At 53.5% G+C, this 287,315-nt stretch overlaps 7 protein-coding genes and 1 non-coding gene across 14 annotated transcripts; 4 read left to right on the top strand and 4 right to left on the bottom strand.

Annotated features, from left to right (window-relative positions):
• Positions 1–37,320: 37,320 nt before the first annotated feature.
• On the top strand, positions 37,321–39,672 carry LOC122377526. Its single transcript, XM_043357625.1, has 2 exons — positions 37,321–39,471; positions 39,646–39,672. Exon 1 carries the CDS (start codon positions 37,347–37,349, stop codon positions 39,225–39,227), a length of 1,881 nt encoding a protein of 626 aa, XP_043213560.1. The 5' UTR covers positions 37,321–37,346; the 3' UTR covers positions 39,228–39,471; positions 39,646–39,672.
• A 50,689-nt stretch (positions 39,673–90,361) lies between these two features.
• Positions 90,362–205,891, top strand: LOC122377525 (ras GTPase-activating protein raskol-like). Of its 5 annotated transcripts, XM_043357619.1 has the most exons (19): positions 90,362–92,287; positions 124,588–124,727; positions 126,335–126,373; positions 146,506–146,707; positions 180,051–180,154; positions 186,011–186,108; positions 193,146–193,364; positions 195,866–196,152; positions 196,541–196,661; positions 198,415–198,629; positions 199,172–199,430; positions 200,003–200,151; positions 200,487–200,653; positions 200,954–201,234; positions 201,574–202,185; positions 202,924–203,329; positions 203,585–203,724; positions 204,133–204,291; positions 205,251–205,891. In XM_043357619.1, the coding sequence occupies exons 1-19, from the start codon at positions 90,475–90,477 to the stop codon at positions 205,342–205,344; spliced, it is 5,505 nt and encodes a 1,834-aa protein (XP_043213554.1). In that variant the 5' UTR covers positions 90,362–90,474; the 3' UTR covers positions 205,345–205,891. The 5 variants fall into 5 exon arrangements, with proteins under 5 accessions (XP_043213554.1, XP_043213555.1, XP_043213557.1 ...); XM_043357620.1 differs by lacking the exon at positions 126,335–126,373 and having other exon boundaries at positions 90,363–92,287; XM_043357622.1 differs by lacking the exons at positions 90,362–92,287; positions 124,588–124,727; positions 126,335–126,373 and adding an exon at positions 137,867–139,143.
• A 799-nt stretch (positions 205,892–206,690) lies between these two features.
• Positions 206,691–213,940, top strand: LOC122377524. Of its 2 annotated transcripts, XM_043357618.1 has the most exons (3): positions 206,691–206,936; positions 212,316–212,495; positions 213,174–213,940. In XM_043357618.1, the coding sequence occupies exons 2-3, from the start codon at positions 212,318–212,320 to the stop codon at positions 213,440–213,442; spliced, it is 447 nt and encodes a 148-aa protein (XP_043213553.1). In that variant the 5' UTR covers positions 206,691–206,936; positions 212,316–212,317; the 3' UTR covers positions 213,443–213,940. The 2 variants fall into 2 exon arrangements, with proteins under 2 accessions (XP_043213553.1, XP_043213552.1); XM_043357617.1 differs by lacking the exon at positions 206,691–206,936 and having other exon boundaries at positions 212,266–212,495.
• Positions 213,941–213,961: 21 nt separating this feature from the next.
• LOC122377523 lies at positions 213,962–218,632 on the bottom strand. The gene is made up of 2 exons (XM_043357615.1): positions 218,595–218,632; positions 213,962–214,708 (listed from the first exon to the last, which is right to left on the bottom strand). Exon 2 carries the CDS (start codon positions 214,668–214,670, stop codon positions 214,317–214,319), a length of 354 nt encoding a protein of 117 aa, XP_043213550.1. The 5' UTR covers positions 214,671–214,708; positions 218,595–218,632; the 3' UTR covers positions 213,962–214,316.
• Positions 218,633–221,295: 2,663 nt separating this feature from the next.
• On the bottom strand, positions 221,296–221,369 carry Trnan-guu. Its single transcript has one exon. It is a non-coding gene; the product is annotated as a tRNA-Asn (tRNA).
• Positions 221,370–222,733: 1,364 nt separating this feature from the next.
• LOC122377522 (kielin/chordin-like protein) lies at positions 222,734–256,417 on the bottom strand. 2 transcript variants are annotated; one of them, XM_043357613.1, is made up of 29 exons: positions 256,188–256,417; positions 240,185–240,313; positions 239,646–239,906; positions 238,702–238,968; positions 238,274–238,383; positions 237,578–237,834; positions 236,462–236,658; positions 235,784–235,913; positions 234,922–235,064; positions 234,132–234,268; positions 233,476–233,638; positions 232,711–232,983; positions 232,319–232,431; positions 230,316–230,469; positions 229,774–230,028; positions 229,322–229,465; positions 228,921–229,100; positions 228,531–228,644; positions 228,201–228,314; positions 227,890–228,072; positions 227,458–227,661; positions 227,073–227,186; positions 226,486–226,737; positions 226,043–226,247; positions 225,806–225,873; positions 225,466–225,516; positions 225,073–225,246; positions 224,713–224,940; positions 222,734–224,556 (listed from the first exon to the last, which is right to left on the bottom strand). In XM_043357613.1, exons 1-29 carry the CDS (start codon positions 256,252–256,254, stop codon positions 223,709–223,711), a joined length of 5,535 nt encoding a protein of 1,844 aa, XP_043213548.1. In that variant the 5' UTR covers positions 256,255–256,417; the 3' UTR covers positions 222,734–223,708. The 2 variants fall into 2 exon arrangements, with proteins under 2 accessions (XP_043213548.1, XP_043213549.1); XM_043357614.1 differs by having other exon boundaries at positions 226,043–226,244.
• Positions 256,418–261,742: 5,325 nt separating this feature from the next.
• Positions 261,743–267,030, top strand: LOC122377521 (chitooligosaccharidolytic beta-N-acetylglucosaminidase-like). Its single transcript, XM_043357612.1, has 6 exons — positions 261,743–261,914; positions 262,916–263,549; positions 263,662–264,048; positions 265,109–265,252; positions 266,014–266,256; positions 266,439–267,030. The coding sequence occupies exons 2-6, from the start codon at positions 262,953–262,955 to the stop codon at positions 266,904–266,906; spliced, it is 1,839 nt and encodes a 612-aa protein (XP_043213547.1). The 5' UTR covers positions 261,743–261,914; positions 262,916–262,952; the 3' UTR covers positions 266,907–267,030.
• An 8,546-nt stretch (positions 267,031–275,576) lies between these two features.
• LOC122377535 (beta,beta-carotene 9',10'-oxygenase-like) lies at positions 275,577–277,181 on the bottom strand. The gene has a single exon (XM_043357647.1). The coding sequence runs from the start codon at positions 277,179–277,181 to the stop codon at positions 275,577–275,579; it is 1,605 nt and encodes a 534-aa protein (XP_043213582.1).
• Between the last annotated feature and the right edge of the window lie 10,134 nt (positions 277,182–287,315).

The raw sequence follows: 287,315 nt of genomic DNA, 5'->3' as shown, positions 1-287,315 counted from the left end.
CGGCTCCGGCTCCGACTCCGACTCCGACTCAGTACATCCCCTATGCAATCAATTAAATACGGGTGGAAGAAAAATTGGATTGGTTATACGCGTTACTCTTTGCCATGACCGGCTCATGACCGCGTCCCCGCGCAAACGCACCTCGGAGAGAACTGGCAGAACAAAGGACTAGGAAGCGATGGCATTGGAAACGCAGTCGCCGCGAATCGGAGTTCACTGAACCATCGTAAGCTGACACCCGTCTCGGCAGAGACGGTGCTGGGAGTCGCAGTCCACTGCACTGGCTTGAAAACAATGGCCGTCACCTGATGACCGGTCCTCATGTTCTGGGGATGCAGTAGACGTGGGGGGGGGGGGAGGAGCAGACAGGAAGTTGATTGCGTACTGTGGGATACTGGGGATATTCGGCTTTTTTCATTCACTTGATTGCCCATGACGTAAGTACATACCATATGTTTCACTGCCTTGTACTGTCAAACCGAACTAGGTCAATTACTTTTTTTTCCTCTTCAAAAAATAAAAAGGAGCCGGAGTCGCCCCCTTTTTTGGCGGCTCCGGCTCCGGCTCCGGCTCCGGTCTATATTGTTTCACGGCTCCGGCTCCGGCTCCGGCTCCGGGCAAAATATGCCGGCTCCGGCGGCTCCGGCTCCGACTCCGGCTCCGGCTCCGCATCCCTGGATAGAGCTACAGAGCTGCGGAAAAACGCATTCTCTCTTAACGTTTTTTTTTTTTCTGATGACGCCCTCAGATTTAACCTAAGAATAACGATTTAGCCTGCGGAGACAAAAATGGCTAAAATGTACGTTGTTTGCTGATAGTTTTTCTTCAGTAGCGTTTCACTCAGAACTTGCAAGAGCTCACTTTTATCAGCATCGTGCTCCCCCCGTCGAGAAGCATCGAAGGTCTTTTTGCACATCAGTGATCCGTGTCGTCGAGCTAAACACATCTAAGGTATTTTCATCGCTCTGGCATGCCTTTATCAAAAGTTATTGGCGAAAAACTATTAGATACCGTTCACGACCTGAAATGACCTCAGGGACATACAGCGGGGTTACGGGTGCAGTTTTCCGGCTCAGTGGTCATGTTTACTTATGATTCAGTGCTTCACAGTGCTAGGAATGACACTCATCCAAAAGAGGCGTCTTTCAATTTCTACCATTGACTTTGCGACCTCTCCCATTGATAACGAGAGAGGGCGTGAAAGTGAGCTGACCTTTGGTCACCTACATCAAATATCCGAGATACAAATTTTGTACATGTTTTGTTGCCTTTGTCAATTCCTGAAAGTTTGAAAGAGATCTGTTACTCTGTGTAGCTACAACAGGCGTTACAGTCTTTACTGAGGTGAGGTCACTTGACGTGATCTGGTGACCTGACTTTGAGCGACTTTGGTCTGAAATTTTCACAACATGTGCAGACAAAATGCATGACAAAATGTGACAAAATGGTGGCGCTCAACTTTTTTTTTAGATATTTGCGAGAAACCGCAGGGGGGGAGCCTGTGGTTTCTCGCAGATATGGTACCCAAAGAGTCGCGGAAAAGTATGGAATTTTAGTAACCATGGTTATATCACCAATGGGGTCTGGCAGGTGGGGGTAATGGCGCTGCCTGGCGCCAAAAAAGGGGGCACGACCCCGGAGGACCTGCCGACCACTGATGTAGGGAGTCGGCGGCTTTTGGATAGCTTGAAAGGGTGTGACGCGCGACTTACGTTCCAGTCGTAAGGACAGCAGGCTCTGGGTGCTATGGCTCATATGAACCACCTTTGTCCTGTGTATGTGACGTGCCTTTCCGTCTGAGCACTCGTATATCCGGCTATGTTGGCACCCGAAAATACCGTAATCGACTCGTAAAATATCAGCAGGCGAAACTGCCGGAGCTGTCAGTCGTTCAAGATGCCTTGGGCGGGAGCTCAGATGGCGAGCTCGCAAGGCGCCTGCAATTAGAGTGCAAAATAGAGCTGTTGCAACTCGTCTCCGGGGGCTGTGTGGTGCGGTCGCCGCCCTCAGAGCGGTACTAGGGCCTCGAGGAAGTGGTGGTGCACCCGGCACGGGGCTAATTGAGGTGACACAACACCCGACACCGGCCGAGGTCATGTCGGCGGCGTGTGGCGGCGGCGACTGAGCTGAGGTCACAGGTCAGAGGTCACAGGTCAGCGGGTCGTCCACCGGACGGAGGCAGACGACATCACACAGTCAGATGAGGCGGTGCAGAGTGACGCGTGACACTGGGGTGAGTGGCTCGGCGGGCGGGGCAGGGGCGATGTCGTGGATGAGTTCTCAGCAGAGAGAAGCCGAGGTGAATGAGGTCTAGTCGGTCCATTTGAGCATCAGCTACACTAGTGGTTGATGACGATGGGGGCTGTCCTGAGATTGGTCTGTGCTGAGTGTGACTTATAACTCATCTGCATTCTCCTCTGACTGATTGAGCCATCATCGGCGGCAGCTTTGCGGAATGATTGGCCGCTGTACTGTGATCGCGCAGAGTGACGAGGCGCTAATGCTAACCGCCCGGGAGCCGTGCGGCGCCCTTGGAGGAGGCGCAGTGCTCAGCTGCTGCACGTGCACATCTCTTCTGTTAGCAGTGTAAAGTGGTTCTGACTTCTGTCTCATTTACAATTGGACCATGAGTCCGTAAATACAGTTCTCTCTCTCTCTCTCTCTCTCTCTCTCTCTCTCTCTCTCTCTCTCTCTCTCTCTCTCTCTCTCTCTCTCTCTCTCTCTCTCTCTCTCTCTCTCTCTCTCTCTCTCTCTCTCTCTCTCTCTCTCTCTCTCTCTCTCTCTCTCTCTCTCTCTCTCTCTCTCTCTCTCTCTCTCTCTCCTCTCTCTCTCTCTCTCTCTCTCTCTCTCTCTCTCTCTCTCTCTCTCTCTCTCTCTCTCTCTCTCTCTCTTCTCCCAGCCTCCGGCGGGCATTGAACATCGCTCCACGCGTGACCACGAGTGGCCTGGGTCCCTCGGCGGCCACACAAAGACATGCAATTTTACACCCGAGATAAATTCCCTGAAAATTGCAATAAATTGAGTCGCTCTTTGCGTGCCCGGGGGCCAAAACTACTGTTCCAAACCGCCCTCACCAATCCGCGGTGCATTTTCTGCCGCGGAGCAGCTGTCGCGCCGACTGCCAAAGAGACGCCCCTGCGCCATAACCGGCGCATCAGCGGCGCGTGGCGCGCCGGCGCCCGTCTACAGCCGGAGCCTGGTGCGCCGTGATAGCCTCCTCTGTCCGAGCCGCTGAGCGCCGAGCCGCTCCGGGTCGGGTTGAGAGCCGACCGCGACAGCAATGGCCATCACTCTCGCCACAGAGGCCGAGCGGATCCGCGGCCCCGCTCCGCCACGAGTCGTCTCGTTTTGTTGGACCGCTCGTGATGGGACGGGCGGGCAGACTCATCAGGGCCGGAAATACAGGAAAAGTGATAGAACTCGGACCCAAGTGGACGCTGAGCGTGAATTATCGTGATTGTGGTGAAATATCAGTTCCGGTCTGCTCTTTTATTTGAGGACGATTTCATTTTTCAATTATACGAGTATTTGAGTGGTAGTCAAATAATTTGATGATCATCTACTTTGAAGAAGTGCGGCTTCTCTTCTAAAATGTCTTCTCTCAAGTCTCAAAAGTAGGTAGTCTTGTCTTGTTTCCGCCATTCAATCATTCCACCTATACTTTGTTGCACCTTAGGCTACAAGGTTCTACAGTGATTATCGAATTGGTAACTGTTTTCTCTTCAGCTTAATTGCCAATGTAGATGGGAACATACGACAAATATGTCAGTGAAAATTACTAATAACCGTTTTCAAATATCTCGTATTCTCCACTTACCATCCACTCACTCTCCATAAATTAATTCGCGTGCTAATTAAGTCTGCGGCGCCGGCTCTACTACGGCTGCCAGTCCGTTACACTGCGGCGGCCAGCTGACGCGGCTCCTACACGGGCCGTTTTCACCTCAGACCGCAGAGACCGGCGCCGACGCGTTGGAGCGTGGTGCTGGCGCTCGCTCCTTTTGGGAGTGGGACCGGGCGCACCCGGACCGTGTTTCACTTCCGGCGCCGTGCTGACGCGTTTCCGCCGCGGAAGAGGTGCGGGCCGGGTCGGGGAAGGGGGGGGGGGGGCAGGGTATGAGGTGAACTGGTTGTGCAACGGGTGACAGGCAGGCAGGAGGTTTGGCGATTGCTGCCTAGGGCAGGATATGGTAGGTGTAACAATCGGTTTAGGAGCCCATCGACTAGTGAAGGTCGGCAGTGAATCAACTTCTCGATGATCTTAGAACAGTGACAAGAACCAGGCCCGAATCAGTTTCTTTTTATTTAATGTTCCATGATCTCATTGTACGGCTTAGAAAAAGCAATCTAAATTCCATCAGTGACTTTTTTGCGAATCAATCGTTGCGAATCTGAGCATGCTTAGACACCAAGTCACATACAGTCCATAGCTTATGTCACATTTACGACGGCCCATTTGAAACAGCTGGCGAGACTCAGGACGGAGAGAAACCCTGACCGGTGCTGCGCCAGGTCTGAGCGGACATGACGGCACGACAAGAGCGACTGACGTCACTGGGACGGATGGCCGAGAACCGCCGTGGAGTACCGCGGTATAGCCGGCTTGTCCGACACCTGTCCGCGGTACAGATCAGCTGCTAGGTGAGGCGAGCAGCGCCGATTTGGGGGCGCTGATATTTGCTAAGCAATATCAAACGCTTTATCTGTATGTGTAGTGTAGACTGCAGTGCCATACGGAAGGGTCTGCAATAGGCGCTTTGTGCCATAATGGCTCTTGGAAAACGTCTAAAGCACTGTGCAATGTGCATTAGTGCAACCCTACCAGTACCGTGCAAGCTAGCATTTGTGCAACCAATCAACTCTAAATGCTCGTAGTCCGTTCTACGCCTTGTTCGCCGCACCCTTTATCTAATTGCTGACCGTTTACTACTTGGAGGACTTGCTGCATAAAGCTGCCCACTCGCCGTTCTGGATGGTGCTCCAGTCCTGTCCGGTGGCCAGATTTATTGTTGAAAGTTGCGCACACGTGCCGTTCCGAGTCAGTGCGTCTCTCCTCTCCCGCCGATGGTATCTGTTTCATTACGAACGTCGATGCTGCAGGCCGTCTCAGTCGTCTCATTGGGAGCGGGTCGACGGCACGCCCCGGATACTAGCAGCTCTTGGTCGGATTTGTAGGGCTGAAGACGATGCTAAACCAGGCTTGTTTTCGTTACAGATGGCGTGGAATGGTGTCCCTGTGAATACTTGTAGGCATTACCTGCTGGCTGTTCGTGCTCTTAATATTTTAGCAATTGTTTTTAAGCTTATGTAGCTGTAAGCAACCATTTTATAATGGTTTTATTACCGATAATGCTGGACGACGAAGCGTCTTTGGGAGGTGAAAATGACAATTAGTAGATTAACTGGATTAACTGCACATATATTGCAGTGAAGCTGCACTACATTATATCTGCGTCCCCATCATGCCGGTTATGGAGTGAAGAAATCAGCACGTGGGACTTTGATGCTATTAATACATATTTATGCACCAGTTAGTCTTCATAAATATTTGTGAACTGGCGCGGAAATCACGGGTGTGTTAAATTGAACAAGTTCATAAGCAATTTAGTTTGGGAACACCGGTCGGACGTTGCGCTAATGCCCGTCCATGTTATACATTAAATATGTAATTAATCAAACAAACATGTGTGAGAAACCGCTGCGGAAATGCGCACGGTTTGTAAACGAAACAAACGAGCCCATCCAGCACCGTTCCAGCCCGCCCACCGTGGACCGGGACGGCTGTTGGCGACTCTGGTTACCGCTCGGCGCGTGTTTTGGTGGCTTCTTTTCACCCACACTGCACAGACACGCGTGTGGCCCGGGACACGCACGGCTCCTGGCCCCTGTAGACCCCTCCTCCCGCTGCTGGCACCAGTCTGTTTGTTTTGGCAGCAGTCGACCGTCCGGCTGCAACTGCCGCCGTCGTGTGAACGCAGCTTTTCATGGTACAAAGTGTACGTTTACGTCCGCGCTGGAGCTCGTATGCGTGGGTGGATAACCAGGGTGTGTAAACATGTGCGATCATCATTCATGTGCAGTTACGCGGGCCCGCGGCTCTTTCTTTCACCACCCCATATATGTAGTTTCTTTGTCCACCGCTCAGACCCTCGTCGTTTTCATCCACTGCCCGCCCACCACCGCCTGCTTGTCCACCGCCCGTCCACCTCCGCTGTCCACTGCCCGTCCACCACAGCCGGCTTGTCCACCGCCCGTCCACCTCCGCTGTCCACTGCCGGCCTGTCCACCGCCTCTGCCGCCCGCGCCAGTGCGGTTTCCGTGGGAATCGTCTCGCCGCCGCCAGCCGCGTGGAACGGTGCGTTTGATGGATCACCGGCCGGGGCAGGCGCTGTAGTCGGCGGAAGCCACTGTGAAATCTATAGGCGCGTTATTAACTTTTTGTTTGCGGTCAGCCGATTAGCGGGATGCGTGTCTATTCCAGGGCACAGCGAGTGGCATGGACAGGCTCTGTAGGCCGGCTGATCTGCCGGCAATGGCGGCGGGAGCAAAACGATTTGCTCGTCAGATTTTACAAGCGATGTACCTATTGCGTTCATGCTGAAGTATGTAAGCTGCATTCCTTCCTTGGTCAATTAATGATATATTTTTATAATATTTCTCTAAATATTTTTTTTTTTTACTACCGTCGGTAACTTTTACCATCTTAGGATTGGATCTGCAATTACCTGGTACTTACAAACAATTTGTGCATAATTGTCAGCCACGTTATCATTTTATTCACATACCTGCGGCTTATCATGCTTATACCTCTCATAAGTGATCATTAGGAATTCTCGTATTGTGAGGCCCGTGATCCGGGCGTTATTCATCGGCCCGCTGATGTCTGCGATTGCTGCAGTGTCCATAACTCACATTCCGTCGTCTCTGAGCCTCGTTCGAGCGGGCCGTGTCGTCAACATTGCCATTAATCAGGCTCACACGGCCGCTCACCGGCTCACATTAATCTCAATTAGCTCACGGACCTCAGAGTGGACGGCCGACACAAGTCCGGTGCACCAAACACCGCACATCGAGTGTCCATTGTCCGAGAACAGACACTGCTAAAATACCGTGTATACTGCATATGAAATTCTAGGGATTGATTCTGAGCTCAGCGCTGGATTGGAGATATCAGGGCAAACACTGCTGAGTGCTGACTGGACGTCGGGCCAAAGACCATGAGTGAACAGTTGGACACTGGCCGGGGTACTGCTGTGGGCTAAGTGCTGCATTGAACACCGAACTGGTTACGGAACCGGTCAGGGGACTAGAGGCTAATCTGAACGCCTGATTGAACATTTTGACTGAAAGCGAACGACAGCGCAGTACGTTGACATTAGGCTGGACTCGAGCAGAGCTGAACACAGTCGCCGGTCGGTGACTAATACCATAACATCCGCCGCTCTGGTGTGACCTCACCGATCAGCATAGCACCCCGCTGTCCAGCGCACATCAGCGGGCCCGCGGTCACCGGGCCCCAGTTGTCACCTGGCCAGTCACTGCGCCCCAGCGGTCATTGGGCTCTAGTGCCACAGGGCCCCAGCGGTCACCGGCCGCCGGTCACCGGGCCCCAGCGCCTCTGAGCAGTAATCGCCACGCACTTTGTATGTGGATCGCTCATAAATGTAAATACAAATACAATACAATACAATACCGGCCGCCGGTATCGGTCAGACGGGCTGTATCAGATGCGACGAGCTGCCCGCGGCGCGTATCGTGTCCTGGGGCAAAAAAGGCCGGCCAGCACGGCCCGGTGATTGCCAGGTGGGTCCGATGAGAACGGCCGGATCGAGCTAATGACCTGCCTGTTGGCCGGTCCAATCAGAGTATATAGAACACCGATCGGGTCCGACCGCGCATAGGAACAGGCAGGGAAAGGTCAACGGATGGGGGACGAGGAGGGCGCTCTAAAAGTGGATGGAGTAATCAAACTGTTATAAAATTATCGCTTCAAGTTTTATGAATTGCTGGATGTATGTGATTCCTCTACTTTCAGAGAGCTATCTATTTGATATTTTATGGCACGTGATGTCGTTTAAAGGTTGCGTCATTTGTGTATTTGTTTCTGAGCACTAGCCTGAAGCACTGTCTGTCAAACCCAAAACGCTACATGTGCAAGGTCAGACGCTGCATCAGATTAGGATGAACAGTAGCAGCATCAGTCAATGCCGTCATCCATTGCAGACAACTGACAAGACGTATCTAATGTCTGGATCGGACCGAAAACTTGAGCTCTTTCTCACAGTTATACAGATAAAACCACACTCGTATATAATCTGACCACGACCCACTTCAGAGTCAAAACTCATGTGCCATCGCCGTTGACGAAGACTGTCTCCGCCAGACAGCCTCCTAGTATTATGACCGTCTCGAAAGTGTCAGGCAGTTTCGGTGTGTCAGACTCGGAGTGTCAGGCGGTTTCGTTGTGTCAGACTCGGAGTGTCAGGCGGTTTCAATATGTTACAGAGCCTCGGACTACCTCGGGGTGTTTTGGAGAGTCTCGGGGTGTCTGTATCCGATGGCCGGCCGGCCGAATGGGGCGGCTACCGCTGCGACCCATGGCGCTATTGATCTGCGGCCACCCAGCTGGCCCCCGGCCGGCTCCCGTCCTCTCTCCTCCCTCCCTCTGCCTCCTCTGCCGCGCGTGAACGACCGTCACGTCGGCTACCTGGCCCCCCGCCGCCGCCGCCGACGTCCGTCGCAGGCGACGACCCGGGTCGATGCGACCGGTCTCCAGACGCGGCGGTCGGCGACGCGCCGTCGTCGGGCCCGGCCCAGCTAATGGTCAGCGGACCGGGAACATGGACAGTCAGAGCATCTACCCGAGGTCCCGCAGAGGCCGGAGCTGCTGGGAACAGTCTCTGACCGGAGGTTTGTCCGCGGCGGACACTGAGACCCGGATCCGGACACGGCCTGAAGTCCTGAGGGGCGCTGAAACAAGGCGCGGTGTTCGATTTGATTACCTCGAGATCCGGGAGTTGGACAAGCTACTGGCCTCCGATTGGTGCATTAGCTTGATTCGATTAGAGTTCAGAGAGCTCGGGCCGGCTGATGAGGCGATATCTCCAGCTCAGTCTCTGGGAGGCCCGCCGGCGCATCTTCAGTATACCGGCCGCCCGGGCCCGCACATTTCAGTTGGGCCGGAATCTGGCCGATCGGGGCGATTCCTGGCGGATCAGGATTAGAGGAAAGCGTCCCTCGGAGTGGGCAGGCTGTCTCGGTCGGAATTTGACCCGCATCGTCCACTGGGCAGGCCCGAGATGGGCAGTCCACCGCACACCTGACACCTCCGACCATCCACCGCCGCCACCCGGCAATATCACGGCTGGGGCAGGGGACAATCGACTTGCACCGTGTTGTCTTTGGACTCGACTCATTTTATCTGCGCTTTTTTACCCTTTACCCTGAATTGTCTAATTACGGAGCGAGCGAAGCGAGCGGAGTCTACGTAGAATAACTACGTAGAATACGTAGAATAACGGAAATTTCTGAGTATGAGCGGCCGGCCGGCCGGTCGGCCGGCCGTGGTCACGATTCTGCGACGCTTATATCTCAGCAACCACTTGACCGATTTACACGCGGTAATTTTTGTAGGGTAGCTTCATTTCTTCTACCAAGTATTGGACTATTCCCGATGCATGTGGGTGACCCCTTATGCACGTGCCACGTGCAAAACGAAGAGGTGTCACTTTTGTAATTGTTGCAATATCTTGGTAACTACTTGGCCGATTGCGCTGAAAGTTGGCATGTAGGTAGGCACCCACTAGGCAATGCACATCCATGTGCCAGAGTTGGGGTGCTGCTGCACGTGCGCACGTGCAGGGGTCGTTTCCAGATCTCGAGAACAGCTCGACCGATTGCGCTCAAATTTGGTACACAGTTGGGGACCGGTTAGTAGGGTGCCGTGCACAAGCCAGTTGGGACCCATTTTGCACGTGCGCACGTGCAGGGTGCCGCTTCCAGATCTCGAGAACGGCTGGGCCGATTGTGCTCAAATTTGGCACATCGCTAGAGACCGGTTAGTAGGGTGCCGTGCACAAGCCAGCTGGAGGTACCCCCTCGAAATATCGCACGTGCAAGGGTCACCCTCTCGCTCGCTCCGTTAGTCGCCCCAAAAGGCGTTATACTGGTTTCTATGACCGTCCATCTATAAGCGCCGGCCACTGGCCACCGCCCATCGACTGTCAACCGCCCACCGTCCACCGTCCACCGCCCACCGCCCACCGTCCGCCGTCCGCGGATCACCGTTTTCCCACACCATCCCCGAGCCCCGGCCGACGAAAAACAAACGATCGTCGGAGCGTCGATAACGACAGGGGGCACGGCGCCGGCCCGATTCGGCACGGACGGCCCGCGTCGATAACGACGTCAGGAGCGTCGGCGTCGGCGGCGGCGGGGCAGCGTCTGTGAGCGACGATAGAGCCGAGAAGAGGCGGGCAAACAGAGGGAGCCGGGGAGACAGGCGGGGAGGGAGGTGCGAGGTTCTACGAGCTGACGGGTGTTTGTTGCATTTTTTCGTAGAATGCCGATGATATAACATGCTTCAGTGTAGGATTTAAAACGGCACCTACTGATTAGTGTTCATCAATGCCTGCCTATGTAATTTCATACCACCGGTTAATTAAGAGGTGCGGCTTCCATTGGCTCCCTTTTAAAGGAATCCGCAAAAATGAAAGCTGATGGGTCAGGAGACATGCCTCTGTCAAAATCATAACCTTTCCCGACATCAGGCCAGCCCTCGTGAAATGTGTACATGTAGGTATAGGCTTACTTCGAGCAGTGTCACGCTGTGTGCCGTCTTCAGAAGTGCATGCCAGGCGTCCATATCCGGTAGGACGTAAGTGTTTGACAGCCGTGAGAATGTTTCCGTCCAAGTAGAGTTCCCGCAGGGATGAGACAGTCAGCGATGCGCCATAAAAACTTGTCGCGCAAATTATCCGTCAACGCTACCCGAAGTGGAACGCGATGACTATGCCTTTCACTGAAACCGGCATCCAGAAACTCAACGTGTCTCAGACAATTAGGTAAAGTGGAAAATTGCCGTTCCTGAGAAAATTGAAAAGATGATTTCCGTTTTCCCCTAAGAGCGGCTGATTAAATTACGCATTTGGGCATATTACTGCATATATTGGTAACGAGCTAGAGGCTACCATGTTTTACTTGAGCTTTTCATTTTCATACCGTTTTGGATAAAAATTACTAACCTAAGTTGCGATGAATTGTATGAAATAAGGAGTTATGGAGGAGTTATAAGGAGTTATAGCCCCTGTACATGCGTGCGTGTGCACCTGGGGGCTTTGGGGTGCCCCTTTGGGGGTGCAGATTCAGAAGCATTATTAGGGATGCAAAAATGATAGGTATACACATCCACATCCATGTGCTAGAGCTTCAAAGAATTAAAGGAGTTACCTCCTTTATGGACGCATAAATCACGATTACCTATTCATTCATTTGTTACATTAAGTGCACTTAGTTACATCACATGTTTTTGGGTACCGATTCTGATTTTAAAGGAATAGTAACAGGATGTTCTTTGATGTAAAACCAGGATTTTCTTGCTATAGGCATGCCTGTTTTGTACGATCACTGGACTTGCGGTACGGCCGTTTTGGCCAAACAGGAACCGCACAATGCCGCCACTTTGTTGCAACTCATTTGTTTGCAGCTAAGACATGCCATAAATTTGTTGCCTGGGAAGGCGTGTGACCGCCGCTTCAAGCTTCAAGCTGCAGTTTCAGTAAATTATTGACGCTCTTGAAACTGATTTAGTGATCATAATCACCACTGTTTGCCTCGTATCTGTTGGTTTAACCCGCGATGGGGCATAAAATGGATTAGCGAAAGTAATGAATACAAATTATAAGAGTAAAGTTCGTAGAAAGTTATGCATTCAGTAATCTCAACCGACCTAGTCTAGATGTAGGTATGTAAGTACCTATTTATAGGATTGCATGCAGTGACATAAGGTCATCACGCTCGTTTTAATGCATGAGCCTTCCAGCAAAAGCATTCCTCGATTCCATCTGCTCGACTGTGTCTGGGGCTCATCCACTAATCACTGCTAACCCGGTCGTGTCGGCGTTCGTCCGGCGCGTTTTTACGCGTCACGTCTGTATCCGTAACGCCGACACACTTCTCTCGCCGTCCGGTGTGACGCGTGTTTTTCTGTACCGTCCACGCCACAAAAAGGAGACACTGCGCCCGCCTCCTCGACAGTGTTACCATGTATAGGCTGCTGTGACCAGCGCGCGGGCGACACGTGGGGGAAGGGAGGCCCACGGGCGCCCCTCCAGGTGACACGAGCGCCTAACATGGGCGCTACTTATTGCACAAGTGGTAACGATCTGGCAGGCGCTTGAATTATATCAGGATAATTTGAAAGCTGTTCCGGTTCCTTTCCTAAAGGACGATGGCTGAAAAACCTGATCATTATGTTCACTGTGCAGTGTCTAGTCCCCCTTTTCTGACGAGTTTGTCTACTCCACATGCCATCGATGATCGATGGTGGCAGTATGCCGCGGGGCAGTGTGGGCCGTCTGACCTCCAGTAGACCCCGAGGCAGTGTGGGCCGTCTGACCTCTAGTGGACCCCGGGGCAGAGTAGGTCGTCTCGCTCCAGTATGCCCCCGGACGGTGCGGTCCGTTTCACTCGCCAGTTGCCGGGGGCAGCCGTCTCGGCCGCCGGTACGCCCCGGGGCGTCGCCGCCGGCCGCTCAGAGGTCACCGGGTCACAGTCGGAGCCCCGTGAGGCTGCGCACGGCGCCGCCGGCCGTGTCGTATCGACCAGTTCAGACCGGAGTCTGGCCGGACCTACCGACCGGCCCGAGGGCGGGTCAGGGGACGAGATACGGCCGGCCAAACCGACCACGCCCCAGCTATCGCTGTGTTCGGTGGATGTGTTTTATTTTTGGTATTTCGGGTCAACATTGATAATCACATGGCTCGTGGGCCTTATCCCTGGGTTTACGGTGATTGGTAGGCTGCGTGTCAGGCTAACATTGCTGCAGTCACACAGTTATAGTGTTTGTAAAAACACCGAGATTGTTTCGGATGGTGTGCGTGCGTGTCACATGACCGGGGTCACTCCGAGGCCATGAGACTGGCAGCACATCCTGACAATAAACGGGACCATATTGTCGTGTGGGGCGGCCGGTGTGTAGCTACGGACGGGTCAGCCGCGCAGGGGCGGTCACGCCGGCCCATTAAGGTCACAAGGTGACCGGGGCAGATCGTAAAACGGTTATGGAGCATCGGCCCAATCAGGGTCCGTGCCTTTGCGGATTAGCCCGCCGGTCACAAGGAAGTCACGATGTAATCATCGGACGGCGACGGTGATCTACCGGCGACGGGTCACCAAATGTCACCAGAGGTCACCGTAGGTTACCGCGGGTGACAAAACTAACGTCTAACGAACAACGGTTCTCAAATCAGCTTCGGTAGTGGCCGATAGGTCACGGTCTTCGAAGGTCAGAAGGTTACTGGTGATTACCGAGGTCACCAAACGGTCACCTAACGGTAACTGAGCAGTGACAATGGCGGACTACTGAGGCAGCAGTGCGGCGGCGGCGGTGACAGGACCCGGTGTCCCTGGGTGCCGGCGGGCTGCGGGTGACGGCCCGGCGATTTAACTGACCAAGTTGGCCTCGCACTCAGCCGCTCTCCTGGCTCTCTGCCAGCCACTTCTCCTCGGATGCGTCCCAGCGAGCGGGCTCGGCTGGCGAGGAGGTGCATTTTATCGGGCCGCGGCCATGCTGTGACCCAGCCCGGCGGGTGACGGGGGGGGGGGGGGGGTCAGACGGGCAGGAAGCCAGACGTGTAACCGGCCGGCGCCGCGAGTGGAACACAGTCCGACACGGTAAGGGCTGAGCGTGTCCCGTTTAACGACTTTGCTGTCAGGGCAGACACCGCTCACAGGGATGTTTAGACAAATGCTGGGTCGGCATTGGTATGGCCTTACTGAATCCTAAAAAATGAGCGAGTGACTGATATTCAACGGCGGAAATGTCGTATATGCCACCGGCGACAATGCCTGCCCTTTACCGATTTATGTCATTGCCGTATTGATCATTAAATGGCTCATGTTGTCATCCATAAGACATCATACCGTCTCTGATATTTTCGATTTTTATGCGGACGACGCAGATCGCTATTGCATGAGTGGTTGCAAGTTGTGCTTTGAACTTAAACTTCAATATTTCTGCCAATATAATTTACCTGTCCGAAAAGCACACATTGCATTCAATACCGTATCGGATGACACGCGGTATCATGTGTCTGGGAAGCCACCACCATCGCCCCGCTGTCACCCGATCCGTCCCCCGCCACCAGCGGCCATACCGGCGGATCAGCCGTGCTGCAGCGCTATCACCTTACGGACAGTGCGTGGAAGGTGTCTAGGGTGACCAGAGCCCGGTACTGTGTCTCATGGCTGATGGCATTTCAACACAGTATCGAATGTCACCACTCAGCACGGCGTATTCTGTACAATAGCGACTGTCGTCTAGCTAATGCTTGATGATGTCCAACACCACTTCCTAACACATGTTTTCTTGTTTCAGACGTGTCCCACTTCTTTTGCATCTGTCGCTTCACCTGGTCGTCCGTATCGGAGGACTCAGTTGACCGGTATCTGGATGATTCTGGAGTCCTGGTGCAGCAGACACCATAAGTGACAAACGGTTGTCATTGACCGGTGAAACGCCAATGGATATTACTCGAACCCGCTGACTCCCAGTGAAGTGAAGTGTTGCGGGTTGACACTGAGTGAGCGCGGACCTCAGGTGACCTCACGTATCGTGACCTGATCTGACCTGACCTGACACGATGCCGCCGACCGGGGACCGCAAACAGCGCCGCAAGGCCACCTGGATGGATTTCCCGTGCCGTGTGGAGGGCTGGCTCAACATGTGCGGTGAGTACCCACTGACCGATATAGAATCCTATGGGTAAAAAGGCGGGACTCCCATATTCCCATATTTCGCACCACTATCTAATGGCACGATATCATTCAGGACGCTGGGGCGTCTGTGCCAATGTCTGTGCCGTTATAACTTTCGCCAAGTTGACACCGTTCATTTCCTTGCTAAGTGTTTGTGTAAAGTAGCACACACATGCTTAGCTAAGGAATCAGGGCCGTGGGTGGCTTACCACTACTTCTATTTGTGATGTAGGTAAAGGTGTTAATTTATTCGATGTTCTGCCGGGTGGTCCGTGAAGGAACAAAGTTGCTGGTGGCTTCACAGCACCAACATGGTGTAGCGTCCAGTGTGCTTCTGCGGTCAGTCTGAGAACCACCGGTCAGCATGCGTGACAATTTATCACTGTGCTTAGCGCGTATAGCAGTCAGCAGACTATATCTCTGGTGCAAGCCTAACTATCAAATCGCTTCCATGGTCCCCTGCGGACCGAACAGACTGGTCTTCATGGACCACGGTCCTATGGTCCGTGTTCCGGCTCGTCGCCCGCGGGTGCGGTCCTGCAGTCCGGCCCGCGGTCCGGCGTGTAACTCACCTGTGAAGTGGGCCGCTGGTAATGCTACCCAGTCACGTGCCGCGAGCGGAACCCTTCCGTGACTCGTGAGTGGTGGTCCGTGACTCGTGAGTAGCCGTCAGACGTGATGGAGCGCTCAGCTCACGGAGGATTCATTAGCCGCCCAGGATGGGGTGTCGTTTGTTACTTACTTAGGCTGGGCCCGGAGGGTGGTAGACGGATCCATGAGTTGCGAGGAAAAAATAAAATGTTGCATAATGCCCAATAGGAAAATGTTGTATTTCGCACTTAGCATGCCGAGTCAATAACGTCATTGCACAAAGCCTTGGCACGGGGCCTGTATTGCGCGAGATGCGGCAAAAACAGATTTCGAAGGAAGAAGATTCATGGCGTGCCGAACTCTTTGTGCAAATTTCCAGCCTCCATTCATTTAACATCTAAGGCTTGATGACATTTTTTGGATAAGTTAGGTATGAGTTATTATTCACTAGCCTGACTGCCAGTTGGCTCGTAAGAATTGTTTGCCCATTATGAAATTGCGTCGAATATTATGTGTACAGAATTCAGACTTGTAAACGATTAAAAAAAATTCAATCAATTCAATCACGACTCACTTGATGAAATGACCGATTCAATCATAACTCAATCAAACAGTCTGGTTTTCCAAGCGATTCAATCACGACTCATGGACCTTGTGATTCAACTCAATCACGACTCATCCCATTATCAGTGATTCAGGAAATGACTCAACTCATGATTTGACTCAACGCGATTCAATCAAGATGTTATATAAAATATATACATATGTGATATCAATTTAAGACATTTTTGGAAACTGATACCAAACAGATATCAACCAAATACACTAGGAAAATACCAAAAGACATAGAAAAGTACTAAATCTATGCTTGCTCACAAATGTCCTGATGAAACAGGGTATTGAAAATATAAAGATTAGCATGGTATCTAAAACATGTGTGTTGAGCACTGAACTCTATAATGAACGTGAGGTGTTGAGCAATGTGCGCCTGCTTACTGCTACTGTTAACTTGATTACTATACTGATTTTAGGGCACTGGAAAGAAACTTTACATTCATTTTTTCATCTTCATGCATTGACATTTTTGTATAATTCTGTGTTTACAGTTTGATTAAAAACTTAAAACAAAATTTTTATGTTTTTTTCAATACTGATAGCTATGCGCATTTATAATACTGACAAAATACCTAAAAATTTTGCAGTGCATTGTGTGTGACTATGATGCAAATGCCACATATATTTCCACATAATATAGTACTAAATATGGTCATAACTTCAATTTCCAGCACATGGTGATTGAATCATTTTGTTAATTGAATCAACTTGAATCGATGAGTTGCCGATTCAATCACTTGCAGTTGCCATGTGTGACCGATTCAATCAGGATTCATATGGTGACAAGAGGTGATTCAACCGACTCAATCACAGTGAGTCGGCATTTTCAAGCGATTCATGAGAATCGATTCAATCAGAGTTGAATCGCTTACAAGTCTGGTACAGATGGGCTATAACTCAAACAACGAGTTAAAACGGCTTAGGATGCCCCCCATGATACGTTTTGCAACCAGCTAGGTCGTTACAATATCTTGCATCTTCCGGTTGATGTAAGCGACAACACGTTAGCGTGTTGTTCACGGAACTGCAGAGACGAATTGTGAACATAATTTTTTTTGTGTTCTTCTTACTTTCCACATTAGTGTGGGCAATAAAACCTTTGGGTAGGTAGGTACAGGTTTGGGCTCAATACACACTAAGAGCGATATACATTGGGCTTGCTCAAAAGGTCAGTGCTGAACACTTTCTTCTCGAACTGCTGTCAGCCGTCAGCCGTGAAAGACTGCATCTTAACTCATGTTTACATCCACCAAATGTTAACAACTGAAGAGGGACAAAGTTGTTTTTCGTTTTGCGCAGCACGATCTGTCGTCATGCACAGCCGCAGTACTCTCGCTCTCAATGTCAGAGTCATCATTGCACGGCACGCCCTCACCCCTGAGTAATCCTCTCCTAGCCTCGGCTCCCGCCGTGTAGCTGTGTCACGGCTCTCCCTATATCTGCATTCCGCGCGGCGCCATCAAAGTCGCCATCTGTATCGCCGGCGCGGCTCAGCCGTCCGACTTCATGTTTGCTCAGTCCACGGATGCTCACAGACGGACAACGCCTCTCTTCTTTCGAGGCCGACGTCGTGTTGGATAACAGGCGTCACGGCCGCGACCGATACCTGACGTGGACGTGACGTGGGCGTGCTGTGGACGTGACGTAGACGTGATCCAGTGTGACGGTGTCGTCACGGTGACCGGGGCGGGTGCCGCGTTCCAGCGCGTGCCCGTGACCGTGGCACGTCTGCTGTATTATCCGCGGTCACTGGAACCGTTCAACGACGCCGGACAATGTCGGGCGCCCCGCGATGTCCCGTATTGTGAGCACGGGACAATCCGGAGGGTCGCCGCCGGTCACCAGTGCGCCGCCGCCGCGCTGGTCGATCTCTGGCAGGCGCTGAGAGACGCGCTGAGAGTGCTGGGGGATCGCTGAGAGACGCGCTGAGAGTGCTGGGGGATCGCTGAGAGACGCGCTTAGAGTGCTGGGGGATCGCTGAGAGACGCGCTTAGAGTGCTGGGGGATCGCTGAGAGACGCGCTGAGAGTGCTGGGGGATCGCTGAGAGACGCGCTGAGAGTGCTGGGGGATCGCTGAGAGACGCGCTTAGAGTGCTGGGGGATCGCTGAGAGACGCGCTGAGAGTGCTGGGGGATCGCTGAGAGACGCGCTTAGAGTGCTGGGGGATCGCTGAGAGACGCGCTGAGAGTGCTGGGGGATCGCTGAGAGACGCGCTGAGAGTGCTGGGGATCGCTGAGAGACGCGCTGAGAGTGCTGGGGGATCGCTGAGAGACGCGCTGAGAGTGCTGGGGGATCGCTGAGAGACGCGCTTAGAGTGCTGGGGGATCGCTGAGAGACGCGCTGAGAGTGCTGGGGGATCGCTGAGAGACGCGCTGAGAGTGCTGGGGGATCGCTGAGAGACGCGCTGAGAGTGCTGGGCGGACACTGGGAGAACGGTGACCGACCGCTGGGAGACCGCTGGGCGCCGGCTCCGCTCACGTGGCGTTACGCGCGCCCAGCGATAACGGGCACCACGCTGTGAGCAGAGCCGGGGGCATCGCTCGTCGGCGGCCGTCCGGCCCTCTGGGGCGCCGGCGCGCGTGCAGTAATGGCGCGGACAGGCGCGTCGGCAAGCCGCGTTGGTACGCAGCTCACTCGCCGCGTCTGTCCACGGTGCGCAACGTACGCCCCATGCGCCGCGATCGACCCGTTCATAGTTTCACCACGGGATGAAAAAAAAGAACACCGAGTGACCTATCGCCCCGGCAGCCCTTTGGGAGGCAGCGACTCGGGCGCTGCGCCGGGGAGCTTTCTCCGGGCCGGCGCGGCTTTGTCCGGCGCGGCCGTGTCGCCAGGCGAGCCGAGTAGCCCGCCGCACCGCGCCGGTCCTTTGTTGCTGCCGCCGGCCCCGGTCGAACCGAGATGCGCCCAGTCCAGACGCCGGGCTCGAGGGGTGGCTGTTGCGTACGGGCTTTCGCAACGGCTCTTTGTGTGCGCATCATTCGACGTTTTGGTATTATCGTGCGGATTCCAAGCTTCTCGTGCTGTATTGGCTGATGTTGCGTGGATGATGGGGCCTCATCGGAAACGGAATGCGCCTCTTCTGTCGGCCACGCTTGCCACATAGCTACCGACGAGGAGGCCCGGTATTTCGGTATTAGTATGCCCCGATTGACTCGGATTCCGACACTGCTGTCAGCCGAGGTTTTCATCAAACTGACAGATAACGGTCGGCGGAGTTGTGCTGCGGTTCATATCATATCCATGGGGCGTGCTCACGTAGGATGGGGCCGGGGACGGGGGGAGAGGCGAGCTTGGCTTATGCTTGGCTTTCGCTCGAAACCATTTGAGGTATACGCCCGACAACCGATAGCTCACAACTCTGACTCGCTTTTACATAGGCGCGGGAGCCGGGGGGGCAGTGGGGGCAGCTTGCCCCCCCCCCCCAACTCTGGGGCCGTGGGGGCGGTGCCCCCACAGCTTTGAGACGGAATACCACACTTTTTTTTGCAAATGTTTTCTTTTTTTGTTGAAAAAGCCGAGTGGGTGAAAAATAAGTGGCCTAAAACCGGTGAGAAAACTAGATTTGGGGGTACCCTAGGTTGATCTCTATTATGGTGTGCCCCCCAGTCGGAAAGTAGTTCCCGCGCCCCTGCGCTTTTACCACAGCCTTAGTGACGTCAGAATGTCGGCCCCTCCCCTCCGTGACTTCATTTCAGTGGGGTGCACCCTCCCCTAGATATTAGTCAGAACAACGCATCCGTCGCTCGCCCTTCTTTGTTGCTAACGACAGGCGCGCCATTCACCTATTTTAACAATAGCTGTGGCCTGTGACAGATTTTATAGTTCAATTAGCTGGCTGCACTGTGAGCACTGCCACTCTCAGACATAGGCATTTTTATTTATATTTGATGATTAAGGATTTGCAGAAATGTGAGTAGTTTCGACATGTTTTTTTTATTAAATGCACTAAATATCCATAGAAACATCATGCCTCAGTTCATTTAATCTCCGTGTGACCCTGACACGAATTTCCCTGTGGTGTGACCTGGTCCCCTGAATGGCTGAGGCACAGGTCACGGCAGCGCTATGCCGACCTGCCGCGCCGTGCTGAGGGTCGCCTCTGAAGGGTACAGATGAGGGGCTCGCAGCCACCGCTCGATTCAGAACCACTCAGCTGGCAAACACCCCGGGACAGCCGTCCGGGCCCGCTGTGATCGATTTGGGCACTCACCCTGCACTCACCTACTTCCAGTCACCGATTGATCAAATGGAGTTTGAATGGTGTTTGACTCGAGCCTCTGATTCAGTACCTATACCTTTCATCGTAACTGTATTGCATTCGCTATTCTTGCCGGTCGCCTGATCCACAAACAAAACATACAGGGTGTCCCATAAGTTCGTTCTCACCTTTTATTTGCATGTAAAACATAGTACATTGCGTTTTGATATGTTTATAACCCCTCAATGTGCTCCCCATTTCATAAGCAAACACATGAATACATGCTGCGACATGCCAACCGGCATGTTTGGCAGCATAGCAGGCTTGAAGTTAGCCCAGACCGACTTGGCATGCGCCGTGAGCTCCTCAATGCTGGAACACCGCTTCGCTTCGACGAGCCTCGATTTCAATATTCCCAACACATTTTTATGAAATTTGGATCTGATGAGTTGCCTGGGATGTGATCTTGCCACACACGCCTATCACAGTCTCCTGGCACTGCTTTTATGCTTTGCTTGACCTCTGCACTGATGCACTGTCTTGCTTGAAGATGGGCCTACGACCTCCCGGATGCCATTTTCTACTAAAAAAATGTGGTCATACTTGCGGTTCAAGTTAAGCTAGAAAGCTGAAACTCCTCCTAGATCTTCTTGGAGAAGCATTCTGCGTCCCAAGACTGTTTCTGGAGCATCATTCGCAACGTGATCAGTGTCTGGACGCATATTACCCCACATTACCGTGACCCTGGCCTTTTGCATAGGAATAAAGCTGGATGACACAAAGGCCTTTTCCGTCGCCCATATGGGACCGTTTTGGGGTTTGGACGGGTGTTTTATCTCGAGCACGGACTAGGTAGTCCAGATGACCACATTGATGTCATCGACCCTTCAGTTTTTTTAGCCTCAGGCATAACGAAACACATGTTTGGCCATTTTAAGACGTTTTTGACTGTTTTGAGCCCTCCGGTAAGTAGAGCTTAAGTCACCTTGAGTTAGGTACCCCGAAATGATACTCTTAGACAGCTGGTAATACATCCTGAAAAGCCTGTTTACCAACTTTCTAACGCTAAGACCTTTTTGACGGCCATTTTGGCGCCACACAGTTTTGGCCACATGGCTCACTCGTGAAAGCTGACAAAAAGAGAGCATAAACTTGCAGCGATTGACTCCCGACAAATCATCGGCGTCACTTGTTGACTGTGCGTCCAGTTAGCGACAGACATTGGCTACATACTGGATGGCCTCAATCACCCTCAACCGTCGTGAATGGCCCAGTGCGGTCTAAATACCGAGACGTTCCCGTATCGGAGACCTCTATGTTGCGGCGTAAGCCGTTTCCACAGGAAGTGAACTCTCTGGCAAAAAATATTTTGTCTAGACGAATTAGTTACCGTGGAGCACATTCACAGTTGCCATGGCAACCCCAAAAGCTCAGTTACAAAATAAATTAAGCGTGGCTTTAAATAAGAGAGCCTCTTAAAGAAAAATTTAGGTGAGAAGGAACTTATGGGACACCCTGTAATAAACGTCCACTTATTCCTAAATGACGTATTGTAACGATAATTGATGACACGCGATTGCTTCAAAAGATGGCGGCGTGGCTAACTTGAAGCTGTGCCGCTGTCTCAGATGCCTGTACACCGAATGTTAGAAAGGCTGCATGCGGTTTAATCCGCCAGTGGATATTTCATGTCCAAATGAGATAGACATGCAAGACAAAATCAAATCCACGCTTCAGTTATGTCCGGTCAAGCCATACCACCCCAAACTAGCCATCAGCCTCCAAATATGGTAAATATTTTGTGTTTCTGAGCCCACAATTGATCAAAACGGCTTTCCATTTAGAAAGCAAGAGCGGGGGACTGTTGTAGTCATCTTCATCTGGTATTCATAGTTTGCGCCGGCCAGTGAGGCCCTTTGGTGCAGCTGGCACCGACCTAATTGCCCCAGATGATGTACAGGGTGTCTCAAAAGTTCGTTCACAGGTACCAGCCATGCTTTTTTGTCAATAATTCTGAATCAACAAGAAATTAACAGTCGAAATTTTGCATGGGCATTGGTGACAACCTTCCTCAAGCAGTCTCATTGTTTTCAAGTGCATTCGACCCTTCATGAGCTCACAAAAAGGGTTCACCTCTGACCATGGGTCAGGCACGAAAATGTAGGTTGCAAAGTCGGGTATGTTGTGAAACTCTCTGTTTCAGGAGTAATGGGAATGGTTAAGTCGGAAATGACACATGGCTAAGTGTCGGCGAGGATGAGTGCAACATGATGATCATCTCATAAAAACGGTGGCTAAAATTTTTGAAGGACGAAACCATGCGAGACTAACGGCGTTTTGAACGACCCTCGCACGACAGCAGACTCGTGTTCCGGAAAGCAGCTGAAAATGCGGGCATAACTATTGAAAACTGGCAAGACGGTCACAGACAGAGGTTACCCATTTTCAAAAAGTGCAGGTAATCGTAAAATAAAGACAAATTATAATTTAAAATTGTTTATTATATCTATAACGCTAATTTTTGGGGACAATAACACAAAAATCGTCAATGCCAAGGACACCTGACCCTCCAAAAGTGTCAGTTATTGTAAAATTTTATCTAACAAAGTTTCAAGAGGCAGATCTGCAGCGAATAATTTTCTTTTAAACACAAAATCCCGATAAAACCACACGATGGACTGGTTTGGGCCGTTTACAAAGCAGAACATCTCCCGAGGAAAACACTCCGCAACCGAGCGAAGGTCTTGGCATGGGGAATGACGAGCGCTTGGAATTTGCAAAATTTGCACAATGTGTCTGAGAAACAGACGTCCGACACATTCTGCTACCATATGATGCGAAAAATTTACTCCTGGCACTTCCCGTTTGTTCAGGACTGGGGTCGTTTTGAAAAGGAAAATGGCGCTTGGGATGTCGGCGCCAGTCATTCATGAAGGAGTTAGCGCCAGAGAATGCCTACAAAATACTCAAGAATGGTGTCGATGCAAGCTGTCGGCTTTCAGGGAAAATCAGATGTTGCCGGGGAGCTAGTCAAAACTAAATCCGACGCAGAAACTGCAGGGGATTCCCCTGCAAGAGCTTGAAAGCTGGTAACCTTTTATCAGCCTCCGGCAGCTGACGGAGCAACAAAAATCGGTATGAGCAAATATTTTTGGAGATACAGCAAAGGGGTTGGTTTCCAACCTTCTTAATCAGTTGTCAAAGCATGCATATTTGTCTGGTGTACACACAGACACCAAAACCTTATACTTTTGGCCGGTTCTTATATGCTTTATTGGCATGGGAAATGTGTGAACGAACTTTTGAGACACCCTGTATGACACAATACGTTTCTGAGTCAACCCGAGTTCGGGTCTGGTCTTTTCACTGCGGCACCGTCCCAGTCGGCGGAAATCTGTCATTTGCATGATAAAACCATACGGGTTATTCTTATGTAAAGAGGAGCGGATTTATCACCATTACTGGGTCTCCGCCCGGGGGACGGGAGGGGACAAAGGCGCGCGCGGTCACACGTCGGCCGATGACTGAGTGACGGTCACCGCACTGAGTGACCTGTGAAGGTCACCGCACTGAGTGACCTGTGGAGGTCACCGCAGTGACCTGTGGAGGTCACCGCAGTGACCTGTGGAGGTCACCGATCTGCCGAGCGGCGAGTTGGGCACGAGTGACGTGCTCCGAATCTTCAGAATGACTTGCTTTCTACGGTCATCCGGTCACAACTGCACTATCGCTTCATTAACCACCTCGATATGTTGACTGCATGCAAATACAAAAGTAAAATGTCTCTTTCATATTCATTTCTACATTTAAATGGTTCACGAAAGTTTTCATTTAACCACCCTTGAGCCATTAAACATTCCGGCGTCGTTTATCACCGTGCGCCCATCATCACCCGTTTGTCCGTTCGCACCTAGCCCGCAGCCCACCCTGTACCCCACCCCCTCTCCCCCACCGCAGACCCCGCCACACGAACTCATCGATCACGAGGCACCGATCTAATTAAGATAGAGGTCTAATGGGCCGTCCGACCGGCCACTGGACACGGCACCTGCCGAGATGGAACGACATCGATTGACACTCGCGCGCACCGCGGCAGCAACTCGTCCAGTCGTCCCCGGGGCGCAGAGGACCGCGGCAGCAACTCGTCCCAGTCGCCCCCGGGGCGCAGATCGGCAGCGATAGGCCGCATCGGTGACGAGCCTCACACCTTCCATGATGCGGGCCGCTCGCCTGAGGGTGGAGATGTCGGAGCGCAGCGGCTTGAGTCGTGACTGCCGGGTGATCAGGCTGTGGCCGAGATGCTTCTCCTTACCTCCCAAACGTGTTTAGCTGGGAGAGGTAAGCTCTTACCTGAGGCCAGGTGGGTGTGTGTGAGCGCCGACGCGCGTGCCGAGGAGCGTGCCAGGATGATCGGCGCAGATTATCCTCCGGATCGCATTCCTGTCTCCCACTTACCACGGAAACCACTGGGATCGTATTCCCGCCGCCCGAGGGCTTCGGTCGGAGGAAATGGTAGACCAAGACGAGCCAGATGGCTGGCCCGCTGACCTCTGCTCCGTATCATTGCGGCCCCACGCGACCCAGCATCTACTGAGGTCAGCCGGTCACCGGTATACCCGGCGCAAACAGGGCCCGGAGAACGACCCGCCGACCGGCCGATGGCTAGTGTTTTCGCTGCGTGCGTGTATTATCGACCATTATGGAGATCAGCTGTTGATCCCAGGCAGGGAAATCCATGTCAGAATGTGTGAGCCATGTATCCGTGATGGGGGCTCAGATATTGCGGCGGGTCTCGGGAGTTTTGGCACCGGCGCACTGGTCAGCTCAGTGGAACTGTGGGACTGGATGCGAGTTTTATCCGAGCGTGGCTGAGCTATGGGAACCACCGCGGCCTTGGGATCGGTGCAGAGTTTTGGCCGCCGAGTGTCGTGATGCGGTATAGGAGCTGATCCGCGGGGGGGGGGGGAGGCTGAGAACTGTGAGAACACCATGCAAAGTTTGATCAGTTTCCCTCGCATGATATGTCTAGACTGTATATAATGAAGAATGTATCATGAAGAGTCGTAGAAATTACATGCACTTGCACCCAAAACTTAAAGGTGAAAGGTTAAATGAAAAGTTGTCCTCTGTAACACTTTTTCTGCACTCCACCAGTGCACGTCCAAGCCAACCGTCGCCACCTCACGTTACGCACACGACCACCACACCATCACACCAGTGTCGCTCGTGCTATCCGAGCCACCAGGCTGTCTGTGGCGTCAGCCTTCTCGGACGCAGTTTCACCCTCACTGCGCTGAGGCTGGTTTGGAAAGGCGCTCGGAGCCGGGCGGCGAGCTCCCTCGTCAGCGGTACGGCCGCCGTAGCGCCGTCAGTAATGTGCGCATAATGAGACCCAGCCGCCAGTGAAATCGGCCGCCACCGCGCCGTCCGCCGCCCGGCGCGCAGCTCTGTGCTGACAGATCACTGTCATTTTGAGACCAGACACTGAGACTGGATCACTGTCCTCTTCAGAGACCAGACACAGGGGGGCACTGGCCACTGGACCACTGGCCCCCTCAGGGTCCCGACGGACTGACTGGGAACTGACTGCGACTGACTGTAACTAGAACCGGTGGCCTGCGAGCTGACTGGGGACTGGGGACTGACTTACCGGGACTAACAGGGGCTGCGTGAATGGAAGAGCGTCATCCACCGATGGCTTAACTGTATGCACACTTTTTCGTTCTTGTTAGATTTTAAATCGAAGACATTAGCAGGGCTTCTCTAACATTTAATATGGTTATTGATTATTCACCGGTGATTGTTTACCTACATAAATCAGCAGCGGCAGTTCAGTGCTTACTGCGCTGTTCCGTGAAGCCTGTGTGGCGATCTGACCTTCCATTTGTTAATCTGGAAGTCGCTGGTGGTCTACCGCTGAGTGAGAGAACCGCATCGGAATCAGGGCTGAGGGCTGTTCTAGTTATTTGACGGATGCCGCAAGTCTCTGATTTGAGAGAGGTCTGTAACGGTTACGTGATGGATATCTGCGCGAGGTGTTGATTAGCATCAGAGCTGAGATAATCTCGCAGTGGGTGACTGACGGCCCGTCCGAATTCATATCGTCCAACCCAGGCTGTCTCTGCAGAAACGGTCTGGGAGGCTTCGTGTGTGGTGATGCTGTTTCGTCTACGGCAGCGCGCTTACAATCAATAACTCTTTTTTATCCCTTCTTTATGAATTCTTGTCTTCCCAAAAATCATTTCCTTAACCTTCATCTCTACCTCACTCTCCAGCATATCTTCCCTCAGTCTCCCCCAGTCCAAGACTTCTCCCTTCCCTCTGTGTCCAGTTCCACTCCCGGATCCCTGTGTGCACATCGTGACCCTTTATTCCTTGGACGGTCGGCAGCAGACTGCTGTGTCTAGAGCCGCCATACCTCTCTGGCTGGCAGTGACGAGACAGAGCTCAGACTCCCTGCCGGCCGATAACCGACCACTCGTGAGCTCAGTGTGAGGTCAACAACTGACCTCACACTGACCTGCAGGTAGCAGCGGGGATGCAGGCCCGCGCCGAAACCTATGACGTTTGCTCGGCCCTACATATGGCGTCATAAAGCAATCGCTCACGGCTGGAGCTGGTGATCGATCTTTATGGGAAGCGCTGACCTTTGGGCGTCACGCTCTCTGATAAAATGACGGTAATGCTCTCAGTTAAATGCCAAATCTGGCGTCCTGACCAACTCGATGGCTTCCTCTAAAAGCGGGACATTGAATAGATGGATTCCTGGACCGGTGGCGCCACTGTAATGAATGGCTCAAAATAGCCTGCCATGAGGACGTTTCCAGCTAAAATGGAGCTTAGTTTCTTGTTTATTGACGTCGACGCTACCTATATGTTTTGACAACGTTATGCAGCGTTTGCTAGTCGATAGGTGCGGATATCAGAGGTCTGCGCTATTCCTTAGAACCCTCCTAGGCCGTCGGTCACTGGAGGTCATCCACTATCGACCCATGTCTGGCAATTGTCCCGCACGCCGTCCGACGCCCCTCGCCTTGTTGATGGTGCTCACTGCATTATATAGCTGTAGCCGCTCCACAATGGGCATAACAACATTGCATGATATACACGTCAGCCGCCTGCACGGTCGCCGCACTGCGGCTGTGTTGCAGGGAATATATCACCGTGCAACGCTGCAGGGGCTTCGCTGCAACATCGAACATCACGCAGACGCGGAGAGTTGGGTCACGACGCGACGTTTGACCGGTCGCCGTCACCAGCCGAGCCGCCGCTCGGTCTCAGAGACGGCACACGCCGCGCAACAATTACCGGCGCGCGGCCCGGTGGGAGACTGCCCCCGCGGTCTGGGCTGCGGCCGCGCCCGCCGCACCGGCCAGTCATCAGACGCGCGGCTCCAGCCATTTACCGACGACCCCGTGTCAACGCCGCGGCGTCGGTGGCGACCAAGATTGCCGCCGTTAGTGGTCTGATGTGCACTGGCTGGCACAGGCAGGGAGGGTGCTATTTCTGGAGTGGAAAGTACGGTAATGGATTAAGTTAGGTGCAATGCGTCTATATCCCCTCGCCATTTTTCTTCATTGATACAGATGGAGTTCCCTTGTTCAGCTCTGTTATTGCTCTATATCTGTATTTGTTTTCGCCTTTCTGCGGGCTCCATCGTGCCTCGTTATTCGGATTATCGCTCAATCTCCCGTCTTTTCCGTCCCGCGGCGCGTCTGGTCCGTTTCCCCGCTCCCTGATTCGTCCCCTCTCCCTCTCGGAGGCAGCTCCCTCTCTCCGGCCGTTCCCTTCTCACCAGCCTCTGCCGGTCGGACTGTGTGTCCGTCAGTACCGGACGGAGCCGCCGCCGGCCCCTGTGGTAAGTGGATTACGACTCCGTCACTACACCCCTGTCACATCCCCGAGTCCGGTCCGGTCCCCGCTCCTGTCAGCCCCTATATCGCCGTCCCGCCCACCCCGCGGACCGACTAATGGCTGTCACATCCACCGGACAGGGAACGGACGCAGAGTGGCCACTGTGGTGTATGGTGATTGGTGGGCAGTGGGCACCAGTCAATGGACAAATACGAGCGTTTCATTGGGCATAAACTATACGTTATCGTCTCGTTCAATGTGCGCTCGCTCTTACGACTGTCCTGGTTCTTTTTATATCAAGCTCAAACGTTTCATATTATATATTACATAACTACAGTGAGTGGGCTAAATAAAGCTCACCTTTTTTCTCGCACCCTGTAACCGAGATGCACTCATCCGTCATCGTAATATGCCCACAGTATATGTAAATAGATATACCCGCCTCCAGCCACGCTCACTTTTCCCATGCGCCATCGATCAGCGGGCTCATTCGGACTCAATACGTCCCTATGTGGCCCATTCCGACCCACTGGCGGTCAAATGAGCTCTCATTTGAGCGCCGAACTGCGGCAGTGCCTCTCGGAGCGGCCGCACGGCGCCGGTAACGACTCCCCGGCCGAACGTGCCGCGCCGAAGATGGACGCTTTGCCAGCGCCGCGGGCGGCCGCACGATCGAACGGTCCCCGCTCAACGGTCTGAGGCGCTGGGCTTATCGCGCGGACGTGCAGGTAGGGAGCGCAGGCGGGTGGGTTCAATATCTCAGACGCGCTTAATGATGAGATGGGATTTGCCACCCTGGAAACTTTGGGAAGGGGAGGTGTCTGAGTGGGGTCGGAGAAGGGGAGCTACGAAACTTGGTAATGGATGAACTTTTCTCCGTGTGTGGTCAGGATTATTTCTTACTACTTTGCCTTCTGCAAAGTGACGAATCCACACTGCGTCTCTGGGTAAAGCGATAAGACTACGCTGTATTGCTGGGGACTTACCCCCTGTTGATCCCTTTGGCTACTGAGACGGCGAGTCCTGCCCGGCTGAGTGACAACATGCCGAGTCTGCAAGTCTGCCGAGTATAAGCCGACGGTAGTTGTGTAGTTGTGACCGGCGCTGCGTGTTCTATTCCTCGGGCAGCGTCCTCCGGCACGTGTCGCCGCTGATCCGCCCCTCGTCCTACACCGCCGGCAGCTCCGTCTGGTGCGATTCAGCGTCACGGTCCCGGGGCGATGAACGACGATCGATCGGCCCTCGTCGAAATCGACGACCCCTCAGACGTCTGCCACCAACTCCAATGTCTGGCCCGACGATAAGGGATTTGTGTGCGGAAAGTAACGCTACTGGGTGACGTGGATGAAGATGGATTCCCGATTCTGAGAGCTGGACTGGGCTAGCGAAATCAATGTCTCCTCCGTTGAAACTAGACCCGAAATCATGCCTCCATCGTAATCATTGAACTGTACATATTGGGGAGGGGGCATATACATTAGCAACCTTTGTTACAAGGATACATGAAACAGAACGTGTAGAACAGAAATGATTATATTTTTATGTTATGCTCATTATGTAATTTGTGCCATTCCACACAACAGCGTTTTAGCCTATTTCTGCAAAAACGGGACAGTGGCGGATCCAGGGGAGGGAAAATTGCCCCTCCCAAACGGCAGCATGTTAACATTACGCCTATATACAGTGCAATGTGCATGGAAAGGTCAAAGAGCCACTATATTGTTATGCTTTGCTCCTTCCAAAACTGTGCGCTAGATCCGCCATTGAGACGGGATATCTATATTTTTTTTTGCTATTTTTGTACGCTAACCTAACTGCCTGCCATTTTAGTTCATGTACTGAAGCTCTACGCTGTCTTAATTCGATTATTCTCCATATTTTAAAGATAGATTGGCCTGCTTTGCAGCCCCCGGCTCGCAGGTGCCCGATATATCCGCGCCTGGCGCAGCCGTCCGCAAACAGGGCGCACTGATTTGCGTGTCGCTGATTGGTCAATCGATACCGGGTGCGCTGTTCTGCGGTGGCAAACAAACGGTCCGGCCACCAATCAGATGCTGGCACTGCGGTGTTTGGGCGGAACACTGCGGCGATCGAAGGAGCCGAAACGCGACCGGCGATCGGTTAAAGTTAAACTGGCCGTGGGGTTTCATTTTCCTGGAAATTATAGGTGTTAATAATGTTTTACAAATGAATTAGGTGAAGAAAGGTGACCACTACCTATCACATCTATCTAGCTGACAATCATGTAGGAAGTTCAAGGTAAGAAGTTAACTGCGAATTATGCACGAACGATTTATATTTCAGCCGTACCTACCGTCAAGATGTACCTAACCAACGCAAAATCAATTCGCCGTCACCAAGCGTTTCCCAGTGGGTATATCCGGCCCCTCCACCCAGCCCCCCCTCTCTCTCTCTCTCTCTCTCTCTCTCTCTCTCTCTCTCTCTCCTCCGGTGCGGGCGTTCCTCCCGTATGCCCTAAGGCTACCCTCCGTCGGCCTGCGACCCAGATATACAGTAGACCGCGCCCGGCGGCCGTCCCCGGGGCACAGTGATGCAAATGGGGTTCACGAGTGGCCATAAATACCGAAAAGGCCCAAAATTCAAGCTCACCTAATCGAAGAAATCGTAATATGGCCAGACAGGCAAATGTTTGAAGTGTCTGAAAAAACATGATTTTCATGTTTTTGTCAAAACCGGCCTCGTGTATGATTGTCAGAAGTCGTGACATTTTCTATGTCGGAAAATGACTGTCAGATACTCGCAACTTCAAACGCCGCTAGCGTGCGTTCATTTCATACAAACGGCAAACATTATACATGGCAATGATCCTAAAAGTCTGCTGCTTCTAATGCAGGGTCACAAAAAGCCGTATCTCTTTTGGTTTGGCGTTGATCTAACTATTTGTCAGCATGTTGCAATCGCAGTTTTTTATTCAAAAATATTTGCTTTCGTTTCACCTACAGCAGTTTACACAGTGTGTGCCCGTTAGTGCACCATACCATAGCATTCCCTTATCATTTCTGAGCCGTACTGTGAAAGAATGAAGGCGCTAGCACAGGGCTGACCGGCGCTACTAAAGTTTTCGTCCGTTGCGGTCGGGTGCCGCGGCGCGGTGGTCGGCCCGGGCGGCCGCGCCGCGGGGGGGCGGCCACAGCGGGGGTTCGTCGGTGCATCCCTCTGCTGTTCCTAAACGAAGTGTCCTAGCGCCTCGCGACAAAAACCAACGGATTGCGCTTGACAAGATCTCGCGAGTGAGCATATTACTTTTGACTGTAGGTCAATATTTGACCTACTTATAGCAGGTCAAAGTTAAAGGAAATAGTTCACTTTCACGAAATTATTTTTTTTTTGCAACGATTTATTATTTTTTATGTTCAAAATAATCAGCAAAGAAAATAAAACCTTTTTATAACAAAATATTTTTTTCTATATTTTGATATAGGAAGAACTTTTCAGTTTCTGTAAGGCACACCCGATCCAGTATGAAAAGAGCATGGGTCCCGAAAATTCTTCAGAAACAGAGAAATTATCGCAGCCACCGGCATTTGGGCGATCTGCTCGATCTGATAATGTTCCCCTGAATGTCCTAATTGATCAGTACGAGAATTTCTCTTGAGTTCTCGTAGATAATTTCTCTAGTTTCTGAAGAATTTTCGGGACCCATGCTCTTTTCATACTGGATGGAAATATATGCAAGGCACACATCCTCAACGCAAGACACCTTTTTCGGGACGAGAAATAGAATATTTTTGCCTAGGGTGATCGTTGGGCTGTAAAAGCTCCTGATTTATGCTCGTCTCAGCCCAAGCTACGGAACTGCTATTCCAGTTCAAAACCCATGTTAAAAAGTGAACTATTTCCTTTAAACGTAGGTCGAAATTGCGATCCGCGGTGAAAGCAATCCGCCCCGACCGCGACACCCGATCGCGCCGGACAAAAACTTCAATAGCGCCGGTCTGCCCTGTGCTAGCGCCTTAATTCTTTCACGGTGTGACTCAGAAATGGTTAGGGAATGCTACGGTATGGTGCACTAACGGGCACACACTGTGTAGACTGCTGTAGGAGAAACGAAAGCAAATATTTTTTAGCAAAAAAACTGCGACTGCAATATGATGACAAATGATAAGATCACCGCCAAACCAAAAAAGATGCGGCTTTTTGTGACCCGGCATGAGAACCAGCAGGCTTTAAGGATCATTGCCATGCATAATTTTTGCAGTTTGTATTAAATGAACTCACGCTAGCGGCGTTTGAACTTGCAAGTATCTGACAGTCATTTTACGACACAGAAAATGTCACGACTTCTGACAATCATACACCAGGCCGGTTTTGACAAAAATATGAAAATTTTATGATTCCAGATGCGCCAAACATTTCTTTGGTTGGCCTTATAGCGATTTACACGGTTTGGTAAACTTGACTTTTTCGTATTTATGGCCACTCGTCAACCCCATTTGCATCACTGTGCGGGGCCGGCTTTCCACGCGTGCCGCCCGCCGCCCGCCGCCCGCCCGCCGACTACACAGCTCGGCGACTGTGGCGAGGATAGGATACTCTCCGAAACGGGCGTGGCTGCTCAATGCTCACGTCACACGTGTAATGAGTGACAGTATGCAAAAACGGTTTGCGATGTGTGACTTTATACAACGCACGGCGTGAAGTGTTTCAGGGCTGAGGTGAAGACCAAAACGGCACACAGTTTATTTCTAGGGTGTGGTTTTGTAGACATCTTTTGACCAATTTGCAGTTGGCCCATGTCAGGGCCGATCATTGCAGGTATGTAAGTGTTGGCGCCGCCCAGCAAGAGGGTTCGCCGCAGTGTGTATACGCGAGAAAATTGTCACGCGATTTTATAATTTCGAATTCAGTATTTTGTTTCCGTCTCAGCTGGAGTTTATTGCAAGTTTATTGCGCTAAATTGAATATGGAGTATAGTTAGGTGATATTTTGTGTTAAGTGTTAACATATTTTGAACCCCGCAGACTCATGTAAGTACGCATTTTGTTGTGGTAATAGACACGACTTTCGTTAGTAGTGAGAGTGACGATCTTGGTTATATCTGTAACGTTAGATCTTGTATGAGATGATTTAGGTAAATGCATAGTGTTGTTGTCCTTAAACCTATGTCTCCAAGTTGTATGACGTGATGTCATGTATTCCAGAAACGGCAACATGGAACTCAAGAGAGATATGTTTGTTTCTATTATTTGAGTAAGAAGATGCTCGAATAGTGCAATTAGACCGTATTGAGTGCGGTGGTAAAGGCCATAATTGATTTGCTGATTTAGCGTAATCAAAAGTTTATGAGTCTTCGATTAACTTTTATGAAAAGACATTTTAAACTGAGTTATTTTAAAACACGTTACCGTGAAGATTTATTCTGCGTTTTGAAGCCAGAATCTTCAGCCAGCCACTGTAAGTCTATCGCAGCTTTACTATTCTCAAACCTTAAGTATTGAATATGGACAAACTCACCGTGTATCAACTGAAATGTGAGCTAAAGGCCCGCGGGAGAGGGACCACAGGGAATAAGGCTGATCTGGTTGCTTCGCTGCGTGATGCATTAGACGAAGAAGGAATTGATTTTGAGAGTTGGGCTGAATTTGTCCCAAGTAAGGCCGCTGGGATATTTAACGCAAATGAAAACATGCCCCAAGCTAGTGCCGCCTTACCGAGTGGGCAACGAAGGAATACCGTCGAAATTACTGGAAGTGGCGAAGCTCCTCAAATAAGCGATACTATTTCTATCCAAACATCTGCATCGGCCGCTGAAATGACAAGGTTAAAATTGATAGAAGAAGACGCGCTTCGTGCGGGCTTAGAAGCACAGCTGAAAATTGTGCTAGAAAAACAGGAGTTAGATAGAAAGATGTCTGAATTGGCAAGACAGAAGGAAATTCTTGAATATACAGAGGCTATAGAAATTTCTAGAGCCAAGGTGAGGGCGCTAGGTAGACATGAAGACCATGAAATAGTTGAATCGAATCGCGACAAAGAGACCCCGAGATCGATATCGAATGCTACGAACGACACGAACACGACAAACCGAAGGAGCCACGACGGCCATCTAAATACTGAGAGCAGCAATATTGCAGGACTGTTGAGACGAGAAAGGGAAATAACTGCTGGGTTGATGCGCTTGCCGCCTGTTGAATTGCCCAAATTTGGAGGTGATGTTACTGAATTTCCTCATTTCATGAAGGCATTTAACCTAAAAATTGCCTCAAAGCTGTCCACCGACGAAGAAAGATTATTTTATTTAGAGCAGAATATGATTCCAGAAAGCAAGCCACATAGTATCGTTACAGCTTGCTTATACCTGGATAACGGCTACGAAGAAGCTAAGAACCTTCTCACACGACGGTACGGTTCAGAGAGCGTTTTGGCAGCGGCATTTGTTGATCAATTTGAAAATTTATTGCAGTTGAAACCAGACGATATTGAAGGGTTAGACCATTTTGCACTGGAGCTTATGAAGTGCAAGAATGCCTTTGGTGTAAATAGCGCAGCCATGAGTGACCCCAGAACCCTGAGGAGTATAAGCGCCAAGTTACCCGTTCACTCGCAACACAGATGGCGACATCGAGCCGACTCCATTAATGAAAATGAGGGTAGAGCAGTGGTGTTTGATGATCTAGTGAACTTCGTTGTACAGGAGGCAAGAGTTGCAACCAATCCTGTGTTTGGAAATCGTGGGTCAAATGCAACTGTAAGGCAAAATAACTCTGTCACTGTGGGCAGATTTCGTCCAAAACCGCTGGTGGCCGCGACACGGATGGTTAGTGCCGGAGCAAGCCCATGTATTCACTGTCAAGATAAGGGGCATGAACTCACCGATTGTAGTTGCTTTGCGAAGTTGCCACACCAGGACAAAATTGCCATTATTAGGGATTCAGCGCTGTGTTACGGCTGCTTGAAGCAAGGCCATCGCAGTACTGACTGTAGACGACGAGCTAGCTGTTCCATTTGTGCTTCCCGACATCCTACATCTCTCCATATCAATAGATCAGGAGGCAACAGTGAAAGATCAGAAAATGGTGTCCCAAATGTAACATCTTGCACCACGAAAGGTGGTGCATCCGTCTCATTTAGACCGGCTCTCCCGATCGTCCCTGTTGTCCTACATCACGGTCTTGAAAGGAAATGTACACTTGCTTTTCTGGACAGCGGATCAACTCATTCATTTATTTCAGAAGGATTGCTTAAAACTTTGAAACTACAGAGCCTGCCACAGACCAGACTATCGCTGACAACAGTTGACAGAGAAGTTAGCATCACGACACGAATAGTCAACGGAGCTTGGTTGTCGGACGAGAATGGTGGGAACATTTTAGAGCTGCCTCAGTTGTTTTCTCTCGAAAAAATTCCAGTGGACTTTGCTGATTTTCCTACTCAAACTGAAATAAGTAAATGGAAACATCTGGAAGGGGTCAAACTAGATCTGTGCCAAAATGAAGAAGTTGAACTTTTATTGGGCTCCAACGCCTTTTTAGCCATGGAACCATTAGAAGTGGTGACAAGCAACGGAGAGGGTGGTCCTTTTGCCGTGCGAACAAGATACGGATGGGTTGTGAGCGGTCTCCGTGGGGTATCATCACCATTTCCAGCGAAATGTTACAAAACACTGGTACATCCTGAGTTGCAACACCTTGAAGGGCTTGTACAACAGCTATACAACAAGGAACATGAAGAAAATCTACATTCAAATAAAATGGGACCATCTGTTGAGGACAAGAAATGGGAGAAATTCGTTCACGCGTCAACTAGACTGATTAAAGATCATTATGAGGTGGGACTACCGGTTGTAGATGAAGGGCTGATTCTGCCAAATAACAGGAATATGGCGGCAAGCAGGCTACTGAGCTTGAGAAATAAGCTTAGGCGGAGTGATAAATTGGCGTCCGATTACAAGCTATATATGAAAAACATGTTGCAAAATGGTTTCGCAGAGCCCGTACCAAATGCCGATTTATCCAGAAATGATGGTAAGGTATGGTATCTTCCACATCACGCCGTTCAGCATCCCCAAAAACCGGACAAGGTTCGCATTGTATTTGATGGCGCCGCAACCTTTAAAGGAATCTCTTTAAATGACAATCTTTTGCAGGGACCAGACCAAACGAATGCACTTTTAGACGTGTTGACCAGATTCCGTATGGAGAACATAGCTTTCACAGCCGATATTGAAAATATGTTCCATCAAGTTTATGTTCCAGAGTCTGACCGCGATTTATTCAGATTCCTGTGGTGGAAAGATGGCGATCCTCAAAATGATCTATTGGAATACCGCATGAAAGTTCATGTTTTTGGAGCCACTTCTTCACCCAGTATAGCATGCTTTGCATTACGCAAGACAGCTTTAGACAACCGAGGGTGTTTCTCGAATGAAAGCTGTGCTACTATTGAGAAGAATTTTTACGTCGACGACTTGCTGAAGGCAATACCTGACGAAGGAAGCGCTGTACTGCTGCTTCGAGACCTGATGGTTTTGTGCAAACGAGGGGGATTTACTTTAAAGAAGATTTCGAGCAATAGTTCCGCTCTGATTGCATCCATTCCTAGCGAATCGCGGTCTAAGCAATTGGCGTACTGGACCAGCGATAGTAGTCACCTTCCCACTGAGCGAGTATTGGGTGTAATCTGGGACACTGAACAAGATGTGTTAAAGATGGCATTGGATCACGACAAGCTAGTTGCCCGGCCGATGACAAGACGAGGATTACTGTCAGCTGTAAGCTCCTTGTATGATCCAATTGGCATGTCATGCCCATCCATGCTGAAGGGACGCCTCATCTTGCAAGAATTGAGCAGGCTACATAATGGATGGGATGATAGTATTCCGCTTGTCAAGCAGCAAGAGTGGACGGCTTGGCTATCAGCTCTAAATGAAGTGAATGAATTGTCAGTGAATCGTTGTGTAAAACCTGATAACTTTGGAGACGTAGTATCTTGTCAACTTCATCATTTTGCTGACGCCAGTGAAGTAGCATACGGAACGGTTTCTTACATCCGGCTTACGAATGCCAAAGGACAAATCTGTTGTTCTTTTCTCAAGGGCAAGATGCATTTAGCACCTCTCAAAGGAGCTACAATACCTCGTCTGGAGCTCATGGCGGCAACGACGGCGGTAAAAATATGCTCCCTGATAGGTGATACCATTGAATTCGATGATGTCGAGCATATATTTTGGACTGACAGCACCACCGTTTTAAGGTACATTCAGAACAAAGCGAAGCGTTTTCACACCTTTGTAGCAAATAGATTGGCAATAATCCACGATGGGTCAAGGCCAGAACAATGGAGGTATGTCAATAGTTCAGACAATCCAGCTGACGACGTGTCTAGGGGTGTCCAAAGTAAGAGATGGCTGAATGGACCTGAATTCCTTTGGAAGGACAAAGGCTTTTGGCCCTCAGCACCGATCGCCTTCAGGGAGGTGACGGAGGACGACCCCGAAGTGCGAAAAACGGCGATATGCGCTAAAACTGCGATTGTACCAGATTCTGAAACTCCGATGGAGCGGCTCATTTTACATTATAGTCAGAAAGAATCCCTGCTCAGAGGATTGTCGTGGCTGTCACGATTTACAAGATCACTTAAGGAAGGACAGAAGGGGTTTATAAAAATGTCTCCCCCTTTGTGCTATGAGGAGCAACGTGAAGCAGAAAAGAAAATAATTCGACATATACAAGAACATGAATTTCCAAGGGAGTATGAAAACCTGTCAGTTGGCGCTGAGGTACCAAGAACCAGTCGATTAGTGAAGCTTCACCCTTTCATGCAAGACGGTATCATTAGGGTAGGTGGAAGATTAGCAGAGGCTTCGATTTTAGAAGAAACAAAACATCCTATCGTTATTCCGAGTCGTGGTCATTTTACAGAACTACTCATTACGGACGCCCATGAAGCCGTAGGGCACAGTGGGAGACAGTTCACGCTAGCGAAACTTCGAAAACGTTTTTGGATTCTGAAGGGAATTTCAAGTGTAAGACGTGTTCTAAACAGTTGTTTGAGTTGCACTAAACTCTACCGACCACCTGAATCACAACAAATGGCCAATCTTCCGTCTGACAGAGTGCAAGCTCAAGAGCCACCGTTTACGCGAACAGGTGTGGATTACTTTGGACCATTTTATGTCACTCAAGGTCGTTCACAGGTCAAGAGATATGGGGTCATATTCACCTGTCTTGCTATCAGGGCCGTACATCTGGAGGTTGCTGAAAATCTGACGTCAGACTCATTCATTTGCGCCCTGCGCAGATTCGTTGCACGTAGAGGTAATGTTCAAATACTAAGGTCTGACAACGGAACAAATTTTACTGGAGCCAACAGGGAACTGCGCTTAGAGATGACAAGGTTATCAGAAAATGAGCATGTGTTACAAAGAGCAATGCTCAAGCGAGGAATTACATGGAAATTCAACGTGGCAGGCGCCTCCCATCATGGTGGGGTGTGGGAACGTCAGATACGATCCATAGGAAGAATACTCGAATCCCTTTTAACATCGCAATCGCTCAAGGAAGAGACACTCCGAACCATATTTTGTGAAGTTGAAAACATACTGAACAGTAGACCGCTTACGCCAGTATCTAGCGACGTCAGGGACGATCCACCTCTCTCGCCAAATGACATTCTTCTTCTGGGAGGACATGGTGTAACGTTACCATTCGGAGTCTTCTCCCAGGCGGACCATGGAAATAGAAAAAAATGGAAGCAAGCTCGTCATTTCGCAAATGTTTTTTGGACACGGTGGAGATCCGAATACTTACCGACTCTACAAGAAAGGCACGTTATGACAGAAACAAGAAAGAACTTTCAACCAGGAGACACAGTTCTGCTTGTTGATGATAGTGTTCCCAGAGGCCAGTGGCCACTCGGTTTGATTGCAGCTGTTCGAACTAGTTCCGATGGATTGGTTCGATCTGCGACTGTCCGAACAAGAGGGACAGTAATGCAGCGCCCAGTGACAAAACTGGTGAAGTTAAATTGAAACCTCTCGTTTTCGACCCCTCGTGGTTTCAAGGGGGTGGGTGTTGGCGCCGCCCAGCAAGAGGGTTCGCCGCAGTGTGTATACGCGAGAAAATTGTCACGCGATTTTATAATTTCGAATTCAGTATTTTGTTTCCGTCTCAGCTGGAGTTTATTGCAAGTTTATTGCGCTAAATTGAATATGGAGTATAGTTAGGTGATATTTTGTGTTAAGTGTTAACATATTTTGAACCCCGCAGACTCATGTAAGTACGCATTTTGTTGTGGTAATAGACACGACTTTCGTTAGTAGTGAGAGTGACGATCTTGGTTATATCTGTAACGTTAGATCTTGTATGAGATGATTTAGGTAAATGCATAGTGTTGTTGTCCTTAAACCTATGTCTCCAAGTTGTATGACGTGATGTCATGTATTCCAGAAACGGCAACATGGAACTCAAGAGAGATATGTTTGTTTCTATTATTTGAGTAAGAAGATGCTCGAATAGTGCAATTAGACCGTATTGAGTGCGGTGGTAAAGGCCATAATTGATTTGCTGATTTAGCGTAATCAAAAAGTAAGCATATAATGATCTGAGTCACGCACTGCTATAACGTCATAGTAGGTGGTAACCTTTGGATTACGGAGAACACGTGTAGGGCAGTATTTTGTACAGAAGTGTCCGTTCAGATGTTTGGTCGATAGACATATTATTGACTGCGAGTCCGGAGCCTGGCTAGCCGCAATGCAGAGTGGGTGTGATTGCAGGGCCGCAACATCCTCTGGGGGCCAAATATGGCCGGAGGATCCGATCAGTAGCTCTACTCCAGTGCAGAGCTGACCGACAACTAAACACTGTAAATTACATGAGTCACTGAACGGTACGAGCGTAACGGATGTAGCGGTCGCCCAGCGGACATTTCGGCCGGAGATCCGACCCCCCCCCCCCCGTCAGCCGAGGACCCCCCGCCGTCTGTGACTGTACCGTACCAGTGTTTATTTGTCCGGCAAATAATGTACACCTTCCCATCGCGTCCGGCCGCTCATACCTCGTCTGAGGGGGGGGGGGGGGTATGGGCTGGGGGGGGCATGTCAATCGGAACCCAGACTGGACAGTTGCCGGCGGTTTGGGCGTAGTGTATCGGGTATCGGGATCGTCATTCACGGCCAATAGATAAACTCAACGCGACAGTAAGCCTCGGGGCACTGTTGTGTCATTGTTCATTGGCTCCAGTCTTCTGTGTCATATATGTTTTTTTAATATTATCAATGCATTTGTTTTTTTTGGGGGGGGGGGCTGTGTGCTATTGCAAAACAGAACAAATTGTCCACGTCCACGTTATGTCCGATTATTTCTTCGGGACGGCTAAATAATATAACCCTGTATTCGTTTGCGTTGTGCGGCAGCGACGCATTTTGTGCAAGAGCTGAAAGCCTGAAACTATGCCAGTTTCGCCATGTTTTGTTTTTTCATGCCCAGAGCCGGGGGGGGGGGGGGGGCAGGAGCTGCCCAGGGAGCTGCCTTCCACTCGCCGGAGGCAGACCTAGCAGCTGATAGATAGATAGATAGATAGATAGATAGTTTATTAGATGCCTCCACTGGCATGGATTTTGTGGCATGCACGTCAATCACACAAGATAAAAGGTAAAATACATGACAACCGGTAAACGACCTTGAACACACCATTGTAAACATGCATAAAAGGAGATAAAAACAAAATGCTATAACACTAAAAACACAAATAAAAGTATATACCTACACTACACAACACACGACCATAAATCACCTATTGTTCCATGTGGAAATCGCGCGATACGTAAAGCTGCGCCGCGCAAACTCGGTCCTCACTCTCGGTAGCTGGAGCAGGCCGTTGGCCACCGCTCGGGTTTGGCGGCCCGAGACATCGCTTCGGTGGATCAGCTGCCCAGTCAGTGCCTCAGCCCCACATGCAGGGTTAAGAAGGCGACATATGGCAGCGATGTCCCGCTCATGCACCATCTCATCGACTGTGGGCCATCCCAGCTCTCTAAGCGCCGGTGTCACGTGGTCTCGCCGTGACAGTCCCGAAACGATGCGAACGCCAAAATTGATAGCTTTTTGAACTCGTGCTTTAAGTGAAGCCGAACAGCTGCCCCACACAGTCAAACAATACCGAATATGAGGAAACACAAGCGCTTGTACGAGAAGTTGCCGTGTACATTTTGGTAGTTTGTGCCGCAGTCTAGGCTGAGGCCTCCGGCACGTGCTGCCACCTAGGGAGGTCCCGTCCGTTAAATGGTGCTGCCATCTAGAGATTCTCCGCCCCACGGGCGGTGCTGCCACCTACGTCTGACTGGTCATCTTTCAGGTAGTTTCGTAAATATCCACTAGGTGGCTGACTTGTAAGTGTTCAGTCATCGCCTCACCACGGCAGTTCTCAGGCACACTATTCGATCATACTTTCCTGTTCCGAGCTAAGGGTCACCCCGACCCCACCCAGGTGACAGAGAGGGAGGGCAGCTCCCATACGGTCATGTCCCGGGGTGACCGAGAGCGCGTCTGGGTGATCTGTCCCCTGTCAGTGGGACATGGCGGGTCCACTGGGCTGCAGGGTTCATCTGTAGCGGCGTACCAGCCGGCAGTCTCATCAGCCCAACGCCTCCCTTATCCTCCCATCCCACCGTATCATTTAACTGTGAATAATTCATGGGATAGATATAAAAATCCGTCGATAGGAATGGCTTAAATTTAGACCGATGGCGCTCAACATAGTAAATGCACAAACAAAACGGCTAAAACGGCTCCCAATTCTAAGGTCCCAGTGCCGCCGGTCACAGCATCAATAGTATTCCGTGTCCTCCGTCGTCCTTGAATTATTGAGGAAACTCTTGGCTGCTGTACTCGTCTCAAGAGTCACACCTTGTTTACTAAATGATGTTTGCAATAAATCTGAGATGGTTTTTACAGTGGACAAAACAGGCCTTCGAGATGGCGTCAACTCTCGTTATTTTGCCAGTGATGGGCGGATATACCTACTTAGCTACGAAAGTCCGCTACCTGGTCTGTCTGGACTGGAAGTGCAAAGAATTCATGGAAATATTTATACGTCCGCCTAAATAAGGTCATGTGACATTCTGGTTTGGCATGCTCAAATGTTCAGGGTTCATGGCTGAAAATTTTCCAGTGTACAGAGGAAAATACTGCGCTAATGATAGATTAATAGCTCGGTTTGTTTGAACAGGTGTTAGTTCCTTTAGAGTCACAGGCTCATTTCTAGCATTCGTTCTGTCATGTTCTTTTTTTGCATTCGAAAGGTCACGTGCATACGACCATGCTGATGTGGCTATTTACATACCCGGCGCTGTTTCGGACGTCACAACTGCATTCCGTGTTTTGCTGACGGGCCTCCATGCGTGGCCGGTGCCAGCGTGGCCGGCGCCGTATGCGTTCCGACTGCGTCATCTGGACGGCCGTGACCACGGGCCCGGCGAACCGCGCTCCCCCGCCGGCAGACGGCCTCTGAATCAGCCAGCGTACGATAGTGGGGTGACGCGCGCGCCGGACTGAATGGGCGCGCCTGCCCCGTTCGGCGGGCAGCGGGGGGGGGGGGGACGTCCCCGCCCCCACCGTCACGAGCGCCGCGAGGGTGTGATAGGCGACAACGTGACGGGGTTCACCCTTCACTTACGGCCAGTGTTGACTGTTGACTGTTGATAGTGCTGACTGGGTCTGAGCTGTTCGCGACGGTCAAACAAACATGGACCACTCAGCACCCGCGTCTTCTGCCGAGCCTCTGAGGCTCTGACCCGCGGTCAAAGTCCACGCTATCGCGGCGCTGAGCTGATTGTGACTCCGTATATGTGTGCGTGGGAGTAAGTGCACCGTGCAGGACACCCGAACTGGACCGGGCCGGCGCAGCTCCGTGCTCTGATGACACCACTTACGAAACGCCGTCATCCGTCCGCTGGCCGCCGCCGCGGCCCGGTGTCGCCGGCCGCCCGCCGTGGGTGGTAAGGGGGGGGGGGACGGCGCAGGGCGGGGTCAGGTGACCTCTCAGGACTGAAGCGGCCTGCGTCCGACAGCGGCTCAGCTCCAGTGCCAGGCGCGTGGCACAGCCACCGAAAGGGACCGGCCCACTAATTATAGGCCAGTCGCAGCTATCCTGGGATGTCGTCGACGTGGACATTCAGGTCGGTCACGTGTCATAAAAGCGACAATCGTGATTTGGGTGGCCAAAAGAATGTAACGTAGACATTGAAGTACACGAATTTGTTTATAACATGTGATTGTTGGATATTTGAATGTGTCTCGTCAAATGTAACACTCGAGGAATGTTCGTTGCGAAACTCAACGGTTATATAAACCGAAAAAATGAACTTACCTAACTTGATTGCTGGTATGTGTTTATGTTTGCACAGTTGCGTTTCATGGCGCGGATGCTGCGCAAGATATCCTGCAGCGCAGTGATGATATTGCAACACATGCATGTCTTAGATCTGATCACAAGTGGGCGCGGCGGGCCAGCCATGTTCCTGCTTGTTGACAATGCAACTATGATTCCATCATGCTGCGGCTGCATGCACCTTCTCCGTCTCAGAGATAAGCGCGTTAATAGTGACCATGGTCACGTCCGAGGCTGTTTATATAACCCGCGCCCCGCTGGGCTATTCAGCCATACGCGCCCTGCTGGGGGGGGGGGGGGTAGATTCTGCCCCCCCTGTCTAACTTCCGAACCGATGGTCGTAGAAAGACGGGGAAAACGGCAATCGAAAGCTCTCAACAAGGCGGATCTTAGGAGCCCAATTTTTTTTTGCTTAAGTAGGTCAGAGGTCAGGTCAAGGTCAGGTCAAGGGTACAAATTGCAAGTTTCTACAGTATCGGCCTTGCACCGTAGTTGCCGAAGAATGGACTGAGACTGATTGCCCAAAACGTGTTCTTAGACTACCAAGACAATATTCGTTGCACACAATGTCATTCAAAGGTCAAGGTCAAGGTCAGGTCAGGTCAGGTCAGGTCACCAAAAACAAAATATAGAAAAGGGCATGTGCGACACATGTTTTATGGGTCATTTTACTCATGGAATTCAATAGGCACACTCAATAAGTGATATGGACCACCTCTGGATGAATTTCAGGTCGAGGTCAGGTCAAGGTCAGGTCAAGTGAGGTCAAATTTTGAAGTTGGTTGTTAAGGCCTAAAAAGGTGTCTATCCGATGCAGTTTTTCACGGCGAATCGAATGGTGCTATTTTTGTTTCCGTACGAGGTCTAGAACTTCCAAAAAAATCATTTTTCAAAAATTTTGTGTGTCGTGACGTCATAAAATTTTGAATAACTCCCACATTTTTGAACTGATTCTTCTAAAAATTGGTATGTAGGTGCACATAGACCAGTTCTTTGACATATATTCCGGTTTTTTCGATAAACCCAAAATTTTGGATTTTATAAATATTTTTCCAAAAAAGTCAGTTTTTTGGAAAAATTTTGGGCAAAATCCAAAATTTTCAAAAAACTGAGATAGCCATTTGATAGACAAAGTAGAATCACGTATAACCTTTTTTGTTACGTCTTGATTCCTTTAAAAATGAAGATGTTAGCGGTGTTTGAAATTTTGCCGTTTTTGAGGCGAAAATGGCGAACATGACGTCACTAAAACGTCAATTTCTCAAAAATTTTCCGACGGATTTCGCTCAAATTTTCAGGGAGCGTGTCAAATTGATGTATGATAAGGTACTGAAAGTTTGACGTCGCTGGCGTAACGCGTTTAGAAGTTATTGGCGAAAAACGGGAGGGGGGCAGATTCTGCCCCCCCCCCCAGCGGGGCGCGGGGGGGCTTCCGCGTTGCGTATGTCTGTATATTTATGGCGACCTATTATTTATGCGACTCCGTGATTCGCGCACTCTAGTTATTTCTTAACGCTTTATTTTTATGTAACGTTTGATGCGTTTTCATGTAAACTTCGGTGCAAGTAAAAACAGACTTAAGGTCTCATACGGTCAAGTTTTGCTCTTAATTACACTTAAGATGGTTGTAAAGCGTTTGGTTTATCATGTATACCTAACATACGTGTGTACTGTAGAGTGTAGAATGTAGATTGTTATCTTTTCCACATTGCTATTATCCATTTAGGGTACTGATTCACATATTGTGCCCTGTTATAGTCTGTCAGCGCCTCCCATTGAAAAAAGCGAAAAGTAGCGCCGTAGTGTTTCAACATGTCGTATATTTGAACCAGTTTTATGAATGCACTGCGAATATGTGTATCACTAGTATAATACTCTAATTATGTCATTTATTATTATAAAATGCATCAAACTTAATGATCATGACCATGGTCCTGTTTCACTTTCGTGCTACTTTTTCACATATTCATGCAGTCCTTATATGAAGTTTTTTTTTTTGTTCCGAATGCGACGCAGATCTTGAACCCTAAATCGGTGTCCTTTCCGATCCCAAAAGTACCCACGATTTCGTTATTATGCCTGTCATCTGAGGCTGTCGTCTGTATCGGTGGTTACACCATAGACGGCAGCGTGTCTCTGTCGGCCGGTAATTGTTGTCATTGGGCCACGGCCACTCTCAGGGCGCTCTGCGGTCACAAGCCGGGTCGTCTGCCGCCTCAGGGGACCACCGCCGGCCGCACGCAGACCGCAGAGGTCACCAGAGGTCAATGTGAAGCCTACGTGGGGTCGTACTTGTATCTCAACCTTCGTCCAATTTCCTCGCAGTCTGTCAATCCCATTTACCTGCCATTGATCGGAATTTTCGGATGGGACAGATGCCTACCGTTGCCTGTCGAGGGACGGTAGATCTGACCTCGCTGCCCCAATATTTGCCAGGTGCACCTCGTGATTCACGCGTTCGAAGACTGACTCACCAAAAATATCGGGGAATAACGCGACTTACCTGCGATTGTGTGGCGGAATTTCAGGGGGCGGTCGGTGGGTCACCTGTCCCGCTGCCGGCAGCTGGGCCGGGCCGGGGCGTGCCCGCCGCTCGGTGATTCAGATGGCTTCCTGACTCGGTCCGGCGCCGTTTGGCCTTCTGCAGTGGTGAGTGCCGGCTGACTGTGCCGCCGACCGCATACGGTACTGCCAATGACCGCAGCCGAGCGATCTCAGCAGGCCGGCCGTCACACTGCGACCGCTATCTATCCTCCGCGACCGACCTTTGGCCGAGATAGAACAAGGCCACTGCCAGGCATGCCGGACATTCTGGGCTGTTTTCGATCGGCTTCGTTTGCACATGTCTGAGAGGGACTACGAATGCAAACGTTTTGAAACGATCGGAGACCGGAAATGTAAGGTTTATCCGTCACTAGTGACTCTGCGAAACGTCTGTCCGTGCGGCGTGCCCTCGACCGACCGTCTCGAACCGATTGTACGTACGTACCTCGTCTCATTTTCCCCCTAGGTAGGTGTTCACTCGCGCCACGCCGATCGGCCGTCGGAACCGGTCTGCATTCTTGCACGCGGTGATCGAAGGCCAGTGGGACTGAACGCCATGACAAGGTCGGCTGTGAAAGCGGGCACGCCACGGATGTCGAGAGGCGTGCGCGGCCTTCTCATGAGGCACACAGTCGGTTCAGCTGGCAGTGCAGGTCTTGTGGGCTTGACATGCGCAGAAGAGCAGTGCCAATATGATTAAACTCTTCCTGGGATGTTTGCTTTTTACCACCTTAAACGAACACAAAATCCGCAAGTCCTGTCTTTTAGAGACATGGAACGCCGGCGCCCCTTAGCTCTTCTTATCCCTTTTCACAAAGGGCTACCTATCAATGCACCTAATTTTACCAAATCTGCACCAAATCTTTTACAATAAATTTCTTCACATCATAAATTTATTTCATTGTTTTAATCGAAAATGATGTCTGATAATTTGAGAAATGATAATTGAGATGCAAGCATCTGTGCAGCCCAAACTGACAACTTTTAAGAAACACGCTGAACCTAATTTGACCAAATCTGCATCAAATCTGCACCTAATCTACACCAAAGGTTAACCATATTGCCATCGTGAATACGGCAATTACCTCTTCTGGCACTGGAAACCCAGCCAGCTGCAAAAGGAAAAAAGTACTTCCAATGCCATGCCCCCAAACTGTCAGGATGTCGTGAAGATCTTACTTCATCAGAAGCCCGACGGACAGGTTGGATGTAGGTTGTGCGCCGTCAGTGCGAATTTAAGTCGAAACTTGTTTACTTTCAATGGCTAACGGTTGTGGTCTTTCGCAATTGAGCCATCATCAATGCTTTATAGTTCAAGGGACGCATCTGTTACGAAGAACGAAGTGTTGCCATTTGTATTCATTCTTGATTCTGCATATTTGCATACCATGGGCCGTCCAGTCAGCTCGATACGTCATTCTGCCCATGCCAATCAGCAGGATACCTCCCATCAGAGCTGGTGGTGTCAGCGTCACTAAAATCGACAGGTCATTGAGGACACGCAGCGACCAGACCTCATCAGCGGGCCCACTCCCACGCACTCCAGTCCCTGCTCAACTCCAGCTGAGCGGGTCTGACCTCAGGGGGTTGAGGTCAGGGACAGCAGTGACAGGGTACCCCAGCGCACTGCGCCAAGATCCCACGGGGCTCTGTATTCTCTGAGTGCTCTCCAAATGTGTCACAGACCAGCTTCCGACTGAGCGTGCATTCTGTTTTGCCATGAAACTGCCCTTGGACGGATCAGTGAGAGTTTTGAAATCAGCGAGAGTTGTACAGCGCTCACAAAACGGGAACGGAAACGGAAGACGGGATGCTTTCTCTCGTGGGTGTTGGGGCCCTAAGAGGAATTGCATACACAACTGCCCCTGGCTGGCCTCTAACCGGTTCTCTGGAACGGGCCTGCGTCTGGTGAGTAGGGACCAGGACCAGCCTGACTTGCAAATATGAACTGCTGACCGGCCAGCAGCGGGTTATGGTTGCGTCAGTCTGATGCAAGGCGTTTCAGCTGTGCCGCCGCCGCTGCTGCTGCTACGCTTGGGATGCACTAAATAATGAATCGAGGGTATTTGTTGTTTGAGACAATAGACATAGGTCAATCCGCTGAGCTGAAGCTTTCAATGAATGCTTATATGTTGATAGGGCGCAAGTTCTAGATTGGTCTTCTCCGCCACAGGCATTTGCGCATTTTAGATATGCCTTTCCTGTGTTATGCGTCTGTTCCAAAGGAGTCCGTCCACTCGGTTCGTCGAGCCAAAGCAGCTCGCCATAATGAGCTCATCTTCATTCTGCACGTGACGTTCACAGGTCACGAGCCTCGGGTGGGCGGAGTCGTAAACTCTAACGTCGCAGTACCATGACGACCAGAGGCCGGTGCGGGGCCACCCTCGGCGCCCATTTCCTGGCCTCCGGCCTGTTGCCAGGCGGTGGCCAGGTCACGTGACTGATTCCGAGTGTCTGACCACGTGACCCGACAGCCGAACAATTATAGAACGACCCGGCGTGGAATGGGGGAAGACCGGTGTCTCTGGGTCAAGGTCGGCCGCGTTACATCAGATTCCGGTCCCACTGCCCCGGCATCCCTAACCCGGAGACTTTCTGTCGGCGCTTTCGCAAGGGTGGCGCCTGTCGATCGACAAGTTACGCAATATGTGTTGGGCTTCCTGGCTGGCGCCGCCACCCCCGGGCCGCTCCGGGTGGCGGCGATGGCTTACTGACCCAGTACCGAGCTTTAGCGCAACGCTGCCTCACTGACCCAGAGACGGCGGGGCCGGATGCCGAGGGGCCGCCTCGTACGGCTTGCATCAGATCGGAACCTGCGATCCACGTAAGCAATCACTTTCGTTTGGGGATCAGTTACAGTCGCCAAGCGTTTTGTTTTTGTCCGTCCCTCCGGTAGGTTCTGGGATCCGAACAATGCATGTAAAGACGTCCTTGTAATTATGATCATTCAAATGACCGTGATTTTTACGATGCTTGTAAAATCCTGACCAAATTATTGCAAGGTTAATAATCCTAAATCATCCGGTTGCGACAATGCACAGTTTTGGGCATGCGCATGCGAAATAGGGTTGGGACCTATCTGCATGCTCTGTATGTTTTGGTAAAATAAAAAAGCTCAGAATTTTTAATGATTTAATTTAAAATCACTTTGTTAAAAAAATGCCTAGTTAGTTCAGAAATTAATTATTTGTGGCTGAAAACGACTTGCTTCTGATTGGTCGGGCTAATCATGACGTCACATGTAGGTATATAACTGTCTGTATATTTGGCGCAGTTGAGACATACATTTTCTATGTATTAACCTATGGTAAATCGGAGTGATCGGTCCAGGGGGTCATCGTTTCTATGTTGCGCCATAGGGAAGGCTTTTTGGGCCAATCAGAAGGTAAATGACGTCAAAGGTCGTCCACTTTCTTTGCTGTTTTCTCAACTAAAACGGGATGAAGTGGAACTTTTTTGGTCTCAAATGGTTTAATAGGACATTTTCTACATGTTGTAGAGGTTACAATACCTAAAAACTTATAGTCTTTGAGTTCTTGCGTAGCAGTGAATTAGTTGGGAATTACGATTTATGACAGTGGTTTAAGGAATTGAAGCAGAAATTTAGCTATTTTTTACATTTATTGCGCGCGTGTTACAATCTTCTGCTTGCAAATTTGTGTATTTCAATTGATATCAATTGTTAGTTGTTATTTGATACTTTTCTGAATTCTGTCTGGCATTGCTGAGTTTTTTTTCTGATTATTACCAGCAAGTAGTTAATAAGAATTATCATATACTTTTGTAAATGTAGAAATATTGGTATGTATTCCAAACCCAAACAAAATTGCATGTATGTTTGTTTTAAGTGTGGTCAATTGTCTAAAGCCTAGACGGACAAAGGAAGCTGCAATTGCTTCTGTAGGGGAAGTTGGGGGAACGCCGAATACTTTTTTTCTGATGCCCGTAGCACGCAAGGTAGACAACATAAGCTATTCTTGTTGGCGTCATTCGAGAGGCCAGTCTTTTGCCTTTCAAACATACCAGGCGCATTTGATGAATTCGCATACCGTTAAGCGCACAAACTAAAAATATCAAAGAAGTGACTTTTTCGGCGTTGCCCCGGATTGCGGGGAAAGCCGAAAATGGGAGAAATGATCTACGGGGAATGCCGACATTGATGTTTTGCCATTTTATCTCAAACTTTATCCAGTATTCATCAAAGCTGACACGCGTTTTAAGAGCTTGAGGACGCTTGGTGCACACTGGAAGTTATAATTGTGTGATATGATAAGAAAATGCCAGGTAAATCATTCCTTATAGGTAACAGGCCGTTGTGTCGGTTGAAAGTGTAATTTGTGTGACTAAAAATACGCGTTGCTATTCTACAGCAGCAAAGTCCACGTAGCGTGCTTTAACGTGCGTAATTACACGTTTTCGGCATTACCCCAGCCAGCCATACTTTCATTTGCAGGCCCATAACTTTTCAACGTGCTGTATAAATTTCAAATAGGCAGCACACTTATATGCAAAGACATGCTGAAGATTACTTGACCGAATTGACCAGACAAACGGTAGCATAATGAGTAAGAAATGCAGCTTCAAAGGCGCCTGTAGTACAATGGAAACGTACCTTGAAAACGCTCTTGGCGCCCTCACAGCCGAAGTATTCCGAATGACGACTCGTAACAAACATGCGATAATTGTAGTCACTTAAGCTTCAGAGCATCACTGACAGGTGGTATCCATGTCTTACGGCTTTCGAAATATCTCGAATTTCGGCTTTGCCCCAACTCCGGCATTGCCCCAACTTCCCCTAACTCATGTAAGCTGCCATAATTGATAAGTATCTGGACATCCAGGGGGGAGCCATCCGCTTCTCTTCTGTCTTTGACAACCAGTACTTTTAGAAGGAGCGAGTGCTTTGCATTACAAAGATCCGGTCCAACAGGCCTGCAGTCCGCACAGCCGGTAAATGTGAAGATAAAAAATCTAACCTGACCTAACCTTACCTACTAACCAAAAACTTTCAACCTGCCAACCTACAATCTACAAACTTACAACCTAGGTACTAACCGAAAACCTACAATTTAAAGCCTACAATCTACCAACCTACAACTTAAAACCTACTGACTCACGTCTCACTGTACTTCATCTTGATCTACACATATAATATTGCACAGCCTACACAGGCCTCAAACTTCTGTGTGCACTATGGTGTCAGGCAATTGGTGAGTGGTTTGCTGAATATTTTTAGGTGAACAGGATTCCTTTCAAATTAAGAAAATAATAACCAATAAAACGCCTTTTGGGCGAAGAACGAGCGAGCGAGATAGTGAGCCCTGCAGGCTGCACGTGCGGAAGGGCGAGAGGGTACTTCCAACGGGCTTGCGCAAAGCACCCTTCTAACCGGTCGCTAGCGGTGTGCCAAATTTGAACGCAATCGGCCCAGCCGTTCCTGAGATCTGGAAGCGGCATTCTGCACGTGCGCACGTGCAAACGGGGTCCAAACTGACTTTTGCATGGCACCCTACTAACTGGTCCCCAACCGTGTACCAAATTTGAGCGCAATCGGCCCAGCCGTTCTCGAGATCTGGAAACGCCCCCTGCACGTGCGCACGTGCAGTAGCACCTTAACCGCAACACATGGGAATGCATTGCCTAGTGGGTGCCTACCTGTATGCCAAGTTTCAGCGAAATCGCCCCAGTAATTACCAAGTTATTAACATGGGAACAAATTTGACACCTCTTATTGTTGTATTTTGCACGTGCACTGGGGGTGACCTACATTCATCGAGAGTATCCTATTTTGGGTAGAAGGGATGTTGCTACCCTACAAAAAATACCGCAAGTCAATCGCCCAAGCGGCTGCTGAGATATGAGCCTCTCAAAATCACTACTTTTGCAAAACAGCTTGAACACCCTTGACTTTTCACGTGGCACGTGCCACGACGGTCACAGAGGTGTATCAAAAGTAGTCAATTACGGGGTAGAAGGGATGGGGCTACCCAGCAAAAAAGACCGCAGGCCAATCGGTCCAGCGGTTGCTGAGATATAAGCCTCTCAAAAGCGTTACAGGCCGGGCCGGGCCGGGCCGGGCCGGGCCGCTCATACTGAGATTTTTCCGTTATATTGAAAAGACTCACTTCGCTCGCTGCGCTCGCTCGCTCGTAATTATGAATGAGTAGGTATGTTTTGTGTTCGTTTTTTTATTGGTTTTAGGGCTCATGTGTTTTCTTCAATCCTTGTTAGCAGACATGGGCACGGATCCCAGACAACCAATCACGGAAATCGAGATGGCCATTTAGACTGACGGTCTTCTACCATGAAATTATGGTGGAAAACATGGCTAATAGAAGCCTCTCAACGAAACAACTATTTTGCATTCCTTCAGAGTTAACAGTTCTGAGAAAATCTCAGGATCCATCTCGGATCCATGATTCGTGAACATGGATCCGAGATGGATCTCGAGGGGTTTTCTCAAAACTGTAAACTCTGAGGGAATGCAAAATTGTTGTTTCGTTGAGAGGCATCTATAAGCCATGTTTTCCTCCATAATTCCACGGTTAAAGACCACTAATCTAGTGGTCATCTTGATTTTCGTGTTTGGTCGTCTGGGATCCGTGCCCATGTCTGCTTGTTAGCGCATTGGTATGATGGAGGAGTATCACTCCAACTCCCCTAGGCCCTAGTTTGATTAGAAGAAATGTTAACTATGTTATGACAGATCATGACCAAAGTACCTGGAGCAGCGTTTAAAGTCACATCTTGTTTACAGTGTCCCACCGACCAGCTGTGGTGACGCCAGTCGCCAACAGCTACAGCGCTTTTCCAGGAGGCTTCAGTTGACTGGTGACCAAGGCACGACACATCACCCAGCAACTCACAAGTAAGTGAATCTGTGTGTGTGTGTGAGCAATGTTAATGTGCCTATCTGTGCAGTTGTGGCAGCTCCCAAAAACAATTACCTAATTCAAAGGGGAAAATGACAATGGAGCATGGCTAATTTGCTATCATATTTAGTGCAGGCTAAGGTCAAAAGGTTGTGTCTACCGAGTCACAAACAATAACAAACTGTTTTACACAGGTTGTTTGGCGAGTTGCTGACATTCATCGATTTAGGCAGCTCCTTTGCCATGGCATTTAGTGACTAAAATACAATTTTCCAAGCAGGGAAGTGACATTTTTTGTTTACTGAATAGTTATTCGTTTTACTGGGTATTATGCATCCTTCAGCCATCCTTAATTTGCATTTCATGGAAGGTTTTTGTTTTCAGTCTCGCTGGCGGAGAGTGTTGCTGAGCTGCGGCTGCTGGAGCGTTTCTCAGTCGTCGACCTCCGTAGACTGTCAAGCCTCCCTGGCCTTCTGCGACTCAAGAAGGAGGGATTTTTATCTGTGTTTACCATACAAGAGACATTTTAATCTGACGATTCGATCGGATCTGGATCATGAATCCCGAGGCGATGTGACAGATGGTCGAGGCCGGCGCGCCACGCCAGACGCCTTCTCGCGCGGGGCGTGCTCACTGCTCAGGTCAGTCAGGTTGCGCTGCCGGACTCTGCTCCGAGGAGAGAAGCACATAAGCGCAGTCAGGACGCGAGTGTGGTTGCACCGCCCCGGTCCCAGCAACCGCATGGCGGTGGGGACTCACAGCCCGGCTGATGGTTCCAGATCGTCTCAGCGCAGCTTCTTCTCCGGACCCCGGCGCGGCAGCGAGGCTGGTGGTTCGGAGCCGACTGATGGAGGACAGCAAAAGAACAGCAGGACAGGACAGCACCCTAACAGTAGCCTTCGGTCATGTGGCGAGAGCTGGGCCCCGGACCGGTCGAAAGGGTGCTCACTGCTCAGCTGAGTGGGTAATGTCCGCGTCTCGTTAGTGTCCCCGGCCAGGTCCTGAAGGGTAGATAAGGGCGGCATATTCTCCTTTATAGACGCAGAGCAATGCCAGAAGAATGGTTTTGCGATCGAGTTGCATGCGCTGTCCCTGCCTGTCGCTCCTGCTGCCGCTGGCGGGGTTGGCGCTAATGGCCATTGACGGGGCTGCTGTGTTGGTAAATTAGGTTGGATGGACCCCTGCTCTCAGAGTTTTGTGTTGGTCGCTGGTAACCCATGTTTTGTGGCCAGCGTGTTACGAACCCACGTAGTGGTTTGACCCCGTGGGGTGGCTGTGAGACAGCGCGGAGCGACGCGTGGATGCTGCTGAAACACGCTGATGTTTGTGTGTACCTATCCTATCGTCATTTTGAAGTGCTGCTTGAGTTTGCTCCTTTGTTCTGTCTTACTGTTTTGTGTTTTCTACCAAGATAATGTCGATAAGATTGTTCAATAAAGTTTGAGTTGAGACTTCGGACCGGGAAAGACTGAGTTGTCTGAACCGGGGCCGGCAAAGGCGTCTAAACCGGGACCGATTGAGGCAGCATGGACTGGGACCAACGAATGGCAGCCAGTTCTGGACCGAAAGTGGCAGGGCTGCATCCGATGCGCCACCACATACCGTATCACTGGCAGACATATGTGTTCCTGTCGCAGGCCACCGTTCACGCTTCAGTTTCGGCGCTGGTGCCCCGGCCGGGTATGCTCTGCTCGGTATACCTAACTGTTGTGAGCAAAACCTCGTAATCGTACGTCAAATGCTATAGTTGTTGTTCAAATCCGCGTAAATTATGACATTCTGGCAACTATGCTGACCCATAACCAAGCATAGATCAATGTTGGCTTAGTCGGCTACGGTCGAAGTTATGGTGTTTTTCCAGCCGATAATGCATCAATATAAACTCCTTCCACACTGGTTTTTGTGGCACCACATTAGCATAAACCGGTTTGCAGGTTTGTAGAAGCGCTAAAGTCGTCTCAATTCCCAAAAACGTCCGCATATTGTACTGCATGCGGCTGCCTGATCCGTGAGGGTGGACGACCTTTGACGTCATTTCGTCAGCTGAGCAAATGTAAACAAACCGCCTGACGATTTTACCTCCTAATATACGGCCTTGGATCGGTCGCATTTTCAGTGTTTCCTTATTTTGCGCTGGTATTGCGTGGCTAAGAAATTTTATCAAGAATAACATATACTAAAATGTTCCTTTAATAGTGGAGTTTCAATATATGTGAATTTTATTGGCAAGCGAAAACTGATTTCGCTGTTATTTCATCTGGAAATTACTCATTTTTTAGGTCAATATTCCAAATATTTTACGAGAACAAGTTGGCACTTCTCTTGATTTTTGCACTCAAATCGCGTGCGATTCAACTGTATTGGAACTTGCAAAGAAGCTTGGTGATTAATTAACTGTGTTGTTATGGCACTGTTTGCAAAGCATGGATAATGAAACTCTGCCAAAGACTTAGTTACATAGCAATGCCTCAAGTAATACGCAGGAGGGACAGAATTCAGAGTCCGATCGAGAAGAATCGGTGCAAATGCTACGAAGACCAGGCAGCTCTGATACAAGCTAGTCGTCTCACTACTCTCACTCCATTAGACCAGCTGATTCCTGACAGCACCGACCGGATGCAAAGATGGAGCTCATCTTCCAAGCCAGAAACCAGTTCTTTGATGGAAGATGTGATGCTGCCTCTGTCTCTGCTTTGTTGGCCACTTTGGACGGGGCGGAGCTCCGCTCCTTGCGTGAGCGGTTATTCGCCTGTCATCCAGAAATAGTTCCTTCGTTTGCTGGCCGTTCCCTGATTAGGTGCGATACGGGGAGCTGTAATCAGGGAAGTAACTTTCCATATGAAAGGGGTGCAGGTGCACCCCCGTCCCCCATCCTCTAGAAGTGCACCCCCATAGGCTAAGCGGCGCCCCACACGCCGCACCACACGATTAGCTCTAGAGCAGATGGCGAGGGTGATTTCTCGGCTACATTCCATCTCGGCGTCGTGATGCTTGTGGGCTTGGAAAGCGTCCAGTCGTATGTTGGGTAGTGTAGGGGTAGGGTTGAGTTCAATAAGGTCCTTACATTTGAAAGGTTTGAACAACCCGCAATCAGCACAACATACCACAAGTTAATTAAAAAACTACCAAACTCCGCCCAACTAATATTAATAAGCATTACAGCCAAACTAATGGCCTAAATAAAAATATATCTCAAATCCTAACAGTTATCGCGGGTGATGGCGCCATGAGTTGCTATTATCCAAAACAGATGCAAATAAACATGTTTGTATGTCCTATGTATGTTTGTTTTAAAAACGTTGCAGCGGCGCTGGGAACTGCAGTCTTAGATCTGGGTATGTTTGGCATCTGCAACTCTTCATATACACATTAACCCTATTTCGGACGGGGAGACCTTTCAGGATTTTCTTGTACAATTGCCAAACGCCGCGAGACATTCAGCTCATATTTGGTGACTTTTCCTAAATGCTCATTGCGCACATCTCAGCAAAAAAAAAAAAAAAATGCCGGGTCAGGTCAGGTCAGGTAACCAGAGCGGGTTTGTTGACCCCACCTCAGAAAAGTTTGCAAACACGTCAGAGGTTGAGTTTTTCACGAAGTTATTTCCTCTCATCAAGTCTTCAAAACAGTACCTGCAGTATGTGTCGTTTGTATATCTCAGAATTTTTTATCTGTGACCTGAGGTTAGGTCAGAGTCGTGACCTTTACATTGCAAGCCTATGGAAAAGTATTGAAATGCGACCTGCACCTCGAGTAAACGAGTCAAAACCACCCAATTCTTTAAGAATTATGACAAATTATCTTATCTGTAATGATCCAGGTGCCATTTACTGACAGGGACACCGGAGAGGGTTATCTGAGCCGAGATCATGTGAGGTGATATCTACCATACATCAATGCTCACAATACTTACAATATTGACAATGCTTTTGCTTACAACACTTACAATACTTACGATGAGACCAGCAAGCACTCTGCCGTTACAGTTCTAACTTCTGTTTCGAAAAACGACGTTACACACATTCGCTGCCAGCATAACATGTATTGTTTGACAGTAACAAAATACAATTGACATCTGAACCCCAAACGGACCGCCATCCACTCAAATTTTATAACCCTGACCGGTCAGGGGGCGAATGGAGGTCATTTCCTGGGCATTACACTCAGCCCTTGCACAAAATATCTCACCTCACAGTGATCATTACAACAATAGCACCGACTTGATAGTGGATTTCAAAGTACTTGCATCAACTCTTCCTGCTATTGCAGACGATCATCTCCTCAGGGTAATGTTGTTCGGGACATGAACGAAGATCGTTTTCGGAGTTTCATAAGTGCTACTGCAACAGCCTGGCACAAAACAGGACTTGTACGCTCTTCTCTGCACTTTGCCCTTCAGTATATCACAAAAGAATTGTTTAGAATCCATCTTACGCTTCTTTCACAGTCTCCCTTGCCACCGTAGGGCGTAGATAGATTGCTGTTGCTGGCAAGTTAAGGCACGGTAGATAGAAATTACCTCGGTTCTCAACGCCTTAAGTTATTTTCATAAAAAAGAACAAATAAATGATCAATAAGATGACAGGAATGTAAACATTTTAATCGTAAAGTAGTCCAAATATTGGAATGAGCTTTTGCTTTTCAGCATCCTCCGATTCATCATCTTTATTATTTGAAAATTCGAGGTACATAAAATGTTTATCACGCGCTCATGTTAAGTGGGAATATAGTACACGGCAGACACATCATTTTTTGACACTGAACATTTCATCCGTAAATGTTTTAGCATAATTTAAAGTTAAAAACAGCGCGAATGGCAGAGTGAAGCAAACAACATATTTCACCCATTGATATAACATGTAATCTGTGGTGCGCCAGATGCGCCATTATTTGTCAACCGCAGAAGGTGACATGTGACGTAACAGCATCAAGAGCATCTTTTTTCAAGAACTTTTCAAAACAAGTTTCCTATCTTTCTTCCCCCATTTCTCTCAGCTTATTGATTTTATGAGGCAATGGTATGCACCATAAATTCTGTGAAAATAGTTTGATCATTTTCATGCATTCTTAAAAAATCGAGTTCCCAACCCCATTGTATAATGCATCGCTGCTTTTACTTCTACCGTTTAAGTCAATTTTACCGTACAGTAGCCATATTTTTGCTAAACAATTGAACAGGCTTCCTACTGGTCTGCGACGAGTAGCGGACTTTTGCGTCGGTTCGGCTGAAGGCCCGGCGACCTTTCCTTGAGGCGGCAGTCGGGAATCCCACCGTCTGCCTCCGCACCCTCGCCGACGAGGCCGCGGCCTTGTGCACACCCTCGCCCTCCCCGAACTGCGAGTGTTCGGCAGGGCGGACAGCGCTACAATTGCGTCAGTGACTGTCGTCCTCGACGACCGATGGGTCCGTGGCGGCGATCTTTGTGTCCTCAGTTCAGGGCAGCGAACCCCTGAACTTGTGGTACACGAGCGAACGGCTGTCATCGGGCCGTAACAGCGTGACCCCTCCCTCGTGTGTGTGTTTAATCTGGTAGGGCACTGAAGAGATTGCAACATCCAAAATCCTAGTGTACCTACCTAAGAACCCCTATAGGGTTTAAGTGTTGCAACAGCTTCTGTTTTTTTAGTACGGCATTCTGCGTTCCTCCAGACATGTGATCAAACTTTTTCTTGTTTTCAGTGGTGCATAAAATAAAAGCCAGCTTTAAGGACCACACATTTATTTTGAAGCCTCATTTTTCATGTAACGAACATATCATGCCCAATGCTTGGTCTCATTGCTGGGCATCGTTGAGAGCCGCCAATTGTTTGGTCCGTAAATGACTGCAGTAGCGTGCAACAATAGAAATAGCACAACGTTCACGATCGAATATCTTACATGATCAGACGCTTAGACATTTTGCTCACTGATCTCCATCAGAGCAACTTTTAAGTACAAGTTGTATGGACGGAATGATCGGACAAATACAATGCACAATAAATACAATAAATAACGAAGCTTGGTCCCGATGTAAAACAACAACAATATAAGCGTACCAAGAGACATGACTGATTAAATACTTGCCAGCACATTGCTGTGACTATGTTTGACATGACTATTCTCTGTTGCAGGTGAGTACAATACAGAGTTTGCTATGGCGGGGCGACAACGGACGAGCGACACTGAATCAATAACAGGTAAGCTGCGCACCGTCACCTCACATGACTTGGTCAGGTCCTCCACCGAAGCAAGTTCTTGGACTGACGTTGCGACTTGCGATACAAGCGCATACACTGGCCATCGCACTAGCTGCGATTAACAACAATTAAGCCGACAAATTATGCCTAGGAACAGACGAATGAGCTAGCGCTTTCCGCCGGCGCCTCGGGCGCGGGCCTGGCGATGTTGGAGAGGACGGCGGCTGTGCTTCTGTCGGATCCCGAGGATGCCGACGCCGCCGCTGATGTTGACGCTGGGTCGGCGGCTCTTCTTGGACCACCTCCTGCTGACTGCGGTCCTCTGCTGGGAGCTGGTGCACCGGCAGACGCCGGGGCAGCAGGGGGCCGGCTGACCGGCCAGCCTGCTGCGCAGCTCCTCCTCCCGGTCCGGGGACACGGCAGCGTCCTCCCGGGGCTGCTCAGAGGGGGACGCAGCCCGGGAGGGCAGCTTCCTCCAGGGCCTCCGCAGGGCGCGAACCTCCGAGCACTCGTCGGAGGAGCACAGCACCCAGGTGATGCCGCTCTGGTCGGTCTCGGAGTCGCCGCAGAGCTCCTCAATGGTCAGACCGTCCACGTCGTCCCGGTCTCCGTCCGACCCCTGGAAGCCCTCGTCGTCCTCCTCGTCGGGCAGGGTCACCACGGGCTCCGGCTGCTCGGGCAGGTCGCCGAACTCGACCCTCTCGCGCTCCTGGCCGTCGGTGTGCACCTCCCTGCCGACGGCGCACCAGCGGCGCGCCCCCTGCGCCGCCGTCACACGGCGCGTCACCACGTCCGACACCCGCACCTTCTCCGTCAGCACGTTCATGACGCTCTCGTGGTCAGTGACGCGCGCACGACGCCGCGCCACATCGCGCACGCGCAGACGCAGCGCGTCCAGCTCGACGCTGCTCGCGGCGTCGCTGACGCGCACGTGCCGGCGCGCCACCTGCAGCTCGACCACGTGCTCCGTGAACACGTCGATCTGCTTGCCGTCCTCGAGCATGTGCTCCTCGTCGGCGTCCACGTCGCGCAGCCGGAACCGCTGGTTGGCCAACTCCTCGGCGCGCGCGGGCTGCTGGAGGCCCGCCGTCGGCCGCGACGCCACCGCCGTCGGAGCCGTCGATGCCATCGGCGCACGAGCATCGTACGCGTCCGGTCCGGCGGGCGACGGCGACGGGTGAGCGAGACTTGATCGAGCCGTGGTCGCTGTTGGGTCTCTCACTCTCCTCTCTTCCGGCTCTTCCAAGCCGCTTCCGGGTGTCTTCGTCCGGTTCTGCCAAGTGGGTAGCACCTGGGCTGCGTCTCCGTTCTTCCACGAACTCTCTGGAAGCCTCGCCGAGGCGGTTCTCGCCGTACACCTGTCGAGCACGTGTATCGGATTCCTGTCTCGCTCTGCAATCCCCCTGCACCAGATACGATCACGCTCAAACGTTTGCCAAGGTCGCGGGAGCGCTGTCCAGCCTCGGTCACTGACGCGTGGTCACTAAGGCCGCGCGGCCGGCGCGAGCGCTTATAACGGCTCCGCCGCCAGCACGGCTCCACGTCAAGTTGCGTCACGTTCGGACACGGTGGCTGCGGCCGTGGCTGACTCACCGTCGGCGGAGACGAGCCGCAGGGCGCGGACCGAGGCCCGGCGCGTACCGCTGAGTCACGGTGATTCCCTGGCTCGTGTCGGAGCCGGCGGTGACATCTACCGGCGGCAGGCCGAACCGCCGCCGGAATCCGCCGGCGGGGGCGGGGCGCCCGGCCAGTCTCGCCTCACGTCTGCCATTGGACATGATCGGACACGCCCCCAGCGGGCGGCCTGTCTCGTTGCTGAGCACGTGGGGAGGGGTCGGAGAGGCGGGCTGGCAGGCGGCCAAACGGAGCGGAGGAGCTGAATGGGGTCACTTGACGCCGGCCGGCCGGCCGACCCTGCCCGTGAGAATGGCCCGTGCGCCCTTGTGGGCCATTATGGCACCACAATCAAACTCACTGCTTTTCTAACTGGCTGATTGATATCTCCGGGTGTTGGAGGACAAAATGTTTTGCTCTTATTTCACTGTAGATATAGGTATGCTAGTCTCTGGAAGATCAATGATGGGCGAACGAGTTACATAATGTGCCGAGTTAGCTTGGTGTCGGTTTTATTCAGTCAATCGAAGAAACTTAAATAGAATCATTCCAGTGGGAAAGGCATGTGTGTGTAACCCCCTGGTAGTGCTTCATCCTTCATCACACTGAAAACTTGAGCAGTGATAATTAACATGCTGTTGTGTGTTTTGAGCTTGCATTTACCCCATAATCTGATGATCTGATGATGCTTTAGCGGCGAAAGCTAATTCTGTATTTCGGTCTTTTCCATTGCTAAAATAATACATTTGTGCCATGTTAATGATCAATTTCTTTCCCATTTTAATTACCTACCCCATAAGTCATGACAACTTGCGTTAGACGCTGAAGTGTTTGCGTTAAATACAGACGCTAGTCGATAAGGCAAATACCGTGTTTGTGTACCTGAGCATAAAGCAATGCATTTCTATCGACCAATGAAGGCTTACGAATTTACTTTATTTATTATAACTTAGTATTAACGTTTTTTGATATAAATAACAAAAATGAAAAACATGCTCTCCAAAGAGTCGACGAAGCTAACTTTTATTTTCGCAACATTTGTAGCTCTGTTAGGACAAACAGACCGTTAACCCAGTTTGCCCTAAGTGTGTGGGTGGATCCTCTGGCATGTGTGACTGTCCCTCTGGAGCCGTTCTCAGCCCGTTAGACCTGGGGGTATACATAATGTCCATTGTCCGGGTCCCGCCGTTACCCTCTGTCCCGACCCCTGCCCGTTGGCGCCGGGGCCGGTCCTCCGGGGCCGGGGCGTGGGATGGGAACCGGCCGGCCGGCCCGGTTAAGGCCGGATGTTAGTAAGGCGATACCGACCTCCGGGCCGCCGGGCCGCGCCGCCGGGTGTCGCCCCGCTACCGATCCGCTCTCTCCATCCCTCCTATCCGCCGGCCTATCGCCTTCCCACTCCTTCCCCGCACTGCACCGGGCCATGAGTGGACGGGGCAGCCCTGTCGGTACCCGAGCTAAGGTCGTGTGGACTGTGGAGTTCTACAGCCTTGGGTCGGGCGAGGGGAGGGTCCGCACAGTTTTCACTCTGAGTGTGTGCACTGTGTACCGGGGTGACCCGTTCTATTCCCGTACGTAGTATCGTCAAAGTTCGAGTGGTAGAGGTCGCGATTGTAAGTACACGTCACCGCCCTATCTCGCCGTGGTGATGTCACGCCCGCTGCGTGTGTTACTCAGACTGCAGGAGATGTGGGGCCTCTGGCGGACAGGTGCGGAACTAACCGTGCAGTAGAGGGCATGTGATTGGCCGAGCAGGGACTCCAAGATCAACAATGACGTGGATCTTACGGAGAATACGATTGGCGGTGTCTGAATGGCATTATTTCCAGTTCATTTATTCGACATTTATCATCGTTTTGGCGTTGTCGGGGAGATAATTTCCGTTTATCACTCTTTTATCACGCTTCAGCGTGTGGTGGCATTATGGACGAATTCGTTCTGGCTTCCTGACATGGGGCAAGCCATTTTTGTGTGGCGAGTCGAATGCATGTCAAGGCTGGCGTTTTGGGGAATCTGACACACCCTCCTACCTGGCAGCGCAGGGAACTCGCGGCGCTCAGGGTCAGAAAACCATTCCATCACACTGTGGACACACAGGTGATTTTACGCGTTAACTATCGGATCCCATTTGGATTCACAGGTCATCTATGGATCGTTCGTTCCAAAGGCAATGACTAGTAAAACCTAAACCCTGACCAAACGCCGCGTCTAAGGAACGTTCCCGACTCGAAAAAACTGCTGATGTTGTGTCTTGTGACGTCATCAGCTCCACCTTGCTGGCTGCCATGACAGTGACGTTGCTATTCAGATTCCAGGCGGCAGAGTCCTGCCGTTATACCGCCGTTCATTCATTCACCTCTGTTCAGTTCATCTCCCAAACTGTGAACAACACAGCTGTTTATCTTCATTAACGCGCCTCTGCGGCAGGCTGAACGTGTTTGCCAATAGCACAATTCAACGCTTGGTAATGACTAATGAGCTTCCATGAGTATTTGGGGTGAATCCATTTTCATATTTCCTCGGCGGCGTCCGCCCAGCTGCACCGTTTGTCGGGGCCTACACGGGGTCAGGTCACCAGGCCGATCACTCATAGTACCGGCGACCTCCCAGGCAGAGAGAGCCATGCGGCCAGTCTCGTAGCTGAAACGTAAGCTGTGCCAGTTGGCATGTAGTGTTTAGGAATTAGAAAGGGTAAGGCATTAGCGTGAGCTGTGTCTACTACTACCACTCCACTCGTCATTTTAGCCCATCTGAAACATGAAAAGCCCGGGTCAATCAAGACCACCTCAAATCACTCCGAAATACTACACTGCACATCGCCTGCACTCGCTGAATTTCACAGCGGTTCAACTGAGGTCACTGCAGACCAACGTAAACCACTACAGACCGCCATAGGCTATTTCAGACCACCAGAGACCACCGTGGACCACCCCAGACCACGTCGGACCGTTAGCTATATTACGAGTCAGTCCTCGTGTGCGGCTGGCCACCGGTCAGTTTAGCGCTCCCGTCACGTGCCTCTGCAAAAACAGCCCTCCTCGGCTGCTGCCGCCGCGCCGCGAGCTTTCTCTGCGGCCGAGCCGCGCCGAGCAGCCCGGCGGGCGGCGGCCGGAGAACTTTCCGCGCCCGCCCGTCCGCCGCACGCCCGCCCGTTTAGTGGCGGATGTTGTGTCGATGAGACTGGTATTAGACGATAAACGGTGGCATTACTGGCCGGCTGGCGGGCGCGTCAGGCCGTGATTTAGCCTGTGTTTAGAGTCGGACAGGGTGGCTACTGCAGCTGGCCACCCCGTTTCGGCTGTAGGCTAAAATAACACGGAACGTTGTTCAGTGTTGGTGGCAGGTGCTCGAATCCAGGTTTTCGAATAGAACCTGGAACAAAACAAACGCAAATATGAAATGCCCAATGAGGCCATTTTCTTCTTTTTGCAGGCGCCTGTGGAAAACGACGCAAACGCATCACGCATTGCGATGTAATTGAATTTGATTGTTTTATTTATCGGGCCCATTAAAGGGAGATAATGAGCTTTCTTTTTTCTTAAATAAAAATTACTCGACATCTATACTATTTCTACTGTAGTTTCTATAAAATATGAAAATTTCCTAGCACATTTTCGTATGTGAAAAAGGTTTTTATTTTTGCAAAAAAGAAGCAGTACTTGCAGTACTTGTAACACCCACCGAAATGCGTTGTCCTTCTCTATAAAAAAGTCGCAGTATATGGCGCTTTTGTTTCAAACAGCGACGCTTGGGTTTTTGTTTATGTTATCGCCTTGTCGTTGCTTGGTTGTAAGGATTCTAATTTGAATTAGAGTTAATTCGGTTTAGAATTAATTAGATACTAATTCGGGGGTACATAGTGCCTACTCTTCTTTGTTTCCAAGCATTATTTTGCGCCACAAATGAACGGCATGCGCCAGAAACGCAGCCAAATCTTGCGATTGCGACTACGAAATTCATTTTTTTGGCCTCAGAGCCTGAAGCGAAAAATACAAGCATATTTATTTCAAAAAGACTTCAGGTTTGTCGAACGGTGTTATGAGAATTTTGATAACAGTGCTGCATAAGTTTTTCAGTGATGCCGCAAAAGTGTTGTATCTATCTTCTTTTATTGTGCAGTCGGCGGGACCGATTCAAAATTGAGTCGTTGCTACTAAAATAGCAGCATATGGCGACAGATGATGAACAGGAAAAATAGTTGCGTAAATTTAGACATAAACCACCCCCAAACCATGAATATCTTTTGAAGGCACTATAGACGACCATTAACTAACTAGATGTGATGAAGATCAAATGTAATGAATACGCTCATTTTACAAAATTACATGCAAGTACCAAAAAGTGATGTAAGTACTTATTCAACGGTCATTTTCAGCGCTCCCCGCTAACGTGACTTCAAGTTGAGATATTTGCGGCAAGGTACCGAATTGAGCAAAATGGTTTTAATTTACATTATAACTTGTTGTGTTTTGTCAGAAAATGGTCCTAACTCAGATTTTGTGGAAAAAGGTCATAATCTCCCTTTAAATACACCACATGATTGCGGTCCCATTCGTTCTCACTACCGTCGAGGGTGTCGGAGTCGGACGAATGGCCCTACATAGTGGCACGTCGGCGGCATTACGTCTGACAAAGCTGCCTCATCTATCAGCGCAGCAGCCAGAGGGCACTGCGGTAACGGCTCGGCAACGTGCTGCGATCTGCTGCAACGGGATTGGACTTTTTGTAGTGCAGTGCAATTTGTACCGTCTAACTAGAACCGCTCTAAGCCCAGGCATCAACATACTGTTGAATAGCATGCGATGCGTGCCGTGCGGCGTGTCGCACCGGTCCCAGTACCTTTCAATTTCCTGAGTTGTGAGTTGACAGCCGAGCCGAGCGGACGTGCCGTCGGGTCGCTCCGCCGCCCCGTAGTGCGAGCAACAGAGCTGAAGTCCAACGTCGTACATTACGTCTGTGATAAACGCGGGACAGCCGAAAAGTGATAGCTGTGTCGAAGCTAAATTCAGTGCGCCCTCGCGATGACTAAACACAGAAAGCGACGACATGAATCAGGAACACCGGAGAAGGAAGGTGAGGACTGTCTGTCGGAGGCGGTAGTAGAGCTGAAGAATTTCATAGAAGTAAAAACCGGTGAGGCAGTAGTGGAAATAACCAATAAGTTTGATCAGAGAATGGTCAGCTTTGAAGAGTCGTTAAACTTCGCCTATGACTCCATCACGGCCACGGCCAACAAATTGAACGCTGCAGAAAGAGAGATAAAACAGCTGAATGTTGACATAGAAAGCGTTAAAAGTCGTCTAGCACTGCTAGAACGGGAAAAGGAAGAAGACGAGAGAAAAAGAAGGCTGTATGTGCTGATTTTCTCAGGTGAGGAGCTGCACTTGCCCAATAGCAGTGAAAGGTTGGACTCGGCTGTATCTGCAGTGATCAACAGATACCTTGAGCTGGACGTGCAACCTAACCAAATCCTTGGCACAAAACGGCTGGCAAGGAATAGGGTGCTAGTCAACTTTTCTTGCATTGATGGAGGATCTCTTAGGGACCTTGTGTTCCGAGCAAAAGGCAAGCTCAGAGGGTATAAGATCTATATCAATGAAAGTCTCACTTCGACAAGGCAAGAGGCCTTCAATTTGTTGCTACACTACAGGAGAGAGGGATGTATAGCAACTGTGCTTACGAGAGGAGGCGAGGTGCTTTTTGCACGCAACAGAGGGGACAAACTCACTAAAGTAAGAAACAAGGAAGAAGTTGAGATGTTCCTGAGAGAGCTGAGGGATTCGGGTCCGGCGCCGGCCCGCCCTCGGTTGGCTGGGCCGGTTCCCGTACCGGGTGGAGCGTCTCCCGGGGCCGCTGCAGTGGCGGCTCCAGGCTCTGGCGGCTCGGCTGGTGTCCCGGCCTCTAGAGAGGAGCCGGGTGTGGCCGGTGTGCCGGCCGATCAGGGTCGGCTGGAAACGCCGCTGACCGAGCGTGGTTCCGACCCCACACCCGTTCAGCGGAGGACCGAGGGACTGGAGGTGCGCTGTCTGCGGGACGGAGCGGCGGCGGTGGAGGGCGCCGGAGCGTCGGTGGTGCGGCCCGAGGTCGCGCCCATGCCCGGGGCGCCTGACCCCGACTCGCCTGCGGAGCTGTCGGACGGCCGCGCTGGATCGTCCCGCCGAACGACCGCAGGCCGGCCGGCGGCGGGCGGCGGGCCGGCGGACTCTGCCTCTCCCGGGCCGGCCCGGACAGAGTCGGGGAGGTGGTCCCGTGGAGAGTTGGGTGAGACAGAGCGCGGCAGACGTCCGTCCAGTGTACCAGCGAGGAAGAGTGGTGATGCCGGTGCACCTGTACCGATGGATCAGGACCACCTGCCGTCGACCGGGGGAACTACAGACTCCGGTGCCGCCCACGGGGCGGCTGCTGTGGAGACGCGATCTATGGGGAGACGAACAGTGCTCCAGAACCGACGAAGGGGGGCCGGCGAACGGGGTGAGGGTGGTTGGGCACGGGACATACGTTCCTATTGGACGTAAAGTAATGATAGATTATCAGTTCGTGAGCGCAGGCTTGTACTAGTAAGATGTCTTTTACAGTGAGTGGTTTCCTGGTATCAGTAGAAGAAAGCAGGAGTTATTTAGTTAGCAGTGAGAAGAGGCAGAAAAGTAATTTGGATATAGGGTGCTATGGTCTAATTTGGTGTATAGGAAAGGTCTTGGTACTCTATTGGCCTCTTCATGTGACTGTTCAGATTAACGCGGATAGGTTTGGCCACCTAGGAAGCATAAACAAGGCCAATCTGTTAAATATGGGGCTGTACAGTGGATCTTATTAGGATCTCCAGACGTAACTAGATGGCGTTGAGCCTTAGTCGAGTCCATGTCAAATTCAAGGAGAGGTCACTACCGAGCTGGGCCCGATGGGGAGGTGGGCGGGGAGGGGGGGGGGGGCGGGTGGCGAGGTCACGGTGCGAGTGACCTGTCAAACAGCCCCGGCGCGGTGGGGCACTGCTGTAGGCAAATGGCGCACTCCAGTGTTGTTCCATATTGCGGTGGTGGGCCGGGTGGCCGGTTAGCTTGGCAGCTTGGAAGGAAAGGATAATGAGGCATGGTTTTGCTGTGGCCGGTTCACCTACTGTTACTTATGATGCACCCAGAGTAATGCAAATGTGGCGTTGATAATGCAGCTGGCAATGGAATGCTAGCGAATGCTCCGAGCGCCTAGCTATAAGGATTAATATTATTTATGTCTCCTGAAATTTTCATTGAATATAATTCAAGCACTAGAAAGACCGTATTCGTTCGCCAGTTTTCTGACCGGCTGGCGTTTCTTGCGTAGAGCGCCCTTGGGCAAATATTTAGGTATAACGCAGGTGACTTTTTTTTGCTGGTAAGACGCCTTTAGGGTGAAATCAAGCAGTGGCGGCGGAACACCTTTAATGAAGTGGGGGCACTGCCGACTTTTGGTCCCATTCTTTCCATGCAACGCCCATAGGGCTAATGTTAAAATGCCAAAATCAAACGGGGGCACGGTGCCCCGATGCCTTCGTTTCGAACCCGGACTTTTGCAACCGGGACGTGCGCCTTCACCACATAGCACATGGAGTCCAACGCTCTACCGACCGAGCTACCGGGACGGACATTTACCTTGGGGTTTCGCCTCGTGAAATTGACAGACGTCAGACACTTTGGCCGAACTTTAGCCGAAACACTGAGCAAGCTGCGCAGGGCGATAGGTGCTCGTAGCGTTGAGGTTGGGTAACCTGTGAGCTGAACGCGATGTCGTGAGTTCGAGCCCCACTCCCGGGTCTGGTTTTATCTAGACACAACCAAAACCTTTCCTTCTACTGCAACACAGCTAGGCACGATGACATCTTTCCCCAATATCTCTCCCCAATATGCTCCCCAAGAGTCAAAATTATGGCTTATAAACGTATAGCAAGTTTCATTTTTTGGAAAATATTTTTGGTCATTTGTCTGGAGCCATTTCAACTCTTTTTTTTTTCTTTTCTGATTCTTTTCGACCCAATAAAACCCACCAAAACTGAACGTGCCAAATGAAAAATATCTAACTCAAATAATAGTTTAGAAAAGCCCTCACCATGCATCATGAAAAGCATCATGCAACTATCGACTGAAAAGTTGCATGCTATGAATACGTCCTAGATTGTTTCAATTATCATTGTTCAACATTTTGGCTGGAACTGACGCTGCCTCTGGCTTGCCCGTTTGTTTGAGATAATGATTCCCTTCAGTCGCGTTCTTGCCGGTTCCACATGAACAGGATACCACCATACCGGAGTGAACGCACCCGCAACCATCATCCCCTCTCCTCAGCCTCGGCGCAGTAGCGGGCGGCCCTGGGCGGCCCACTCCCGGCGCTACGCACGCCCCATGCGCCGTGATACCGCGTCACTCCCCCTCCCTCCTTCCCCCACAATGACCGGTGACCTCACTTCCCTCGGGATTTGGACTCGCCCTACCCCGACCGTAGCGCCACGTGGTGGCTCTGGAGATCTTAAATAGACCCACTGTACGTGTGTCATGCAGTGTATGTGTCTAGGTATATCATAGATATCATAAATGACTCAACTGAATCTAGTTAGCTTTAATGCACGGGGCATAAGGGACAGACAAAAGAGGCGTATGATATTTCGCCACATGCATTTAAAGTATCCGAAACACTTTGTATGTCTCCAAGAAACACATTCGACAGCCGAACTAGAACAGAGATGGATAAATGAGTGGGGATCAAATGTTTTGTACAGCCATGGCTCGAACCTTAGCTCAGGAGTGGCCATTTTCCTACCAAGTTGCTTCACAGTGCCAATTCAAAAGATGTATTGTGATGATGAGGGACGGATAATTGCTTTTCAATTTACGTTAGATGGGGAAGTAGTTGCAATCATAGGAATTTATGCTCCTGCAGTTGAGTTACAAACACAAAAAGTCGATTTTCTAAAAAAGTTGAAAGATACATTGGTCGATTTTGCTTGCGACAACCTTGTGTTATGTGGAGATTTTAACATTCATTTAGGCCCACTAGATGCAGAGAAAGGAAAATACAAGAACACCAATGCAAGCAGATGCTTGCATGAGATAAGTGACCAATTATGTCTGAAGGATATATGGAGGGTGCAACATCCTCAAAAAAGAGAATTCACATGGAGAAGGGTTCAGCCATTGCAACAATCTAGAATAGATTATATATTTGTCAGTGCATTGTTGCATTCCAACTATGAGATACGGTCATCTATTGAGGCTGGAATTAGAAGTGACCACAGTATTATTGCGATAAAAGCGGAATCAGCACAAAGAAGACGCGGTCCAGGCTTATATAGATTCAATAACGAGTTATTATCTGATACAGAGTTCGTAGCAACAAGTAAAAAGGAAATATTGAATGCGATGGCTGATCTAGGAATTTATGGGGGTGACCTGGACGCAGGGTTAAAATTAGAGATGTTGCTAAGTAAGATCAGAGGCATAGCTATTTCAAGAAGTAAAGACTTGGCAAAGAAAATGAGGGAGGAGGAAAATAAGCTGTTACGAATGATAACAAAATGTGAAAGAGATCTTCAAAAGCTTAATGACATTGAAAAGGTGGAGTATGAAACATGCAAGCAGAAGTTGGATGAAATCTCGCTCCGGCGGGACAAAAGGGCAATATTAGCGTCAGGGGCAAGATGGGTTGAAGAGGGCGAGAGGGCCACGGCGTACTTCCTAAGCAGAGGAAAGCAGCTGTCTGCACAAAAAACGATTACTAAATTGAACAAAAATGGTATGGTAATTACTGATAATAAAGAAATATTAGAACACTGTGCACAATACTTTGAAGCCCATTTTCAGTCCGCGGACATAGACAGATTGATGATGCAGAAGTTTTTAGACTGTGAAGGGATACCAAAGCTTTCAAATGAAGAGAGACAAAAGTGCGATGGGCCTATAAGTAATGAGGAATGTAAAGCAGCCCTTTCAAATATGAAAAGGAATAAGGCACCAGGCGTGACGGGGTTTACACCAGAGTTTTTTGTGCACTTCTGGGAAGAAATAGGCGCTCTGGTTGTTAATTACATCAATGATGCATTTCAACATGGATTTTTCATCAACCAGCGTAGAGGCATCGTAACTTTGATTCCAAAAAAGGGAGAGCAGTCCGAACTAAAAAATAAAAGACCAATATGTCTTCTGGACGTAGTGTATAAATTGGTAGCTAAAGTGATAGCTAACCGGTTGGGGCTTGTCGTAGAGAGATTGATATCACCAGAACAAACTGGCTTTGTGAAAAAACGATACATCGGTGAAAACTTGCGACTGGTGTCCGATGTGATAGAATACTGCCAAATGGACAAACGTGAGGGTCTAATTATTGCTTGCGATTTCCAATCTGCCTTCGATTCCATAGAACACGAGTTCATCATGGAAGCTCTTAAAGCATTTAACTTTGGGGATAATTTGATAGAGTGGGTACGCCTTCTTTATTGTAATGCTTCGTTAACAATAATGAACAACGGTCACATATCCCGATGGATCGATTGTAAACGTGGGACGTTTCAAGGATCTCCCTTGAGTGGGATTCTGTTCGTCCTGGCGGTTGAAATATTGGCCATTAACATAAGAAGAAACCCGAATATACGAGGGATTACTACAAGTGGGATAGAAGTAAAGATAAGTCTTTACGCCGACGACATAACACTGCTTCTAAATGATAAGCAGTCTAGCGTACAAGCGTTGCAGACTATAGAAAATTTTGGCAAAGCTTCAGGGCTACAGCTTAATTCTGACAAATGTCACGCAATGTGGCTAGGTAAGGAAAAGGAAAGGAGAGATCCAATAGGAAGGATACAAGCAGCTCGCGAAATAAAAATCTTGGGAGCGTGGTTTAGCGCGTCAGAGAATTGTTTAAGAAAAAATACTGAGCCCGTTACAGAAAAGATTGAAAAAACAATTAATATCTGGAGCCAAAGAACTATCACCATTAAAGGCAGAATAACAATTGCCAGAACATTACTTGCCTCGCAATTAGTCTACCTCAGTGCTTTTACGAAAGTTCCAAGAAGAATGATGTGTAGAATACAAAGTAAAATCATGAAATTTGTGTGGCGAGGTAGGCCACCAAAAGTAGCCAAAGATACACTGGTTCAAGAGATCGAACATGGAGGGCTAAGACAAATAGACATAGAGGCGTTTATGATATCGCTAAGAAGTGCATGGATTCGACGTATGTACACAAATCAGTCATCAGCTTGGTGTGTGATATTGCAGGCAAGGATTGGTGATATGAGCGTTTGTGATTTAATCAGAAGCAGTTTAAGCATAAGAGACATTAAAAGAATGAACATCCCACATTTTTATAAAGATGTTTTAATCCTATATCAGGACTACAAATGCAAGGAGGTAGAAAGCGTCAAGTCGATACAGATGGAAATGATATGGTACAACCGAAATATTCAAGTGCACAGAAAGACAATATTTATTCCATGCTTATACAGGCACGGAATTAAGTTTGTTGGTGACATAACAAGAGAAAATGGCTCCTTTATGAGCCTGCAAAATTTAAAAGAAAAACTGCCTTCTCTGCGATTAGACTTCCTAACATATGAAACGATACTGCGAGCAATTCCAAATCACTGGAAAACGATCCTTACAAATACAGCGGTCAGAACCTTGTCCCCTGAAGAAAGAAACGAAGATCCCATCATTCGTGTGAACGATCGCGAAATACGCATAACCGAAGTACGCCCCCGTCATTTATACAGATACGGAATGCCTTGTAAAAAGCCAAAGGCAGTTAAAAGGTGGGAGGAAAGAGGATATGACAGTATGGATTGGGAAAAGTTGTTCAAAATTCCGTATCAATGTACCAAATCGACTCAGTTTGCAGTCCTTCCAATATAGAGTATTGAACAGATACATTCCGACGAGAAGATATTTATGCATTAGACAATTGATCGACAGCCCTTTATGTCAAGAATGTGGCTCGCAAGATGATTTGGAGCACTTCTTTTACGAATGTTTCACTGTTCACCATATCTGGGATAAAGTTTTTGAGGGTCTAGGTATGTCTGAACACAATAACGTAAAACATGTGCTTTTTGGAATAGAAGAGGGCCGTAATGCAGTAAATCTTATGATCTTGCTTATCAAACAATACATCGCTAATTGTAAGCTACGGCACAATCAGATAAAACCATCCTACGAAGGGGCTCGAGCCACGGTTGTTCATCAAGTGAGGGTAGAAAAACATGCAGCATTTGTCAGTGACACCCTTAAAGCCTTTATTGAAAAGTGGCAAAACATATTCTTGTGCAGGGACATACATAGCATGGTGATGAATCGGTAAATAAGGATTACGATGCGTTTCAATCGGCACAGACGATCGCACAGTGCATCCTTTTGTAGTATGCATTGCTTAGTATGCTCCTCGCGCATCATGTGTATCTTGTATCTTGTGCTATGCATGTGAGTTGAGTGAGCTGTTGCTGATAAAATAAGCAGCATATGCGCACTGCCCGCCCCTAACCCAACCCGGCTAACCGGAGGCCGGCACTATTAAGGGTCGGCCGGCCGGCCGGGCGCGCGGCTCGCCAACCTATCAGGGTGACGGGTCGCGGGCCCGGCCGGCGGCCTGGGGCATCGCCCCAGCGAGGACGGGCATGTGTGTCAATCGCGGGGCGATGCGGGGCGGGGCAGGAAGGCATAGGTGTATTAACCGCAAATGGAAAGTGAAACAATAAGGTGTAAGTGTGCAAATATCGTGTGATTGTGAAAATATATGAACAAATATAAAAAAAACCTTTCAATTTCCTCAAAGAGCGGCTCTACATTTTTGTGAGCACCCCTGTGCGACACGTCTCCAAGGACGAGGTGACGGGAATCCAGGGGACGATGAGCTACTGCATTCCCTTCTAGGACGTCCGTGCACTCGACTGAATACCGCAATCACCGTGTTTACCCGGCATTCGTCTGCCCTCGTGTGGCGTTCGTGGCAGGTCTGAGCTCGGCCGGCGTGCACGGGCCGGGTGCCGGCGGCCGCGGGGGTCCGATTTCCCGTCCGGTTGGACACGGGCCGCTCTCAGAGTGGAACAGGGTGACCGCTGTGGCCCGCTATCTGACGGCCTATCTGGACACTGGACAGGCGGGACGGCAGAGCGGGGTGTGCCGCTGACCAGCGACCACGCCCCGCCGCCGAGCGGTGCTGACCGCCAGCCCCGCTGACTGCCAGCCCCGCTGACCGCTGACCGCTGACCGCTGACCGCTGACCGCCAGCCCCGCTGACCGCCAGCCCCGCTGACCGCTGACTGGTGGCCGTGATCTGGTGCGTGGCCCTGCACCACACTCTCACGGCCACCCCGCCCGGCCGGCGCTCTCTAACCCGATGCTGACTCATTGGACATTAGCTCGGCAACCATTAACCAAACCTGTCTGCAGTAGAGCTGTGACCTTATACCGTTTAGTGTACCTGACATGACAAAATGGAACGTTCGAAGTCTCATGGCTGCCCCGTTTCGTTACACTTGTGCCACTTTAAATGGCTGTCTGCAGTACTTTAAACGTTAACCAGTCCGCTTTGCATTTTCTAACCTGACCTAATGCAACCTGCGCAGCATGCATGCGTTCTCCAAGCTCCATCCAAATTAGTGATTGCAGTTGCCAGAGCAAGCCATTGCAGGCTAGTCCATATGCTCTTCTCACCAACATTTCACCTGTCGCTTCGGTTTTAAAGCCTAGCTAGCTTCTCCTCCGCATATACCTACCTTACACGACCCCCGCCCGGCATGACCCACTCCCGGCCGTGACCCGAGTCTGCGCAGCCGACGCCGTGTGACCGCCAGTGACGCTCCGCCGAGCTCCGTGGTAGCGGCACGGCGCGCAGCCGTCAGTGTGAACCGGGCCTTACGTACTCGCGGCGCGCAACACGTGGCGCAACGAACGTGACACCCGGAGACGGCGCTGTCACGTCGCGTCACGGTCAATGCCGGGTCATATGGCAGTCATTGGGCCTTTGGCCAGTGTCGGGTCTTATGACAGCCGGTACCGGGACATGGCGGCAGCCATTTCGGTTGGATGGAGCGACAACAGTGTGCTCGTTATGTAACGGGTAGCCTAATTGCAAGTGGCATATTTAAGTATCTTTAAGTATCAAAACGGTCCAGAAATCGGTTTCTTAGAGGTTGATTCATGCGTTTCTATGCAGCTTTTTTGTTTTGCTGGAGTGAATCATCATGAAATCTGGCGATCATTGAGGATTTAACAGACGGGGAAAGTTTGTCCGTTTGGAATGTGATTACAAAGGTACGCAATCAGGTTTCTTATCGGTGATAACTGTAAATCCCTCTCCAATCTCCATGTATAAAGTCTTCGAAACTTTACGTGCGTAGACCGTGATTGAAATTCAGTTTTACGGTCGTTTGTCTTAGCACAAAATTAGCCTTGATTTTGAGTAAGCATTTGCTATTAAAAATAGTAAGTTTTCTCATTCTGGGTAAGAAGGAATAAGAAGAGGACCGCTTACGCTTTCAAAACACCATCGGTGAGCTCACTGTCATTCGTTTGTATTGGAACTAATCCTCTGGCCTTCGGCTCTTTTATAAGATTATCTCGATAATGAACATGGAATATTGAAATTAGTAAAACCTTCGTATTATATTCAACATAATAATCAACTACGTCACGGCTATGATTCAATGTGATAGTTTGAATGCATTGCATTGATCTGGTTGCAGCAGCTCTTATTATTGTGAAATATTTGGCACCAAGTTTCAGTTGCTTTCAAACGGAAGGGAACAGGAAAGAAATGTAGGTATATACAGGTACACTTGTCACTACAGGGCAAGCACATTGCAAGCAAGAGGTGTTTTTGTTGCTTGCTGGTTATAAAGACAACGAAGAAAAGTATAAAAAAATGGAACATTGATAATTGCGCCGCTGGTGATAAAAGACGACTACCTAAAGGTGACCGTCCACTGCTTACGGGTGCATTTTGCGCGTAATCGTCGAGTGCGTAGAGCCCGGAACAATTTAAGCGTTTCAACCTGGAAGGAAACAGTGTCCCAGATCCCTACACGCACACATTCAATCGAATCATGCGAGAGCAATGATAGCGTCAGACAGGAGACTGCACATGTTTTTAAAGAGGGGAGGGATGAGAGGTTGTAGAGTTTCGGTCTTTACTCCGTCTCGAATGTAAATTTTCTTTGCTCATGTATCTTACTTTTGGCAAATTAATAACTTGCCTCAAACCATATAAGATGCCGGACGCCGTTGCTATGCATTTTCAACTCTGATGCATCCTGTTGGCCATTATGTTTCGTATTAAACATTTTTTTCCTTTTGCTTATTTATCATGTTTAGCCTTTTCTCAGTCCACCCGAGCGCTGATCTATAGCTGCGTTTAACGGCTGAACAATGATACACAAACGATCAGTCGCCGTTCATTCATAGCCATTAGGTTCTACCAATTAGCTCTCAACTGAAATAGGTGCAAACAATTTGCAGTCACATACCAATCATTTGTTTTACGTTATGAATGAAGTGTTCCCTCAGCACACAAACATGCAAACAGCATCTATCGGTATGCGATTTCTGCGAGTTCCTTCTCTTATAGTCATGTTAACAGCAGCAGGGTTGTATACCAATCAAGTCGATTGAATTGATTGATTTGTTTCAACGCGTATTTTGAGTTGATTGGATTGAGTCGATTGACTTTTCGAGATGACTGGTTGACTGACTCGTTTGACTTTAGCGACTGGTTGACTGATTTGATTCCTGAAAATTAGAGTGACTCGTATGATTGAGTCGATTGAAAGGAGAGTTCAAATAACTTTTAGTTGACGAAAAATAATGACACCAATTGATGACATCAAAGATCACAAAACTACACTGAAAACTGCTTGTCATCACAACTGCAATATGGGGTAGATGGCCAAATAAAGAACAGGGCCTAAACATGAACAGCCAACTTTGACTTTCAACTGCAATAACTGCACCAATCCTGGTGATAGAACCTGGCGATGCACCTACCTACCTTTCTGCACTCAGCAGGAAACGTTTTTTCTAATCCAGATGATAAAGTGCAAGGCCCTATATACTAATAAAGTGTGATTAATTAATAATTCACATCTCCACATCTCCTCAGAAACAACCCACTGAACTCCATAAATATCTGAAACCCCTACAAAAATAACTGAAACAAAAGCGCCGTTTTCGTCTCGCTATTTACGTTTACGTGCCTAATTAATAGCTAATTTGCTGCATTGTTTAATTTGCAGCAGAACGTTTGTTGATCCTTTTCTCCTGAGAGCCTAAGCATAACATATTTAACCCGCGCCCTGCTGGGGGGGGGGGGGTGTTTGAACACCCCCCCTTGTGGTTTTTCGCGAATATCTCAAAAACGGCGGCGCGGAGCGCCGCCGTTTTTGGTACACCTTATCATACATCAATTCTACACAAGTTGTAAAAATTTCAGACCAAGGTCATTCAAGGTCAGGTCACCAGGTCACTTGAAGTGACCTCACCTCATAAAAAGTTTCAATGTCTGTCATAGCTACACCGAGTGACCGATCGCTTTGAAACTTTCAGCGATTGCTAAGAGCAATAGCATGTACAAAATGTATATCTCAGAATTTTTATATCGATGACCTAAGGTCAGGTCAATTTTGCGACCTCCCCATTATAAGTCAATGGGAGAAAATTGAAATGCGCTTCTTTTGGACGAAAGACATTATAAACACTCCCAAACACTGAATTACAAGTGGTTTAGACACACTGAACATGAAAATGATGTCCGTGGCCCTTGTTTATGCCCTGAGGTCATCTTAGGTCACGAATGGTATCTAACAGTTTTTCGCAAATAACTTTTGATAGAGGCATGCTAGAGCGATGAAAACGCCTTAGATGTGTTCAGCTCGACGATACGGATCGACTGATATGCAACATGACCCTTTCCGGTCAGGTCATGACCTTGACCTGAGGTCAAATTTTCAAGTTGACCTTTCAAGGTCAAGTTATAGTTCATTCGATGCGTCTTGACGAGAGGAACACGATACCGGTAAAAGTAAGCTCGTACAGGGCTTGGGTCAAAAGTTATTGCAGAAAAGCTGTTTCCGAAAAAATCGGCTATTTTTGCAGTTTTTGCCCCCTGCAGGCAAAACCGTTGGCGTTAGGTCAAATCTGAGAGAATTACTCAGAAAGGGCGTTAATAGGGCTATCGAATGCGCTTTTCCGCGGCGCTGTAGCTCTATTGGTTCCCGAGTTATGCGTTGGCTTCTTGGAAATTTTCGACATTCGACCTGGAAATCGGCGAAATTTTGCCTTTAATGACCTCTGGTGACCTGACCTTTGACCTGACCAAAAAATTGACCGAAGTGATTTCGTCATTATTTTTGACGCTCTTTCGAACGCCGCCTTCCGCGTATCGCTACGTGGCCCAGGAGCCGAGTTACAAGGGGGGGGGGTGTTCAAACACCCCCCCCCCAGCAGGGCGTGGAAATCCAGGACCCCCAGCCGGGCGCGGGTTTCATTTTCCTTGAAATATTTTACCGAATATTATTAAGTGGTTTTATTTCAAATAAAATAATAACTAAAACGAAATTGGTGTTGTATAACCGATTTATTTTATGATGATCTACCATACTACATGATAATCAATGACGTCATCTTACCAAAAAATCAAAAGACGTAGAATAAGGATTTATAAAAGCTTAGCATACTTATTGGCAAAACGTTTTCATGCAGTCGCACCGTGCCGTTTTCGGACGCCGGTGAAAACAGGGCGCCGGAGGGCATATTAGTCACGTGACATTTGGAAGTGCTCCCCCTTCGTGGGTCTTCTACATGCTAAACGTCACGTGTAAATTTCACCAACCTTGGTCAAATCGCCCAAGGCGCCCTGTTTTCACCGTCGTCCCCGTTTTCGCGTTTTAATTTTCCTCGTTCCCACTTCCTTTGTCCTTAACTTATACTGTGGTTCCAGAGTTCCTGTCCTCTCCATTTCCTTTTAAATATATTTTTTAACCCTCATCCCTATCCCCCAGTCCTAACAGTTTCAAATTGTATTGCAATAAAATTCAAACACAAATGTTTTGAATTCTTCACATAGGTACCTAACATTGACATGCCACGTCCAGAGTCGTGGACCGCTAAATACTTCAAATTTCTTCCTTCCCAATCTGACAACATCCCACGTCTCAAATGCACATTGTGTGGACAGATTTTTCAGGCTGCCCGTCAGTCTCTGTCTAACCAAAACCGTCACATACAGGTAAGATATTTATTTCTATTTCCCTATGGTTAATATGTTATTGATGCATATAATCCATTGAAATAGACATGGTGTAGGGTAAATGGCCAAATCACGAACACTGCCAAAATCCGAGCAGTCAACTTTCAACTGCAATATCTGATATTTAGTGTAAATGGAGTTGGAATATGGCCAAAATTAAATTGACAACTTTTAGGTGAAAGGTGGTGATTTGGGTTAAGGGGCAAGTCAACTACTGGGTTATTTTGCACCCATTAAATGAAACTTCTGCTCCAATTCTACCCATTGAACCTCAATATCATGATCCACCTGTCCATCACTAGGTATCCTTCCTTATTACATAGAAACTTTGAATGGCATGGCAATTTATAATTTTAAATGACAATATTTTTATGTTTCTTCTGTAGGTAGGTAGGTAGGTAGGTACACCAGACTGCTATGGACACTTTTCCAAGTTGGTGGGCAAAAAACCTAATGTATGTCTTGGTTTGAGTCGTTTGATTGAGTTGATTGATTCCTTTCATTGTCGCGTTTGAGTCGATTGAATCAATTCCCGAAAACTGCTCTGACTTGATTGATTTGATTGGTTTCCCAAATTTGTCGTGATTGAATTGATTGCTATTGACTGAGTCGTATACAACCCTGAACAGCAGATACCTATCACCATGGATTACTCCGGTAAAGTTCATTTGAACGCTGGCGACGTGAACCTACCAACATGCGACTAATCATTAGCAGTTCTCCAAAGGAAGAGCCGCGTCTAATAGAGTGGATATTCTAATCAGGCGGCCTGGAGTGGCCGACACTGTGCTGCACCGCCGGCTCCGGAGACTGATGACAGCCGGTGATTTAGTGAGTCCACCGATGGTATTCATGGAAAATCGACGGAAAGGTGAGTCGTGTGAACAGCCCGCCTAAATATAACACCATGCGAACGAAAGCCGGTGATGAATGGTTTAATTCCAGGCTTTGGCGAGGGCCTATTTGTCTTGAGGTCTTGTAGGAGATATCATGTTTTGACAGTGCCTTTTTGCACAGCCGAAGGAATGGCACACGCCATTACATAATGGTGGTTTCTATTTTAATGCTGAGGACACCTGGTTATCAGTCTGACATTGTATTGATGAATCAGGACCGGTCTCAAATTGGGGCAGTGTTCGTCCGGCGAATGTAGCAATGCGACGCCTCCTGTCTGTGGCAACAGTTGTATTGGACTGGCCATTTTTGCAACCTGTGTTTTTAAGCGCTAGCACTTGCAGAGTACTACCAAAATCCCCGGCCCATGGCGCCCATAGCACCGGCCGGAGAATTGAGCCGTGAACACAGCTAACCGACCCGCTTCACCGCCGCACTGGCTGGTGGTCATATTGTGGTCCGCTATACCCCCTGGGCTGGCTGCATTAATTCGGAGCTGGCCCACTGATTCCGTTGCCGGACCGAACCGTACTACACTGTCGTTCTCTCGCTGAATTTTACCGGCGTTGGTTGTTCTTGTGCTGATCGTCCGGCTCCGCCCGGCGGAGGCTGGCGCGCTCTGCGGCGGGTTGTCTGCGTCGCTCGCGCCCGGACCAGCGGCGCTAGTGTTCCGCCGAGCCCGCTCTGAGCCCGGGCAGGTACCGCCGCCGCCGCGCGCTGCCCGCCGCCGTCTGGTCGCCAGTCGACGCCGGTAGGCGGCAGCGTGCGCAGGTGCGGGGTGGGCGCGTGGGGACCGAGCCGGCGCACCCGGAGAGTGCCTGGACGGTGCGAGTGTGGGGTGCGTGGACCTCCAGCCAGAGCGGTGGACTGGAAGGGACAGGACGTCCGAGTGAGGGACAGTGAAGTGTGCAGCGAGACAGACGTGTCAACTCACGCTCGAGCGAGTTTGTGCACGAGAACTCGCGAGTGGCGGAGTGTACCGCGGAGTTTGCGGGCACAGGAGAGACGCCGAGAGGACTTCAGGTACTGCTGAGGATGGAGGCGTTATCAATGCCAGCGTGCAGTTATCTCTAGTGCCGTGCCAGAGCCTGCGCCATCTCACTTCGGCCTCCCCCTGATGGCCCCGTCATGAAAAGCGATCTTTTTCTGTTACAAGGATCCTTCTTGTAATGATCTTCGCTCCCGCTTGGCTATGGTCGTCGCCTGTGTCGAAAGTGTGCATAGTGTCGGAGTCCATTATTTCAGGTGTGTGGGCGCAAATTTGCGTGGAGGTCTATCACAACCTTGACTTGTCACCCTCATATGCATGAGAACGCTAATCACTAATGAGAAACAGCCTAGTCTGTTTTACGTGGTCACGGTCGTCAGCCTATGGGCGGAATGGAACCCACGACCAGCGCTCGCACTGACGTCTGCTCGCCGGCGCATCGTTAGCCTGGGAACGTCGTTAAGAACATGGTGGTCGGCAGGCCACAAGGGTTCGGTCCGATGTTAAAGGTGGGAGCTGCTTCTCGGGCAGCGCGGCAGAATGTCGCATTATATGTATGTTCAGACACTTCGGTGATCCTGGTGTTCACATTTGTGTTGGCACTGGGCACCTACATACATGCTTGTTGCGTTGGACCGAGTAGGCGCCTCCGTTTGGATGGTTTCGCGATTTGCATGTCTGAGAGAGACTGTTTACGGATTTCGGCTGGGTGTCGGACCGTGCTGAGCTCTTCTCGAAATGGAAGACCAAATCCGACTGAGAATCTACTCGTCGGTGTAAGGAGGCTGAACCTCACACCTTTCGTGCATTCCAGAGAAAATAATCTACGCTAAGTCGTGGGAATGCCGTCATCTGAAAGAACCGCGTATATGCATATAGCGTGAGCTCGACAGTTGTTTTCAAAGGCATGCTTTTTTGCTTGCGGGAGGCTTTATATTAATTTATTATTTGAAGTACTGACCCCAAATCTTCAACGCTGGATGGATGAGTTTCTCCTTACTCAATGACTACGCCGAAATTTCGAACCTAAACTGCTCTGTCGAGAGATACAACTGCCACCACCAACACTATGACCGTCATGATTTCATGTCAACATGAGCAAGCAGAGAGCGTTACAGACGTTACTGTGCAATCCCGTTTTCTTATACCGTAGGCAACTCTGCACATGTGGCACGCGTCGCACCGCCCCCATTGCCACCGCCGCCGCCGTGCCGCCTCACTGCCGCCGCCGTTCCGTTCCGTGCCGTGCCGTGCTCCCGTGCGGCGCTGGCGGGCAGGAAGGACCTCCCCGCCACTGCTGCCGGTGCAGCTGACCCGATGAGAGCCCGGTGCTCGCCGATATGGGTCAGCAGCGCCGACCCCACCCCTGTCGGACGGCCTGCCGGCTACCGGGCTGGTTACGGGAGCCACCAGATCAGCAGCCGCGCAGAGCTCACCGGCGGCTGGTCCGGAGAGCCATACCGACTCCGTGGTCGGCGGCAGAGATGATCCGCCCGACAGACTGGTTGGAAGTGTACAGCACCGCTGTGGTGGTGGATCGACACCCTCCTCTGGAATGGGTGGACCGTGGCCCAGTGGGAGGATGAGCCGCGGTGGAAGGTAGCCAGGGCCTGTATCTGCTGGTACGGGTGGCTCCATGTCCATGGCGGGCTCCAACAGCCACCACCGGGGGATCCGGTTTGTCTGGGACCGGGGGATTTGCGGTGAACACTGGGTCACACTCATGACGTAGTCTGTACGGCAGCTTAAAAAATCCTGGCGAAGACCTGACTGACCTCACACTGCTGCGGCAGAGGCGTCCGAGTCCAGTCACGCACACCTGTGAGGGGCACCCGGAACGTCAGACCCGCGAGATCGCCGTCAGACCCCTGACTCTCCTGTCGTCCGCGACATCGTGTCCGTGTCTCTGTCTGTCGGGCCCGTGACCGATGGTCGTCTCTGCGGCTATCTCTCCTTCCTCCGGGAGATCGGGGCGGCACATTCCGGCGTGATGTCCCCTGTCCGGTCCGCACGAGTCTAGCCGTCCTGGCCTGTCCTGTCCTGTCGCGTCCAGCCCCCGGGGACAGAGCGGTGGGCCATGCCCATATGGAGCCGGTGCCGGGACAGGATGCGGTCTCGGCGATGGTATCGTGTGTCTCCCAGCCACTGGACGGCTGTCATTGTCTGTCGGCTGCCGGACGCGGCCACCGCAGGCCCAGCGGGCGGCCACCGCGAGAGAGCCGGCCGCGCTCACGCAGTGACATCCTAGCATGTCTCAATGACCACTGTAACGAATGGAGCACCGATGGGCCTCCAAATGAAGCGATAGGCAGACTGGTGGCTGGTACTTGGTTGCATGCATCTTTATGACGAAACCTGAGCCGTTGCGTGTCTTCTTCAAGCAATGCCGTTTGTGATCGCGCTCGCCCATCCATGCCCGTTCTATCTGTTTCATTGTATTGCCCAAGTGAAAAGTTCTCGGCTGGTACAAAAGGGGCAAAGAGGCCGACGCTTCGTCCTTCTTGATAGTCACGCAAAAGTATTGTTTTGAATTAATGATGCACTTGTCTGGAAACCAGATTCTTGCAAATTATATATTCATCGCAGGTGTTACTCTTTCTGCTTTTTTGGTGAGATGGTTCGCACCACTGGGGTCAAACATTTCGCTGCTTTTGGGCAAACATGGACACAGTTCCTGTTCAAAATCTGATCAAGATAACACAATGGAAGCTCATTCCCAGGGTTTTGAAGCCGCCAGACCGTCGATAAGGCTCCTTTGTGACGCTCGGATGAAATCGATCACGCTGGGAGCGGATGTCGGCTCCGTTTTTACAGCCAAACAACGACGGTGTACCGCCGAAACCTATCAGGTTTCGGGTAATTTGCGCAGGCTTCCCACTACAGACGGTGAGGTCACTTCAAGTATGTCGACTTGTCATGCGCGGTAGACAAAGACAGTTCCTCGTTCTTACGCTCGATTGTGAACCTGTTCCGAGTTCAGCGGCCTGAATCCATTCATGCACTGTTTTTATACACTGTGGTTTTTTCATGTCCCGTTGCAATCAACTTCAACCAAACAATGAAACCAAGTGATGTCAAAGCAAATACTTCAGCCGGCTTAGAATAACTCTGTTCGTCCGTTTCATGTCGACTGCAAGGCTGGCTGCACCTGAAAGCTGCGTCTCAGCTGCTCACCGTCCGTGTTGGTGCGCCGCGATCCGTGCCAGACACGGGACGGGCTATCCCGTGACAGATCCGTGCGGCTCAGCACACCGGCCGTGACGGCCCGTGACGGGCGCGGTGGGCCGTGACGCCGGCTCGTGACGGTCCTGCCGGCCGCGCCGCGAATACCCCTCGGTCCGGCCGGCCGGAGCCACGGCCGCGCGTTCTCACAGGCCGGCGGACAGGTGTGTGACGTCTGTGTCCGGCCGGACCGGCGGCGGTAACGCGACTCCGAGACGGGGGGTGGGGCGCCGCCAGACGCGGCAGGTGTGCTCAGAGGTGCTCACTGGCAGGGAGGATACGCCTCATTTCACCCAGGCTGGCCGTCATGCTTGATGTGCTTGTAGCGGTCGGCGTCCCGTGTCCAATGTTGGTTTTCTAAACTGACCATACACATTCTTCGCGACTGTGTAAGTGCCTTACTTCAATGATCTCTTCCTCCCTCCGTTAGGCAGCCGTTTTATCGCGTAACCTTTGCGTTACTCAGATCGGTGGTTACTGGCGTCTGGCTGCAAGTTCGTGAGATCGCCAGACTAACCAGTGCTCAGGAGACGGATATCAGTCCTCTGAGCTGATCCCTCTGTCTGCCATTTTCCTCTTACCAGTTCCGTGAGAGTAGATAGGAACGCTCGCAGAAGCATGGGTGTATTTTATCTCCGAGAAGAAAAAGACACGTAGTAGCTGTCGTGAACCTTTTAAGAACGGTAGTGGAGCTGCTACCTACATCTTATCTGTTCGTGATGCTACAGCTCTCGCCTGATAATTACCCGCATCACTGTCAGCTTATGGCGCAGAGACGACAGCTTGGTGATTACTGACAAAAGTACTAATAGACTTTATCCGCTGGTCCAAAACACTAGAGAATAAAACATTGGGAGGTAAATGGCGCCTGTAGACAGACAATCAGCATAAATATTGTATTCCATAAAACAGTAATTTTGCTTGCTCTTTTCCCACAACAAATAACTCAAACTACGGGTGCTGAAGTACAGATACCAACTCTTCATTGATGTCAAAGATCAGATGACCCTCGGTTAGCCATGGATAATCATTCGAGTGCTGTAGTTTTTTCCGAAAGTTTTAAATCCTGTTACAATGCAGCGCTTTTGTCCGAAAGACTATTTTAATCTGACCGTCCATCTCCCTTCCATCCACCTTTTTATCGCACTCCGCCTTTAACCTCGGCCCGATAGCGTCTAACCTGGCCGCCGCTGTGTTGACCCGTGCTGACCGCCGCAGCCGCCCCGCCCGCCCCATATCCAGGTCACCGAGGTCAATCGGTCTCTGATGACCAGTGGCAGCCGGGTCGGCCCGCGCCCACTGCCCGACGTGACCCTCCACTTTGAGTCCACAAATTAACGAGCTGCGCGCACCGGCGGCCGGCCTCGGCCGGATCATAAACCAGTCTTTCCGAGGCACGCCGCGACGGCCGCTCGACGGCTCCCAACGGCGCCCCGGAGACCCGATCGGCGTCCCGGACAAGGGCAGCGGACACGTTAGTAAACACGGCGCTCGGCCGGCGCCCTGCGGCTCGGTACAGGTCGAGTTCTGATGGATAGGTGCTGGAGAGAGACGCATTGCAGCCGTCAACCTCCGTCCGGGGCGTACTGATGCGGGAACGGCTGTTTTGAACACGCCGTGTCAGAGATAGTGCTCATTAGTGTTTTACGGCGACAAGCTATCAGCCGAATCTGCTATTAAAGCGGAGTTACAGTCTCGGTTTGAATGTCGACCGTAAAATTCACTTCTGGACGTTTGTAAAGATGTTTTGATTTTCTCAGAGGCCAAATAAATTCATGACATACGGCCTATCTTCTTTTAAAAGCATCTGTAAACGGAAAGGTTAACTGCATGTTAACATAAAAACGAAGAGAGGCCTGAAATGAAATATTGAAGTTCATGGCGATCGCTGTAAGACCCACCACGCCCGTCTCCCAGGCGCCCGGGGGCGAGGCGCCGGTGTTTGTTTCCTGTCCCGCGCTGCCGTCTCCGGCCCCGCCCGTCTCCGCCGCCCGCCGCCGACCCGGCCCGGCTCGGCCCGGCTCGCGTTGCGTGGGTCTGGCTCGGTCAGCGGCCGGTCGGCCGACTGCGTGCACCCGAGCTCGGAGGCGTGGGGCGGGCTTCGTTAAACGATTCACTCGCGGTCCGCGCACGGCGCACGGTGAACCGGCGCGCGGCCATTGACCAGCTATCGGCGCGCGGAGAGACGCCCGATCTGGGCGCGGCCGCCGCCCGGCGTCCGAGTCACGGTGCTAATGGCGAACGATGAGGCGGTGCGGTGACGTCCGCCAGCGCGGCTCTAACGCGCACCGCTACCGCGCGGCGGCTCCGGCGGGCCCGCCGACCCGCTAATGGGACGCTAAACGGGCCGCCACTGACACGGTTAATGGGCGCCGCTATGCACACCGCTACTGGCCATTCTATAAAACTAGCCTGAGATCATACTATGAAATATGGATGATGTGTAAAGAAATGTTTTATAGAGTTAACATAACTGGATGCAAGGCTTTCCTTCAGTTTAGCTTATTTTTCTAGTGTCATTCTAAGGCTTTTTAATACACCCGATGATCTGCTTCATAGACAAACAAAATCCGTTGTATCGAGGTCAAGCAGTGCGACGGCCATGTCTTTCTCTTTTCATCACGACAAACGTCAATGCCGGGCGTGTTCCATGCAATACGGCGCCCCATTACGCTGACCCCGCGGGGTCTGTGTCTGTTGGCCTCCGTCGGAGGCGCCCCTCTGTGTGCGGTCAGCAGGGGTCGGCCCTATTACCGCGACCTCCGGCGGGCCACAGTCGCGGCGCCCGGTCAGCCCGCAATCCGGCACCGCAGCCCGATTTATCGACATGTTTTTACGCCGGGACCATGCCGAGCTGCCCGAGTGGCCCTCTGACCTTGCCCTGGTCACCGGATACCTACCCGGGTAGAGTCGCCGGCAGAGGGCACCCCGTGACCGGCACTGCCGTTAGTAGCAGTGGCTTTGAACGCTTTGGGCACCTCCCTGGGCAGCGCTGAGGTATGTACAGTCTGTCAAAAGTACCGCGCAAAGTGACGGTGGATCCATCAAGCCTGACCGAGGAAGGGCCTGCTATAATTTGAAAGTCACCGAACCAATGGAGCTGGGGAATGGACGAGGATGTCCATTGCTTCGGTGACTCAAATTTGGCAGTCCTTCATCGGTCAGGCTTGATGGATCCACCGTCACTTTGCGCGGTACTTTTAAGACAGACTGTACAGCTCGCCGAGGATATGTATCTGCTGTTGTCTCTTTATCGAGCCCAGTTAATGACTCCCCCTGCTGTGCGGCTCTTGTTCAGCCTGTTGTACCGCGCAGACACAGCCTGGTAGATGACCCTGCGGCTGCTACCCCAGCCGTGCCGCTGCTGAGCACCTGCAGCTGTGCCTCAAAGTTCCAACTAACGTCCAGCGTGCATGACATCTCAATAATCCGGGTACCCTGGAGCGGACCGATTCCCGTCACGTTGGCAGCGACTTTGGCACTATAGACGCCGTCGTTCACCTGTATGCAGCTCTGTCCGCGGCTGCTGTAGGCTGTATCCGCTGCATGCAGCTGTCCGCGGCCGCTGTATGCTGTATCCGCTGTATGCAGCTCTGTCCGCGGCCGCTGTATGCTGTATCCGCTGTATGCGGCTCTGTCCGCGGCCGCTGTATGCTGTATCCGCTGTATGCAGCTCTGTCCGCGGCCGCTGTATGCTGTATCCGCTGTATGCGGCTCTGTCCGCGGCCGCTGTATGCTGTATCCGCTGTATGCGGCTCTGTCCGCGAACGCTGTATGCTGTATCTGCTGTAGGCGGCTCTGTCGGCGGCGGTTAGGTCCGCATGCCTGCCTGTCACCGGGTGGCCAGCAGCCCGGGGCCCCTGGCGTCCGCGGTGACCCCTCTGGCGACGAGCCAACGCCGTTGGTCACTGTGAGCCAGCCGATTGTTGCTGACTTGCGCTCGGACAAGGCTCCCCACTGTGGTGAATGAGGACGTGCAGGTTCGGCCGCCGTCAACTGCGCAGCTTGGTACAGGTGCGGCGGTGTGCCTTGCCTCTGAGCAGCTGGTGACAGAATTACAGAACACCTGAGGCCTTCGCAGAATGCTGAAGCTCTCGATAATAGTGAGGCGCGGCTCGATGCTGTGACGATTGACGTATCTGGTCACTGCATAAAACATGAGCGCCGAAGCCGAGTTGGTGAATTCGGCAATGATAATTTTATAGCGCCTGGTATGTCGGACCATCTGTTCCGCACCAGGCCCGCTGCCTGCCGTGGAAAGTGGTTCAGATGCCGGCTCGATGGTAACCCAGTCCCCTCGTGGATAAATCCTGGTTCTCACGTAATTCGTCATGAATTCTATGATCTCGAAGGAAATCTCACATCGGTCCAGCTGTCTGTACAGCTGTAATGAGTTTGTTCGAGGCCCCGAAATTTCCGCCGGTGCTGTATGTAGTAGTGGCTGGCACGATTTCTCGAGAAATCTCCTAATCTCATCCGGCGGCCGGTATCTGAAATGAGACCGGCGGTGCCGCCGGCCTGTGCTTTCCGTGCGCCGCCGGTTTTCCTGTCCGCGCGTTTGAGCGGTGCCGTGGCGGCCTCCCCTTCCTCCCTGTCCTCCCTATCCCTGTCCTCCCCGTCCTCCCCTTCCTCTCGTCCTCTCCGCCAACGGTCAGCCGCACCTCGGCCTGCGAGGGAGGAAGTCACGCGTTCGAACGGACCAATATTGACCGAACTGAGACGGAGAACTGCACACAAACCGAGCGCAGAAATGGCGGACAAGCTCCTCCGGGACGCGGCGGTCAAACACGCGCAACTGTTCTTTGGAACGTGTTTTGAAAACGCCGGGTAGGTCTGGTTTCAGTTCCAGAGCCCGACATTTTACAAAGGATACATTGCGCGAGTTCGGTAACTGATGATCAAGCTAGCCACGCCTTACTCGTAACGCAATGGACTGCCTGCCACCTTTCGCAATTTGCAGCAGGTGCTTCAATACTATCAATTGATCATTTATTAGAGTGTGTAACAGGAAATCTGCTGTGGTCACAAAGATTGGAGCGCGCTTCCTTACATTTTCTTGTCAAGCTGTTCTTTCCCTGCAATTCACTTCCCCCCGCATCGAAGCTGTAATTCGCACCAATACTCATTACTCACTCATCGGTAGCATTTACAGCGCATGTGCACTCCATGCGTGCTCATATGCCAAAGCTACTTTAGCCTTTAGTTAAACACAAGTTTTAAAATGAGGCGCTTAATTGCTAAAACTTGTTTAGATAGGCCAGGATTTTTTTTTGTCCGACGGCACGATGTTCCTAAAGGCTCAATGGCCCTACTTTTTTTAGAGACAAAGCTAGCCGCATGACTGACTTTGTAGCTCTGGCAAATTTCTTGCCGTATGGAATTCGGTGGCCCGCCGACCTGGTTGTCGCTCCTTTGTTCGCCGGCCGGTCGGTCGGCCGTTGGGCCGCTCGGCTGGCGCGGTGAAGTTTATGAACGCGTTTCTCACGGATGTCACCGTGGGGCCGAGCCCTAATTGCTGCCATCCGTCCGCTGGGGTAATACGGTCGTGACCTTCGGGGCCCGTGAGGGCGCGCCAGCCCAACTGGATGACTCAATATTCGCCATTGGTGGGTTTTCCTCGAATACAGGTGGCGATGAGTGGGCTGTTGGATGATATCCATAAACAACTGGATCTGCTAACAATCAAACGGCTTGTTTTGTATCTTCAAATAAACGGGTGTTTGTCCGCTTGAGACGGCACTATTTTGTCGCAAACAAAACTAGCGCATCCATTCAGTGAGGTGCTGTTTTTTACCTACTTGGACTCATTCTCAAGAGTCCTCACAAGCTTCACAAACTTGTGGACGAGCTTTCTTCTCACCAGTTTTTATCGGCCGATTTCTATCGTCTCATCGGCTTATCACGAGCCAATGCACCTATTATGAAGAGTGGGTCACGGGGAGGCGGCTGTCGTGGCGCACCTCACGGCGTTCGGTGACGCAGGCTCTGGCACGGCTCTAATGTCCGATTATGTTCTGTATAGGGTAACGTGGTGACAGTGGAAGTGGAACACCATGACCGGTGGGGGAGGAGAGAGACTGTGGGCCGGCAAGAGCCGGTCCGAGAAGCGCCCTTCGTCGCGCACTGAGGGAACACTCGGCCTGTCGACGGGACAAAAGTCCCCCTCAGAGAGTGGCTCGGGGAAGGGACGCGAGGCGGCGGGCCGAGATGGACGTGTGCGGCGCGCGGTGAATCTCTTCACCTCCGGTCAGCGAGGCGCAGAGAGTTCGCCAGCCGTCGAGCCGCGCCCGCCGCTGCAGAGCCGCATCTCGGGGATGCTGCGGCGGCACCTGCTGCCCCGCCAGCCGTCCTTCAGTGGTCGGGAGGACGCGGCGAGGGGCCGTCCGCCGCCGCTACTCCGCAGCGCCTCAGAGCTGACCGGGCCGCCCGTGCGCCGGCCGCCGCAGCGCAGCGACTCGCTCTCCAGACACGATATCACGCGCAAGTCGATCCGGCGCAGCAAGTCGTCGGTGGGGGACAGCCAGAGACTGCGACCGACCCCGCCGCCCCGGCCGCCTCTTCTGGGGTCGGCCTTATCTCCAGCAGCGTCTAACAAGTCAGCTTCGTCGGCAGCATCCTCGCCGACATCTACGACCTCACCGACGCCGCCCCGGCCGCCCCCGCGACGCTCCTCGGCGCAGCAGAGCCGGACCGCGGTGACCGCTCAGCCGGAGGCATCCAAAGGTCGGGCGGCCACCCCGGCGGCCTCCCGGCGAGTACCGGCGGCGCGCAGCTCCGGCGCCGCTCAGACCGCGGTGAACGGCTCCGTGGTCGGGGGCTCGCCGGCTCTGCGCGGCGCCAGCTCGGTCAGCGGCAGGCGGGTGACGGCCAGTGTATCGACCTCGACGGGACCGACACCCACCGCGCGCACCCGCGCCATGACGGCCCCCACCGGCCAGCCGGCGGCGCCTGCGGACGCACGCCGGGCGTCCCCACCAGTCGTCGTCAGCACGCCGTCAACCGATGACCTTCACACGCAATCTCCGCCGTCAGTGGCGTCAGCTGATGGCGCGATTGTGACCCGCGTCAGCACGACACCGGACGAAACGCTCGTTGCACGCATCACCGTTCGAGCGCCGGACGAGACGCCCCCCTTGACCACGCCAACGGCGACCTCTTGCAGCGTGACGACGCCGGTAGCGGCGGCAGCACGGCCCTCTGCGTCAGGCAGGGAGGCGAGCAACACCGCAGATACAGCCGGCACCCGAGTATCGCGCACCCGGGTCACCGTCACCACTCCGGTGGACGGTGACGGCGGGGCAGCCCCGTCTCCGCCGCCCCTGCAGCCGCGTATGACCGGCGTACCCACCGTGCTGGTCTGCGTGACGCGTGACGAGCGTCACGACCAGCACGACACGGCCTCGGAGACGAGTGACGCGTCCTCCGAGATCCGCAGCCCGTCGTCACAGCCGACGGAGGAGCGGCGTGCGTCGGCGGCCGGCCCGCGAGCGCGACAGCGCGTCCGGCCGCCGGTGCCGCGTCGGGCGTCGCACCCCGTCACCGACGCCGACGGTGAAAGTGTGCCCGCTCGGTGGGGCGGCGCGGGGGCGTCGTCGCCGCCGTGGACGGTCGACGAGTCGGCGCCGGCGGCGCAGTGCTCTGCGCAGGGTGCCATGGAGCGGTCGGCGGCGCGGCGGCTGGGTGTGATCGCCTACCGCGGCCCGGCGGCGGGCCGGGTCAGCGCCAGCAGCTCCGGCGTCAGCACTGGCACCGAGGGCTCGGCTGACGACGCCAGCGCCGGCGCTGACGAGCTGCGCGAGCCCGGCGAGCCGCTCAGTGAGGAGGACGAGCCGGTGGTCCGGCTGCGCCGCTCGCCGGCCGGCTCAGACCTGGAGGACCTCGACCTGGCCCTGTTCGAGACGGACGGGGCGGCAGAGCGGGCGGCCGAGGCCGGGGGCGGCTCCGGCCCGCCGGCGGAGAGGGACGCGGAGAAGCTCAGTGTGCTGAAGCGACTGGTGAGGAAGTCCAAGTCGCTGCACGCCAAGGTGCGGCCGTCGGGCGGTCAGACGGCGGCGGGCGAACACAACAAGTACGGTGTCACGGTGGAACAGGAGCCGGACGCCGCCCACGGACAGCAGACAGACTCAGGTAAGTTCACCGGGGTGCGCAGTGTCGGCGATAGTACTAGGGTTGACTATTAAGTAATGGAAGTGCCTTAAGCAATTAAAAGTTTTTGCACGTGCACACATTATTTTGGTGCCATCACGTGCGCCGATGTTTTTTCTATCCAATGGTGAAGACCAGGTGTCTTAAGCTACATTTTGCTCTGAGCTATCGACGTTTTCCCAAGAGACCACCCAAACCTGCGGCGCACGACAAAAAAAGGAGCCTGGCAATGGCCAAAATCGCGCGCCAGCGCGAGGTCATTAAATCTCAGTTTGTGGTAGGGAAAATGCCTGCTGAGATCAGAAAATTACTTTTAAAAGTGTATGGAGCGACGGCATCAGGTGCGCCGGGCAACAGGTGCGACGGGCGGTGTGCCGCGTGCTCGCGCAGATCACGGAAGATGGCCTCCTGGCGGCGTTCCAGGACTGGGTCAAGAGGCTGGAACGGTGTGTGATGCTAGGAGGCGATGATGTGGAGTAGTGGTGCTGTTATTTATTGTGTTATATGTATTGTTTTTATGAAAATATAGCAACTTACATTATTTTATTCGTGTAGCCATAACACTTGGCCACTGAGCCCTGGTGATCTCGCCCTGGCGCACGATTTTGGCCATTGCCAGGCTCCTTTTTTGTCGTGCGCCGCAGGTTTGAGTGGCCTCTTGGAAAAACGTCGATAGCTCAGAGTAAAATGTAGCTAAAGACATCTGGTCTTTACTATTGGATAGAAAAAAGATCGGCGCACGTAATGACACCAAAAAAATGTGTGCACGTGCAAAAACTTTTAATTGCTAGAGGCACTTCCATTACTTAATAGTCAACCCTAGTATAAAGGATGTCCGGCTTGCTGGAGCGGATTTATAAAGCCTCGTCTGCAAATGTTTTATTTTGGCTATCATTTACACCATCAGCTGATATCAGCGCATCGCAAAGTCATGTTTTATGATCGCATCAACATCAAGTGCGGTGCTTTGAGCCGTGCAACGTTGCTTGCGTAAGTTAGTTGTAAGAAGCTACAATAATGCCATGACAACACATGTAACATAATAGGACAAGTGTATTTGTCGTATAGATAAAATCTCGCAATGTGACTACAATCACTGGCACTGATTGCTGCGACGATCTAAAAGACTGACATGTACGAAAGCTTAGTCGCTCGCAGTTAGTAAACTACAAGCAAACGATTGCTTAATGCTTCCTCGTAGCATAATAAACGGTTGTTTGTTATTGTTGTAAGTAAATTACTATTTCGTTTTTTTTTGCCTGTTGTTGCAAGTTTCTTTTAAACTATCCGCGGCTCAGTGAAAGGAGACGGATGTTCTGTAAGCGCTAAATTACTCCAGCATGTCGACGATTCGACGCATTCCCGTCTTTACACACCCAGCTGAGCGCATTGCAGAGCAGCCTCACACTTTCATCTTGAGCAAGAAACATTTATCTCGGCAACACCTCGTTGCCGATGCAAAATATCGGTGGGCTGGGCCGCCGTCTCATGAGAAACAACGCCTGTCTGTCACAACGGGCCGCAATGAAATGTGAAAGTAGCCGACACCTTGCGGATAGCCGCTGCCCCACGGCGTCATTAGGGGTCACCAGCGCGTATCGGCGGCGGCCGCCGTTTTTCCCGGCTCTCCACCGCGACTCCCAAAGTGCGCAATTGTCCTATTCAGTCAGTGTTGCGTTACAACAGGATGCCATTCGGTTTTGATCGGCGCGGGCGAGGCGTCGCGACCCGTGCCGTGCCGTCCATTGTTGTTTCAGGGACTGACCGGTCCTGTGGTGGGGAGGGCGGTGTTACGGAATCCGTCAGGCTGGGGGCCGTGAAACAATGTAACGTGTTTTGAGATCGTGCGGTTATTGGTTCCCGACTCAAATTGTTAGGCTGGGAGATACAGGTGAATGGTATGGAGTTGTTATATGTAGTGGGCTCTTACAAGAACATCCAAAATGGGAGAAGCTTGTACATGTGTGAGCAATTATTCACTCAAATAATTGCTACACTACGTTTCGTTTTAAACAATCGCTCACAGACAAGCTGTTCGTCCGTGCTGGTCGTCACAAGCGGACAAGCCGAGGCGCAAATCACCTTCCTCATTCATGCATTATGATGTGCTCGGCCTCACGAGGCTAGAAAAGACCTGTTTCTGCTAGGTCATCTGTCCTAGGTTCGTGCATTTGGGCTAGCTGGCAGTGTTCAAATTTAAAACAATCGCCTTGCCTGAGCGTAGGGTTTCTTGCACTGAGATTGTACACCCAGAACATCGAAGATCAATGGACATGAAGCTTTGGCTGCTAAGATACTGCATTATCATCACATTGATATGAACAGATCGCATTACCCATGTACATATATCGTGCTTTCGTGATGGAATGCCTATTGTAGCAGATAGTCATTTTATACCGATTTTCATAGTACTGCTCTAACACCGACATCAAACATTCGACACTCTGTTATTTCATGTCTTCAAGCTCATCACCAATTAGGTGGGTGTTCCCACGTCCCTGTTTGCATACTTCGTTAGGCGATAATGATGCTATCTGCGGTAGGTGGCTGGGAGTCGACTGGAGTGATCAGGGCGCCGGTCCTGCGCGCCATGACCTTCGAACGGTGACCTTGACTCCGAGTGTCATCGATCCCACGCGGCTCTCAGCCGGCCCGAGTCAATATTCCGAGCGCATCTACATTTCTGGTTTCTGAAATATTCGCCGGAAGGAGCCCCATGTGCGGTCAGGAAGGATTCAAAATAACGACGATCGATAGGATAGTTAGTTAGATAGTTAGTTAGTTAGCTTGTCGAGCTAGTTAGTTATGCCGTTTCATGTCGTAAATGCTTGATAATAAAAGACCAACCGGATATGCAAACTGGTTACTTTGTATAAGAAGGTCCCGGCGCTGAATGGTTCCGGATTGCAACTTTTGAGGCCGTAGTAGAATACTGTAACCGGTCTTCAACCGGACCTTCTAGGCTAGCTATCAAAACGGAAAACTTTGTAGATGCCTACATAACCTGCTACACGAGAAACCATTGTTAAGAATATGGTTTTCTTATTTTGTTTAAAAATGAAACAAATCTCAGCAGCGCCCGCACTTGTACCTAAGGGCCAGGTGCTATAAATGTTCGTAGTTATATGTAGGCTCCAGAAGGAGGGAATGTAGGCAGGGGGAGAGCTGGGAGGGATGGATGGCGACTGGTGATTCCTCTTCAGGAGAGGGGAGTGGCTGGTGGCCGGTGCTGTGACTGTTCGTGATCACCGGCCATCGCCCAGCTGGGGTGCCGAGCCGCAGTGAGGCTGACCGTAACGGCTAGGGGAAGTTGGGGCAATGCCGGAGTTGGGGCAAAACCGAAATTCGAGATATTTCGAAAACTGTACGACATGGGTGCCACCTGTCAGTGATGCTCTGAAGCTTAAGTGACTACCAATTATCGCATGTTTGTTACGAGTCGTCATTCGGAATACTTCGGCTGTGAGGGCGCCAAGAGCGTTTTCAAGGTACGTTTTCCTTGTACTACATGCGCCTTTCAAGCAGCATTCCTTACTCATTATGCTACCGTTTGTCTGGCCAATTCGGTCAAGTAATCTTCAGCATGTCTTTGCATAAGTGTGCTGCCTATTTGAAATTCATACAGCACGTTGAAAAGTTATGGGCCTGCAAATGAAAGTATGGCTGGCTGGGGTAATGCCGAAAACGCGCAATTACGCACGTTAAAGCACGCTACGTGGACTTAACTGCTGTAGAATAGCAACGCATATTTTTAGTCACACAAATTACACTTTCAACCGACACATCGGCCTGTTTCCTATAAAGAATGATTTACCTGGCCTTTTCTTATTATATCACACAATTATAACTTCCAGTGTGCACCAAGCGTCCTCAAACTAATAAAAAAGTGTCAGCTTTGATGAATTATGGATAAAGTTTGAGATAAAATGGCAAAACATCAATTTCAGCATTCCCCGTAGATCATTTCTCCCATTTTCGGCTTTCCCGCAGTCCGGGGCAACGCCGAAAAAGTCACTTCTTTGATATTTTTAGTTTGTGCGCTTAACGGTATGCGAATTCATCAAATGCGCCTGGTATGTTTGAAAGGCAAAAGACTGGCCTCTCGAATGACGCCAACAAGAATAGCTTATGTTGTCTACCTTGCGTGCTACGGGCGTCAGAAAAAAAGTATTCGGCGTTCCCCCAACTTCCCCTACTGTCGGTGTTTGTGACTGACTCCCGACCGTGACCACTGTGACAGAACTACAGCCCTGACCACTGACCCGACCGCGGCTCTACTGCGACAGAAACCCAGCCGTGACCGCGGCGCCCGGAGAAACTGGAACGTGGGCCTCCGGCGGTGGGAGGGCGTCTCCGCTGGAGCGGGCCTTTTGTAACTATTTTGTTTGATAGCCGCATTGCTTTGTTTGATCTTATGGCTCATGGCTTTTGGTACTATTTAGACATACCCAAAAGAAGCATTAATTGATTTTTTTTCACCGAATGTGTTTCATGCATGGTCTTGATGGGTATGCTAGACAAGGGTTCTCCTGGTAATCCGTCATTCAGCGATGGCATTAGTCATTGTCCTGAGGCTACAACGATGCAAAAGCCACCTAATTCGTACCTTAGATGGTGGACATGCCTCAAACTTAACTCAGTTCAAAAGCCTCTTACATATGTAATAAACGTAATGTAAAGCTCAGATTAGGAGAACGCCCGAATTAGTGAGACACGATTCTGAGATTGTACAGGGGACACAGGGAGATTTTTCATCGAGTTATCTTAGTCTTATCCAGCTTCCTATGGAAGGATTAAATTCGGTCGCTCGGATATCTCTCCTGGCACGCCAGCCGTCACTTTCCAAGTGCAGATGCTTGTCGTAGTCCACCATTATCGAAGCACGAAGTACGGTGAGCTGCTCGCCTCTTGTCCGTCGGGAAACTCCGACAAGAAATACCACCGGCCGTTTTTGTGACGACCAGCCCGGTTATCTTCCTGACACCTTAACCGACCCATCTGGGCACCACTCAGGCACAGCGCCCCGTTTTTAGCGAGGCCTGTCCCGTGCCCGAGCCCCTCGTTTGACTCTCAACGTGCGCTCCGTGCCCGTCGTACCTCCGTGTCTGCCCGAGTCTGGCCGGTCCACGCGCGATCTTTTTACGACCGGCGCTCCGTCACGTCGGTCAGGAGACGTTTATCTGGCGAGACTGAACGGCGGCCCGACCCTCGGCTGCCGAAACGAGAGTCGCCTTTTGTCCAATATGCCACAGGATGAGGCATGCGCCAACCCAAAGCCATTTGTATGTGTTCGGTAATGACTGACCTGAATTATTGTTGGCGATGCGTGGGCGGGCAATGCTTTAATAAGGTAATTTCTCAATCATTTGTGATCGGTATGGATATTGACCCTATATCGACCGAATTACTATTGTTATTTTACCTGTTGGTCCTTTCAATCCTCATCAATACCAGACAATAACTTTGTTCCGACAGTAAAACATCGAGTAGCTTCTAAGCAACCATACTTGAAATAACCGCAATTGCTTATAAATAAAGACCTCTGCACATCTTTATCATTTTCTCCGATCGTGTTTATGACAAAGTGTCTGCTCACATGAGTTTCCACCGTTCATCACGTGAGTGTCCGTGGGCGAGCGCACTTGATTCCCGAGCATACGATGACAGGTCGGCTAGTGTCCACCTCGTCTTACGACAGACTGTGTGAGCCAAACCCACTCTCCCATGATAGATAATTACCAGCGCAGCTTGTTGCTTTTCTCATTACTCTCACTACACTTGACTTCCTTACATCGCCTTCAGGTGATCTCGGTTCCACCCTCGGACAGAAATCCTAAAACCAGTGATCAAAAACCACACGCTGGCTCCCAGGCAACTGCAAGTTGTCAAATCAAACCCACTAATGAGCTATGATATGACAAGCACATCCTCACCATTTTCCCATTGATTGTATCATCAAGTGACGCTCACAAGAGCTTCAGCTGTTTATCATGTTCTCATGTATTTTAAAGTGCCTGTTATGCGTGGAAAACGGTCAACGGTTTTAGTTAGCAGAGTCGCCCAATCTGTCGCCGATTTTGTGTTGGCTTACGACTGTGCCTGGCTCCTGGGCGCGCCATCTGTTTTTCTGCGGTCTGGTGTCGACTGTCCACGGACCGAGTGGCGTTGACCACAGATACAGACTGTCACCGAGTCTGGCTCCGTTACGGTGGCTCTCCAAACCAAACCCGAGAGTCCACCGTATAGTCGAGAAGACCGCCCGCCGCCTGTCGGTGCCGCCTGCCAGATGTCCGCCGGCCGGAGGCGCGTCCGCGAGAGGTGACCGCTCGAAACTGGAGACGAACGGGTGGGTGGAGTCTGGTCCCACGCAGTCGACCAGTGTGGGTGAAAAACATGGAACATGTTCGAAATTCAGAAACTGCTGGTATATCGACGGGATTTTGTAGCTTCAAGCTTGGAGAAGCTGTTACAAAAATAGTTACCGGAATTCAAACCGAATCAGCGTAGCGTCTTGCAAACATATTTCAAAGCTGAGCGGGAGGCTCCACCGCTCCCCAAGTGGCTCCAATTCGCCCAGACGCCCTCCGCACCAACAGTCGTCGCCCAAGTGTGAAGGTGAGGCGTCAGGACGCTTCAGGCGACCATTCGAAATGACGTTCACCTTCCGGTGCGGTCGTCAGAAAGTGCCCGTCATAGGGCCTGCCTGCGACGCCACAGCGATGGCAGGAAACATGGATGGGTACATAGTATCAGTTGAAATGGCCCATTTTCATAGATTGCTGCATGATGACGTTAACAAAGAAGAAGAAGAAGAAGATACGGTACCATCCACGAGAAGCACTGACATACGAATCGGGCCCGGCTGACGGATCGGCCGAGCGGCGATAGTATCTGGTGCTCCGGTCACGGCGCCGACGGGCCGCGCCAGCTGTGGGATTCCCGACGTGGCCCACTTTGTTTTGTGGGCTACTCGCCGGGTCGTGCCGCCCAGAAACACTGTTATCCGTGCTCGAGCGGACGTGAATGCCAAGGATCGGCGTGTAATGAGGCCGGTTACATGGCGTTGAGCAGAGCCTCCTATTGTTTTGGATTCTTTGGACACTGGGGAAATGGACTGGATGTTCGATCGTTCATTGTGTTCTTTGTGCCCGTTGATTATGAACATTGATTAATTAGTGAACGTAAGAGAAACGTCTGTTTCTTTAGCGAGACGTGGAAATAATTATTCGTTTGCAAACAGGTACCAGTTTTACCTAAAGGCATCTTCTTACCTGAAAAGAGTGAGGAAATTATTGAAGGCTGTCGTTAACCCTGAACTCAACACAGAATGAAGCTGCTTGTGCTCAGCTCGCAGCTGAGAGCAGCTTCTGCCTCAGTGCATCGAGCGTGAAATACATATATCTCACGTAGTGCCAATTCAGGAACAAAAATGGCCCACGAACACACTCATTATTCGCGCCGCTTCCTGGTCATCCGTCATACAGCGCCAATATCACACGGCTCGTATAATTAGCTGAGCTCTCCCACCCACCTCCGCGTCTCGCCTCGTCTGTGTCTCAGTACGCCGCGCCGCCGCAGATTCCGTGACCTTGCCACGCGGCGCGGGAGGTTATTCACGGCTAATGAGCACGTGCACGGCTCCGTGACGATCGTCTGGGCGTCGGTGTGCACCCGGCACACGGTCACGGTCCGTCCGTCCGTCCGTCCGTCCGTCCGTCCGTCCGTCCGTCCGTCCGTCCGTCCGTCCGTCCGTCAGTCAGTCTGGGCTCATGTGCCATGGGGCCGTCTCCGGAGGAGGTTGAGGACCTCGCGAATCAGGATAAGGACCGTCGGCCTCCCGGCTACTGAACCTTTGCCGGTGCTCCGCTGACTCGGCTGGCTGAACAGCGAGCTTCCAGCGACAGTCAGCAGAGGTGACGTCACCAAACGCGGACTGAGCGCCCGTATCGTGACCTTTGGCGCGTGACGGATGAATGGGCCTCGTGGCCCCGGGGGATAGCCAACACTCGGCGCTTCGCCTCCTCGGTATTACCAGGGGTGCGTTGGAGCTCTCCAGCTACGTTAGTTTGCTTGTTGCTGCACTGAAAATGTGTTCATAGACTCAGGGCCGCTACTACAAATACCGATACACTCCTGCATAGCTGCTTATTTTGGCTTCGACGGCTCCGCACTGCCGTCAACGCGTGATATTTATCTCTGAGGTGTCGCCTTCGTCGCACACTTATTTAACCGCGCTGGCTGAGCCCACGGTGCCAGATGTCACGATGCTGGAGCCGGGGCTGCTCCCTGCCTCCTCCAAACAGCGGAGAAAACACGATGTCTAGGAGATACAGTGTGCTTTATGCGGCATTTCTCTCGTCATATCTTTCCGGTGCTGTCGACTCCCGCTGTCAAGAGCTCTCGTCGAATGTTGTTTTCCAGCAGTACGTGATAAGAACTCCGTAAAAATGGGTTTAAGTGGTGTGAGTCACAAGTAAAGGCTCATTTAATAGACCTTTTCTCACTGCCTTATCCTACTCGATCCAACCAGTGTAGGGTGGTGTTACATCTCTTGTCGCACATCTTGTTGCGATTCGCGAACACCTTTTAGCTGTTGCAGCGCGGCACCAACCAATGTCCAACATCACGGAACCCCACGATCAGCCCCACCTACCCCGTCTCCACCAGACCGCCTCATCACCGGCGGCAGTATTCTGTTCAGATGCGCACCCGGTCCTGCGCCGCCTGGCGCCGCCTCAGTCGCCCGCTATGGGAATCTGGCACAGCCGTCGCGCTGGGCTGCGGGCCGGGGTGGCCGGCACCCGGCCCGTCCTATGTGTCTGGGCTCTGACCCACTAACACGCTGCGGCCGCCCGCGCCGGGCCCGGCCACGGCTCTCAGAAGGGCCGGGTGTGACTCAGCCCGCGCAGGTCAGCGGGAGTCTCTCCGGGGCGGTGCGTGGGCGCGGCACGGCGAGCGCGCGCTGATAATGGGAGGGAGATGACGGAGGGGGTTGACCGGCGGTGACCCGGGAAGGGGACATGACACTGCGATGACGCGGTAGGAGGAAGGGTGGTCGTTGGTGAATGGGGATTGCCTGGAAATAAGCGTTTGTGTTCTGTTGTGACGGAGACTTGGATACATTGATTAGGTATATTTCGATTACAGACAATCTAAAGAATACGCCATACAACCATTGATTCAAAAAGATGATCGTCACTGGTGGTGTGGTCCACAATTGCCAGCAAAACAAATACATTGACTTTTCAGTAACCAAATTTCATTTGAGCCGGGCACTGCATTAGCATTTGCTTTTAATCTCCTCCCCTATCGACAGGCCTTTTGTAAAGTGTAAACATTGCATCACGCCTCTCGTGTGAACCGGAGCGGCTTATGTCATGTATGTACGATGCTGTGCGCGTCGCAGACCCGGTGGAGAGTCGTATCAGATATCGCCTCATCTGTGGGACCACCCACTTCTCTCCTTCCTCCCCGTGCAGAGGTCAACAGGGCGTCACACCGCTGGACGATCACTGCGGGGGTCTAACGCCCGGGTGTGTGGAGTCGTACCGCACCGGTCCGACTCAGGAGTGGCGTCTGTGTCTACTGCACAGCACAGCGCCTGGGGTCAGCGCCCGCCGGGCAGTCGACTCCAGCTCGACCCAAACAACCGGCGACCTGTTCCCGACAGACCGGCTATTTTTCGCGTCAGCCGAGAACCGGTTACCTCGGGTCAGTAGTATGCCGGTCACACCTGTCTCCGGGCTGGGCGGCTGGTGGGACGGAACAAGACAGGGTAGGGTAGGGTAGTGTGGGGTAATTTGAACATATTTTTACGTCTTCTCCATTGTACCAAATTCCAGTTCAACCCTGGATGAAGAAAAACTGCTTCAGTAGCGCAAGTGTCACTTGCTTTCACCATGCAAGCCTCATTTTTGGACGAGCCGAGCATACCTTGAATAGCATAGCCTCACTTCTCCACCAAGTCACGGTGTGTTCAAATTGCCCCACCGTGGGGTAATTTGAACATACTGCCTTTACCTGTCATAAAAACGATAGTCTCGCCAGCACCGATGTTGTTTGACCCATAAACAAATAGGCAGAACAATTCTAAACATACCTTCACTTGAAAAATCAACACAACAGCAAAAATAACAGTTGCAAAGTATCAATATCTGCACGCTGCACACCGGTCAGTTGACAGAATTCGCCCCTTTTCAATTAACAGAACGTCTATCATTTTTGTTCGATAAAAACTCTCCCAACCGTACTACATCTGTTAAAGTGGTGCCAATCGAAACCTGGACATTTGGAGTTCTGATTTTGTCCAATGTCCAATTCGGAATTGGTTGGACAAAGGTAGCAGACTGGACAACATTGGACGATGGCTTGCTACACTTCAGCGCTTTTTATAAAGTAATCGTGCATAGCATTGATTGGCGAATGGAAAGCTTGTTAAGCTCTCAATATAATGAAAACTTTTCGGCTGGTAAAATTACATGATAAGCAATATAAATGACGGTTTTGAGTGTTGATAGCTGCATAAATTTTCGGACATATTTGGACAAATAGTTGACTTTAACATTTTTGGACGGAAAATCAACAAAAATGCCGGAGATTAGACGGATATTAGACGTAAATTTTCTAAAACTGGCATCACTTATATGCTACTGCCTTGGGTCGAAAATATTGGCAAAAAAAAAACTAGGAGCGTTGTTTTTTCGGAGCTATCCCTGTCTTCATTCAAATTCTCACACTATGTTCAAATTACCCCACGCTAAAAGTTATTTTGCCATTTTAAAAAACAGGGTTCAAAAGCAAATTTCTTGGATTGAAGGCACTGATTAGGTCATTATACAACAAAAGCCGTTGCGTATTAGGCGCTAGCAATGCAAGATTTTGCGCTGCAATGAAGTTGCAATGACGTGTTGTTAGGCGTTTTTCCTTGCGAAATTGATTTTTTACACTGTGCGTCAACATCTTCATTCCCTGAAACTTTAAACCCCGTTCATATGATAGCCCTTTTAGTTACGATAATTTCTCTCATTGGTCTTATTGTCATGCGACTTATGGATTTTCCGTAATTTTGTGTTATTCACACTATGTTCAAATTGCCCCACATGTTCAAATTACCCCACCCTACCCTATAGATGCAGACAGGTGGACCCACAAGATCACCGCAGAGGCCAGGGGTCACACCAGACATTACTGGAGACAATCTACTGCCATCGCAGTGCACGGAAACAATAATTTAGGCATTTGTGCGTGGCCTGACGTCAGACTATTACGCCATATAACTACAATCATTACGAGGCCGCTACATCGGCGAGAGCGGCTGTAGTGTCCCATATCCAAACTGCCACCGGTATAATGGTAATGGCGGATGGGCAGAGACACGAAAACTGAAAACTGGCCCACAGCCTCAATAAGCTCTTGACATTTGTGGTTTCTCTGAGTTCTCGGCAATGAAGACCTGGGACTACCGGCGTCCACTGAGGACCCCTGACTCGGACAGAAGGCGCAGCGTCCGCTTAACTCCGGGTGCCGTTCTCCACACGGCCCGTGTCGGCCGAGGCGCGCCGCCCGGAGACCGGGTGGCCAAATACGGCGCTCGACCCACATGGGGCCGAATCTAATTGACTTCTATTGACTCTGGTGACGGGACGTGGTGGCAGTTTTGAGAGATGGCCCGGAACCTGGCATAACGGGCTGAGCGAGCTGTCCACTCCCACGTGACAGCATGCGACGACCCGGCTCCGTGCGGTGAGAGCCCCGGCACCGCCCCCGGAGCGTCACGCGAGTCAGGGCGAACTAGTTGAGGCAGTCCCTGGGAGACGGGCCCTGGTGTCGGCTGATAAACGAAACGCATTATGTGTGTATTGCCGTCTTGCTTGGCTATGTGTATTCCCATACTATAAAATAATTCTAAAGAACACCGGGTTTCCTTCGCTCCTCCTATGCGTCAGTTCCTGGAGATGCATCAGTTCTGTCCGGTACCGTTCCTCGTGGTTACCTCGTCTGACGCCGACCTCTTCCGTCATCGCTCGTCGGCGAGCACAATCGCGCGGACCCAGCGTCTGACCTGGAAGTGTCAGCCGCACGCTGCGACCCTCGGCACAACTCGGCAGGACCCCAGCTCGCACCTGATCGGACTCTGACCCAACCGGATCGGACTCTGACCCAACCGGATCGGACTCTGACCCAGCCTGATGGGACTCTGACCCAACCGGATCGGACTCTGACCCGACCGGATCGGACTCTGACCCGACCAGATCAGACTCTGACCCACACCTGAGTGGCTGGTTCTGGGGCGACTGAGTCCTCACTCCTCAGCCCCTCCAGCGTCCCGCCCCGTCCCGCCGACAGCGCCCGAGCCAGTTTGTTACCGTAACCTCTGACCCGGCGGCCCATTTTAACGCATCTCGACATGCGTTGACGGATTGGGCGGACCCTGTCCCGACCCAGGCGAACTATGTGGGGATAACGGACCGGGCTGGGCGTCCCCGCCCTCCGCACACAAACGTCCAGCGACCCGACCGCGGCCGGCGCAGGATGACAGGCTTTCCAGACCACTGCACTGGACCGCCCTGCCTGTGTCCACGGCTGTCAGGTGGCAGTGTCCGGCGCTTGTGTGATGACAGTCGGCCATACACCACCCTGACTGCTGACTGTGTTAGAACTCCTCGCTCTGCCCATCGTCCGGCGGCTGTGTGGACGAGGATCGCCGCCCGCCGCGCCGTCACCGTGTTTGTCCTCCTGTCAGCGTCCCCAGCCTGTCGGCGAACTCGGCGCCCAGATAGCGTCAGTCTCTGATTCAAACGCGGCTCTGCGGCCGACTCTGAATGCACCACGCTGCTGTCAAAGCAGCGGGGCCCGCCCACAGCGGCTGGTGCTGCATCAGATCGGCATCCACGGCGGTGTGGCGGTGTCTGGGGTGGCCGCGGCGGTGTGGCGCCACTTTCGCCGCAGTGCGCCGAGTTTGGCGCGGCGCGTCGATCGCGGTCGGGCTGCCGGTCTCGGCGTCACTGAGGAATGCACGCGGCGGCTTTCTCTCCGGAAGCTGCGCTGTATCGGCGGGTCGGCCGATGGGTCAGCCGGCGGCTCGACCGGTCAGGGAGGAGAGGTGTAGCGGCTGGGGCGTGGTGGAGTAACGGGTTGGTTCTTGCGATGCGCACAGCTAAAATTTGCGGCTGGGTAGGAGGAAGGAATCTACCACCGGCAAATCGATCCGTCCGGCTGAGCTGGATTCTGGGCTGGAAGTGGCACGGACGCTCTATCCGCATCGGATGCGAAGAAATCCAGGTTTTACAGGTCAGGAGGGAACCACTACTGCTGTTTATCAACACCTACTCTATAATTCTGTTTTGATTCATGGTATTAGGCGCAGGAAGTCTCCAATTGACAGTGATTTCGGTAACGGTCGGCAGGAGCTCCGTCCATGTATGGCGGACGTGTTTCTCACTATCTGGCGCCATGAACCCACCCCGCCACCAGCTCCTCCCTCCCAGCCGCACTCAGACGCCGGACCGGGCGGGGACGGAGGCCGGGCGGCGGCGCAGGACCGCCCGGCCGGCCCGCCGCCCGCCGCGACCGCGCGGAGCTCACGCAGCTCCAGTAATGCCGTGGCCCTCCCGCCGGGAGCCATCAGATAGGCGGCGCACGTGGCCGCCAAACCCCTGAGGCACCGCCGTGTGACCCCAGCTGACCTCAGCTGACTTGGGATGACCTCAACCGCTGCCCAAAGCTGGCTTAGTGGGCTGACCTCAAAACAAGTCGAAAGGGCAACGGCTGACCCGGCGGCATGCTTGACCCATGGTGGTGACAAGTCGCGTAGCTTGGTAACGACCGGGTCCATGTCTGAAATGACTAAGCTGATTTAACTGAACGAGCTCATCAACTTCCTGACGTAACACTGGCAATGCTAACGACCTGACATTTGGCTAAGCGTCACCTGTGCGGGAACGCTAATTAACACCACACTTCCCCATTCCCCGTTCGGTTTGGTAGCCGAGGCCGAGTCGGCCGGCCTCCGGGCGCGGTCCACAGTCGTGTTCAGCGGTCGCTGACGGCGGTCCGGTCGGGCCAATCAGCGACCGGCGGCGGTGGTCGACCGCGACTAATGGGCTGGCATTTATCGCTGGATGCCAGCAGCCGGGACCGCCGCCTGCGCCGAGACGGGCGCAGCGCGGGCCGGGCGTCGGCGGCTGGACGTCCTCTGGACAGCAGCGGGCGGCGGTGGAGCCCCACCCACGCCCGGCATACCGCGCTCTGCACCGCTCATTGTGCACCCGTCCAGCCGGGGCCGTATAAATGATCCGCTGTGCCGGAATCCAGCGGAAGTAGCACGATAGATCGGAGTCCGAAGCCCTGCGGCGGATACCGATGCCACTTTGCGTGGAGCTCCCTCAGCCCTGCGCGCTCTGCGGTCTGGGTTAACGTGCCTTGAATAAAACCGGCCCTGGCTTCGAACTTTGAAGGGCTTCGAAGTTTCCAGAAAATGCATTCCTCAGCTTAAAGCATGACTCAGACGACCCTGAGACATGAGAGTTATCGAAATTCTGAATAGAATAATCGAAGTGATAATAGTTCTATGGATATTTTCTGCGGCTGATGCTGTGGCAGCTGGGACGAGCGATTTGGTCGTTATCCAAGTGTATCGTCTGGCGCATTAGTTCGAGACTCGAAGCGAGCGTAATCCGCGTTTTATTCCGATGAGTTTGAGCCGTCGGGCTGCCAACCAGGATGCGTCATTACACGCTCAGCATGCCGCGATCGGCGCTGAGCCAAACCGAGCCCCAGCGGAGCTGAGCTGAGCTGAGCCTGAGCCGATTTGAGCCCCAGCCGAGCTGAGCTGAGCCCGAGCCACCGACACCAATCGCTGGGAACTGTGAGCCCTGCACGGCGGTTCTGCGGTGGCTGGTGAAGAGCCTTGCTAATTGCGACCTCGGCCTTATGATGGCGTCAAACTGCTACAGGTGCAGTAGTTAGCAGGTGATTATTAGCTGACTTTAGCGCGGCTTTGGCTTGGGAACGAGGTGTTGATTATATTTCATATTTATATCCTGTATTGCAACATGATATGATATTCAGTGTGCTGCTAATAGTTCATGACAAATGAAATATACTTTGGTAGAAAATGCTTTAAAGTTGTGTTCATTCATAAAGAAACAGCGCCAATCAAATGTGTACTGTATTTGTCTATCTCACTCATCTCATTATGATCCGATGAGAGGAGGAGAAAGATTTGATAAACGATTTATCATAATTGGTTTACATCGGCTGAATTCGCCTCGGACGAGTGGCTGCTGGGAACGCCGGGGTACCCCAGGGTGGCATCATTGTTCCCCTCGTTTTCTCGTTTGTCCGCCACGGTGTATTCTGAGCGTGCGCTCTGGCTGCCAGATCGTGTTTGCGTGACGGCCTCGGTATGCGGAAACCTGTGTTTGTTCCCGTCAAATGGCGAAAGGAATCCCTGACCGGAACGGCGCGCGCGTCACATCTGCCTCTCGTGCTCGCTCGCAGCGTGTCTTATGTTGGCACTGTCATACACTATTGTATGCGGCATTGTAGAATGTAAATTGTAAAGATCGTTTACACCCACGCTCGTATGAAACTAATTGTATTCTTACTCCAAGATGACTAGAGTCCTCCATCTCTTTATCGAGTCCACGCCTCTCGTCATTCCAGCGTTCCTCATCGTTGTTGTGCCAGGCCGGCGCGTGCCTCCGTGGCACCCGGCACGTTCCTGACCCTGGTGACCCCGGCTGACCCGGGTCGACCCCGGTCGACCCTGCCGGCCCGTGCAGTGGGTCACTTCCGCAGTGGGGCGCACATCCGCCGCGGTTGATGACCGGCCCTGGCCGCCGGGTACCTGGGCTTCTAGGATCAGCGCTGCGCGGATCGAGGACAGCCAGTGCACATTGCACAATGCCGCGACACGCTACACAGTCCGGGTCGGAGTGGTGTTGAGCTGTGCAGCGCCGGACAAAGATCTCATACACACAGCACTGGGAACGGTGCGAGGGCGCAGGGCTCCGGGTGGCGGCAGAGTTCGCACGGAGATTTGGGGTGGATTGGGATGGGGAACATGGGCTGCTTGATTTTCCTTCGTCTTGTTGGTACATTTTGTCTCGGCGTCCTACGGTCGTTGTGCCTGTTTTGTCTCGTTAGATAATGCCAGCGCTGTCTGTCATGCTCTATCGACTCTTTGTTGAGGTCGATGCATTTGCTTTTATATGTCATCGCCCTTATCAGCTTATTTCCAAACATCGGCTGACCTTTCCCCGTGCAGTCGCGCTACAACGCTATCGGTTTTTATCGAGCATGTTGAGTACACCTACAATTGTTCATTGTCAGGCTCTGCACTTATTTGGGGTTGTGCAATGTCTAATGACTTATACTAATTTTAGTGATGATGAAATAGCCTTTGCTCATACTTAATCGAAAAATGACGAAAAAACAGAATATATATAAAGTGACTGATATTTCGCCCTTGTGGCTTCTTCAGAGTGAACATTTAAACCATTCATGTTTGAAGCAGAGATGGCGAACGTGCGGAAAACATTCTTTGCACCACCGATCACAAGTTGTTGCTACCATAAATAACAATAATCCAATTTTAACACTTTACCCTAAGTACTAATCCTAAATACATCGAAGTCAATGATACCTAAAATAAAAAAAAAGATAAAAAAAAATTTGCGATCACCCAACGTATCACCAAGCAAACTCTCAATGATGTAGAGGTGGGTGTTGAGAGGGCGATGTATGCTCTCCGCTGGAAAGTGGACATTGATCGGAGGCGGTCCAGCGCTCCTCATGTCGGTAGTGATCGTCCTCTAAGGCCTCACTTCGCTGATAATGATGCTTCCGTTCCACGCCTTGCCCCTATAGAGACAGAGCGAGCTATGGCCAAACTGAAACGTAAAGTCATGGGCTTATATCGTAACCACCGACTCCCAGCAGTTAATGTAACGCCTGAAGAAGAAGAAGCTGTTAGTAACTTAGCCAGCGACCGCAGCATCATTGTCAAACCATCAGACAAATGCAAAGGCCTCGTTTTGATGAACAAAGACACTTACATGGCAAAGGCGAGGGATATACTTGATCAGTACGAACAGGTACCTAGTAACCCTACTCCTAGATTAGAAGCCTCAACCAAAAGAACTATTAAATCGGTTATGGACAACAAGGTAGATCAGTCACTTATGCAAGCCCTCCTGCCACAGGGGTCGCGCACTGCGGAATTCTACGGTCTCCCTAAGAATCACAAACCATCCGTCCCGCTCCGCCCCATCGTGTCAGCGTGTGGGGACCCCCTTGACAAGGTCACATGGTTCTTAGATCAGATCATCTCTCAGCTACTACAATACGTACCTGCCCACCTGCCAAACACCGACACGTATCTTCATCGGCTGAGCCAAACGTATCCGAACGGCTTTCCCCCAGGTACGATCGTCTTCAGCCTAGATGTAACTAACCTATATGGGAATATACCTGTAGATGAGGCTGTACAAACGGTGATGAATCTATTACAGGAACACAGAGAGACCATCAATTTGTTTGACCTGTCTTGGACAGACGTAGAGCCTCTTCTAAGGCACTGTCTCACCAACAGCTACCTAAGATTTGGGCAATCATTTTACAAACAAACCCTCGGGTTACCCATGGGAAACCGTATAGCCCCGTCCACCGCTATCATCTTTATGGGAGCGCTGGAAGACATTTATTTGTCTGCAAACCGCGCTCAACCAGAACTGTACCTGCGCTACATCGATGACTGTTTCTGTGTCTGGTCACATGGTTCGGAGGAGCTCTCAGCTTACTTCGAATATGTCAACTCGGTTCACCCCACGATCAAATTCACCATCGAACGTTCCGACACAGCCAGTCCTCGGGGACAAATAGCATTTTTAGACACGCAGATCAGCGTGCACCAGAGCGGGCACTACAAAACGCAGCTTCATATCAAACCTGAAGCTGCATCCATTATACTTCCTTTCGACTCGGCCCAGCCGTTCAAAACTAAAAAGTCGGTCGCTAAGTCCCAATTTCTACGAGCCCTGAAGGTTTCGTCAGACCCACAGAGCGCTAAGCGCAGCACTGACATGATATTTGACTTGTTCGTGTCCAACGGCTACCCTCCACGCTGGCTGCACGGGATAGCGCGTCAGGCTCTGAAACAATACAACAGACAAAAGTATCCGACAGCTGACCGCACAAGTGCCCGTAGTCACACAGGAGCCCATCCCAAACGTAGGGATAGGATATATGTGTCACTGCCTTTCATCAGTGACAGCCTGACCCGGAAAGTAGATGCGGCCCTGAAATCTGTTAATCCCAGCTTAACAGCATCGTGGAAAAATGGCAACACCCTCGCCAAACGCCTGGTACATTCGGCTTTAGAGCCCCCACCCTGTCGCGCAGGTAAACAGTTCTGCCGTACGTGTAACAATGGACTACATGGGCGATGCACAACGAAAAATGTCGTCTATCAGATCACATGTATGATGTGCGCAGCTGCCGACGGGCCTCCTCAGACATACATTGGAGAAACAAAGCGCTGTGTCAGATACAGGTTTGATGAACATTTTAGAGACGGCACCAATCGTACGAGGCAGACTCCCTTTGGAGAACATATGAGGGAGAGCCATCCGAATGAGTCAGAGCCTCGGCTATTTGTCACCATTCTTCGCAGATGCAAAGACGCAGCTGACCGGAAGATAGCCGAGGCTCAGGCTATCCGGGATAGGCAGCCCTCTCTGAACGGCCAGATCGACACGTGGCCACTGCTCCACTGAACGATTACGTTTTGTCAACCATCGATCGATGTGTTTTGTATATGTACATGTTGCACGTATGTAATGTATTCGGTGTGATGTGTTGATACATTTGAGTACGAGGTGTAGGACCCAATTACTTGTAATTATTAAATTTCGGTACCGGTGTCAAATGTGTAATTGTGCAGGGATCGTGTGTGTTCTTATTTAGGCCAACATGCGTCATTTTATTCCTGTATACCTATGCTGGCAGTCTGGGAGAAGATCGTGATCGTAAATTATGCCTTTTTTTATTTTAGGTATCATTGACTTCGATGTATTTAGGATTAGTACTTAGGGTAAAGTGTTAAAATTGGATTATTGTTATTTATGGTAGCAACAACTTGTGATCGGTGGTGCAAAGAATGTTTTCCGCACGTTCGCCATCTCTGCTTCAAACATGAATGGTTTAAATGTTCACTCTGAAGAAGCCACAAGGGCGAAATATCAGTCACTTTATATATATTCTGTTTTTTCGTCATTTTTCGATTAAGTATGAGCAAAGGCTATTTCATCATCACTAAAACTATAATACTAACAATGCTCATCACAGCCATCAACCATATATGTTCTCAAGACAACAATTTTAGCCGCCGAGATGTGCTGATTGAAACACTCAAAAACGCTGATAAGCAAGCCAGGTATGACGAACGACTTACATTTCTTTGCCAGTGCCGCCGATCTCAAGTATATCCGAAATTTATTGACTCTCTAGTAAACCCGACTCTGAAAGTGTTCCAAAAAACTGTCTCACTTAACAAACGCTTAGAACGACATAGAAGAGAACTGCTCAATGAAGCCATTCAAGACACATGTAGAACCAAAGCCTACCTTCAGCGACACCAAAGAAGACTCGACACTTTGAGACAAGTTCAGCATCACCCTCTTTCATTTTGGGCTGAGGCTATGGCTCATAAGATTTATTGGACCAAGAGGGAAGAAGTCTATAAGGGCCTACAGCAAAAGCTCTCAAGACTGATCACAGAGAAGTCCAAGACCAGTAAGCACGACGCTGAACACACAGCCACGCGGGACGAAGAAGTTCTCAGAATGGATTTGGATGAAGCTATGGTTCAGAGCTTCTTTGAACAGCCTCAGGATCCGTCTGACGAACCGCGAGACAGTCTCCCAGACGAATACATGGAAGAGGACTTGTGGTGTGATGCAGTTTCAACCACAGAGGAGCCTACCACGTCACTCGAGAAGCAGCCTCAAGATTCGACTCAGGTCCTAGGAACCTCACCACTACAGAATGGCAAGAATGGGCAAGTGTGGCTCGACGTCTCTTCACAAACAGAAATCGCCGTTCACATCACTGAAGAGGACACCGAGATCTGGTGGGACGCAACAGAGGAAATTGACACACCACTCGAGAGGCATCCGCAACATCCTGCTCAGTCCCGGGGAACCTCGTGCCTACAGGAAGAAGAGAACGAACAAGTGTGGTTCGATGCCACCTCTACTCTGGAAGGAACTAACGCCCACACCACTAATGACACCGAGCTCTGGTATGATGCAATTGACAGCGGGATCACTGTATGTCCGCCCCTGGCTGCTCCTGAACAGCCAATCCACTCAGGTGAGCCGCCACTTTCTATGGCGTCCGAGTGCCGCAGGAATGATTCGGTGCACAAACTGTTTAACATGACCGGTGTAGAACTGGAGCCGCACCTGGCTGCAGTGTTAGAAAAGGGCCCGAAATTTGCGATCACCCAACGTATCACCAAGCAAACTCTCAATGATGTAGAGGTGGGTGTTGAGAGGGCGATGTATGCTCTCCGCTGGAAAGTGGACATTGATCGGAGGCGGTCCAGCGCTCCTCATGTCGGTAGTGATCGTCCTCTAAGGCCTCACTTCGCTGATAATGATGCTTCCGTTCCACGCCTTGCCCCTATAGAGACAGAGCGAGCTATGGCCAAACTGAAACGTAAAGTCATGGGCTTATATCGTAACCACCGACTCCCAGCAGTTAATGTAACGCCTGAAGAAGAAGAAGCTGTTAGTAACTTAGCCAGCGACCGCAGCATCATTGTCAAACCATCAGACAAATGCAAAGGCCTCGTTTTGATGAACAAAGACACTTACATGGCAAAGGCGAGGGATATACTTGATCAGTACGAACAGGTACCTAGTAACCCTACTCCTAGATTAGAAGCCTCAACCAAAAGAACTATTAAATCGGTTATGGACAACAAGGTAGATCAGTCACTTATGCAAGCCCTCCTGCCATAGGGGTCGCGCACTGCGGAATTCTACGGTCTCCCTAAGAATCACAAACCATCCGTCCCGCTCCGCCCCATCGTGTCAGCGTGTGGGGACCCCCTTGACAAGGTCACATGGTTCTTAGATCAGATCATCTCTCAGCTACTACAATACGTACCTGCCCACCTGCCAAACACCGACACGTATCTTCATCGGCTGAGCCAAACGTATCCGAACGGCTTTCCCCCAGGTACGATCGTCTTCAGCCTAGATGTAACTAACCTATATGGGAATATACCTGTAGATGAGGCTGTACAAACGGTGATGAATCTATTACAGGAACACAGAGAGACCATCAATTTGTTTGACCTGTCTTGGACAGACGTAGAGCCTCTTCTAAGGCACTGTCTCACCAACAGCTACCTAAGATTTGGGCAATCATTTTACAAACAAACCCTCGGGTTACCCATGGGAAACCGTATAGCCCCGTCCACCGCTATCATCTTTATGGGAGCGCTGGAAGACATTTATTTGTCTGCAAACCGCGCTCAACCAGAACTGTACCTGCGCTACATCGATGACTGTTTCTGTGTCTGGTCACATGGTTCGGAGGAGCTCTCAGCTTACTTCGAATATGTCAACTCGGTTCACCCCACGATCAAATTCACCATCGAACGTTCCGACACAGCCAGTCCTCGGGGACAAATAGCATTTTTAGACACGCAGATCAGCGTGCACCAGAGCGGGCACTACAAAACGCAGCTTCATATCAAACCTGAAGCTGCATCCATTATACTTCCTTTCGACTCGGCCCAGCCGTTCAAAACTAAAAAGTCGGTCGCTAAGTCCCAATTTCTACGAGCCCTGAAGGTTTCGTCAGACCCACAGAGCGCTAAGCGCAGCACTGACATGATATTTGACTTGTTCGTGTCCAACGGCTACCCTCCACGCTGGCTGCACGGGATAGCGCGTCAGGCTCTGAAACAATACAACAGACAAAAGTATCCGACAGCTGACCGCACAAGTGCCCGTAGTCACACAGGAGCCCATCCCAAACGTAGGGATAGGATATATGTGTCACTGCCTTTCATCAGTGACAGCCTGACCCGGAAAGTAGATGCGGCCCTGAAATCTGTTAATCCCAGCTTAACAGCATCGTGGAAAAATGGCAACACCCTCGCCAAACGCCTGGTACATTCGGCTTTAGAGCCCCCACCCTGTCGCGCAGGTAAACAGTTCTGCCGTACGTGTAACAATGGACTACATGGGCGATGCACAACGAAAAATGTCGTCTATCAGATCACATGTATGATGTGCGCAGCTGCCGACGGGCCTCCTCAGACATACATTGGAGAAACAAAGCGCTGTGTCAGATACAGGTTTGATGAACATTTTAGAGACGGCACCAATCGTACGAGGCAGACTCCCTTTGGAGAACATATGAGGGAGAGCCATCCGAATGAGTCAGAGCCTCGGCTATTTGTCACCATTCTTCGCAGATGCAAAGACGCAGCTGACCGGAAGATAGCCGAGGCTCAGGCTATCCGGGATAGGCAGCCCTCTCTGAACGGCCAGATCGACACGTGGCCACTGCTCCACTGAACGATTACGTTTTGTCAACCATCGATCGATGTGTTTTGTATATGTACATGTTGCACGTATGTAATGTATTCGGTGTGATGTGTTGATACATTTGAGTACGAGGTGTAGGACCCAATTACTTGTAATTATTAAATTTCGGTACCGGTGTCAAATGTGTAATTGTGCAGGGATCGTGTGTGTTCTTATTTAGGCCAACATGCGTCATTTTATTCCTGTATACCTATGCTGGCAGTCTGGGAGAAGATCGTGATCGTAAATTATGCCTTTTTTTATTTTTTTTTTATTTTTTTATTTTTTATTTTAGGTATCATTGACTTCGATGTATTTAGGATTAGTACTTAGGGTAAAGTGTTAAAATTGGATTATTGTTATTTATGGTAGCAACAACTTGTGATCGGTGGTGCAAAGAATGTTTTCCGCACGTTCGCCATCTCTGCTTCAAACATGAATGGTTTAAATATTCACTCTGAAGAAGCCACAAGGGCGAAATATCAGTCACTTTATATATATTCTGTTTTTTCGTCATTTTTCGATTAAGTATGAGCAAAGGCTATTTCATCATCACTAAAACTATAATACTAACAATGCTCATCACAGCCATCAACCATATATGTACTTATACTAATTGGTCAGATGCACCAAACAAAGTAAAGCACCCAACATTTTTAAAGCAAATCAGAAACACCTTTCAATGCTGATTCCTCACTGAGTCTCGTAATCAGCAAAAGTGTCTGAAACGACTGATGCGACTGAGGTCACTGAGCTGATTATTGGAGGACTTAGACTGAAGTTGCTGGAGTCACTCACCGATGTTTCTCTCGGACGGGTATCCCCGCGGTCTCCGAGCGGCCATCGCGGCCCGACGGACTGCCTGGCCCGGCCGCCACTCCGACTTCCATTGGCCGTGAAACCGTGATAGTATCGCTGAGAGCAATTAGTGCCAGTTCGGTCACGTCCGCTGCCGTGTGCGCGTCCGTCGCGGACAGTCTCCGCTGTGTGAGAAGCGCCGCCGTCTGGAGTTGGGCGCGTCAGAGCGTGGGATAGTTCCGGCACGCCCCCGGCTAAACTACCGGGGATGATAGCGCGACGAGGGATGCTATTGGCGGATAAACATGTCAACTTGGATAATGGTGTTTGCTATTGATAACATGGGATGTCGAATGCAGGGGTTAATTGATAGTAAATCAATGGAATACTGGAACACTGTTGTATGCCTTGGGGAGAGCACAACTTGGCTACAGACAAAGCAATGTTTGTGCGAGTTACCGACTGATGCATGCGTAACTGATTGCAGATTGACTTTCAGTAATTAGCTAAATCAGTCCTAATTTCTGGACTTTCTCAGTCGCCCAGTTTCCCTGTATCCTAATACGCCGTCTTTGTGTCACCTCCCGGGCAGCTGGGCGATGGCTGGGCTCCTCCCACCCCGCCTGTTACCGCCGGCCCGCGGAACTCCGCGGCATGTGGCCTATGTCGGCCCGGCCTCCGACGGCCCAGGATTCCGCCGCCGACGCGCCAGTCCCGCCAGTCTCGCCAGTCTCGTCAGCGTCGTTATAGGCGTCGTAAGGCTCGGGAGACCAGGCAGCCTCCTAGCGGTGCTCATCGAAGGCCCACCTGATCATTAACGTCCCGTGGATTATTATTATTTTTTTGTTTGTTCAAGAGATGTACTGAGTGCATACAGTCCGGCGTCTTGTCATTATCACGGTTTACCCACACTCTCTGTGACTCGGCGTTTTGTTTACGACGTGTCTGCGGGCTTTATCATCGCCGGGGAAAGCACCCGGGACAGATGCGATAAATCTGGCCCAGCTGGGAAGGGGAGGCTCGCAGTGAGTCTATCTTTATGCAGATGCCGTTTTCTGTTGCGTGCCGCCCGGCAGGATTGTTGCAGAAGCTCATGCAACGTTTTCAGTTAATGCATATACCGCGCCACTGGCAGACTCCTGACCCAGTTGGCAGCTAGGTTATGGGCTGATCAGCCGCTGGTAATGCCTCGCAGTTCGTGATATCTTATTTGATATGGAGGGATAAGTGGTTGAGCTCATTTAGGGTGATTATATGATGTCCTTGGGGCCCGGTCTTCTGAAGTTTTTTTGTTACGCAATCTTCAGTCATCGATGATGATTTCGATAGATAATATGGGTATTCAGCTTATTAATTGTCATTATCGTTGTAGTTAAACACATTACAGAGTCGATGTTTAGCAGCCGAAGTCACAACAGTAATACCTAGTATAGAATACACTTAGAATGTGATTACAGTAATCTTTGTCAGGGACTATATCAAGGGATAAATTTCCATACTTTTTTATCTAATCACAAACGGACAAACCACATTGCATTTGATTTATGCCTAGTACACGTGAGCCACACGCACACAAACGACATTGGACTCGCAACTGGCGTGACATGCTTTGCAAGAATCTTCCCATCAGTCGCAAGCACAACCGGCTTAAAGGTTGCAGGTACGCAGTTGTAAGACTGCCGTGGAATCAGTTGGGGCGGCATTGGCAGCATGGGGACAATGCGCATTCCTTCCTGCGGAGCTGCACATTCGTGTCATGAACATACCTTGCCATGAGTCTGATCCAGGGGCTGAATCGGCCCCTTTCACTTGAGAATGCTGCGCAATGACCTGCATAGTAAGCGCTGCAGTGCACTTGTATAGCAAATGTTCCGATCATACATACAGATGATGGGTGAAAAATCTGATGAATATGAGACGTGGCTTCAGCCACATGCTTCTGTGCAATGTAACGTTTGAATAAGAAAGCAAGCCATGCAACCGGGCAGAAAGGCGTAGAACTTCAATCTGAAATATGTAAAAAAAAATGTAGGCTAAGTTGCATACCCTATTGAAGTAAATTGCGTTTTCGAAGGCTGTTTTTTTATGTACGACTGTAGGTGTTAAGACGCAAACATAAACTTGTGCCAAGACAATGGCTTGGAAAGCATGCCCTATCTAGTCGCGTATGTTCGTGATAACAGTTTTGGACGTAAGTTTTAGACCAAGAAATGATTCTCACGTCATCATTTATCATCGATTGAAGCTTTCTGTCGCGACTCCTTTATTGGTGATCAGCGGCCACGGAAACGGTGCCCACTCGTCCGTCTATAATTGTGACAAATGATGGCCCGGTCAGGGCACTGATAAATCGCTGAGTTCTCTGACAAATATAGTCCCACAAAGTAAACTGGTGCTGTTTGCTGCTTACCCACTACGCTCAGCAACGTGCTTTTAAATGGGTATTTGCTGCATGTGAATTTCAGTAAATGTTTTGTTACCTCCTTTGCTCTTACACGCTTGTTATAGTTGTCCATTGCGTTTTTCTCATGCAGTGCAGCACAGTCCTGGGCTCCAGATCAAGGCTGCTAATTTTAGCACTCCCGGGGTGCGGGGCGAATTCCAGCTCTGTGTCGGTGCTGCTCGGCGCCGCTCGGCCCAGCGTTCTGACACGCCCTCCCGAGATCCGCCACGCCCTGGTGCCTGGACACCGCTGCTGCCGCCGTGCTGTCCTTGGTGGAGACCGCGGGGTCCGCTATTGTTTGTCCCGGCAGTAACGCGGCCAATGTGCCCACCCCAATTACAGACAGGAGAGAGCAACCTCCCCTGTCGGAAGGATCCTGCCACCGGACCACAAAAACCAGCGACCGGTGCCCGAATTAAAATTGTCTGAGCGTATGCGTATGGGTGAAATGAAAGTGAAAGGGCTAACTAAAAGGATGGTGTTTAACCCGCGCCCCACTGGGGGGGGGGGGCTATTTATAGCCCCCCTCCCGTTTTTCTGCAATAACTTCCAAACCGCTTGACGTATCGACGCCAAACTTTCAGTACCTTCGGCTGCATCAATTTGACACCTTGTGTCAAAATTTGAACTTCGTAGCTACCATAGGTCGGCCGGAAATGACGTCAGAGTGACGTCATGTTCGGCCGATTTCGACGCAAAACATTGAACCACGGCAATCGCTCCCAAGAGCTCAGTTTTTAAGCTAGATCCAATTTCTTTGCATGAGAGGACTCAGAATAGACTGCGCTATCAAACTGCTATCTCGGATTTTCAAAATTTTGAAAATTTTGAAAATTTCATATAATGAAATTCAAAATTTACATTTTTACATTTTTTTTTTCAAAAAGTTTTTGACTTTTCGAAAAAACCGGAATATATGTGATAGAACGCGTTATTATGACTAACTCTAGCAAGTTTTAGCTAAATATCTTCAAAAATGGCCAAGTTATACGCATTATTGCAAAAAAATCACAATTATTAATTTTTCAAATCAATTTTTCAGCACGTATTTGACATCGTACGCCAATATAAATAGCACCATCGTGTTCCTGAGCTCAAACTGCATCCAATAGACACCTTTTTTGTTGAAAAATTTTAACTTAAAAATTTGACCTTTTTTGACCTGAAAGTGACCTGACCCTAAGCTAAATTCGACTCAAAATGACCTCAAATGACACAGACGACATCAAATCCGAAATCTTTGGCGCAAATGGCCCATAAAACATGTGTCATGTGACCGAGGCATGATATAATATTTTCGTGACCTGTGATGACCTGACCTTGAGCTGAAAATCAAAGTACAAGTTTGGTACCCTCAGGGTATCTAGAACATCTGTTCACGAGTGTGTGAACCAAAAATGAGCCTGATCGGACTTGTAAGACGGCGGCCAGAGCCCAAAACGTGAACAAGCCAAAATGCTAATAATTTTTACTTTGACCTGACCTGTGACGTCATCGGTGACCTCAAGGTCAATGAAATTAGGTTTCGCTCGACAGTTTTTCCGGGGCTATCAGACGCCGTTTGAATTTTGACGATCGGCCCAGTAGTTTCGGAGTTAGGAGGGGGGGGGGGCTATGAATAGCCCCCCCCCCCAGTAGGGCGTGTTATACGCAGACCCCAGTGGGGCGCGGGTTAAACAATTTTCTGTCGTAATACCTTTGTCTTGATTGGAATTCGATACCAATATTCTATTTAATTAAACACATCTAGGGAGTAAATCAGGGGTGGAGATCTGTCAAAATTTCAGGGGGGGGGGGTCCAGGCCGGGCAGATGGAGGCCGGCTGGATGCAGTACCATTGACTTACATAGCAGTAATTCGTTTTCAGGGGGGTCCTGACCCCCCGACCCCCCCCCCCCCGAGATCTCCACTTCTGGAGTATATAGGTATTTGTCATTGCCTATCAAAAATTGAACTATTTAACCTACTTATTGAAACAAATGTGACATTCAAAACTCTTTGTTCCTGAAGATGTGAAGGTTCTGATTCGAAAAGTTATTTTTTAATTGAGATCACTTGACAGTAACGCGGCGTACAGGAATGCATTTATTTTACATTATAGGTAGGGGAGAGTGGGGTAATTTGGCCGGTGGTGTAAATTGGCCGCCCCCACCTGTACGATGTCTGATAAAAGTGAGTGAAATAACTAGTCTCTATTCATTTGTCAAGGGTAGAAATAACTGGAGGACAAATGTCAAAACTTTGCCCCTCGTAGTTTTATTCAAAATTAATAAAACGTTAACCCGCGCCGTGCTGGTGGCCTGAACTTTCCGCCGAGTGCTGGGGGGGGGGGGGCGTTTTCACGCCCCCCCGTCTAACTCGGCTCCTGGGCCACGTAGCGACACGCGGTAAGCGGCAATCGAAAGAGCGTCAAAAATAAGGACGAAAACACTTCGGTCATTTTTTTGGTTCAGGTCAAAGGTCAGGTCACCAGAGGTCACCAAAGGTAAAATGTTGACTATTTCAACATTTTGGAAACTGCCAACGGCTATCTCGGGAACCGATAGAGCTACAGCGCCGCGGAAAAGCGCATTCGATAGCCCTTTTACAGACCTTTCTGAGTAATGTTCTCAGATTTGACCTCAGGTCAACGGTTTAGCCTCCAGAGGGCAAAAACTCCAAAAATAGCCGTTTTTACGAAAAACGTTTTTTCGTCAATAACTTTTGACTCATAAGCGCCATGACATTACTTTTGCCAGCATCGTGTTCCTCTCGTCGAGACGCGTCGAATGAACTATTTGTTGACCTTGAAAGGTCATTTTGAAAATTTGACCTCAGGTCAAGGTCATGACCTGACCGAAAAGGGTCATGTTGCATATCAGTCGATCCGTATCGTCGAGCTGAACACATCTGACGTGTTTTCACCGCTCTAGCACGTCTCTATCAAAAGTTATAGCCAAAAAACTGCTGGCGACCGTTCATGACCTGAGATGACCTCAGGGGCACACAGAGGGGTCACAGGTGCATTTTTCCTATTCAGTGTGTCATGTTTACCTATGAACCGATGTTTGAGAGCGTTTTGAACGATATTCGTCCAAAAGAGGCGCGTTTCAATTTTCTCCCATTGACTTATAATGGAGAGGTCGCAAAATTGACCTGACCTTAGGTCACAGATATCAAAAATCCGAGATATACATTTTATACATACTGTTACTCATATCAATCGCTGAAAGTTTCAAAGTGATCGTTCAGTCGGTGTAGCTATAGCGAGCCTTTGAACTTTTTCTGAGGTAAGGTCACTTGACGTGACCTGGTGACCTGACCTTGAACGGCCTAGGTCTGAAATTTTCACAACATGTGCGGAAATGATGTAGGAACACGTGTACCAAAAACGGCGGCGCTGCGCGCCGCCGTTTTTGAGATATTCGCGAAAAACCTGAGGGGGGGGGGGGCGTAAAAACGCCCCCCCCCCCAGCACGGCGCGGGTTAATTTCATTAGAAAATGGTAACTTTTACTTCTGTTTACAAAGTTGTATAACATGTAGTGTTTGGGCTAAAAACGAATTCAGACATTATAGCGCCATTCTTGGGGGTGTTCAGCGGTTCCAAGAGAAATTTTATCTAATTCCGTATAGCCGTGATGACTTAATATACAAAAATTTTCAGAATGGCAATATGGGGTTATTTGGCCGGGACTAGCGGGGCAACTTGGCCGGTGCGCTCATGGTCACTATGCTGGGACGGCCGAGTTTTCATGGTCAATTGTACCATAAATGACATGATTCATGACCAACTTTGACTACTTCGATGCCTTACTTTCGATTGGTCAACTGTAAGAGCATGTGACATCATCAAAGGTTACCAAACGTTTTTTGCTAATAAATCCTTGCATAAAAATGGTACAGCCGCCCAAATGGTCTCATTCTGTTCAGCTCGCCAAGGCGCATCGAATGATATGCATGATGACCTTGAAATCACGTAACCTTGAGGTCGAGCGACCTGATGCAACGTGACCTGAGGTCAACCTTTGACCTTGACTTCTCAAGGTCAACACATATATCTTTCGATGCGGACTGACGAGAGAATTACGATGGTACTCGAAGTTTTGGCCTAGCTTGATTACTTCAAAAGTTATTCGGAAAAAAACTGTGATCGCATCTAGAGCCGCTAATTTGGCTATTTTGACCCCTGTGACCCCTGAGTCAACCTCCAAAATGCGGCAAATGCGTCATAGGACACCGTCATTGCTGAATCTGAAGCTGACTCGCAATATAACAGAAAATCCCGACCGCAAACTAACACCGGCCAATATACCCCACACCCCCGGCCAAATAACCCTGCTAGTGGGGCAATTTGGCCGCCTTGCAGACCTTTGTAATACGTCACAATTTCAATATAAGTAATTACTCTATCATTTCAAGCTCACTGTCCAGTAAAGTAAAATGAATGCGACACCTGCCAGCGTTGAGAAAATGCAGAAATATGTCGTCAATTTTAAGTTATATTGTATTTAAAAAAAAGCGGCCAAATTACCCCACTCTCCCCTAGTCCTAGCTTGCAACGCTGGAGCTTGGCGTTCTCGGTCTTTCGTCGCCGTTTGAAGTACAGGCACGGAATGCTGAATTTTCCTGACTGAGGCACCGCTGCTACTGAGGGCGCTGATTCACCATCGGTGTAATTTGGCGCGCGTGCCATGTTTTATACAGGGACTCCGTGGGGCGGCATACCACCGTGCTGATATCGTGACCGACCAGCAGGCGAAGGCTGCACATCGCGTGTCAGCCAGGAATCGGCCAGTCTTCAGGGACATTGATTCATTGCCAGTGCTCAATGCTCTCGTCGAGTTCGGTAGCGACAAGGGCCAAATTGGAACGGGTTAGGGGAGGAAATAGGAGAGCAATGACACACATTGCTCGCTGTCGGGACACTTTGGCTGATCAGGCAGTCAAAAACCCGAACCGGCCGCTAATCTAGACGACAAATTATCGACTGGTTCGCCGCTAGAACACGAGCTCGGAGCTGTCAAACGTGGTTCGATAGCGCACTTGCCTGTTATTTCTCTTTGGAAAGTCCAAGCGGCTTTCCTGATTGCCGAGATCATGATCGAACACAAGTCACGGCAGTCAACTTGAGACTTAACTTGCATTTTGCCCAGATACTTTCTGCTTTAGCTGACCGGGGAACATGTAACGGAACATGTAAAGGTTACACATACCGCGATATGACTGGTAATCTTCCATTGACATTTATTGCATAAAAGCGTTACTACATTTTGCAGTGACACCTTTTCAGTCCAGTTACCAACTTTCTTGGTTAATCTCGACATAGCCTTTTACAAAATGAACTATGGCATACACGGAATCAAAGTCAACAAGCAACTGAGTGATGTAATAAAATATTGTATAAAATGAAATGTCATGAGATAACAATTCAAACTAATGGCATACTTAACTAAATGGCTTGTTAAAAACTAATTTGAATTGGTGGAATTTGGCCATGATGAATGATAACAAGTCTTGTTTTCGCGGGTTGAGTTTAGCAGCCCGGCTGCGCGGTGCTAGCAGCCTGTGCTGCGCTACGGTCTTCAGTGTTAGTGGCCTGTGCTGCGCTGCGGTCTCCAGTGTTACTCTCTCATCCCGTGTTGCACTCTCCAGGGCTAGCGCTGCTGCTGCCACTGCAGTCACTTGGTCAGCTTTCGGAAGCGTTAGTTCACAGTTCGACCGCTAGGTGTTAGCGCTGTGTCTGTCTATCCAAGCACCGCCCGTGGCCGACTCACTATTTTGGCTTGCCGTAGGTGAAGCACCTGCACCATTGGTGCATGATATTTCAGGTCACATGTTAGACCACCTGCATACGTTGGTAGAGGATTCATAAATGCTGCACACAGTGCATGTTCTATTTTCGGTCCAGATTACGCTACATCGCCCTGTTGTTGGTAGTAGCCCTAGCTCCACCGAGGGTGGTGGCGCTCAGGGTGGCGCTAGTGTAGTGGGCTAGTTCACTGGTAATTCACTAGGTGGCAGCATATCAGCGCTGCGCTGCTGAGACTGGTAAACGTGTGAAGGATAACAACTCTGTGTTGGGCCGTTGTAGATCATCCCTGTTCCTGAGTCAAATGTGTCTGAAATTACCACATACGTCATATGTGTGTAATGAATGTCGCATCACACAAACATATTTCACGTAAATCTCTCCCTGCAGATAGTAGATACCCCATTCGTATAACAGTCTGACCGGACCTGTGTAATGTGTACGGTAGTCTGACCTGTGACCTGACGTGCCCCGTCCCGCCCGCCCTGACCGCCGCCCCCACTGTCTCTCCCCGCCCTGACCGCCGTCCCTCTGTCTCTCCCCCGCCCTGACCGCCGCCCCCTCCGTCTCTCCCCCGCCCTGACCGCCGCCCCTCTGTCTCTCCCCCGCCCTGACCGCCGTCCGTCCCCCTCTGCCGACAGACCGTCCGGTACGTCTGGGCCACGTGGGCAGTCAGAAGGTGCACCAGGACGGCGTGCCGCTGCTCAGCTGGGAGCCCTACTTCTGTGTCCTGCTGCAGGACGAGCAGACGCTCACCGCCTACCGCAGCGAGGAGATGGCGGTGAGTGACCCAGAGGCACTCCGGGTGTCCGAGCGACACACTGAGTGTCTGACCCGAGTGACCGGCGCGACCTCTTGGTGCCCGACCTTTCAGCTTACTTACAACACTGGATCAGGGGTTCTCACACTTTCTGTCCCACGGTGTCTGATATTCACTCCCATGCTTGCTTATATGCAAATTATATGCGCATTTACCACCTTGCAGTAAAGGTCTTCCAAGCCTACGACAACGAAGATGCAACGTTGAACGCTTGGTCGCTCAGGTGTGCTGGAACTTGTAGTCATGCATACACTATGATATCAAGTACTGGAAGTTTTGGGCGCCATTCGTTCCGATTTTGTCGCACTTTCGTTGGACCGAATGACCTGCATGTGATAGATTTATTTCTGCGCCATATGTAATCAATAACACCAAACAAAGCATGACGATGACATCATTGCTCAATATTCATGTCGCTGACATTGTCTCATAATGATGTTTCTGTTCATAAGTACCTAACCGCAGAACACTCTGACAAAACCCGTTTGTCGTTGAGCGTTGACAAATTGATTCACTGGAACTGTCCCATGTAATGGCTACTTGGCCACTGTCATTACGTATTTGATTGCTAGTCAGCGGTAACGTTAGGAAGTTTGCTATTAATCGTTTGGGTCATAAATCTAATAGCCATCATATCTTGACGGGGCAGGACAAGCACCTGGCTTTTGGTATGTTGCAGTTTATTGCTGAAAACATCAGTCTATCAGCAATGATACAAGAAGAAAAGGTTTGATGAGTTCTTGCAAACATCACACCATCGTTAAAATGATTCAGTGAAATCATCGTTCAATAAGCAATATATAACGAGCGGTGAACGTCACCTTTATGGCTCAGTTTTTCAGTAAGTCATAACCATTTGCTTGGATGGTGCGAATTTTGACAGCTGACGTGACTGACGGAATATTTCTGTGTTATTTCGCCCTTCCTGTGTTATTCTGCCGACCGTCTACCCCCCCCCCCCGTTCGTCACGGTTCTCTCCGGTGGTAATACCCCCGCTATAGGGGGAGAGGGTCGGCCGCGGCGGGGCGTCCCGCTCTGCGGGGTGACGGCCGTCACTGCAGCTGAGGCGGTATCGCCTCCGTCACGGACACCGTACCGCAGCCCGGCGAGGTCATACCACTCATCAAAGAGGGCCAGAGCGGCACCTCACAGCCGCCGGGAAACGGCACCGACAAAGCACCGACTTATTGTCGCCAGACAAACAGACGGACTGCTTTAATTGGGACGGGTCTTATATGGAGTGGCCGGTAACGGGCTGATGTCTCTGGCGGGTGTAATGTCAATGGGACAATGGTGTATGAAGGTGAGGGTTGTAATGCGGAAAGTACTAGAGTAGAGCTCGTGATGATAATTATTCTCGTAAATCATTATCCACTCTCCAGTGCTGTTTCGCTCTACTGTGTTAACTCGACCACTTTCTTTTCAAAAGTTATACTTGCAGCTGTAATATCAGACTCGTCTCCTAACCCTAACTCGCTCTGTTGGCCTATAGAACTTTGTCTTGTGAGTGGTGTTAACAGACCGGACTGGCTGCGCTCCGTCTCTGAACCGACTCCCCTGTCGGCAGATTTTCCCGGTCACACCGACACGGCCCCGCACCAGGAAGGTTGGTGGTGGTGCATGACCGTTTGACCTCCCCCTCCCCCCACCCCGCCCCGATCGTATGTTGTGTGTAGCAGTGACCAGAGCGCACCAGTGGCGGCGGAAGGTAATTTTGGATGGGGGTGCAAAGTTTTCTCAAGGGGCCCCTCTGGAAGTTTTGGGCCCCCTTCATTTTTTTTTTTTTGAGTGATTATTATTGATTTATGAAACACAAAGGTTTTGGGAAACTATCCCATACACAAAAGTTTTGTAAAATGTTTGAAATTGCAGTGTACCTACCTATATCAAATAATGAAAGCATAAAGAAGCAAATGCAGCTAGTTTTTTATCGGCTAATCTTTTAGTCTAGCCACAGTGGCGCGGGAACCGGGGGGGGGGGGGGGGGCCAGCGGGGCTGAGCCCCCCAGCTTTTCGGCTGAGGGGCTCGTAATGTATTTGAGCCCCCCGGCCCCAACCCCCAGCTGGAGGAATTGAAATCGGAAATCTACCAACATAATTTCATAGATTCATACATAGGCGCGGGAACCGGGGGAGGGGCAGTGGGGGAAGTGTGCCCCCATAACTCTGCGGCCCTGGGGGCGGTGCCCCACAACTTTTCATGAGGTCAGGAACCGTTGGGCAGCTTGTCCTCCCCAAATTAGGGGTTGTGGGTCACAAAGGAAGAAAGCATTTAAGTGAAAAATCCACCTCTTTCACTGGCTTGGCAACTCATTTGGCAGATTAAAACCTTTACTCCAGGTTGCCAAAACGGTAGTTTCTTCACTCAGCTGAGACGGAATGCCTCACTTTTTTGCATTTTTTTCGTTTTTTTTTTGTTGTTGTTGAAAAGGCCAAAGTCTGAAAAAATAAGTGGCCTAAAACCGGTGATAAAACTAGATTTGGGGGTACCCTAGGTTGATCTCTATTATGGTTCAACCCCCCCCCCCCCCCAGTCTGGAAGAAGTTCCCGCGCCACTGTCTAGCCACCACCCGCAGCGTCTCAAACCATTTTTGTAGATCCGCAGTGGACCATTGAGGGCCCTACGAGACCGTTCCAAGAAGACCGTGCTTAGAAGCCCCTTGGAAACCGACCACATAGAGACTCCTCCAGAGACCTACATGACTCCCCAGACTGAATGAGCCCTCCCAGGGTCGGTCCCTTGAAAGTTGCTAAATGTTTCAGAAGGCAGTATAGGCTCGAAAGTCTTTTGAGGGTTCTCAGAAGCCGGCATCTGACCCCCAAAAAGCCTGTATGGAGGCCCTCCAAAGTTGGGATGGAGGCCACAGGAGCCGATGTTTAGCCTAAAGAGCCGGTATGGAGGACTGAATAGAAGAAAGGGGTCCCTTCAGGGGCAAGCGTTTGAGCCCCAAAAGTATGTGTGGGGTCTTAGAGGCAGGTAGACCCCTGAGGTATGCACGGGGTCCCAGGAGCTCGCAAGTGAGCCCAAATATTCGGCTGGCGGCTACTAGAACCAGCATGGGGATTCTTAGAAGCTGCTTAGACCCACATTTCATGGGTCAATGGTCATGAGTCCCAAGAGTCGATGTAGGGGCCATAAAAGCCGGTGTAGGACCCATGACTGAGACTCTCAGAGGCCGGCGACGGGGCACCAAGAGAAGATTAAGTGCCTCAACAAGCCGACATGGGGCCTGAGAATCAGTGCGGAATTCCAGGAGCCTGCGTGAGCCCTCGGAGACCTTCGTATTTCGTAAGGTCCACAAAGGTCATTGGGTCCTCTGAATCTGAACTCTGCGGGGCCCTCAGAGGCCAGCATGTCTCCTGGCACTTGCCTGCGTTGAGTTGAGAGTTGAGACTCTCTGAGGCTAGGGTTGTTCAGAGGCCAGCGTTGGCCCTTGAAGCCTTCGTTAGGCCCTAGAAGCCGTCAAGAGGGCCCTCAGAGGTCAGCATAGCCCCTGGAGCCTGCCTGCGTCGAGGCCCTCAGAGGCCGTCGTGGGGCCCTCAGACGCCAGCGTGGGCCTTTGGAGCTTGCGTTGGGTCTTAGAGACCATCGTGAGGGAGGGCCCAGAGAGGTCGTCGTCAGGGCCCTCAGCCCCTCAGGAACCGTCCTGGGGTCCTCAGAAGTTGTTGTGAGGGCCCTTAGAAGCCTTCGAGAGGATCATCAGAGGTCGTCATGAGGGTCCTTGGCCACAGTGAGGGTCTTCATGGGCCCTCAGATACCTTTGCAGGGCTCTCAGAGGCCTTGTTAAGACCGCTAGAGGCCATCGTTAGGGCCCTCAATAGACCGTTGCAGGGCCCTCAGATGCCATCATAGCCCCTGCAGCCTGGTTGTGTTGGGGCCCTCAGAGGCCGTCGCTGGGCCGTCTGAAGCCAAATGGGCCCACAGAGACCGTCGTAGAGGCCCTCAGAGGCCAGCGGGGCCTCTGGAGTCCTGTGGGGCCCTCAGCGGTCGTCATGAGGGCCCTTAGTGGTCGTTATAGGGCCCAGGGGACAGAGGTCGTCGTGGGAGCCCTCAGAGATCATCGTAAGGGCCCTCAGAGGCCGTCATAAGGGCCCTCAGAGGCCAGCGTGGCCCCTGGAGTCTCCTTGGGGCCCTGGAGTCTCTGTGGGATCCTCAGCGGTCGTCATGAGGGCCCTTAGTGGCCGTTGTAGGGCCCCAGGGGACAGAGGTTGTCGTGGGAGCCCTCAGAGATCGTCATAAAAGGGCCCTCTGAGGCCCAGATGCCGCATGGAGCACCAAATGCGGCTCGGGACACTTCTAGCCGGTGTGGGGGCCCCAAAGACTAGCATGGGGCGTTCCTGACCATAATTGGACATCCCGGATAATTCCACATCAGTGTTCGTTTCCCGATCACTGGTTTTCAGGACAAAATTTATTGGATGGTGCGATGGGCCCCTTGTACGGATTTTGGGGGTGCAAAAAGATATGTTTGCACCCTCATGTTTTTCGATGGGGGTGCAGCTGCACCCCCTGCACCCCCTATTCCGCCGCCACTGGAGCGCACCACCGTCTCCCCAGTCACCACTCCACCCCTCCCAGCCGGCTGGTGTGAGCTGCCACATCGCATGTTACACCCCCCACTGCAGTCACAAAGCCTTGGCAGATATGTGATCGGCTAGATCGCCATATCCAACGCATATCCACCAGGACTGGCCAGTGGCGGCATGGAGGTGCAGCTTTTTTTGCTTACTGAATGGTTTGGGAATGTTTGTTATCCGTCACCTGCATCGTTTCATGGTCGGTTTCCATGTGCGTCCGGCACGTTCAGGAATTGGTGTCGAGTTGAACCATTGGACCTTGCGTTTGCACGATAGCGAAACATAGATTTTTTTGTTTTATGTTGCTAGTTAGTTACGCACTGTATAGATGGATGGCCTTGAGGTTGGTTGAGTCGAAAGAGTCGACGGACGTGGAGGTCAAATGCTTTATATTCGAAACAATGCACGACTAAAATGTTTTTGTTTTCTTTTTATCATTTAGTCTTGTGCCATCAGCGTACTTGAGTGTTTGGGTGTCCTTTCATTTATCTTAGGAATATATTTTTTCTGTAACATTCACCAATTTCTGATATTGTATTCAAATGTAAAGGAAAGTAGTAATACTTCCTGAAAGCATAACAGTGAAACCGAATGGTGCGTAGTTCTGATGCACGCTCTCTATGTATATGTATAGCTATTCCCAGTATTTGTCTAACTACGTATTACATGCCTCAGCCTGATCTGGTGCAGAAGAAAGCACCGGCTATAGTCGTACCGTGACCGTCGGCTCACGGTGTATGAGCAGCTCTGAATGGGGCGGTAACTTTCCCCGGGCGCCGCTGCTGTGACCATCTATCCACCAAGTCGCTCGCTGGGCTGACGCTCTGCGGTACCTGCCGGTGACGTAACGGCTGCTGCTCCGGCGACGATCCGAGTCACGCCCGCCGTCACAGGCGCCGTCACGGGCATCGTCACGGCTATGTGCATCACTGGGTGTTTTCACCTCGATACGCTAACTGTGGTCGTCACATAGCGTAGGATCACTGAGTGTGCGCCTCGATAATGGTACAGTAATGCGTCCCGTGGCTCAGGTCCGATATAATTTGTCGTCTGCCGTCGCCCCGCCGTGGCTCGGGTCTCACGGACGCGGCGTTTTCGATCGGTCAACGATAAACGCTGTCGCGTTCCCAGGATTGTCGTCCCGTTTTCCCCGTCGTCCGCGAGATGACAATGGGTGCCGGGATCCGACTGAGCGCCGCGGTAGGTGCGTTCCGACATTCGAACATCCGAAAGCATAACCTGTGTTCTTTCGCGTCAGACCACCGTGTCCCCCATCGTTCCATTTTCTCGCAATCCGACTGTGGCGAGCTGTCATGGGCGCTGACTCTCGCGTGGCATCACGACAGGTGTAGGGAGAAGGGAGCTGCCGCGCGCGTGCCACATGTCGCGTCCGGCGCCAGGGCGGTATTGTGCGCCTCGGCCGGCCTGCTGGAGCTCTGTCGTCGCGCCGACGCGTCCGCCGTCACGCCGACTCGATGGCTTCATCGTTTTGTGAAACCCCGACAGTTCGAACAATGGGCGGCCTCCCACCGCTTGGAGCCAGCTCGGGGTGGTCTCGTGCCGAACCAACCCGGAGTCCGGGGTGCGCAGAGCCGAGGGCGACGGGACGCGTGCTCAGAGCCGTCGATTTGGGACTCTCTCTCCACAGAGCAGCCTTCCGCAGGCAGTTTGGCTTGTTATGATAATGGCCATGCGAGCAGTAATACCATACAATCAGAGTGAGCTGACGAGAGAGAAAGGAACGATGGTGATGTCTGTATTATTGCAATTGGTGTTTGGAGAACAAACCTCCGGGTCGCAGTTCTCCTTTAGTGGGCCCGGAGAAATGGGAGGAGGGAGGGAAGGTCATCTTGTGGCCCGCCGGTCATGCTATTCGGACTCGCCGTGCGCTGCGTCACGGCCATGATCAGCACCATGATAGGGTTGCTTGCGCCATGCGGGAGAGCCGTTTACCACACCGTGTCGATTGCTGCGCCACTTATAGTCGCTCTGTTGACGGTCCAAAGTGGCGCGGTGGTTGCCAAACTGGCGCACTGGTGCGTCGCTGTCACCAAAGTTGGGAAATCAGCCGCGTATACTGTGCTGCCGGTATGAAAGATTGGTCTTATCTGAACCAGAGCTCGGTAAAAGCGCAGGTTTTGTTATCTTTTTTTTTTGTTGGGTTTGGCCCTTTCGGTCGACAAGACCATTGCAGAGCCGGAAGGATGATAGGAATTAGGGGGAGACATTGGTCTGGGCAGGCACCCTAGTGAGTCGCCGGGGCTGAGCCCGTCCAGAGGACAGGCCACCCAGCCCCAAAGCACTCACTGCACCCGGCTACGGGGTGCGCTCCCTCGGGAGCAGTGGTGCCGCTCCAAGGGAGCAGCCCGCATGAGATAAAGTTGCCTGCCCAGCCCCGTAGGGGGTTGTGGCGTGGAGGAGAAGGATTTCAGTATCCTGAGGATAGAAGCACGGACAGGTGGTTTTGTTATCGTTAATCCATGGTAAACAGCCACAAAACTCCAACTGGAAGGATTTATTTCATGGTCCTGTTTTATTGACGTTTAAGACACCGTCATGAGGTATTATTCCGCCCATGACCGACCCAGTCACTGTTTTTGTATCAATGTTGCAACGCCGATCGGCTCGGAAACCAGGCCGTGATTGACACCATGTCAATGAGATACGTGTGGACCGAATCACAGCCTGTCCATAACCGGGCCGCCCGGAGAACAAAACACGGCGCCGTGACACACGGCGGCGCGCGGCCTCCGGGGCTCCCGCGGCGCCGGCCGACCCCCGGGCCGTCAGCCGATACTCACGTGTCATTATCACGATCAGAGCGTGCACAGTGTTGTGTAAGCCGCCGGTGGCTGCCCACGGGTACCCGTGCCGCCGGCGGCTGCCCACGGGTACCGGCGGGGCGCGGCGGTGACACCGCGGCCGCCGACAGCCGGTTGTTGTTCACACACAGCGCCGGTGCGTGACGCGCGTGTGGGACGTGCGACGCGCGCCGCACGCACCCCGTCCTCACGCGCCGGCCGCGGCAGGGGTGGTCACGCCCGGTCGGACCGGCGAGCCGTGCGTCCGTCTGCGCCCGCCTCCGGCCGTCTCCGCTGCCCACACATACTCTGCCCCGCCACCGTCACCGTCACCGCTGCCCTGCGCCCATGGCTCGCCCTCAGCGCTCGACCAGTCCGGGAAGGCAGAGCAAGAACCCAGCTGACGAGGCACTCTGCGTTTTCGTTTCTGGAAGTTGAACGGTTCTGATGACGGCCAGACTGCGCCGGCGCTGGGAAGTGATGTGATTTTAATTACAGCTCTGCGGTTTAAATGGACAAGCGATGACTCTGAGTGATCATTACGGTCCCGGCCATCGCACAGACTCGGAAACCGGTGAACAACCTTGAATAGCGGCGCAGAACTTTCCTCCTGTTACCCCGGACTCCGGCTGAACACCGTCTCAGTCATCACTGACACGCGGCACAACGGGCCGACCCGTCACCATGAGGAGGCAGGCCACTTTCCCTTGTGTCACAGGAATAGCACGTGTCGAGACCGGAGCGCGACCTCGACCGCCGAAAAACTGGCTGTGTGTCCGACGCGGGCCGGTTCTTTGCGCGCCGACATTGCTGCTGGCCTGTTTACCAGCCAGCTCTTCGTTCCGGAGATCGCCCCGCGGATGGCTGTTTTGTTCAGCGTGCCGCGGCGTGCGGCCGTGTTTGGCGCGAGGCCTGGTCAATTGATCATTACTAGCTCGACAAGGCTGCATCATCTCCTTTGTCATCTTTTTAGGCACGTGAGGTGTGCAGAAGTGTCCATCCTCAACTGCCGCTCCAGACCTGCCGGCTGTCCTTGATTTTTATCCTATCGTCTCTTGACGTTTGAATGTCATTGTCTGGCGTTGTTGCTGGGTGGACTTGTTCTCACTGCGATGTGTTACGGTCTGTGGATGTGCTATTAGTGTCGTGACCTCGCCTTTGTAAAGGCAGAGGGGCGAGTCTAGGAACGCCCCCGTGGACCACCGGGCTGGGTCACGAGCCCCCATCCCCGGCGACTCGGCCACGGAGCAGCCGCGGCTCAGTCACGTTTTTGTCGCTGTTCGGTCCCGCTCGAACCCAGGCGCCATAGTGGAGGGCATGATCCGGCAAAGGCCGCCATTGAACAGCCCCCGCTCTGCCCCTGCTCGGCTCCGTACGGCCCCGTTCCACCGGGTCTCATCTGAGCCGCTCCAGTAAACAGGCCTCTGTGCGCGGCCGCGGTGACCGCGCCGCCCCTGATTTGTGGCCGGGCCGTGTCGCGCCGGGCCAAGGCAGGCCGCGCTGCCCTTTCAGACCTCCCGCGGCTGGCCGTCCGGACCGACACGCGAAGACAAACGGCGGGCGCCGCCGTGACCTGAGGTCGCCGCGGCTGACCTCGCCGGACCGAGCCGTCGCAGCCTTCACCCTGGCCCCACCGACTCCGACAAACACCACCGAGCTGAGTCTCACCGCAAATGAAGCCAGCTCACGCACTCGGGGACCGGGAAGACCTTGGTGAAGCGACCGCAGCTGCCTGATGAAGACGCCCGCCCCTGAGGTGACTTCCCTGCTGTCACAGAGCGGTGTGGTCGGCGGGTGCGGCGTCACCGCCGGCGGTAATCGGGTCCGCGGTCCGCCGCCGACCCGTCCCCGTCCGAGCTGCTCATCCGGAGAGCGGCTTCCGGTCCGCCGTCACACCGGCTGGTGACGAGCAGTCTGCCAGGCGCGCTCTGCGGTCCGGCCGTCCGCTGCTCGGCCCGCGCCGCCTGGCGACGGTCCGGAACTGTCCTTTGTGCCCGCCAGTGAACTGTGAGACTGCCTCCGCCGCGCTCCAGTTCAGGGGTCGCCGCTTTCAGCCGGTATGATGCTCAGCTTTAACTGCCGCTCAACCTGTGTGCTCCTCACGGTCGTGTTTTGCTTTGGCTATCACTGCGAATCCGCTGTACGACCGCCGACTCTATCGCGCGGCCGAGCCGGCAGTAGTGCACCGCCGCGCCGGCCGGAGCCGATCCTTTCCCGGCGGCCGGACCGGATGTGCCCGGTATTCCTCATTCCTGCGACACGCCCGGCCGGCCGGTCACCGGAAGCGGCCGCCTTCACCACAGTCACCGGCCGTGGCCGGTCCGAGGTCGCCGCGTCACCACATACTGAGCGGTGCCGTGCTGTGGCGCGCGCTATTCACTGGGGTTAAACGAGCCGAGGTGTAGTTAAAGACACTGCTCGTGTGTGTCGATTGTGAGGGTTAAATGAGCCAGTGGTTTGTTGAAGTACATACATTAGTCAATAGTCATGTGGGATATGCCAATGATGTTCAAAATAGCTTTGCAATGTCAAAAATGTTACTTTTGTACTAACAAAAACTTGTAAAACATTACATAGCTTCAAGGACAGTATGCATATTCTTCTGCGCAGCATCTGGAGGCGTTTCTGCACGTCACTGGCTGGCTGACGCGGTATTCGGCGCCGCTCCCCGTCGCCAGTTCGGGCGCAGCGGCGGCGGTTGGCGCTGCCGGCGGGGGTCGGCTGGGGTCGCCTGAGGTCGGCGCCGCTCGGCGGGGCTCGGTGGGACGGCCAGCCGGCGCTGACGGCGGTCCTGGGAGCGCCGTACTCCCTGTCGGAGTCGTGTTGTGTCGCTGGGAGCCGGAAGGGGCCCGCCGGCAGCGCTGCGGCACTGGTGACACGTCTGAGCGAGGCCGGCCCCGTGTTCCGTGGAGTCGCACGGAAGTGGGCGCCGACCCGTGCCGCCGAAGGTTGCCGGGCGGGTGGGGTGTGAACTTGTCTGACAGTATTGAAGGGCGGGGTTGGCTGTGGGAGGGGTCCCAGTCGGAAACATCAAATAGGTTGGAAACGTACCGTGACGTCAACTATTGCGAAAATAAGTTTGCTTTGTGGTAAAACCAGAGGCCGTTGAATTGTCTTTGTGAAGAGCACCGTGTCATTCAGCCTTGAGGCTGATGTGCCTTGCGAAGAATCATTCTAACATAAAGGGAGCTAAAGAACAACAATATCAGGAAAATTAGCTCCTTTTGTTTGAGCTCCTTGTTTCCGCGTGACCCATATTCCACAATGCTGCAAATATGTGTTGGCATTCAGTTGGACGTTGCAATAAATGGCATCCAGCTGCTCGTCTGACCAGCCTTGAAACTGACACAAAGGATCATCTCCTTTTATTTTGACTTGGGACATAAATTTGTAATGCAAAGCGTAGGCATTTGTGCAACTTCCAGATGGAATGTCTCGCGAGTCGCGACGCCCACCGAATTCTTCCAGTTTTAGTGGCAGCCAGGCAGATTTGTCGTGACACCAGAGGTCACGCACTTGTATGGTTTGTCAGCGCAACCTTCCAAGCCCGCCTTGAGGGCTTTCCGCGCCGGCCGCCGCCGCTGCCCTGTGCCTGGAAGGCCGCGGCCGGGCTGGCGTGCTGCCATGAGCGGGGATTGGCGATGAGTCAGTGTAGACGGGGCCGCTTCTGTTCGAACCCCCCGGCGCCGGTGGGGAGTGCTAAGTGGCGGTTATTAGGACACGCGCCGCCGCTGGCTGTATGAGTAGGCCCCCCGAGGTAACAGTCACGGCTACCTAGTATTCAGTTTACACAACTTGGCTATGGTAGGATACCGGTTAGGGGGAATCGATCGATTGTGATATGAACAGTTGGATGGAATGTGCCTGAAGTCGGCAGCCAGTGCCAGATATACGTGTTTGGCCCGTCGCCAGAGAGATGGAGTGATGCACGCTCGCCTGTCGGTCTTGGAACGTGAGTCGACCTACCGGTCCGATGACCGAGCTATTGAGCTCTCCGGAAACGGCGACCGTTGCAACACAGATTACCTTTGTGATTTTACATAGAGGTGTCAAATGAACAGGAGGAAGACGGAGCTGTCAATAGGAAAGACACTTTGTTCGGTCGTCGACACAAGTGCAGTGTCGGCGGAAAGGAAAGCGTTGGCCTTGGCCCGTGTTTCCTCGTTTGGCTGGCTCATACCCGCCTCATTTGTAACTGTCGGGTGCAGACAGGTATCGCTAATAGCCCTCAACGCCGTACGTCAGTGCCGAATAGAACAGGACCGTACGTGGCGAACGCGTATAGCTATCGCAGCGATCAAGGCTGTGCTTATTGCGGATTGACCGACTTGGATTCCGCTCTTCCTCTTCCGGTTGCTCTGCTTTGTCGAAACCGGATAGTTGCTGTCTGTTCCGTTCACCGAACTTAGTTGTATTCTCGACGATGCTTTATACTCTTCTGTCACGCTTATTGTTGGTAATGCCACACCTATAATAAATCCTTATTAGCAGATTGGTGTCGAAACTGAATGCTAGTTCGTCATTTGCGCATTAGTGCTTCTATTTGTTCGTTGCCGAGCGGTTTAACCTTGGACCAGAGGGAATGGTGCACATCAGTCGGATACAATGCGGACCTGACGAGGCTCTCGGCACGGGAGGGGGCCCGCCTATCGAGACTCAGATTCAATAGATCCATTCACTTGATGGTAGTTATAAATTCATTAAATTCGGATGCGGCTGCTTTTCACACGATCAGTGCAGCTGCTTCAGGATTTGATGTACTGGGGCCGGAGAAAAGCTACCACGTTAATCGGTCGATTGTTCTTCCAGAGCCATCGTCCAGCTCCAAAAGGTGAGCTCCGGTGGTCTGATTGTACAAACATAGCGCCAGCCTCCGCCGCGATCTCTTTTCACTTTCTTCATCTCGTTTGTTGCGGCGCTCGGTCGATTTTCACCAAATCTGGTAGGCGCTATTAGCATACTGGCCTCTGGAATCCGCCCACCAACGAAGGAGCGCGCTTCTGAATTTGATCGATCGTCCCTCCCGTCCTTTACTCGGCCATGACTCGCTCGACCTGACCGTGACTCAGGTCACAGGCACAGCCCTAACGTGTGGGGAGATGACTCGGCTGAGTCACCCGCGGGTATTCCGTCCGGTCGTCCGTGAGGTATTCCGATCCCCCGGCCGTGAGATACCAATCCCAGGTACGGACGCGGCCAGAATTTACGTCCCTTGTCAAGAGAAGGGGAGTGTAGCCGAGACTGGCCGCGGCGGCACCCCAGCCGGAGTGACACGCGCTGAAAAACGAGCGACACACTCTGCCGACACCGCCGACACAGGACGCCCGTCTGGCGGCGAAAAAAAGCAGTCGCAAAAACGGACCCATCCCACTGCACGTCGGTCCGGGAATGTATGGGATCATCCGGTGTGCTGTGCGGCCAGGACCCACCCCTCCCCTCCCTCGGCGGCCGCACCTGCCCGGCCCCCTCCGGGCGGAAACGGTGTGACCCCTCGACCCCGGACGCTGCGGCTGCTCCCACGGGCCGGCCAGTGCGCTGCAGTCGTCCCCTGCCGCTGACCCCGCCGCCGTCCCACCGGGCGAGGTCAGACAGACCGCCGCCGCAGCAGTGACGTCATCGGACTGAGGAGAGTGTGACGTCACCGGCCAGGTGCCGCGGCGGGCGGCGACGGGCGGCGGCAGCGGCGGCTCAGTGTCGGAGCAGGCGCGTGGTGCGGCGGTACGCGGGGCGGGGCGGTTCCGTGTGTGGTGCGTGTTGCACGCGGAACGTGCAGAGTGTGAAAGCAACGTACAGCGGTGTGTGAGCGGTGTCCCACGGCCCTGACCGGGGCGGCGCGCGCTCAAAGAGCCGGAGGACGGGCACCGGGCCAGTGGCGGCGCCATGCTGCAGATGGACGGCCGCTCCGTGTGGCTCGACAAGAACAGTGTGGTCACGGCGTGCTCCACGCTGAGCAGGACGCGCGATGACGACCTGCGCCGGCGCCGGTCGCGCTCCCTCAAGGTGGTGGACCGGCGGAGGATGGACGGTGCGCTGCGGCCCGCGGCGGCGGCCGAGTCCCCCCGGCAGCGGACGGCCGAGTCCCCGCGCCAGCAGACGGACCCGCAGAAGATGAAGACGCTGGACGTGAAGCCGGAGAAGAGGCGGCCGACGGTGCGCATCCAGGCGCCGGAGGAGTCGCGGAGGGCGCCGCCGACCCGCGACGGCAGGGTGGGGGGCGTCATCATGGGCCTGCAGCGGTCGGACAGCTCGCCTCTGATCCGCCACCCGGTGCCGCGCCAGGAGGGGTCGCCGGCCAGCAGGTCCAAGGAGAGCTGCGCGCGCGACGCGCTCCGGCGGGTGAACACGGTCCACCCGAAGGATTCGATGCGCCGGATGAAGCTGATCCTGGTGCCCGTGGAGACGGGGGAGAAGTCGGCGAAGGGCGGCTCGACGTCGGGCGACTCGCTGAGGTCGGCGGGAAGGGCAGAGCGACTCAAGGATTCAGTGGGGAAGGTGTCCCCAGCCTCGAGACTGAAGTCGAGCTCCGCCGAAATTCTGTCGAGTGCTGCCGAGTCGCCTCTGACTTCAGCACTCAAGAAGTCACAGCCTCAGCAGCAGCAACAGAAGAAACCGTCACAGAAACAAGACAGTCAACCGCAAAAGCAGCAGCAATCACAAAAGCAGCAGCCGCCGGACTCGCAGCAACAACAAAAGCAGAAGGAGCAGCAGCCGAAACCCCAGCCGAAGCAGCAGAAGCTGCAGCCGCCGCCGCCGCAGTCCCCTCCGGTCAGCGCCGACGTCTCCTCGGCGGAGAGCTCTCCGCGCACCGAAACCAGGGGCACCAAACTCGTCAAGCGCCTCTCCCTGCGGAAGAAGATGACCCTCCCTCTGTCGCCATCCCGAGAGAAGTCCTCCAAACCGTCTCCGTCGCCGACCTCGCACGAGCGACCGATCGGCGCCGAGTTGATCGTGCCCCTGGGAACCCCGACTGACGAGCCTCTGGAGAACGTTCGCGAGGTAAGCCCCTCTACCTCATCTCCATACATACTCACACTCCTCACCCCGCCCCACGCACACCGCCGCGCCGGCGCCCCGCCGTGCCGCGTCGCGCACCGCTCGCAGTGACCCACATGTTGACGGCTGCGGTACGCGGTGTCTGCTCCGCGCCGCCCGCCGACCGGTTGCACCCCGACCGGCCGGCCGGCAGTTCAGCGTCGGCGGTCCGACCGGCGAGCAGCGCGCCTGAGAACGCGCTGACCCGGAAACGCTCGCGTCGGTATGTCACGCGGCAGCCGGCCGGTGTCGCGCGCGCCGGTGCACTGATCCCGGCTGTGAGCCGCTCTGAGCCGCGCTTAGGTGGCCGCGGCGGCACGGGCGCCGGATAAAGGCAGTATACGGCACACACAAAGGCAGGGTGGAGCGGCCGGACGGACGGACGGAGGGGGTGGAGGGCGGCCACCGGCCGACACGGCTGGCGGGACGCACCTGCGGGGCAGAGGTCAGCGCGGCCGGGACCCCGGGCGGCAGTGCAGCGGCCCGTGTCCCGGCGGGCGCTGAGGGAGGGAGGGAGCCGCTCCCTCTGCAGACCGCCGTCCTCCCCCGCGGACCGCGCTAACGCCGACCCTGCAGCGCAGCTCAGAGGTTCGCACGACTCCGCTGTCCTGCGAACCCGCGCTGCGAGTCGACCAGAGGCGAGGGAACGACCGTGTCCGCAGGAACAGGATCCGTGCGAAACCTGAGCGGGAAAATGCGCGCCCAGCATGAAAATGTGGATAGCCGGTTGAGTGGTATGCGTCGGAATTTGATCTCCGACAAGGACAATGCTGGGAATTCAGAGTGCTTCGGGTTATAAAGGCTTCGTGTCCTGTGAACGACGTGAGGCCAGGATCTTTGACTACTACTTATCACTAGTAGAGGCCAGGTAATACTGCAACTTTGAACTAGGTGGTTTTAGGGTGCTGCTGGGGCTTTCAGTTCAGCGGTACAATCTTCGATCTCCTTCCATTTGTACCCACATTTTCCTCAGCGCTGAATTCGCCTCCTTCCTGTAGCTGCCACAGCTCACAGCGCAGTTGTGTTCCGAGATCTCCCGGGTGATCATCATTCGCCAGTAGGATTCTCTGTACCGTTCCCATGTGACGAGCCGTTAGTTTTTATGACAAACACAATGAAGCAAAAAGGTGATTTCCAAGTCTGACCGGGTGCCTTATCCATTAGAATCAATGTAATGAGGCGCCGTTTTCCGGCTGTTCCCACAATAGAGCGCGTCATCGCTCGGCGCCCGGCGGTTGCCGGATCCCACTCCCAAGATCAAACCAGTCGGTATGTGTTCTTCAGTGTTATTTGTGGAATCTGATTGTCACGCGTGTTTTTCTGCCTGGGAATGTTTGTTCCTGATACGGCTTAGCCGTACGGGCTGGAGTGACGTCTTTTCAGCGCACTTATGTGCTGATGGAATAACCTTGGGTCCAGGGAGGCAGCTGCTGGAACTCGTTCATTACGTAACATTTACACCGTACATATGATTCTCAACTATGAGGGAGTCGCACTTAAATCCAGCATCTGATTGCGCAAGCCTTGGACTTGCCTTATTCTGAAGGCTCGGCCATCCTGGCGTCATATTTTCTGCAAGGTCGCACATTTGCAACCATTCCTCGTCGACAATGTATCGGTTCATCATATTACGGCTCGTCTACGTCTGAAATAGTTCGTGACTGCTAAGTCTCCTGTCACTTCGGGCGTGAACCCATAACCGCCGCTGAGCCTGGCGCCCCTATAAGGACTGACGCCTTGGTAACTGTATACGCCCTGTCTGTCCATCCACCGTTTAGCGCGGCCAGTGTGTGCCACCCCGGTGCCACAGTGGCCCGGGGCCGCTCTGCGGTCTGTCTCAGACAGCCGACCGGCAGTGGCGGCGGTTACTGGACCACTAACCATGGGAGCCTGTGACTGGTCGTGCCGGGTCGCGCCCAGCCCCACCGCAGCCCTGGGTCGGCGCGGCGGTCAACCCCTGGCGGCTGTACGGGATCCCGGCTGTGTCCCCGACCGCCCCTACCAGGATCCTGAGGGAGCATCTCGCCTCGGTAATAACTCAGCCGAGCGTCTGCCGCCGCACCTCCGCTGCCCAAAATGGTCCGCCGCATACCTTCAGGTCGCGCCCGCCTGTCGCTCTTTCGACAGCCCGGCTGGCTGGCGCTATCAGGGTGGGAATGATGTCTTGCACACCTGCAGCGATAAAGCGTGTCAGTACCTACTCCTGAGTCCTGGCTGATGATTAGGGCGCCGATAACCTTGTCCTGCCGCTTTTCCCTCACGTTGGCATTGCTAACCAGTCTCCATCGCTGGGTTTGTGTGCAAATAGTGGCCTTCCCACCCCTCCTCGCCACCGCTGTTGGCCGTTCGTGGAACGGTTTGACCGGGGCCTGCTGCAGGACCGGGTCGGTCGTTACTACCCAACGCCGGCCGCCCCGGGCTTAAAATACCGAGACGCCGAGCAGGCGCCCTGTCCATGGGCGCTTGAGGCACTCGCGCAGCCGCCCCGGGAACCCTGTCTAGGCTCCCGGGGCGTCCAACCATCCGCTCCAGACGCCCCTGCTGGCCTGCTCAGCCGACTCTGACGCCCCTGCCGTGGTCACGGTATGCACACTGCACAGCCGCCGCCCTGGCGCCTGGCTACCCGCCGCCACCTCCGCTACCGGCCGTCCAACCGCCGCCGCCGCACCCCGTTCACCGGGGCAGACGCCGCCCGCGCATGGTCGCTGCTCGCGCGTCGGCTGCCCGATAAAAGGCCCGATGAGAACCGATACAACACGCCATTCGTCCCACAAGGGAATGGCCGTATCCGCCGATCGCTGTTGCAGCTATTCGGGGGATCGAGAGCGGCCGCCGCACCCTCGCGTGGGTGCCTCACTGGACTGCCGCGGCTACCGTATGTGTTCAGCATAACCAGATGTGGACCGGTGAGTGACGTTCCGTGCTGCTTGATTTGCTGCGGCAAATGTTTGTGTCGTGCACCTGACAGCAGTGATTATAGGTAGTTGTTTGATGGTATGGACCTTTTAGCTGTTAGAGATTGGTGAGTGTGAGACCATGCCGTCCTCATCAGGTGATAAAACAAAGAAATGCTGATGCGTTACGCTGCATTTACCTACTGGTACGGCACACAGCTAAACAGTTCCAATTGACTAGTTGCCGAATGCCACCAGCCTTCCACTTCGCCCAACTCCTTCCCTCAGCCTCCTTTCAGTCCAAACGGTGCCGTGCGCAGCTCATTGTATATGCATCTGTGTTACACCTCCGCCAGGGCGTGGTAGGTATCCAGCAAACACCCATATCCCGGGCTCTCACTTCCGCCCCCCGAAATGCTCCGCTCGGAAGTGCACCGCCTAACCGAGCCGCGAGCTAATCAAGCGGCTGTGATTGCGCCGGCCGCGGCGGGTCGCGCCCCTTCCCGACGAGCACGACCGGGCAGGAAATAGAGCCGTGCTCGCCGCGCTCGTTTGGCGACGGACAGTGGCGCAGGGCGGCCCAACAATTGCTCGTTACGAGTGTGACTACCGTCTGCACCGGCGGTCGGCGACGTCCTGTGTCCGATGAACCCTGCTCGGCAGAGTACTCGAGCTTGCTAGCTCGGTCGGCGCAGTAACGACGTTGTTGGGGCGAAGACAGCGGCAGAGGTGCTCAGGTCGCCACCCACCGACCGACGAGCGACGGCAAGCGGTTGTAGCGTGAGGTTGTGAAACGGGAGCCACCTCACAACGGTGGCGCGGGGCTCTGCGGAGCTCGTGAGCAGCCCGTGGCGTCTCACGGAGGCGGGGCGCTCTGTTCTCAGGAAGCGCAGTTAGCGAGGGCGTTATCGCGGATGGCAGTCGGTTTTTTTACCTGTCGACGGCCGGCGAGCGGTGACAATGCTGGGACCAATGGCTCCGATGTGCCGGGAGGGGGCCTTTGTCGCACGCTCGGCTGGAGAGGGGCGATTAGGAGGCGCGGTTCCCGCCAGACCGCCCGCCATATCCGGCCGTAGTGTGAGGTTTTGTGCGGTCGAATTTGCCCTCCGGTCGGTCCTATCGGCTCTTCACTCGTCCTCCTCTCTACCTGCTGGTCTGTTCCCAGCCTCTGCTGTGTATGGCCAGCGCAAAGTACATCAGTCGTCGGGTATTTAACGTACCGTCGGTTGCAGGTCGCCCTGACCTTTATTGCCCGACCGTATAGTACGTTTGCTGGGGACGCTCAGCTCGCCCCAGCCGACCCCACCCGCCGCCCCTGCCGCTACCTGCGCCGCCTGAGTGGCAGGCCGGGTGATTAGACCGAAATTAGCCGGCTCGGACTGCGCGGCGCCGACCCGGCCGCTGCGTGGGAACCGGCGCCCGTGTCGATGTGTTCCCACATGGAGGGCAGCGGGCCGCGATAATGGCTGACCGGAGTGCGGCGGGGGCGGCGCGGTGACCCGGCCGGTCGCCGAGCGCAGACCCAGGGCGCCATCAGCACCCGAGTTTGGTGAAATTGTGGTCATTTGGGTGGTGTCCGACAGTTTGTTTATGAATTGGCGACTAATTCGGAGGTGTTGGTGGTATTTTCGGGTTCGATACGGGACCGGAAGTTAATTATGCCGATCGCGGAGGATAGGGTATAATTTAGCCCTGTGTTGTGGGATGCTACGTGGTATGACCGGTGATATGAATAAAGGAAGACAAGATTAATCGGAACTGGGGTCGCTAATTTTCCTTAATGACTAACCCACTGCGGCGAGTCAATTATATGCTCCGTGCTGAAATTAGGGACCGCTGCAATTCACTTCCGACCAACCGCAAGCGGAAAATGATGCTCTTCGTGACTAGGACAGGTGAAGCTCCGAGCCGTCTTACACACCCGTTTCCCCAGCGGTCCAGCTTTCCGCTATGTAATCCTTCCCGTTTCCGGATTGCCGGCTCGCAAACAGTCGTTGCACTGCGGTTTAGTGGCAGAACGGTGACATCTGTTTCCCGCTCCAGCTCGTCTGAGCCGGGTCGCTCGAACTCCTACGTGCGCTGACTCGCTTCTCCAACCCGCTCCGGTCGTCGCACTCGGCCCGGGCCAGTTTAAATCCTCTGGTTGAATGTATGTAAACTACAGTACCACTGGGCCCGTGCTGGCGGCCGGTGTGTGCTGCCTGTCAGCTCCGAGGAGCCGCGCCGAGCAGAGGGCCGCTGTGATCAGTATGCAACTCGGCCCGACGGGCGGCTCGCAGTTGGTAACGGTGCTCGGCGGTTGGCGCCGGGCGAAGGCAGGGTAAATGGTGGTGGTGGGGAGGAGAGGTGCGCTATCAGAGCCCGCCGCGGACGGAGCTCGCAGCGCAGGTGATGAGGCGGCTCGGCACGCACTCGGCTGCGTTCGAGAGCCTCACCCCGTGCCGAGGGGTGGCTGAGATGGCGGTACTGCAGCGGCGATGGCCCGGTGATGGCGGCAGGATGACGGCGGCCGCTGCGGGGAAATGACGGCGGCAGCGGAGAGGGGTGATTGCTGACCATTTACAGTCGGCACGGGTGGAGACCGGCGCACACTCCGCCGGCCGACGCCTCCTCCACCGGTCCTTCTGATGGTGTTTGTGATACCGCGGCGGTCGGTGGCGAATCCAGCCGCCCCCGGTCGATTGTCCTGATTGACCAGGTGGCTGAGAAAGGTCACTGAGGTCGCACTGCGCGGCTGTGCGTGCGCAAACAAATGCGTGCCGATAAGTCGGCAATATGACGGGCCCCGTGCGCCCCACATCCGGTCTCAGTCGTTATCGGCCACCGTTATCGGCCACAGCAGAGACCCAGTCACCTATCGCATCGTTTACTTTTCGCCTGAGATTGGTGGATACCGCAGCGATAATCAACTCTGCCGAAACAATAGGCTGGGGTGGTCCGGTCTGGGTAAAAATTCACTGCCAGACATCGCACCGGACAGGGGTTTTGCCGGGGAAGCACGTGAACTGGTGACTCAGTCATCGAAACACGTTTGTGACCGCGGTGAGTCACCGTTCGACCCGACCGGCGACACCGCTGACCTGTCCGCGGTCCCGGTACGCCGGTCTGCCTGCACCGTCTGACTGTGATCAGTCAGGTGCCAGTCTGGCTGTACCGCAGTGGCACAGTGTGTGACCGTGACCGCAAGTTGCCCAACCCGCTACCGACCACTCGCGACCCGGCCCTGCCGAAATGGCTCGGCGCGCTCGTCAGATCCGGCACATTTCGGCGAATCCAGGTCGAGTGCTGCGGACCGACGGGTGCGGACCGACCCCGCCTCTGTTAGGACACTTTGGGACAATGATGCTGCTGCTGGTGCCTGAGGGCGTCATTTAGCGCAGCCGAAAGAGGAGGTGGGGCGAGTGACACGAGGGAGGGCTGCTGTTCTGAATGATTCCATACACAGGAGCTCTTACCGCGAACGTTTGACATGCTTGACATGACCTTGGCCCAAGGAACAATCCAGGTCAACAACTTAAACGGTGATACAGTTTTTTCTATGTCGTATTATGCACTTACTTGAATGACCCATCATTATCTCGCCCTAGCCTCCTTTTACCTAAGTGACGTTTTAATTGATATGAATGGAATAAATGGTGCTACTATCTTCTCCCTTTTCATTGCCAGTTTATGCATGATATTTCATTGTCGGCATGAGTAATTTAGCTGTAGCACGTACGTTTCTCTATGTTGCTGAATGCGACCTCGTTTGTAAAGTATTTCAACCTAGTCTTGTAAATGTCTTTATTGTCTAGGTATACCTAGCCGTTAGAAGTGTCACAACAAGTGTGTCATTTATATAGCCAGTCAATAAGCCAACACCGTTTTGCCTTGTTAAGACGTTTTATTCGAATCAATGCATTTGCATGCAACCACTCACATACCTAATTTGCCGTAGTCCGCGATGCAAATTTCATTCAGCGGAACTGAGCTAACCTTCAGTATCTCCTTGAGGTCAGGAAAGCCACACAGCAATCAGTGTTCAGTGTTCACTTCTGCACCGAGTGATTTACATATCCAACACCTGCCTGGCTTTCCGGTATACTGCAACACCGGTGTCAACAACAACCGCCCTGTGAATCGACCGTCACCTCGTTGAATAATAAAATCAGTGTCACCTTGTCCACTGCTCTGGCATCTGTTTTGCCGCCAGCTTTGATTGACAACCCCTGACACCCTCTCCTGGCTACCTCTGGCCCCTCCCATCCCCCCCCCTCAGACCGACGACTCTGTTCCTATGGACCTGCCGCGAGTCCGGCTGGACGGCGGGGGGAAGGACCTGCCGCTGACACCCTCCCCCCCAGATCGGCGACTCTGCTCCTATGGACCTGCCGCGAGTCCGGCTGGACGGCGGGGGGAAGGACCTGCCGCTGACATCCTCCCCTCCCCCCAGATCGGCGACTCGTTGTTCCTGGACCTGCCGCGTGTGCGGCTGGACGGCGGCGGCAAGGCGTTCAGGAAGCAGTGGGGCTACGACCTGGCGCCGCCGCCCACCCTGCTCGAGGAGGAGGAGGACGAGGATGAGGACGGCGAGGATGACGTCAGCGAGACCCAGTCGCTGCGGGAGGACTTCTTCGGCAGACAGTCGGCGCTAGGTCAGTCCCGACTCCCGGTCGGAGCGGAAGAGGGGGGGGGGGGGGGGTGAGTCAGTGACTCGGTACCAGGAGTTTGTATTCTTTTCTTCCGTTTCGTCAGCTTGTAATTGCCACACTGCTAGCACCCATCGACTCTTCACCGTGGTCCCATCCCATGCAAATCTAATTACCACAATGCTTTCTCAAAACTTTCACAAGCTTTCTTGAAAACGTCAGTCACATCTACCAATCGTAACTTTGAGATTGAAACTGCACGTCAATGTACCTAGGTTCAAATCCAATCTGTTTCAAATTCCAGCGATACGAAACTCGATTCTCGACTCCATCCTGCTTTCAGGGAAATTTAGCGCAAGTCAGACCTCAATTAGGTACTTCCAACCTCCAACCCCACATCTTCCATTGAAATTTCGAATGCAATAAGAGTCCGACAAGTTGCCTGCATATGGCTGTGGCTCATTATTCTCAGTTGAATGGACATTCAATGTTGTTTTTGTAGTTTTCACTTAACAACCGTCTTCGACATTTAGTCGCATTGTGTGGTTCAAGTTGCAAGGCCACGGTATTGGCTACCGCCGCTGACCGCTAATTCGGTTCTGTCCCTGTGACCATGAAAGGCATATGTTTTCTGGCGAATTTAGCAATGTAATAGTCAGCTTGCATTGCTGAATCGGTGATTAGTCAAACATTAATGACACACCAGTGGCCGTGAATAATGGGATGGCCCTTAGGGTGATCGCTCTGTCGGATTGGACCGATGCTGCTGGCACCTACTGGCCGATATGTGGTCGCTAGCGCCACCTCCATAGTGACGGTACCGACCTCGCTAATACACCAGGCGCTACCGCCACCTAGGGCGATACTAGCGCCACCTGCGCTAGGGTCTGGCTCTCCAGATGTCGCTGTTCAAAGTTGCTCATATGTTCGGTCATGCTATTCCTGATGATAAGAATGTGCCATGTTATCCATCGAATTCGAATTCGCTGCATTCAAAGCTCAGGCTCTCTTTTTTCAGTCACAGGCTTAGCAAATCATATTAAACTTTAAGCTTCAGACCATTACACAAACAACTTCAGCTCTACTGCACACTAAATCAACGGAGAGCTTGCGTCACCTGCCAACCGCGTATGTACATAAGGTTGATTTACTTTTTCAGACTTCAAGTAAACGAGTTGCACCTGCTACCAGTGGCTTTAATGCCTTCTCTGTTTGCAACACAGACATATGCATTGTGACAGCGAGGAGCTAGGTTGCGAGCAGCTATGCCGATCTTGGCTGGCCGTTGCGCAACGTGGCTGCCACGCACCAGCAAGCGGAACGCGATTAGGTGTAGGCTGTATGAGCCCGACGCATGCAGCAACTGTTTTGCAACGCGGCCGAATATGTATCTGACGGATAGCCTTCTTTGCTAGCACCGTCTTTGCTAGCAAGAGGATAATGCCTCGCAATGTTATAAATACCAAGTGGTATGACAAATGAGCAGCAAGCATGCATTAGTCGAGTTCTCTTGACAAATTTCATCTCGACGTCATTGTATTTGCAGCTGTCATTGTATAATGGCCTCTGGACAGGGACTTATAGATCACTGGAATTTCGCAGCAGCTCTCATCGGATGGTTGTTGATTGTAATGCTTCGTGCATTTACCTACTGCACACACTACCTTTATGTTCAGGGAACCTCGGCAGCTGACATTAGGTAGGAAGCTTTCATCTGTTCGAAATTCGAATCGCCCACCACATATCAAAACTTCCCCCGTATCAAACCTCTGCCTCTCGCGTAGTTAGTTTTCCGTATTTTTGTCCCTCAGTCTCCACCTTCATTGAGCGGATGTTGACCCTCGGTGCAGCTCGGGTCACGTGACCCGCCCAGCCTCACCTGCTGTTGATCACGTGACCGGCTGTGACGGGCTCCGGCCTTGATGAGCCGTCATCAGTGTGCGCTGATGAGGCTCCCCGCTGCCGCCGCGTCCCGCTCTGAGACCGGGACGCTGCCAACACAAGCGGCCGCCCGCCGCGGCCCGCCCGCCGGCGAGGGACCTCGGCCGGTGCCACGGGACGGGACTGAGGCGGTCTGTCAGATGGATCGTGCAGCGGATCTGATACGCGGCTCGCAGGGGGTTTTCTTTGGTCTAATTTGAACGTTGAATTTGAACGTTATTTTTGCTTTTCAGTAACTTTTGAGTGATGAACGAGAAGACAGATGGGTGATCATTTCAATGTGTCACTCGTTCGCTGTTCTGATTAGTGGGCATACCTAACTTTGACCGAAAAGTGCGGTTTTAATTTTTTTAAACCAAACATAACTTACCTAATGTTCTCGCAGCACGCTAACTGCATCACCGAACCGTTACCTCACGCATATACGACCAGCCCAGCGATCCCTCTCCATATACGTCCGATAAGAAGTCGTCCCATCCGTCTACTGATTGTCTGCGTGCCTCTCCATCATCCGGTGTGTCTGTCTGTGTGTGTGAGCGGACTGTGTGTCTGTGTTCGGAGTGAACTGCCCGCCGCGCCACGGGCGCCGTTCCAGTAGCTCCTGTGAACCGTTACGACCACCGCGCGGTGTGCGGTAGCAGCCATCTGTCAGAGAACAACACCCGCTCCCTGCCCTCACAGCCAGACATACAGACGGCACGTGGCCGGCGGCCGGCCGCTGACACCCCTCCCCTCCCCTCCCCTCCCCACCTCCCAACCGGAGCTACGGAACACACCTGGCGCGTGGGAGGGGAGGGGAGGGACAGGGGCGGGGTGGGGGACTGACTGACCCTCGACGAAACATAGGAGCACTTACATTCGTAAACAATAATTACCTGAATGATTTTGTCATTCCATGGCTAATTGAGCTGAAACGTTTTAGTAAATTTGTGGATCTCATTGGATGGAGCGTATTGATGCTCCCAAAGCCTTGCTAAGTGAGCTAAAATGCACCCCTGCATAACTTGTGTGAATGATATGCGCATTCGGTGGAGACGTTACACGGATCCATCATGTAATGTAGAAATTCAGCAGGCTCCTACTTTGTTTTGTCGTACGTGACAGATTAGCCACTTTGATATTCTAATCTCACTATCACCTCCCATCGACACATCCGGTCCACCTCCACCTTCTCCGGGTCCAGCGAGCTGTGCCGTCCGTAGAAAGTGGACATTTCCGCCGCCTTATCAGCTTAGAGTGCCCTGCTTGTTTGGAAACTTCCTAGCTTACATCAGTGAAAGAAAAAAAAAACATCTCATGATCAGGTAAACGCAAAGTTCGCGCTGATATTGAGTTTCGCAGACCACTACAACATAGTCGTACCACGTCAGCTGGAAATCTGGTTTCGGGTCCAACTACCTCGCCGGATCATAGCTTTCCATTGGCGATTAATGAATGGAGGCCGGCCGGTTCCATCCATCGCCGACCCTCCAGTGGTGCTGTCTGCAGGACATCGGTCTATTTGACCACGGCCGACCACCCGCGTACCGCTGTCTGCAGGACATCGGTCTATTTGACCGCGGCCGACCACCCGCGTACCGCTGCCGGGCCGTCAGCGACACGGGTAGACCGTTTGTCTGTCTGTCTGCCGGCCCGTCAGTCGAGCGGGTCTGCACTTTGCACCCGTGTTCTGTTTGTCCGTCTGTCGGCCCGTTCGTGTGTGAATGTGCCCAGATCGGCGCCATGGCAGGCGAAATGTCTTCTTGCAACGGGAAATGGTGCCAGCAGTGCAGATTGCACTGTATTTGCACTGTCCAGACTAGGCCGTACGCGGTGTACAGTCTGTCTTAAAAGTACCGCGCAAAGTGACGGTGGATCCATCAAGCCTGACCGATGAAGGACTGCCAAATTTGAGTCACCGAAGCAATGGACATCCTCGTCCCTTCCCCAGCTCAATTGGTTCGGTCGGTGACTTTCAAATCATAGCAGGCCCTTCCTCGGTCAGGCTTGATGGATCCACCGTCACTTTGCGCGGTACTTTTAAGACAGACTGTACAATGCTATCTTCATTTTAGCGGGACAGTCCATGAGAGAAACTCCCACTTATGTGTCGTCAACTTAAGAACGCGCATTGTACAGTCCACTGGCTCGTGAATTCATAGGACACACTGTGTAGCCAAATAAATTGTTCTGCTAATGCTATCGTGATATCTGAAAGCTGTGACCAACATCTCTGGGATGTTTCTGTTGAAACGCTTCTCTATAATTTCTCTCGGACCGGCTCGCTGTCACCTGAATGCTGCTGGTTTGCTGGTTTAGCCCACTCTGGTTTGCAAACCATGTCCGATAGTCACGGTTCGTGGTGAATGAAAATAATCCCGCGCAACCCACCACAACTTGATCAATGGTAAACTGACGGCTGGCCGGCGATTTGGCACTGCAAGCGTGCCGAATACTCGATTTGTAAGTCGCCGACGCGGGCTGTCCGGCACGCTGAAAGTAGGTGACGACTTTCGAGAGACACATCGCATCGTCAGCGATGCGACCCGAGAATTATCTTTGAGATTCGCGGTGGCGGATCCATCGTCCATGAAGCAACTGCGTTGCTCCATGTTCCCATAGAGATACCCGAGAGATTTGGCCAGTCACAGAAAGTGCACCGATCCCGCTCAGCGTATCGAGCCGTCGCAAACCGATTTTGCAACGGCATGATAAGCTTGAACGTAATCTGATAAGACTGGCTACTAAACTATACATGATCCGTCATACATCTGAGATCCAATGACAGTGTGCAAACACGGGCCACCGTTGCCTCACGGTATTCCAGGTCGGTGTCCAGTGTTGCCTCACGGTTACTAGCAAACGGTGGCCTGGCCGTATCACCGTATCTGCAGACGGTACACTGTATTACCACACCCCACGAACACAATGACACCGCTCCCCCTCCCCCCCCTGTGGGTGGCCGTGACCGGTAGCAGACCGAGCGCGCCACGTTCTCCGTCACATCACGGCGCTGACATCACGGTCGTCACGTGACGTCACAGTCGTGACTCACGCCGTGACAGGTGACGGGGCGGTCGCTGCAGCTCGCAGTGGAAAGGTCCCCGGTGGCCGTGCAGTCGTCCCCACTGTCGCCAGACCGGTCCTATCTGGTTTTCCTGTCCGCCGCTGTCCGTGGCGCGGTGAATGTGTGTGACCACCAGGCCGCTCTCCCTTCGAGGAAATCGCCGCAAAAACAGGGCCTGTCACGCTAATTAGCAAGTCAGCCCCGTACCTCGGCGCTCCCGCCTCGGCTGTGGGCTTTCTGTTCCTGGACCAAGCATGAACTTTCTTTGTCCTCTGTTTTATTTATAACCGTCCTATTAAATCGACGTTCGGCTATCTGAAGAACTTTGCGTAGCTTATAACGCCTGACTCGCCTGTGTAAATCTACTTAGTGCCAAACGTTCCTCATCTTACAAATAATCTCTAAATGTTTTCTCAGGAGCTCCTGATGCATCTGTCATCCGCTTTTAAATCCTTTCCCACGGTCGGTGCTAGTTTACGTTACGTTCTTCCTCATCCGAGACGGTGTTTCGCCGCCTCTGGAACGGTACCTAGCGAAGGAAACGTGCGCCACTGACCGTGAGATGTGATGCACCGCGTCCGAACGGCGCTAGCCGCGATACCCGGCCGCCGTGACCGACGGTGTGTCCTGCCGTGAACGTCGGAAGGCTTAGGAAGCTCGACGGTGGCGACGGTATGTGTGAGCAAAGGCAGACGATGCACTGGCGGCCGGCGGTGGTTTTGAACGACGGCAGGCGTCGATAGCAGACGGTGGCAGACGGCGGCAGACGGTGGCGGACGGTGGCAGACGGCTGCGGCAGACTGTGGCAGACGGCGGTGGTTTTGAACGACGGCAGGCGTCGGTGGCAGACGGTGGCAGACGGCTGCGACAGCGGTCGGTCCGGCCGTCACATTGGACCAGCCGTCCGGCGCCGGTAGCGTCCCGTTAGTCGGTGTCGGCTTACTGACGCAGCGCGCGGCCGCGCCATCCGGCGGCACACGCAGCCCCGCTGTGGCACGCGCCTGCCACCGAACGGAGCCGCCCACGTTATGAAACCGACCCTCAAACGTCCGACGGTCATGCGGACCATCTTCGGCTGCGGCTGTTCGGTCCCGTTTTTACCTTCAGCAAGGAAAGCGTTGTCGAGCTAAGCTTTGTATAGTTTGCTTTGACTGCGACAGTTGTTAGCGCTTGATATGGCATCAGAGCGTGACTTGACAATGCCCTGCCTACAGAAATTGACATGTTTGATCAGTTCTTTGAGTGTCCTTACACGATTGGAAAAATTGAAAATATGTGTGCCATCTGGTATTTTCCTTTCCTTTACGCTGAGACAGATTTTTGGCTCAGTGCGGCTGCTTACCCCTGTGGCCAACTCATACCCAAAGTTGATTTTTTTTTGTCTGCCACTTTCGGTGCTCTCTAACCCTCCCTCTCACTGTCACGTGTTCCGCGTCTGCTGTGCGCTCCCCTGCCCACTCGACTGCCTTCTCCTAATTACGGAGCTCCCTGGAGAGCAGCACCTGGCGACATTTCTCTCTTCCGCCGCGCCGCGGTCCGGCGAAGGTCGGGAAGAGTCCGCCGCTGTCGTCTCTCCTGCCACCACCGCTAGGCGCTACCGCTGCTGCCACGGCTAGCAGAAGGTTCCGCGACAGCTGGACAATGACAGTGTGCGACACGGCACTCCGGAACGGAGGGTCCTCGGAGTGACCGGGACGGGACGGTCGGTACCTGCCCTGGCGCCGCGCCACGGAAACCTCCAGAGTGACCGGACCGTGCATGGAGAAAAGCCCCTCGTGCACCGGGTAAAAAGCGGCTCATTTGTTCTCGTCAGGCTCACTGGAAACTTGGAAAGCGGTTCGTGGCGGGCTGTCCGGCGTGTCCAAAGGAAGTTGGTGGCGTGCATATGGGCACGTCGCTCGGTGCATGGCGGAACATCGGACCCTGCTGGCCTCTTCACGTTCCATTGCCCGCTAACATTGGCGTGGAACGCTGAAAGCGAATGGACGATGTGGCCTGCAGTGAAAGAACGATTGAGTTCAACGGGCCAAGGCAGACAGCATGCGACATGAAATATTCATCACGGGCCGATGCGATTTCGATTGTCACGGTTAAATGATGTGAATTTAAATCGTGCCGTATTTTCTAGCCAGATGGTATTGTTATCAGTTGGAAAACATTCTCAATATCTACTTAGTCAAAATACAGCTGTAAATGGTCAGCGTTAACAGGCTGCGAGTCCACGATGTGCCGATAACAGCCGTTTCACTGACACAAGACCAGCATTGCCATGCTCTAAAGTACTGGCGACGGACGTATAGTAATGCAGTTGCACACTGTGCATGCTGATCAGAGTGGTGAGTTCTCTGGCGAGTTTTTCATCTGACGGCAGAGCAGCTGAGGTGCAACATGCATTATGTATCGGTGACCTTGTCGTGTCGGTGAGGCCGGGGTCTGTGGTATGCTGGTGATCGGTGACAGGACGGAAGTTGGTGAGAGTACCCTTCGACGTCCCTTGGCAACGCCATAACACTCATATAAATACGACGAGTAGTTCAGGGTCAGATTGGCACAATAGGCAGCTGTGAAGACTGTGTAGTTGTAACGTCAATGAGTAGTGCTAGTTTATTCGCACCCAACAATAGGTATTTACTAGCGGCAGGCAGCATCCGGGACCACTTTGAAGTTGGATCATTTACAGCACTTCTACTAATTCGAGCTGAAGTGTCAATGCTGGCGCCTCAAAAGGCTGCAACGTTGTACTGCAATAGACTCAGAAATAATGCTTGCCGCATCCAATTTTACGAATTTAGAGGCGCGTCATCAATGCTTTTGTCCGGACTTTCGTGAGGCAGATATCCCGGTTATCCTGCTTAGTATTCAGAGTCGTTCGAGCCAGCCAGAATGCTTTATCGTCGACGAAAGTAGCTGATCACCATTCTCAGCAGGGACCCATGGGTAATGTTTAGTCTACGGCGCAGAAACTCCGTGACCTTTTCACCGGTTCGGTTATATAATGGCACCTATCTGGCCTGAACGTTACCGGGCCGCTCGCCGGAAGTCCAGAGTGGCAGTGTTCAATGTTGCAAATTTGAGAAACTCTCCATTGGCTAAATGTCATAGCGCCATCCGCACTCAGCGGCGGCTTGAACGATGCGCCCGTACTGTTCAAAGTTGGACAAGTGCTTGCAAACCCGCTCCATAGGCTTGCTCAGTGCTGATGTAGTCCTTTAGGTTCGGTATGATCTCTGTCGCACTATCAGACGAGGTAGTACCGCCGCCCTCAACTTCCTGCTTAGTCCGGTCCCAAAACATTCTTATCGTGAGTGCTTAGTAGGTATTCTGACTTCTGAGTAGGAAGTGGTTGGAAAATCCATGCTGATTCGTTACAATTGCTAGCTCATATTTATGCATGCTTACTTGTAACCAGAAGAACTCCCCATATCATGGCCGACATAATGTGCACCAGCTAGTAACCCACATGTGTTAGGGAATTCCGTACATTACACCGTGTCACCGCCAACACAGGTGGTACCCAGTGTCACCCCTGTGTCCCTCCGTCACGGACGGTCCCACGGCGCCACACGTGGTCCGTTACGGCGGCCGAGTGACGCCGGCGTCACGGTGTGACGGCGCCGGCCGGGAGGCGCCAGCACACGCCACCCAGGACCGCCTCCTCCGGTCCGCCCGCCGCTTCCGGCTTCCCGTCTGCCCGGCTCCGCTCTGCCGCGTCGGAAACCGCCTCGGAAACCGCCGTGGGTAGCCGCCGTGGGTAACCGGTGCGGGTAGCCAGAGACCACAGAGGTTAGCCGTGGGTAGCCGATGTTGGAGGCCTCAATGGAACGCGGCGCAGACAGTGCCGTGGAGGATCCGCCGTCAAACAGACCAGTCACGAAATGTTACTGGATGATACCGGACTGCGGTTATCAAACCTACAACCGAGACCTCACGAAACGCGATGTCCGGAAATTATTGCACAATGCACAATACCCGGGCGGATTTCAAATTGTGCTGTACTGGAATGTTGCAAGTTCGACCGGATCTGCGATTTGGTGCATGTTCTGCTTTCTAACAAATGCGGTCCGAAATGCATGAATGGGTATTGATACAAGCCGTGAATTTATTTCAATGTCTGATCGTACATAAAATTTAAAAGGGGTTTTTAGGCTAGACAGTGGTATGCCTGACCTCATTGTTGGAACGTCTCAATCAATGTCGTTCCCAGCTGAGAAAAAAGACGGCATCTTCGAATCAATTAGGTCTGCCCTGGGTTCCCCAAACATTTGCTATTTACGGTCGAAGTGCTGATGTTATCGTCTGCGTTCTCATATCAAAAGCGGCGACTAACGCCGCCCTATCGTTGGAGTTAATTTTGTCGGCTTGTTTACGGCGTCGAGTTATTTCAAGTATGATTTCTCTAAGGACTTTGAATCCTCAGAAATATGCGCATCATCCCAAATTCTCAATAGCGTCTAGCTGACACCGGGACTCAACCTGTGAAATATAACGGTATTTTTTTTTCTTTAATGGCACTGCGTGAAAGCATTGCTTCAGACCATGCAGTGCTAGCTCCCAAGTGATTGCGTATTAAAAAACATGAACCTGAAACCCAATAAGCTTGCATATGAAACAGTTTGGCAGCGGCTCGGACTACATTGAACCTGTAAGAATTGAGCAATGCTCTTCTTGTTGCCCGCCCGGGCCAATGTTCCGTGTGTGGGGTCTGACAGGGTGAGATGTTGCACCTTTCCGGCTCACTCGGACGCCTGTTGTGGCGTCTAAAACTTGGTCAGCTGTCTGCCGCCGCAGTCTGAACAGTCGCCGGCCGTCTTATACAGGACTGAGGACAGCCAGGTGTGACTGTCTGCTCGCCGAGCGGATTTGAACTGGGCCGGGCCGCGGGACCGGATTCGGGTTACATCCGGCGCTCAGCGGCCACTGCCAGAGACCGCGCTGCAGTGACGGCACCTCAGCTCGGCAACCGGCTGATGGAAAAGAGAGGATTATCTGTCTCAGGCGGACTGCCAGCTAGAGCATAAACATCGCGGGCACGACATGCATGAGGGAATATGAATGAAATACAGCGAAACGTGACCTCGCTGACATGTGTAAGGTGTGGCAACTTTGAGTTATTTTATCACGACGCGCAGTTGCGCTGTGTGTCGCCACTACGAGGTGTGAGTGTGATAACTCGCGCTCACGAGGAGTGCTGAGTTATCACTCATCACCTTCCTCTGCACTGTGCGTGCTATCTTTCCCCAGTCGCACCCGACCTCGTCGCCACCCGTCACGTCACCCGTCATTTCCCCCGTCACGTTTTCCGTCACGTGGTCTGTCACGTCCCCCCGGTCGGTGGCGGTGACGTCACGTGACTGAGTGACGGTCCGTCACCGGTCCGCCGGCCGCTCTCCGGTGACGGTACGGTACGGTACGGCCCGTACCCGCCGTCCGCCCGGCGGAGAGGACGGTGCCGCCGCTCAGACAGGCTAATGATCTCCGTCTGGCCATCGCCATCCATCAGCCGCCGAGCCTCAGAGCGGCAGCTGAGACAGAGCGGCCCCGGATCCCAGAGTGGCCGCGGGCCGGCCCGCCCGAGCTGCGAGCGCCGCGCCGACCGCTGGAACCGAGCCGGAGTCACTTCCTGTGCCACGGGGGAGGGCGGCGCACGGGCCGCATCTGCCGCCCGCCGCCGGCGCTCAGAGCTCGCCCGGAGAGTGGTGACCTTCGAAAATAAACCCGCCCGCTCTGTGTGTACCTGCCGGTTGTCAGTCAGCCCGGCGGGCGGCGCATCAGACGCGCGGCTCGTCATCCCCGGACGTCTCAGAGGGCTGAGCCGGCGGACACAACGGTCGGCGGCCCGCAGCGGCCGCGGACACAGGAAGCGGCTTATTAGGTCGGCCTGTACTGCATGGGAACTGGAGTGGAAGGGCAGCTCTCCTCCGGCCGCCAGCTGACTCCCTATCACGGCCCGTGGAACTGCGCTCACGGGATCTAATTGAACACGATCTGGAGCGTGGCGCAACACCGCACCGGCCAAATTCGAACGTCGAGTACCGGTTGGTAAATCTGCTCAGACCTGCACAGATCTGCTCTCCGCTGCGCGGTAAAAATCTCATTTCCCGGTAGGGTTCGGTTAGGCGGTTCTCTAATCCGCCCTGGCTCACGCTAGCCTGTCTAGGTGGTGACGTCAGTCATTTGCTCGATGTTGGCGGCTCGGCTGGGAGTCGGCGGGGCGGTGGCGGCGTCCCCCAGTCCGTACCGACGGCCTGAGGTGGGTGCCGGCGGTTCGCCAGGGTCGCCCGTGTCACCTGTGTCAGCGGTGTCAGTCGTGTCACCCGTGAAGTGTCAGTCAGAGACTGAAGGTGAAGGTGAGCAGCCATGGCCACCGAACGGCGGGTGCTAATCAGCGTCCTCCGCCGGCTGCCCGTGTGCCGCGTCTGCTTTGGAGGTTAGTTGGCGGCGGCCGTAATTATCGCATCAGTTAATGACGTCACTCGTCCGTCAGTGACGTCTCTAATCCATCAGTTAGCGGCTTCAGTCCCGCCGCCTCCGGCGCTAACTCGTGTGTTTGGTTGTGTAAACTGACGCTTTCGCCGCCTGTGTGGATAGCCAGCTCATTGCAGAACGGCGCCTCTGCCGATTGCCGGCCGTCACTCTCTGACACCGGCCCGGCCCGCCGCCGTGCCAAGTTTTGAATTCGTGCCGGCGTCTTGTCAGTTGGTGCTTGTTTAGGGCATCTAGCCGGATCCTGGCCCAGCTATTTTAGTCCTCAGACTAGCAGAAGGTCAATTTTGTTAAAGGCTTATCAACAGCTCCACCGGCGGTCGTAGCGATTTTACTTGCCCGATCGAAGGGTCTGATTCATTTTAAATTCGCGGCGGATTGCGGCCGGCCAATATACTGGCCCATGAACGGTGGCGCCGGGGTTTTGATGAGCGGGGCGCTGGCGGGCCGATCAATATCTGACTCAGTATCAGCTGAGTGTCACGGCCCCAGTTCAGCCGAATTCCGGCCTCAAATTCCCGGTGGCTTGTTGGGGTGCAGATAACCCGAGTTTGAAGAATGGCACATGCCGTCTGCAAAGTGACCAGCCAGCTACATGAATGCCCGCTTCACCCACTTCACAAAGATAGTGAGGTCAGCGAGGTCTGATTTTGTCAGTTGGAACAAGCCCCGTCTGCAAATTATCAGATGTGTGCAGCTAGAGCATGAAAGAGAGTCGGTAAGAACCTCTGTTTGCCTACGCACATGCCTTACAATCTGCTCCACTTATCTTGAATGCACACTTGTTTCCTTACAATTTAAAGTTTGCAGGGAAATTGGGGGGGGGGGGGAGCGGGAGAATTCTCAACATTGTGCATTGGGTATACCCACCTACCTGCTGTTTGGTCTAACCACCGCCCATCATCAAGGGCTTTGCGAATGATTAGATGCTGCCGTCATAAAGATATTCGACAACGCTGCGTATCTGAACGAATCCCTCCGGGCTATACACTATGCGTGCATCAATTCCCGCGCTAAAGACAACAAAAGCGTTTTATTCGTCCTTAGATGTCCATTATGGAGGTCATTATTTCCGTAGTCGCGGAGGATGCCGTTTGCCGTAAGATCATATTCTCCGATACAGCGGACCCATCCGTCACTGATGGGCGTGTGCGCGAGATGCTTTGATCTCACCTCACCGTGTCTAACTTGCGCAACAGATAACGACAATTGTATTATCCCGTGACGTCATTGGCTTCGTCATCACCCCGCGCACCTAGGCGAGGCGAATAGCACTTCATTGACTCACCGGAGAGATAACGACGTGTAGCCCGCCCCCGCCCCCGCCCCCGCCCCCGCCGGTATCCCGTGCCGCCCCCCGCCCCGTGCCGCTGCTGCTGCCTATCCCGCCTGACATCTGAACAGCTGTAAGGGGCACCGTGGACAGTCGCCAGGACCACGCCCCTCATAACCCGCTGCCGCCGGAAGCGACAGTCACCGGAACACCGACCGACTCGAGCACGGCCGTCTGTCTGTGTTTTCGGGGAACGGAGCGCCTGTGCGTCATGCATGCTAGGGAGCTTGTGTTATGATCCTGAATAATTCGAGGCTGAAGACTGCGGGCGATGCGAAGTGTGTGATGACGTGATAGGCGTCATCTCCTCCGGGAGGCCGATGACGCGCTGCCTTCAGCCGGCATCATCGGCCGTCTCGCCGCCGTGCACATCGATGTCGTGTTTTGGTGCTGCCGTAACGGTGGTTGGATTAGGCCCTGTCGGCCGCGCCGGGTCATTGGGAACAACAGATGTTCGCATTCTTCAGAACAAGGACTATGAATTGAAATGCTTGACAAAACAAAACGTTGGCTCCTGCCATTTTGCTAACGAATTGTGTAGAGTATCGAATTACATTCTACGAGTCGCCGTTGCTACATTCTTGTTCTTCTCGTACATTCTACATTCTCGTAAGTTGCTGAAAGGATTGTTTACTCGACACTGGTTTGACAATTTACGAATAGTTAAAGGTAGTGTGCCAGCTTTCTTGGACCGTATGGAGTTAATGGCCCAGATAAGGAGAACCGGATTTTTAGAACTTATCCATACTTTCAAAACTCATGGAAACGTCTTAAATTCTTCAAATTTTGAGTACCCCAGTGCGAAATTCGCCCCGACGGGTTGTCGGTCGTACCCCAACCACATTTCACACCACTATGAACAATAAATGCACACACTGAAATCGCTATTACCGATATGCTCATCCAATCAAGTTTCGATAAACCCGTTCATCATCATCTCCTGCGGTTTCGAACACGCCTGTTAGGTGGCTTCTGATGCTCGTCGAGGTCGGAATTTCCAAATACGCGTGGTGCGTCGGGCCGCGCGCTCTGACTTCGCCCAAGAAAAATGCGTCAGCTGATCATTGTCATTTCTGCCACTTGCGTGTGGTGAAATGGAGTCATAACTTATAAGACGGCTTTTTCATATCAATTATTTTACATAAAATCATATTTCAAACCATAAATAATGTTCGACAGCCAAATAAAAGAAACAATACAATACGGGCTTACAGTTTAAGGCTCGACATTGTGTTGTCTACGATTAGACAGCTGATAACTCATTCCCGTACGTCGTATGGTCGTAACACTATAATGACCTTTGCTTATTGTCACAAGTGCGCCGCATTCGCGATTGTTGCCCGACGCCTGTTTGCAGGTGAGCCCACTACAGTTGTTATACATATCTAAAAACCGAAAAACTTTTAGGCGAAAAAGGCACTATTCCAGGCCCATTTTTGATTCTTTTTGCGATATTAGGTAAAAACAGAAGCTTCTTATCCTAGGAAAAATAAAATGGGAAATCTTTCAAAGGTGGCACACTACCTTTAAGGCTTTGCCGTTTTGACGTATAAAAGGCTAGACGGCCATGATGATAGGTGGCCTGCATTCTGAGCACTGAGCTGCGCCGTACCGTACTACAACAAACCGTGCCGTGCCGTTCCCCGTAGCTAAACATTGTGCCGAGCCGTGCCGTGCCTCAGCATTGTGCCGTGCCGAGCCGTGCCGTGCCTCAGCATTGTGCCGTGCCGAGCCGTGCCGTGCCTCAGCGTTGTGCCGTGCCGTGTCCGTCGAGCCGTGACGGTCCGCTGTCGGAGCTGTGACACGCTTCTGGGCGGCTCGGTCCGGCGGTCCCGGTCCGACGGTCCCGGTCTGATGGTCCCGGTCCGGCGGCGGCCCGTGCAGCCAGTGTCGCCGCTGGTCCCGCCCGGTCCACACCCGACTGGGACGGCTCCCGAGACACCGACCGACACTCAGACTGACCACTGCAGTGACGGAGGACGGGTGTGACAGAGGACCGAGGACAGAGTGACTGCTGCAGGAGAGAGGAGGAGAGCGGCTCACTCGGTGTGACGGTGGGGAGACTGGCGGAGACGCTCTGAGGTGGACAGTCGCGCCGAGCTGTGATCGAGCGGGGAGACCGCGGTGGGTGCGCCGGGTCGGTGTTGTGATTTGTCGCTATCTGCCGACACGGCCCCGTGGCTCGCCGCCCGGCCGACCCCCTCTGAGAGGTGTGTGGGCTGGACGGGGGCCGAGGCGCCGCCGCCGCCTGTCGCGTGTGGGCTGCAAGGCCACGCAGGCCCGCACGGCACCGCGCCGCGCCCTGCCCGGTCGGCGCCGATACCACAGCACGGCGAAATCTGGTGCACGAGGAGCTGTTGTGGAAAGCCGTCCCGGGTAAGATCACCTGGACGGGATCCAAGCGGAGCCGGCAACCCGTCAAAGCCCCGCTGGCAGTGATATTGGACATGAGCTCCTACATCGGTGTCGATTTGATGAACTGACGGCGGCGACCCACTTTCAGCGCCGCTGATCAGAGGCCCCTTCATCTCTAGAAGTCGCCACCTGGACAGCGCCGAGTCTGTTGCAGCTGGTAAATTAGCGTCGACGAAGCCAAGGCGGCGGAACGCCCGGCCGGCCGACCGCCACGCATCGGCTACAATCGGCGACCCATTCGTCAGGCGAAAGCGGCGCGTGTTGCGGCGCTGTTACACGCTCACTGGCTACGATCGCGCGCAGGTGGACGGCGGAGAAACCCCGCTGGAGCCGTGACAGATCTCGGTGCACGGCGACTGACCGACGGTCTGACCATTCACCGCCCGCCCGTCCCCGGCCAAGTCTCTGCGGCCGTCCGGAGGTGCATTTCCGATTACAGGCTCGTGCGGATCGACCGCCCCGAGACGGCAAACGGCGCCCGTGGCGGTACCGGGAGATTCACGACGTCTGACGGGACACCCGTGACATTTGGGAGCTGAGCTCGGCTCGTCTGTGCCCTCGTCTCTCAGCTGCCGTCCTCGTCTCTCTTTTCCCGACACCTGCCGTCGAGTCCGACCCGCTCCCCGTCACCTGCCTCCGCGCCCCCTCCCCTCCACTCACCGCACGTGAACCGGCGCCGGGCCAGAGCGCCGATTGGTCGGCCGAGTCACGTGACCTCTGCTGGGGATGCACGAGCCAGGCTCGCCGCGTGCGGCGGCGGCGGCGGCGGCGCCAGCCCGCGATCAAAGCATGGAGCGGAGGCGCGTCCAGGAGTATATCGAGAGCCTGGGCGGCTACTCTCGCTCATTGCCCAAGTCGTTCACCAAGTGTTTGAGTGCTCTGAAGTCGCCGGTGGTGCGGAGACATGGATTCGGTGAGCGGAACAGGCAGCGGCCGGCCACGGTCAGCCCTCAGGGCCGGAGGGCGTACACAGAAGAGCCCGAGCTCTCAGCGGCCGAGCTGCGGGCAGCTACCTGCGGCAGAAATCGCGGCCGGGAGCTGTACGCGCGGCTGCTCGGACGGAACAAGAGCAGAGACAGAGGAGCGACCCTGCCGGCCAACATAGGGCGCCTGTACCGACAGCAGGCCGAGTCCGAGACGGGATCCTGCTCGGACCTGGGTCCCGCCGGCTCCGGATCCGACCCCTCCCACTGTGACGGTGAGTTTTTGGGATCCCGGGACCCACACGGACACACGCCAGCGCCACTCACTTCGGTTAGTTCCGCCACCAACACGGCCGTCGCTGTTAGGCTCACACGGACGGGCTTCTTCACAGGCTCTGAGCGCCATTCAGCACTTCTCCGCCCATTCAGACTCACTCGGGCGCCGTTTACGACTGTGCCCGGCCCGGCCTCTCCGCGGTCACTTGAGTCGCGTCCAGCCGTTGCAACCGCAAAGTCTTCGCTCGCCCTCGAAGCAGCCTAGCGCTGCGTTTCGAAGCCACGAGTCGAAACCGTTAACGGTGACCGCGGTTGAAACGGCGATTTCGCTGCGGGGTTTGGATCGTTAGGCGCTCGCTGGTCCGTGCTCAGAGTAGAGAGACTCTCCGGGACAGCGCCCATCTCGGCACATCTCACCTGACCAGAGAGCTTACTCTCACGGCGCAGAAACCCAGATGAGAGCCGGATGCTACCCGACGTTGGTTTGCGAAAATATTACGCATTATGATTGATAACTTGTGGTGAAGTACCATGGCCTTACGAGTCCCGTTTTGTGCAGGTTATAATGGGTAACGACTTTTGATCGTGATCAAAATTAAGTCGTGAAGAAATGATATCCCATTTAACCAGACCCAAGCGATAGGCGATATGTGCATCCGGCGGCGGAACGGGGAGGGCACCGGGGCACCGTGCCCCCCTTTGATTTTGGCATTTCAGCATTAGCTCTATGGGCGTTGCATGAAAAGAATGGGACCAAAAGTCGGCAATGCCCCCCCCCCTTAATTGAATGTGTTTCGCCGCTACTGGATATGTGAGAGTGACAGTGCGCGTGGCCCTGACCGGGCTGTCAGCGCGGTCCACCTCACGCGGACCACCGGGCCCGCTGACGGCTGGCCGAGCGGCGCGGCGCGGCGCAAAAACGGTCAGAACCGGTCCCACTGGCCGGCCGGTCAGCTGCCACCGCGGACCGGTCGGTGCCGCCGCCACTCAGCGGCGTACCCCTGTCACCACACGGCCGACCAGAGACCGACAGACGGGGACGGTCCGTGGGCCCGGAGCCGGCTCAGCTCAACGGGGAGCGGAGATGGCCCGTATGGTTGATGAGATAATATGGAATCTACGTCTCGGAGCAGACATTCTTTGGAAACGTGGGAAGGTAACTAGTTGGAGAGCTCTGAGAAAGTCTGTGATTCGCTGCAAGCGGAGTCAGGTTTCCACCGCGACATGGTAATGTGAAAGGTCACCGGCATCCGAGAACGACACACAGCGGATATTAACCTTCCCACACTAAACGCACCGCCTCCAGTCCCCTGACTCTGAACAATGCCAGGCATGTGACCACGGCTGGTGGTCGCTGTCCCTCTGCACCCATCGCGCCTTGTAACGGTGTGAACCTTCTCCACAGCCCCCCCCCCCCACTTTGCTGGCCTTCCCAGCGGCTGCATTTACTACGGGATTCGCATAATGCCCGCGCAGTTCCCCTGCCGACTCGCACAGACGTTGACCCGGGGAATCCACCCGCCCGGGTCAAAGGTCAGGTCACGGCCCGGTTCACTGCTCCGGATCGGTGTGCTGTGAGACACTGCACTGACTCGCCCTGTTCTGATTCTCGCGCGCCGGTCACGGTCACCGGCCCTGACCTGGCCACTGATAGTACATACAGTGGAGCTCCCGTTCCCGGCACTACGGCCGTTCCCAGACAATCACGGTTTACGCGCCATCTGCCGCCCGTGGCTCCGTTGCTCCGCCAGGTAAGGGCGGGAACCGTGGGACGGCCAGCGGGCGCCCGGTTCTACGCAGCGGTGTCACGCAGCCGGACCGATTTGGGGGTAACCTGATTCGGTCCCGTTGGCCTCGACTGCCGCCGCCGGCTGTGGGATGTCGGCTGGATCTCGGCGGCCCGTTTATGCGTCATGGGGGCCAGTTCGGCCGCGACTGGAAACACACCTGTGCTGTGCCGTGTCCGCGGCCTGAGCTGCAGCTCAGCGCTCTGAGCGGAGTGGAGCTGAGCTGAGCTGAGCGGCCCGGTCCGGCCGTGCCTAACCTACCCCGCGCGCGTCACGCTCTCTGAGTCAGCGCTGACGGCGACCGAGGCGGACTGGAGTTGAGTCAGACCCTGGCCCGGGGCCCGGCCGCCGACCGGTGCACCGCGGCACTGACACGGCTGACCTGGGGTACGGCCGGGATCCACCGCCGACTTGCGTTCAATGTCGGGAGATTAGTCTGATTGCTCTGGCATTCGCTGACGGTAAATATGATAGCTCAATCGTCATGCGTTGGGCATGAATTGGCCTTATAATGAAATGCGGCTTGATTTGACACAACTGCAAATCTGAGGTAGATATGTCGGGCTTAATGCACTTGCTTAGTAATGCTGATTGGCGACCTTCCAAGGAATGGCACTCGTCAAATACCTAACAGTGAATCGCCACTAACAAAGTACCTAAACTTCAGTAGTCAAAACAAAGCCTCAAAAAGCGCTCTGTCTTAGTAACGTGGAGCGTAAGACGCTGGGTATAGTGCCAGCAGACAAAAGACCATGCATTCACAACTGACGTAACCGCTTGGTATCTTAGCCTCGAGCTGAAGAGTCTCCAACGGATGCTTAGACGGCACTTGTTTCTGTGCCATTCATTCATTCATTCATTCATTTATTCATTCATTCGTCTCTCATTCATGCGCCGTCCTTGGCTGAGTGACCCATCGGTGAGAGGGAGAGCTGTGAGAGGCAAGTGTCCCCGTGATCATTACCCACATCCGCCGTGCTCATGGAACTGCAGGTAACGAGCAGATCCGACGGCTCGGACCACTTCTTATGACATCGCGTCGTCGAGCCTAACTACCCGCGCGGAGGTTAAATCACCAGCCGACAGACACGAAAAAGTGAGCAAGGCTTCTCGTGATTGGCAGGCGTAACTCGGCAATCTTGTGCCATTCAATCTCTGCCTCGTCTTGAGATGCGCGTAAATGTGACGCAAGGCCAATTTGTTCAGCGAATCGTGCCTCATTAGACGTAATATCGTTAGCAATACTGCACGTATTGTACGAGGGGCGTGTGGCGAAACAATGCGCTGTGATGAGGATAGGTCGTGTGGGTGCATTAACCGGCGGCCAGCTGCCACAGCTGCTCCCGGCGGGTGCCCAGCTCAGTGTGTACACACGACCTCGCTATCTGACCGCAGATGGCACCGAAATTGCCGCCCAACTCGCCGATAGCGATAGCGCCGTTATTGTTTCGGCTAAATTGATTATGCGGAGCTTGCATAGGGTGTACCTCTTTGATTTTCCCTTACCTACCCAGAAAAGACTTCGCCGCATACTGCGTCTTACGTACAGTTTTCTGTCATAACCTTCCTCGTTTGCCGCTCAATTTCCGGCGCTGCAGAGTTTTAGGGCATTTTTACGCCATTGTACAACTCGCCTCGTTGGCACGCGATAGCAGGAATTAACCTCCTTCTGTCGACCGCATGTCATTTCTTATCTCACCCAATTATGAGGCTGATTGCGACGACAGGGCTCAGTCGGACTTGGCGAGGCTTTCGAGGCACCAGTTGTGCCAGACTGAGTGCAACATTCGTCCCTGGACTAGATTCGCGTGCTTCTCTCGTGTGGTTTTGGCGTGGTTTTGGCGTGGTTTGGCGTGCTCCTTCCGCTCTGTTCGTGTGCGGGCCGCGGGCTCGCGTGTGATGTGTGTTGCGTCACGGTGGTTCGTACTTGTGTATGTTCTTGCCAGCGCTCGTGTCGTGCATCTGTTCGTGGTGAAGCCAGGCTGACTTCCTTCGTGTAGTAGATTTCCACTTCCGCCGCCCTGCAGCAGTAGTGGCGAGCACCTTCAGAGGCCGGCAGTGTGCGGCCGGACGGCGGGGGCGGGTCGGTAGCCTGCTCTCTCCGGATGGAAGGCGCCTCAGCCCGCCCCTCCGGACGCCTCAGCGGGGCCGTGACCTCAGCCGGACGTGGCCCGCTATCGGCTCCTTCCTGTCCTGGTCTGCGCCGTCTGCGCCGCGGGCCTCCGTCCTCAGTCGAACGGTGACGGCCCCGCGGCGGTGTATTCGTCTTCATTGTGTCCTTCAGTGGCTCTAACCGGCGCTAGTTAGAGGCGCCATTGGTGCTGATCAAACTCTTTTCTGAAAGGCGTTTTCGGCAGCAGTGGTGGCTCGGATAACGTAACCCAGCTTTTCAGCCTTTCATTTGAATCACAGAGACGTTTGCGGACAAGTTTCGAGATCGCTGGTCACTGTTTGATTGAATCAACCAGACATTCTGACAATAAAATCGCTCTGCTGAGGAGTGACTGAATAGACCTCGTGAACAGCCATCGTGACCGAAGTGCCAGAGCTCGAGCAGTCGCCAATTCGTCCGCCCATTCATGTCTGGTCGCCCACTGTGTGCGCCGGGCCCGTCTGGCGAGTGAAGGACGCAGAGCACCGGGCGGCGATGTGGCGACAGTCTGTGGTACGCCGGCCGACCAGCGCTGACCGTGAGTGACCGAGGCGTGACCCGTGACCCGTGACCCGTGACCCCGGTAACCGTCACGAGCGGCGGACGGCGCGCGGCTGTGGCGAAATGACCGGCCATGATCGGCCGCGCCGCGCCGGCCGTGCGGCAGTAACTTTCACTGTCTGCCGCCTGCCCGGCGTGACATGCTCTGCAGTCATGGCGCGGCGCAGCGTGCCCCGTTCTGACGCGACATTTCGAGCGTGCACTTGGTCATAGACCGAGACTTGTAAGATAAAGTATATCAAAGGCCAGGTACTCTTGTGACCTAACGATCTGCATGCATAGTGCATACCCCAGCTGCACCTTGGCAGAAAGATAAGCGCTAGGCGGCTGGTTTGCCTTTGAGCCGGTGCATTCAATGCGCCCATTGTTTGCGAAATATACGTCACTGATAGGGTCTCTGGGCGACGACATTAGTGCGACTAAGGGTTTGCAAATCGGCTGAAATGGGAAAACAAGTGTGCAAATCGCACCACCAGTTGCTGGTGAAGGCGGGGCCTCCCGCGTACTTGTTTTGCCATCGTATCTGATTTAGGGACCAAATTTGGCCCGATTAGGCCTACACCATTTGCTGATAAGACTTCTGTTTTGCTGAAGGTAACGTTTAATTCGCATTCCTTTGGCGTTTACAAGACTAACAAAATTACAGCCCCGAACAAGCGCTGTTAATCACTTAAGACGGCGCCGGCCGTTTCCCGGATCATTTAGCTGATGGCCGATGTTGATCGATTGGCCGTCGGTCGGCCGGCTGGGTCGGCGCAGACGGCCGGCTGGCGCGGTTCACGAGGTCACGGCCCCTGGGTCACTCACGGTCACACCCCGCCCCACTCCCCGGCACCAGGCCCGCGGGCGGCGCTGCGCCCCCACGCGCGGCTGCGCCAGAGTCTCTCGTTCAGCGATGCCCGCCGCTACCGACTGGACCTGCCGCTGCCGACGGCGGGACACAGCACCGAGACGCTGCCGCTCTCCTGCGACTCGTCCCCGGAAGGTAAACCTGCCGCGCTCCCGGCAGCTGCGGCGCCCGGAGTTAGCGCTCCGCAGCTCAGCGGTCACCGGCGCGCCGCCCGGCTGCGTCTGTTTACCGTACGGCCCGCCGCGCCCGCTGACAGCTTTATCCGCTCATCTGGCACCGAGTCTGACCCTCTCCCGCCCTATACCGCTGCCCCTCTCCCGCCCGTCTCCCGTCTGTCAATCTCCACACCCGAATCCGCACGACTGGGTCTGTTTGTCGTTATTGGTTTTTGCAGTACCCACTTGGAGACTTAGGTTCACAGCTGAGACCTGCCAGTGGCAGTGAACTTATTGCGAGATTCTTGTGGGTGCCTTTTCACCGGCTTCTATGAAAGGATAAGCGGGTGGTGTGACAGGGTGTGCCAGGCGTGTGTCAGGCGAGTGTCAAACTGTGTCAGGAGTATGGGAGGCGTGTGCCGATCCACACCATGGAGCAGGCGTAGTTTTCAGCTGCACGCAACACTGACTTCACAACTGCGGACAGTCCGGCTGAGAGTTTTCACCGAACAACGCCCTCCCCAGCGCCTTCCCGATGAACTTGGTCGGTTTCACGGAAGAGACATAATCCATATTGATGTCGGGATACGAGCACCACTGACTCACCGCCGACTGAATCAGCACCGCCCGGCCGGCGGCGCCATCTCTGCGGGGCCTGCCAGGCTGCAAACGGGCCAAAACGCTAACCGATTACCTCGCATCCCCGTGGAGGTTTATCCCCCGCCTGTCCTGTGTTTTTCACACAGGAATGCAGCTGCTATCAGCCTGGCTTTTGCACGGCAAACAGAACCATTTGTTGGCGCGCCTTCCAGTCACAACACGCCGGAGAACTGCTCTGTGGGCGTGATAAACCCGCCTGAGTTTCTCGCCGGTTCCCTCTCGTAACGTGTCGTCTCCTCGGCCCTGATTTGGGCCGGATGTGTCGCCGCGTCGAGACGCCTCGGTCCGACCAGTGCCTCACTGAGCCCGAATCGGTGCTCCAATTAACGCCGACCGGCCGTTTCTGGGTCAGATCTCAAAGATAGTGTGTTCGGACGCCTTCTCTGGGTCACAGCCGTGTCAGCGCTGTGTCATCGGTGTCATCGGCGTGTCAGGCGCCCGGGGCGTGTCAGGGGCGCACCATTCCCAACTGGGAGGGTCGTGCCCGACGCTGGAGAAACACGACCTCCAAGGGCGACCTCGAGCCGCTGGATAACCATCCACCTCCCGCCCGCCCCCACTGCCCCCTCCGCCCCGGCCGCACAGGGCTGCCGAGACCATCGGCAGGTCACGATTTGGGGTCCGGACGGCCGTTCTGACGCGCCGGGTGACGGGCCGGACCTTGACGGCCGCCGCCGCCACCCTGTCGTGCGGAGTGTCGGCACGGCGCGCTCAGAGGGCGACCCTGAGCGAGCCGTGCGGACGGGCCGTCCGCGCTGCTCGTGTTGTTATTCAGGCGCCGCCTGCTGCCGGCGACCTCACACGAGATCACGCGCGGGATGTGATGCAGCGGCCAGCCCGGCCGCGGCGGACAGAGGCGGGACAACAGGCGGCCGGTCTCGGCGCTGACCTGCACGAATCATCGTCTTGTCGTGGGCTCGGCGGCCCGGCCGGGGTGATGTAACCACGCCAGGGACTGTTGATGATCGCGCCTGCTCTCGATGAAGAGGTGACGAGCGACGGACAGGAGTCGGCTGTGTGGCGGGTCGTCCCGGCTCGATAGCCGCTGACATCACTGAGGAAGTCCGGCGAGGCCGTCCTTCCGGTCGTCGCGCCGGAAAACTGATGACATTGCCACACATGGTTGTCCGAGCTGCATCTTACGAGAAATGCGTCAGCTGTAACCCTGCAGTTGTGACCGCAAGCGTCATCCGTCCGCTGGTCAGCAGTAACAGCACGCTAGCGCCACCTGTGAGCGGTGGTCAGAACTACACGGCTCTGGCCGGCGACCGCAGCGACACCTACAGTCGGCGGCGCTCGTGGACGGCCGACTTTCCGTGAGTCGGACGGCCGCGGCTGACCGAGCCGAAACCCGTTTTACCACTGTGTCTAATCGGTTCGGAATCCGGCCACATACTGTCCCACTGAACCGGCGCCCAGTGTGACCGTCATTCGCAGCGCATATCCCGCATTGGGTTAAAACTTTCCGGCCCTACTACCGTTAGTTTTTATCGGAACGCTGACGCTCGGCACTTAGCCCCTAATCGCCGCTCTCAACCTCTTATCTCCCGGGCGATGGCTGCTGCGCCGATGCGCCGGCCTTGGGCTTTGTGCACCGAGTCAGGCTATTACTCACTGTTACTGGGCCGGGGTGCACGGTGCCGGCGCGCTCGCAGCGGTCGTTAGTGTCGCTGAGGCCGGTTTTTGGTATCTGGTGGCCGGGCGGGCCGGTCTCGGCGCCGGCGCGGACTGCGTGCTCTGCAGTGTTCCGTGGTGTGTCGGGCGGCTGTGCTGTGCCGCCTCGACCCTCCCTGACCTCCGCTGTGGCCCGGGGGCGTGTCGCTGTGACCTCCAACTCTCGCGGCGCCCGTGCGGCCGCTCGCAGAGGCGCGAACGGAGCCGCCGACCGCCGCGGGGCAGGTCAGTGATCAGGCGCGCTGTTGTGCACGGCGCTGTGCACAGTGCAGCGGCCGGTGACCGGAGGCCGAGCGGACCGCTTCCGTGAGTCGCCAGTGAGCCGACCGGGTCAGAGTGGACGGGAGCGGAGCTGGTGCCTCTCCGAACTCGTCACCACACACGGACTCGTCACCAGGAGACACGGACTCACCGTCAGGAGACCGCGCTGTCGTCACTCCAGCCGCGAACAGACCTGCTTCACCCGCTTAAACTGGTGACGTAAAGCTGCGAGCAGTCGAGGAAACCGGAGCTCAAAAGTGTTCGGTTTTTCAGGCGTGCACAGTGCTACATGGCGGATGTGCTGCGTTCACTGCGCTGAATCATTATCGACGGCCGAGATCGATTTGAAATATTCGCGTGGGCCGTACCCCACACCTATAATCAACTGATATAATCTCGCCGTTCGAAAAACCATTTGTCCTAAGCGTTTGAGCGTGCTCGGTGTGTTGCATCACAGGGGAAAGGCCTCGCCATTTGATCGTCATCAGGCGGCGGGGTGCTGGCGTGCGGCTGTGTTTCGCTCGCGCCGGGCCCGCCCCTTGGCCGGCCTCCGTCCTGCGGACTGTCCGTGTCAACAGCTCAGCGGCCAGCGGCTCACGGTTACAAGGAGCGTTACATCACCGGCCAGAGCTGTCCGAGAACCGCGCGCCGTTATCGCGTCACGTAACGTCACAGCGGCGGCTCGGCGCGCGACACTGCAGGAAGGACCGGTCAGTGGACTGCGGACAGTGGGACCGGCGACAGTGCGGACAGTGGGACCGGCGACACTGCGGACATTGATACGGGCGACAGTGCGGACAGTGGGACCGGCGACACTGCGGACATTGATACGGGCGACACTGCGGACAGTGGGACCGGCGACGGTGCAGGAAGGACCGGTCCAGTGTATCAGACCGGCGACACAGCAGGAAGGACCGGTCAGTGGACTGTAGACCGTGAGACCGGCGACAGTGCGGACAGTGGGACCGGCGACACTGCGGACATTGATACGGGCGACAGTGCGAACAGTGAGACCGGCGACACTGCAGGAAGGACCGGCCAGTGTATCAGACCGGTGACAGTGCAGGAAGGACCGGTCAGTAGGCTGTAGACCGTGAGACCGGCGACGCTCGGTGACCATGTCGGCGCCGCGCCGGCCGCGCTCCCAGTTCTTCCTGACTCTGAGCGGCGAGCTGAGCGAACCCAGCGACCTGGACTCGCCGGTGGCCGGCCCGCTCAAACGACTCAGCATCGGCAGCGACTCGCGACTGGAGCGACTCCGGCTGAGTCTCCGCAGTGACTCCAGGTCGGAGCGACTCAGCCAGTGCAGCGAGACCTCGGCGCAGACCCCCGACTCGTCCAGGAGCCGGTCGCAGTTTTACGTGGCGCTGCCGAGTGACGAGGCCGACTCGGCGGCCAGTAGGACGCCGGTGCCCTCCATCACAGTCCAGTCCGCTGAGGACGAGGTCGACTGTGGCGGCGGCGGCGGCGGCGGCGGCGGCGGCTCAGGTAAAGGTCATGTGACGTGCGCAGCTGACGGCCGGTAGCCGACAGTGAGTCATTGCTCTGACAAGTGTCAGATAGGACGCACAGGCTTGATCCCGGATGCCTCAGATATCGCCTTATCTCTACCTCACAAATTCCGGTAGTCTTAGTGCATTACGGTTTATTGAGCACTGACAGCTTCATGAAAGTCAGTTATGACGATAAACTTTCGGGTACCTTATTGGCCAATTTTTCAGGATCCCATATCCCCCTCATAGGTACAGTGACCACTGATGACGTCACGACTTACCTCATTGGTCATTCTGTCAGCTGCCGAATTCCGCGCGGGGCCTCCCTGCCCTCAATCGCCATATCTCTCAATGCACTCCAGCGCAGGGCTGGCCCCATACGTCGCTAGCTGCGCCGCGGCTCCTAGCGGTCAGCCGGGCAACACGTGTCGGTCAGTGGGACTCCGTAGATAACATGGAGCCCCAGCAGCTCCGCTGTATGTCACCGGCGGTCCGCACGGAGTCTGCAGGCCAAACTGGGTTCCGTTTAACTCCTGTCGAGTTATGGCACCGGCTGGTGATCCCTCCGTGACCGCACAGGGTCGGAGCAGCTCAGTAGCGGCGGCGGCCGGTCGCGCGGCCCGCAGCCCACTGATTAACCCCTCCTGCGCCCTTCTGCTCGGAAGAGAGGGGTGATATTTGCCAAGGACGCGCCGGCCCGTGCTGGGAGCGTCAATCACACGGTAATTCGCAGGGACGGGTGCAATAAATTGGCACGTGCGCACGCGGTGGAGAGCCCTCCTGGCACTCGCTGGCACTGGTGCGCCCCCAGGTCTGGGTTGGTGCCGTGCTGAGTTGGTGCCGAGCTGGTGCGCCGCGGACGGCCGGGCCGGCTCGCAGCGCCGCTCGAAGCCGGTAAAGCGCTCGACACGTCCGGCGCTGCGGCGCGGCGGCGGGTTTTTGCCGCAGAGTGCGGTGATGGGGTGATAGGGAGGGCCGGCGCTGCGCGGCCACCGCTGCCAGTCGCTGGTGACGCGGCCAGTCCGCTGGGCTGGACCGGGCTGCCCGCCGCCAACGGGTGAAACGCGAACCGGCTCAGCGCCGGAAGTACTACACGTTTGTCGGCACCGCGGTATTTACGTCGCTGCATGGATTAAACAGCCTCACCCTTTTGCCTTATTTGGGGTTGAGCTTTGTGGCCATGCCTATGTTATTACTTGGATGGGATGCGGTGGATGCGGCTGTTTAACAAACACTTTTTACCTTTGCGCGATTACCATCTGACGGCCCTCCAGTCACGTTAGCGTGCTGGCGTATCCATCAGGATCGGGCCAAGGGCTCGCTATCTCCGTCAACGATCCAAGGTTCGCCGTGCGACCGGCTCGTGCGCCAGTTGTCCCCACACATCACGAACGGGGGCACGGCGGGACGCGATGTCGCCGGCACGTCGCCGTGGCACCCACCCGCTCCCATTTTGGCCCCCTCACCGCTCTACACCGGCCGCCATGACGGCGAAACGGCCCATGATTGGGCACAACGGCCTCTTTGTTTCGCGTCGTGTTGATCGCTGCTCGTGAGTGTACTTCATGCCCGTGCAAACATGAGAAGCAGGAACACTTGGGCCGCTACAAACCACGCGGGGGTCCTCGCAATCAGCAGGCGGCGGCTGATGGTGAGAGTGGGTAGATTGGAGCCGCCCTCGGTAGCAGCGGTGTCTCGTCCCGTGCCGTGCCTGCTAACCCCTGACCCTGGGGAAAGTGACACACCTGTGGCAGCGGGCCAGCTCAGGATCACAGTGTGACACCGAGGAGGGCGGAGGGGAGGGGGCAGCGGACCGGCCGGCCCGCCCGCGCTGCTGGTTTACCGGCCACCGCTAATGTTCCCGGCTGTCCGCAGTTCTAGGTCGTGTCGTAACGATGCTGTTCGTGCAGCGGTATGTATCGAGGGGTCACATCAGCCCGGGCCGACGCCCCTCTGTCCTACGTGCTCTACTAGCTCTTTCATGCCGTCCTCATTCTGTACCTACACGTCTCAATCCAAGGGAGGACATGGGGGGCGTTGGTGGACCGTTCTCAGTAAGTGACCTCGCCGTCTGACTAGTTTGGTTAATGAGTGACATACCACGGCTGTCATCGACCAGCTCGGCTATTCCTACGCGGTTTAGTTCACCCCCGATGGCTGTTTTCTCGTCCGTCTTTAGTTTGTTATCCGAGCCGACAATCCATGCATACTTATCGAGCCTTATCCCTTATACCGCACCCCATCAATCTCCGCCGACCGGGCGTGGAAACGCAGACATGCCGATTAACAATCCCGAGTTAGCTTTTAATACATTAATATCAAAGTAACTCCTTGTGACTAGCTATTAGTCAGGCATTACTGATGCTGTCTGGATTATACATGTGGGTGAATTACAGCGCTGGCCTGCGGCAGGAGGCGCGACCACACTGGAAAGGAGCGCTGGGCCGCCAGAAATACACGTGTCACTGGCTTACGACACCGGGCGTAATCGCGGTGATCGATCCGATTCTGTTTAGCGCGCTCCAATAAGCAGAGGCGGCGCGCCGTTAGAAAAAGCCGGCACGGGCAGTGTGATGGACCGTTTTCTTTTCTGCGCCATGGCGCTGTTGTAGGGCTGTTTTGACAAACACGTGTTTGATTCCGCGCCTCGGTGAATATTGGACTGGTTTTGGACGGCAGTGATTTGTAAGCACCGTTAAGCTCGAGGAATATCGACCATTGTTTTCCCAGCTTTGCAGACTTGCAGGAAACAAAGACGTTTTCGAAGGGAAAGATTGGAAGTCCGTTGACTCGTTGACGTTTTGCTGACGACGTGTTATTGGTAATTTATGCGTTGCTATCATGCCTTCATAAGTCTTGTACCTATGTCAGTTCATTTCGTGATTCCTTCTATGGATATGCAATCGTGATCGGGCATTGTGGAAATACCATGTCTTTGTTTCGAACTGTTTGCAATGCTTTCAGATATTGCTCAAGAAATATACATGGTTATCCAGCTATCGTTGAACTGCTGAAATTTACAAGGTCGGCGCCTGATTTAGACTGGGCTAGGCACGTGGTAGGCGACCTGTCACATTTGTGACAGTGCGACAGCCCAGCTGTGACTGTCCTCCGACCGTGAACTGTCGGAAGATGTCTGCCATGTCCTGTCATGTATTCCTGTCCTGTCCTGTCCTGTCCTGTCCTGTCCTGTCCTGTCCTGTCCGGTCCGGTCCAAAACTCGCGTCTTCTGCATGCAGTCGATCCCGGAACTGTCCTCGATCGATAGCCTGTCAGAAAAAGACGGACGTGACTTTGCTGCTAAAACGGAGCGATGCAAGTCGTCTTTTTGCTCTCCACACTAGGAAGGATACATATCAACTTTGAAATACCACAATGCTGTAAAATGGTATGGTGGCCGATGCCTGGTAATTTCGTGCCGTTTCTGGTTCGAGCATCGAGGAATCTACCCCATTGGCATTGGTTTCAAGCTCACCGCTACACCACTCTGGCAGATACACGACTCTGCCATCAGGGCTCGCGCTGCATTCCGTCCTTGCCAAACCGCCAAGGATCCTCCCTGCCCGGGCACGTCTGATACGCCCCATTCTGCAGTGCTCGGGGTGCTCCTATGCAGGTCAGGTGTCGGAGGTCGCCGGGTCGCGGCGGCGACCTTGCCCGGTGTGAGCGGTGCGGGGCGGGGGCGGGGCGAGCCCGGGCCGCCGCCGCCGCCGCCGCCGCGCCGGGCCAGTCAGTTGTTGTGTCCGCCCGCCGCCGACTGGCCGCGCCGTGCCGCTCCTCCGCGCCGAACAGCACGTGTCAGCAGCTCCGCCGCGCCAAACAGCACGTGTGCACCGCGTAACGTCACGTCACCGCCGTCAACAGGCACTGCCTACCATCGGGACTCGTCTCGTAATATTCCGTGACGTACGGTACATTTTGTTACGTGACTGCGCACGCACACGTGGCGCTGGATCCGCGTTTGGTGCCGCCCCGTCTCCATCCACCGGGACTGAGTGGTCGCCCTCAGCCGTTCACCGACTCCGGGATCCCCGGCCGCGAGGGTCGGACTCGGAGCTGCTGCAGTGACACGGTGACTGGCAAGGATTCGCGCCGATTGAGAGGCTGCACTTTACTCCCACGCCAGCCGAACCGGAGTTTCCGCGACCGCTCTTCTGTCGCGAGGTGGTGATTTTCGTCAGTTTTGGACCAGAACAGTTCCAGCCGTCTTCAGTTCTTCTCTGTCGCCAAACTCGGGACACTCGAGGCCTTGCCGAGCGGAGAGTGACATTGTGATTGTGTCACCGTTTGACCTGGTGACGCCCTGCGTCGTGACGCTCTACTGGTGACACTGTCGGCTGCCAGTGGTGGCCACTGGGCCGGGTCACGCCTCTGTGGCGGCGCGTGACTATGCGTGACGCGCGAATCTAGCATCCCGCCGTGATCTCCGCCGGCCGCGATGCGGATTCGATTCGTGGCGCCTCCCACGCCGGAGCCGTGCACGAGGAGACCCCACTGCGCCCGCCCGCGGCCAGGTACGGGGGATGGGCGCGGCCGGAGGCCGTGATTGTACTCGTTCTGTTTTCGGTGTACGAACGCCACCGCACAGTCCTTAGCGGTCTCAGAAGGGATGAGCCTGTCTGGGTATGTGTAACCGAGAACGATTTATGAGTTTTGATACGATTATGCTTCACGATGTGGTAGGATGAACCAAAGTTCTACCTATTTATACCCGTCACGTGCTGGGTGCGATGTATTTTTACACGTAATTAGACCCACCAGAAACCCTCGTTAGCTGGTTGTTGTGCTCGCGCAGCTTACCATTTTCTGCCGCTCGGCCTGTAATCTCTGCGGGCTGCCCGGGTGTGGCATATCGCCGAGCACAGCACCATTCCCTAATGCGATTTTCCGGCCGGCTGCGGGCGAACATACGTTTCGCTCGTAGTTTACCCAGTCTCCCGTAAAGAAACCATCGACCGGGGGCCGTCGGCGTAAACAAAGCCGGCTCAGAAAACTCTGCCAAAGTTTCCGTCCTATACGGGCGCTGTGGCTGGCGAGTGTGCAAACTTACCAGGTGGGCTGGGTAGCCGGCGCGTGTCGCCGCGCAGGGGCGGCGCTGACGCGGCGGCGCGGTGCGTGCGTGGCCTGCTGTCAGATTCGGGGACCCGCCCGGATGACGTCACACTCCAGGCGCCGGTGAGGTGTCCATCAGTGAGCTGTGACGTCATCCGTCCTGTCCGTCAGTGGATGACACGGAACCGGCCCGGCGCCCTGTGCGGTGCCATTGGCGGCCCGCTGTCGATGTCGTGCGCCCGGTGTCAGGTGTGCTGGTATCGTCACCTCCAGCCGCACTCCAACTCCCAGGTCCGGTCATCCGCCCCAACACGGCACCGCACTCGGCAGATACCGATCATTCACAACGGCGAAATCCCAATCGGGCGCGCTGCTGACTGCTGAGGATCTCACTAGGCATATGACGGCCGGCCGGGGCCGACCTGTCACGGCCGCCTCCCAGCGTCTACCTGTCACCGCCCCCACCTGGGTCCGTCACGGACGGGACGGGGGCGGGGTGCGGGGGGGAGGGTGATCCCGTCAGGTCAGACCTGGGGAGGGGCGAGACGGCACCGATCCTGACAGCCCCTCGGGCTAGAGAGGCCCGTTGGCGTAACCTGAAATGACCTGGCTGACCTGGCGTTATCCCAGCCGCCCCGGTTTGCGTCAGGCTGACCTGAGGCCGGCTGACCCCTGCTTGCCGTGCCGCCTGAAGCGCCGCGGTGTGATGGGCCAGCCACGCCTCTGTGCAGAACGCGTTTCACCTGTATGGGATGTCGTGATGGCAGGGGCGCAGTCGGAATTAGGTTGACGGAAGGAGTCGTGAGAAGGATTAAATGCTCCATAATTGGGACATGTCTTCGTGACTTGCAAAAACTATATAACGAGCTCGGCATATATGTTACGCTCATCCCCTCCTGTTGTTAGTGGGTGATTTGTCAATGGAGGTTTTTATCTTTATCGATTATCTACCTTTGAATAATCCAATGTGAACCCTTTTTCTTGGAAGCTGACGCTTATGATACGGCTGCAGTCTGTTCTGTTTGCCAACGGTTTTTGGTGCAAAAAAAAAAACAAACTCGGGCACCGCCAGTGCAGCGTATCTCAAGTTGTCAGCTAGTGTCTGTCTATTTATCTGAGGTCAGATACCCCCAGCCAGAGCCTCACTGCAGCTGGGGCCATTCAGTCAACACAGGGAGGGGTGTCGTCCGCACAGGAACGTGCCGTAACCGACCCGCCCAGCCGCCCGGCGCTGTCCCATTCGCAGAACGGGTATCCGAGCAGAGCGCTCTCATGGGGCGCTACGCTGGGGCAGCTCGTGTTTTAGCATTCCAAAGGGCCGCTGTTGGACGTTTGTTTGTGGTTTTAATGGCATAATCGCTTTAGAGCAGACTGCAAATCATGTTTGTTAATTGTCTGGTGTCATTGGCCATTAGCTGAGTAGAGTTTCTCATGTTGCACGGCTGCACGATATGAGTTTCTCACATGTCTCGGTATCACGCTTCGCCGTCTGGAGGCATGCTCTGGCCGCGGCGGTGTGGTTTTATTTAATCCATTACTCGTAGGGCCGCCTGGTAATTTCATTACGACTGGCCGAGTGTGTGCTGGGTGTCAAATGATACCCACGCCGGCTCATCAGTCACCATTATTACTCGTCGCTCCATCTTCGGGGCGTCGTCTGCGCCGGGCCGAAATTGACGCCGGGACCGGGGAGTTGCCCCTGACGCGCTGATGGTGACCTAATCCAGCTGTCGGGCCCTCGGTGTTTCCCTCACCGCCGGTGGAGTGGTCATTATCAGCAGGCTAGGTCATTAGGTCGAAGTAACTCCCGGCGCGTGGCCCGCGCCGTCTGACGATATCTGTCATGTGATCAGCACGTCTGAGATGTGCTCCCCCTGACCGTCAGTCACACCGGACCGGTACCGAGTTCTCACACTCTCAGTCTCGGCACCCCGCTGAGCTCCGCTGCAGTACCCTGTCCGCCGCCCTGACTTACACCTAGCCGGGGCCCGCCAGGAGCGGCTATGGTTATGAGGTGTGCACTGCAGGGTCAGAGGAGACGCATGTCCGAGGTCACGCGCGGTCAGAGGTCGCGCAGAATGGTGAGCGAGGTGACATTCCTCGCTGCGTTGGGTGGCTCCCCGCCGTGACAATCCGGCCGTCTGACCGTGGCCCCTCACCCTTCCCCCTCCCCTCACTCCCCCACGCCTCTCTCCTGCCTCTCCCACGTCTCTCTGCTCTCGGTCGTGATGCACCGATGATCGGTGGATGTGTACCGGCCACTAACGCCCTCCCTCTCTCGTTGCAGACTCGTCCTATGAGAAGGCGGTCGGCCTGGGCCGTGACTCGGCCCCCGGCACGCCCGTGCTCGGCCACAGAGTCACACCCGAGCCCGGAGCGTCGCGATTCACGGTGAGTCCCAGTCGAGAGTACTCTTTGACTCTTGAGTCACAGTATTTTCAGTCACATGGTAGTCCCTTACTTGATGACGTTGATATATTTACAATAATCAGCGGTCGAATTGCCGCAAGTTTGCATGTACTACAAATTTGAATCTGCGTCATCTGAATATGGTTGATGGAGATACTGCCATGTTTGAATAAAGTCATGTTACGCCTGGCTGGTAGCTTGCGTAACTCTGCCTGTGTTCCGTAAACTTCCCGTTTGCGGCAGACTCGGCTACTCAGCAGGTTCGGAGGCGGCGCAGAGATGAGGACACGACTTTAGCACAGGGAGTGTCCAGCAGCTCGATGACTGAATGCACAGCGTACCGTATATTCAAACCGCCGCCTTCCGGCTACTCAGGGTCGTCGGGGCGCGGGGAGCGGGCTGGCAGAGCTCCCCGTGGTTGGCATGAATAACGTGCCGTATGTCTCACCCCCGCCGCCCGCCGCCCGCCGCCCGCCGCCCGCCGCTGCCCGCCACTCTACTCCCGTGAGCCACCCCACCCGAGCCCCGGCGTTATCTCTCAGCCGAGAGGTGGGCGACATGACTGCCAATGTCATCGACAGAGCGTCCGACGTGTGCCGAGGGCCCCCGGCCCGCTTATATGGCGACAAGCTGCCAGCTTCTATTGCGGCGCCTCGGACAGACGCCGCTCGAAGGCGACGTCTTTATGGCCGCGGTGACATTTTCGGATTCTATTGGTGACGTTAAATGTAACTCGATCGATCCGGGCCCGGTCCGATCCGAAGATAGCGGCGTGTCAGGTTATCGCGTTTGTTATGTGACAGCACGCCGATGTGAAATGCTAATTCGGCGCAGATTACAGCGCCGTTACGTGATGCAGTGCGAATCGGCAACATAACCGTCCATTTACGGCTGACTACATAACTCGGCGCTTAATTTGAAAATTATTGATTTAGTTTCAATGTTTAATTATGCAGCCTTGAGCTGCCTCGGCTGCCAAAGACCACAAAAGAAAACACAGCGTGGGTGAACTGTATTCCAGGCACGTGGTGGCTCTGGCGGTGGAGGGGGTGACACTTGCGCGCGCGCATACCTCACATGGCTCACATGTCGCCCGTCACCCGTCACCTGTCACGTGGGGGGGGGGGGTGCACGCGTCACGCGAGCACTCATGACGCCACCGGGGGCCGATTCCGCGAACCGGGCCACGAGCCCGTGTCGGCCGGCCGCGCTCCTCCGCGCTGCTCTCAGCTCCAACTCGTGACGTGCCGGACGGAGGAGCCCCCAGGCGGAGACGGGCCGCGCAGTCATTTTTATGCTAATGCCGCGCCGACCCATCCTGTTTCGTTGGGCGGCGGTTTGTGCGCCGGTTTGTGCGCCGGTTGTGGTGCAATGTCGGCTGCCGCGCCGCGGAGGGGCGGGTCGCCGGCGGAGGAGCGCTGACAGCCGCTGAGAGCTGGCGGGCGGCGGCACGGCGCCGCTTACTGCGTCACCAGTGCGGCGGACGGCCGTTTTGGGCAGAGAACATCTGGTGGCCGCGGCCGGCGCGCCAAGACGAGTTTGGGCCGATGGCCGCCGCCCGCCGCGGGTGGAGTCCTCCCAGTTCCGCGGAGGATGATCATATAACCCGCTCTCAGAACCGACACAATAACTACGTACGTTTGTACTACAAGCAAACAGCGAAGGGCGGGTCCGAACGTTGCATTGATGAAGTCATCAACATTCGGATTTTGGAAGAGTAGGAGGCACTCGTGGAGATCAGAAGACTGACGTTTAAGGCGGTGCTGTCGATTGGCGCTGGTGACGAAAGAGACGTTGTTTCGGTGCACCGGCTGCGCTGACGGGCAGTGAAATGCCGTCATCGGGACGTGCGCAGGCCGGCTGTCGCTCCCCCGCTCATGGCGTCACTGTCCGCCATCTGCTGGTGAACGGTGGGCGAGCGGAGCAACTGGCTACCGTGAACAGCCGTTCCCGCCCGGCAGAACCGACTGATTGCCTGTCCGGCTCGACACGGGGTGATGTGATCGGCCCACTCGCCCGGTGTTGGAGTCCTCTGGTGAAACGGTACCGATCACTCTCTGAGCCGAGCGGCACGGCGCACGCAGCTTTCTCTGGGCGCAGCGGCTGCCGGCGTCAGGCAGACGGTCACGGTGGCCAGCGGTCAGCTTGACCATCTAGTGGCCGGGACTCGAGAGGATATCGTGAACAGTGCTCTCCGCCCACAAACATGCATCGTTGCATAATTATAGTTGTTAGTTAACATCCCTCTCGTCACAGTCAGGCTAGACGTCTTTGTCCCTCCCTCCGTCGGTTTGTCTACCACTGAGTCACATCACTCAATAAGTCGGCCGGTTTGTTTGTATGGGAGTCCCTGTGAAACCACGAGTTTGACATCTGCGGACTCGGGGTCAAGAGGTCACCGTCCTCTCGTCCGTCGCACCCGTTCCGTCCCATCCCGCCGACGGAGCGCAGCTGCCGCGATAGTCGGTGTCGACGATCGTCGGATGGTCGGCGTCGACGATCGCCGCTCCCTCGGCGTCGCTGACGACGGGGAGGGCCGACGGACGCCTCGTGTCGACGATCGGAGGGGATGATGTCCGATGCGACCAGCGGACGATACCCTGCGGACAGGAGGACGAGAAAAAGCGGCAGACGGGACGGCGGCGCGGATAGCACAAGGCTGACCGAGCAAAAAGTCGGTACTGCACGCTACGGCTCCGAGCGGCCGGCGAAAGCGAAACCAAACGGAGCGAGCGTCCGGTCACCATCAATCAGCGCGCCTTATCGGGAAATATCAAACGATAGCCGAGTGGTAGTCCAGGCGCGCGCCGACGGCGGAACAATTGAAAAGTACCTGCTTCGAGCGTAGTCCTCTCTCCTGTGACGTGGCAGTGTTCGTGAGATGATCTCATCTGGATATCTGTGGTGCTTTGTAACGCCCCGCTCATTTCTCGCTACGTCTGACGCGAGAGCGGCGCCGCTTTGCTGACGCGAGCTGAATGGAGCGGCGCTGTTAGCCTGTTAGAAGAGCAGCCGTGCAGTCGGCTGGTGGTCATACGGAGTATATTGCGGTGGTGAGGTCGGTGACCTGCCTCTGACCCGGCCGGTCGCTATGGTGGGGCTCGCCGACAGTCTGATTGCCGCCTCACGTCCAACGCCAGGCGACCGCCGCGGCGCAGCAGCCGCCTCCGCGGAGTTTGGCGACTCGCGGCGAGACAAACAAACTGCTGGGCCTCCTCACCGCGCGCCAGACTGGCTAATCAACCGCCAAATACAGAGCACTACCTGATGCGAGGAGCTCGAAAAGGAGTACTGCGGACCATCGCGCCTCGTCGACTGTGTATCTCGGACAGAGGCTGGGGCGACTTCCGAACAACGGCGGCGTGTCAGCAGTAGCAGCCGGCGCAGGGGAGGAAGCTGGGAAGTTCTGGTATATGCCTGCAGTACCGTTCGTGTCCCTAATTGCGGACCGGGGGCAGCACAGCGCCGGCGGCGACTATCCGCGGCCGATCGGAGGGCGCTGAGGAATGCGGCCCGGCGCCGACTGCCGTCTGTCAGCGCCGGACGGCTGACGCTCGTCACCTGCCGATGACGCCCCCCCTCCCCCCCCATCGGCGGGCGGACCGCCGGCCGGGCCCACCAGCTGGCTCCGTGAGCGATTGGAATGCTAATGGCGACCAATTGATTCTGCCCCGACACTCCTGATTAGAAGTTACACACCATTCTTATTTCGTCGCCTTGTGTGTTTTGTTTCGAAACTAACTATTCAGCATTCAATATGGAGAATGACCTGTCAAGGTCAGTTGAACTGGGGGCATAATTAGTGAAGTTTTTCTCTTACGAAACCTTGAACTGAAGTTCATCATACAGCGCTGCGGATTTCATTTCAGTTCATCTCCGCGGAACGCTGGTCAGTTCACTGCGCTCCCCATTTTCCGCGGCACATTTGGCACGGCTGCTCGGTGGGTGTGCCAGCGTCGCCAGTGCGTGGCGCAGGCTGCCTGCGTGTCCGCCTCCCGCGCTGCTGAGTGCGCCCGACTCGCCGCCGCCGCGCCAGGATTGCCACGCCCGCGCCGCGTCCGTCGCCACCTCTTGCCGGCGTCGTCTCGGTGACCCGGCTTTGCAGTCCGCGCTGACACAGAGTCAGCGGCGGCGGAATGAAAAACAAACACCCCGCGGACGGCCACAAAAGAAACGGCCCGCGACCGGTCTGCTCGGGCGAAACGAGCCGTCTCTGCTGCCCGGCTGCGGCGGTGCAGCGCTCCGGAACTGCCACGCACGTGCGCACTTCCGTAAATCTCGTGCCCTGAGCAGTAATCAATGACGGTCGTAGATCTAGCCAAGAGGAAATGCGTTTCGTCTGTCAGCCCGGCCCGCCCGCGGCGCTCATAGCCGCGGGGGAACGCACTCACTCTGCCGTCGCCGCGGTCGGAACGCCGCTGCCGTCGTGGCGGGGAGGAAGGGACCGGTCGTCGCCACCGACCCCGCGGGCCTTTCGGAGGGGAGCGGAAAGTATTGCCGCCGTCTCGATCGTTACCGACGGCGCGGTGTCGTGCGGCGCGCTCCGAATGGGATTACGGCTCCCCGAGGTACGCCGCAGAGGATAATTGGAGGGGCAGTGACGCGCCGGAGGGGCGCCGACTGATACAGCGCGCGCCGCGCCGGCTGGAATGGCGCTCCCGGGGCCGGGCGCGCACCAGACGGAGCAGTCGGCCCCAGCTGACGCCGCGAACAAAAGCACCTCGAGACGGGACGGCGGGGCGCCGACGGAGGAAGATTAGGCTGTCGCACTCCATTCCAGCGCGACTGCCGCGTCCGCGGGGGTCGGCGGACCCTCGCCGCGGCCATCGGTGCATATTGACGGGCGGGATGCAGTGGCTGATTTATGAGATTTATCCAACCCTCGCGCCCGTCTGCTGCAGCTTGGAGCCTGCCCCTATCGCGGCCCGTCCGCCGGCGCGTCTGACCGCCCGGCGGACGCGCGGACGACGGACGGCGTCCGCCGCGCACGTCCTACCGACCAGGTTTTTGTGTCGGTATCGGCGGGCGCCGACTTCCGCCGGTTTCCGTTGGATTTCGTTCTTATCTCGTGGTTTGACGTGCCCGGCTGCCGGAGCAGCTGTCCCAAGATGTCGCCAAGTTGGACGGCGCCGTCGGCCGCCGGACGGATCGAACGTCAGAGACGGGAGCCGCCGGACGGATCGGACGTCAGAGACGGGAGCCGCCGGACGGATCGGACGTCAGAGACGGGAGCCGTCGGACGTGACGCTGATCGATGTTTCGTGCTCACGGTCGGACGTAACATGTGCGCTGGGCTCAAATGGTCTTTTAAAATGCATGTTTCGATAGCCTTCGGTTTAATTTAATCGCCTCAGTCTAGTAGCGCCGCACGCGGGGTGCCAGTCTCATCGAAAGGAGCTGTCTCAGGGGATGAGCGTTATAAATGGTGCACCTTTATTCGCTGGCGCCCTTGCCGTGGGCTGTCCAGCAGGTGCGAGACGTTCATAGAGGCAGGATTGTCGTGACGCCATTTCACCACCGTGACGTCAGAGTGTGAATGGCTGCGGCCGGCTTCCTGGTTCCAGCGGCTTGACAACGCAGGAGGCCTGGCGTCACTGTGGTAATCCGACCCACATAGTGCGCAGCGCCGGCGTCACACTGAGCGATTTTTCCAGACATGTGTGAATGTTACCCTTGGTGTATGTATACCTGAAATCTGCTAACGTTTTTTCTTATTTGACCAGATGTGTTTTTTATCTAATTATTTATCTGACGGTTTGTTTATACTTATTGTTTGGATCGTCACGTTGGTCTTTCTGCTTTGTAGAGTGAACTGGAGTCGTTTGTTCTTTGTTCCAGAACTTCTTCACAAAGCGGTCTTTCAAAGGCAACCCGCTGAAGCGGACCAAGTCTGTGACCAAATTAGAGCGCAACCGCAGCAGAATCGATTCCGATGGGTGAGTACTGAGAGTCTGATTATAAAGACCTGATAAAGATCCTTGGTGGGACCTAAATACCTTCATCCCTAGACGTCCCTGTGGGAGTCAAACAGCGTGGGATGTAAGGCGTTACTGCGTGTAAATCGAATCATTGTGCGTCCGGTTTAGACTATTCCGCCGGGAACTTAATGCGATTGTGCTCCTAATTACATCCTACAGCTCGTACTGCGCAGTGCACTGTTTTATTTCCCATATCGTCAGCCTGGCAGCTTTGTGGTAATGACGGGTTGTTTAAAAATTAATGAGCAACTTGATTGCAATAAAACAGTTATGCTTGTTATTTTACCCAAGATAGTTATAATGGTAGTGCTACCCACTATGTAAATGTCACGCATTATTAGATAGCTGCCTCATATTTCATGTTCATCATTATTCTATGAAAAGACTTTGACTTAAGTGTACCTTCCACATGTGGGCTAGGGTTTCCTTTTGATAAGTTTGTGGGGCGAAAGTGAAACCTGCATTGCGCAAACTGGTAGGTATGATACATAAATTTGTTTGTTTTCATTAGTTACTTCCTTGGTCTAGGCCTAAATTGTTGGACATGTGAAGCTAGGTTCTTGAGAAAACGACATTTTTCGTTTTGTTTTTAAGAAGAATCACAGGTTGTAGTCATTTAACTTTTGATGACTTTCCGAAAGTTTTTAGCTTGTCCTTATGTTCTATGTAACGTGTTACCTACTTAGGTATTGGTTATTTGTTTGCATCGTTTATTCATTTAAAACACTAACAGTACTGCCATAACACCATTGAATTGTTCTTTGTGTGCTTATCACAACTTTTATCGGAAGACTGCATACAGTGATAAGCCTAAAGGTAACCTGTCAATTTCCGTGACGAATTCATTCGTCATGGGAGATTAGTCGAAAACAGGGTGGATCAGCATGTTGCCAAGTGGAAAGGATTTGCAGCCAAATCGACACTGTGTCACGAGTGGTGTCCGTGTATTGATACGATGGGTTGGTATGCGGCTGTCACACGTCACCGAAATGGCCCAACTGTCACACCGCTACAGTGATGCAGCTTAATCGGCTGTAAAATGGAGACGTATCGCTTCCCGTATCGGGCTGGGCTGCCAGCGCTAATAGGAACGATTACCGATTGACGTTTTAGGTGGCGTCCTGTCAAACCTGCATTAGGTATCGGTTGCTGACGCTGGTTTTCGTGAACAATTACTCACTTCGCTGATCAGAGGTGGTAATAAAAATACAATGCAAGTATAATGTACACTGCTTTATCGTATAATTTACCAATTCCGTCTCGCTACTGGGAGCACGGTTCGATAGTTGTCAACCAGTGGGTATTTTGCACTGCCTTTCACGTAATTCAGGATCCTTGTTCACATTACCGGATAAATTGTCGACAGTCTTCTGGTGAGTGTAGTAATTCTGGGGAGTGTATGTCTGTGCTTCAGTTGTGAATGTGAAATCCTAGAAATTCCATATAGGATCAGCTGACACTATCGCAAAATCAACAGATAGCATGCTTTGTGTGAGAAAGATAAAGGTACTTACTGCTTATCCTCTTTTACACATTGACGACTTTGTGCTGAGTATTGTACTTAGGCTTTTTTATCAATCCGGATAGACGTTCAGAGCCATTTTTGCCATTTTTTATTGCAGATTGGTCTATTCAGACTGTTCGTATTTAAAGGAAAACTATGTATGGTTGACGTGAAACTGACATAACATCGTATCATACAGCACGTGCACATCTTTTTATATCTGTTATATCATGTCCAAAGTATATGTCCTGTTGCCATAGTTTCTTAGTAATCCGTGTAGCGATGCTATTGACACTGCTCCGCCCATGTGCGGTGGGATATCTTCACGCACTGCTCCACGGTCGAGCCTGCCGGCCGGAGCTGACTGCTGAGGCCTGAGCGCCGCCTCAGCCGGCCTGCAGCAGCAGCAGCAGCCTTTGTTTTCTCAGTCGGCGATGGGGTTCGGTGATCCGGCCTCTGTCGTGTCGAGAGCGGGACGATCCGTCACTGGGCCGCCTCGGGGCCGACCAGCCGCCGCGCTGGGCAGACCAGAGGGGAGCTGAGAGAGCTGCTCCGAGCTGAACTGAGCCACGCCGAGCCAGAGAACCGGCCGCCGCGCTATGACTGACCGGAGGGGGGCTGAGAGCTGCTCCGAGCTGAACTGAGCCAAACGGAGCCAGAGAACCGGCCGCCGCGCTGGGCAGACAAGGGGGAGCTGAGAGCTGCTCTGAGCTGAACTGAGCCACGCCGAGCCAGAGAAACCGTCCACCGCGGACCGTTAGTCCCGCGGTGACATGCGCATTGCACACCCCGCGCACATGTCAATAGCTACTGCCATACAATAGTGCGTACCTAATCACCATTTTTTTTACTGCTTAGAAACAAATCAAGCCTTACAGGTCTCTGTTCAGTTATCAGTTGTCACTATCTAACCCCAGCTCCATAACAGGCAGCGCCCGCCGGACTGTGGCGTACGCCTATTCACGCAGCAGCGGCGTGCCATGCGGCACAGTCTATATCACGGCGCTCGGCTGTAATGCGGCACAGTCTATCTCACAGAGTTTAGCTGTACCGCGGCACAGTCTATTTCACGGCGCTCAGCTGTACTGCGGCACAGTCTATCTCACGGCGCTCGGCTGTAATGCGGCACAGTCTATCTCACGGCGCTCGGCTGTACTGCGGCACAATCTATCCCAGCCCGGCTGTAAGTACTGCGGCAGCCTCGCGCGCACTATCGGAAGACCGATGGGTGACCGGTGTTATCTCCTCTCGTCCCAGCTCCATCTCCTTCCCCAGCCGCCGTTCTGCCGAGCCCGTCTCTAGTCTACACAGCACGCAGCTCTGACACACGAGCTCATAACAAGCCCCACAAAGGGCTCAACATCGGCTCTGGTTGGTCTCGCCGCCGCGCCGTCCCTCCCGGTCCCCGCGGCGCGGGTCTCCTCTGTTTGTTTCTCTCCGACGTCTGGACGTGCCGTCGGTAACGACGCGCGGATCGTCGACGGAGCGCGCAGCCGCCTATAAATACGCTGCGTCGGAGACGGCGGCGGCGGGGGGTGGCGGGCCGGCAGTCGGCGCCGACGGCTCGACTCGGCGCGGCGCGTGTCGGACGGACCGGCGGCGGCGAGGAGGTGTGCGCGACAGCGTGCTCCGGACGTCAGAGTGTTGGGTAAACCTGCCGGCGTGACACGATGAGTGGCTCGACCTGCTGCGTGGGCGCCGACCCGCGCTGCTTTCCCAGCTTCGCCACGGTGCGACGGAGGCCGCGACGCGTGCCTCCGCCTGCCACAAGGTACGGACCGGGTCCCAGGCAGCCGTAATAGACGGCTCAGCGTTCAGGGCGGTGATACTCATTGTTCATAGTGTTTGGTCACTGTGGGTCAGAGATCTGGTCCGAGGCGTTATTCTAAGTGTCCGGTGAATTGGGTAAGATTCTGTCACCTACAGCGGCACAACAGTCATTAATGGGATGGCGCCGCGACCGGACATTAATTTTCTGCATCGTTTATAACGACCTTGGTAAAAGGAGACTCCATTAAACGCTGAAGGTTGTGCACAATGAATTACTGTTCATCAGCATCCTTGAAAGAAGGCTGCTCCTTCGCCAAAATACAGTGGTTTCGTGTGACCTTTGTTAGCTGATTTGTTCAGTTCTTGGTCGTTGACTTTTTTCGAGCGGCCTTCTGTCACCGAATACAATGCCGTAAGTGATTACGTGAATCGGTTCTGAGAAGTAGTGTGCTACTTTGCCAGCTTGCATGCGGCCAGGAATGCCAAATATGCTCGAGGATGTGCTCGCTCGTTTGTGGGGTGAGTGCAAATGGCACGAACTCGACTGAAAGCAAAACACAGACACCCGAGAGGAGAGCAGGCCTGAAAAACCGCGCAGTTATGCAACGGAACGGCAACTGGCCTTAGGGCTTTAATTGCATTTGTCATTGTACTTGCATTTACAGGAGCTGTGAGTCAATGTGTAACAATATGTAACACTCCTATACCTCAGCCTCAAGCATTCAATGGAAATGCTAACATATCTCACTGGTAATACCAAGCGTCTGATGAGGCGTTATAACTAGACACGCTCTGTATGGCCGCCAAGTGTCGCTGAACTATTTTCCGGGCCACCTCGGCGACACGTATTCCACCACAAACCGCCGGCACTTCCTCCCTTTCCACCGCTATTTCCGCGCCCACGCCACCACGCAAACTGCGCTAATTCCGTCCAGATGAGGCGCGTCTCCGCGGGTGTGGGATGTCGGTCCGCCGCGGCCGGCCGCCTCCCACGCACGCACCGCGCTGACTCACCGCGGCCAGCCCCATGACGGGCGGTCGCCGGTGTCGACGCACCCGCTTCCGTCGCCGCCGACGGTCGATGCGCGTCGGCTGAGGTGCACCGGACCCTCCGTCCGGCGCGGCCGGTCCCCCCCCCCCATCGGACGAGACGACGGAACGGCGGCGGAATAGCGGTCGCGCCCCGTTCCGCTCCGCCGGGTGAATGTGGTTAGTCCCCGCCGCCCGGCTCGGCAGGGGAGGCGATATTGAATTCAGCGGTCGTCGCCTCCGATGCCACCGCCGCTTCGCCGACATCTCAGCCGCGCCGCTACCGTCGCCACCGCGCCGCCGTCGCCGCGATCTCCCGCCGGGCTGGTGTCGATAACCCGCCAGAGTATAGTCGATCCCTGGGGCACCAGCAAAGGGCCCAGCCCCCGGGGGATTCCGTCAGGAAACCGAATAACTTTTTTCTTCTGTGTCGCCTTATTACATAACACCCGTCTGCTCACCGTTATTGACTCGCCGATGTGTGAAATGCGTGACCGAATCGGCCGCCCAGTAGGTATGTGACGTTAGCGTCACGGGGCGAGAGGACGGCTTAATCCGCGGTTGTCGTGTGCTCTCGGTGGAGAGGCCGGCGCGTGGGTCGCGCTCGGCCCACTATTGGTGTGGCAATGTCCACCGGCCGGCCGGCCGGAGATTGGCGGCCCGCTCATGTGATGACATTGGGCGCCGCCGATTGTAGCCCCGGGCGATAGGCGGGTCATGATGGCCCACCCTGGATCGGAGCGCAGGGGCGGCGGCAGGGACGGGGCGGGGAGGTGGCGCCAGGGGCGGCGGCAGGGATAGGATGGGGGAGGTGGCGGCAGGGGCGGCGGCAGCGGGCTGACTCGCAGAGACGCTACAGACAGAGCGGTGTGGTCAGCGGTGGTTGGCGGAAATAATCAGCTGCCGTAACGATGATAAGATGATAGATCCGACCGCCATGACTCCAATAGAGCTCGTCACGCGGTGATTTCAGGTAGTGTTCGGCGCCGTACGTGATTGAGAACGACACGGTTCATTAGACTCCGATAGGGAGAAATCGGCGCCAGGGAGAGCGCTGACCGTCCAAATCACGGAGACTGAGCGCTAGTCCGGATTGGTGACGTAGAAATTTGTAAAAATCGAAATTACCCGCCCAACCATGCGTGAAGATTCTTCCCTCGTCAAGTCCATCTACCAAAATGAAAACAATTTGTCGATCAACCCAGGCGCATTGCTGCGTTTTATACTGACCTTTTCTCTAACAACGGTCCCACTATAAACGTGAATAGGGCTTCCACAGATGGCAATCGTCACATCTCGCCTAACGATGATCGAAAGCAACTTCAAGGATCGAAAGGAACTTCAAGAGATGGCAGTTGCTGCCAAATTGTTTTCATCGTAGGCTCTTTATATTGACCGGCCAATTAATATTTCTCCGCAGCCTGGCTGGACAGTGTTTTCTGACGTATGTCGTCCATCTAATGCAATCAGCGTGGTTCTGCGTACCGGACTGCGTTTGTTCTCGCTCCTTGCCCGTCGACTGTTCGGTCGACTGATGTCTGTCCTACACTTACTCCCGGTCAGACTACAGAAGGTCCCCATCTGCGCGGGATGAAAGCAGCGTCCCGGCCGGATGTGGGCGCCGTTTGACTCTGTCTCAGACCGCTCACGGCTGCCCAAACATGCAGCCCGTTCTGTGCGAAGGGCAGACGTCTGTGCGGTTTCCTGAGGTCGGCGTCTGCACCGGCGACCGCAGATAGGACTGGGAGGAGAACGCGGTATAACGGTCGCTGAGCGCGATGTGCTAGAACTATAGAAAACTGAGAACTATGAGGCGGTATAATGATGATGTGTTCTTACGTCATGATGGGGTAACCGATACGTGTCACCGTGTTTTGTGACCCGATCTTGCCAATGATCTCACGTAACGCACACAGATAATGAAAGTAATGCTATCTGTTTGGCTGCCAGCATGTACCTCTCAGCGCTTTATACGGGGCACAGAGCTATATGATACCAGTTTTTCAATGAAATCTCATTCCAGCTCAAATGTAAAACTGAATATTTGTAACAAACCTAAAAAGCAATCCCAGAAATACACGGATCCTATTACACGGTGGGATGGTAGGATTCGTTTAATATTTGTATTTTATCAGTGTCTAACACAAATACCTGTTGTAGCCGAGCGTCTCCATCACAGCGCGGCTGTCGGCTCTCGCGATATGGGTACAGGGTAAGGCGTTTGTCGGTGCGTGTTCCAGATGCCGTCTGTCAGTTCCGTGCTGCCGCCGGGTGCTGAGGGATGTGTTGACCCGATGGGCCCCCCTGTGACGGCCTGGCGCCCCCCGCGCGGTGTGGTCCGAGGCCTGGCGCCCCCCGCGCGGTGTGGTCCGAGGCCTGGCGCTCCCCGCGCGGTGTGGTCCGAGGCCTGGCGCCCCCCGCGCGGTGTGGTCCGAGGCCCGGCGCCCTGTGAGCGGTCACAGGCGCGGCACATGTCTGCCACCACCCTGGGTGATACGGAGGGATCCGTCAGCGGACTGTCATAACTGGTGCCGGTGGTACAGGGTGGTCTGGAGCGGGCCATGTGTTCTATGTTGTGAACACCATTTTCTACTGTCTGCTCGTACCCATGTGTCACCATTCAGCCTTAATGTGTCTTCTAACCTGAAACCTCCTACACAACACTGACCGCGCCGTTCCCTCCCTCCCGCAGCCCGGCGCCGTCCCGTCTCCGCTCGTCGCGCTCGCACGAGTCGCTGCTCTCCGGCCACAGTATGGTGTCCTCCACCGAGCTTGGCGCCGGCGAGGTCACCATCAAGCCGCTGCACAGCTCCATCCTGGGCCAGGAGCACTGCATCCAGATCAGCTCACCCAGCGGCACCCGCTACTACAGCTGCCGCAGCGCCGACGAGCGAGACAGATGGATCCACAGGTGAGCGAACTGGGTGCGCAGAGAGGGAACCGATGGATCCACAGGTGAGCGAACTGGGTGGACAGAGAGGGGACAGAGAGGCGACCGATGGATCCACAAGTGAGCGAACTGGGTGCGCAGAGAGGGGACCGCTGGATCCACAGGTGAGCGAACTGGGTGAACAGAGAGGGGACCGCTGGATCCACAGGTGAGCGAACTGGGTGCGCAGAGAGGGGACCGCTGGATCCACAGGTGAGCGAACTGGGTGCGCAGAGAGGGGACCGCTGGATCCACAGGTGAGCGAACTGGGTGGACGGAGAGGCGACCGATGGATCCACAGGTGAGCGAACTGGGTGGACAGAGAGGGGACCGCTGGATCCACAGGTGAGCGAACTGGGTGGACAGAGAGGGGACCGCTGGATCCACAGGTGAGCGAACTGGGTGCGCAGAGAGGCGACCGATGGATCCCCAGGTGAGCGAACTGGGTGAACAGAGAGGGCACCGCTGGATCCACAGGTGAGCGAACTGGGTGGACAGAGAGGGGACCGCTGCATCCACAGGTGAGCGAACTGGGTGGACAGAGAGGGGACCACTGGATCCACAGGTGAGCGAACTGGGTGCGCAGAGAGGCGACCGATGGATCCCCAGGTGAGCGAACTGGGTGAACAGAGAGGGCACCGCTGGATCCACAGGTGAGCGAACTGGGTGGACAGAGAGGGGACCGCTGCATCCACAGGTGAGGAACGCTGCAGGTGAACAGAGAGGGGCCGTGAAAACATGACAGCTTTGATGGCTGTTGTCTGCTATTATCAGGAAGTGGATACGACTGATTTAATAAGAGTAAGACAAAGCGTTTTTGCTGCCACACCAGCAGCACTCATAATGGAAGTGGCGTTTGGCTGCTGTCATATGAGCGGACGGTAGCGCTCTTCGTATATCGCGTGACGTAGGTAACGGTGGACGGTAGGCCGTTCCACACGTGGTAGCCGGGCTGAGCGGCCGGGGGTCGGGCTGCGGACAGCCGTCTCGGCGGTCTCGCCCAGGGTCCGGCTTGCGGTGCTCAGCGCCGCCGCGGGCGCGCACCAGTCCTCTCACTGCGCCGATTCGGCCGGCTCAGACCGATGACGTCAAAATGCCGCCGTTCTCACGGTCGGTAAGATTTTTGTTTGGTTTACCGTCTGCTATTTTTTTTTGTTCCTCATGACAGGTCTAAAGTTGATGCATTCCTGGTCATTTTAGCGTACTTATGGTGGTAGAAAGTAATGCGGCTCGGATTTTGGATGAAATTCCTTTCTCCTGCTTAACATTTCAGAGCACTTGTGTGTTTAGTTGAAGAAGGATGCGGTTTACTGATTCCCAAACTTGATGCCCAGTAGTTCTCTCTTATCTGTCAGTTTGTGGGATGTATGTCTGTCGGCGATGTCCGCTAGCACATCAGGAAGTCAGCGAGGCTTACTTGCATTTGTGCTTACCGCAAATAAACGTGGATCCATTAAGCAGTGAAGCTTTAAATTGGGAGCGACTTTTATCACTACTTTTATGAAACGATTTCTGCTATTTTCATAAGTGTTGTATTTAAACCGAGATATCGGTTTTTTATTGCGTGATTGTGAACGACTGCTTCCGTTCAGTTGGTATTGCAGTCATTCAGAAATGCGATGTTAGCGGTTGCAGAAAACATCCTCATTGTCTGACGAAACTCATATGTCAAACTGAGGTTTGTGGAAACCGCAAAACATTGCTGCCAGATTTTTTTTAATCGTTTTGAGCATTGCCAATCGTTGTCGTGGTTTATTTGTGGCCTCGATCGCCCTGAAACATGTTTGTGTGACCTATTTTAGTCTCTGTCAAATCATCAATCATATCTGCTCAGCGATAGCGTGATAAAGCGGTCAGCACTGCAATTTGTGTAGCCTTTCGAGCGCCGATTTTTGTTCCAAAGACCTCAGTGGCGTATGGGGATCACGCTGGCAGAAACCCAGTCTCCCTAGCAAGGGCCGCTTTCTGACCGTCTTTGTCGGTCGCTGACGTCTGAGGGGCCGCGGGTCTGACGGCCCGGGAGTCGGCGGTCCGAGCGGCGCCGGCCGGGCCCGGTTAGGCGGCCTCTGACACGGAGGTGACATCCCCTGACAGCGCCGCTGGTCGGCCGACAGTCGGTGACAGTCGCAGACGCCACCACGTGCCGTGAGCGGGCGCCGCGGGCCCTTCCGAGAGCCGCCCGCCGACCGCTACTACGCAGCGGGCCCTACCCGCAACTGTCACGAGCAAATGGAAATAAAAACGCCCGGCCGCGTTCCATCGTCCATATGGGACGATTCGGGCGCATTGCAAAAAGTCTGCTCTCATCTATGTGCAAAAGCGATGGGCGCTGTCGACCGCAAAGGTAACGACGGCGCTCGTGTGGGTTCCCACGTTACGGGCGACCCGATCCATGACCGTGTGACCGCTGGCTGCTGACCGCTGATCGCTGATCGCTGACCGCTGACCGCTGACCGCTGACCGCCTGTCTCTCTGTCCGGCAGTCTCCGGCGCACCGTGCAGCCGAACCGGGAGAACATGAGGCGGGTGGACAACTCGCTGCAGATCTGGCTGCTCGAGGCCAAGACGGTCACCGCCAAGAAGCGCTACTTCTGCGAGCTGTGTCTGGACAACACCCTGTACGCCCGGACGTCCAGCAAGGCCAAGACGGAGCTGTGCTTCTGGGGCGAGCAGTTCGAGTTCAACAACCTGCCGACCGTGGAGAGCATCCAGGTCAACCTCTACCGAGAGCCCGACAAGAAGAGGAAAAAGGACAAAAATGTCCTCGTCGGTAAGTGAATGTCCCGCCTATCGAGATGGAGCCGGAGGAGGAGGGGGATTTTAGGTCACTAATGTGCGCGCCGCTCGTCGCGTCCCTCTCGTGTTCCGCCCCAGCGTCGCTCCGTCTCTGAACGAGGCGGCGCGGAATGCGTGCGCCGCGTGCCGGCCCGTGGAGACGCGCCGCCTCAGTCGGCGCGTACGCGCATCGGTGACATTCCCGGCGCACTGCCGCCCCCTTTGGCAGGCCGCCGCGGCCGTTATCTGCGCCAGAAATGCCGCGCTGCGCTACTTCCAGCCGTGTGTGTGTGCCGGTCTGGTCCTGCCGCTGGCAGTGGACGGCAGTGATCCGTGTAACCCTCCTGTTGGACCTCCGTTGATGACAGCCTGTCGACTTTCAGGGACCGTGGATATTCCAGTCAGCTCGGTGGACTCGAGGTTCTTCGTGGAGAAGTGGTACCCGGTCACTTTGGAGAAAGGCAGCAGCAACAAGCACCCGCCCAGTCTGAGGATCAAGTGCAGGTATGTCGACTGTTTGCCCTTTTACCGACCTACGATCCCGCCGCATTACTGAGAAATCCCATGTAGCGCGCAGTGACTCAGTTTGGAGTTGTATCAAAGGCCTCTGGTAGAGCAGAGCGGCGCCCGCCCACGCAGGCTCGGATACCGGCGCGTGTTTTTTGTCGGCCTATATTTATTGGTTCATCGCATCCCAGACAGACAGGACATCAAAACAAAACGGCAGCGATATGCGCTGTCTGTTTATCTGATGGGCGCCTGAGGACGGGTGGGTGAGAGGGCCATTGTCCGGCCGAGTTTAGGAGCGGCGGCGAGACGAGCGGCGGTAAAACTGAAACTGTCTCAATGGGCGACAGACCGGATGTTGAGACAACGTGTCTGGGTCGCCACATCAAAAGAGTTGACGTTTTATAGCGGAGGTAGTCGGACGGTCGGATGATACCATTTTCAGTCGTTCGGCATGACCACTAAACATTCGTGTGATATGTTGTAGTTTGTTAGGCGGTATATCACCGTTCGATATGTGGTGCCATTACGCTGCATCACCGGTCCGCCCCATGGGTAATGCATTTAATTTTATCGGGCGTTGCAGACGACGGCTCCCCATGTTGCACCACGCGGAACTGCTCAGCTCAATCAAATCCGCGGCCCACACTCGGATGCGTCACACTACGCCTCCCTTCCTCTGGCGTCTGAGACTACATCGTCCTAACCACCCCACTCATCTCTGCAGCCAGCAGCCGCGTCACCGCCTAACTGCCGCCCCCGCCCGTCCGCCCGCGGGTCGTTTGACTGCCGGCTGCGTGCGTGTGTGTGTAGGCCGCGGCGGCTCGCTGTCGATGATACTGAGGCGGGGCGGCCCGACTGGGCTGTTTGCTCAGCGCGGGGCCTGCCAGGGACGCGGCCGGCACCACTCTGTGCTGATGGGTGGCACACACCTGCCGTGCTGGCCGCGGCCGCGTAGGCACGACTGTGTCGGACCGGGCCGTGTCATGCATACGCAGGGTGCAAATTCTTGAATAAACGGAAGCGATCTAATGATTTTGTTTTCATTGAATAGTACGGATTGAGTAGCGACAAGCTAGTTGCGTGGGTTAGGCCTAGGCGTATATGGCTTTTCTAGCTCTAAAGAAACCTCTGCTGCGGCGCACTCCCGCTGGTTTAATTGAAGCGGCGCCGGTGACTCACTGGAAGACTCCGCCGGACACCTCGGCCGGGGTCATTCTCTGAGTCAGACCGCGCCCGACACCTGAATTTTACCTCGTTCGGCGCCCATTGCCGGCGGCCCAGCACGGCAATAAATCCACGCGGGCGGCGCAGAAAAGTTCACATGCGTCATTCGCAGCCAGGAAGGCTGGCGAATCGAGCAACCGTTACTCCGTATTTATAAAACGGCAATGATGAATGAATGTGCATATATCATGTGTGTTGACTGTAGTTCTAGTTACGCTTACTTTGTTGGCATAAGCAATTTCAAGTTTCGGAGGTTGCTGCTATTTGAACCACAGTCCTTAATATCGAGCTGATATTTGTTCGGCCTTAGCCAGGTGGTATTTCTAAACGCTGTGCTATTTTATCTCGAGGCCGACTGTTGCCGGGCACATCTTTATTTGACGACCCGCTTACGGCACCGCCTTTTTGCCGTAGACATATCAAACGAGCAACGTACTTAATAACTACATACGTGCGTAACAAGTCTGTTTCTGTAGGAGGTCATTACCCCTCAGCTGACCTCCGCCTCTCCCCCTCTGCCCAGGTTCCAGGCGGTGGACATCCTGCCGCTGCACGCCTACCAGGAGTTCCTCCAGTACGTCACCTCCCGCTACAGTCCGCTCTGTGAGGTCCTGGAGCCCCTCGTCGGCGTCAAGAGCAAGGAGGACATTGCCACCGCGCTGGTGCACGTCATGCAGCGCGAGGGTCTGGCCAAACACCTGCTCTCCGACCTCGTCTGCATGGACGTCAACCGCATCGGTAAGCGGACCTCCATGGTGGCTGCGCTGGGTGGTGGCGCCCGTCCGCTCACATGCGCTCAGTAGCGTGTGCGGAGAGTGCTTTCCCAGACGCCTGGCCCAGTTTCGAGTGTTTGTTGTTGCGGCGCGACGCCTAGTTGTTTGGTGTTTGCGCGAGTGTTTTTCTTGGGCGGCACGCATATCCATAATTGAGTTGGATTGGTTTACTGGTCGCCGTGTTTATTTATAAAGAAAGGTCCTGCCAACCAGCGACTCTTTATGAGGTGCTAGATTAAATGCCGCTTTTCAGGGACTATCTTGGAGGTATTTTATCTACTGCTTGTCATATGATTCTCTCTCGTATCCTTGAGATCACAAGAGTTCCGGTGGCTGGCTTGTCTCTCATTCATCACCACAAACACCTGTATCATGGGACATTACGTCCTTCAGCCTATCTTCCGCCTGCTGCGGACGGTCCCTCGTCCCTAACCGTAACCCCCGCCCGCCCCTGTCCACAGGCGGTCCCCTCGCCTCTAACCCCACTCTCACCCCTCTGTCTTACAGACGACGAGCGGCTGACGTTCCGCGGCAACTCTCTGGCCACCAAGGCCACCGAGGCCTACATGAAGCTGGTCGGCGACCGCTACCTCAACGACACGCTCGGTGACGCCGTGCGCCGCCTGCTGGAGACCTCCAGCGACCTGGAGGTGGACCCCCTGAAGGTGGCCGGCCCGACGGCGCTGCAGAAACAGCGGGCCAACCTGCGCGCCGCCGTCCAGGAGATCTGGGCCAACATCCTGGCGTCGTACAACAGCTTCCCCCTGTGAGTTGATTGGGGGAGAATTGTGAGCTGATGGAAGAGAATGATGACGAAGACAAGTAATGCTAATGGTCATTACTGTGATCACGCCGCCGACCTTTCGATATTGTGTCGCTAGTTAAGGTGCTGGGGTTGCAATTAAATCTGATTAAGGTTAGTTCCGTGACTGATTTGATATGCGGAGGAGGCAGGCTATACCTGTGTGTGATTGCGTAGGATAAAGTCAGTGCCCAGTGGCGCCGGTGGCTCGCATATCCGTTATTTATAATTGATTCCTCAGCTTTGCAAGCTCTTGCAACGTATTGTATTGTCTCTGCGTGATTAAAAACGAATATAGCTTTAACGAAGACTCCATGCAGCAACGGATACATGCGGGTGGCTTCGTGTTTCCGTATCTCGATGCCCTAGTGCTATTGTGATCGTGTCAGGGCCTCGGTCGACATTACATTGCCGTCGTTCTAGGTGGCCGTGTTTCGGCGAGTGTTTGTGTACAGAGTACAGTACCTGCAGTGCCTGCGCGCCTCTCTCCGATTGGTCGGGTCAAGTGGTGACGTTGTTTGTTCGGCTGATTGCAGAGAGCTGAGGGAGTGCTTCTACCTGATCTGTGAGAGGCTGCGCGAGGCCGGAAAAACCGAGCAGCTCGAGAACGTCGTCTCGAGCTGTATCTTCCTGCGCTTCTTCTGTCCGGCGATTCTCAGCCCGAGTCTGTTCAACCTCACACAGGGTAAGGCTGCGGCAGCCAGACTTTGGCAAAGACACGTGATGTAGCCGAGCTGAACTCAGTCGCTCCTACAGGCTGGCGTGCCCGGCATCCCTAAATGGGTGTCGGTTTGGTGACTGACTGTCTAAGCTCGATCGGTTCTCTCTAATTGTGGCCGGTAGTCGAATCGCTTCTACTGAATGGCATGTTCTTTTCGCCTAAATGTCAATGGTTTTCAGCACGAAACAGCCATTACGTATACGGGTATTTACGTCCATTAGCTGCGATCGAATGATTTGTGAAACGGCATACCGATCTGAACAGACGTCACGAACCGCCGTGTATTTTTGTTTCCGCAGAGTATCCCAACGAGCGGGCGGTGCGCAATCTGACCCTGGTGGCCAAGACGCTGCAGACGCTGGCCAACTTCACCCAGTTCCAGGGCAAAGAGAACTACATGGAGTTCCTCAACGACTTCATCGCCAAGGAGACGCCGGCAATGCGCACCTTCCTGATGAAAATCTCCGTGAGTGTTATCTCTACAGCCACTAATTTAAACGAAACCGGGCCGACTGGCCCAGCGTATTTATTTTCAATTCGCGTGACGATAATGTCGCATATGCATCAACATGCATGGCGATTATGGTAATCAAAGTGCACCATTCATTGTGAGTGGCGTCATGATGCGGCGTGCCTTAATCTAACCAGCTCGTGCAATATCCTGTAATCTCGTGATCCCATTTGACCCGGATCACATCCTAATTGACCCGGCTGACCCTTGTGACCCGTGTGATCCGTCTGACGGCGGCTCTCCCGGCTCCCGCAGGGTCCGGCCGGCCGCGACTGCCGACAACAGGAGTGGGACGGCTACGTGGACCTGGGCAAGCAGCTGTCGGTGCTGCACAGCCTGCTGCGCGAGACGGTGCCCAAGGTGACGAACCCGGCGCACCTGGGCGAGCGGCAGCGTCTGGACGCAGTGCTGGCCACGGTGACGGCGGCGCACAGCCAGCCCAACGTGGACCTGGTGTACCACCAGCCGCCGCCGCCGCCGTCCGCCGCGCTGGCGCCGCCGCCCAACTACCTCAGCCTGCAGAGGAACATCTTCAGGTGAGGGGGAAGGGGGAGGAGTTATATAATTGCCTTACATGAGGCTGTTGGAAGCTTTATAACACAGCTGAGTCATGTTCAGTTTATGTCTACAGCCCTTAGGTGTTCTGTCGTGTGCCGTTTATTTTCGCTCTGTGCAGCCGCTCGTTGGTCTTGCACCAACAGTTTAACGACAGATGGTGTTCATTTGATACCGAGCCCAGCACATCGTTACTTTTACTGATGGCAGTAGGCCCTGCAAGCTGCCCTGTTGCCACGCCGGCCGAAGTTATTCATAATTGATTACGTCGTCCCCACAATCACCGCCGTGTCACTGACCACCCCGCTCCGTGTGGTCAGGTTTAACGACCGCACGTCGTGTCCGGCGGGCGCGGTGGCGGCGCCCCAGACACCGCCGTCGCCGGCCGCCGGCGGGCCAGAGAAGGCGTCCACGCTGCCGCGCCACCTGTGCCCGCCCGGCTCGCCGCGCCGGCCCGCCGCCGACCTGCAGACCTCCGACGACTACGTGCTGTACAGCGCGCTGCAGCCGGGCCGGCCGGCGCCCGCCGGGGCCGGGGCCGGGGCCGGGGCCGCCGGACCCACCCCCACCCACCACCAGCACTTCCACAACCACTCGAGCGGCCACTACGCCGGCCTGAACAACAACCCGCCGGCGGCCGGGCGGCGGCCGCGCCGGCCCGACGACGAGGTCGGCGACCACTCGTCCGGCGAGCTGGAGCACAACGGCAAGGGCTCGCAGATCTCCATCTCCCAGCTGAGCAACGTGGCCTCGAGCGGCTACCAGAGCTTCGCCTACAGCCAGAGCTCGAGTCCAGTGGACCCGGCCATCAGCGGCCAGCAGCTGCAGCAGCGGCAGCGCCAGCGGCAGCAGCAGCTGCAGCACACGCCGCTCGCCTTCAACAACCCCATGTACCAGCTGAAGGCCGCCAACGGACAGCTGAGGAACGCCAGGTATGTACCCCGCGGCCGCGTGTGACACATACGGACCATCAGTCGGCTCGTCCATACGTCTGGCCTATCCGTTATTGTGTCGGTCCTTCCTGCTCGTCTTTTTTCATTCTCCTCTGCTCCGTTGTCCTTTCTGTGGCTCAGCTATTCGTACCTCGGCAGTCTGTTTTTCTGTCTGCTGTTCTGTTTCTGTCTGTCCGTCCATCCTCCCTCCTGTCCGTCCCGATCAGTCCATGTTATGGTGACGGCGGTGCCTTCTGTCGGCGCTGACACGTCTCACGCTGTATCCCCGGGTACGCTGCCGGCTGCCAGCTGGCGGTCTCCTATCGCCCCCCCCCCCCCCGTCCTCCTCGCATCAGAGGCGCTGGCAGTCGCCCAGCAGTGTGAACAGTCGCCCACTCGGCTGACAGCGAGACCAATTTGTAACGCGAATCACTCGGGGATGATTGAGGGAGCACACACAGCAATTGGGCCAAGGATTTGAGACGGAACGGCAAAATTACCGCGGCATTGGTGATTGAGGGATGCCAAAGGTCGACCCGAGTGGAGTTGTAATGGTTGTTTGGTGATCATCTGTCATTTGTCACAGTAGGGTGACGCGAAGAGTTTATTTTGAATTATATTTGTCGGCATTTCTACAGGTTCGCGATGTTCACCTTGACCGTAGTCTATTGAACCATGATTGGTGGTCTTTTTTTCCTGTGGTGGCTCTCGAGTCTGACCTCCGCCTCTCCTCCCTAGGTCGGCCAAGTACTCGCCGAGCAGTTCGCTGAGCTCGTCGCAGAGTATGGAGGACGTCCAGCTGGTGATGTCTCCGTCGGTGGTGGCGCCGGCTGAGCGCGCCGCGCCGCCGCGCTCCTCCAGCAGCTCGCCCTCGCCGCCGCGCGAGCGTCGCCACGCGGGCGTGCCGCGCACCAACCCGCGGGCTGCGCCGCCGCCGCCGCCGGCGCCCGGCTCGCCGGAGCCATACGGCCGGCAGCGCCGCGCCAAGGCCGCCCGGCGCACCTCGACTGAGGTGCTGGCCACCAGGCGGCAGCACGCGTGCGACAGCGACAGCGAGAGCAGTGACGAGGTGCGGCCCGGCCGCGAGACGCGGCTCAAGAGCAAGGCCCGCCGCAGCCGCGTCCCAGAGAAATCGTTTGAGGAGGTGAGTTTGGCGATGCCGGCAGCTTGCCTTCTTAATGACGAAGCAGATAGCTGACCCCTGCTGGTTTATCTCCTGCAAGGTGTTGAATTTAGCACAACATTCAGAATGTCAGAAGAGGATTCAGTCGTGCTCTGATCATGAGCGCACTGTTTCGCGTCATGCAATGCTAATAAGCACGCCGCCCCATTCTGCCGTGTCTCCGGCGCCCGCTCATGTGCCGCTCTGTATCATAGCCGCTCTCTCCCGGTCCGACAGTACGAGGACGAGATCCACCAGCTGCACCAGCAGATGGAGCAACTGCACAGCCGGCTCAACGAGGCGTCCCGCAAGTCGTCCACGGCGCACACGTGTCCGGCGGCGCCCACCCCCGGCCAGGTCACAGAGATCCTCAACAGGTCAGTGGGAGGCGCAGCGGCGCAGCGGCGGGGGTAGCCAATAGCCATCGCGTGAGCAGGGAGGGCGAGAAGGGTGTCACGTCAAGAGTGTTTCTGTGAGGCTAGTGTGTAGGGTGATATTCTTTCCTCGCTTTCTTTATGGATATTCATGCTTGCTGAATGTGTGCTTGAGCACGAATTCGATGCACTTTTCCTGCAACGGACTATGCCTTGACTGATGAAAGCTATTTCGTCAATAACTGTGGCTTTCCTTGCTAACTCACTGTACCTTGCGACCACACGACATCGCACCGCGCCGTATACGGACTGTCCTTCGTCTCCCCCTCAGGCTGTCGCTGGAATAGAGTGTCCCTACTCCCACACCCCTCGCGCCCTACACCGTCTTACCTCCCCGGTCTCCCCCCATAGGCTGTCGCTGGTGGAGAACGAGCTGCGGAAGGAGCAGAGCCAGCTGACCAGCGTGCTGACACAGAAGGAGCGACTGATCGAGGCCCAGCACCAACGCATCCAGGAGCTGAACGCCGCTAACAATCAGCTGCACAGCGCGCTGGCCTCGCTCCAGGACCGGTGAGTTCACAGACACACTGACCACCTCATCAGCTGCCAACAATCCTGTGTTGGTGCGAACTGAACGCTGTCGGTAATGGCGTGTACGGTGTGTACTGTGTACTGTGCTGTGTGGTGGTCAGTTTGGTTGGTGGAGTTTGCGGTTTTTCGTTGTTATTTGCAGTTAACAACATTTGGTCTCGCGCGCAGGTTCATGAAATGCGTGACTGTCGGATATCTCCTAATTTTAGCTTCTGGGAACGAGAGTGGTATTACTTTTCGGGTATATGCACTAGTCTGATTATCAAAAGAAGAATACTGATGGATGTCATAACTCATTTTTCATTGTTAGACTCTTTGTGGTTATCAATAATCGGATATAGTTCGATTTAATCACAGAAATTGTTTCGAAATCTCTGTAGTTAATTATGTTTGGTTTCGATCCCGGCCGATCGGCGGGCTGCGGTTCACCAGCTGTGGATAGCCGGCGTCCCTGGCAGTCGGCGCTAACAAGGCTATCGAACTGGCCACTGCTTTGACGTCAATACGGGCCACTAGCAAAACAAGATTATCAGATAATGTGGCCGGCAAGACAGGTGTCCGAACGGTGCGCCGGGCCGGGGCAGTTTTAACCCGCCGCGCCTCGCTGACCGCTCGCGTTCCTGGCATAGCTGGTGGGCGCTCGGCGGCCTAAAATACGTCCCGACTGCAGATTGGCTGTGAGTTGTGCCGTCCGCTGTCGTATGTCTTCGGATTTGGGTTGGTCCAACGAGCTCCATTCGTCATGACTGCGCAGTCCGCTGAGCGCCGTCTGGCTCGCCGAAGGGGTCAGTGGCGCCGGACGCTGCTGCGTGGTCGGAGCTGTGGATCTACGCTTGTCGGTTATGGACCAAATGACCCGTCTCGTTTGTCCGATATGCACGGGCCGTTCCTCTCCGTGTCTCGTACAGTAAAACTGACACCCCTCTCTCGACCGGCAGGTCGCTGCCGCTGTGCGCGCCGCGGTCGCCGGCCGTGTCCGGCAGCGGAGCCGCCGTCTCCGACACGTCCGACTACAAGAGCAGCTCGTGCTAGGCCGCCGAGTCGGCCGACCGTTCCCCGTTAGACCAAAGATGTTGCGCTGCGCGGCGGAGCGCCGCCCGGCGGCCCAGTATTATCAGCCGCTGCCGCCGGCCCCTCGGTGTCGCTCGTGTCGCCGGCAAGCAGCCGCCTTCGAGTCATTAGTTGTTCAGTCACGAGCGCTTTTGTCCACAACGAATCGCATCGATGTTCTCTGTCATTCGCGCGCCGCCGCCTCGACTAGAGGCGGCCGGTCTGCGTGACCGTTTTGTCCGCTTGTTTGTGTGTGCGTGAGTCGTGTGAGGTTGGTTCGTGTCGCCGTCTGCGCGCGCGCCGGCGCTGCGCTGGAGAGAGTGCGACCTTTGTGATGTTCTCATTGTGCAATGCCCCATCACGGCGTATTTATTCGAGTGTGTTCTGTCGGGCGCCCACGGCGCAGCCGCTGCGCGCGCTGGCCCCGCCGGCCAGCGCTCTATGAGAGGGCCGCGCGCTGTGCGTGAGGCCCAGCGGTATGGCCGAGTCTCGGCGGAGCTGCAGTAATAAACCTGTGTACTCAGTGTGATCGGCGCCTTTCACTCACGACCTGCTGCCGCTCGGTCACGGTCAGGGTCAGGGGCGGTTCGTGAGCCGCGCAGACGGAGGGAGTCCCGAGTCGGCACAAGGAGCACCACATGGCCGGCGCGGCGGCCGTCCGGCCTTCGCGGCGCATCTGGTCGCGGCCGCCGCACGCCGCGGCCTTGTCTGCCGGGCGACCGCTTTCGCTGCGTGCGCAGCGCAGCGGCCTTCTCTGTGCCGCCCTGTGAACCGGCACCGCGCTCGTTGCCTCATCATGTATTGCACACACACATACAGACAGCGCGCGGCGGGCGGCACAATGGGAGTCTCGCGCCTCGGCGTGCCTGCAGCCGTCAACCGGGCACACCTGACCGACTAACTCCACCAAAAACTGGCTGCGGGAAGTACGACCGGCGAACACAGCGTGCCTGGAAGGTCGCGCCGGAGAGGCGCAGTTTTTGTGTATGTGTGTCCACACGTTACCAACAGCTCCGATGAAACGGGTCTGGATCGGGATATCTCGGCTGGGCGCGACACGTCTCAGCAAGCTGTCGCTGGGGTGCGATTGAACCAAGGATTGAACATCGTGGGTACATTTGACATTAAGATCCTCCCTTTCCTATACGATCGCCATCATCCTGAACAAAGCTCGAGCTCCTCACGGTTCTCGCTGCCCCGCACTCATCCGTTGTTTCTACAGACTCTATACTGCCTCTTTCGTTCCTCCCAGCTCACTAAGTATGCGTTCATCGTGATTCTCCTTTCGTTGCTCTCTGATCACTGTTGTGGGGCGGCGTTTGCGTGGGTGCTGTGCGCCGACGCCGCCCGGGTGTAGCGCCCCTCCCGGCGCGCGGCTGGACGCGCCTCTGCGCCATGCCTCTGACTGGGCGCGCCGCTGCGACCGGTGCGGCGGCGAAGGTCGAGGCTGCGGCCCGAGGGGTCAGACGTGTGAGAGGTCGAGGGCTGGAGGGTCGCCGCCCGCGCGTGCTGAGTGTGTACGAATACACGAAGGACTGAGACGCTGCCTCTCAACTAACATTGGCGCGGTCAAGGTAAGCCTTTTCGCTCCTTATTTCAATGAATATGCACTGGTTAGCGTGATCGTTTATACGACACAATCGCCTCCTATATCGATTGCCGATATTGCTCTTTGGGTGATTCCGACCTGAAATTTATCGGGGTGTGGTCGTTTCCGATTAGCTTCTTGATAAATACCAGGTCGTTTACAATATTCACAATACGCCTTGAACCCGGTTATTTTTCTCTGCCGTACATAATTGTAGACATTATAGATAATCATAAGGTGATCGTTTAGCGACACCACACTGAGAATATAATTGATTCTGTCAGTAGAGGGCAACTGAAATGGCTAGTGAACTGTATATGAAAGTTCACAACACAAAAAAATTTAGCGGTCTGAAAGATGAAAATTGGGAAACATGGATATTTCGTTTTGAAACCCGCTTTAGTGAGCTGGACGAGACAAGCCTAGCCACTGTGCTGCTCGATGTATTAGACGGCACTGCCCTCGACGTTTGCGGAAAATTAGGGAGGGATGAGAGGAAAAGTTACAAAATCCTCAAGGGCGCGTTGCAAAGGAAATTTGGAGCCAACGTCGATCCACGACGCGCGAATGCAGAACTCCGTCAGGTACGTCAACAACCGGGAGAAAGCACGGAGGCGTTTGCAGATCGCGTCCGAAAGCTTACAAATATAGGAAATCCGGGACTGTCCAGTGCTCATCTCGACCAGACAGCCTTAGAACATTTCTTGTGCGGCCTCAGTGACCTGAAACTGCAAGAAAAGCTGCACAACGATGACGCTGTGCTGTCTCTACAGCAAGCCATTCGTGTAGCCCAAAAAGTCCAAGAAAAAGAAAACACCTTGTCTGTTATGCGCACGTTAGGTGGTCAGGACACGCAGACGGTCATGCCCTCCAGCCACACTACAGCCAGCGAAAGCCCACGGAACACAGGAGGCGACCGCACAGACACAACAGAGGTTCTGGCGATGATTGGTGAGTTAAAAGACGAATTAAGGGAGGTAAAGGCTCAAATAAAACGAGGCACAAACGGAACACCAAACGCGATCAGCAGCAATCAGCGTGGCTGTTTCCAGTGTGGCGATACCAACCATTTCAAGCGCAATTGTCCGCAGCTTTTGAACAGACGCCAGCCAGGGCAAGTTAGGCCCCCGGGGGCGACAGCCGGGAACCGAGGGACGGCACCCAACGCACCTAAGAGCCTACAGTGTTTTGGATGCGGGAGACGCGGACATTCGGTAGCCGAATGCTGGAGAACGCCGGTTTCGGCGGGTGGCCTCGGTTTGTCGAGCGCCCCACAAAACATGGGACACGTGAGCTGTTTGAATTGCGGGAGGCAAGGACACTGGGCGGCCGACTGTTGGAGACAAAACGGTGGCAGGAGTCCACAGTACCCAGCCGGACCACCCCAGAGCATGCAACAGGGAAACGGTCAATGACTGGTGCTGAAGGGCAAGCACCAGTCGGAGATGAACAAGAAGCAAGCCCCAAACGCGCTTCAGCGATCAAAATCGAAGTCGAAGGACGCAGTGTATGGGCCCTCGTTGATTCCGGAGCCGATGCGTCAATGATTGGACAAGAATTCGCCCGAGCGGCTGTACAGAAAGGAGCGTCCCACAAAGGAAATTTTGGAACAATAACGCAGGCAAACGGGCAGAAAATACAAGTCAACACACAAGCAGAAGTGTCGTTCTCGATACAAACCTCGCAGTTCATCCAGCCTATGTTGGTCATTCCAGGCTTGATCTACCAGGTCGTTCTCGGCCGAGACTTCTGCTGCCAGCACAAAACAGTGCTAGATGACAGGGCAGGGGTTTTCAGAGTGGGGAATGTCGAGATTCCTTTACCAACATATTCTGAGTTACGACCGCTACGAGCAAGGGTGGTCACTTGTGCCTCAGTCACCATCCCCGCTAGGTCTCAGACCCTCGTTCAGGCCGAGGTCGAGATCCCAGATGGAGGCGTTAAAATCACTAAAGAAGCCACTTGGGAGGGTGTTCTAGAACCTCACTCAGTTGAGAGCAGCCAAGAGTGGAGGGTCCCTCGTTTAGTTGCAGAAGTGACGAGCGAGGCAACCGTGCCGGTTCAGGTCGCCAACATCGGAGGCAAGGCAGTAACGATCCCTCCAGGCACAGAAATCGGTACACTGTACTCCATTCAAGAAAATGGCAAGGGTATGTACGACGTCCCGAGCCCTTCAGCGGCTTCAGCTGAACTCAGTGCAGGGACGCTCGATGATCTCTTAAGCGAGCTCAAACTCGAATCTACTGCCCTTTCAGAGAGTGGCAAGACCTCGCTAACACAACTTGTGTCACGATACCAGGATATCTTCAGCACGGGAGAGTCCGACATTGGAAAAACAAAGCTTCTACAACATCACATCGAAACTGGAGGCGCGGCTCCGATCCGACAAAGGCCACGACGGATCCCAATGAAACTAAGAGAAGAGGTGGAAAGACAAAAAGAAAAGATGTTGAAAGAGGGAATAATCGAGGAGAGTTCCAGCCCTTGGTGCTCACCCATCGTTCTGGCCAAGAAAAAAGACGGCAGTTTCAGATTCTGCGTCGATCTTCGAGCAGTGAACTCTGTCACCCAAAGTCTGCCAGTCCCTCTCCCGAGGGTGGATGACAGCCTCGACAGCCTCGCGGGGGCAAGCCTGTTCTCCACCCTCGACATGGCCTCAGGCTACTGGCAGGTTGATGTCGCTGAAAAAGACCGAGAGAAAACCGCTTTCAGCACGGGAAAAGGCCTGCACCACTTCCGGTCCATGCCTTTCGGCCTCAAGAACGCTGGAGCCACGTTCCAACGACTGATGGAACTAGTGCTGGCTGGAATGGACTCAAAAAGCTGCCTGGTGTACATAGACGACATTATTGTCTTCGGAAAGGATCAAGACGATCATCTCAAAAACCTGGAGGAGGTCTTTCAAAGGATCAGGGCAGCAGGGATGAAACTAAAGCCAAGGAAGTGCTGTCTAGCCCGCGACGAGGTAGTATTCCTCGGACACAAGGTGGGGAAGAGCGGTGTGGAGCCAGACCCAGCAAACATAGAGAAGGTGCGTCACTGGCCTCGACCACAGAAAGCCGAAGAGCTGAAGAGTTTTCTAGGGCTCGCAGGGTACTACTCGCGATTCGTGCCCAACTATTCTGACCTCGTGCGACCCATCAGAGAAGCTGCTGAGAAAAAGGGTACTGTAGAATGGACTGAAGAGCTGGTGGAAAGCTTTGAAAGCACTAAAACGAAGCTGACGTCGGCGCCAATCCTCACCCTGCCAACCTGCAAGGGCGAGTTCAAGGTTGCAACCGACGCCTCCAACACTGCAGTCGGAGCGGTGTTGACGGAGACCATCAACGGCGATGAGAGGGTGATCGCCTACGCCAGCAAGGTGCTCAACAAGAGTGAACGTCGATGGCCGACGTATGATAAAGAACTTTGGGCAATTGTATGGGCTATTAGACATTTTCGCCCATATTTGGCTGCCACAACGTTCACGGTGATGACGGACCACAAACCGCTCAAGAACATTCCCCGCTCGATCAATGTCGACGGAGACGCCACGGGACGACGTGGCAGATGGGCAATCGAACTCAGCACATACGATTTCATCGTTGAGTACCGAAAAGGCTGCGACAATGGAAATGCTGACGCTCTGTCGAGACCTGTCGCTGACGTCACCGACTCCACAGCCGAGACTGAGGCCAAAGAGCTTCTCGCAGCCGACCACCAGGGCGGTCGAGAAGACATCCCCCTCGAAAAGCTGCGATTCGAGCAGGAGCTCGACCCCTTACTGGCTGAGGTCAGGAACTGGTTGGTAGCCAAGAGGCTTCCTTCAAAAAAAGAACTAAGGAAAAAGAACAGCTCACTGCGTAGCATGGCTCGATTATTCGACCAGCTCACGGTCGAACAGGGAGTTCTAAAACTAAGGCGACATGGCGACAGCGACAACTCGGTCATTGTTCTTCCAAAAACCTATCATGAAACAGTCCTGAACATGCTACATGACGATGTGACTGCCGGTCATCTGGGAACCGACAGAACTCTCGAGAGAGCAGCAACCAGGTTTTTTTGGCTGGGGATGAGCGGGGACATCGCCCGCTACTGCGAAACTTGCGAGACCTGTCAACGACGCAGTCGCCCAGCACCACAGATGCAAGCAACTCTCCGAACCGAATCCTATTCGAGGCCATTTGAAAGAGTGGCTATCGATATCACCGAGATGCCGATGTCGGCTCGCGGTAATAGATACGCTTTAGTAGCAATGGACTACTTTACCAAATACGTCTTTGCCTACCCCATGCAGAACCAGACAGCTGAAACTGTATCTGGCTGTCTTCTGGACATGGTATTGCGGCAAGGGGTGCCAGAACGCCTTCACAGCGATCAAGGTCGCCAGTTTGAGTCTGCGGTCTTCCAGTCCCTGTGCAAACGACTAGGAATCGAAAAAACTCGGACATCACCCTATCGGCCTGAGAGCGATGGCATGGTAGAGCGCTTCAACCGCACACTCAAGGACATGTGCTCGAAATTTATCAAACCGTGCGGATCTGATTGGGACGAACATTTGGCTTTCCTCACCTTTGCATACAACACGTCCAAACACTCGGTGACCGGATTTACCCCATTTTTCCTCGTGCATGGGTATGAGGCACGCCTGCCAGTCGATGAGCTTTTCAACCAGAAGCGCGACGTGTCGATGGTCGACACGCATGTCGAAAACAAGCTGCGCCAACTCAGACATGCATACAACAAGGTTCGCGAAAACATCGACAAGGCCTCCAACGACATGACAAAAACACAAAACGAGTCGGCACGAGAGGTTGAATATGTGCCAGGTCAAAAAGTGTGGGTGAGGGACCATACGGCTCACGTCGGAGGTAAACGTAAGCTGGCCCTTCATTACAAAGGCCCTGCGACCATTTTAAGAAGGCACGGTCCGGAAGGAGACGGAGTCACCTACAAGGTCAGCATGCCCGGTGGTAAGGAGACCAACGTTCATCACAATCATCTGAAACCCATGAAACTTCGAAGGAAAGACGATCCAGCCGAACGACCAGTTACCCCCGAACAACACGGACAGCAGACCACTGACGAGACTACGCCTGACCAACACAAACAAAGGACTGACGAGCGGGTATCTCGGGACTCTAACATGATCACGAAGAGTAGTCCATTTATACACTTTTTGCAGATGCCCAGTGATACGGCTGCGGGACAAACACCACAACTGACGAGCACATACACCACACGATACGGGAGAGTATCCCGGCCTCCGGTAAGGTATCCAGCCCTGTGAATGGCGGCTGTGTGACCTGTGACCCTAACTATGAATAAGTTAAGGAAGGAAACCATGCATGTCTGTCGATGCGTATCAATTGTATTATGCCGCCAGGTATGGACGCTGAAGGCGTGGAAGTTGGAGGAGAGGACGTCGTTCCGTCGACGGAGCGCTGCAGGCGTCTGGAGGATCGCTGCGTCGACCTCCAGGACCAGGTGGACGAGCTGCTCCTACGGGTGGAGGCCTTGGAGAGGAACCGAGCGCCATCTGGACCTTCAAAAGCGCCTCCAGATGGTAAGGTAGCCACCGCAACAGCAAAAAGCGCAGAGCTAGACGGGGCACCATTCGATCGTTCGATGGTGGAACCACCGATTGAACCCGACGGTAGTGAGCCCAAGGTCGATGCTGTCGACGCGCTCCTCGCTGAGGCCGAGGCGATGGGGCAAGGACAGTACGACGAGGACTTGAAAGAAATAATAAATATGTACACGTCCCCACGACCTGAGGACGAGGGTGCTGGCTTTGGGCCAGCTGATGAGGTGGCATCTGACCTGAGACAGCTGCTACAGGAGCCTGCTTTCCGGGTAACGTTGGTAGGAGAGGCGGTCCCGGGCTCAGGAACGGCGGCCAGCACGCGGCAGATGCCCCACCCAGCCCCGGAAGGAAGGCTGCACTTGATCATAGGGGATAGCCTAGCAGTGGGACTAAAACTCGCGGTGGGTGCAGGGGATTACATTCTCAACTTGGCCATTCGGGGGAACACTTGGAATAAAGAGCGGAAAAGGGTTCGGGAGCATGTTGAGCAGTGGCGGGATTCGGCTAGCGATCATAACCTCAGCCTGGGGAGGATTTTTGTGTGGCTTGGGGGGAACGATGCATATGGAAGGCCCCACGACACGCCTGTGGGTCTATGTCAGAATGATGTGGGCGCCGTGTTGGCTGAGCTCCAGTCTTACGACGTTCTGTTAGCAGGTCCGACTCCACGGCTGTGGTGTGACGCCGGAGCCCGCTACGAGGACACGGCGGCGTTCCGGGCGGACCTCGCCCTGCGGGAGGCGGCCCTGGCACGAGGACTACGGTTTTTACCGTATCTGGGCCGCGCGCTGACCTGTATGGTGAAGCGCCGCCATCTGGTCAGGAGCGATGTCGCGAGCAGGTGGTTCTGCCCGGACGGCATCCACCTCACCGCGCTCGGCTACGACAAGATTCAAAAGAAGCTTAGCGACACATTTGCCCGCTAAGTGCGCCAAGCTAACGACGTGCTCGTTATCGACACGCTCGATGGATGGCGAAGGGGGGAGGGGACAGAGAGACGGTGTCGTGTAGTGACTGCGGTGCAGGGCGAAACATGTGCGTTGTACTTGGGTGTTTGACGTCGCGGTGCGTCGTGGACCTCGTGTTGCGGTTGCATTATGGTCCTTTTTGTTGCGGTTTTGTTGTTGTTTTGAGTTGTATGTACATATTTTTGGAAGGATTGTGGGTCGAACCTTTATGGGGGGAGGTATGTGGGGCGGCGTTTGCGTGGGTGCTGTGCGCCGACGCCGCCCGGGTGTAGCGCCCCTCCCGGCGCGCGGCTGGACGCGCCTCTGCGCCATGCCTCTGACTGGGCGCGCCGCTGCGACCGGTGCGGCGGCGAAGGTCGAGGCTGCGGCCCGAGGGGTCAGACGTGTGAGAGGTCGAGGGCTGGAGGGTCGCCGCCCGCGCGTGCTGAGTGTGTACGAATACACGAAGGACTGAGACGCTGCCTCTCAACTAACACTGTTGTTCATCTCATTCACTGTTTGAGTTTTATGGGTCCCGCGTTCCCCATTCTTCGCGTTCTATCAATCAACGCTTCTCCAACATTCCTGTGCTCATCACAGATCTTGCTTTATCGTTCATTCTTCCTTTTTCCCATTCCTCGTGTTCATTACAGTACATATTCGCTGTTCCCCTCGGCCGTCTCGTTTTTCCGTTCCTCGCATTGCCAGCACTCTCCATGTCCTCCCTTTCCTCCAGGCTCTCGGTTGCACCTTCCTCAGCCTCCTTGCCCCGTTCCTGCAGTTCCTCGATGTTCCCAGTTCCTCCGGTTCCTCGCGTTCCTCTCGCCCTGCCGTCCTCCGACCCTGCCGCCGCTCAGGGTCGGGTATTCCTCAGACCCCTCGCTACTGTCAGGAAGCCCCAGCGTCGCTTCTTACCGGGCGGGGGCGCCATCATGGCTGTCACCTCCCCGATCTTTTTGCTGCAGTGGCAGACATGACAGCCGCTCTCGTCCAGCCTGCTGTCACACTCGTTCGGACAGCTGCCCTGGTAGCAGGCCGGGTCGCGGCTCTGGCTGACAGGGGTCAGAGCGGCGGCGCCCGGGGCGGGGTCGGCGCCGGCGGCGGCCGTCTCGGCCACTGGTCGGGCCGGCGCGTTACGCAGGCAGGCCAGGTGGGCGCACACCACGTGATTGTTGCTCTGGCAGCGGCACTCGTTGCAGTTCTCCATCCAGACGGCTCCCAGCTCACAGCGGAACTGGACGGGCGCTGCGGAGAAACCCAGAGGTCAGAGAACTGGTCAGGGTACAGTTGTACGGCACGGGATGCGCCGGGGCCATACTGGGAGATAGACGGACCCGATAGTGCCACAGACGGGAATATAAAGCCGGGTCGTCCCGCCGTAATTGGGAGCGTGACGCCGCGTCGGTTCTGGGTACACCGTGCGGTGGAGTTATCGACCACACTCACGCAGTGTATGGTACGAAGAAGCTCTAACGTAATATTCCTTTATGCGTTAGCGATTCTCGTTAGCTGGCCTACTGGAAAAGCCATTTGACAGCGGGGCAGACCGAGGTCAGGAGCCCGAGCGTGCAGAGATTGAGGATACGGCCAGAGTCCGTGCGTCTGCCGCGCCGTGAACCCTGGGAAGACCATGTCGCCTGCGCCGGTCAGTGCTGTGCTGGGCTCAGGCCGCCGCGCCGCCTGCAGTGGTCGACCCTGGATGGGTGGGCGGGCCGGCCGGCGCGGCGGGGGCGTGTCCGTCTCGGCGGGGGTGACCCTGAACAGAGCCGACTGCGTGGCGCCGCCCCGACACGCACTTCCCAGTTCCCCACACCGCTCTGCGCGGCCAGGGAGGGGGGGGGGAGGGCAGGTGGATCGAGTTACCCCCGGGGTCTGGCCGAGTCATACACATACACCACCGAGTCTCCTGCTCCGTCAGCCGACTGTGAGACATGTGAAATGATAGAGATTACCACTGCTTCCTTCATCCTTGCAAACGACCCTTCTTTGGTTGCTGGAAGAATTGGGCGATTATGGACATGAGTAGGCATGACTGGTTTGATATTAAATCAAAATAATAAAGACTGATATTAAATTGAGCCCTTCTGTAAACAAAATAAATACATAATAACCTACCTACTGTGACGTTCTGTCGCTATTCGTTACCAGCTGCATTCAACCTGATTCAACCTGAGTTTTTATTAACCTTTAGTTGCCCACCTAAAATACGATATGGGATGACCTCAAATGACTTCGTGGTGCAGTGAAATTAATTCTGTCCTACCATACCCCGCTCGTGTACCATGTCATGACCGTCCATCAACAAACATTAGACGCCATATTCTGCTCCCATTAATAATGAGACACAACTGAGCCGCAACTGGCTGCCGCTGAGGATAAACTATAGTAGACACTATAATTTAGCGCCTCTGACAGACATAAACAAAGAATGACTCAGGCGGCAGTGAGTCAGCTCGGTAGGTATAGGAGACGGGGACGAGTGACTCACATCCCCTGCTGGGCCACTTAGTCTCGCTTGGACGGCTTTATTTGCAGCCCTAAAACACACAGACCACTGGCCGCTTTGTTAGTCCTCTGCACCCCTCCTCCCCCTCACCACCTTCAGTGTCATGGGCGCCTCCCTCACTGCCCCTGCCCGCCCGCGAGGCCACCCGTTTCGCAAGCGCGGAGTTTCCCCGCGCCACAGGCGGCGGCTGAATGGCCAAGTGACTTACCGATTATTTTTCGCAGGCCGTGACTCAGCGGGCCGGGTTGGAAGGCTACATATTAGCGGCGTCACCGAACGACAAGGCCTCGCCCCAACCGGCGCGAAATCGCCGCACAAACAGGAGGACACGGGCATTATACTTGTGAGTTGTCGTGTGGGAGGATGCTGCTTATTATTGCGGAGTGGCTATATTAATAGAAGCATTTTCAACTGGTGAGGTTTTATTTAACAATTTATCACCCATAATTTTACCAATAGGTAGGTACGCGGGTAGGCATACGGAAGACAAGTCTTTATTCTATCGGTACATTTATCCCTCGCTCGTATAGGGGGGTCGAACGGGCCCCCAGGTTTTTCGCAAATAACTCGCGTAAAAAGCGGCCGATCGCGACGAAACTTTCAGTACTCTCGCGTTATTCATTTTTTACACCTACAATGAAAATGTCATGACTTTTGACCCTAATGACCTTTGACCTGTGACCTACTTTTCGAGACCATGTTTGGCCAAAATCGTGACTCGGCGTAGGTATGTCGCTCGCATTAGCCGCGCGTTTGCAGTCTTTTCGTGGTTTCGAGCGTTCAAACATGGGATGTGATGTTGCTCTCATTAGTCATTCATTAGGGTGAGTGTCAAAGTCACCTGAAGGTCAGGTCACTGACCTTTGATGACCTCGGTTCACTTTTTCCAGATTTACATGTTTCTAGGCCAGTTTTGGAGCTGAATTCGAATTTAGCAACCGTTTGAACATTTACGAAGCAGTTTTGGTGCATTCGTAACATGTTACGACGCCATGAGAGGTGGTTGACACCTACTACGACTACCCGGCAAAACCCCTACTGGTGGACCTGACCTGACCTGACCCGACCTGGTCTAAATGAATGAAGACATCATCTGTGATCAAAACTACCACGATATTCGTGATCAGCACCCCGATAAACCTTATAGCAGCCGCACTTCACGACGTTCTAACATGTCCCGATTTTCCCGACATTGGGGTTATTGACCTGACCTGGAAGGTCAACCAATGACCTAGAACCTTTAAATTGGGTAGCATCGGCTCCGTCTTGTGACGGGCAACACGCTCGTTTTTTTCCGCGAAGCTCTATCTCGATCAGGGGCGAAACGGCAAGGGGGCTAGTTATGAAAAAGATGATATCTTAACAGCGCTAATGTAAATACGTGTCAAACTATAAAAGAACCGACAGAAGTCAACGGAGATGAACGCTGCTGTGTTTATTTTGCTGCCTGAGATTTAAGATGAAACAAAAACTACCGGTAGCTTTGGAGAACTTTCCGATGAAGAATTAAATAATAACAATTATATTTTAACGGTGACTTTATTTGTGTTTTGCTACCGATGAAGGATCTGAGCAGGAAGGCATTAACAAAGCCATTGTCTTTTGAAAACAGAGCTGGGTATGGCACCTTCCTACCGAATTCGCTCACGCTAAGGACAAGGACGTGACGAATAGCTCACAAATGAATCTTAACTTTTCGCAGAACCGCGAAAAGATTCCGAACTTCCATTGCATTATTTAGGAGAATATGCTAAACAAACGGCCGAAACTAAAAGATAATTTGTTAATTAAATTGAAACAGCCAAGCAACTATACGGCAATCATGCATGGCATAGCTCTGGTACATTTTCATCCTTGCTGATACAAGCGTTCAAACATAGCTACCCGTACCTATCGTCGATTGGCGGCGTCGCCGGGATTTTGAATATCGCCGACATTGGTCATGACGGTCCGGCTGTATACGTTAATTGGCTTGTAAACGTCACCCGATGCTTTTAGCAGTACTCGGAGCTCTAAGTTGGCTTCACGTGGATAAAGTGACGGTATAGCCATGTGTGACACATTGGTAATCTCCTAACTATAATCAAATTACAAGTCGAAAACATATGGATGCAATTCAATTAATGCCAATACTATTTAGCATCCATAATTTTGGGTTATAGTAGCGATATAATTATTTCGATCGAACCCCAATAAATATCGCCTATCGATTTTCACACGCTGGCCTTCTAAGGGGAACTTAGGGGACCAAGGGTATTTGATAAAGCTTCAAGCTGTAGCAACGTGAAAAGAACCGATCATTAAAACATCGAGGTCACCCCCTTCGTAAAATGAAACGCTACCACACACTCATACTAGCAGTCAAGCTTGCTTGTCAATTTGCGAGGTCTAGCTTATACATAATAAGGCAATGCAATGCTTGAGAACATCCGTAATCTGGCCATTTAAGTCAAGTAATGTATGTAAGCCAAGGGGACTAACAGACTAACCGTCTCGGTCTCGTAACAAAAAGTCACAGCAGCTGGGTTGAGTTGTCCAAGTCTGGGACCTAGTGCTCATACATAGAGAGCTCAGCCGCCAGTGGCGCGGGGCACGGGCTGATGGCACTGTACCTATAGAGCTCACCTTTCTGCCTGGGCGCCGGTGCGGGGGCGGGGGCGGGGGCGGGGGCGGGGGCGGCTGGCGGCGGGCCCAGCGCAGCCGCCAGCAGAGCCAGCACGGAGGCACTCCAAGCTGCCGACATGTGGACGGCACAGCACGAACTGAGCCGCCGAGCCGCCGCGGCACGGCCGGTGCACCGGCCGCGAGGGGCGGACCGGAGGGAGGGGACGAGGAGGTCTTCCTGCCGGCACGAATCACGTGCAGACTGACCGGCGCCGCCGGGTCATGTGACCGACCGGCCGGCCGTGACGCAGACAGCTGTGGAGGTCGTGTTTTGTGCGTGTGGTACGTGTTTGTGAGTCTGATGGAAATACATAAAGTATTCCTGTAGGCACTGTTCCATCTGGGACCTGTTAGAAATGTTTGATGAACGTTGGGATTGGTGCCGTTAGTTGACTGAAAAAGGCAGGTAGGAGTCAAGCGCAAGCATCCTGTTGCTTGTCGAGTTCTCTCTCAATGCATCCCTGTATCTCAGTCGAACGCTTATACGGAGGTCGCCATATCACAGTTCAGACATTCGGCCACTGTTTTGCATTATTTACTCACAAATCGTCCGTCCCCGATCCACAGACATCAATCTCTCGAGTCTTGCTACTGATATAAGCAGTGATCCGGGAGCGGTTGCAGAGTGAAATATTTCTCCGGCGACCATCTGGCAGAACCGATAAGCAGCGGATACCATGAAAAACCCGCATCATTTGCAGTACTCTGAGATTGTATCAGACAAAGCTCCTATGCTGCCCGGCGAGTCTCTATTTTAGTCTGTATGGCAATGGCTGGATTTTTCAGACAGGACGAAATGTGCTATCCGTTTTCGAGCGCAGCGTTCGAATGCTTCTTATCACATCGGCGGGACGCCGCGCTGGTTTGGTCACACGGGAAGAATCGGCACGGGCTGGATCGCGCGAATACGGCACGGCCTGTTAGTCACTGGGTGCATGTCAGGTACGCTGGTGAGATACGGATGGATAGGGCACGTCCGGAATAAACGGTACAGAAAGCGCGCGGCACGACCGCCCGTGGACTGGAAACACCCAGAACAGAACACACATACATAAATGTTTGTGGTGTGCATATCAATGTCATTTGGTATAGGCATTGCATCGGAGTCAATATCGCCCAAAACAGTTTTCAGCTATTGCAAAGCATAAACCAGATAGCGGTTTTTATATAAATGGCTGTCTTCTCTATTCTAAGAATGATGTGTGTACGCCAAACATTTTTTTACTGAATATCCTGACACGATTTAATTAGCCAGTAGACGGAATGACTTGCCCTAAGATCGAAAAAGCAAATGATGTATAGTATGGCTTCACTAAAATGTAAGAGTGCCCAAATTTTAGTTCTAAATTTTCTATGCCCTCTGAGCAGTCGTGACACACCGTCAGAGGTGCTGTCGCACTCCCCAGTTGTGAGCCTGGGCGCGCCCCTGCGATTCCTGCCCGGCGGGTTTGGCTGACCTCTCTGGGGTCAGTCTGCCCTCCCAGTGAAGTGTGAACCACTCGCGTGGGTGACTCGGCACGGGAATAGCCTTGTGCCGATGGCTACAACATCTCGGACAGTCAGACTGCTTGGTGTTCCTGCAGCTGCTATAGGGATGGCTGAGGAACGACAGAGGACCGGGGAGCACGAGACCCGTCTACCGGAGCGCCTCCTGCAGCCGGTAAGTGACACCACCACACCAGCTCACGCCTGGTGCTCCCGGCCGGTACTGGAGCTACGGTCCCGCGGTACGTGGGATGCTAATTATTAGTGCATATTAGCTCAATATTTGGATCCCTTCTTTCATCATGTCTTATTTGGATTCTAATAAACCAAGTGTCTGAGCGATTACCCAGCAACCGCGACATAAATGCAACGGTCATAATCGAACACACACATGTAATTTCGAGCGAGGGAGCCGGCTGGCGTGTTCTCTTCTATGTATTATGAAATAGGTCTAAACTGCTCCCTATCCAAGGAATTTACCAAATGACATAAGTTTCTGTAGTCGGACACATGCAAAGATTACATCTTTATGTAACTAGTTATGTAATATCTGATGAGAATTGCAGGAATGACCATATAGGGAAAATCTTCCTGCGGGCCTCAGCCTTTCGAAATGTGCTTGGAAATGAGTTTCCGCTGCGCCAGTGGAATGGCCCCAAACGATAGTGTATGTATGTACTGTCCGCTTTGATGAGGTGAAGTTGCGCAGGGCGAAGGATAGGATAGGTCATAAGATAGGTCATATGATAGGTCATAGGATACTAGTTGATACAGGCGCTCCTCTGACTTTGTCGAGAGTTGCGAGAGATGCAGACACTTGGAACACTTCAATAGGGATTTAGTGGCTGTTTAAGTTTGGAATGTCTAATTTCAGTGGTCCCTTCAAACTGCAGAGCACATTGGCAACAGCTCCTTTTATGAACTATCGGCAGACTTTTTGTCAGGGCACCGCAGCCGGGCTGACATGGAGATATACTGATTACTGAACTGCTCGGCATCATATGTGGGCCGGGTCATATCGGGGAGATAATTTACTCAGGAAAGGTCGTCAATTTGTCGATTTAACTCATTCGTATTGATCCATTTCCCACCCCCCCCCCCTCCCCAAATGAATCGGGCCGCACCCTCGGGAAAGGTAATCAATTTTCCATTTCCCCCAAAAAATAACCACATGGGCCGCCCCCGGGTGGGCTCGAACCACCAACCTTTCGGTTAACAGCCGAACGCGCTAACCAATTGCGCCACGGAGGCCCGTTGGTACCTTGTAATCGTTGGAAAATCTGCTGCTATTTTCCTTCTCGTGGCTGCAGTCTCCATAAAAAACATGAAACATACGTCTGGCAAGCTGCACTGGCTTGTGCAGTGCTTTGTGACCAGTGACTAAGACAATACAAATATCTGCCGCAGAAGAGACGGATCAGCAGCTCCAGAAAGCTTCAGGAAAAAAACATTGAATTTTCAATGGAGACTGCAGCGGCGCACAGACAAATAACACCAAACGTCCTGGAAACCGGGAGACTGCATCTCATCACAGAAACAAACCACTACATAGCCACAGAAACTTTTAGTGAATGTAGACGGCTGAATTAATTACGCAGGCAACAGAAAAATGCTCGCAAACGTGTTTGCACCTTCTCCTTCACCTATCCATCCATTTACCAGTTTATGCCTAGTAACTACCCAATCAATGATCGATATCAACCATTGGGAAAGCCGTTGAGCTGGCTTGCAAGCCAACGCCTTCCCGATTCTGGGAATTGAGCGGCGCTCTGTGCGGCGTCTCACGGTGCAGATGCTGGCCCACCGCGCGTCCCCAGTCGGCGTTAATGTCCGTCGTGAGTAGATAACTGTCGCTGTCTGCGGCCGCGCGGCCGCCGAGAACCGGCGAGGGCGTGGGAACGGTGAGGACCGGGTCGGACGGGCAGGTACCCGCGGCCCCCGAAACTCGGAACCAATCACTGCGACATCAAGCCTCTATGATTGCTGTGACCCCGTGTGACCAAAGCTCATTCAATACAGCCACAGTTCTTGCCTGTAGAAACCAGCGCAAATGCATAACATTAAGCAATTGCATCCATCGCGCGCTGGGTGTGAGAGCGTTCTGTAAGATCACCCAAGCGTTTCTAATCCCTCGTGCTGTTGAGCCATAAAGACATCGGCCCCTGGTAGAGCTCTGCAGTCTGCATCCCATCAGCAGTCGTCTTCTCTGCGCAGCGAACCAACAACAGCTGTTGCTGGTAATGCAGAACGCCGCCGGCTGACGGATCGATGGGCCGTTCGATCGAGTCGATTGGACCGCCCGCGAACAGGTGGTCGCCAGCCGTCCCAGCTCCCTCCCCGTCACCAGGAGAGGGGGTGGGGGAGGCGGTGGTGGCGGATTAGCCAGAGAGTTACACGGGTGGACAACTGGGCCGGCGGCGGTAGTCGGGATAATCTGTGGATCTGCGGATTTAGGAGCGAGAAGTCAGCGCTGGAGTCGCGCGTTGATTATGCTCAACTATCGAGATGTAGGAATTTTACCAGAGACTACCATTCCTTGATTAAAATGCCTGGTGTTTTGGCTGGTTGGTTCATAGTCATCTATCGACAGCGCCGTTTAATTTGCAAACACGATCACCAACGGTATAATATATTTTACTTAAGGTAATGAGTCCCGAGGGACTCGACATCCGGCGCCCCGATGCATGGCCCTTTGACACCTGGCGCGATTCGTCTTTGAACACGACGTAGTCACTGGAATTATTGCGTCACCGACACGGACGGAGTTACCGCGCCACAGAACGACAGGCCGCCGGGACGACCCGTTCCGCGGCCAGCTCCGTATGTTCGCGGCCACTCTGCACGCATTCGGCTCACATTCGGCCATGGCTCTCGCACTCATCAGATCTGTATTGTCTTAAACTTACACCGACATCTTGGCATATCCCAGCTCAGCTCATCCCTAGACTTGAGAACGCTCAACGTACAACCATCGCCCTATCACGCACACAGAATGAAGAAAGCACAGCGGGCAACACCGCTGCCTTTTCATAACGGCGATACTGGTAACTAGATTGCATGGCCTGAAGTCCGTTATATGAACTGCCAGGACGACAGAAACTTTTTAACCGAGAAAATACCCACCATTCCTTTATGCCCGGTATGCCAGTCTCACCAGCTGGTGAGAGAGATAATTTCATCTGTTGATTATCGTGTCGCAAATCGTTGCAGTGTGCACATGTGTGACAGCCGACAGGAACTGGCTCATTCTTCTGTTTAAGTGGTTGTATAGGTATATTTAGGATCATTGGTGAGAACTAGACACTCCAAAGGCGACAATTTGTTGACACATTTTCCTTCAGTCTAAATATTCACAACATCATACACATTTTTACATGCTTACGAGTACACACGACTGACCAAGGAATATCAACACGCAGCATTTCGCCACATTTACGGGAGCATAACCTTCCTTGGGACAGTGTTCTATTGACACATTTCATACCACCAATATCTAAAGTGGGACGAGCCATTTCTTTTCGACGTGGCAGGGCAGTCACACATCCAGCAGCCGTGCTCGTCCATGACCGAGCCACAGCCGGGCCAGCAGGTCACACTGATACAGAACTAGTCAGTGGAGGGGTGGGAGTGGGTGTGATGGGGAAACAGTCGCACACAATGCAGCCCCTTCCGTCCTCTTTGTAACCGCAGTGGGGCATACAGGTGACCATTGGACATGGGGGTCTAGTTGGTGGTAATGGGGTCGTACTCTGGGGACAGTCGCAGTCAAGGCACCCGTCTGAATCTCTCTTGTATCCGCAGTGGGGCATACAAGTTATCATTGGACAGGGAGGTGTGGTCGGCGGCATTGGGGTTGTTGTGGGTGGACAGTCGCAGTGGAGACAGCCGTCCGAATCTCTCCTGTAGCCGCAGTGGGGCATACAGGTGACTGTGGCGCAGGGTGGCCTGGTCGGTGGCGGAGGCGTTGTGGTCGTCGGCGGACAGTCACACTCGGAGCACCCGTCCGCGGTCCTCCTGTAACCGCAGTGAGGCGGGCAGGTCACAGTGGAACAGGCAGGTCCGCTCCGCGGCTCCGGAGTGGTGACTGGCTCACAGTCGCACTCAGTGCAGCCGTCGGCGTCGGTTTTGTAGCCGCAGTGGGGCCTGCAGGTCACGGCCGGACAGGGAGGTCGCGTGGTCAGCCAGGAACGCGCGCGGGTGTCCCGCTCTGTCATCTTCTTCGGATGTCCCTTCTTGAGTTCGCACTCGCAGACGATGCAGCCGCCCTCGTAGTGGCTCGGGCAGCCGACGGGACAGAACTGGCGCTCGCAGACGGGCGGCGCCGTCCTCAGCTCGGGCAGGACGTTGGTGGCGTTACAGTCGCACAGCGGACAGCCGTACTGGTCCCGGGAGACGACACAGTCGCTGGAGCACTCCACCGGCGCGCACTGCAGCTCGTCTGGGGGGCACACGCAGACAAACTGATGTATAACAAGGTGATGGACTTCGGTCTCAGGTCGACATTATTGCATGATGTGTCAGACACATAAAGAAGAGACAGAAAATGGAGCGATACTAGACACAAATTATCTGAGAAGATTGTGTTTGACGGTACCTGCTGGGTCCTGTTTGGCGGGCGGGTGGCGGCACTCTAGGCTGGGACAGCACTCGCCGGCCCGGTATACTGCGTCGCAGCCCTCGCGGCCGACCGGCAGGTGGCACTGTTTGCCGGCACACTCGGGTCCCAGGACGGGCGGCCTCAGTACCGGGGCGACGCAGACGACCTCTGGACAGCAGGCGTCCGGAGTAGGGCGGCGGTACCGGCACAGACCGCCACCGGCGCCTGCCGGCACCGTGAGTGTGAGGGGTGCGACCGATCCTACGGAGCGGGGACATCGAGATCGGGTGTGAGTGGCGCTGGTAAAAGATAGAAATTAGTGCTCCACAAATAAGACAGCACTGCCTTGACAGTTACCTTGGACTAGGTTCCACCAGCTGCTGATCTTGGGACAGTGGATTCTATGGCAGGTCAGAGTCGGTGGTGTGACACATTCACAGGTGGTGCACCGGTCGTTCAGTCTGAGACTGAAGCCGCGGGCCACCCGATGGCTGCCGAACGTGCACACCTCCTCGTCCGAGAGCATCCGTCCTGCGGAGGTGATACAGCAGTGGGTCACAACGTCATGCCAACCTCTGCATCTGAGAGCATCCGACCTTGGAAGGCGGTACAAGGAGTCACGCAATCGGACTGACATTTCGTCATGAAAAGCGCTCATCGATGCCTTTATCGTCAGCAACAGGAGATTTAATTTTCGCTACATCATTGCACAATGTATAAACATTTTGGAAACGTTTGTACATTTCTTACCGATAATGATTAGTTCCACCGGCTGGCGTATTTCCGGTGATAGATCTTCAGCTGTAAAATGTTTTACATCAGACTGTCAAGGTCAATGCGAGGAGACCGAATCGACATTTGATAGCAAACGTAATTCGGCTATCTATCCAGTTCAATGCTCAATCATGCGATACCTGTCTTTTTAGGTTTCCGATTTCATAAAGTCGCACGATCGTTTCAATGTTTTAGGTACCTTTAATCAACATGTGTGGTTGCATACTTCTTTGAAACTTGCATATTTATTATGTTCAACTAGAAGTTGCTAATTCAACAATAGTTACTTTAAAGTACTCAAGGGCGCTCAACTTACGACACTTCCAGTCCACTGGACAGCACTGTCCTCTGCTGTATACGGGAACGCAGCCTCGCTCGGTCAGTCTGTGAGCAAAGAAAATAAACAAAACTGGGATAGAACAAACCAACACCAAACTATAAAGTGGCTTCTGATGTTATTTCTTTAAGTCAACATATTCTTCATTCAACTAACTTAGATTCGAAATCAATTAACATGGCTTTGCGTTTTGAGCTTCAACTCCCTGCCACTCACTCTGAGTGCGCGTTGGGGCACTGAACGCGGTGGCACCTGACCGTCCCTCGCCTGCCGAGCACCCCGTCACAGACGCAGCGCACACAGTCGAGGTCGGGCAGCAGCGGCACCTCCTGTCCCCGCAGATAGGTGACGCCGTCCACCTCACACACCACCTCCTGGCTCGGAGGGAGGACGCTCGTGGAGCGCCTCCGTCGCCTGGCTGCCGGGGTCGGGGAAAAAGAGTGATCAGAAACAGGCAGGGTCGCCAGGATGTCGGTAATAAGATGTTCAATATATGTTTGTAGCAAACCACCCAAATGTTTTGGAATCAGTAGGTTTCATTATTAATTGCTGTCAGCATTTTCGTTTTTTTTTCAACCGAAAGCTCAGCATCATTTACAGTTTACGACTGACTTCAACGTCAACAGTAGCCCCCGAAAAAGGAAGGAGCACACACGTACAGCACTGGACGCTGACGGGACAGCAGCGGTCGGGCAGGTAGAAGGGCACGCAGCCGGCAGATATCTGGTTCCAGACGTGCGCCGGACAGTCGACCTCGGCACAGTCGATGTGCGCGCCGCTCTGGCGCGTGCTGACACACCGGCAGCTCTGTTTGCACGGATCCAGCTCACTGGCCTCCGGCACCAGGTCGCCGTGAGAGTACTCTCTGCCGCGGTACTTGCACTTCTCGAGGCCCAGCTGACGCAGAACCGCTGCCATGGATGGGGAGGTGGCGAGGGTGTGTTAGAGACCCTCCTCTACATCTCAAAAATGTTTTTTTTTTGCATCCCCGCTAGCAGTTGTTGCCTTATTTCGCCGTAACAGTGGCTTAGATACTTGACTCTACATAGCACATGTTTCAAGCAAATTTGTCTTTACTTTTATCAAACCAAAACGTAAACGCATGTGCGTGTAAGACGCACTCTGAAGCATTCCGCGCTCAGATAGTGATCCAGTAAGAGGCTTTTCCAGCAAGTTGTTGAAAACAATGGGCTTATGACGGAGCTGTCACAAGTTGTCAGCCTCCCCAGCCAGTCCTGCGACTTACGGCACTCGAAGCTAGTCGGACAGCAGGCGTCATTGTCGTACACGGGTTCACAGCCCTTCTCCGTGTAATGCTCGTACAGCGACCACGGACACAGTCTTCTGTCGCAGTGACTATCTGAGGACAGGTGCATACAATGCCGGGTCGCGAGTAAAGCTTTACTAAATGTGTGAAGTACGGCCCAATCCAGCAATATGCAGGAATAGTCGAGAAAATATAAATCATAATTCAAAGGGCGTAATCAACTGTGGCCATGATGTTTTTGAATATATCGTGAAACATTCTTTAAAGTTTAAACAACAAGCAAACATAAATTTAAACTCTCTAGTCCCTACTCATCAAACACATTTCAACATGTAGTATTATTCCGTCTTATGAAAAAGCGAACCTTGGCTGGTGTAGGTGCCGCCACACATGGTGATGCAGGCCTCGAGCGTTTTGAAGTTGTTTCCGTTCTCGCTGCAGCCCGAGAAGCCGAACTGCCTGCACTTGCCGGCGTCCGTGTCGAAGAAGTAGCGGGGTATGGTGTCGAAGCATGGTCCCGTCTCCACCGGCAGGCGGCACACGGCCGTCCCGGAGGCCTGGACGGAGCCTGAAGGGAGCGCCGGGTGTCAGACGGAGCCTGAAGGGAGCGCCGGGTGTCAGCAGCAATCAGAAATGACACAGGAGAAGATGAAATGAAGTAGCCTGAGAGAGCTTAGACGAACGACGAAGCTGACGAAACGATTCAATCACGATGATTTTGAGACAGGGAGGCTTACAAATAAAACAGCAAAACCCAAGCGTATGTAGATGGCTCAAAATTAGACGGAGATCTCACCAGGGTCGCAGCGTTTCTTGCACTGCCTTCTGGTCCTGAAGAGGTTTTGGGTGCCGTGACAGCCGCCGAAAATGTAGCGGCGACATTTTCCCCTGACCGGGTCAAACGTCCAGCGTCGGATGAAGCCGAAACATTTGGGTTTGTCCGGGTCCTCGGGTGGCAATCGGCACACGGCGTCCACCTCTGCCGGCACGGGGGGCGGCGGTAGGGAGGCTGGTTTGGAGGGAATCAGATATGTGTAGATTAAAGCACCAGGTCCTACGTTTACCTACATGTATAAAACATTTAGCTCATTTCCCAACCCTGCTCACCTGGTTTTAGACTGGGCTGAGTGTCGCAGAGTTTCATGGTGCAGACGGCCCTTCCGTCGATACAGCGGCAGCGGTTACAGTCTTGGGTCCATATCGAGTCCTCCCGACACTCGCCTGAAGGGGGGAGGGAGGAGTAACGTGTTACATGGGCTGCTTCATATCGAGTGTCACATTTATCAGGCACGAATAACACCAGTGGGTGACCGTAGTTGGCCTCCCATTAAAAGACGGAATTATTCGTTTATCTTGAAAAAAAAAACATGAGTGAGAGTCCAGACCAATGCAAACTACAGATCAGACTTTATAAAGCCTATAAGAATATTATCTTACCAGTGACCTCGTCCTCAGCTTTCGAGGGGCACAGCCGTTTGGTGCAAATTGCTTTTCCGCCAACACAGTCACAGAAGTTGCAGTCCTTCTTCCAGACGCTACCCTCCACACACTCTGTAAAACGTACAAATGTGTGTAGAGACATAGAAGTGACACGACTTAAAGTATTAAGGGTCATAAACAACATATCTTCCAGGACAAGAATGTCGCTGTCAATCCGCTCTAAAGCCGCTCTCAATAATTCTAAAGCGACAAAAATTAAATAACAGCAGTCTGAGAGTACCTAAGTAAAATATTCAAATGAACACGATGCATATTGCGTATGTATCATCTTCGTTTTCAAGCATACAGCCAGTAGGCATCCGAATTTGGTCATTAGCGGCATCACACCTGATGCTAATGGATCTGCGTCGAAGACGGGCAACTCTGCCGGGCCCATGAGCGCGGTCCAGGCCTGGTCGAACTGGATCTCCTCCTGTGCACAGATGTTGTTGGTGCACACGGTCTCTCCGTTGAGGCAGTCACACTCGTTACAGTCCTCCGTCCAGGAGATGCCCTCCAGACACGAGTCTGCCGGAAACGGTGACAGAACTTATGACCTAAATACAGCCATTTACTGAAGAGTGAAGAAGGAGCAAATGCCATAAATACAGCTACACAGTATACATATCAACACTGCAAACAAATTTATCGATACAAGCTCCGTGCATCACTTCTTATGGCCACATCAAAAAGCCTAAATAGGCCCATACATCTCTTATCGCCCTTCAGCGAGTCGGTGATAGACTGACCTGGCTTCATGCACAATGCGCCGCAGCCGTTGGAGCAGCACTTTTCATCGCCCTCGCACATGTCGTCGCCGTTGCAGCCGTTAATGCAGACCCCGAGGGTCCCCTGGGGCACGTACGGGCAGTTGCCCGGCTTCTTCTTCCCACCTGCGAAATGATAACAGTTGGGTTGGGTGAGCCATGTGGATGAATAAAACAAGGTTCCAAGCTGCAAGAGTGATACACACACAGGTTGTAAATAGTTCCGCTACAAATTATTGAATACAAGAAAAATGTTAATAATCATCATGTGTTGAGGTTTCCGTGAGATATCCCGTTATTTCTCCCTCCCTCTCTCTCTCTCTCTCTCTCTCTCTCTCTCTCTCTCTCCCACTCTCTCTCTCTCTCTCTCTCTCTCTCTCTCTCTCTCTCTCTCTCCCACTCTCTCTCCGACTCCCTCGCCCCCGCCCACTCACCGCCCCTGGCCAGGCCGACGCAGTGTTCCTTGGAGCACACCACGCGGCCGTCCTGACAGCGGCACGTGTTGCAGTCCTCCTGCCACCGCTCGCCCTCGTTGGAGCATGTCTCTCCGTCGGGGACGACGAACCGGACCGGCACGCCGGGCCGGCCGCCGGCGGGGCACGGTCGGCGCGTGCAGCGCGGCTCACCACCGATACACTTACAGCGGTTGGTGCACTCGTCGATCCACTCCTCGCCATCACGGCACGGGCCTGTCGGAGGGAGACAGGACGGCGTCGTGTGGTTCATAAAGTGAGGGTAGTCATGCAGGCTAGGTGGCTTTCCGAATGATTTGATATTTAAATGGCTGCAAAGCACAAGCATTGAATGACGTGTAAACATCAATAGTTTCTTTGACCATACATTTGCATTGCAATGTATTTTTGTAGATGTCAAAGAAACTTAGCATTAAATATGTGCTTCTTTATCTATCACATAATCGTCCGATGAAAAGACTCCGATCGAACAAGGATCAAGGATAATATATTCGGTGACATACCCTCATCGTTGGCCTCCGTGGGGGTACAGATGTGCTCGGAGCACGTGACCACGCCGTCCAGACAGGAGCACTTGTTGCAGTCCTCCTTCCAGGAACTGCCCTCGTCACTGCACCGGTCTCCGGCTCTGGGCAGCTGCTCGATCGGCACTCCCGCCTGCGGTACACGGGTCAGGAGGGTCAGGAGCTGCCCTCGTCACTGCACCGGTCTCCGGCTCTGGGCAGCTGCTCGATCGGCACTCCCGCCTGCGGTACACGGCAGGAGTGCGGGAACTCCAGGTCAGCGTCTGCACTCGGTACACGCGTAGATATTACTGATAGCTGCTGAAGAAAGACGTCAGACCAAGAGGTGACATCTTGGGACGCGTCACCAAAGCGTGTAATGTAATCGCCGACATATTCGTTATGCGGCAGATGATCTGGGGTAATACGTCGTCCACTCCAGAAGTTTTGAGACTGCCCTCGTAAAAGCCCTATTAACAGTGCTAGATTCTTGTCGCTTTCATATGTCCTTACCACAGTTGTCATAAACGTTCTTGCATAATTTTGTTTTTCTACGTTGCAAGAGACGGCTAGGGCATCACCCTGAACACGGCAAGTCACACGCGGCTTGTCACAGCGGCCAGTGTACAGCATGGTCAGGCTGTAAGTGTGACGACGACTTTGAGGGTCGCAAGGCAATACAATTTTGTGATTAGCTTGATAAAAATAACCCGGAAACATTTAAAATTGACTCTTCAGTGACTTGAGACGAAAGCTGGGTGTATTTTTACCGATCCAGACACTAAGAGACAAAGTGTTCAATGGAAGCACACTGACTCCCCCAGACCCAAGAAAGCCAGACAGAGCACGTCCACTGGGAAGCTCATAATAATCCCGTATTTTGACAAAAAGGCATTATATTCATTAGCTGGGTCCCGTGCACGGCCAGATGATTAACAAGGAATGGTTCCTGACAGTTCTGCGGGAGTTGAGCAAGGGAACTCGCCACAAGAGACCGGAACTCTTCAAATTTGGCCAGGGGCACCTGCACCAGGACAACGCACCCACCCACAAGTCCATCATGGTGACGAGCTAACTAGGTAACACAGATGGGCATCAAAACTGTCCCTCATCCTCCCCACAGTCCAGATCTGGCCATCTGTGGCTTCTGGATGTTCCCCAGACCGACAGAGAAGCTCAGGGGACGCCGGTTGGAGGATGTGGAGGAGATGAATGAGGCTGTGACAAAGGTCCTGGGTACCTTCACTTTGAAGGACTAACAGCGTGCCTTCAGGAAGTGACCGGAGCGCTACAACAAGTGTATTGAACTCGGGAGGTCTCATTTCGAGAGTCACTAAAGTTTCAAGCTTTTCTGAAACAACTAACTGTCTCCACTGAAAAAGTCTCAAAACTTCTGGAGTGCACCTCGTACGCCAGTACCGCGAATGGGTGTAACGGTGAGGGTGTCTTACACACATACATCTTTGTCTGTCGCCGGTAGACATGCGGATTTTCCATTTATAGCTCAGTGCGATTGTAGTTACAAAACGTTTATCGGTCAAACTCCCGCCCTGTGATCCATTCGGATAAGTCAGAATTACAAGACCAGTGTACTCATCTAATTTGCTTTCCATCAGTCATACTCCCGCATAAACAGCCTCCAAATATTTTACGAGCATATAGCTCTGCACCAAGGCTCTGCACTACTATCCAAAGAGCAGCTCAGCTGGGCTTAGCCTTTGTAGCAGTCAGCTCAGAGTCATCTCATTGTCAGGTTTTGATTTATTGTATAATGATTACATACTCAAGTAAAACTGTGGTAGAATAAGCGCTAGCATCTTTGAGACTAGATAACTATTACATATTCAAAAAAGATTAACTACCGTGAACTAAGAAACTATGCTGACAATGTGTTTGACAGTCGAAATGGATGCCTTTATTCTAAACAGACGGGTGTTATGCACCTAACTTTTTACAACAGAGGTTATTACGCTGAACAGGCGCTGGTATATATAGCGACTGACCGTCTTTCCGGGCGGGCAGGCCTTCGACGAGCAGGTGGGCTGTCCGAGAGCCGTGCACCGACATGTGTTCAGACACTGGTCGGTCCACTTGGAGCCCGGGACGCAGCGGGAACCTGCCCGAAATACGTCAGCGCAGGCTAGAGGACATTCTCACGGTGGAGTCACGGTATCACGGAAGGATAGGTGAGAATCAGGATTATGTTCACTCCAGTTATGCGATGCAGACCAATCCTGTTGATCAGGCTGTTGACAATGTTTTCTCACAGCACCGAGAGCTCGTCCCAGCTTCATTTCTCGCAGTCTAACACCCCCGCCCTATGTTTTCCATTCTCTCCCTCTCCCCAACGTTTTCCACCCATTCCTCCCACTTCTCCCGCATGTTTCCCACTCACCTCTCCTGGCGACAATGCCCGCCTGCGCCTCACACCGGTTCTCAGTACACGTGACCCTGCCGTCGGCGCACGAGCACGTGTTGCAGTCCTGGCGCCACGTGGCGCCCTCGTCCGTGCACGTGGAGTTGACGGCGCGCACGAACTTCTTGGGCACGCCGTACTGGCGTCCGTGCGGACAGGACCGGAGCGTGCAGAAGGATCGGCCGTCCTCGCTGCAGACGCACTGGTTGTCGCACTCGTCCAGCCAGCTCGAGTCGGGCCGGCACTGCTGCACTGCCGACGGCACGGTCAGGTCACGGGTCAGGTCACGGGTTAAGTCACTTGTCAGGTCACCTGTCAGGTCACAGGCCACGTCATGGGGCAGATCACGGGTCAGACTAGGGATTAGGGGTCAGAGGGAAGGGACAGGTCACTCGGTGGATGCATCAGTGTTAGAGGGACCAACACTTTGGAACTAGGGAATGAGTACTGTTTGCTTGATGAACAGCTTGCATACCGTCACGCCAGAGATGGAATTTAAAATATTCTACATACGTCCTTCACCGTTCATGTCAACCTCACCGCGTTCATGGTTGACTGAGCACCCTACTTCATGAAGGCACAAAACCACAAATATATGCATCAGACCCCGGCCAAGCAGCCCCTCAAAAGAACACACCAGCCATGCACGACTCTCGCTCGGTTCTGCAACTTCCCGGCTCCTTCCCGCCTCGTCTCCCTGAAGTATCCCTGTCCTGACCTTGACCGTGACCTTGGCCCAGTTACCTGGCACGCCGTGCATCTCCTGCTCTGGCGGGGCGCACGTCTCTCGGGTGCACGCTGTCACCCCGTACACACACTGACACGTGTTACAGCCGTCCAGCCATGCGTCACTGCCGTCCTCACAGGGTTCGCCCAGCTTTGGTCTTTTCTTCACCGGGCGACCCGCCTGTAATCAAGGTCATAATCAAGGACGTAATTCAGAGTCGTACTTGGTGATTTGAAGCTTACGTATGTAAAGATGACTGACTGGAAATAGCGCGGCTGCATCGGTCACAACTCGCACCCCCAGCGCCATATATTGACGTGTAAAAATAGACAACTGTATTCATAAACATGCCATGATTCATGCACCTATCACTTCAGGCGCCAGTCCGAGGCATTACCATACGAGACTGTTTATTTTTGGTAGCCATGTGGCACCGATAAATTCTCACTGCGCCTCGAAAAGGCCAGACCACACAGGCGCCCGGAATCCCTGTGCATGATAGGTCAAGATACTCGTAGACCACAACATCTATGAAACATGCTGCCCACTGCATTGCTGGGACGAGAGCACCAAACCAGTAGAATTTTTCAGACTAACGTCAAATCGCCAGGACCACCGTCTACGTCACTTCGCGGTGACGTCACTATCCACGTCACAGTCTGACGTCACTGACCTGTTTTCCGGGCGCGCAGACGTTGGTGGTGCACATGACGCGGCGGCCGGGGGAGCAGCGGCACGAGTTGCCACACTCGTCCGTCCATTCGGTCTGCTTCTGGCACTGTTTGTCCTGACCGGTCCCCGACCCGCGAGCTGCCGGAGGGTTCCAGAGGTCACCCCACAGCCGAGCGGTCCAGGTAACCTATCGGCAATTCCGTCAGCCACTCGGCCCCAGCGCTGGCCGAGTTTTGCCGGTGTGCATATTGAGTTCGATCTCAGTTACGTTGCGGCGCAGTTGGTTGCGTTATTTGACTATCGCAACAATATTTCCGGGAAGAGAATTCTTCTTTGGAATGCGCGTTTAATATTCTGGTCAGATATAAGGCTCCAGCGACTTCTTAGGGCTCAAAACTGTCGCTAATTTTGAGGAAGGCTTGAGATGAGTTTGATATGCTTAAGCAGCCACGGAACCCTTTGCATGAAGTTTTTGACTATTCTGGGCCCTATGCGTTTCCAGTATTCATTAAAAAATTAGCAACTGCTTGTTCCATTTGGTGCAATCGATGCTAAGCACGCCGTTGTAAGTACCAGAAAGGATGCACGTTTGTAGTGCTTGTATGCGTGAGAGTACGCCAAAAAACGCGAGCATAAATTTTGAGAACATTTATTGCACATAAGTGAGTAATGCCCGCACCAAACTGTCACAAGCACGATAATATCAGCGCCAGTGATATCCTCCCGGCACAATAAGCTCGTTCGTGCGCGCCTCTAGTACTGCGTTCGGCGTCTCGTTTCACCGTCCTCACCGACCAGAACGGTGCCCCTGAGCAGCCGGTGACATCGGTGTTTGGTGCACCGGACCCTTCTCTCCACGCAGCGGCACGTGTTGCACTCGTGGAGCCACGCGCTGCCCTCCTCTGAGCACGTGTCCCCGTCCGCCATGATGTACCTGAGGAGCGGGACACGGGATGAGCCTTTTCTTAAATAATTATGCTTTGTGAGGCGATTTATCTTATGTATTGTGGATTCAAAGAGTAAACAATTTTGCGCGAACACAGCACAACTTGGTAATTTTTAGCCTATCGCGGTTAATCGTGCATAAGATAGTGTCAAATCTTAGCTACTTAGTAATATTCAGCCCGTATGCTTTACCGGTCAGCAACAGCCGTAACTAAGTACATCTCCCCAGCTACCCTAAATGATTCCATGACTATTCCTCTTTGCATCTACAACAGTAATTACAATACATTTCCAAGAAGGAACGTCGCATTACTCCGAACCCCTAAGCTATGCACCTAAGCGGTAAAATACGAGCCAAATGTACACTAGCGGGGTCAGAGCCGCTGCCACGAGCGGAACTCAGTTGCATCAGAAACCCGAGTCGCCGAACCCGCATGGTTACTAGGCACCCACCCCTGAGCTGCGGTGCAAAAGCTTATCATTGTGAGAACTGCTAGTTGGAAGAGCTGTTAGCTATGAGAGCTATTAGAACTGGATAACTGTGAATATGGGAACTTCGAAAGCTGTAGGCTGTGGGAGGTAAGGGCTGTGAGAGCTAAGAGAACTCAGAGCCCCAAAGACTGGACAGTGAGAACAGAGCTCTGAGGCCTGACCACTCTGTGAGAGCTGTGAGAGCTCCTGTGTCTGAGTGCCGGCTGGCGTGCGCACCTGACGGGCACCATGGGCCGCTTGCCGGGCGGACAGGCCATCATGGTGCAGGAGGAGTGGCCCGTGTCCGGACAGAAGCACGTGTTGCCGCACTCGTCGATCCAGCGCTTCCCCGGGGTACAGGTCATGGCTGAAACACACGGGGAGGAGATCGTGTTATAGTGGGCGGAGGGGATCAGCGGAACGGACAGCTGAGAAACATTGGTCGGTTCGCTTTCCACATACTTTAGTTAGTTTTGAAGACAAGAAGATTCGGGTGTCGTCGTTAATGTGATTTTAAACAACATTTATTATGTCTGAGAAAAGTGTGATTAATAATATATTTTTTTTAAAGAAACATTTTATTACCATATCAAACATCATTGGCTAATCGATGGGGGGGGGGCATTTTGGGCAAATGCCCCCCCCCCCCCGCAGCGCCAGAAATCGATGGAACTTTGATTTTTTTATAATAAAACGAAAATTAAACAATTTTTATGAGGGAATTTTGTTTTAAACGGGACAGTAGTGCGTAAGGAATCAACATCCGATGAAGAAGTTGGAGAAACATGTTTGGGGTATGCCCACGCAGCGCCCGGGACCGCCTTTCTGGATCCGCTAGTGTGAAACATAAACAAGCCGATTAACACGTAGGCTGCGAAATGTAGAACACATAAATGTGCCTGTTCGAAAACTCACCCATGAACGGTGAGATGAACCGGACGTTTTGCCTCCGTTTCTTGCAGAACTTTTTGGTGCATTTCACCAGTCCGTTGGTGCAGCTGCAGGTGTTGCAGTCGTCCTTCCACGACTCGCCCTCATTGGTGCACACGTCGCCGTCGAAGGTGATGAACTTGACCGGTTTGCCGGCAGTCCTCCCTTCGGGACAGCCCATCCTGGCGACAGAGCATATTATCACGGTTTAAACGCAGCTAAAGAGAAATGTGGACAGTTGCACCGGTTCGTATATGTTACAAATATCTTTATGGCTGTCTTTTGAACTTTATCTAAGATGCCTCGCGTCATTTTAGGAAATAATACAACTCTCGCCTTTCGTTTAAGGCATTCAGCAACATACAGATAGGCCGCATTTTTGACTGACTGAGATTTATCTGAGGTGTGGTGACACCGTTTCCATGTGTGGTTGACAGCGCAGGTGTGCCTGTGTTGCACTGGGCATTCGCCTGTCTCCTGACAACAAGCTAGAAATTCGTCGACAGGCCGACCAGAGATTAAGAAATCGAGTGCCAACGACGTGCACGATAAGTCTCCCATACATGTCCGTTGGCAGGCGGCAATTTGTCTGGAATGGACAATTCGGACAGCCCTAATGAAATGGTCTTTATCTGTGGGCTGTTGAGTCCGACCACAGACACGTGTGTGCCGGAATTCGATCCGCTGTGTGCTAGTTGTATAATGTTGACGTAACAGCCTTCGACTCGTTACACCGTCAGGTGAAGCTGGATACAGCACGTGCCTCGTTTGCATCTTCAGGTTAACTCATTCAGCGATGCAGGTCAACCACATGCAGTGTTCAGGATAGCATTGGTACTCCTTCATAAAACTTTCATTACACTTTTTTTCTAACCGTGCGCTGGCCCTAGCCGTGCCTGGTGCGAAGAGTCCTCCGAGCCTGCCTGCCGAGCCGTGCCTGGTTAGGAAGGTCCTCTGGATCTCCCAGGCCTGGCCCAGAGTGGTCCCCCGAGCCCACCCAACTCGTGCAGAGTGGTCCTCTGAGCCCCACTGACCTGGCCCAGAGTGGTCCTCTAAATACCCCATCCCCTGCCCCCGAATGGTCCTCCGAGCGCCACCCACCTGGTGCAGAGTGGTCCTCCGAGGAAGCAGCTGCAGATGTTGCCGCACTCGTCCTCCCAGGTGGTCTCCTCCCGGCAGCTGAGCCACTCCGGCTCGGGCCGCAGCGCCGCCCGCTGGCTGAGCTCGGCACAGCCGCGCTGGGAGCATCTCACCAGGCCCGAGGAACACCGGCACACACTGCAGCCCTGCTCCCATCGCTCGCCCTCGTTAGAGCACGGAGCGCCGTCGTCCAGCAGATAGTGGGATATCACACCCTCCTGAGGCAGAGGGGGAAAGAAAGAGGCATTGGATGAGGCAGTTGATACTAAATGACAACTCAAATTGATAGGGTATCTTCTGAACCTACTGGGAAAGTTCCTGGATGTTTCGTGCCACATTTAAATGCGGTGTTGAGCCAAAACGTAGAACTTTATGCGATGTCTGTACTACTTCTACATAAAATGTTACCAGAAGTATAAATATGTCACATTAAAAAAATGAAAAGGTCAACTAACGTATCAGCAAACGCAGCCGGTCATTCAGTGTTAGCCTACTATCGGGCGTTGCAGTCGCTTTGCATTGCGGTGCTATTGCGTCATGCCGTATCGCAGTCCCCGCTCTCGGCTGCTTTTCTCGTCCCTCGTGTTTCCCCGCCCTCCTGGCGTTTCTCCCATATGTTCCCGCACCCGCCGACATTCCCCGCGTGTCCACACACACCTTCCTGCCGTAGGGGCACTCCCTGAGAGTACACGAGGGCACTCCCCGGTCGGTGCAGTAACACTGGTTGTCGCACTCGTCCACCCAGCGAGTGTTCAGCTGACATTTGCCTGGAAGGAGGGGAGGGCGGCAGCCGCCCGGGTGGCCCGTCACTCAGCGCTCAGAGGCCGTCCAAACTGAACCAGACCGTGCAGGAGAATGGAGATGGGATCGAGGAGAGGAGGGCAGAGGGAAAGTGGATAGAAAGGAGAAGAGGGAAGACTATGAAAGGAGAGGAGAAAATTATATGATAATCCTCTCCTGTCATCATCATATGTTTTACTCAATTCGTTATGCTTCGTTATTTCACTTAGTTATCTCTTTATCAAAAATCCCAGCAAAGGAGAGGTCATTCAGTCAGGCGCCAGCTGCTGTATCGCCTCGCTTACCGTACTTGTCGTGCTGTACTCCGGTGGGGCAGAGTCTGCGTGTGCAGCGCACCACGCCGCTGACACAGTCGCACTCGTTGCAGTCCTGCTTCCAGCGGCTGCCCTCGTTGGAGCAGGAGTCGCCCGACTGCAGGATGGGCCGCCGCCGGACCCCTGCCCGCTGACTGGGCTCGCAGGGCAGCATTGTGCACGAGACCAGCCCTTCCGCGCCGCACTCACACCGGTTACCACACTCGTCTTCCCACTGCTCGTGCGGCTCGCAGGTGACTGATAGGGGGAGAAACGGGCAGAGTGATACGGAGCTGAATGAAGGGTCTCGGTAAGCATGTTTTGCTATATATCGTCAACACTAACAACCTGGAGTTGTCTCATCACTTGTGACTTTCTTAGTCATAGCTGTCGCGGGTTAGCGTGACTGTGAGATAATGCTGGGAATTTCGCTCAGCGGGGGATCCGGTTCATACACAATTACGGAATTGAATTTTCTTCTGCAGCGTCCAGCAGTTTCCGCTGGTCATCACGCCTTGTTAACATCCGTGGTTTTGACATGACGTGAAGGTCGGCCATGATGAAAGCCTTCGGTGATGGGATTTATCGGTACTAATCCATTCTGAATCACTCCCCAGTGATTGTAGCTTCCCTAGCCACAATAAGATTCAATTGTGCCTTGTTTCCTACCTCGATGAACACGTATAATTCACGCGCTAAATGCTACTAAATCGTCTCTGCAATGATCGTCCACCGTCCTGTAGGTATACACCATTATTACCTCCATTCATGATGTCATTTAATTGATAGGCATCCCATGTATAAATAATGCAATGAACTTGAGGCTTTGGACCGCCTTGACTTATATCCGCTCATTGCTCTCTCTCCCTCTCTCTCTCTCTCTCTCTCTCTCTCTCTCTCTCTCTCTCCCCACCCTGCGTCTAGTCCTCTCTCACTGGGTTCTCTCGGCGGTCGGCGAGGACACTTTTCTGTCGTGCAGACGGCCTTCCCGCGCTGGCAGGAGCAGTTGTTACAGTCGACCTGCCACGTGTCGCCGGCGGCACACGCGTCCCCCGTTGTGCGAATGAAGGTCATGCTGAGGTCACTGCGCACGCGCGGAGGGCACGAGCCGACCGTGCAGCGCCTCTTCCCGGCGGGGTCACACAAACAGGTGTTACCACACGCGTCCTTCCACTTGGTGCCGGCCAGGCATGAGGCTGCGGGCAGGACAGGGGGTCAGCGGGGAAGTGTGGGTAATCGCTGATCAAATAGGGCATTACTTTAGTAAATATCTGATAATTGCTAAACTATTGTACATGCAATCTATAGATCGGTAAAATCGTGCAATCCCAACCACACATCAACTGCGGATGTGCTCAAAACATTACGTCAGAAAGACACATTATGAAAATGAGACGAATTTCCTCTGGAACTGCCTCTCACTGGAGCGGCTCAAGTGGCTCACAGCCGCACCCCTGTCCCCTCTCCGTCTCACCCTCAGTGATAGGTCTGTGGTCGGTGCCCGAGCACCTGTCCTTGGTGCACACGATCACGTTCTCCCTGCAGGTGCACGTGTTGCACTGGTGGCTCCACGTTTGGCCGTTGTTGGCGCACGACAGACCGTCTGAAACAGCGCGGCACGCAGAGGTTAGTGGACAAAGCCGATCACCGCGAGAAAACAAGCAATTGTGGCAAGAGGTTTAAAGAGAGACTGCGCGATAAAATCGTGCGAGTGTCAGAAAGCAGCATATAGAGAAACAAAATCAGTTTGCCAAATGTTGCAGGTATCCCGCAACAGCATCATGCACGACTGGGGCACATCTTCGCACCAGTATATCATCGTATGGTAAACGAGCGAGTGCGGCATCTCGACTGAGCGCGAACGTCTTCCTGGGTTCGTGGGCTCGACATGGAGGCTAAGTTCGATACTCTCTACACACTACATCCTTTCAGACTGTGCCAGCTGTGTATGCCTATACAGGCGGTGACACGGTGTGCTGACACGGCGATGACACGCGGTGACACGGCGTGGTGTCACGACACTCGGGCGTGGAGGTGGTGATGTGTGTTCGCGGAGACACTCTCCTCAGAGTGATGTCAGTTGTGCAGGGTGGTCGGGACACGTGACTTTGATCTGACCGCCTTAGAGACAGGCTCAGAGCGGAGTGGATGATCGCGATATCAAGGTCGCTTCTGTCACTAGATGACATGGTTCAGCCTAGAAACGTATCTGCAGTCGCCTGCTTTCACTCGTAGTGTACTAGGATGTTGAGAGACCAGAAATAGGTACTGGCAATTGTAGCTCCATCAGTATTCGGTCACCAGGAATGGAATATATTCACCCGTTGCCTCTTTCCCCATGACAAAGTACGAAATCAGCAGGACAGCCACCAAGCCCTGTGTTTAAGCCTCTCGCCCGGCCGGACGGGAGGGGCTCCACATCCGGCGGAACCAGTGACGTCACCGTCGGAACCAGTGACGTCACCGCCTGGGTCAATGCCGGCCGGCGCTGGATGCCCCAGCTGTGCCTGCCGCCGCTCGGAATATGCAGAGACCGCCGAATACGGCGGTCGGGCGCGGGCTCACCCTCGGCACCGTCTCTGCCGCTGACCGGGGGGGGGGGGGGGGGAGGACGATCCATCACCGAGCACCAGGTGGGGCCGCGCCCCGGGGCGGATGACTTCACCCGCGACTGCTCAGATGCTCGCTCCGGCATCCGACGTCATTTGTCACTGATAGTAAACATTACAATGTGGATCGCATTCATAACGACGCACACAAGATTGATACAGGTGAACTATGATAGAACTGCACAAATAGACAAGCTCAGTCTTGGAAAGCATTCACTTCTGTGTGATCAATGGCATCATTTGTAACCTGCATAGCCTACTTATTTATTTCCCCCTAAGCTTGCCATTTACTGCGCTAGTTTCCTTACCGGAAACTGGAAAGCAGATTGGCCACTTCAATCAGGCGTCCTTGACTTTCTTCCGCACCCTTTTGCATCAGCATTGACTTCCACAGCTGCATCTCATCGTGGAATCTCTTCCGACACCATCGAGTTTTGGTTATTCTGTGCCAAATACGCCCGCGACGGGTGCGCCACCCGTGCCCTTATCGAACAGACCGCGCCTCGATCGGGTGCGGGGCTGTTGGCTATCGTGCTCACCATCGACACATTTTCGGGCGTGGGGTGTTGTAGTGGCACGAGCCTGTCTGCTGATCTGGTGACGGTGTCGGCGGGGGCGCCTAGCGCGCCGTGAATAGACCACGGAGGTGACGCGTCGCTAGCACAGGGGTCACACCCTCGCGCCGGTCGATGTCCGCGATCCCGTCGGTCCGGTAACTCGGGGGTACGACTACGGTTCCTCACAGGCCGCCCGCGCAGTTCCAACGACGCAGCGCAAAGGCAGCGCGCCACGAGGCGACCGGGTTCGGCTGAGTGATTCGGTCATAACTCTGAGTTAAAGCCGGATTAGCGATAGAGTTATTGAGGAGTGGTTGAAGCTGCTAGCCTTTTATGTTGACGCGGAGGTTCACAACGTAAAGAAGTAGTTAGAAGGAGTGGCTGGAGCTCTTTGTGGGATTGAGTCGCCATCGGCAATATAGTGGTGTCGTTCTAATGGGCAGGACAGCAGTCGTTTAAATTACTCAAACTAATTTAAATCTATTTCAATATTTCCGATAAATTGGCTAAAGTCAACAAAGAAGATGACCTTGCACGTGCACCCATTAATTTGACCCCATCTCTGACTCTCTCCATATTAATTCCAGGCCAAGTAAGTCAATGCTAATTACTATTTATTTCATAGAACTGCACGTATCACATCTGGGACGTGACCCACGGTCGTGTCCTGACGACGGTTGCCGATGTTGAGAGAGGTTTTTAGCGTCCATTATCGCCCAACGCGCTATGCGCGCCTGGTCACTGATACTTGGAAGTCAATCCCGGGACTTATGTGACCTCGTGGTCAATTGGCGCAGTTGGCTACTGGTCGATGAGTTGGTCGTGTGTGGCAAACGCCATCACTATAGGAATACAGCTATCGAGTCTGTCCTGTAACTGAACTCAGATAACGTTATGAGAAAGAAGTTAGGAATATCAAATGTCTTCTGAATTAGGATTTGTTACCTTTAAAGCCGCGGTGTTTCTATATGACATTACCAGACTCCCTAAGCAAAAGGCTTACCTTTTAATCATCGCACCGTACTTTTAACACCGGTACCTGGCCTTGTCTAGCTTTTCTAACATTCCTTACAAGCCATTGGTGATTAGTGGCTAATTATCTCGATTATGGTCATTTATCAGCTAGAACGACTAAACTTTGCCTCCTATCACTTACATTGGTTCATAAACTAATCAAAACGCTTATAAAGCATTGAAAACGTTTTACGTCCGCCAAACTCGGCTTTAACTGTGACAGAACACCTACTTATCAGTCATGTTCCCATTTGCGGATATTTCATCATCCGTCTCCCACATCCTAGCGAAGCATCTCCGGGATGTCGGTGGCTCACGGGCCCGCGGCGGCGGCCGAGCCCATCCTATAGGCACGTGCATCTCTGGTATCCGGGAGCCGACCCAGCTGTATAGCTGGTGAGAGGCAGCGGTGCCGCACTGCCCCGAGAGGCAGCGGTGCCGCACTGCTCCGAGAGGCAGCGGTGCCGACGTGGCACCCCGTGTAGGTAGGGGAGAGTGGTGCAGGAGGCCCCCCCTTAAGCTCAGTTGCTATTTTTAGACAACTGATAATATTTAAGAGCAAACGTGTGCATGCGCTGTGAGCATGCATCATTTTCCCATACATATTTGCATTCAAAATGAATCTAGGGGGTACAAAAACCGTAACCTTTAACATTTTGGAAAAAGTTGCAAAAGGGCCTCTTACACTATGGGTATGGTAAGACGCCCCCCCCCCCCCGGGTGTTTCACAAGTCAAGTCGACTTGTAAAAGACGCTTTGCGAACACAGCTGCAAGGCCTTTTATTTCGAAAAGCTAAGCAAATACGGTGTTATCGAAACCAAAAACACTTCCAAAGCGCTCGAACAATGCGAAAACTAGCACAACCAAACGCTGATGACCAACGAAAATTGTACCTATTACCTCTTAGAAAAGAAACAGAAAAAAAGAAACAAAAACAAACTCCTTGAAAAAAGAATGCCACGCCTGCCGCAGGTGCAGGCGTTTTATCATCGGGGACGTTTTTTTATCGGGGGGCGTTTTATCATCCTCGAAGGGAGGGCCTCTTAAAAAAATGCAGTGTTTTAACGTCACAATATTTATGGTTTATGAGACATTTGCAGCGCACCAGAACAGGGTCTATTCTGAAGCTAACATGTGACAATTTCGATGAGATAAGATTGTAGTTTATAGCCATTGTTTTTTTCAGATATGTAAGGGTGATAAAGATGCATATATCTAGCAAGTAAAGGGGCAAAAACAGAAATAGACTTACCAAAAGTCGCTGCGACGCACCTGATACCTCAGGTTTCGTGAGTTGTTGTTTCAAGAGGGCTTCTGCTTTACGAGAACATTAAAAAATAAATAACATTATTGGTTTGGTAAAAAAAGCGATGGGGCCTCTTACCGACCCTGGGCGTCTTACACGGATCTCCCCTATATCTGCTCCTCCGGGCCCTGTCCTGGAGATTGGGTGACACAGGGCTGCGGGACCCGGATACGGCGCTGACGTAACGGGAGTAGCCACGTCACGGCTGATGCGGGCCCGATAGCGCTAATGGCATTGGAGATCTGTCCTCACCAATTGGCAAATGATGGGATTTGTGTGATGTACCGTGGTTTTGACGGAAAGATACGGGAAGGCTTGTCAGACACGATGGCGGATGTGTTGGTGACATGATTGAACAAAATCGTGGGTCGGTAAATGGCACCTCTTATTTCAACGTTATCTTTTCCATGTTGATGTATTTGCACTTCGAATCAGAATATTTTCTGTGAGATGTTTTCCGCTTAGATTCATAGAATACCGCCCTGATTATGGTGTATGCCATCGTTTAATGAATAATCGGTACCTATTTAGGGTTGATTGTCGTTCGTCAACACGCTGAAATCAATACACAAAAAGACTGTATCATTTCTGTGATGCAACACCTCTTCACGCCTATGCCAGGCCACCAGAGTCATTTCCTCCTCTTCTCACGCAGAATTAAAGAACGTCCTCTCTCTAGGTCACACTTTTATCACGTGATAAAACGGCATCGAAGTTCTGAAGCAAGACGGTATATCGCTCTCTGGCGGACATGACTTGCTAAGCAGCTCCGAGTGAGGCCATTTTGCTAAGGCAGCTCGGCTGCCGGTCGGGCCTGACCTCAGTGCATCATTCGGCGACCCCAGTAGGTACTCTGTGACCCGCGCGGACCGGCGCGGCGTGGCAAGGAGTGGCGCGGCGTGGCGAGGAGCGGCGCGGTGCGGCGTGCGGTAGCGCCGTCGGTCGTCGTGTCAGCCGCCGTGTCACCCGGTGTCAGATCGCGCCGCAGTCGCCGCCAACCGGCGCCCATGCAAACGAGGAGCACTCCGCTGATCATTAGACGAGCGCCCGTCTCCGGCACGTCCGGAATGCAGGATACGACCGCGCAGCCGCGCACGCGACAAGCAGCTCTGGCTCCCTGCGCGCTCCGGGGGCAATGGGAGCCCGCCGGGACCGGCCAGAACTGACCCCGAGCGAGGGCCTTTCCGAGGAGCGTCTGCTGACGAGCCGTCGGGCTGCAATGAGCCTGAGCTGATGAGACAGGGGAGCCGCACTTACGCGGGCCGGAGTGCTGCTCACGGAGTTACCGACGGGCCGACAGACAAGTCGATGGCTTATACGGCGCCTGGATGGCGCGGACGGCTCCGCGGAGCCGGGCTGGTTTGAGCGATGGGGCTTTCAGGATGGCCAGGGCTCTCTCCTCTCGGCATGCCAGACTCGCGAGGAATCTGAGCGGTCCGGAGGCCCGCCAATGTCAGAGGCCATAACGGCACGTGAGCTGAACGGGAAGGCAGGAAGAGGTCTCAGCAATGAAAGATGAGATTCTAACTCAGATAAAAGCAGCGAAGCACGCTCTTGGCTCTACCTACCAAAAGTCTAATAAGACAAATTAGACCACACGCATCCTGGTATAGTCTGCACTAGAAAATCTTCATATCTATATCCACTCTCTCTGGACTTCACTATCGGTAGTAAACAGCAATCAGCCCCTGCCACTTACAATCCAGTGCCCGCTCCTTGTCCCTCGTCAGTTCCTGGTCAGCGGTGGCCCCTTGGCACCTGAGGCTAAGATAATCGGTCGTACCTTCGGTTCGGCGGCGCCAGAGCGGCGCCTCTCGAAGCCGCCAGCGCGGCGCCGCTCGAGACGCCAGCGCGGCGCCGCTCGGTGGCAGCCGCGACGCAGAGTCTGGGAGCTCTCCGGCTAATTTTTTACTCCCACCATCAGTCGGAGTTAGGCTGTGCAAGTCGCGACCAGCGTACGTGACCGGGCGGGCCGTGTCCGCCACTGCCCGCCTGCTGATTGACTGCTGCGACGCAAGCTCGACGTCGAATGTTGCTTCAGCATGTATTACTTCCTTGAATCCGTTCGCTACGCGTCCTTCTCCAAGATAACGGTAAAGGTGTGAAGGATAATTAGACTCTAGAACTTCCGTACAACCAATTACGTAATAAACGTCTCAGTTCATGCAGAAATATCGAGGAATTGGGAAGCACCTCCAGTTAGCGCTGCTTAGTGCGTATTAGTCCCGGTTACACAACTGCCCAGCAGCTTAGTATTTATAGCGGCTATCCGGCCGTAATCCCTGGTCGTCTATCTCCGCCGTCCGCGGCCATCAGGTCGACACTGCGCGGTAGCCGAAAGGCTCGGATTTGTTCATTCACTGCCGAGGACAGACGGCACAACCCCAGGCGCAGCGCTGACCTTGGGTCATCGACGCCGCCGCCACGAAAAGGTCATTTGCGTTCCGGTATGCTGCAATGCTGCAATGACAGTTCAATGCAGTGGGGACCCAATCATGACTAAGTGAATAGCCTTTCACGCAGAATATATGCTGTAACAAAATACCTGGTAATTTTCATGGGCCTTAAAGTGTTTTATGCGCCTATCTGGGAGGTTTGTGCGGAAAGTCATCGGCAGTCTGCAAAGGATCTGCACATGCCTGTCCTGAACTTACCGACTGTATTGCCCATTTGCGCCACAGGTATGTGGACATGTTATGACATCATAGACCAAGGAAGTCACCGCTCCTAGGCGGATGTTGCCCGTCTATAGACTATAAACAATCTCCATCGGGCACCGACCATCGGTATGTCGCTGCATCAAAGCCAGAGCGAGCATTCCTCGAAATAAAAGCTCCACTTTACGACGTGATTATGCAGCAATCTCTTCTCCGAATTCTATCGAAGTTCATCCGACGGCCGCGCTGTACCGGGCTGCGCGTGATGCCTATCATACCATCACGCTCTAAAGCCGGCCGTCGCGGGTGAATCATTGGAAATCCGGGCATCCGTCGGCACTGTCCACCGCGCTGTGTTCAAGATAAACACACTATTTATGTGGAGTGTCCGAGGCAGGGCTGACGGACTCGGCGTGCGACGGTCGGCGGGTTGGTCGGACCACTATAAACACTCCGCGAGCCGCGTACGGACGGCGCAACACACGGCAAGACGCTATACCGACAGGCCGTCTCCACTGAGGGAGCGGTGACGTGTGTGTGTTGCCACAGGAGAGGAGCAGACTGGTGGCGTCATTAGGGTAGCTGCTGGCGGCCAGGGCGGCGGCCGGTGCACAGAGCATGGGAGGTGGGCAGCATGGTCTGTATGTACTCTGCTGGAGCTTTACTCGTTCGATGATTACTACATAATTCATACTCTTCATTTTATGTCTGTGAAATATGCTTGCATTGCCAAACAGCTCGAATGTTCATACGAGTGCTTTTTCGTCTTTCTCTGAACAAACTCTGAGCTATACTTTTAAGGAACAATAAACTATCCGAAGTTCAAGGCTTTGTCGTGTTTACCAAGGCAAGACTGACAAAAGAATTCTGAGATGTTTAATCAAGGTTCCAGAAACTAGGTCATGCCCCGGTTTCTAGATTACAAGACTTATGTGCTTTTTATATGGTACTGATGAGCTAAGAATTGTCGCCAAGAAAATTCTACCATGCCTGTTTTGCGATTAATATATCACTTGCCAAGTGCCGCTCAACTTAGTCCTTTATATATAAAACATTCTTTAAATGCTTGTGAATGGAATTGTCAATCTGGTTGTTAAATCGAGGATCGCAGTTCTGCTGTTTGCTGCGTTGGTATACATTCCTCTATTAGGAACTACTTGCATATTTTCTTTGGATGCAGATGATCACTGTTGCTTGGTACCTAGATATACCATGGTAATATTATATCACATCATTTTTTTTCAGAAATCGTCATAGCCACAGTGCACTACACCGACTTGCCTTCCTTTTCGGTGTGCACTCTGCATGGCATCACATTCTTATCTGTCACAATATGCAAACGACTCCCATCTGATTGAAGATGGCCGTCAAGTTCAATAAACAACAACGTTATGAAAGGCGATTTTTCATGCAACTCAATGATATGTCACTCATCCGACATCGATTCCTTAGAAAAATATGCATGCATAGATACATCCCTCTGCACACTGCGTGGTAGGCATTCTTTTTTCGACAAAACCGAGAATATCTCGAATACTATGCTATCTGGCACTCGGAAATCGTAACAGCAAGACGCGCGAGACTCCGCACCTTAGATTGGACAGTTATCATGGTATAGATGTTCCATCCAGTTTGGCAACAAAACACAAAAGCTTATATACCTATGCCCCAAAAACAAACTTTTGCGTTTTTCTGCCACACTAGGCGTATACTTTGTATAATATGTGTTCACTAAAAATTGAGACAAAGTTTAGCAGGCTGCATCTTAGGTAAAAATATACCGATTTAAACAAACGAGGCATTGTTGTAATGCACATTGCATCTGCTGCAAGCCGTAGAGCGTCAACAGATTTGCCTGATCCCCATAGGTCATTTTTTGGACATTTCCTTGGAAGTGTTGTCACAAGCTCTGGCACCAGTGGACCGTGATGTTGGCCAGTTGATGGTGGTAATGAGTAACCAGTTGATATTTTGTATGAAATCGAAAGACACCAACATACGTTATAGCCTGTAGTTTATAGTTATGTGTGGCTCTGTGTGACCGACTGAGACGCCGCGTGGCCCAGACGCGCCTGGGGGACGCCGTCTAGCCGACACTGACAAATGTGTCCTAGGGGGGTGTCCTGTTACATATGTGGCGACGGGGGCGCCGAGTCGCGGTGGCAGCGGCGCCGGGCCGCGCGAGAGGGTTGGCAGTGTGGTTGGAACGGTCGCAGGAGAAGCACCCAATACACTCGACTACAAGCTATTTCGGCGCCATGCCTAAAGTGAAGGCATCTGCGAGTGCTAGTGCTGGTGTGACACCGACGGCAGCGGAGTCCGGCGGAAGGGCCACTTTCGACCCTCGGCTAATACCCGAGTTCAGTGGCGAAGGGACCGGTGCGGACATAGTGGAATGGTTCACCCGTGCCGAGGTGTTGAGCAAGCACCATGGGGTGAATCTGGCGCTCGTGCTGCCAGCACGACTGACTGGCGGTGCCTTCGCGGTCTGGCTGCAGATGTCAGAGGAGAGCCGCCGCTCCGTGGACAGCGTCAGGAACGCGCTGTACGACGCCTTCGCCATGGACCCGCTGGCGGCCTACGACGCGTATGCCAGCCGCCGTCTCCAGCCGGGCGAGTCGGCCGACGTTTATCTGGCGGACCTGCGCCGTTTGGCCACGCTGCACGGTGGAGTATCGGAAAAGGCCCTCGCTTGTGCCTTCATCGCTGGACTGCCGGACACCGTCCGCAGCGCGATTCGGGCCGGCACTCGAGCAGAGGCGCTGGACCTGGCCAGCATTCTGACGAGGGCGCGGGCAGTGCTCAGCGACGAGCGCACCTCCACGGTGGCGGCGGCGACCCGTGAGCGGGCCGACGGAACGAGCCGCCGTAAACCGATGGAGCGCAGAGCCAGCCGCCCCCCGCCGCGCTGTTGGGTATGTGACCAGGTGGGTCACATCGCAAGAAGGTGCCCAAACGGTCGGGAGACCGCGTCAGCGCCAGCGCCGTCTCCCAATCAGTAGCGCGCACACTTCCGGTCGTGTGGATCAGCGTGGACGGGCGTAAGTGCCGTGCTCTAGTGGACACGGGCTGCACGGACACACTCGTTCATGCTGGAGCCTGCTCGGACTGGTCACCGCGCCCGGTCAACATGATGACCGTGAACGGCGGCACGCTGCGCTGTCTGGGCATCGCTGAGATCACCGTGCAGCACCGGGAGAACCGGGCGAGCCTGACGGCCCTGGTCGTACCCGATCGGCCGCTGGGCATGGACGTGGTGCTCGGTATGTCTGGTATTGTGGCACTGGGCGGAGTGTGTGTGAAGATGCCCAATGGCGTGGAATTTGGTGCGGCAGTGGTGCCGGCAGCGGCAGCGGCGGTGGCGCCGACAGTGGTGACGGGGGCGGTGTCGGCTGTGGAAGCAGCGGCACCGGCGGTGACGGCGGTAGCGCCGGCGGTGCCGACGGTGGTGACAGGAGCGGCGCCAGCAGCGACGGCGGCGGTGGCGGTGCCGCCGCTGGTGACAGGGGCGAGGCCAGCTGCTAGGACAGCAGTGCCAACGGAGACGGCGCCGCCAGCAGCGACGGCGGCGGTGGCGGTGGCGACGCCAGCTGTGCGTACGGTGGCCCCTAAAGTCGTGGGAACGGCGGCCGCGGTGCAGGGCGAGACGGCGGCGGCAGGGCCGGTGACAAATGGAGCAGTGGTGGCGGCCAATGCCAAGGCCGCGGCAGGGACGGCGCCCGTGACGGGGGCGGGTCCGGTGAGAGGGGCGGCGCCGGCCGCCAGTGTGGACCGTGGGGACCTGTCAGTGGACGCCGTGGATTTTACGGCCCGGTTTTCGGCGGACAGTGGCGAGTGGACTGTGGCCTGGAAGTGGACAGACGGAGAGGGCCCGGACCGCCTCCACAATACTGTCGCCCAGTACAAAGTGCCGGACGCGGCGCGGCCAGCCTATGACGAGGAGCTGGAACTGTGGGCTCGAGAGGGGTGGCTGCGGCCATATGACGAGCGAGTGGACGGCCCAGCGCGCGGTCTGATACCTCTGATGGCGGTTGAACAGCCCAACAAGGACAAGGTGCGGCCGGTATTGGATTATCGCGAACTCAACAGGCACGTCACCGCCCATACAGCAGACGCAGAGGTGTGCGCAGAGCAACTCCGTCGCTGGCGGCGGCACGGCTCACGATTGGCAGTGCTCGATCTGAGAAAGGCCTACATGCAGCTCCGGCTGGACAGACGGCTTTGGCCATACCACACCGTACGAGTGCGTGGTCAGCTTCACTGCCTGCAGCGCATGTCATATGGGCTGAATGTAGCTCCGAACATCATGAGATCTGTGGTGCGGACTATACTTGAGCAGAACGAGGCGGTCAGCCGGGGCGTTCTCCCGTACGTTGACGACCTTCTCGTGAATGAGGACGTCATCTCCGCGGAGCAGGTTGCAGAGCACTTCTCCCGGTACGGCCTTGTCTGCAAGCCACCGCAGCGCCCGGCTGACGGCGCTCGAATGCTGGGGCTGCAGGTGAGCTGTTCGCGCTCGGGAGAGCTGCAGTGGCGCCGGGACAACCCCGTCGGCGCACCGCCAGAGGTGATGACGCGCAGGGCGCTGTTTGCATGGTGCGGCCAGCTGGTTTCCCACCTTCCAGTGGCCGGCTGGCTGCGTCCAGCTGCGGCCTGGCTAAAGAGACGGGCTAATGCTCTCAGTCAGGGCTGGGATGACCCCATCGATGACCCGGACCTGCGCGCTCAAGTCAGCCAAGTGGCTGAAAGGGTGACCTCCAATGACCCGGTCCGTGGACCCTGGAGGCTGACGGGTGAAAAGCTGACCGTATGGACAGACGCCAGCAGTCTCGCCTCGGGCGTCGTCCTGGAGGATCCGGAAGGCGGCGTAGTGGAGGACGGGAGCTGGCTGCGGCCGGAGACTAAGGCAGCCATGCATATAAATATGGCTGAGCTGGACGCGGCGCTCAGCGGCGTCAACATGGCGATCGCGTGGGGGATCAGAGTGATCGATCTCCGCACGGACTCGGCGACCGTTCAAAAGTGGGTCGGTGACGCACTGAGCGGCCGGTCGCGTCTCCGGACGAAAGCTCATGCCGAGATGTTGATTCGCCGGCGGGTGGACATCATCCGTGAGCTGGTGACTGAGTTCCAGTTGACGATCACCATCAAGCTGGTCAAGTCAGATGAAAATCCGGCGGACGAGATGACACGCGTGCCCAAGGAATGGCTTCGAGCCTGCAGGGCAGAGGAGGAGACAACAACGGTGACAGGCGCGGTGCCGGTGGCGGCTGCAGTGGCGCCGGACGGGGAGTCCACACACCCCGACACGGCTGCAAAAATTAGAGCGGTGCACGAGAACATTGGACATCAGGGTGTCAGGCGCACGCTCTGGTATTTGCGGCGTGACGGAGAGCAGTGGGCCACTAAGCCAGCGGTGCGCGCAGTGATTCGGACGTGTGACGTGTGCCAGTCAATTGACCCGGCACCGACCCGCTGGCGACACGGGTCACTGGGCGTTCAACTGACCTGGGAGCGTCTCGCCATCGACGTCACACACTACCGTGGCGATCACTATCTGACCGTGGTCGACTGTGGTCCGTCCCGCTATGGAATATGGCGGCGATTGCGCCGGTCAGATGCGGCCGAGATCACTGCTCATCTCGAAACTGTCTTTTTGGAGCACGGGGCGCCGGCAGAACTGCTTCTGGATAACGCCACTGAGTTCCGTGGTCGCCGCATGGGAGCGTTCGCGGCGAGGTGGGGCGTGACCCTGCGGTTCAGGGCGGTGCACGAGGCAGGCGGGAACGGTATCGTGGAGCGTCATCACCGGACGATTAAAGTGATGTCAGCTCGGAAAGGGTGTGCCATAGCTGAATCGCTTCACCGCTACAACATGACGCCCCGAGATGGCTCGCAGCCTGAGAGCGCTCCCGCCGCCGGCGTGTTCCGTCGTGTCGGGCGTGACCTGCCGGTGACCGGCGCCGGCGGACACGATGACCGGCCGCCGCCGGCTCTCCCTGCAGACTCTGAGCGGGGAGCCGGCTTTAGGGAGGGCGACCTGGTGTGGGTGCGGCGCCGCGGGCCCGCGACTCGCTGCACTGACGTTTCCCGGCCTGGCACCGTCACACGCATCGTGACCGACCAGCTTATCGAAGTTGACGGTACTCCGTGGCACGTTAGGTGCGTGCGCCACCGGCACACGGGGCAGCCGACGGCGGCCGATCCCCCGATCGAGGACGACGGTGAGCCGGCTATGTCGCTCGGTGCGTCAGAGCATTCATCGGTAGTCGGTGAGACTGATCCCTCTGTAGAGGTGGAGCTGCCGCGGCCGACCTCTGATGAGCCACCGGCTCAGAACAGTACTGAACCGCGACGTAGCGCGAGAGTGGGGGCTCCGCCAGAACGCTTCGGGGTAGTAGTACCTAATAATATCGGCTAACTGCTGTAATGTATTTTGTCTTTCGCGTTGATTGTGTCGTATTTTGTGTCTCAAGTGTCTCATGTAGTGCATTGTGTCATATTGTGTGTATGCATTGAGATGTGTGATCTTTAAGATCAGGGGGACGTGTAGTTTATAGTTATGTGTGGCTCTGTGTGACCGGCTGAGACGCTGCGTGGCCCAGACGCGCCTGGGGGACGCCGTCTAGCCGACACTGACAAATGTGTTCTAGGGGGGTGTCCTGTTACATATGTGGCGACGGGGGCGCCGAGTCGCGGTGGCAGCGGCGCCGGGCCGCGCGAGAGGGTTGGCAGTGTGGTTGGAACGGTCGCAGGAGAAGCACCCAATACACTCGACTACATAGCCTTAGGCAAATTACATCAGATATTCATTTGTTAAATTTCAGGCGTGGAAAATGGCTTATCGGGTCTCGTTCCAATGGGAATTTTTACATCGGCCGGGGCCCTCAAGGCGCCCCTTGGTTAGTGTGCTGGCGCGAGGTCGGACCAGAAAATCACCTTCTGGTTACATATGTTGTTCTGCATGAACCTCTAGTGCTTAATAATACACTTGGCTCAAAAAAGTATCATATTGTAAAGGACCAGTCTGGAGGAATAAAGTCGAACTGATGATATTCTCTGAAATAACACATACACCACGGCATCCAGCGTTAGCTTGCATGCTGACACTTAAATGGACGTTAGCCCTTGTATCATCGATCACATCACAACAGAACACTCCATTGTCTTAGTTAATTGTCGCCCTTAAACTAAAACATGATTTTTCTACCTTAAATAGTTTAACTTTTTCTGCATTTTTGTCCCTTTTTTGACCATAGCATATTTACTTCTCTGTCCTTATGTTGTTCCCAGTCGCTTCGAGAAATCATTTGCGCCGGTTGTAACTCAGCCTAGTCTCAGGTGTGATATATCTTCTTCGCTTAGGCACAGTTAATACCTTACTGATCAGCAGCATTGCGCCGTGAGGTGTCAAAAAGCCCCTCCACGTGCATTTTCGGGGCCTCGACCCTTCCTCAGGTCAATATCTTCACAATTACACCACTTCAGCTTTTCGGACACCCACACCCTCTAGAACTTTCGTCCCACTGTACAGTATGTAACTAATTTTGACATTTTAAGTTTTCATTAGGTATTTGTACGTGCCAAACTCTCCCATTGAAGTGCTATTTTGGGAAAGCCTTCCAATGGGCTTTTGGTAGTCCTTGTTTAATCCAACGCCACTGTTTTCATTACATCCGTGAAATTTTATGCTCGGTATGATGAAAACGTCCCTTTTTTATCTCTATGCTAAGTTGCATCGTAATAGCTTGCTTCACTTTTGATATGCAGTCATTCAAAGTTTGTGTCAATTTTTAGTGAACACCCTATAGTCGACTACAGAATGATGTTCCACTCCTCAGAAGCTATCAGTTGACCGGAGCGCTAAGTTGTGCCGTTTATCACGCAAGCGTGTCGATTGTGAGCATTGGGACAAAGCTATAATTTGTGAACTTAGCCCGTGTGATGCGGCACAGCCTACCACTCCAGGCAAATAATTGCCTGTGAAAAGTGGAACATCATTCTGTAGTCGACTATACAGTGATACGCCCAATCAAAGGAGTGGAGCATGGCTCATCTATGTACAATGAGTTCCGACCGACTGATAGCATAGTCTTTGAGTTATCACTTCTGTCGAAAAAAATAATACATACCACGCAGTGTGCAGAGGGCTTGGGCTGTACATACATCATTAACGCGGAAAACAGCGTCGTGTATTGTAAACTGTACAGTAACTTATGCACATAAGCCAAACACGTATACCTATAAGCAATAGCATGCGTGCGTTCTACGGATTGTTTATGAGACAGCTGACAAGGGAAAAGCTGTCCTAGACGGGGCAAAGTAACAGCTCTTCGCCATAAAACGGGTGTTGATGAAAGACGTCGCCCTTCATGGCAGGTTTACGACGGCTATTCGAAAACCGCGTCCACCTCTGGCACATGGGGTGTTTCCAGTCTCTGAGAGCAGCAGCTTGCATGTATGCAAACAGACCTCTTTATAGCCCGCTTACACGTGTACTGGAATGCCAGAGCTGCATACTTTGTGTGGCGGAATATGACAGCGGACCGTTCCAGCGGCGGATGAGTGATGAGTGACACCTCCTGAAAGACACCACTAGCAGCCGCTTATGGGCAGGGCGCACTCTGGCTGTGAGGGGAGCACCGAGGCCGAGTAGAAAACTTCAGTGTTCTAAAGACAGCCAACACTAAAGACAAGTCACGCAATGTGTCTTTTTGGCACGTACGTATGTCATTGCTGGTTCAGCTACGCTACTCAGATTTTTGTAAATAATTTTCGTTTTATTAAGTGATTTGTTGCAAGAAGTCAACATTAGGCGATTATCTAAAACTCAGCATAAAATGCATTGGCCTATGGAAAAATATGCAGATCTATAAATCATGTCATTTCATCCCCGATACGTCATAAATCACTATCGACCTCAGCAATATTAAATAATAAAGAAAAACAAGTGTGTTCCTTACGCTGGATCACTTTGACATGAGCTACAAAGAATTCTCGTTATATTTTCAATGCATATATTAAATGTCAGCAGAAATCCATTGAAAGAGCGACTAATGACAGTCATAGCATTTGTTTGTACATTAAATCACTCAATCGCAACTGGTTGGTGAACCTTCCTCGAATGTTTTTGCTCTTTCAGCCCTTGTGTCCCCCACCAAAACCTGCTTCAACACAGAGAGGACGAGCGACTGCCCACTCAAGGCATTTAAGTCACCAATTTATAGGGCACGAGGCAGAACTGTTTATAAACGTCACTAGCTCGTGGAACGGTGGTCGCTACACCCCGTCACCGCCCACGTCCACTGCACAGACGTCTCGTCACGGACCCACCTTGTGATAGCGCCACTCCGATGACGGCTGCGACCGCCGCCATCCTGATGACGCCTGCAGTGGCCATCTCCGCACACCCTGCGTCCCCGCGGCCGGAGAACGTCTCTCGCTCGGCGCACAGTGCACAGTCGCGGCGGCGGCGGCGGGGCACCAGCGGCAGCGGCGGCCGCTCCCGAGCGTCTGCCGCGCCGACCGAGGCTCGGAGAGTATAAACACTGTCCGAGCGGAGCTGGACGTGCTCTCCGCCAGGCACCGCACCGCCGGCCCACCCGGCTGGACGGCCCGTCACGGGGAGGCCACGTCACACGGACGGGGCGTCACGGGAGGCCGCGTCACACGGACGGGGCGGCACAGGGAGGCCGCGTCACACGGACGACATGCATTCACGGGGAGGACGCGTCACATGGGCGGCACGGGGTCGCCGAGTCACGGCGCACGGCACGTAACCGACTTGTTGTGAGGTGGCTTGTAGCAGATGACACCCGTTACTGGAACTCCGAGGCATTGACCTAGGTTAGTTAACCCTCGCCCTGGCGGGGGGGGGGGTCGATGCGACCCCCCTAGGTTTAGGTTTTTCGAAGAGCGCCGCCAAATTTGGCACAGCCTATGGGGCATCCTTTTTACATATGACCTGAAAATTTCAGGTTCGGGCGACCTTGGGTCAGGTTTTTTTGAGGTCACTGACCTGAGGTCAGTTAGAGGTCATTACGTCGTAATGTTAAGCCTATGGGAAAATACTAAATTCGGAAAATACTGGAGATATCCGCTTCGTTCTATCACTTTTGTGCTTTGAAACCACAGCACTTAACAGCAGGTCACTTGGTGCTTCTTTGTTTGGTGTATTTATCCATGGGTCAGGTCAAATGAGGTCAACTGAGGTCAAATGACGTTTCTGCCAATAACTTGGCACATGATGACGCTAGAGCTTAAAAATGGTATCATTGTGTTCCTGATGATCAGCCGAATCGAATGATATGCAATATGATGCAATTTGGTTAACTTGAACTTAATTAATTAATCAAAGTTTACTTAAAATTTAAGAAAAACTTTAAGTACACTTAAGCAAGCCAAAAAGTATATCATTCGACGCGCCTTGACGTGCTGAGTACACTGGTGCTTTTCGTTTTGCTCTACCTTAATTAGATCAGAAGTTATACGCGAAAAACTTTTGACTCTTAGCGAAATTTTTACATTTATACCCCCCAAACCCCCCCCCCCTAAACATTGACCTAGAGCAACCAAATTTGCACAGAGGCGAGAACTCCAGGGGGCCCACCTACCTACCAAATTTGGTGTTTCTAGGTGCCATAGGAGCCAATCGCGAGGGGGGGGGGGTCGCATCGACCCCCCTGCCAGGAAGTGTTATGAAAAATGCCCTGCCAGGGCGAGGGCTAACCCGAGCCCCACTGGGGGTCCTGGATTTCAACGCCCTGCCGTGGGGGTGGGGGGGGGTGTTTGAACAAACCCCTTCTAACTCGGCTACTGGGCCACGTAGCGATACGCAGAAGGCGGCGTTCGAAAGAGCGCCAAAAATAATGACGAAATCACATCGGTCACTTGTTTGGTCAGGTCAAAGGTCAGGTCATCAGAGGTCATTTAAGTCAAAATTTCGCCAATTTTCAGGTCGAATGTCGACAATTTCCAAGACGCCAACGCATAACTCGGGAACCAATAGAAGCGCCGCGGAAAAGCTCATTCGATAGTCCTTTTAACGCCCTTTCTGAGCAATTCTCTCAGATCGGCCCAGGGCCGATCAGATCTGAGCAATTCTCTCAGATCGGCCCAGCCGTTCCTGAGAGGAACGGCTGGGCCGATTGCGTTCAAGAGACAATCTGACCTCGAGTAAATTGAAGTTTCTTGTAACACCGTAACTCTTCCATCCGATGCATTTCAAGAGACTCCCTCTCGAACAAACGGAACAAGATACAATAGGCCGATTCATTTTTTGTTGGCACAGCCTCAAGGTTATAGGTAAAACATACGAAGCTGTCGTTTAGCACTCTTACATGCTCTGAAGCGGGTTATCGTTGTTTGTTTCTGGCATGTCGAAGCGGGTAGAACAGTGTCGATATGATAATACGTGATCGGGAAGCTAATGCTGAGCGAATTCATGTGTCGTTTGGGGATGGTTTGTCAGCTATTACAGGGACGGCCGGCTGTATACATATACACCTTTTGTCAGTTTATTTCGGGGCGTAATCGTCCATTTTAGAACTAACGAAATGTGTGTAGACACACCGCAATATTATGTACAAGAATCACATAATATCTCGGCGCAGGTCAGGCAGTCGGCGGTAAAGCATTCCATTTCGGCACAGCGGCAAAACGCTCCATTTTCAGCGATAGCGCAAGTAGAATCGGCTGCGCCAGCACAGGTTTAGAGGTAGCGCACGCTATTTAGCAACAGTAACAACCAAATTCGGCACTGTTCATTCAATTTCGGCGGGTAACCGGAGGCACCCAGGTGATTCATATTTTCAGGAACGCTTCTTGAGCATCAAATGAATCCTCATACAGCTTTGTGGCTTTGAGATATTCTCAGGGGAAGAAAAGCAGGCCATTGTTTGTTTAGCGTCACAGTACCTACCTAAGATCGTTTCGCTGTTTCCCGTTTCGAATTCTGATGTGAAAATTGATAAACTTTACTGAATTAGTACTATTTATCCTAAAAAGATAACAGCTGTGGGCTGGTTTCTTTTTTATATTACAGTACCCGCTCCTGTCCGCACATGGCGGACGACGATCGACAAGGCAAACGCCAATCGTTGTTGGACTCGAGGCAAACCCCGATTCTCTTTCATTGAAGCACGTCTGTTCTGTTGTCACTGTGTGCCAAGTTTTTGCCCAAAACATGAACCCATTTTATCAAAAGACCTGTTATTTTACTTCACTTTGAAAGCAACCCATCACCTCGTCAATCAAACATAACACAATTAGCTCAGCCATACCAGAATAAGTCCTACCAATCGGTTATCGTTGCACTTCCTGTAATCATCTCCTATTAATCAACTGCCAGCGTGAAATATCAAACATCCCTTACCTACTGTGTGCAGAAGGACACGAAAATGAATTAATCATTCCGTATCGTATCATCACGCCTCCCCTCACCCCACCAGACCCAGAGGCTTAGCGCCAACATTCTAACCCGTCCCATGGACAAGACTCGTAGTTGCGGCAGGTGTATTTTTCTCCCCCCCCCCCCTCCCTGAGCATCTGACTGTCCATCCGGCGCTCGGCGCATCCTTTCAACAACCGCGCGACGACACCGGGCGACGGGCGTCTCTGGCGCATGGGTGGGGTCAAAGTTCAGTAGTTGCGTACCCTGTCGGCCTGGTTTTGTTCTCCGCCAGCTTCGTTTTAAGCAGGTGCCTATAAACTTATGTTATTTGTACTTCCTTGATAGAAATTAATAGGCACATTGTAATGCTTTGTTTAACCCACAGAAAGCACGGACATGAAATCATGCTCATCGCTGGCGATGGCGAAAGGAATATTCGGCCATAACGGAGAGGGTGGAGGGCTGGAGGCATGCACTCAAGTCCAGACAATGAGACAGTGGCAACAGTTAACACCTTGAAAAACGTTTGACTGAATAACAATGCTCCAACAAGCTAATTTTGTAAGCAAGAAGTCTCTGCTTGCTTCCAAATAGCCACCGAAATTGAATGAATATCGCCGAATTTGGTTGCTGCTGTTCTAAATATCGTGCGGGCCGTCTCCAATCTCCAACAGCATCGCCGAAATACAATGCGGACACGCCGAAACCGGGCGTCTTTTGCTGCTGCGCCGAAATTAAATGCTCTAATGCCGATCACCGCTATAAACGGCCGACATGCAATGTTATACTGATACATAGCCTTGCGGTATGTCTACAAAGAATCCGCTAGGTCTAAAATGGACGCGCACGTACCGAAATAAACTGACAAAAGGGTTGGCAGTCGGCGACCACCGTTAGAGGCACCGGACATCTGTGGGTGGACTTCATTTGGCAGCGAAGGCCACTCCTGTCCCTGAGCAACGCCTATGCTGCCAACGTGAAATAAGAAGTACGCGAGATACAAACAAAAATATTGACAAAAACATTTCTTATCTGTTTTGGTGGCAAGCGATGCCTTATGATGTGAACGATTTTTTTTTTCTCAAAATGATCATTTGTGGCAAACATCAATATCTATACATAAACTCGATAAAATAAATGATTGATACCAGTTAGAGTAATATGCACTTGGAAGGAAGTGCTTATTTGGCACGACACACGTGAGCTGTATTTAGTCCGGTTATAATGCCCTCAGTGCCGTAGATCATACGGTCAGGTGCTCGGACATAGTTCCGTTGTGCACGTCATTCATTGAAATTCAGCTTTACTCGTACATGTACGAGTGCAGCACCTGCAGGTGCTGGCTGGACTACGATTCCAGCGTGGAGCAGATCTTATTCGGAGTCTAGCCTCATGAGTGAGTGAATTCAGAGCTTAGCGAGCATGTGTCTGAGCTTATTCGATTTATAAGTAGGGATACTGGGGAGGATAGGTGGGGATGAAGACGTGGGGATGGTGGGGAGGGTAGGGCTAGGGGAGCTCCACCCGACCGGAGTACGGTACCCCTTCCTTTGAAGTGGCAGGGCAGTATAGCAGGTGTGAATTCGTTCCACGACGCATTATGTCTTGTTCTTCGCCCGAACCTTCCGCCGCCTCAGAATGGAAAATCTGGGCTCGGGGGAGGCAGAATTTTAATCAAGTCCCCACACAAGTTATAACTTAAGATAAGCTTCATAAGCCACTTGGCTGTCGTAAGCATTGTAGGATGAATCAGATGGTTCATCTCAGTGACCCACGGATGGGACCCATTCAATATAGGTACCGCGGACGGGCCTGCCCTGTAGTCCACTGGTGGTTCCTGCAGTGGCGCCCCCTGCCGACGGCGTCACACCTGACAGAACAGACGGAATCCCTGGGTGGGTGGCAGCACTTTATATAGTCTAAATAGCGCGCTTCATTTCCCGCGAGACCTTGCACGGCTGTTGATGGAATAATTCGTCACCTCTCCCGCCGTATGTCTCCTCCTGAATTGCAAAGCTGAGCAACTAGCAGAACCTTTAATCCGATTACATATTGGCCTACCTCTACTGTTGGAGTGGTTCCCTTTGTTGATCTTATTGTTGTAGATCAATTGCTAAATACTAAATAGCCATTAACCAGAGGCATGTGTATTGTGCGGTTAAAACTTAAAACGGTTTCTCTTGTAGGCCACAGCTTGTAATCGGTTGTAAAATTAAAAGCAATTGCTGACATTCGAAAGTAAATTAATGCCCGTCTCCTTTTTCCAAATGCATCAAAAGAACCAAAGGCTCCGGCAATTGCTTAGCATGTTCCTACACATTTAAGTCATTTCATGCTCAAATATCTTCCACTTAACTGCTGTAACTTCTTTAGCTAAGGCAACATTAGCCGGCCAATATGAACGGATCCCGTGTTGCCATCGTCCGGCACGGCGACACCCGGGAGAATCACACGCCTCTCCCACGCTCTATAACTGAGGGAGGTCGCACGCCCTGTCCTGATATGAAGGCCGGCGATAAAAGAACGAGCACGCACCCACCGAGCCAGGTCTCCTGCTGGGTCAGTCATCTGCAGGTCGTCTGCTGAGGACAGCCGGACTGGTGACCCGGCTGACCCGCGCTGCAACAGCTCAGTTGAGCGATAGGAAGCGACAGCGTGCTTCGAGCCGGGTAAGCCGACTTTTCACGTCAGGTGATAGTTCATTGTGTTCTTTCCGGTGTTTTGTAGAAGTCAAAAAAAAAAAAATACAATCATGATACATTGTCTTGCCTTCTGAGTGGAGGGTTGGTGTCCATACTTTCAATTTTTCTGCTTCGCTTTTTGTCCTTTTATTTATTCTAGTTTCTACCCTTGTAGCTCGTTTTATGGTGCCTTTTTGTGCCGTTTAACTACGGAAAGGACATTGCCACCCGCTTCGAGAGAACCAGCCTAAGAAAAATATAGCCCAGAGAAAAAAGATACATGCACATTGCACAATGGTTAATATTGGTACTCAATGTGACTGGGTCACTATGCCACAGTCAAATAGCCCGTTATATCAATCTGTCGCCATCACCTTCTATTGATGTACGTATGTACGTGCAGTGCATTACGCAGCAACCATGCCCTTCTTCACATGTAGTTTACGAAGCAATGTTGACGTACGTAACCACTTCAATAAATATTCGACACTTAATCGGACTGCTCGGCCAAGGAGGGGCTGTTAACGGTTTTTATAAAACATGCTATATGATTTGGAAATCGACTTAGTTGAGGTCTCCCAAATACAACTGTGGCCTAATGTGCGATGCAGCAAGGCACATCTATACCCAACGCCTCTCCTCTGATCGGTGTCAGACTGACATCTGTGCAGCCCGAGCTTTAACTGGCAGCTGTGCCGTCTCCCACGGAGCGCTCGCTGCTTCGGTGGCGGAATTTTCCATCGGAATCTCATAATAGCTCGTACGCACACTTAGGCAAGTGCTCGAGTAGGTAGTCTGCAGAATAATGTGTTGGCACTCTAACTGCCCTCCAATATTAAGGCGATGAAGAGATAAAGTTGAAATTTTTATCCATGATGGTCATGACTCAAGAATGCCACGCATGACAACCGAGCCTTAGGTTATATTCAGATATGTGCGTGATCGCGGTGATCGTAAAGGAAAAAAGTGCAGTCTTTTCCCACCCACAGGGTATCTGACGGCGCTCACCCAGCTCGGCGCTTCACGATGCGGCTGCTGCTGCTCTGCTGTGCGCTGGCGGCCGCGCGCGCCGAGCCGTCCGTGTGGACGTGGCGCTGCGAGTCGGGGAGCTGCGTGCGCCGCCCAGCCGCCGGCGTCACCGACGGCATGCAGCTCGGCACGTGCAAGCTGACCTGCGGCGAGCTGTCGGCGGTGTGGCCGCGTCCCACCGGCCCGGCCGCGTTCGGCTCCGAGACGGTGCCGTTCCTCATCGACAGCGTCCAGTTCCAGCTGGTGGCGCCCGACCCGGTGAAGCCGATGCTGCAGACTGCCACTGAGATATTCCTGGACAGCCTGCGGGCGCTGCAGCCGTCGGGTCTGGGCGGGCGGCGGGCCGGCTGCCGGCCGGACGGCGCCTGTGAGCCGGCCGTGGCCGAGCAGGCCGTGAAGGTGACTGTGGCCGTGGAGTCGGCCGACAGCGCGCTGACGCTGGAGACCAGCGAGGACAGCCAGCTGGTCGTCAGCTACACCACCGGCAGCGAGGTCAGCGTGGTCATCAACGCCACCACCTTCTTCGGCGCGCGCCACGCCCTGGAGACCCTGTCACAGCTCATCGAGTACGACGACGAGAACGCCTGTCTGCAGGTAAGTGCCGATCAAGCGCCATCTGTGAGCGTTTCGATTTCAGGTTTGCCATTTGTTTCAGCTGTGTTGCATTATTCCGAAGTATTGACCATTCATGGATGCACGTCCCCAGATCCTGAGCTCTGCGTCTCTGAGCGACGCGCCCGTGTACCCGATCCGGGCGCTCACCATTGACACCGCTCGCAGCTTCATCCCTCTTTCTGCCCTGCGGCGCACCATCGACGCCATGGCCATGAACAAGCTGAACACGCTCCACTGGCACGTGACGGACACGCACAGTTTCCCGATCGAGGTGTCCAGCGAGCCGCGTCTGGTGCAGTACGGCGCCTACTCGCCGCAGAAGGTGTACTCGGCCCGGGAGGTGGCCGAGCTGGTCCAGTACGGCCGGCAGCGGGGCGTCCGACTGCTGCCCGAGCTGGACGCGCCGGCCCACGTCGGCTACGGCTGGCAGTGGGGCGAGGACGCCGGACTCGGCAGGCTGGCCGTCTGCGTCGGAGAGGTCAGTTTGTGGGGGGGGGGGGGCTAATTTAGTAATTACGAGCGAGCGAGCGCAGCGAGCGAAGTGAGTCTTTTCAATATAACGGAAAAACCTCAGTATGAGCGGCCCCCGGCCCGGCCCGGCCCGGCCTGTAACGCTTTTGAGAGGCTTATATCTCAGCAACCGCTGGACCGATTGGCCTGCGGTCTTTTTTGTTGGGTAGCCCCATCCCTTCTACCCCGTAATTGACTACTTTTGATACATCTCAGTGACCGTCGTGGCACGTGCCACGTGAAAAGTCAAGGTTGTTCAAGCTGTTTTGCAAAAGTAGTGATTTTGAGAGGCTCATATCTCAGCAGCCGCTTGGGCGATTGGCTTGCGGTAATTTTAGTAGGGTAGCAGCATCCCTTCTACCAAAAATAGGATACTTTCGATGCATGTGGGTCACCCCCAGTGCACGTGCAAAATACAACAATAAGAGGTGTCAAATTTGTTCCCATTTTAATAACTCGGTAATTACTGGGGCGATTTCGCTGAAACTTGGCATACAGGTAGGCAGCCACCAGGCAATACATTCCCATGTGTTGCGGTTAGGGTGCTACTGCACGTGCGCACGTGCAGGGGGCGCTTCCAGATCTCGAGAACGGCTGGGCCGATTGCGCTCAAATTTGGTACATGGTTGAGGACCAGTTAGTAGGGTGCCGTGCAAAAGTCATTTTGGACCCCGTTTGCACGTGCGCACGTGCAGAATGCCGCTTCCAGATCTCAGGAACGGCTGGGCCGATTGCGTTCAAATCTGGCACACCGCTAGCGACCGGTTAGAAGGGTGCTTTGCACAAGCCCGTTGGAAGTACCCTCTCGCCCTTCCGCACGTGCAGGGCTCACTATCTCGCTCGCTCGTTCTTCGCCCAAAAGGCGTTTTACTGGTATATTCATTCGTTATAATGAGGCTATGACATTGCGTTTTTGCTGTGATGTATATGTAGAAATATTTGTTGAAAATGTCAAACATTTAGATGTACCCCAGCACTAATTGCTCTCCGTTCATTCCTATCATTAACTGCCGCTGTTGCTATCCCAGGAGCCGTGGCAGACGTATTGCGTGGAGCCGCCCTGCGGCCAGATGAACATCATCAACGACAACATGTACACCGTGCTGGAGAAGATCTACAAGGACTTCAACACCCTCTTCCAGCCGGACATATTCCACATGGGAGGCGATGAGGTAGGCGGTGACGGATATTCAGTGTGCAGAACCGCCTTCGCATGTCAATCAGTTACAACGACGTTTCAGCCAACTAACATCTTCAATGCTCGTAGTCTAGCCAGTCCAATCATATTATGCTGTATTTAGCCGACCAATAATCTCACGTGGAGCCGCCAGTATGGGCGCGTTACGCGTCTCCACCACCTGTTGAGTGTCGCAGTGAGCGTTTACAGCTGACGGTTCACACGTGTCCGTGACGATAAGAGTAGACCCTGGCACCCCACGCGGCACACACACCGACAGTGTCCGTTCTGGGAACGCGCTTTGTTTCTGAGCGGTGACCGTGATTGAGCACACTTTGTCATAGATATCATGTGCTATGTGCATTTTTGTGTTTGAGTGAGAAAAAAATGGATATAGGCGAGTAGACAGAAGAGCCAGAAACAGACGGACAGACAGACAGACAGACAGACAGACAGACAGACGGACAGACGGACAGACGGACAGACGGACAGACGGACGGACGGACGGACGGACGGACGGACGGACGGACGGACGGACGGACGGACGGACGGACGGACGGACGGACGGACGGACGGACGGACGGACGGACGGACGGACGGACATGCTGACTGACACACGTCATCGTCCGAACGGGACGAACGGATGGACACTCGTAGGTATCGTTCAATGCCGAACAAGAATGGTTTATTGTCTCAACGTGACTTTGTGACACTTATTCATCTATCTGATATCTCCCGTGTATTGATACTCGGTAGATCAACATCAACTGCTGGAAAACCTCTCCGGAGATTGCTGATTACGTCAGTGACCACGGCGGCGACCCGACCGACGACTCGGAATACATGGAGCTGTGGGCTCAGTACCAGCTCCGCGCCGCCGATATCTGGAGGAACGTGAGCGGGAGGGACACGCCGCTGCTGCTATGGACCAGCGACCTGACCAGCCAGGAGGCCAGCGGAGCGTCCTCAGTACTGCCGCCGTCCCAGTATATCATTCAGGTGAGAGGAGGGAAGGGGCCGGGGTAGTCCGGCGAGCGCTACGGCCGTGCAAGGTGTATGGACTATGGATAGTACGAGTGCCTTCCTGACGCCGCAAGGAGCGCAGTGTACGAGCATTGTGACGCTGAGTATTGTGACTGCTGCTCTGACGGGTGTGTTATCGCCCTCTCCGTTGTCGGAAGGTGTGGACGACCGGCAGCGACCAGCAGATCGGCGACCTCCTCCAGCAGGGCTACCCGCTGGTCATCTCCAACTATGACGCCTGGTACTTTGACTGCGGCTTCTCGGCCTGGGTCGGCGCCGGGCATAACTGGTGTGCGCCCTACAAGAGCTGGCAGACCGTGTACGACAACAGCCCGCGCGCCATCGCCCGGAGTTTCGAGCCGTCCGGCGCCGACTACGCGTCCCAGGTGCGGGGCGGCTCGGCGGCGCTGTGGTCGGAGCAGTCGGACGCCCAGACGCTGGACAGCCGGCTGTGGCCGCGCGGTGCCGCGCTGGCCGAGCGGCTCTGGGCGGAGCCGGACACGGACTCGGCGGCGGCACTCACCCGGCTGGTGCACCACCGAGAGCGGATGGTGCAGCGCGGCATCGGCGCCGAGCTGATGCAGCCAGAGTACTGCCACATGAACGACGGCATCTGCGTACTGTAGGGGCCGTCAGGGTAGTCAGAACGTCTAAAGCAATTCATCCACTGGGGTATAGTTTGCATCAGGTCAATAAAATTTAACTGCTAGCCGGAGTAGTCAGTGTGTCAATAAAACAGATTGGAGCTGAGTGACTCGTCGACCGACGGGTCAGTTGCGGTCAATAAAACAAGGGACCGTCCCGGATAGCCAGAATCACAGCGAGCAATTCGAACAGGCAAGCAGTCGCTTTGGTTTGCGCTACACTTTTCTCGACGATGAAGATAGGCAAGAAGTGTAGGTATAGCATAAGGGTAAATAAGTCCTGACAGTACCAGTCGTCTTACGTTCTCGTCAGCCTATTTCTCGGGAAGTTTTAAGCACAAAGAAAACCGCCAGTCAAGTGGCGAGAATGAATTGATTCTATATTTTATTTATATCATTTAGTTGAACTAAAGAAACGTCCTAAAGTTCGTCCATAATTCAGATCCTCGTCAGTCGGCCACTCCCCTCCTCCCAATGACCGCACCCGCTCGGTCAAACAGCACCAATCGGATGCATCCGGCCATCTCTGAGTGCCCACCTACCTAATGATGCCGCCGATCAATTGGAGGCTGGATGGGGGCAGGCGGGCGAAGGGAGACGACGAGGTCGTTCTGATGACGGCATTAACTGCGACTCCAGGCGGTTCATACCTACTTACCGTAAACGGTGAGAGGCTCGGAGTTGTAGGCCAGCTCATCCACAGAAATTTACACCAGCCTATAGGTACAGGTCTCGCGAGATTAAACGGTAGGTTTTGCACTTTTACATTTCCGGTTATATCTCAGAAACTAATCGATCTACGATGAAGCCATTTTACACGATCATGGCCGGCTTGTTACCCAACAAGTCGATCGCATCTTCAACACTTAAAAGCTTAAGACGACGAAGATATAGCCTGAAGTACACTAAATTTTCTAGGTGCAAAACCTACCGCTAAAACCCGCGAGACCTGTACGTACGAGTGTCTTATGCTGCGCCGCGTTGGGACACTGAGTTGAAATGTCTGTCGTTAGACGGCAGCACACGTGTGTTGTAGGTATCTGGCAGCAGGACTGCGGGGTGGGACTAAATGCTTACTTCGAAATCTAAGCTGCGTTGCGGCATTGGCGGTTATGTGCGGCGTGTATGCCGCATGATTAGTAAGCGGCGACCACTAAATTAAAGACTCAAACGCTCCGACCGGTTCTCAATGAATAACACTGCATACCAAAAATGCCAACCGCTCTCGTCATAAGATATTTAGCTTTAAATAACTAGGTTATCTACATCATCATTTTGAACCAAATTAATACTTTCAACTTAACTCACTCATTCCTTCCTTTGTTGGCTCCAAACAGTCTTTCGATTGTCTGGAAATCGTATGCTAAATCCCGTACCTGTATGCGACTGGTGCATATAAAGGCCGATAAAAGAATTTGAATAGGCTTTGGCATGCGATTTCCTGGCTACCCAAAAAAGTCTGTTTCAGTCCTGCTATCAAAACATGACCTCGCCCGCACAGGGGGGGGGGTTGATGCAACCCCCCTAAGGTTTTTCGCGAATAACTCGCTTAAAAAGCGGCTGATCGCGACGAAACTTTCAGTACCCTCGCATTGATCAATTTAACACCCACCCTGAAAATTTCATGACCCTGACCCAAATGACCTTTGACCTGTGACCTACTTTTCGAGACCATGTTTGGCCGGAACCGCGATTCAGCGTATGTCGGCTCGCATTAGCAGCGCGTTTGCAGTCTTTTCGTGGTTTCAAGCGTTCAAACATGTGATATGATGTTGCCCCCATGCATTAGGGTGGGTGTCAAGGTCACCTGAAGGTCAGGTCAGGTCATTGACCTTTGGTGACCTCGGTTCACTTTTTCGAGTTTGACATGTTTCTAGGCCAGTTTTTTCGAGCTGAATTCGAATTAAGCAACCACATGAACGTTTACAAAGTAGTTTTGGTACCTTCGTAACATGTTACGAGGCTGTCAGAGGCGGTTGACACCTACTACAAATACCTGGCAGGACCTCTACTGGTTAACCTGACCTGACCTAGCCCGACCTGGCCTAAATGAATGAAGACATCATCTGTGATCAAAACTAGCATGATATTCGTGATCAGCACCCCGAAAAAAAACCCATAGCAGCCACACTACGACGTTCTAACAGGTCCCAATTTTCCCGCCTTTTGGGTCATTGACCTGACCTGGAAGGTCAACCGATGACCTAGGACCTTAAAATTGGGTATCATCGGCTTTCTCTCGTCACGGGCAACACGCTCGTTTTTTCCGCGAAGCTCTAGCTTGATCAGGAGCGAAACGGCAGGGGGTATACCTTATACGTACGCGGCTGAGTATTAATTTGGTTCAAAACAATGATGTAGATAAGTTAGTTATTTAAATCTAAATATCCTATGACGAGAGCGATGGACATTTTTGGTATGCAGTGTTATCCATTGAAAACAGGTCAAAGCTATTGAGTTTTTAATTTAGTGGTCGCCGCTTACTAATCATGCGGCATACACGCCGCACATAACCGCCAATGCCGCAACGCAGCTTAGATTTCGAAGTAAGCATTTAGTCTCACCCGGACTGCGGGGCTTCGGCTCACCGCCAGACGGCAGCTCAATCCGCCACGAGGTGGCGCTAACACCTCAGCCACCGCACACTGGGCCGGGGGTCCGGAAAAGTGCTAGAAATTATTTGTGATTGAGTCGTTCATCTCAGTGACAAGCAAACATGCTAAAAACGAAGTGGGGCTGCTTAACCCTCGCCGGACCTATTGTCGGACCCCCCACCCCCTCGGCCGGCCGAGGGGGGAGGGTTCGTACGACCCCTTTTTGCCGTTTCGCCCCTAATGGAGCTAGAGCCTCGCGGAAAAAACAAGCGTGTGCGCCGTTTCAAGGCGGAACGATTGATACCCGATTTTAAGGTCCCAGGTCAACCGGTAACCTCTGAGGTGAAGTCAAAAAGCCCAAGGTAGGGTTTGGTTTTTGGCAAATAATTTCGCAAAAAATGGCCGCAGAGCAGCGATTTTGGCACCATCGTGTTCGCCTGGCTCAGGCGCGTCGAATGGTATGCTTTTTGTTCGGGTGAGGTCAACTTAAGGTATTGACCTCGAGTCAAGGTCAGTTCAGAGCCCATCAGGCCACGAATTTAATCGAAGGAGGTCGTATCGCATATCAGTCGATTCGGGAGGTCTTCCCGAGTCCATTGGTGGCTTTCCCGAGTCGCTGGCTCAATTTGATCGTGAGTTATTGACGAGAAACTCCTATGACCGGTGTGACGTCATAAATGACGTCACGGAAGGTCAACAATGCAAAAGTAAAGCATCGGATCTTGCAAGGAGTGCACGAAATCACGATTCCGTGTGCTTGAGATAGTTTGAAATCACTCCATGCGCAAAAACAACAGTTTCCTTATTTCCCCATTCACTCTTAATGGTGAGGTCACGTGACCTCGAAGAGTAGCAGGCATTAGCAAAAATTGCGAGTAGGGCATGACAGAAAGATGATTGGTGGTTTGTATGGCATGGCCATTTTTAGCGGCTCGAAATAACATTTCTCAAAAAGTCTAACTAAAGAGCAAGTTGTTGTTGATTATCACTGACTTGTGTTTAGGGGTTAATAATGACTGAATTTTTGAGTTTGGCCCAGAAATGTTGACAGCATTGTGTGCGTTGATCAATTCGGAGCTCAGGGACATATATTTTATTTAGATTATAAGCGTTTGTTTTTCACAACTTCCAGCGTTTTAAAGAGTGCCGGGCCTTCAGTAGAGCGGCGAGGTGACAATTGCCCCTACATCATGTGGTTTACTGGCGCATACCTCGAAAAGTAGCAGGGAAAAGCACCCAAGCACCTATATGGAACAAAAGATGAGTAATCAGAGGCTAGTATAAAATGTTCATTTTTAGCTGCTCGAAATAACGTTTTTATAAAAGTCTAATTAAAAAATTGGATATGATTTTAAATTACGTGTTGCAGCTGCTTGCAAACAGCTAGCTTATCTTGCAGAAAAGCGATGCAATATGTCAGAATGATGTTGGCACAGTGAACAACAGTGCCCTGAACTAGTCTGACAGGAAATTTCGTTCAAAACGACGATTGGTCAACTAATAAATTACCACTAAAGTTCATCATTAAAATCGGTAAATGTGGTGGCCTATAGAGAGCTTAAATTGTCTTGTGTTTGGTGACAACTGACGACCTCAATTTTGACCTTAGGGCAAAACTAGCATCGGAATCGTATTCTTCGATCAATTTGGGATTAAATGATACCTATTTTGTTCATATTGCGGACAGTCAGTTTGGGGGAATTTCTAGCGCTTTTTCAGGCTGCCGGCCTACAGTGCACCGTCTGGCAGCGTAAAGGCATGCGATGCGTCACGGTTATCATCCCACGACTCAATGGAAGCAGCATATGAGGAAAGCAGATGGATGAAGTTTTACAGAGAAGTGTCACGGCCTGGGTTTCCGTGACCACGAACACGATTATTTTCATTTTCAGGACCATTTCCCGATCATTTCAGAAATGAAAGAATGACGTGAAGAGGGGTTGGGTTAGATGGGGCGGAACACTGCCGGAGGCGGGAGGAATTGATGGAATACGTACAGTTGCAGATCAATACAATACATGTAGATCCCCCATCCTCTCGGCTCTCAGTCACCTCGGACGGTGTGCCTTATACCGCCCCTCACCTCCACTGGTCAGCTGCAGTGGAGCGACCTGCAGGCGCCAGCCGGCATAGGTCGGAACAGGGAGGTGTGGACAGGGAGATGATCTATTCTTATCAATGACGACAATGGATTGGCTCCAAAGACAGAGAGAACAAATAAACGACGATCACACGAAACGTACCTAACTTTTTCAAATATTCTATCTAGGTCGCCGGAGGTGAGTTGAGCGGTGACCTCGCTCCGTTCTGAGCGGCTGCAATCGGCGGCGACTGCAGGTCTCTCCGATATCCGCCGACCGCTCGCCGATGCAGTGCGGCTCACTTCAGCGCGCTATCCAGTGGCGGATCTACGTTGGGGCAAAATGGGCAAGTGCCCCCCCCCTAAACGGAAAACCTCTGGGCAAACATATCTTTTTGCCCCCCCCCCTAAAAAATAACAACTTGAATACTAAAAATATGGTGTTTGAAAAGAAAATGTGAAATAAATGGAGGACTAGAAGGTTGTCATATTCGTGATATTAAAGTTAGTGTGCCACCTTTGAATGATTTCCCATTTTATTTTTCCTAGGATAAGAAGCTTCTGTTTTTACCTAATATCGCAAAAAAAATCAAAAATGGGCCTAAAATAGTGCTTTTTTCGCCTAAAAGTTTATCGGTTTTTCGATATGTATAACAACTGTAGTGGACTGACCTGCAAACAGGCGTCGGCAACAATCGCGAATGCGGCGCACATGTGACAATAAGCAAAGGTCATTATAGAGTTACGACGTACGGGAATGAGTTATCAGCTGTCTAATCGTAGACAACACAATGTCGGATTTAAACTGTAAGCCTGTATTGGTATTGTTTCTTTAATTTGGCTGTCGAACATTAATTTATGGTTTGAAATATTATTTTATGTAAAATAATTGATATGAAACAGCCGTCTCTAAAGTTATGACCCCATCTCACCACATGAAAGTGGCAGAACTGACAATGATCAGCTGACGCATTTTTCTTGGCCGAAGTCAGAGCGCGCGGCCCGACGCACCACCACCGCGCCCAAAGCCAGGGCCCCGGTAACGTGAGGTAGCCGAGTCGGGGCAGCGTGCGCTGACCCAAGCCGGGGCCGCGGCTTTGGGCGCGGTCTACCGTATCCCCGCGGGCAGCCCCGGGCTATCACATGACACCGGGAGGACGCGCGGCCCCGGCTTGGGTCAGCGCACGCTGCCCCGACTCGGCTACCTCACGTTACCGGGGCCTTGGCTTTGGGCGCGGTCTACCGCACCACCTAACAGGCGTGTTCGAAACCGCAGGAGATGATGATGAACGGGTTTATCGAAACTTGATTGGATGAGCCTATCGGTAATAGCGATTTCAGTGTGTACATTTATTGTTCATAGTGGTGTGAAATGTGGTTGGGGTACGACCGACAAACCGTCGGGGCGAATTTGGCACTGGGGTACTCAAAATTTGAAGAATTTAAGACGTTTCCATGAGTTTTGAAGGTATGGATAAGTTCTAAAAATCCGGTTCTCCTTATCTGGGCCATTAACTCCATACGGTCCAGGAAAGCTGGCACACTACCTTTAAGTTCTTAGCTGATAAAAAGTCCTCCGCCCCATGAATGTCAGTCCATCATCCATCAGCAGTGCTACTACTGCTACTGCTACCAAAAAAAATAAATAATAACGCGATTTATTGAAACCTTGAACCAAGTAAACAAACCGTCAACAGCAGACCGCCGAGAGTGCGAGTGCGAGTGCAGACAAGTGCGAGATAGGTTTCTTAGAGGAATAACGTAAAGAAGATTACCAATCGCGGCTTTTTCATGAGCCATACCGTTATCTAACGGGGACAAACACAGAAAGGCTCAGTCAGAGCTTTTGGTTTGCGAGGTGTTGGAGAAGCTCAGTATGTTGTGGGAACTTAACGCTGTTCAGTGTGATTCCGTTGGCTGTTGCGCTGTGGTCCTATGTAGTCTGTAGAAGCATCGTTTATCTCCTCTCGAAAGTAACACTTATGTATAATTTTGCTAGCTCGACAAGTTTAGTCCCAAAGTTAAGGAATGTTCATTGTAATTGCATCAATAAATGCAGGACCGAAGACAAATGCGCTGTTCTTCGTCTATTTCTTGTTGGGATTCTTAATCGACTGATCTCATTTTCTATTACCGGAAACAACTGTTAATACGTTTAACTACGTGGCAACCCTGACTGCGTATAGTATCGCAGGTACGCTGATGTGGCCTTTGGTCGTGGGCATTTACACATGAACCTGCTGCTGCGACCCTTATCGGTCTCCGGATACAGAAGCCCTTGAAAACCGGCGCGGGCGGACCTTTCGGACGAGGTCTTGCCGAGGTGATGCGGGAGGTAGAGGACGGACCGTCCATAGCGCCGGTGAGCTATTCTCTAACTATCTCCCGGAGTCAGGGTGGCTGCAAATTCTTTTTTTTGCGCTGCCCTGGCTTGGCCGGACTGACAAAAATGTAAAAAATCAAAAAAAAAATAATTCCCGAAATCCGAGGAGAAAAATAGGGGTAGCTCGTTTTTTTTTTTTGTTCCTAAGACTGGACGTTTGAAATTCTCGCCGACTTGCCTGGCGGCGCAATGTTTGCCCCCCCTAAACTCAAATCCTAGATCCGCCACTGGCGCTATCAGAGCACCACGTGGCAGGGACGCTCACATGGACTATCAGTGGAGTGCAGGAGATTTCTGCAACGTCTGTCCCGTGCAGCGTGGGGCATTCACGAATGACGTCAGCCATAGAGAGGGAGGAGAGAGGGGAGAGAGGGAGAGAGGAAACAATTATCCGAATGAGACGAATGGAAAGTGACAAAAAAAATGTGAAACCGAGAGTGAGAATGGAAGGGTGAAAGCGAATTAAAGGGAACTGAGGTTTTAATGCCTCCCTACCTAGACGTAAAAGCTAAGGGCCGGAGAGGGTACAAAATGGTTAGGTATGATTTCGTGTCAACCCTCCAATACGATACGATACGTGTACGATGACCGAAACATGCTTGCCTTATCATGAGGGAGTGTAGGTAAATACAAAGCACATTATTATGTAAAGCGTCCTGTCGCTATAGTAGGTAGGTAAGGTAAGAATATAGATAGGCAAGAATGTATATTGCTTACAGGTCATTTTCGTATCTCAAACGAAAAGCGTGGCTCTGGGAGCGTCAAAATTTCCACAATACAATGCGGTATCCACAATGCCTGCGAATAAGTTACTTAGGCTAGGCACACCCCGTAGCGTGCATTTGAAACTGTATATCGCCGAGGGAAGACGGTAGGTTATATTCGGACAACATACAGCAGCTTGAATACAATGCACCAAAAACGACTATACGGTAGACATAGCTCTCGAACATGTGACCAGCATCGCTGTTCGAGACATTCACTTCCCAATAATGAGGCATTATCAAACGACAAACGGACTCTTATGCAAGTTAGAACATAAATGCATAATCCGCCCCACGTTAATGTCTAAATATGAGGTATTTAAAAGCGTTTTGGTATTGAGGATTGAGTGTGAGACCAATATTGCGGAAGGTTAAAAAACTATTTCATATGTTAACCTCGTCGTTTAATGGTTTACACAGTATCAGCATCACTTGACGTCTACATATATACTTGGTACTGGCCCGCTATTTTAGTGCAACACATATGCACTCCTCCATTTGTTTGGTTGGAGACCTGAGTTAGATTATCTGTCAGGCATCACTTGCGATGCAGTATCATTTTCGGATCCTACTACAAAATCAATTTTACTTTCTTGACATTGCATCAAGTATCATTACATCGGATGCTTCGCAATATTAGAATTGCAGGATATGTGAATCCGAACCCAAGAATCATAAGCCGTGCCCGAACTATCAACAAGGGCGGCGGAGAAGACTAGACTCTAAAGAGCCTCAATGGGTTTTGATTGATCTCATTCCGATCCCCCCCCCCCCCCCCCCACCGAGCTCCCGCTCGGAAACAGGCCATTCTCTCCCATTCCTGCCTTTGTCCTACTTCCCCTCCCCACCATCGGCCTCGTGCGTGCTCTCTGTCGGTACCCACGTGCCGTGAACCATGACAGGGACGCGGCTCTGGAACTCCACACAGGCCAGCGGCTCCATCTGACCAGCGTCCAGCACCATGAACCGGTCGGGCCGCCGTCCGGCGCCCAGAAGCGCCGTCAGCAGCACCCCGGCGTCCTCGGCCGCGCCACTGCCGCCCGGCCGCGCCACGAACGTCGCCTCCGACGGGAACGTGCCCTCCTCGCCGCGCCAGAACTGCCACGTGCGGGAGTGTGTGTCCAGCTTGCCGACGGCGCTGCGGAACGGGCCCTGTTCGAAGCCGCCGGTGGCGTAGAGGTAGCGGTAGGGCCGGCCGCGCACCGCCGGGTTGATGGTCGGGTACTCGGCACCCTCCTCTGGGAACAGATCCAGGCTCAGGGTGACCGTGTCCCCTCGGCGCACGGCCTGCGCGCGTGTGCTGTCAGAGCCGACCAGGTTGACATTCTCCGGAGCCGTCTTGAGATCCTCCAGCACGGGGATGGCGAGCCGCGTGACGCGCATGGTATGCTCGTTGTACAGCTTCCCCTCGCGCAGCTTGTCGAGGAAGTAGGCCTCCATCACACTGGGGCCCTCGCTGGTGATCATGTCCAGCATCACGGTGCCATCCTCCTCGAAGGCGTTACACACATGCGTCTGGAAGAAGGGGACGTCGGTGATGTACTTGGTCTTGACGAGCTTTCCATCGGCCTTGTGCAGCACGTGCACCTTGACGCGGTGCTCGGGATGCCACTCGATGCAGTCCTTGAGCGCGCGGCCCTTCACCACCATGGTCATCACCTTGGAGAGGACGAGCAGCAGCGGCAGCTCCAGGAACACGATGTAGCTGTCGGTGACGCCGAACGAGTGGTAGTACGAGTAGGCGGTGGTCCACGAGGACGGCATGGAGAGCAGGCGCTGGGCGCCCGCGAACGCCTGCTTCCCGTTGGCGGCGGCCGGCGCCGGCGGGATCCGGTTCACCTGGTACCGGAAGCCCGGGATGAAGGTGACGCCCAGCGTGTAGACGGAGCCGTCGCGGTCGGTGACCGGGTGTGAGCAGCACAGGTTCACCCCCAGTGACTGCGACAGGTCCACCTTCTCCAGCGTCTCCAGCGTGCTGGCGTCGATCCGGCTCACCAGCGTGGTCTCGCAGGCGGCGAACAGCTGCCCATTGACGTGGATCACGTTGTTGAAGTTGTTGTCGGTCATGTCCGTGGGCAGGATGGAGGAGACCAGGCGACTGAAGAAGCCACGAGATGGATCCGTGTGGGCGCGCGTCCCGAACTCCGTGTAGATGGTCTTGTTGTACTTGGTCGCCTTCTTGTAGGCGTCCGACTGGACGAATCGCTTCTGCAGCGTTACCTGGCCGTCACTCAGCGCGAACTTGCACACCATGGCCAAACCGTCGAACCAGTGGTTCACCGAGAAACCGTCACCCAGCTGAAATTTCGCCGGTCCCGACTGGTAGAGCGAACCAGAGAGCCAGCAGGGGACCTCTCCGGACACGGTCCGACCGGGAGTCGGCTCCAGCTGCTCCTCGGCGTCATACAGCAGCTCAGGGAGGCCCGGCACGTCCATACTGAACAGATGGCTGCTCCTCAGGTAGACGGGAGTAGCGGCGCTCAGCTGGCCGGCGGGGCTGCTCAGATGGGCTGGACAGCGAACACTTTACACAGGACTGGTCAGCCGGTGCCCCTGAGACGGACTGGACGGCCGGCGCTCCACCACGGGACGGCAGCGTGCGGCAGGTTGGGCCACTCTCACCCACAGCCCGCGGCAGCCCTCCGTCTCAGTAGCGCGGTGCACGCGGCCCGTGACAGCGAGCGGTGCTCCCCGCTCCGGTCCTGCACCACAACTGCCGGCCGGCCGAGCCGCGGCGCCGGCGAAAGTTCCCGCCACGAGCGTGTTTTTACCACGCCGGCGAGCGCAGCCACGGCAGGCCGCAGCGGCCGTCAAACACACACACACACACACACACACACACACACACACACACACACACACACACACACACACACACACACACACACACACACACACACACACACACACACACACACACACACACTCCACGGAATGGTGCGGCACATTTCACCAACTCTTCAGCCGTCACGGGCATGGGCGTAACAAGGTCATGGCGGCGGGGAGGGCCGAGTGGAGCGCGGGCAGGCCGCGGTACAGCCGTCTGACATTGTTTACCGTCGTGTCAGGGTATGGAAAATGTCCAAATGTGTCTGTTTTGACTACTGATCAGGAGAGCGCCGCGCCGGGGGCGGAGGGTGCGGACCCGTACCTCCCCCCCCCCGCCTCTGCCCCGGCGCGCGCCTCTGAATATCAGCACTGAGGCGTCAAGGGACAGGCTGCAGTGCAATGTCCGCCCCGGCCGCAGCGCAGCGGCGTGAGACCTGCCCCCGGTCCCAGGGCAGCCAGCTTACACGGACGCCACGTGCACGGTGCAACCGGCTCACACGGGCGCCACGTGCACGGTGCAACCGGCTCACACGGGCGCCACGTGCAACCGGCCACGGGGCCACGGCGTCACCAAATCTGGAAACCTTCCTCTTACTATGTGTAACCAATATTTAATATTCCAATATTCAATAAACTAATATTCACATGCCTGCAAGGAGATAGCTCAATAAAGCATTACGTTAACTATAAATATATCTACTCCCGAATGTCATATAGCAATAAGAAATAGCTTCAATCAGCAAGACGCCTTTTTGACATAAAGAACAGAGTACCTAATTAACGGAACTTGGCATTCACATAATGTCACAACATCGTTTGCACCGTACTTATCCTATCAGATTTAGGTTCAAAACACACGAAACTTAACTATGCAATGCATAACTACCCTAAAAATTTACTGCATCCCAAATTTGACTCCAGCTCTACATATAAAGATCATGTGATTTGTCCCTTCTGGAGCGGACGGCGGACTCAAACAGGGCCGCACTGGCCTGTGTGTATGTATTGGTAATGTCATTGCCACGGTCTACTGTTTTGTCTAATGTCTAGGGCAGGCTGTCGCCAGGGCGTATGTCAACAATGGTGGATGACAAGCGCGGTCACCGTCTCATATCACTGTGGGCCGTTTGAACTTGTAATGATGATACGCAGAAAGACGAGCGGAGTCGGAACAGGCGCCGTTTTTGTGTGGGCGTTTTTAACGAACCTTACGAGACCGACAACACGAATAAAACCAAATGTAAGAAAGCTCCGTCTATACTGCAAACAGCATCAACAGTGAAATTGGATCACAAAGGCCGCACAAAAGACCGTTCCGCTTATTGTGACCAATGAAACATTACACAATACATCCCGGTCTGGGATGCGACTCTTCAATTGTAGCCGACAGATTAGTGGAATCAAATCAGCCCTGGCCGCCTGTTTTTCGTCGATGTCCTCGGAAGAACGGTGCGACACAAATGTAGCTTTCAACATGCGTACATAATAATACACGATTAAAGAACATAAAACCTCCTGTTCAAAATTCTAAAAATTGCCAAAAGTTACCAAAAACACTTGAAAAACACTTTCAAGTGTTTTTGGTAACTTTTGGCAATTTTTAGAATTTTGAACAGAAGGTCATTCCATTAAATATATTACATATAATGCTGTTCACCAGAGTGCTTCGTCATTTGATTGCAACATAAAACCTCATCAAAGTCGGAGGACTGAGCATCATCGCGGTCCAGTCTAATGTTAAATCTGGTGGACTGGCGCTAACTCATTTTCGGATGTTTACGTCTAGACTCAGTCACAGACTTCTCTATATAACTATGTGACTCAGCGGATTAAGTTGGTTACCTTGGGCAATAGCTTACGCATGTAAAGCATTGAGCCGAAATTATAAATACCCAAAGCTGATTAAATTCAGGTGTTTTCATCCCAAAACGATTTGATTCAATATTCTTGCTCCTTTTTGACAAATTAATTCAATTTGTGCAAATCATTACGAAATTATAATCTTATCATCACGGCAAACCATTGTTAAAGTTGCAGTATGCAGCCTTCCGGCCCAGAAACAATGAATGCCCTCTGTCACTCCAGTTCAGACGCTTTCCTGACGAGCCACCGTATCTCCGGTGGCACGCCAACGACACCGTTCGGCCGTCCCGGGCGCCATGAAACTCCCGCCGACAGGCTCCTGGCTGTTTGGTTTGGCCGCTCCCGCTCGGTGTCACGGCTGACACGTGTCACCGTGACACCGTGTCACGGCTGACACGTGTCACCGTGACACGCGGTGATGACACGGCAGTGACACGGCAATGACACCAGGGGCGGTGGCAGGTGTCGTCAGACGTCCGGGTGGCCCCGTGACCCACTGGGGCCCTGCAAAGTCATCTGGCAGGTCATGGCACGGGACGGGACCGCCCACCGCGCCCCGGCTGGTCCCCGCCCACCACGCCGTCCTGACCCGACCGACACCACTCAGCTCGGTCGGCTGCCAACCACCGACCACCGTCAGGAAACCCGCAACCGTCTCCTGAGCCGCAAAGCATGGGCGGAGCACTTCCACTGGCGGACAGACAGACAAACTGCGGGCGATGCATCTTCATTTGCGGGGAAATGAATAGCTAGAGTGCAAGGTCGGTGAGGCTTGATCAATGGTCATGCAACGGGACCCGCAGACCGTCGCAGGCGCTGTCAGCGGAGTCGTTAATTCACTTGTCTCGTTGGCCTGTGCGATGGGCTTGATGTCCTTCAGTGTCGTTGCGTAGCTAAGACCAGCTGCCTAGTGCCTACTGCCAAAAAGCCGTGATGCATGGCCATGAACTATGTATAGTTGTTATTTAGAGGTCGCGCGATAGTAGTGTTGCCCATATTGATAAGAATATGAAGTAAATCTTTTCCTTTGTTCTCCATCTCGTTACCTGATTTTAGCTCCAATAATATTGGTATTTACTATCAGGCATCGGTAGGATTGTGATTGCAGGATTGCAAAATCCTGATTGCATTCCTTTTTGGTGGATCGCACCTGGATTTGAAATCCATTCCAAAAAACAGGATTTGATTGCGAATTGGATTGCATCATACTTCCAATTTTTGCAATCCAATCTGGATTGTGTTTGATTAGTGCTTTGAAATGGTTTGTTGCGATTGAAAATTATGAGATCGGCTTCATCGGCTCAATGTACTTTGCTATCAAGGGCTTTACGTTGTAGGGATCATCTATGCGATTTGTCATTTCATGTTGTCATTTTCATTTATATTGTCACCGCTTTATTAATCAATCTGTTACCTGTTGCCAATTGCGCGTCAAGTTTGTTTGTTATTTGTAAACCGGCCTGCCGCTGGCCTCAACCTTTCTAGTAACCGCTGTGCCATACGCTATAGAACGTGTCGCGCAAAGGTCACGGCGGCACCCCTGAGGCGGCCGCTGCCCGTACGTTTACGAACCCATTGTCGTGACGTCATGCCTGTGAACAAAGGTCGCGGTAGGGGCTCTCCCGGCAGCCGGACGGTGACTCATACGTTAAGCTTGTTTCTCGCCGCGCCTGCGGGCATATTGGTAGTACTAGGGACGGCCAGCATATGACCGCGGCTTTCGGCGACATTGTCAATTCGTTTCTCGACTCTGCTGTTCGCTACAAGACAAATACACATAGAAAACGGCTCGGGCATTTGGAGAAGAGCGGCTACTCTGAGGCGAGGGAAGAACACGGAGATTCACACAAACGACCTGACTAGGTTGCACCGGCCACAGTCGACCGAGGTGGGCTTCTGCGCCCTTAAAGACGCCTCTGACTGGCCATTGCGCTGACACCCTGGTCGGACCACGGTCATTGATCGGACCCTGCCACTGGTTCGTGCTCAGGCTGCCTTAGCGGGTAGACCTGCTCGACCAGACGCCCCACTGGTGGGCGAGTGCTCGGTTCCGACTTTCACCGCCGGTCCAACAGCGTTCTGCTGGTTCCCGCCGATCCGGTTACGACACCGCAAGTGCCGTACCGACTCGGGCGTCCCAGGTGGGCGTAACGGTTACCACACCAGTTCGCGACCCCCAGGCTCTGTCAGCCGTCGTACGGCTCTCGGACGGACACTCTAATAGATCAGTCACAGATCAAATAGATTGTCACAGACCGTCCGTCCAGCCACGCGCTACCGACAGCGCCGTACGACAATTGGTGACCCCGACGTGATTTCCGTTGTTCGACCTTAGCCTCTCGTCATGCCCGCGGACAGCGCACAGTCCGGCGCCGCAGCTCAAGACCCAGCCAGCGTTCCAGCTTCAGCCTCCGAGTCAACTCAGCGGCCCATGGCTAGCTTCCGGCTACCACCGTACTCTCCGGAAGAGCCCGACCTGTGGCTACTGCAGGTGCAGTGCGCTTTCGACGTCAGCGGGGTCGACTCCGACGAGCTGAGGTTTAAGCTCCTCGTCGCAAACCTCCCCGCCAACATCGCCGTCCAGGTCAAGGACGTCATCCGGTCATCTCGGTCTTTTGACGTGCTGTGTGCGGCGCTCCAAGCCCGCCTGGCACAGTCACGCGCCGACCGACTACAAGCCCTGCTCGGCCGCCAACAGCTCGGCGATCAGAAGCCGACGGCGCTGTTGCGCTCAATGCGCAACGAGCTAGCTGCAGCCGGGGACGCCCCGGTTGATACGGAGCTCTTCCGTACCCTATTTCAACAACGGCTACCGCAGCCCGTCCGTGCTGCCCTCGCCCTCCTGCCAGCCGACAGCACGCTTGACGCACTGGCAGAAGCGGCCGACCGGTACCTGGAAGCTAGCGGACCGGACCCACGGCTATCAGCGATCGCGGCACAGCCGTACACACAGCCGGCACCGCCCATCGCTGCTGCAGTGACAGCCCCAGCGCCAGCTGCAGCCCCTGCGCTGGATACCATCATCGCCTCCCTGGTCGCTAAGATGGAGCGCCTGGAGGCCAGCAACCGACGACTCGAGGACGTCGTGCGACGCGACCGCAGCCGTTCCCGGCCGCGCCAAGCGTCTCGCCAGTCACGCCGCCCGTCACCGGCTCGTCCTTCAACGCCGCCGCACGACGACACGCTGTGTTGGTACCACCAGCGATTCGGCGCCCAAGCGCGCCGATGCAAGTTGCCGTGCTCCTGGATCGCCTCGGAAAACTGAGGCGCCCCGTGCTGATGGCGCAAAGCACGGGCGCCCCTCCTGCCGCGCCACTCCTCTTCGTGAGGGACACGGAGACGGACCGGCAATTTCTAGTCGACACCGGGGCGCAGGTCAGCGTGCTGCCTCGCCGCTGCCTGCCCAACGGGTCTACGCTGACCCCTGCTCCTGTCGGCCAGCAGCTCGTCGCGGCAAACGGCTCACCGATCGCGGTGCACGGCACCTGCCTGCTGGACGTCACCTTGAGTCAGCAGCACCGCCTAAAACATCGATTCTTCGTCACCGACGTCACCACACCCATCTTGGGCACCGACTTCCTGGCCGCACATCACCTCGTCGTGGACGTTGCCAACCAGCGTCTCCTGCGGGACGGCACCGTCTGCGCCAGCGCCGAGCGGTCACGGCTGTGCTCCATCGGAGTGCGTCTCGTCCGGGAGCAGGCTGCTGCTCGCTTCGCAGCTGTCCTCGCCCGGTACCCGGATGTGACCTCACCAAAACCTGGACCAACACCGGTGAAGCACAACGTGACGCACCACATCGTCACCAAGGGTCCACCGGTGTACCAGCGGCCACGACGCCTCCCGCCGGAGCGCCTTCAAATCGCACGTGCTGAGTTCAACAAGATGCTCCAGCAAGGCATCATTCGACCGTCGAGCAGCAGCTGGACAACTCCACTCCACATGGTGCCAAAGAAGAGACCCGGCGAGTGGCGTCCTTGTGGCGACTACAGAGCGCTGAACGCCCGCACCGTACCAGACCGCTACCCGCTGCCGTACCTGCGGGACTTTTCAGCCGACCTGCATGGGTGCACCGTCTTCAGCACCATTGACTTGGTGAAGGCTTACCACCAGATCCCGGTGGAACCTGCCGACGTCCCCAAGACAGCCATCACGACACCGTTCGGCCTCTACGAATGCGTTCGGATGCCGTTCGGCCTCAGAAACGCCGGACAGACCTTCCAGCGTTTCATGGATGAGGTCCTCCGCGGCATACCGGGCTGCTTCGTCTACCTGGACGACATCCTGCTGGCCAGCCCAACTGCCGAACACCACCTGCAACTCCTGGACCAAGTGCTTCAGCGCCTCAACACCTACGGCGTCGTCGTCAACAGGCACAAGTGCGTCCTGGGACAGGAGCAGGTGGTGTTCCTCGGCCACTCGGTAGACGCCGACGGCGTCCGCCCGCTGCCTGGACGAGTCGAGGCCATCAAAGACTTCCCGGAACCGACCACTCAGTCCCAGCTACGGAGGTTCCTGGGGATGGTAGCCTACTACCACCGCTTCATCCCCCAGGCAGCCGAGCTCCTGCAGCCTCTGCACGCCTTAATCACCCACAAGGCAAAACGCTCGAGAGCGCCTGTCACGTGGACAGACTCGGCGCGGCAGCGTTTCAAGAACGTCAAGGACGCCCTGGCCACGGCGACACATCTCGCACACCAAGTCCCGGACGCGCCGCTCGCCCTCTTCGTCGACGCCTCGGACTGCGGAGTGGGCGCCGTCCTCCAGCAGCACGTCGCCGGCGAGTGGCAGCCCCTCGCTTTCTTCTCAAAAACGCTCCAACCAGCGGAGAAGAAATACAGCACGTTCGGGCGCGAACTGCTCGCTATCTACCTGGCCGTCCGGCACTTCAAGCACGCCATCGAAGGACGGTCAGCAATCATTTTCACAGACCACCGACCACTGGTAACGGCCATCGGCTCCTCGTCCGACCGCTACTCGCCACGAGAGGTCCGCCACCTGGACTACATCGGCCAGTTCGTGTCTGACATCCGCCACGTCCCTGGCAAGGACAACGTGGTCGCCGACACGCTGTCACGCACGGTCTCGATGGTGGCCCAGCCGCGACCCCAGCTCGCCGACTTCACTGCCATCGCCAAGGCCCAGTCTGAAGACGGCTCGCTGGAAGACCTCGAGACCTCAGACACCTCACTGCGCCTGCGCCACATCCCGGTCGGCGATGGACTCCGTCTGCTCTGCGACGAGTCCACCGGATCGCCTCGGCCGGTCCTCCCAGAGGCGCTGCGCCGGCCCTTCGCCAAGGCTCTGCACGACCTGTCGCACCCTGGCGTCGAGGCCACCGTCAAGCTCATCTCTAAGCGGTTCGTCTGGCCCGGTATGGATCGCGACGTGCGCCGCTGGACCCGAACCTGCCTCGCCTGTCAGCGCTGCAAAATCGGCCGGCACACCAAGTCTGACGTCGGCACCTTCCAGCCACCTCAGCAACGCTTCGACCACGTCCACGTGGACCTCGTCGGCCCGATGCCTCCGTCAAGAGGGCACTCGTACCTCCTGACGTGCGTCGACCGGTTCACTCGGTGGCCAGAAGTCATCCCTCTGCCGGACATCCGCACCACCACGGTCGCCCGCGCCTTCCTCGAGCACTGGGTCGCCCGATTCGGCGTTCCGTCCATCATCACGACGGACCGAGGCGCCCAGTTCGAGTCGGCCCTCTGGTCGGAGCTACAGCGATTCCTGGGCTGCCAGCGAACTCGGACGACGTCCTACCACCCGGCCTGCAACGGTATGGTGGAACGCCTGCATCGCCAGCTGAAGGCCAGCCTCCGTGCACACCAGGCTACGTCATGGACGGACGTGCTGCCGCTCGTGCTCCTGGGCATACGCTCCACCATCAAGGCGGACCTGCAGGCGACGTCAGCCGAGCTGGTGTACGGCTCATCACTGCGGCTTCCCGGCGAGTTCTTCATCAGCAGCCAAGCCTCAGCAGCATCACCGGCCGGCTTCGTACAGGACCTGAAGCGCGCCATGTCTCAGGTGCGGCCGACACTCCCACGTCCGGTCCAGCGCGCCACGTACGTCCCGACGGCACTCCAGACGGCGACACACGTCTTCGTGCGCAGGGACTGTCACCGCTACCCGCTGGACGCTCCATACGACGGACCGTTCCCGGTTACCGAAAGGACCACCAAAACCATCACCATCGACCGTCGACAGAAAAAGGAGGTCATCAGCATCGACCGGTGTAAGGCCGCCTTCCTGGAGACGCCAGACGAATCCGGTCATCGACAGTCTGACCTGCCGACTGTGCAGCCGCACGGTACTCAGTCCAGCGGTCCGCCGGCCGCGCCACCGCTCAGCAATGAGCCCAGCGGCCCGGAGCTTCTGATCTACGGTGACGCACCAACTCGCCCTGCAGCCGTCGCTCGGGCTGACGCTGCACCATTGCAGCCTCGGCCGATACTACGAACGACCCGCTCCGGCCGCGTCGTACGACCTCCGGTAAGATATCGCCATGTCACTTTTGTCCGCGACATGTCTGGCGAGGGGGTACTGTAGGGATCATCTATGCGATTTGTCATTTCATGTTGTCATTTTCATTTATATTGTCACCGCTTTATTAATCAATCTGTTACCTGTTGCCAATTGCGCGTCAAGTTTGTTTGTTATTTGTAAACCGGCCTGCCGCTGGCCTCAACCTTTCTAGTAACCGCTGTGCCATACGCTATAGAACGTGTCGCGCAAAGGTCACGGCGGCACCCCTGAGGCGGCCGCTGCCCGTACGTTTACGAACCCATTGTCGTGACGTCATGCCTGTGAACAAAGGTCGCGGTAGGGGCTCTCCCGGCAGCCGGACGGTGACTCATACGTTAAGCTTGTTTCTCGCCGCGCCTGCGGGCATATTGGTAGTACTAGGGACGGCCAGCATATGACCGCGGCTTTCGGCGACATTGTCAATTCGTTTCTCGACTCTGCTGTTCGCTACAAGACAAATACACATAGAAAACGGCTCGGGCATTTGGAGAAGAGCGGCTACTCTGAGGCGAGGGAAGAACACGGAGATTCACACAAACGACCTGACTAGGTTGCACCGGCCACAGTCGACCGAGGTGGGCTTCTGCGCCCTTAAAGACGCCTCTGACTGGCCATTGCGCTGACACCCTGGTCGGACCACGGTCATTGATCGGACCCTGCCACTGGTTCGTGCTCAGGCTGCCTTAGCGGGTAGACCTGCTCGACCAGACGCCCCACTGGTGGGCGAGTGCTCGGTTCCGACTTTCACCGCCGGTCCAACAGCGTTCTGCTGGTTCCCGCCGATCCGGTTACGACACCGCAAGTGCCGTACCGACTCGGGCGTCCCAGGTGGGCGTAACGGTTACCACACCAGTTCGCGACCCCCAGGCTCTGTCAGCCGTCGTACGGCTCTCGGACGGACACTCTAATAGATCAGCCACAGATCAAATAGATTGTCACAGACCGTCCGTCCAGCCACGCGCTACCCACGGCGCAGTACGACAACGTCGAAACTTGAAATGATTTAAATGCTTTTAATTTAAACGCTCAAAATAATATACGCTGATGAACTAGATAGGAAGGGCGAAATTGCGTATTTGAGGGCGAGTTTTAAAAATATAAAACACTGGCTGGGTAGAGGTTTAAATGTGGGGGTGTTTGAGGCAAAAAATATTTCCCATAAAATACCTGTGCCTTAGATAGGAATAACTTGCAAGACTAGGTACTAGAAATGGGTGATTTGGGGATGGAGGCACGGCCCTATGCCCCCTCCCTCCCCCAGATCCACAAGTGCACATAATAATACAACAGGATTGCAAAAAGGATTGCGGATTTGATCACAATCCAAGTGAAAAAGGGGGATTGCGG

Source organism: Amphibalanus amphitrite, unplaced genomic scaffold (assembly GCF_019059575.1).
Source record: "Amphibalanus amphitrite isolate SeventyFive unplaced genomic scaffold, NRLGWU_Aamphi_draft 000046F_arrow, whole genome shotgun sequence".
NCBI classification, from domain to species: Eukaryota; Metazoa; Arthropoda; class Thecostraca; order Balanomorpha; family Balanidae; genus Amphibalanus; species Amphibalanus amphitrite.
The sequence above is the reverse complement of the archived record's forward strand: the minus strand, read 5'-3'. Positions and strand labels throughout refer to the sequence as shown.

Bases quoted from the DNA above. Each gene is read 5' to 3' on its own strand.
- LOC122377535 (XM_043357647.1), bottom strand. From the start codon at position 277,181: ATGGACGTGCCGGGCCTCCCTGAGCTGCTGTATGACGCCGAGGAGCAG.
- LOC122377522 (XM_043357613.1), bottom strand. From the start codon at position 256,254: ATGGCCACTGCAGGCGTCATCAGGATGGCGGCGGTCGCAGCCGTCATC. The intron at 230,470-232,318 runs GTCAGTCGCTAT...CGTGTACCGCAG, and splicing joins CCTGCCCGCCCGGAAAGACG to GCGGGAGTGCCGATCGAGCA. The intron at 224,557-224,712 runs GTACCGTCAAAC...TGTGCCCCCCAG, and splicing joins CGCCAAACAGGACCCAGCAG to ACGAGCTGCAGTGCGCGCCG.
- LOC122377523 (XM_043357615.1), bottom strand. From the start codon at position 214,670: ATGGAGAACTGCAACGAGTGCCGCTGCCAGAGCAACAATCACGTGGTG.
- LOC122377521 (XM_043357612.1), top strand. From the start codon at position 262,953: ATGCGGCTGCTGCTGCTCTGCTGTGCGCTGGCGGCCGCGCGCGCCGAG. The intron at 265,253-266,013 runs GTAGGCGGTGAC...GATACTCGGTAG, and splicing joins TCCACATGGGAGGCGATGAG to ATCAACATCAACTGCTGGAA. The intron at 266,257-266,438 runs GTGAGAGGAGGG...CGTTGTCGGAAG, and splicing joins CGTCCCAGTATATCATTCAG to GTGTGGACGACCGGCAGCGA.
- LOC122377526 (XM_043357625.1), top strand. From the start codon at position 37,347: ATGGCGGCAACGACGGCGGTAAAAATATGCTCCCTGATAGGTGATACC.
- LOC122377525 (XM_043357619.1), top strand. From the start codon at position 90,475: ATGCTGCGGCGGCACCTGCTGCCCCGCCAGCCGTCCTTCAGTGGTCGG. The intron at 186,109-193,145 runs GTGAGTACTGAG...TCCCTCCCGCAG, and splicing joins AGCAGAATCGATTCCGATGG to CCCGGCGCCGTCCCGTCTCC. The intron at 193,365-195,865 runs GTGAGCGAACTG...TCTGTCCGGCAG, and splicing joins CGAGACAGATGGATCCACAG to TCTCCGGCGCACCGTGCAGC.
- LOC122377524 (XM_043357617.1), top strand. From the start codon at position 212,288: ATGCGTATCAATTGTATTATGCCGCCAGGTATGGACGCTGAAGGCGTG. The intron at 212,496-213,173 runs GTAAGGTAGCCA...TTCTGTTAGCAG, and splicing joins TTCAAAAGCGCCTCCAGATG to GTCCGACTCCACGGCTGTGG.